Source organism: Camelus dromedarius, chromosome 23, assembly GCF_036321535.1.
Source record: "Camelus dromedarius isolate mCamDro1 chromosome 23, mCamDro1.pat, whole genome shotgun sequence".
Taxonomy (NCBI): Eukaryota; Metazoa; Chordata; class Mammalia; order Artiodactyla; family Camelidae; genus Camelus; species Camelus dromedarius.
This window is the reverse complement of record NC_087458.1, coordinates 27041402-27250105: the sequence shown is the minus strand read 5'-3', so window position 1 is coordinate 27250105 and position 208704 is coordinate 27041402. Positions and strand designations below refer to the sequence as shown.

Genomic DNA, 208704 nt, shown 5'->3' with positions numbered 1-208704 from the left:
CATGTTGCACATTACATTCCTAGCACCTGTTTATCTTATAACTGGAAGTTTGCACCTTTTAACTACCTTCATCCAAACCCCACCACCACCACCTCTGGTAACCACACATCTGCCCTCTTTTTCAATGAGTTTGTTTGTTTGTTTTTTGAAGCATAACTGACCTACTAAATGCCTAATCTTTACAAGATATACTATATTCTGCAGTGGACCCCCCACCCGCTCCTAAAGATCAGCAATAGAGATTTGGCTATTAGAGGTGCATTTTCCTTTTCACATTACCTTTCGTAACTCCTCAGTGTCCAATGACTTCGGATTTTTACGCAAAATCCTTTGCCATCATCCAGTCAGGTCCTGATGGTTTTCTCTTGACCTGATGCCTTAATCCAGGTATGGGAGCCCTTTATTAAGTTAGTCAATTCTTCAACTCCTTAGAATAATTGGAAACTATTTTCAGCGTGATGTAAAGAGTCCAAGCTGCCGGAAAGAGCTGCAGGATTTAGTAGCTGTCTCCCTGGGCTCAGCTTTTCCAGGGCCTGGTTACACAGAAATCCCCAAACACTCCTGGGTGGGTCTTTTGCAGGAAGCCCGCAGATTAGACTTCGGTTAAAAGGTAAAACTGTGGATCACTGCAATTATGCAAAGAGCTCCAAATAACCACATAAAAATCTAGAGACATTCCTCATTAACCTAAAAATTTCTCTCAGCCTCGGTATGTCTACTTAGATTAAGTAGAAAAATTAATGCAGTGATTCAGACATGTAAACCAAAATGACACACTTGTCTCAACCGTCTGGCTATTTTAGGAGAATACATTTCAGGCCTGAATCATCTGAACAATTGTTTCAATGTTTTGCCTTTTATTGTATGAATGCAGAGCAAAGCAAGGTTTAACTGCCATGCTTTACAAAGCTGCTAATGCCTCTGCTATTTCCTTATCGCGAGGTCCTCTGTCAGTACAGCCCTGGGAAGCAACTTACAAAATCTCAGCTAAAGCAGAATAACCACTTGGCTTTGCAGCAGAATTGTTTCTGTGGAACTGAATACATTTTACATGCTTCACATAAACTTAAAAATGGATTTCACTTAGGCTTTAATTACACACACACACACACACACACACACATGGAATGTATTACTTGGACTCTAGGTAGAAAATCTCCTTTGGAGTAAAATTTATGGGCTTTTGTTTGGTTGTTTGGGTTTTTAGGTTTTGCTCCTACATTCAATATTTTCTAAGAAAAGGGCAAATCCAAATCTTCTCCCCTCCAGGGCCTGATGGAAAATCCATCTCAGAGGTAACTGTCCCAATGTTATCTTCATGCTAATCTTTCCTGTTGAAATTTTCTGAAGAATTCTTACTAACTTTATAAATAAATTTGTATTAATAAAAATTAATTTAATGAGCTTCCTTTCAGAACCAGATCTTGTGTAACCAGTCAACCACAAGGTTGATTTTCCCTCCAGAACACTGACAGAGTCAAAAGAGTGAGAACACACAAAATGCAGCTGATTCGGGCCAGTGTCCCCTCACACAGAGCGAGGCTGGACCTCTCAGGAGCATCGCGGAGGTTTTGGGGGGTAGGGGGTGGGTTGCCTCCATGACACTAACTTTAAATGTTTAGGAAAACAGTCCAAAATTTCCTTAAAATGTACTTATTAGCATACTATGGAATTATCACCTATAAATGTAACCAACTCTCCCTTTTAAATATCTGTATTTTCTAGACGTTTTTGATTTGCTATATAAAGTCAACTTTCTTTTATTTTACTAAAAGGACCTCTTAATCATCCCTGGTTCTAGTACTTCAGCATTTGCTAAACCAGAGTATATTCCAACCATTTCCCAATCCCTTGTGACTTTATGAATATATGTCCTTTGCCCTTCTGGCTGAAAAGTCCTATTTTTAGACTCATCTAGTAGTCTGCCCTTGTGATGATTTTGGTTGCTTTTTAAAGGACATTGCCAAGCTTTCCCATGTGTGTATTGACAAAAAGAGACCAGTTTGCAAAAGCATCTTACGCTTGGATGCACCACAGCTTGCAAACTGGCATCATAACAGTTTTGGATGGAGGGCCCTATGCGGGTCACCTTGTACCGCTGTGGCCAGCATAAGAGTATCCGGCAGAGGAAGCTGGGGGGCGGGGCGGGGGCTGGGAGCGGTGGGGAGCGGGTGGGGATAGAGTACTAAAATCCAGCAGGGAGCTTTTCCTGCCAAGCCACACACCCGGGCACGGGCCTGCATGTACCCAAAGGAAGGAAACTCTTCTCCACTGGGGCTCCTTTCAGCCATCAGTGGGAAATGGGAATGAAAGAATCAGTCCACATGGCTTCTTGATTTTGCCTTTGAGGTAAAGCTGGATCCAGATACCACCGTTTTGTTATTCTCATTTACGTTCCCTTAAATATAACAATTAACACCAGTTTTCATTGAATTTCACATTTCAACTTTCTGCTTACTCAGGTTCTTTTGAGATTTTCCAAAAAAAAGTTTCTTTTCTCTGCATCGATATTTAGCACTAACTTTAGCAAAACACCGTTTGGAAGATTAAACCATGTATTATGTCTTCCAGGTAATTTACAATCATTTTAGAAAGCGTTGCTTACCACACCAGTCTTTGAAGAACATTGCCTTTAGCACATTTTCCTCCATCCAAAAACCTTCCCACTCCCCCCTCTAAGCAAGTTCCCTCTGCATAACAAAATAGGACTTCCGGTTCTAGGGTAATGAAAGTTGAAAAATTATTTTTGGTGTGGAATTTTGGAACAGCGAAACAAACAACTATTGTTTCTGTCTTGTCTCGAAACTCACTTATACTCCCAAAGGGCCATGCTAGTGTGATCGGATGTCTCCTTCCCAGAATCCATGCTTCCTTTTCCAGAGTAAGTTGCTTGCCTGCCTTTATTAAAGATTTTGCCAGCCTGAGTCCCCTGTCTGCACTTTCTAAGGCAGTGTTGTCTAGGGGACATTTCTGCAGTGATGGAAATGCTCTACATGTGTGCTTCCTAACAGGGGAGCCACTAACCACATGTATCTATTGAGCATTTTACATGTGACTGGTGCACTGAGGTGCTACATTTTTCATTTATTTAATTTTATCTAAATTTAATTAGCCACATGTGGTTAGAGGCTACCATATTACATAAATAGCTCAGGTCCAAGACCTTCTCTGGTACCCTTTTTGTAAATGGAATCTCACTCAGCACCTCCTTCACAATGGTCACTTGTAACTAAGTGTTTTTTTTTTTTTAATTTGTTTGTTGGTTTGGGGTTTTTTTTTGGGGGGGGTGGTAATTAGGTTTGCTTATTTTAATGGAGGTACTGGGATTGAACCCAGGACCTCGTGCAAGTTAAGTATGCGCTCTACCACTGAGCTACACCCTTAAGTGTTGTATGTTATAGTCAACAGTCCCTTAATTTGAGTTCTTGCAAAATCAGTGGGTATATAAAATCGTGTGTGGTGAAAAAAAAATTGTTGAAAGTACATTCTTAACAACTTATTGTTTGACTGTTAACATTTTACCCAGCAGAAAGTTTATCTTATGTGTTACCTAAACTTTTCCAAATAACCCTACATTTCTACTGGCAAATATCGCTTTCGTCTTAATACAGTCCTATAAACCAGATGCCTGGAAATGAGGTGTTAAGTTTTATACTCTTTTAGTTTCACCTTCTTGAGTCTAAAATTTGGAAAGCTGCACGTATTTTTTGTTTTCACAATTGCAAAGTAAGGTATTCACATTGCTATACTTGAGGGGTGTTCTATGAGGAATTAAATAATTAGCATATGTAAAAACACCAAAAATGTATTTCAAATTGCCTTCTAGAACACTCTTGAAAATTTACTCAGGTGTTGTAATAACCTACAAAAGGAATTTACCTACAAAAGCTATCACCACCATGCAGATTTTGATTTTATGATTTGATCTTTTTAAGGAAAATAATGTGATGTAAGAAAGAGGAAAGAAATGCTCGTAAGCTATATTTTTCAGTGACGTTAGGCTAAATTATATAAGTCTGAGAAATGTATTTTACGGAGAAAATTTTTACGCAGAGAATGTTTTATCACAATAAAACATTGTCCTGTGCTCATTCTTCCATCTACTTGTTAAGTGAATGTTTCTGAGCATGTGCCGTGGGCCAGGCATGGTGGGAGACACTTGATAAGTAACACAGCTCATTCTGTATAATCAGTGGGAGAAGGGTGATAAGACAGGTGCTGTAGGAACACAGTTTATTAGGCGTGAAGGGCGCGCGCAGTTTCAAAGGCTCATCCTGGTACAGTAAGTTGAACTGAAAGAGAGAAATGAATGAATCCTTTCAATCTAGCGAATAAATGGCTACTCCACTGCTTGCTCAGACTATAAATCAGCTTGATGAGCAGAAAGGATTCATAAATCGTATGTCTTTGGTATTGCTGGGGACATCTAGGCTGATCAGAGACTCTGTAGGCTTGTGACCCTTCCAGTGAGTCCCATCTTTCCCAGAATAAACCCCAGAGCCATTATGCAGCCTCTAAGGTCATACCCGAAGTGCCCTGCGCCACGCCTCCAGCCAGTCCCCTCCAGGTCTCTGTCTCCTTCGTTCTGTCCAGCTGCACTGGCCCCTCTGCTGTTTCTCAGACAAGAAGCCCATGCACCTCAGGGCCCAGCCCACCTGAGAACTCTGTGGTCAGGTGCCACCACCCTCCCCTGCCGATCATTCTCTATTTCTTCCTTTGCTTTCTGCTTCTTCTTACCACTTATGATCACTCGACATAAGAGTTACATTTTTTTTCATCCATCTCTCCTTCTAGAACATAAGCCCCAGGACAGCAGGGACTTTGTGCTGTAACTATGTCTAGAACAGCACCCAGCTCTTAGTAGGCCCTCGGTGACATCTTTTTGAATGAATAATACATGTTTAGTACTGATTTTGCAAGACTGAAAACAGACTTTACCTGTTTCTATATCCCAGTTTACATATTAATATGATGAGGGAAATTATATCTTATCTAAATTACCTCTGGATAACGTTAGGAAGATGACTAAGTTAATACTATAACTGCTTGCAAGAAAAACAATTCTAAGACTCAAGCTCTCTTATTTTATCAAGATAATTTCACAGATTGCCAAAGCTATAAATGTATATGAGTAAAAGAGACTAAAATGACTATAGAAGAATTGCACATAACTATAATAAAAGTGTTGTAAAAAAATCAGATTTCAAAATGACACATTGCTTATAAAAAGTACTTTCTTATGTTTAGAACTTGAAGATGAAACAGGGAAGAGACCTGCCTTTACGACAAAGGATGTGAAGGGAAGACGGAGAGAAAGTCCCGATCCCAAGGGCGTCTTTGCATCCACCTTCTTGGTCTCATCACAGAGTAAGTGTCCTTCAATCCAGATATTCCGCAGTTCCACACATTAAAAGTCATTCCATCCAACCTTTTCTGCTCCCTGGAAGACACATCGTTACCAATCTGGGAAATTAAAAAGAGTTGTCGTGGTTTTATTCTCTATTTTCCATTTATGTTTAAAGACAGAAAGGAAATTTGATAGAAACAGTGTCAACTCTTTTTAGTGTTTGCAAACTTTGAGAGCCATACACAGCAACAGAAACAAAACGATTGTGGTTTCCAGGGTTTTGGGGACAGGGAGGGAGGGAGGGAGGAATGAATAGATGGGGCACAACAGATTTTTAGGGCAATGGAATTATTCTGTGTGATACTGTAGTGGTGGCTACATGTCATTATACATTTGTCAAAACCCACAGAACGTACAACACCAAGCGTGAGCCCTAATGTGAACTGTGGACTTTGGTTGATAATAATGTGTCCATGTTGGTTCATCGATTGTACCAAATACGCCGCACTGATGAGAGATGCTGAGGGGAGGGGAGAATGTATGTGTGGGTGGGGAGGGCTACGTGCTAACTCTGGATTTTCTGCTCAATTCTGCTGTGAACCTGAAACTGCTCTAAAAGAATAAAGTCTATTAAATTAAAAAAAAAAACTTTGAGAGCCATAAACTTATTTTTTAAAATTTCCCATGAGATAGGATGCATTGAGCTACAAGTAGTAGAAATCCCGACTCAAAGTGGTTTTATATCATAAGCAAATTTCGAGGCTTGCGCAAGGCTTGAAAATCCAGAGGTGGAGTGGGAAATAGGGCTAAATCACCCTGCGGTCTAACAATACTGTCAGGGATCCGAGTCCCATCTTTCTCCTCTGTCATCCAGAGTTCACTTCGTCTCAGGGCCAATTCCCTTCTAGCTGCAGACTGGTTGCCAGTAGCAAGCAGGGTTATGCGCATCCTGATTCACGTAGGGGTCAGAGGAGCAGAACCCTCTCTCCTCTCCCAAATGTCACCCAAAAATCTTTCCCCTTCCTGACTGGGCCAATTTAGGTCGTATGCCTGCCTCTGAACCAGTCATTATCCCCAGGAAAATGCTTCTTGCTGATTGGTTTAAGCTGGGGCATCCTGATCATTGGCAAGAGAGACGGAAAAACTATGACTGGCTTAGTTAGGCCAGAGGTCGGCAAACTACGGGTGTGGACCAAATCCTGCCCACCAGCTGTTTCTGGAAGTTTTATTAGAACACAGTCACGCTCTTCCTTTGCAGATTATCCGTGGCTCCTTTTGCATAAAACAGCAGTGTTCAGCAGTTACTGACCACAGAGCCTACACATCCTCATTTACTATCTGGCCTTTTACAGAAAAAGTTTGCCAGCCCCTGGCTTGGGTCAACATGGGCCCGCTTTGGAGCTGAGTCCAATCCCCTGAATCATGACACAACTACATGATGAGAGAAAACTGGACTCAGTGGGATCAATGTAGGTTGCTCACCTGTCAGCCTATGTTGATTTTTTCCCCTCTTGTTCTTTCCTGAGCAGAGCTGAACAAGAAAAGAACACAGCAGCTTCAGAAGGAAAGCCCACTGGCTTATCCTCATTCCACTCCTCCAGGCTGATTAGTCCTGATTCCTTGTGTTACCTGTGTTCCAATCTTAGCCATGTGTGGTTTTGTTCGTTGGTTGGTTTCGTTTTGCTTTGTTTTCTATTTTTAAACAAACTTTGGGGGGGGGTGGTAATTAGGTTTATTTACTTATTTATTATATAGAGGTACTGGGGATGGAACCCAGGACCTCGTGCATGCTAAGCACACGCTCTACCACTGAGCTCTCCCCTCCCCCTTGCTTCATTTTCTGCATTGTCTTACAGTTATTTGTTAATTCTGTGGAACCAGGCGATTCAAACTCTCGACCAGATCTTCAGTCCACCAGCAGCACGCATTCCCTGGAGTCCTCTGCAGCCACAGAAGTCGCCCTCTTGCAGCACTGGTCAGTCACAGGAAGAACCACCGCTGTGCACATTCACATCATGAGATTCCAGGTGAGCCGCTTCCTGCCAAAACAGCGATCCGATCTATCTTTATTTTTCATAGCTTTTCTTGTTTATTTCTATTATGACAGAAGCAATACATGTCCACTGGAGATACATTAGAAAACACAGATAACCAAAGGGGGAAGAAAAGAGAGGACTTGTCACCATCCCACACCCCGGGGAACTTTCAAAACAAACAGCTTCTTCCGGAGGTGAGGTCTTCCCTCCATGTGATCTGAACTCGCTTTGACTTTTCCAGCAGGAAGTTGCGATGGAATATTTTATTTTTTTAGTTGCCTGTATTTATGAAGTTTCTAAATGGGTCTATTCTTTGACTAGCCTTTCTAAGAGTCTTTATAAAGTTGTGAACTTTCTGACCATTTAAGGAAATTTATGGAAAAGGACAGAGTTTGAGAAGTTGCTGTTTCAAATTACTTTTTCAACATCTTCTGCACATCTTTTGCAAACATGTCAGAGAACCTAGTTATTAGAGGGAGGGTATAGCTCAGAGGTAGAGGGCTTGCTCACCATGCATGAGGTCCTGGGTTCAATCCCCAGTGCCGCCATTAAAAAAATAAAACAAATAAGTAAACCTAATGCCCCCCACAAAAAATAATAATAATTTTTTTAAGTATCATGCAAAAAGAAAAAAAAGAAACTAAAAAAAAGAGAACCTAGTTCTCTTTGTTTGGGCTGGTATATACAATTTTGTCTTACTCTGTAAATAAAAAGGAGTGAGCCTTTCTGAAATACAGGGTTGGGAAAGTCTGCTCAGCCTCCCAAATCCTCACCCAGGCACACCTGTGGGTTCTCTAATGCTCATTACAGAAACCACTTGAAAATGCCCCAAGGTTGGGTTGTTTCCAAGCCATCAGGTGGGCACAATGTTAGGTTTAGGGCTAGAATCAACTATAGGATGGGACTCAGTATCACTGCACGCCCCCGCGGGGGATCCGAGCGCGGAATCAGAGCCAGCGCCGTAATTAGCAACTAGGCGGAACTCCAGAGAGCGGCGCCTCCCGCCCTGCTCGCGCGCCCCTGCACCACCGTTATTTCTCTGCGGGGTCCGCCGAGTACCGCCGACACCTCGGGTCATAGCAACTCCAGCCCCCATAGTCCAAGGACACACGTTGACAGGACTGTGAACCCCTGGATCCCTGGAAGGGAAGGAGTGAATGGGGGAGGGCCGTCCACAAATAAGAGAGGCTTAAAGAACACTGGCTTTACGTTAAAAAAAAAAAAAAATGAAACGTTGCCACTTGCGGCTACATGGATGGAGCTAGAGAATATTATAATTAGTGAAGTAAGTCACACAGAGAAAGACGAATATTATAGGATATCACTTATATGTGGAATCTAAAAGTGATACAAATGAATCTATATACAAAATGGAAACAGACTCACAGGCATAAACAAACTTAAGGTTACCAAAGGGGAAAGGGAGGCAGGGAGAGAGAAGGTAGTATTGGATTAAGAGATGCAAACTTCTATATAGAAAACAGATAAGCAACAAGGATTTACTGTATAGCACAGGGAATTCTATTCAGTGTCTTAACCTACAAAGGGAAATAATCTGAAAAAACATATATATATATAATTGAATCATTTTCTGTATACCTGAAACTAACACAATATTGTAAATTAATTATATTTCAATAAAAAACAAAAACAAAAACCATATAAACCCACTCTCCCTGGGGCCCAGACCGTGATTTTTATCCCAGCCAGGCACGGTGATCTCGGGTCCTTCAGCTTGCTAGGGCTCGTTTTCTTCCTGGATAAAATGACAGTAACAGCACTTACCTACCTCACAGCGTGTGCTACCGTGCAGGCGGAAAGCCATGAGTGGGTGAATTACCACGTACGTATTAGCGCTCACCTTTGGAAGGGGAAGTGCACAGAAGCGGGGGGCGGGGAGCTTGGGGACACACTTCTCTTCCCTTCACATCTCTGGCCTGTGGAGCTCGTCCTTACAGGGTTCCGACTGCCCCGAACTGCCCGATTCATCATCAGACTTCTCTGAGTCAGATGGACTTATGAGAGCAGTGGGGTTTACCTTTCAGCCAAGCAATTTAAAAAAAAAAATAGATTTTACTTTTTAGAAAAGTTATAGATTTATAGAACAATTGAGTATATAGTACAGAGAATTCCCACATACGCCGCGTTCATTTGCCCCATTACATCTTACGTTAGGATGGCATGTTTGTTACAACTGATGGACTGATGTGGATACGGTATTATCAACTAACGTCCGTATTTTAATCCAGATTTCCTTCGTTCTTACCTCATGTCCTTTGGTCTGCTCCCGGGATGCGTCCAGGGCACCATATTACACATGATTGCGGTGTCTCCTTAGATTCCTCTTGGCGGTGACAGTTTCTCAGACCAGTTTTCGATGACCTTGACAGTTTTGAAGAGTCCTGGTTATGTGTTCTGTACGATGTCCCCCCACTGGGATTTTTCTGATGTTTTTCTCGTTATTAGGCTGGGGTTGTGAGTTTCTAGGAGGAAGATCACAAAGGTCAGAGCCATTTTCATTTCATTGTATCAAGGATACACATTGTCAACATGACTTCTCACTGTTGAAGCTGACCTTGGTCGCCTGGCTGAGACAGTGCTGGCCAGGTTTCTCCACTGTAAAATTACCTTTTCTCCACCTTCCACATCGGTCTCTTTGGAAGGAAGTCCCTACACGCCACCCACACGTGAGGGTGGAGAGTTACCCCCAACCTGCGCGAGGGCAGAGTACTTAGAATTATTTGGAATCCTTCTGTGTCAGAGATTTGTCTTTTCTCCTCCAGTAATTTTTCTAGTCTAATCTTTGTTTGAATGAATTATTTTATTTTTACTAAGGGCCACTGAAATTAATCAAAAGCCGACTTCCCTCAAATTGCTATCCTTTTAAAACGCACCACTTTCTGTAACTAAGTATTACTCTTTGGGGGTGTTCTTAAGCTGGGCACAGGGGAAAAAGGACAAAAACAAGATTTCTAAAACCTGACTTAATCTTCTAGTCAAGTGTCACAAAGAGCAGCTCTGGAATTAGCAATTCCTCGGTAACTCTACACGGAAAGATCTGAAAATGAATAAGGAATTAAAAATAAAATGAGCCAATGTGAATGAATAGCTGTGAGCCAAGTGGAAAAGCATCCTTTGGCAAGTTTAAACTGGTTACCTCAGCATGTCCTAAAATGTGCTCTCAGTGTTCTGGGCCACTAGGCTCCTTTTGTGGGCATGAATCCTGCCCCTCCCCAAAAAGGAAGCGACTGTCATTCCCCTTTCTTTAGATCCATCTGGTATCAACATGCTCTTAAAAATTAAACACACACACACCCCTCACCACCTACCACACACCACCAAGCAACTTGAGAATAAATTCTGTGTTTCAGAATTAGAATAATTAGAATTCAGATAATTGGCTGGGAAACCCCACGGACATCTCCTAGGCAAGACTGCTTGTGAAACTGATGAGTGTATGTCTGGGTCGGATCAGGCTTCAGCCACCACTGACTCCGTTCTATCAGAATACCCTTTCTCTTAAAGCCATCCAAATTTGCTTCCAAAGCACAGGCTGCCAGAATGAGGCACTTGTTCATTCCTCCAAAGTTGACCTCAAGACAGAGAGACCGTTAACATGCTCGGGTCAGGCCCAGCCCGAGCCACGGCATTCCGCGGCTCTGACGCAGTTCTTTGGAAACCCACCTGCGGCGTGGTGCACAGGCGCATCCACTCCCCTGCGGTGGAGGCCTGGGTTCCTGTCTTGTCCTGTTCTGCTGTGCCTCCACAAACACCTGAAAACAGGCCTTTGTGTGGACCTGGTATCTCGGGCCATTAAAACGAGTCGTGGGGGTTTCCCTTGAACAGCTCCACTGTAATCACGGTGAAGATTTTTAGAAGGAATGACCCCGGTCAGCTCAGAGCCTTCTCAATTTCCCACTTCCTGTAAACGCAGCAAATGGAGAATCCTTGATTAAATGGAAAGTTCAGGAAAGAAAATGGTGAAGCCAAATATGGTCTCTGGCTACCGAAACCTCTGCTAACAGAGTTTTCTACAGCGTGGCTCATTCACCTTGCAGACTAAGGCGTTCATGCCTGCATTTAACAACTTAGGCGCCCTCCTTTGTCACCCACGTTGCCTAAAGCATGATTATTACCATCTTTCTGGAAGATTTTGGACCTTGTTCATTCTTAATCATTATGTTTACTCTTGAGCACTACCATTAATGTAGACAGCGTAAGCCAAATTTTTGCTCACCGTTCGACTTCATTTGGAGATTTTTTGATACTTGGCTTTTTTTTTCAGCGAGATCATTGATATGAGCTTTTATTTTTGAGATGTTTTTCTTTTCAGTTAACTCAATTGCTGAAAAAAAAATTCAGTCAGATTAAGAGTTCTGATTAAGGATTTCTGGGTAAATGGTTTTCAAATTCTTTGCCTAGGGGAACACTTAAACGAAGGCTAGATTGCAGAATGCATGTGGCAACCGCAAAAGGAAATGCAGTAATCTGATATTTGGTTAGAGCAAATCAAATATCTCTACTTAAATCACCAGCTTTACAGAAATTACTCAGGTATACTTCATCAACCCCAAGTATGTACACTAATGTTCGTTCGGGATTCGGACCCATCCACTCCCACCAGATGTCCCCGTCATGTGTCTGTGTGCAGGGCGCGGACAGTCGGAGCATCTATGAATCACCATGGTTCACTCTGGTCAGTGGGCTGCCAGTGAACAAAGATTTCATTTGGCTTCATTTGAGCACTAAAACTTTGGGGCAATTTACTGAGGCAGCTTCCACTGGGACAGGGTTGAAAGAGAGAAAAATGTGGTATTTAACCAAGTAAATTCTCTAGTAAAACACACCCTACTCAGCTACTCACTCCGGCAATCACATGTAGACCTTGACATTCCAAATGACCGTACGTCTTCCGGAGCCTCAGTTTCAAGCCCCCAGTCTCTACTCACTGCCTCTGATCTTTGGAGGTCAGTCTCTCTGGTGCCCAGACTTTGAAACCGCAGCCCCACTGGGGCCTACAGTGCACTGAACCTACTGCCTTTGGACTTCCTCCACACCGTCTCGCCATCACGGCCCTCCTGGCCCACGGTCAGTGCCACGGTCAGTCTTTAGAATCTCTCCCTTTGAGTCCCACCAGAATCCCCCACACAACTCACTGTCACGCTTTGAAATTATGCTCATTAACCTCAAGGGGTCCTGAGCACTCAGGCTCCGTCTCCACGGTTCTTCCATTCTGCTTGAAGACCATTTCACTTTCCCCCTCTCTCCAAACCTCTCCCACCCCGTCCCCATGTCACTCTGCTAGTGACCTATCTCCTAAGACTCTGAGAAAACAGAAGACCGCGGAAGAGAACCTCTACCATGTGCTTTATTGCCAGATCCATCAGCCTGCCCCCCTCTACCCGCCCCCCGTCCTGTCCCCATCTAAGGCCCACAGGGGGCTCCTTCCCTGCCCTCGTCAAGGACCGCGCTCCACCCCCTGGAGAAGGGTCGTCACCTTCTCTCCCGAGTCATCGGTTTTTCTTTTTCTCCTGGACTTTTCCCATCTTAAAAACAACTCCCTTGGGCCCACGTTACGCTTCAACTTCGGCTGTCCTTTCTGCTCCCTTTTACGGTGGCCTCCCTTGGGGACAAGAAGGGCTGTCTATCTGTGCCCTCCTTGGGTTCTTGCTTCGCAGTCTCTCTTGCAGCTGCTGCAGTTAGAATTCAGGAAGCCCCTCCAACCTCTGTGAGTAGGTCTTGGCCTTCACCACTCCACCAACATGCCCCCGCCAAGGCCTTCAAGGACCTCCACGGGACAAAACCCAATGGCCGCCTCTCAGCCTTCGTTTCCTGGCCTTTTCAGCATCATTTAGCGTGGCTGATCATCAATCCAGGACATCGTGTGCCACGTGGCTTTTCTCCTAGCTCACGGATCACCCCTTCTTGGTCTGCTTCGCTGATTCCTCCTCATCTTGCTGACCTCTTTCCACAGAAGGGCTCTTCTGATGGAGAAGAAACCACCCGAGGCCTCATCCCCTTTCTGTCTCTGCTCACTCCCTTGGTTCTCTCAGCTAGTCCCAGCTTTAAGCACATCTGCTGATGACTTTCACCTTTATATCTTTCACCTACTTGCATGGTCCCCCTTGAACCCTTAAGATCACATTCATCTTCCCAACTGAAATCTGCACTTGGACGGGTAGTTAATGTCCCCAGTGTAACACCAAGCTGAGCTCCAGTATTCTGCTTCCTATGCCTCTTCTGCCTCCAGTCTTCCCGTCCTTCTAGTCTTCAGGCCAAGCACCTTGAAGTCATTCTCAACTTCTCTCTTCCCCTCCCAGCGGGTCTTGCCGCCCCGCTCTACCTCTGGAGCGTGATCAGAATACGGTCACTTCTCATCACCTCCACTGCAGTCGCCGTCATCCAGGCCCCTCCTCTTTTGCAAGACTGTTGTGATCACTTCCTGTCTCATCTCCCTGCTTCTGCCCTTGCCCCCTCTCGTCTGCCTTCGCACCCCTGCCAGACTCCTCCTGTCACAGGATAACCCAGACCACATCGCGCCTTGTTGCAGAAGCTGCCGATGGCTTCCCTCTCACTCCGAGTGAGAGCTGGTCCTTGTAACAGCTTCACGATCCCACCCTGGACCATCTTGTATAAAATTGCAAGCTTCACTCCACCCCCTAAACACTTTTCTTTCCTCGCTTCCCTGCTTTATTTTTCTCCACAGAGAATCGTGTTCCTTTCTACCCTACCAGACATCAGTGTGCGCTTGGAGGCAGTATAAGGTGGTGGTTAAGATACAGGTATGCCCTGGAGTCCATCTGCCTGAGGTCAAGGCCCGACTGTGTTTCTTATCAGGTCGTCAAAATAAGAATCTCTCTATTGCTCACTTTCCTTGTTTATGAAAGCTCATAAAAAGCTCATCAGGCTGTAGGCTTAATATTTGCGCAGGTCTTAGAACAGCATCTGGATCCCTCTGAGTGCCACCCGGTTCGCTGACTCGTATTTCTCCCATCGTTTATTGAGCCTCCTCCCCTAGAATGTAAGCCCCACAGGGTGGAGTTGTGGCTGGCTGGCACATTTCTGTGGCCCCGCCACGTAGCTCGGGGCCTCGCCCAGAGCTGGTTCTCAGTGTAGAGGTGTAGGATGGCAGGTTGTTTCTTAGGCACTCAAGGTCAGCAAGGAAGACTTGCTAACAATCCCCTTTGTATAATTACGTCAGATGAACATGAACTCGAGTTCCCGACGGCCCCCACGGACACGGGCTTAGAGAAATGGGCGCCAGTCGTTCACAGGCGGCAGGCCTCCCTCCTCGGTATTTCAGAAAGTCACGGGCGAGGCTCTCAGCAGGCTAGGTGGGCATGCAATGGCTCTGTTTCAGTACCGGATCAATAACTACCCAAAATCATTTTCCTTTGATAAAAGGGAAATATCTGAAGTGTTCTAGTCCTAAATGGAAGCTCTGCTCAGTGTTTTCTGACCAGAATATTCTTATGGGGAGGGTATAGCTCAGTGGTAGAGCGCATGCTTAGCAGGCACAAGGTCCTGGGTTCAGTCCCCAGTACCTCCTCTAAAAATAAATAAATAAATAAACTTAATTACCTGCCATCACCCCCCCAAAAAGGAAAAAAACCCAAAAAACAAAAAGCGTATTCTTCACAATGCCACTTGAGAGAGCAGATGTCCACTGGGTCCTCTGGGGTGTGTCCAGTGAAGCGGGCTTCCTCAGTGAAGGACACACTGATTGTCTGATCCAGAAAAACAGACTCAGAAAGACAAGCTTAAGAGTTCAGCTCTTCCAGCTCACTGAACCAGCAATGCTTTTATTGTGTTGGCCATTTTGTTCTGCTTTAATAACAGCAAACCCAGCCACCGAGTCCAGGCTGAAACCTCGGGGCCTGCGTCCTCGCTGTCCGGGGTTCAAGTCCTGCTCAGTGCGGTGCATGCTTAGAGCAGTCTGGAGCCTGAAGCACCTCGACGTGGCTCCAGCACTGGACTGTCTCTGGTGTTTAATTCCCTGAGAACAGATGTGGATGGAGTTCTATTTTAAGAAGTGATCTCAAAGAAGTGAGTTCTCTCTCTTTCCATTTCTGAGATAAAAAAAGAAGATAGCGTGGGCCCTGCCCAGTCAGGCCTCCACCATCTCCCCAGTGAGTACCTGCCTTGGGGCGCCGTCTTTTCCTTTGGCAAAAAGTCTGATTCTGCAGCCGCTGGGCACATTCTGGAGGCCGGGCACTCCCCTCCGAGCCGCACCCACCGTCGTCATGCAGTGAGCAGACCAAACAGGTTCCCCTGGCCAGACGGCCGCTGAGACGTCTGCAGTGGAGGGGAAGTACAGTCATGCACACGCCCCATGACACAGTGACAGAAAGGAAGCCACTGCTCGGCCTTCCCTCGGCTTAAAATAAACGTAGGAACCACGCAGACGTGGATTTCCGTGTGGATGTGATGGTGCGCATGGGCCCCTTGCCAGCTCTATGCTTACTTTTGCATCTGTGATCTTTTATATATATATATATACTTTTAAAGAAGGCCCCAAATTGCACAAGCTTCAGGCTCTACAAAAACTTAGTTTATCTGACTATACTAAATTTTGTATAGTTTTGCATCCTTACCCGCTTATGTGAACAACGCGGTAAGGCTGTGCTGGCCCCATTGTGGGAAACACTGGCAGGTCGAGGATGAAGCTAAGACCACACAGCTGAGTCGTCCATTAATTCATTGTGGCCACCCAGTAGGGCCTGAGGTTTGAATTGAGATTCTTTTGATGGCTTTAAGTGCATTTTGGGGCATTCTAATTTCAAACGCCTCCCCCACATTAAGTGACTTGGCGCTCTTATTTTATACTTGCAGAATCATTCAGAGCAAGCTCACCGAATTCACAGCAGTGGGTGGTAATGATGAGTCATAAAAAGTCTAGTCTATCCTGTAATCTTTTGGCCTGTTCACATCTAGTGGATAGAAATGACTATTTAGAAGAGCTTATGAAAAGTGGACAAGTCAACAGGGAGATTAAATACTTACATTAAAAGATTTGAAAAATAGATGCATGAATCTCTACCTGCTTCTTAAGAAGGCCTCTGTACTCCGTAGGAGGAATGTCTTGATTAATCAAACAACTCAGTGTTCTGTAATACTTAAGAGTTTCTCCGTAGTTTTAAGAAGCACAGAAAAGAGTGAACATCGTCTCTAATGCTGCATTTAGCACGAACACATTCTGAACTTCTCTCTCCTCAATTCAAGAGGTTACAACCTGTTTCCTAGCAAGGGCAGCTGAAAGTAAAGACGACGCTCGGCCGAGTCCAACATGCGGACGCACAGGACACACCAGCAACGAGGGTTAACACAAGGGGGGGACTTGTTGAGGACAGAGCACAGCCGTCTGCGATGCTTGAGGCAGCATCAGAGTCCCCTGGAAGGGGCTTGTTAGAACACAGACTACCCCCCACCCTTCCACCCCTGAATTTCTGATTCAGTAGGTCTGGTGTGGGGTCGGAGATGATGCATTTCTAACAAGTTACCGGGCAAGGTAGATGTTGCGGGTCCCAGAGTCTCACTTTGAGGAGACATTCTGAGTCCAAAATTCTACATGAGTACAAACTTCACTTTATTACATAGTTAACCCTCGCAGTGCTCAGCAGAAGAGCACGATTAGGCCAACGGCAGTTTTTGCCAGCGCGTACTTACGATGCGGTACCAACAGACGACTCATGGTTTGATTAACTACCCTTTCTGATCTCAGCATGGCACGCTCTCTCTGGTTTGGGTCCTGATTAATGACGAGGCACTTCTTCAGAGCCTCAAATGAGCAGTGAGAGTTTGAAATAACTAAATCATTTGCTACATTGTAGTTGGTCTTATGAAATGACAGCATCATGTACAAGAGTAGCTGACAGTCATCAATCAAACACGAGAACGTGGAAATGAGGACACAGAGTGTGAGTTTTCCTTGGTATTAGAGACCACAGGGTGCAGGTTCCGGAATGTCTTCAACACACAGGGAGGAATGGGTAGGAAGAAAACTCAACTATACAGTGTGCGTCTCTGAATTCTCTGTGCATGTATTTTCATCTTTGGGTCAGTGTCCCCGAACTCATTTCCCCGACTACATTCTAAAAATACTCACCTTTTCATACAAATATAATGTGTCCTTCAACCACTGCCCATAATAAACAGTCCTGAGCATTCACTTATTACACACACACACACACACACACACACACACACAATGTCCCTAGTCATCTGTTTACCAACATGCTCACATATTTCCACTTTATAGAAATAGATCTTCCTCTTTTTTTTTTTTTGTTGCCTCCTTGACTGAAATAAATTTATCAAAGCAGGAGTAATTGCTTTTGTCACACTCTAAAATCCACGGGTACCAGTACTAGGTAGGCTATGCAAGCAATGAGGATGCCAAAAATATTTGTTGATAAAGCATAAAATAGGCAGTCATCTTTGGGGAGAGAACAGACCATGTCCCCTAAAGTCAAGCAGCCTAATGAACAATTTGCTTAAAATTCAGCATGAGTTTCAAGAGTTTTTGCACTCATTCGAGCAAACTGTTTTTGTTGTCATTGTCATTGTCATTGTTAGCTATTGGCAATAATTTTGAGAAGCAACAAACCTAATTTTGCTCCTTGGAGAAGTGGCTGATTCCTGGATCAGGGCAGAGAAAGTCCAAGACAAGCCTGTAAATGACTTGATGTGCAAAAAGTCAGACAACGCTCAGAGAATGATGGGAATGCATCAAAAGTCCACAGAGGCCGGGCTTACAGTCCTCCCACTGGCCAAATAAGGGACGTTTAAGACCAATATAAATGTCAAGAACAACATATTAAATAAAATAGGAATCCGTGAATCTAAAATAATATAAATATAGATATAGATAAATGCGAGAGAGGGAAAAGCTCCAGCTCTACCTCCCATCATAATGCCAACTAACAAATACAGAATGATGGAGTTAGAAAATCTCTATGTGGCAGTCACCATCAATGGATACTAAAACTAATGGGTAACAGTTAGTTTACTTATACCTTCTTCTTTATTTATACTTAGTCATAAAGGGTAACAGGAACCATACAATGGAGAAACCTGGAAGGTACCAGTCCAATCAAATGTCAAAGTTAATGTTGCCAGTGATTACTTACGTGCCTCCTGATTTAATGTGCTGAAAAGAATTCAGCATCGCTTCTATGATCTCCCTGCCAAGAGTGCACAACCTGAATCTAATCAAAAGAAAACATCAGACAAACCAAACTGAGGAAGATTCTACAAAATAAATGTCTGTATTTTTTTTTTTAAATGTCAGTGTCACGAAATACAAAGGAAGACTCAGGAATTGTTCCAGATTAAAGGAAATGAAAGAGATGTGACAACTGAACACAACACACAACTTCAGATTTTCTTCTGCTGTGAAGGACATTATTGAGACAAATGGTGTATTCAGTTTCCACGGCTGTGTAATGAGTTACCCCACACTTAGTGGCTTAAAAGCATACACATTTATTATTTCATACTTCTGTAGGTTAGAGTCTGGTAGGGGTCCCCCTGGGCTTAGTCTCCTTCTGGAGGCTCTAGGGGAGAATCATTCCCTTGCCTTTTTGAACTTCTGGAGGCTTTCACATTCCCCGGCCCCTACCCCTCCTCCATCTTCAAGCTGGCAGTGGTGGCCTTACCGCATTGCATCACTCTGACCTCCTTTTCTGCCCCCTCTTCCAATTATGAGAATCCTCATGGTTATATTGGCCCAGCCAGGTAATCCAAGATAATCTATTTTAACATCAGCTGATTCACAACCTTATTACATCAGAAACCTTAATTCCCCTCTGCCCTGTGTAACCTGAACATTCACAGGTTGCAGAGATTAGGACGTGGACATTCTGGGGAGGTCTTTATTCTGCCTCCCACGAATGCCGCACTCTGAGTAAGGGCTGTCGATTAGATAATGGTGTTACATCAGTGGGGATTTCCTGATTTTGACAATTGTACTGTCGCTATGTGGGAAAGTTTCCTGTCTTCAGGAAACACACATTGACGTATTTATGGCTGAAGGGGTACCACGTCTGCAACTTTAAACAGTTCTCCCCCCACCCCCCACAGACAGCGAGAATGAGAGCAGTCAAAAAGCAAATGCAATAAAATAGTAACACTTGTGGAATCTGACGAAAGAGTATTGGAGAATTTTTTGTACTATTCTTGAAATTTTTCTCTAAGTCTGAAATTATGTAATAAGAATAAAAAATTTTAATGAGGTCTTTGTGAGTAAATTTCTTATCTCTAATAATAAATACTTAAATCTGTGTCATATTATGAATGACATGTACATTCTGATGGATCTTTAAAAATCTCTTTTGAAACATTAAGGACATTTTAGCAGGTTGTTTAATGACTGATTTGCAATTAACTATGAATAAGTTACATACATGGGGCAGTCCTGAGTGCATTATGAAGGTAAAATCAATTATTTTGGACTTGATGTTCCTGTTACCCCACAGTGTGGGTATTAATGTTGAGTATTTTCATTTTCTGTCTTAAAATTCAGTACTACTTTTTAAATGGTGTCTAGAAAGGTATTTAAAAGTAAGGCAAAGACTGTATTTAGTTAATAGTTTTCCTCCAATATTAATTTCTTAGTTTTGGTAAGTGTATCACGGTTATATGATGGGTTAACTTTAGAGGAAGCTGGGTGAGGGTAAAGCTAGATGAACAGGCTTCACATTCCTTATCCCTGAGCCCACGTAGGGGGAAGAGAAAGGGAGGGAGAAACCCAGACAGGAGAGAGAAGTGTGAACTGGGAGGTGCATACGGCCCAGGCTGCTTGAGGACAATCGGGTTCCAAGTAATAATTCTGACACTAACTGGTTCCTTAATACCCGGCAAGTTACTAATATTTTTAAATCCTGTCTTTTTTTTTTTTAACTGAAATATAGGCAGTTACAATGTGTCAGTTTCTGGTGTGCAGCGTAATGCCCCAGGCATGCATCTACATACATATATTCATTTTCATACTCTTTTTCATTAAAGGTTATTACAAGATATTGACTATAATTCCCTGTGCTGCATAGGAGAAACTTGGTTTTTTTTAATCTGTTTTTATATACAATGGTTACTTGTGCAAATCTCAATCTCCTAAACCCTGTCTTGGTATCTCCAAAAAAAGGGATTTGAGGAAGCTTTTAATAAAATACATGTATATATGACACAAGTTCTTAAAAGGAAAATGGATCAAAACTATGAGAGAAAATGAGGCAGCAGCTAACCTGGTGGCTAGGGAGAAGGGGCAGCAAACCACGGCTTGCATTTTCTCAGTGGTCAAATGGAAAGCCTCATCACAGGAGGGGCAAATGAGACACCCAACATGCAGGTGCCTTTTAAAACATGGGATGTGATGCGAGCTACCTTGACGGCGCTAGTCCTTCCTGAGCCCCTCAGAAACTTAAAGAGGGCAGGCAGCCTGTCTGAAATCTACGTGGCAAAAACTCACCTGTGTGGCCAGGTCTTCACCTCTGGATCTGCCCGCCCGAGACAGCGCAGGGAGCAGACTGTCTGAGCCAAGAGGGATCAGCAAGTTGTAACACAAACTTCCCCGACCACGCTCAACGTGTAATCACCCAAATCACAGCCGTTGCTCCCGAGCCTTTCTCTGGGACGCTGGCTCAGCAGCCCAGGAACGTGTAACCCCCACCAGGGCAGCACATCTTCCCCAGACATTTCTGCTCCTGGCTGGACCGGTGCTTACCCTGCACTAATCTCAACCTGGAAGCCATGCTCAGGAGGAAAGAAGGGTTCATGGAAGAAACGGCTGGGATCACGGAACAAAGAGGAAGGAATATCAGGATTGTACACATCCTAGAAACCAGGCAGTGAATATTCACAACAAAATGGCACCAGAAACCCTTAACACTAGTTGCCACTGTGCAAAATTTGGTGACTGCATTTAGTTTCCGAAATGACAGAGGATCTTGGGATTAGGGCAGGCACCACAGATGGGCCCCAAAAGCATCCGTCTAAAGCTCAAGTAGCATCCTCTGTTGCTAGCCAAGGTGGAAAAGGGCTCCGGGAGGACGGAAGGGTGGCCCTCACAGGTACGACGGGGCGCCTGTCACAGAGAAACGCGCTGAACACTCTCACAGGAACGATGCTGTAGCAGAGGGTTACATTCTGATGTGATCAGAGGCCTGATGCTCAGCTCTTTACAGGAATGAACACAAACTGCACTGAGGTAATTGTAAGTGGTGTCTCTGTGGCCTGCATTGTAAGGCTTTCTAAGGTAGGAAGCAAACAAAACAAAACACCAACCAAAGTGTTGAAATTGACTGGGACCATTCCCAGGAGTTAGACAAAAAGAAAGGGGATTCATGTTATAACTTGGGTCAGGAGCCAGAGAGACCTACAGAGGGGACTGCGGGTAAAGCTCACAGACACATGCACACAGAGCACTGGGAACGGCGAGGGCGTAGACCAGCTCACACCAGCTGCTTGCACAGCCAGGTGTGGTCTGTGCTGTGCCACTGGGTGAAAGACAGTGGTTTTGGTTATTTCCCTGCAAATCCACCCTCAGGTAGGAGTGCTGAGGGAGCAGAACGCTGTGGGAAGGAGAAGGGGAGAGAGAGAGGTAGACAGAGAGAAGTTAACGAGCACCCACAAGGCTCCCTCTCTGCTCACAGCAGGGAAAAGCAACAGGGATGGGGGAATAGGACGAAAGGCTGACTACCTTCCTGCCACTACGACAACCTGAGTGATGACTGCCTGCCTCCTCGCCCTGAGGGTGTGAAATGGGAATGACTAAGACTCTGATCTTAGCGGCTAGGAGGGAGTGGGGCTGGAAAGGTGAGACACACCTGACCCCTAAACACATGCCCAAGGGCCGTGCACCAGGCTGAGGGGGTGGAGGACACAAGCAAGGACTGGACAGTTTCAACAGAGGAGGTAACACCTTGACCTCAGGCGTTCCTGCACTGGGGAGGGGAAAACAAAACATTCTGGGCAGAGAAGAGTTAAAGTAAAGACAGGGAGGTCTTATAACCACACCTGAAATGTTGAGGTTTCTCTTATTTGAATTCTTATTTGGGCTTTTCTTTGATCTTCTGCTAGACATTCCCCTTTCTTAAGCACACGATTGTTAGCTGGAATTTCATCTGTCTGGCTAGAGCAGGTATCGTCTCTCTAGGAGACTCCATACAAGCAGAAGACACTCTGATGACCCACGAATGAGAATTCTTACTTCTCACTCCAACTACTAAGACCCACTTCATTTAACCCTGTTTAGTGTGAACAGACAAGATGACCTGCTGTTCACAGCCGTCTCATTTCTGTTCCCATAAGCTGTGGGCCCAGGGAGACTTGACCTTTCCTTGGGTGGGTCCTTCTTGCCTTACGTGGACCGTGCCACCTGCTTTCTCACCTCGTGACTCACCTGGGTGCCCGGAGGCCTGTCTTCTGCAGACATTCCATTCTGAGCGTAATGGAAGCGGGGCTGGTCAGGGCAGCTTGACTAAGAGGCTAGAATGCTTATTTAAGAGGTAAACCTTTGGGGATATTTTGAATCGGATTGTGCTGATGCCAACTTTGGGGAAACGGCTGACTCTGAAACAACGAAAGGAATGAGAACACATTTCTAAAATCCCACCCATCAGGCTGACACAGTAACTATGGAGCTATATTTGCATCTGAACCACATCCTACAAGCGGGTTAAGAACAGGGTATGTAAGAGGGTTGGTAGCCAGTGCCCTCTGAGGCCGCCTGCACGGACGCCCAGCGGGAAGGGGGCAGCTTCTTCCTCACAGGCGTCCTGGTGACAGCGCTCTACGTGCCCGGGAAGGTGGCACCAGGCACTCACGGGCCGTGAACAGCACCGCGGAGTAAAGCAAGGCCTCGCTGCTGTCCCTGCAGCTCCAAACCTCTCCGCCTGCTCTCCAGCTACTCCAGCGGGGTCAGCCCTCCAGATGGCCTGCTGGTCCAGCACGTTCCCTTACGTTTCCTTCCATTATGTCTCAGAGTGTTTCTCATCACGTGAGGAAGGTACCGTTCCTTTAGCTGATGACATGTGTATATTTAAAAGGCGGAGAGACAGCGTTTTACATACATCTGCCAATTTAGGAAGAGCAAGGGATTTGAAAATAGTCCTCAGGAAAAACAAAGAAAAGAAGGAAAAAAAAAAAAGAAAACAGTCCTCTGCAGTCATTAATCGAGGACTGAGACCACACCAGGGGGTCCAGTGAACTCCGGCCCGCCGGCCCGGGCCTGCTCCTGTGAACAGCGGTCCTGGACCACAGCCGCGGCCGCCCTCCTGCTGCAACAGCAGCACGGCTGTGACCCACGGTGCACGGCCCGCGAAGCCTGAAGTATTTACTGTCTAATTCTTAATGGCAAGAGTCTGCCAACCTCTGGCCCATACCAGAGCACCCCAACCTGAGAATGGTAAAAAAAAAAATTTATATACATATAATAGACGTATATACTCGCACACACGCGCGCTCCCATACTGTCCTCAAGAAAATAAATAACCCAAGGAAGACAGCATTACGAGGAGCTTTCTCTTCACTGCACCTTTTCAGACGTCTTATATCCCCAGGACCACACTCAGGACACACCAAGTATAAAGGGTTACAAATATTCAGATTTTATTATAAATAAAATACTGTTCTTTTTTTAACATAAAAAATGCCAAGTGTTGCATTTTATTCACCACCCTGGAGAGCAAGACCGCAGAGATTAAGGCAAACAGCTGAAGTGAAGGCACATGGAAAAGGGCCACAGTCGGAATTAAAAGGGAGAACCCCGGGAGCAGCTGCGTGTGCTCCCTGTGATGCCCAGCACTCTGCAGTGGCCACCCGTCACCTTCATCACGTAAGATACAGGGAACTGGAACTCTACAGTAAAATAATGGCTATATTGCAGGAGTGTAATTAAGGTATCGTCTTATAAAGAACTTTTATTTTAAAAATAAAATTCTGTTTAAAAATACACCACACAGATGGAAAAGGAGGAAAGAAGCAACAAGGACAACGAACCGCCCAGATTCCCCTGTGGCCTAAGACTGACGGGAGTAAACCTGCCCCCCAGGCCAGGCGGAGAACCACCGGAGCCGTCTACCTTCTGTCCTCTTCCTGCAACCTCGACCAACACGTCTCTGTTAGGATGTGGACACGTAACAAGAGGAACGAGCTAGGAAACACTGATGTGAACACTTGGCAAGAAAGAGCCCTGCCTCCTGTGACGGTGGAGGAGGCCGGAGAGGAGGCGTGGAGGGCAAGCTCAGGAGGATGCCAAGTCACAACACGGGCATCAGCTCCAGCAGGCATGAAGGAGACGGGAAGAGGATGAGCTGGGAGGGACCCCCCTCCCGCTCCCACTGCAGTGCGACCCCTGATGCCCTGCAAGCGCTCAGTCAGTACACACCCCCTTGAAAAATGACCCATCCGGCTCCAGCAACTGCCAGAAAGGACACTGCTAGCTCCCTCCTGGCTAGACTCGCCTCGATGGTGAAGACGCCCTTCAGCAAAATTTGCTAATTCCTTCACGCCCTGTCATCCCTGCTCTGGACCAGGCACGGAGAACAGCAGTGTGTGTGGCTGAGGGAGACCAGGGCTGCAACGGCAGACGGGTCGAGGTACCTCTTCAGAGTGGCTGTGTGTGGAGGAAAGGAGGCTGATGCGGACATGCGGCAAACACAAGGCGGAGAGCAAAGCCACGGGGAACAAATCCAACCCGAAGAACCGCAGACGGAAGGGAAGGAGGTACAGACACGCTGTGCCAGTGAAGAAGGGGACAGACAGTGCCATTCTAGAAACAGGACCAAGTATATTTACATAAATTCCTTACTCTATAATCATGATAAACAACAACAAAAAAATTCACACAAAAATATAAATTTGAAATAATTAATAGCACCAGTGTGTCAGATAATAGTTTCTTTCCCCCCCCCGCTACGCAAAGTACAAAGTTGCATAGTGTTAAAGGCTATATGTGAATCTCAAAGGTGGGCTGGTCGGAGGGAGGGGCTCGTGGCAGGGAACCGTCATGCTGTGACCGTAGAAGGAAACCCCAGAGCTGAGGATCAAAGGTGGAGAAGCCGACTAGGACACGCCGCATGTGGGTCTTCCCTCTGCACTCGGAGGGGAGGCTCAGAGCGGGCTTAAACCACAAAGTGCAGGAACTAGACGGTGTTGGCAGCTGTGTGAAACACTGAGTGCAAGTATTTGCCACCAGGACTTGGCAACGTGTTTTGAGGGATTCTACGAGATGGGAACACCCGGAGGAAACTGAGGCGAAGGGTTAAATGTTTCATCTCTCCCCGACGGAAAGAACAATGAGGATGTGGGACCCTGACAAGACAAGGTGCATCTAAGGTCTACCCCTCTGCTAGAAAAGACTAGGACGAGGAGGCTTTTCTTCTGTTTTGTCAAGATCTCGGGGACCAACTGTTCTCTGCCAGATAACGACACTAGTTCTGAGACTAATATACTAAAAAAGCTCTAAGAATTCATTTGATTTTGAAAAAAAAGAACTTTAGTGGTTATCACATCCCTATGTCTTCTGTATAGATTCCATTTACAGGCACAGAAGATGTCTACTGGCGAGCGCAGACCGCCCATCCAGATTTAAATTATCAGCTGCCCAAAGATCTGAAGAAAGCTTATCTTCCTAGTCAATTATCAACATCTGAGAAGATGTTCAGCCTACTTCTGCAGTCTCGTGTTATCCTGGAGGCTGTCATAAATCATTGCATCCTTACCCGTGGATGGCTCAGTGTCCTATACTCAAAATAGCTCGAACAACTGATGATGGCTCTTGACATTCTAAATGACCAATAATACCTTTGGCACAGGACGTGTATTTCCTTTTGCTTAAAAGGAGGAGGGGTGGGAGATGGAGACGCATTTCCTTTCCCTGCGGACTGGATATACTGGCCATCACAACGCGACTGTTAGTAGCCAAGCTCTTCCTTCATAGAAACGACAGTGCTGAGGCTGAGTTCTGCTGGTATCAGTGGGAGAGGGAGGGCTACCTGCTCAGCCCCGGCGGACAGCGGCTCCCACGGGGTGCTGAAGCCGCTGGGCAACGCTGCAGGAGGCCGCCCAGACGTCCTCGTGCAACGCAGGGGGGAAGTGTGGGGAAGAGGGGGCGCCGTGAGGGGAAGAGACCTTATTAGATAAAACCCTTTGTTCCCGATTCATGCTGTTTAATTTGCTTCTCTTTAAACTTTGTGACTTTTCCTGGTTCAAAAGGACAGTGGTGGAGAGCAGCAGAGAAGTGGGGGTCTGGAAAAAATGTAATCTTTGTGTTAAGGCACTCTGTGGCCTCGCAACGGCTGCCCGGCCGGGGTGGCCGCCCTCCAGCCCGAGCGGAAGTAGCTAGGGCTTCTCGATGGACGGGGTGTTGAAGCAGCCGGAGGGCAGCGTCTTCCTGATGTCCTCCAGGTTGCGGATGTCCTTCAGGATCTCCTCGATGTCTCTGTTGTAGTCCATGATGGCCGCCTCCTGCTTCCTGGCCTCGTCCTCCAGGTTGGACACCTTCCTGTCTAGATCACTGACTTTCATTTCATCTTTGGCTTTGTTCAGGGTGCCTTCAATCTCATTTAGCTTGTTTAGGTCCACTGTGTCCAGCTGCCCTGCAGCGTCAGAGAGGACACGGAAGAGGACAGACACGTTCAGTACGAATCACATCACCGCACAAGGACCTCTGCCAGCCTCGTTTTAAAAGGAAGCCCAGCACCTGCCATTGCACCCAAGTCGCCCGAGAACCTGACGCCTGTCATACGAGGGCACGGACAACGCAAACCACGTACGACACTGACCTAACACAGCAAGGATGGGTCAGAACATATGTCGAATACATGAACATTGGGGCTGGATTTTTTTTCTGAGAAAATGGTTTTTGTGAAATGTTTGCTAAATAGACAGCTATCACGTTCCAGACCTTCAGCCTCACTTGTGGTTTTGAAGGTCAATTGGTAATGTTTAACACCTTTTTCACGTTTATGTATGCAATCTTTGTGCCTTTTTAGTGCCGTCTAAGGAACATAAAAATCTTTGAGCTAGAACCCTGAGCCCTCAGCTCTAGACTGCAGAGAAGCTGGGTTGTTTTGGGGGTCATGTCCTGCTCCTGGGAGTTAGACTTCATTATAGGAGTCCTCCTATGGAAAATGGCCAGGGTTGAAATGCTGAAATAATTTCAGCAAATTTTTAAAGCTTTGCTTTAAAATTAGCAAGAAGAGGTTCTTTTAAGAGGAATTGCTTCTATAGTAAATGAAAGCAGACAGCTAGCTGCCCAAAGACCAGCAGTTTATGCAAACTGTACTTGATTAAATTCTCACAAGACCCTTTCACATCAGTGACTCTCAGATGTTAAGTAATTTGCCCCAAATTTTCAACAGCTTATAGGCAACAAAGATTCTAACTCAAGTCTGACTACCTTTAAAATTTAGCTTTTTCTGCCATAGAAAGCTACCTCTTTTAGCTTACTTTCATTTTAAAATCCATCTGCTGGCATATAATTTATTATTCTTGACAATTAAGACAGATAAAATATCAACCCCCCCCCCAAAAAAAACCACTCCCACAAAACACCAGCCAAAGCCAAACATTACAGGCTAGCGCATTAAAACAGGATGCACGCTGGAGGGCTGCAACTTTGTAACGGAGCCTGGTGACGAAAGCACCCCTGCCCTGTAATGAGGCCCGCTCCCTGTCCACCTGGACTAAACGGACATTTCCATGTGCTTCCGTTTCCTTCAAAAAGAAAGCCTCTTCTTTCTTTTGGCAGAAGGACTGTCCCCTCATCAGATTATCCTCTAATCAATGACCCTTTACAGTATTCTTTTATTCTATCATTGAAATCCACTTTAGATCCTTATTTAAAGACACGCTGTCAGCAGGATGAGCTGAGAGTCATCCCTGTTCATTGTATCATAAACCTCGGCTATAAATGAGCCACCCTGAGTGGCAGCGTATTTCCAAAATTGTATTAAGTCCTTGGACCACAGATTCCAATACTGTGATCAGATTCTGCGAAGGACCTAGTAAGAACTTACTGAATTATACAATTTAAAGACACAATTCAATTCGTGCAAACCTTTACACAATAAAACCTGCTTTTGAGTCAACTGTCTCAGGTCCCAAGAACAGCACAGGGAACTCCGAGACTGCGTGAAACGGCTCTGCGCACTTACCCAGCTGCTCCAGGAGGTCAGTGACAAGGCTGAGGAGGCTGGTGACAGAGCTCTTGGCCTTTCTGGCGTTGACCTCGGCTTCCTGAGCGGCCTGTGAAGCCTGAGCAGGAAAACACAGGTAAGTGACGCAGGTCATCCTGATGGCACGTTCTCGTCTTCTTGAAATTTTCCCCCAATGAATAAACAAATCTAATTTTCAGATGCTCCCCCCGCCTAACTCATGACACTATAATCTCTTACTGTAGGTCTTTTGGGGGGTGGTATCCTCACGTCCAGGACGTCGGGGTTTTACTCACACGACAGTCATGAAGGGGCGGTCACTACGCCTGCACTGATCATTTTTTTATTTCAAAGATCCGTATCTCCTTTTCTCACTTTCTCACTCAGGCATAGATGGAGGTGTGCATAATAAAAACCCATCAAGCAGAAACAGGTTATTTTTTTAAGGATGTGTAGAGAAACTACATTTTAAAACCAAAGCATGACCTCCAGGACACTGAGGGACTTGATTATTGGAAATGTCCTGGTCTCAGACAATTTTCATAATTGTGACATTCTTCTACAGACCCCTCTCCCTCTGCAGCCACACACACACACACACACCACACCACACCACACACACACACCAGTAATACAACTTACATTTAACAAATGAACCAAAGGTAAATACATTTGGGAAAATTCCGTGAAAAAACTTGAACAAACACACTTGTGTGTGAGTCACAGGAAACAGCAACGGACAGGAAGTGTCCAAGCATCAGAAAACAGACGTGATCACTAACAGTCCTGGTCATGAGTGAGTAGCTCTGAGCTTCCTACCACAGAGCTGTTGCTCCTAGTTCTCCGGGTCAAGGCAATGTAAAATTTTTGGATAGAAACAATGCAAAGATTTTCAGAAGGAAAAGAAAGCGAGGGGGAAAATCCTTCACATATAAATAATTAACCTCTGTTCAAATCTCAGCCATTCTCCCTGCGCCGTCCCCGGCTGCCTGTGAGTGCTCTAGGAGAGCAGAAAAGGATGCTGCCACAGCCTGCGAGAGCCTCCCTGTCCATCCTAACCTGCTGCCTGCAGCATCCTGTTCCAGGAACAACTGGGAGCCTTCACTCTTTTCCATTAAAAAAACAAAACAGGTTACAGACTCCAACAACACTGGTGCAACGCTGGCCTTTCAGGACTGATAGTAAGTGGGACAGTACGTGGGGGTGCTCTGCGCTCGGCAGAAGTTACTTACCTTTTGGTACAAAAGACGGATCTTCTTTCTACCCTTGAAATTCAATCCATACCCTTTTCTGAGGCTCACAGAGAATATATATCTTTTCCCTTCTTTCAATAGGCTCTAAATCTAATGTTTCTAAAATGGTATTAAACAATAAAATCAAGAGACCCTCAGCACATATGAAAAAAACACATTTTTACTAAATGGGAATTTCCACTTGAGCCATATCTTGCTACAGAAAATTATGACAATTCAAAACCAAAAAACCCCCCAAAATACCTAATAAAATAAGGGATTTGCACATCACTGCCCTTGGGATTTCTTTACCTAGATTCACAGGCTTAGTGTATCTTCTCTCCATCCCAAATGACCTACAGTGAAGGGCGTGGTTTTTAGCAGGAGTCGGGGGGGGGGTTCCCTTCCTTGCACTGAAAACGCACAAACAGGGTCATGTCTGTCGTTACAGTGACTGCAATTAGGTGGAACTGGAAAGGAGTATTTCCATTGTGACCCCATCAAAGTCTTTCAAAAGTGAAATATAGCATAAAACAGAAGAATGGACTCCAGTCCTTTGCTGGGCATGCGTTCACAGCCAATTTTGTTATGTATACACATCATCAAAAAAGGTGAAGAATTAAATTAGATGTAAGCTTGATATGTTTTGTCATCTATAAAAACGTCCTTTTACACAAGAAACTGGCCTTTGCCTTTAGGGAGCAAGTTGCTGGGGAGAACAGGAGGAGGAAGGAAACTCACTTTTCTTTCCTTCCTTGTTCCTTTCTGATTTCATACCATCTATGAATTACCCATTCAAAAATGTAAATACATACTTTTAAATGTCCTAAAACCTCAAATGTGTAAAACAACGCTTTGCTTTTAGCTGAGAGTAGCTTTGGGAAGGAACTACTATGCAACAGCCTGGTGGAAGATCCAAATTCTCTGTCTTCTATGTAAGTTACTAACCCAGTTCTTGGCCAGAAAACACAATGAAAAGCAGAAGTCACTATGACGGGGACTCTTCTCAACAAGTGAGGGATCTTCACTATTAAACAGCCTTCACCTTCTGCCCATTAGCACATGTGCCAGAACCACTTACCATCCCCGCCATCATCATATCCTGGTCAGCATCATCTTGTTTTCTCTTCAGCTCCTTTTCTGCTTCCTGCAGTTGTTTCAGCATATTATTCACCTCGTTATCCAGATCTGTAACTTCTGCAAAAGTCCTTTCAGCTTCTGCCTTGGTGCTGGTAGCGTTCTAAGCACAAAATAAACAAGTGCTAATGAAAAGAAGCTTTCCTGGGGGGAGGGCATAGCTCAGTGGTAGAGTGTGTGCTTAGCCTGCATGAGGTCCTGGGTTCAACCCCCAATACCGCCATTAAAAAATTAATAAATGACCTAATTATCCCCACCAAAAATTAAAAAAACAAAACAAAACAAAAAGTAAAAAAATAAGGATTAAAAATGGGGGAAAAGTTATTAAAAATTTTTTTTCCTTTTTCTAAAGTATGCTGCTACCCCTTTTATAACCTGAAAATGGATCAAAGATACGATCCAGAAAGACCAGGACAGTACTTTGTACGATATGTTGACTTATCATTCATTTGGGCTACAAGTAATAGTAATAAAAAATAACATTACCACCAAACATAATAACATTTCATATTTTACAAAGCACTTCCACCTGTGTCACCGAGCTGCAACATTTTAGAATGGTATGTACTTTCCATCACAACATATTGATTAGACTTTTTCACTTGGATACATTTTCTATTCAAAGCTAGTCCTTATTCTACCAGGCAGTTCATCCCAATGTACAGAAAGACCATAATCCTGAAATATGATCTATTTTATAAAATATAATTAATCCAAGAACCAACTGTTCTAAAGAAACTGAAAAATGTGTGATTCTTAAACACATAATTTGAAAATCAGCTCTGATCTCGCCTTTAAATAAAACAAATAGATTGATCTCTAAGTAAGAGAAAGCCCGCCAAAAGAAATTATTCCGTAAGAGGAGTAGGAAGAATCGCAGCATTGGGGGCTGCAAGAACCCTAAATGGGAGGGGCTTACATACGGCACCGGGCTTGGAAGGAGGGGCCTGAGGACTGTCCTGACTTCGCACTCTGCATGTTGAGGAACTGTATTTACTTAGAAAGAGTCTGATTTGTGTGTGTGTGTGTAGGAGGGGGTTCTATGGGTCCCTGAAGCCACCCCGGCTCCTCACAACTCATAACCCTGCCACTGAGACATCGTAGAAGTTTTAGAGTAAAGGACCCTTTGATTGATTCTCCCTCCACAATCAGTGTGGTTACTTGCTCTAAGGAAAAAATGAACGAACGACAAGGATGGTGTGATGCAACTTCACTGGAGTCAAGGAATAAACTTGCAAGAGCTTCTGGGGGGGCTGGAAAGAAACTGGAAAATGACTAGAGAAACACACGTGCCAACGCTCTGCCCCGGAAGAGAGGGGGCCGCACACCTTCTGGACGAGGCTGGCGATCCTCTCCGCCTCATGGGCCTTGTTCCTGGCCTCGGTGGCGTCTGCGGCGGCGTTGCCCAGCGCCTGCTGGGCTTCCCTCGTCTTCTCGTTGGCTTCGATGATGGTCTGGTTGATGGCGGGGATCCTCCTCAGCGCCTCCTCTGCAGCAGTCTTGTTATCGTTTACTCGCCTATCGAAATCTAAAGCAAGTACAAGGATTGCATTCGAACTGAGCTTTCAACAAGCCAAAGGGGAAACTTTCAGGGAGCTGCCACTGGGTTTTTTTATTTTATGAACAATGAAAGTTGGGGGGAAAGGATGAAAAACAGCATGGACTGAAATCCTAGGAGAACAAAGCACACAGAGCTACGTGGGAGATTCATATGAATGAACACCTGTTTCTGGAAGGCAAATTCTCACTTGAAAAACTGACTTCCGTGCAGAGCGCTGAGGAGGCCATAGCCTCCACCTCACCCCGTGTGGAAAGCTGAAGCTCATTTCATGTTTACTATGTGTTAGGTACCAGCCTTGTGTGCTTGCGATGCTGGCACCCTGTCACTTCCACATGTGAGAAAACTGAGGATTAAAGAGGTGGATAATTTTTCCAAGGATTCACAGTAAGTAAGAGGGGGATCAGGGATTCTAACCCAAACCCATGGACTCAGAATCCATATATTCAACCATTATCCTGTAAAGCTTCTGTGTTTACAGCACCTACATTTATTAGAGGCAAGGCCAAGGCTGCACAGTGAATTGAGCACATTTCTTTTTTAATCTTGGGTGAGGAAAGAAAACACAAAGATTGAGATGCAACTGGCAGAGAAAATTAAAGATAATCTCCACTTAATGCCATTAAGTCAGCTAAAGGCATTTTGGTTACAAGAGTGATCCTAACATTAGAAAAATGTCTCTTTTGGTGGGGGGGTTCCATACTGAGATATAGGGGTAAAATGACATGAGCTCTGGGATTTTTCTTTGAAATACTTTAGCATAAAAAAAATTAGGGCAGGTGCTAGGGGATGAAATTAATGCAGTAAGAATATTAACTGCTGAATCTGCATGATGGGTATATAGGATTTATTATACTACTGTCTTTCATGTTGTATATGTTCAGAAAGTCTCATGGTAAAAATGTTTCACAAAAGAAAGAAAACCACCCTAGTGGAGGATGCGCGTACCAACCCCCCCGTTACCTAGCCCCCTCATACCTTTCAGGTTGTTGAGAATGTCATTGGCTTCTTGTAAGGTATTTCGTCCCTTTTTAGCAGCTTCCTCTGCAAGAGCCTTGGCCGCATCCGCTCGGGCCAGGAGTTGGTCGGCCGTCTGCAAACACGCGGCAGGTCAGAGGGCGAACCCTCCACGGTAAACCCCTCCTCTCTCCTAGCAGACCAGGCACCTCCAAGCTGCCGACCACCCCGCGCCCCAGCCAGCACTGGCAGCGGGAGGCCCTCCTGGAATACTCCGTGCTTCGCTGCTTCTCCGGCTGTGGTAACACCGCAGACACAGCTTACAGCTGGACGCTTTCCATTCTCGCCTCAAGAAATGAAGCAACTTGCCAAGCAAACCAACCTGCTGTTCAGTCTTTCCTTTCTCCAGAAGGTTCTTTACTTCAAATTCCTTCCCTCTCATGTCCTCTCTGAGGTCCTCATAATCTTTTAACTTCTGGTCAATCAGACGATCCAGATCCTCAGCTTCCTTCTTTATTTTATTTGCCTCATTCTGTGAAAAGCAAGTAAAATCATGACATTTCAGGCAAAGCAACTAAACTGATGAAAAGGCAGGCTTCGTAACTCTGTAATACTTAGTAGGTACTTTTAAAAGAAGGGCACAGATTGAGATATTATGGCCCTTTTATAAAAAATGGAGGCATACTTTACACACAGTGAAATCATAACACTCAGTTTGATGAGTTTTCACAAACGTATTCACCTGTGTAACCAACACTCCAATCAAGAGACAGCATATTTCCACCCAGGAAATTCCCTCGTATCTCTTTCCAGTCAGTTTCCACACCCACCTTTCCGACGACAACGCAGCTGCCACTGGGCTGGTTTTTATCAACACGGATTAGGTTGCCTATTGTCAAATTCCAAATATGTGGAATCGTAACAGTATGAACATGTCTGGAGACCTAAACCTTTACAGTAAAAACCAAGCCAGCACCTCAGACGTAAGAAGCCATACATTTTAAACTGAATGTAAAAAGTACACGATTCATAGAAAACCCGGTAGGAAGAGTCACGATTAAAGTGCAGATGAAATTAACTACTACCAGTCCCCAAGTATTTTACTTGCCCCAAAGCTCCCTGATACAGTTCTCTCATTTAAAAGATTCTCCTTTCTTTCATTCTTGTTCAAAACCAGATAGTGTCTGGGAGTAACGAACTGGGTGTACGGTGCTTTAATTCAAATATTATTATAATCTGAATTTATATTCAAGATTTAGGAGTGACGATTCATATCGCTAAAGGAGACATTACTATCTAATGTTTATTTTATTTAAAAATTTATTTTTTATTTTTTTAATATATTTTGATTGACGTACAGTCAGTTTACAATGTTGTGTCGATTTCTGGTGCACAGCACAGGGCTTCAGTCATATAGGAGCAGACGTATATTCATTTTCATATTCTTTTTAACTACACGTTACTACAAGTTATTGAATGTGGTTCCTGCGCAGTATGAACTTGCTGTTTATCGGATTTTGTCAGAATCCTCCTGCATTTCGAAACGAGAGACCCTCTGCCAGAGAGCAGGTGCTCTGTGCGACTCAGCGGGTCTGCAGATATAATCCGTGGTGTATTTGTGGGCGAGGGCAATCTCTCTGCTCCACCATCTTGGCTCCTGTTCTCTCTTTAATGTTTATAATTACAGGACTTTTTTTTTCCAACTTCAACAGGTTCAATTAACATGTCTAAACTAGAACTCAACTTTACCGTGAGTCACTGAGAGGACTGAGGAGGGGACAGAAGGGCCCCCGCCCAGACTGAGGGGTGCGGTGGGGAGAGGGCGGGGCCGTGGGCGGGGGCGCAGCGGCCACCAGCGCCTGCGCACACAGGCCGTCAGCCCCGTACCTCCAGTGCTTCCGAGTCCACGGCACTCAGCTGCGCGACGCTGGCGTAGATCTCCACAGCTTTCTCCCCAGCCTTCTTGGCCTCCTCGTGAACTCGGGCAGCTTGCTCCTCCAGATCCTGAGAGATGTTCTTTGCTTGTTCATACCTGAGGAACAACAGACGTGACTTCATGAAAACCTTAGTTGCTTTTAGCACCTTAATGTTAACCACATTCATTCTAGTTAAAGTCACTGTGACAGTATTTCCAAAATCTCAAAGAAGTGCTATATTAAAATGTTATTATTTAATACCAATATAGCTTAAATTTATATTTCATCTCATCGCTTCTATTTATAGCATATGGTTTGCCACATGCTTTCTTATTTCGGAGACCTTTTAAATATTTGTAACTCAAGTGTATTTTCTCTACTGACTCTAGGACATTTTTTTTCCTTTTTTCCTTTATGCAGAATTTTAAGCATCATGGCTAGTCTTGTTCATTCTCTGCTGATGGAGTAACCAGATCAAATAAAACCTCTGTGGCTCTGCATCCCCTGTTCTAATTACTGCATCATTTCAAAAGCATGACTAACAAAGAAATCTTACTGCATGGCCTGAATTCACTGGCATTTAATTTTTCGTTGAACCGGTATTACAGACGAGAACAACGGAAGGGCTATAAGCTACTTTTAAATTACACTCACTTTCTATTAAGCTCTTCAATCTCAAATGCTGTTTGATTTTCTCCTGCCAGCGTCCTCAAAAGCAGATTATATGCCTCAGTGGATGTATCATTAGCTGTCACTGCCACCCGTACAATGTCATCAGCTTCTTGTTTATGGCTGCATAACATAAAAGGAAACACAGACCATGGAACAGAGAAAGCAGTGGAATTCAGGCGACGCTTACCTTATTATACACGTGTACTAATGCGGGCAGAGTTCTGCAAGTATTGGAACATCCTGTGAATTTGGAATTTTGCAATCAATCGTTGAAACTGAGGCTGAGTTTTTAAATAGCATTCTGTAAGCTGAGAATGGTATTTTCCAAGAAAATTAATGGCACAACATTTACAGGGGCAAATGTTTGTATTTCTTCAAAATTGCTTTTAAATATAATTAAGAGTAACTTATGTATAAAACCGTGTATGCTAGCAAGAACTTATTTCTCTCAGACACAAATCCAGACCTCAGCTTTTAATCGCTACTCTGGTTCAGTTACTACCTAGTCTTGAAACAGCTCTGACTACTCAGATTTCTCACATGGAACCAAACTGCTGGCCAGGAAGAGCAACTTAACACCAAATGGCAAAGAACATGGCAACAGGACTCCAGACAAATCGTGCACTTCAGCTAAGTCGCCGCTAACGTTTTTGTTTCAGTTCTAAAACTTCGTGTTACACTGGCACACTGCAGTATGTGGCCGTTCTTTTTGGCATGATAAATGTTCCTTCAAAATTCATGTATTAAGTACACCGCTATTAATTTATCTCCAAGACCTAATTTTCTTGGGAGCTTTCTGTAATGTTTTCAGCTGTCTTCTGCTAATCAGAAGCTCCAGCTATGCAAACATGAATGATCTATGAACTAAATTACAACAGCTCACACACTCAGATTCACAAAGAACAGAAGGAGTGCACACGTTAAAGCAAGAAGCCAACATAACTGCTCGGACACTGAGGCTAAAATTCTAACATCAAGTTTACCTAAGCACCCCAGATCCATGAGGTCTACCAGCTGCTCTGCAATCCAGCCAGTAAACATTTATTGAGTGCTTACTGTATGCCAGACATTGTCTTAAGCACTGGGACTTCAGCAGTGAATAAAACATACAAAAAAGCCTGCCTTCGTGGAGCCTACATTTTAACTTGTTTTTTAAAAAAAAAATTCTCTACCTTGATGACCCCTACAATCTAAAGTCTTCTCAAGAAATACCTTACATCTGATCAGGAATGAAGCAATCTGTTTCTTTTGCTGATTTTCAAAATGTACTATGGGTTATTCAGTGTGTTCTGTTGAAACTTAAAAATTAAACAATAAAAATCTAAAACTTAAAAATAATATTAACTGAATTCTACTGAGCTTCTTTATTATCTACTAATTTTCAGGTTTCAAAATTAAAAACCTAAAAGTGTTATGGTTTTCCTTAGATGCGCAAACGAAATTTTCCTCCAAACCATCATATTCTAACATTCAAAGTAAATGTTCTAATTTCAAAGCAAAGGGAAGAAAACAGTACCACGTAGCTGATTACATTTCAGGAAAAAAAGAGCAAACTTTGCAAAAGTGGCTTCTGTCCAAAGTGTCTTGGGTACAGGAAGGGACAACAGGTGTGTATCCACTGTAACGACAGCCATAACTCAACCGTTAAACCGGGATCTGGAGGTTACCGTTCAGCAAGCTTCCGCGCTTCCTCTGCCAGGAGGGTCATGTTGTTTGGGTCCCCGGTGGACTCTGGCTGAGTGATCGACTAAAGAGGAAATAAGCAAAGCACTAATCTCAAAGGAATGAAACACTTGAAGGAAGCAAGTGCCAAAACTGAGTTTTTATTAGGCTTATTTAGTGGAAAAAAATTAAAAAGCCTCCTCTTAATTTCAGAGTTCTTTACTTAAATATCAGCATCCTTGATTGCAGATTATTATTTCTATTTCCAGCAAAGAATAAAGGAAGCTTAAGCTGCCTGGTGCCACAGAAGGAACAAGGCTAGAGAAGGGACCCAGATATCCGCTGGTTTTAATCCAGTTCCTGATTAACTATTTCGGGGCAACTGTGAGCAATGTGGCTTTCTTGCTCCATGTTTGGAGACAAATACAAAGACACAAGGAGTCACCTGAGCTGAAGCAGCACTCCACTGCCAGGAACAGACTTCCTGCCCCCTCCGCACCCCCCCGTCACTCACCACGTTGGCAGTGGCGATCTTTGCTTTCTCAAGTTCTCTGGACGCGATTTCGATCAACTGCCCCGTGCTTTCTACCCGGGAACGTGCTTGCTCCGCCAAGTTTCCAGTCTCTTCAACGGTATTCCGGATATTCTGTAAACGGCTGATTTGGCTGGATAAGGTGTTATTCACTCTCTGAAGCCGATCCATCAAATTTTGGTCTACATCTGCAATAGCAGTGCAGAAGGAAGTCCATAAATGATCTGAAGCGGGGGAACATATCATCTCACATGGACTCTGAGGCACTACTTGTCTTTACCGTTTCAGACACAGCGCCTTTCTGACAAGTCTTCCCCAGGCCCGCTGGCAGAGCTGGTCTGTCTCCACTGCGGCCAGGAGCACTTCCGTGGTTACAGTCAACCCAGGGTCTCCAACCGTGCCTAACTGGAGACTAACATACTGTCTCTCCCACTTGACCACACGTTCCTCTTTCTTACCCATCACTGTACCCCTAGTCTTACACAGTGACCAGCAAAGAGAAGACACTCAAACAAATGTCTGATGAAGGAAAGATTCTGATACGCCAGCATATGCAAGATTTAATCATCAAAATACAATGTTATTAAAAGCACCACTAGTCCTGAGAGCTGGACATTTTTGTCACTAGGAAAAAAATAGGTTCAAAACAAATGTTGACAGATGGCACATTACATTCATGTTGTATTTTAAACAAGATAGACTCTCGCTGCCACTCCCTACCCTCCTGGCACCTCCATGTAATTTCTTTTAAATTGATTTCTGCTTTTGAATAGTTCTTCAAATTATTCTTTATTAATTACGCCCATTCAACTTACACCTCATGCCTGGGTCCTAATTAATCAAAAGATAAATATAAAGCCCATGCAAATATACTTATGACATTAAAATTTTCATGTGTCATAAAGTTATATTAATATACAAAAGACCATTAAGTCAGTTCTATTCAAAATTGAATAGTTCTAATTTCAACATGATGCTCAGGGTTGGCGTCCAAATTTCCCAAAGAATGTAAAAGAGATGGGAGGTCAAACTTATTTATCAATAAGGATGAATACACGTTTGGGAAAAGCAGGGCCACGTGCAAAGTTGGTGGACTGAAAAATTCTCACCTAACTGTATAAAATGGCCCTGCTCAGATGATTATTTAAACAATTCTTTGATAACCTAAGGATTTTTAAAGAAAATACAAAATATAAAAACAAGTTGAAATCATAGAAAATCACTTAGAATTAGGAAGCATGAGTAGCCAATGACGTTACAGAAGCCCCTTCCCTTCAGACCGTCAGGAAAGTACCAGACAGCGATCCCTCTGGCCAGTTCTTTAGAGAAACAACAGTATCCTGAAAGGGGAAGGGATAACCTAAGTGGGACCCTTCAAAGCCTCTAATTCCAAGTGTCTCACTGCAAGACCCAACTGCACCATATCATCTCCTTTTAAGACTGCAGAACAAACAGTTTAAACCAACTTAAACTACAAATGAAGACTGAACAGATAAATCTTAATGAAGATATTTGGACTCCTGGCTAGTCTGAACCTAAGTAGGAAGGGCCAGTCAGGAGCTCCATGAATCAGGTCTTAGTGGGAGGGTATTTCAACCCCAGCCTCACTGTGGAGCTCCCCAAGCTGTCAGAAGCAGCGGCCTATCATGCACCCCGCCCTTCAGGTGGCTCGGGGAGGGGGGGGGGGGTACGGTGGCCAGGTCTTCTGTCAGAGCTTCCGTCCAACAGAGTCACCTGCTTGGGGAGAGGAAAGTGCGTAGTCTCTGTGGCCCAGGGGAGCCCGGTGTAGCCGGGGCTGCACTGATGTGTGAGCCTGGAGGAGTGGTTCCCTTTCTCGCGCCTGACTGTGCCCAGGTGCTGATGGTGCTGGCACCAGAGCCGCGCGCCAAACCCCGCCTCTCAGGTGAGCTGATCGGCACTGAAGAATGATAAACTCACGTTCAATTCTTCAACGGATATGGCGGGACAGATGTGAATTTGTTGTTACAAGAGAATACATTAATGGAAAAATGTGTGTCCAAGTTTGTAGCTGAAAATGAACATCCTAAAAAAAACCTACCATTGTTTATACAGAACAAGAAATATTTAAATTCTTATAAATCTATTTTAAGACTTAAAATGTAACCACCACCAAAGCCAAAAATATAAGTGTTTGACCTCTCTTTTCATTTTTCAGTTTTTAAAAAGCTACCTCATAGAACAATTTCTGGACTCACCTATAAAGATTAAACAAACTGGCCCAAACCAGATACACCGAGTCACTTCCCTCTCCACTTCCCTAATTTTACAAAATCGGAACTCTGTATATTAGGGATATTTTACAACATGAAACAAGCGACACGTTACGTTTTGCTGACCTGTACTCTGACAAGAGGACTTCTCTAACTCCACATGGAGAGAGAGTCACACACTTAAGAGGGAAGTTGATCACTGCAGGCCCGGGTGTATTAATGTTAATGCAAATGTACTGAGTATCTGGTGAGCACCTGTATCTCGATGATGGGAAACCCCAAAACAAACGTGACCGCGGCCCCGTAGTGAGCACCCTGATAGAAGCAGTCACCTTTTCCTTACTGCTGTTCAGCACAACGCCTGGCATGCTACAGGCGCACAGTAACGCAGAAAAGGGCTTGTCCAAATTTAGAAAAGAAGCTGAATTCAGAGAGTAAGAAATAAAAAATAAAATTTTACAGCCATTTAAAAATCAAACAAATCACTTAAAATAACATTTTTAATTCTCAAAGTTTAAAAAACTGTTAATTTTAAAGTCAGTGTTTTAAAATAGTTTTCTAAATCTAAAGACCACCCTTTTTCTGCTGACTTTCAGTCCCATAAGATAAAAGTACAGAAGACTAATCCATCTAATTGCAAGGACATTAAATATGTGTATAAAGTAGAACGTATATACTTTTACATGATGTTATTGGCACATTTGTTCACTAATTAAACAGAGAATATCATAAGCAGATGCTAATTTCTAATATTTACTTTCATAAATACTAAGTATTACATATTTCATAGCTAGCTGTTCAATCAGTGCTTAAAGACCACAATTTTTCCTGAAGAGTCCTTTCTAAGGAAATAAAGCAGTGCATTAAGATACGTGCTCACTCACCAGAATGACCAAAAATCAAAGTTCAAACTTTTTGCTTAAAATAATGCACATCCAAAACACATACTTTAAATGGCTTTTTAAAAACTATTTTAAAACACCTGGTAATGGAATGGATTTATAAAATGCTTGGAATTTTAACATCTTATAGTTTCTGGCATGTCGAGAGAATCATTTATGCTTAGTGTATCTTAAAACATTAAGTTGACAGGCTCTTTTTTACATGTTTAAAAAAATAACTCATATTCTAAACACAGTTTAAAAATTGAGAAATAATTTTATAAAGCCATCCTGAGTCACCCTGAATCAGGAGCCACATCTGAAGATGGACCGTCTCACAGAAACGACCCACTTGTTTAATCATGTGTACCTTTGACATCCTGGGCCTCACGAAGGAGGTCCGTAACCTCTCTCTCTGCTTCCTTTAGTCTGTCCTCGAAGGCTTGATCTGTCACCATCTCATCCCCAGTTCCCAGGTTTGCAATGAGATTCTCTAACTCCTGGAGTTTTGCTCGGTGATCAGCGACCTAAACATGATGAAGGAAGAAAAGGGGAAGGTAGGAGGCAGGAACATCCCTGAGGAGCGCAACGGCACCGCCTGCAACAATCACAACCACAGGCACCCTCCGCAGACACGGAGGTCTGCACACTCCTTCTGCGTCTGCTTCCAAACAGATAATGTGGGTAGTTTTTCCTCATAGAGTTCTCTGGCTTCAGAAGAAAAACTCTCAGGCTGATTCCTCTGACTTTAAATTCTACATGCTGCTAATTCTCCAGTCTTGCCCTCTCCCCTGTGTTTGAGATCACCTCCCTGATGTCTCAACTTGGCTCTCTGATAGGTGTTCTCAACTTCACATCCAGAACTACATCTTTGGTTTTTTTTCCCCTCTTAAATGTGTATTCTCTGAGTTTCCATCTCAGTAAGTAATGTCTCCAACCACTTTAACCAAAAACCCAACATCCATCCTTGATTCTTCTCTTTCCCTGTCCTTGCCCCTTCTCATGCCCTGCCTCGCTGAATGCACATATCTATTCAATTCAATCTGCAGCTCCTATTTTGCCTCGCTCCTAACCATCAATCTTCACACAGGAAGAGTGTTCTTCTTCAAATATAAACTGGATTTGCTAGCTTAAAACGCTTCAGTGCACTCTCACTAGATGTGGAATAAAACCTGAAGTCCTTACTCTGGGCAACATGGTACCACATAAGCTGTCTCTTCCAACCTCTCCAGTCTGATCACCAACCCCTCCCTCCTCATTCAGAGGCTCCAGACAGCCTCCAGCTTCGAGGTGTTCACTCTCCATGCTCCCCTGCCTGGAACAGCCCAGCCACCCCTTCTCCCCAGGCTTGCTGCTTCTCGTCCTTAAGACCTCACCCGCAGTGAGTTTCCCTAGAGGCTTTCTAGAACGTAGCTCTGCCCACTTATTCTCTGTTTGTATTCTTTCTAGTACTTATCTCAGCTAGCATTTCTTTAATTTTTATTACTTGTCTCTCAACTGGAACTTGAATCTTTGGGAGCAAGGCCTGTGTCTATCTTGTTCACCGCTTCTTCCCTAGGGCTTAGAGCACCGGGAGCGCCCGCTCAGGGTCTGCTGAAGGAAGGGACGCATGCACTGCTGACAGCTGACCTTATCCTTCACCAGCCGGTAACAAGCAGGGCATTCCTGGCAACCAGGCCAAGACCGGTTGTAGAAATAGTTCTCCTCACACTGGTCACAGCGACTCCCCACAAAGCCTTCTCTGCATTCACATCGACCATCGTCTTTGCACTGGAGGGAGACAGACCCCTCAGGATGGCAGTCACAGGCTGCGGAATACAGGGAAGAGGGCACATGGTAAGGAAAAGAAGGGAAGAGTGCATTTTCTTTTAACTCAGAGTGATATCACTAAGCCAACTGCACTATCATTGTAAGTAGACCCTTTTCGAAAAACAGGCTGATTTAGGAGAATTTAAATGGTTAAGTCTGCTTAGCAGAGAAGACAGAGTTTTTTTTAAACAAAAGCGAATTTTAAAGTAAAATGGGCACCCTTTGGAGGGGGTACATTTCATGTGACTGAATAATTACAGAAATTAGTCTATTAAACTCATCAGTGCCCTTCCCATGCACTTCAAAAATTCATCTCTACACCATTTAATTCTTCTCTCACCAAGGAAATAGAAAACCCAAATGCTCATGCTTATTTTGCATTATTTTATAGTTTGTTTACCCACTTTGCTCTCTGAACAGAGTCAATGACTTATGCTACATTCCACAGGAGAAATGAAGGAATTCAGAAAGCAAAAACCAAACTGTTCCACGGCCTAGTTCCAGGCAAGTGTTTATGCCAAGAAGCAGCAGATGTGGACAAGTAACCGCACCAAAAGGGCCCCAGGGGTGGGAAGCAACTGCAGCCAGTGCATCAACAAACACATCTGCGCAGAATCCCTCAAACTGCTTCATTATCTGCGCTAAGAATGGGATTGATGTAGAAGCTTCATTAAGGGGAAGGCTCAGTCATCAAGGGGTAATCATTTGGAAAAATAAAAGACTAGAAAAAAGAAAGAATCAGGAACACCATAAAATAAGACATAAACAGGGTAGTTGCAAAGAAACTGGAGAGGCTTTGAGCCCTCTGAGTTTTAGAAACAGCCACTATTCCTTGCGTGAAGCGTCTATGATGATTTAGGTACTGCCCTGACTGGGAGCTGGGCGGCCTGACCGAGACTGCTCAAGCCCTCCCTGGACTCACAGCTCTAGCTGGAGCTAGAGGAGACCTAGTTAGGGTTCCACGCCACCCACACCCCTTACGTTTGCAGCCTTCCGGTCCAAACCCGAAGTGGTTGCCCTCGCAGAGCTCACAGTGCTGACCGGTGATGCCAGGCTGGCACTCACACTGGCCAGTGCGGATGTCACACTGCCCGTTGGTGGAACCCAGCGCATGGCAGTCACACCTGAAATGAACACATGACATTTCTCAGGTAAGAAAAATAGACTTGAAGCAATCCTTCCTATTTTTTCCCCCTTGCAGCACAGGACTGATGTAATTCGTTTTAGAAAACAAAACGTTAAGGGCTATTAAGACAGCTGTTAAGGGTTATTAAGCCCCTGAGGTTCAAGTAATTTTGATGAGTTCTATTCAGAACTTCTTTTTCTAACCTAACCCACACAAATACCATTATTCCAGTACTAAAACCACGACCAGTGGCTCTCCAATCTGGCCCCCTATGGGTACTGAACGGGAGCTTTGAAAACATGAATTTCCAGACAGCTGCCACCCTAGAAGGCCTCATTCCAAGCATCTCAGAAAGGACCTTGCAATTTGCATTTTTAAAAAATCTTGCTCAGGTGACTCTGACGCAGCTGGTGCCACTGCATTCCCCTCTTTCCTCCCACTCCTTAATTACAACCCTCCAGTATATTGACTCTAAGGGCGCCTTGCCTATTTTAAGCACTCAAATAATTCCTGAACAAAGTCAAGCCAACTATGAAATGTAACTCGCAAAACTTCGTCTCTGACAACAAAAAAGCAAAGATTGCTTTGCACCAAAGGCACTCCGAAGTAGCCTCACCTCTCGCAGCCCCGCCCGCTCTGCAGGTTGTAGAATCCAGGGTCACAAGCCCCGCAGTCCCGGCCGGTCACGTGCGGCAGACACTCGCACTGCCCAGTCACAGGGTTACAGCTGCTCTGCTGCTTCGCGGTCCCGTAGGGGTTGCAGTCGCAGGCTGAGGCAGCAAGACAGGGATGGCGAAAAGATGCATGTCACCCGAGAGAAACAGTCAGGAACAGATGACACGAACAGATTCTTTAGACTTGCACTGTCCAATACGGTGACCACTGGCCACCGGTGGCTACTGAGCACCTGAAACGTGGCCGGTCTGAACTGAGATGTGCCGTAAATGTGAAACACGTGCTGGACTTTGAAGACTTGGTGGGGGAATAGAAGAACATAAACCTCAACAATTTTTTTACTGGTTACTTGTTGAGATGATAATGTTGGCTATATTAGGTTAAATAAAACATAGTATTAAAATTGATTTTGCCCATTTCTCTGTATTTTACCGTGTGTACTAGAAAAATTTAAGTTACGTAAGTGGTTTGCACTGTAGTGCCACCGAACAGCACTGCGTTAGACCCGACTACAGTAGACCTGGAAAGAGGCCGTGCGATGGGTTCTCAGGATGAGCGAGAGTAACTGTGACAGAAGCGGGCCGATGGCTGAGTACCTTTGCATTTGTCTGCTGGACTGGGAGCCAGGGGGTTTCCAAAGAACCCGTCTTTGCAGCGGTCACAATAGAAGCCGGCGGTGTTGTAGATGCACTTGAGGCACTCGCCCGTCAGGCGATTGCAATTGCCGACCGCGTTGGGGTCGATGTTGTCGTTGCACTGGCACAGGCGGCAGAGCCTCACGGGGCCGTCCCTACCCAGAGGGTCTCCGAAATAGCCGTCGTCGCAGAGCTCACATCTCTTACCTGAGAACGAGACAATCTGATGTTACGAAAGAGAGGCCTTGGACGTCTCTAGTGCTACTGGTTACAAACAGTCTGGAGCCACCATCAGATGTGGGGCAACTGGGTGCAGTGGATGTGGCACCAGCCCAGAGAGCAGGGGACCGGAGCGGCAGTCCTGGCGCCGGGCCAGACCAACAGGGTGACCCTGGACACCTTTCCATTTCCTTACTGTGAAGACAACGCCTGGCCTGCCTACTTCGCTTTAGTCGTTTTGAGGATTAACTGAAGTCATGCACTAAGAGTGCTTTGTAAATGGGTCTGGCTCGGGGTTTATGAGCCTCACCAGTCCCAAGGGCGGGCACGTTCATCTATGTTTGTTTCTGTTGATAATATTAAGAAGAATGAAAGATGACTTTTTTTTAGTTTACTCATTTATTTCTGTTTGGAGGAGGTACTGGGGATTGAACCCAGGACCTCTTGTGTGCTGAGCATTCACTCTACCACTTGAGCTATAACCCCCCACCCCCAAAGGATGACTCTTGATATAACAAATTTCTTACACAACAGGGAGAACAGCATCATTCTCCAAGAAAATAAAAGGCAGGTGCTAATCCTCATTTGAGCAGTGTCCGCTAGCACACAGAGGAACCTGGCGAGCACCACCTGCCGCTCGCTTCTGTCACAGCTAAGGGAACAGACAGGCTGAGAAACGTGCCCACAACCAAACAGCTCATAGTAAAAGGGACAGAGCTGGAACTCAGGCACTCTCCACTGTACTAAACTCACTGCTCCTCCTTTTTCCACTTTCCCACCATTATTAGCTCAAGTTCTTGGTATCTCCGTAGCCACCTGGGCCTGAATTAGCCTAAACTTTTTGTAGAAACAGAGGTTTGCTCGTGTGTTCACCCCACAGACACCAGCTGAGCCTCTGCAGTGCACAGGCGCTGCGCCGGGCTGTCGGGATGATGCAGTGAACAGGGTGGACAGGCTCTCTGCTCTCACCAAGCTCATGCTGTGGCTGGGGGAGACCAACAAGATCACTACAGATGGGGACACTCATCAAGAAGTTAAACGGGGGGCTGGGTACAGCTCAAGTAGTACAGGGCACGCTTAGCATGCACGAGGTCCTGGGTTCAATCCCCAGAACCTCCTCTAAAAATAAATAAATAAATAAACCTAATTACCCACCTCCCCCCGCCCCACCTCAAAAAAAAGAAACACAAGAGAGCCACGTGACAGACGGACAGGGTTGTGGCTACATTACAGTGGGTGGTTAGAGAAAGCCTCTGTAAGGAGACAACTGGGACAACAACGGAAAGACACAAGAAACAAGCCACTAAATATCCAAGGGAAGAATGTTCCAGAAGGGTAAGGCGACCTTGCGGCAGGAGGAAGAGCCAGCCATGAAGGTCCCAGTAAGGAATGCGGGTCTGAATGAAAGTGCAGTGAGATGTTGTTGAGGGTTTGTGAAGAAAGGAGGTCTGGTTCACATGGGACTGCTCTGGCTGCTGCATGGAGAGCGGGCTGCAGGAGAGCACCGTGAAGCAGGTGAGAGGCGACAGTGGTGTAGGCCAGGGAGGTGGCAGTGAGAGAATCAGTGAACAATGGCTGAATGCTCCTGGGAAACGAAGGAGAGGAGGATCAAGGACAAGCCTAGGACTTCAGCCCGAGAAGCTATGGGGATGGCAGTGCTTTTTACTGAGATGAGCAAGACCGGGGAAAGAGCAGGGTTAGGGCTGGAGAAAAATCAAAGCTCCGGCTTGGATTGGCTTAAATGTGGGATTCCTTTCAGCCATCTGAATCCAGATCACGACAGAAAATACTTGGCACATTCAAATTTGCAAGACTTGAGGGCAGTTAACAAAGACACCATCTACAGAAGGAAGGGGAGGTGCGGGGGAGCCACAAGGAGAGTGCAGCACCGGGGGTGGTGACTGCAGGGCCCCGTCACCTCGGCCGCAGGGGGTAGGTGAACAGAGAAGTTACCAGAACTTAAGAGTTTCTATCTCTAACAGAGGACTGTCTGGAGAAGGCCACCTGCCAGGAGCTGAGAACTTTAAGTTCACCAAACCACGGGGACCCTACAGGGAGGGGGCCTTGGAATACATTCTCTGCCCTCAGCACCCTGCCTCCCTCTCTGATCTCCACGTGCTCCCATCGCCTGCACTCAAACGGAGGCTGCCACTTGATGGAGCACGTGTGGGTCTCATCAGGGTGGAGAAAGATGAAGAACGGATATGGAGGGGCAGACGGAAGGCTTCCAGCCCACCATCCAGGCGGGGCTGCCAAGTAGGCAGCCAGAGCTCAAGAGAGCGAGGTCAGGGCTAACGACAGATTTTGCAGTTGCAGGCACAGAAGGGTTTTTGAAGCCTAAAGGTAAGATTTGCTCACCTAAGGAGAGAATATAAATGACATGAGAGCCCTCAGGTGAGAAACGGAAGTGATCAAAGGAGACCCAAGAGGAGAGAAGAGAGGCAGAAGGAACCGAGGAGAGGAAAATGTCACAAAAACGATGAGCAAAGTGAGCGGTCAGTCAACAGCGCCCAGCGCTGCTGAGCGACCAGGTCAGACGAGCACTGAAACCCGACCACCGCGTTTGGCCAGCAGGGCCCGCTGACGCGGCAGCAGGAAGCGTGGCCGGGGGCGGGGCAGGAGGCAAAGGCACAGGACGCTGAGGGAGGCAGGGCGCTAGCGGCACTGCTTGCCTCTGACGTAAACAGGTTCCAGACTCACCCACGATCCTTCTCCAGATTAGAATTAAGACAGCATTTCAGTTCTCCTTTTTCTTCAGATAATTTAGCTAGTCTAGATATGATCCATATTTAAAATGTCTTAAAACCTATTTTAAATAAAACTTAATAAAAAATCCGCTGGAAAACCTAAAACAGAGCTACATGGTCGCCCGTGAGAAGCTGTCATTGCAAAGGACCCTCCACAAGTGCAGCTGGTCTACCCCTTTGTCGTAGGGTCTCGGATGTAGATACAAGTCCTACTTACATGACCTCGAGTAAGTTACAGACTTCTTTTAGCCTTGGTTTCCCTTATTACCCCTCCAGCACTGGGAGAGGCATCTTTCTTCCCCTTTAGCATCTTGTGTGCATTCCTGTATCTAAACTAACCACACTGTATTGAAATGACCTGTGCCTTCCTCCCCACCTTCAGACCCTGAAGACTAGGGACCATCCTTCATTCATCTTCATATGCCCAAAGCCATGCACTCAAAACACTTTGTTGAAAATAGATTATTCCTAATTTATCTCAAAAGACTGTTTTCAGTATTAACTTAGAAGCATAAGCATACCATGCGTGAAGGTCTCAGTGACTATCAGCAGTTACTCACAGTCTTCAATAGCTGTCTACATGAGAAACATCTTACTTTGTATCTGCGATCTCTACTCATTTATTCAACAGATATTTACAAACACATGTGCCAAACATTATTCTGAGACAAAAGTCCCTGCTCTCCTGGAGCTTAAGCTGCAGGTGGAGGAGTGGAGGGGGAGACAGGCAATGCAGAAATACATAAACATGGAAATAACAAGTTGTTGAAAACTTCTATGAAAAAAAGTACAGCAGCGTATAGGAACATAAGAAGCGATGGCATAATTTCTCACAGGGTCTGTGGGTCTGTGCTGTTTCCATGCAGACCTCTATGTTCTAATTAACGTCCTCAAGCACTGCTATGGGTCATTCCCTTCAAACCAGGTGATAACTAACAAAACACACACAGGTGACCCTTGAACGAAGCAGGCGTTGACTGCTAGTCAAAAATCCATATGCAACTTACAGCTGGCCAGCTCCCCCTATCTGCAGTTCCTCTGCATCCATGGGTTTGACCAACCAGGGATCACAACACTGTAGTACTTACTACTGAAAAAACCCGTGTGTAAGCGAACCCACGCAGTTCAGACCTGAGCAGTTCAAACCTGTGCTGCTCAAGGATCAACTGTGTATTTCACAAGTCTTGTCTGAGAAGCATCTGATTCGTGCCTGTCTATGGCGTTTTCTGAGATCTCCCACAGGACACGCTCTCCCTCCACGAAGCACCCCCAGAAGTGTCACTTCACCACTTGCCCTGTTTAGTACAGACAGGAGAATGACTCTGAGATGCTGAGGTGTCTCAGTTCCCTGTCCAGTGAGACACAGAATGAGTACAGGGCTCGCTCATCAAAATGTTCTATTAAGCACTTCCGAGAGCAGACACTGCCCATGGGACGCCTACTGCGCACTGTGGTAGCAGAGCAAAGGGCCCTGAGAACCTGGGGCAGGAGGGCAGGGCAGGGCACTCACTGAGAAAACCACCCCAGGAGAGGGACGTTTCAACCCAACCGCACAGAAGAGACCAGAGTTGGCTAAGAAAAGCGAGATCTGGGTAGGAGAGAGTCAGGTCAGCACTCCGGGGAAAGGACAGCACGTGGCCGGCCAGAGTCAGGCACGCTGGAGGGACTACAAGACGCCCAGGAGGGCTGGGGGAGAGTGACAAGTGCAGGAGTGGGTGGTGGGGAACAGGCTGGAAAACTGTCTGTAACAGACCCTGTTGGGCCACTGTTTTTAAAAAAAAAAAAAAAAAAAAAAAGCACAAACTAGTCAAAAATATGAAATTTTACACTAATTTCTACTCATTTCCTCAACCATCTTCAGCAAATGACTGGATTTCTCTGTGTGGCACTGCCCTTATGCCCGGCGTGGGGGGCCGGGGAGAAGTGGAAGGAAGATGGAGAGTCTTCATGTTTCCCAATGATTAAAGAATGTTTTGACGAGACACAGGAGATAGATTATTAGCTCCGTGTTTTGTTTTTTTTTTTCACTTATGTTCATGTTTTGCAGCATTATCTTGTGACCAAAGAGCTGGTAATAGAGTCAAGGCTGTATCCGAAGCCTGGCCAGAACCTCCCCACGATGCGGAGGCTTACGTCACTGGGAGACGAGGCTCACCAGTGAGCCTCCGTCTCCTGTCAATCAGCACAGGCAGTTCCTTGAGTAGCTAGGAAAGGTCTAGTTTCATGTTCTTATCAAAAAGAAAGAAACTCGGAGAATGGGAACAGAGGTCTATCCAAAGCTATAAAAATATTTCTTCCCAACTAAAGGTGATAGGCTCTGATACACTGAAAGGACAATTTAGAGAAAGAATTTAAAGAATTGTAAAACTGCCACTTTACTTAAGAATCCCAGGGAAGCCTCACAATCTAAAAATCGAGTTTTGATTCTCATCTTATAATGGAGAAGATACTGCAATGACCATCATCTCTGGAGCCAAAATGCCTGGGCCGGAATTCCAGCTCCTCCGATGACCAGCCTCGGACCTGTGACTTAGCGTCTCTGTGCTCAGTCTCCTTAGCTGTCACCTGGGGACAACAGAAGAAGCCACTTCGGAGGGTTGTGAGGACTGACGAGGCAGTAGAGGTTAAAGTGCTTCGAGAAGCACCTGGCCACAAGCGTGTTAGCCATCATTATTAGTGTCTGATACGCATTTTATGAATCCATAATAAACCTGTTTCCTACAAAACTTCTGCCTACTAGGAAAACCAATCACTGAACCAAGCAAGAAAATCCAAAAAGCTCCAAAGCCCTCCCCGCAAGGTGCCTCTGCGAGGAGAGCAGGCATACCGGTGGTGCCCGTGGGGCAGCTGGTGCACACCACCTCCTGTGTCTTTGGGACGACGGCACAGCTGGAGCCCCCGGGACACGGGCAGGGCTGGCAGTCCGAGGAGGTGCCCAGGGTGGAGTCCCCGTAGTAGCCGTCACCGCACCTCTCACAGTGCGGCCCGGCTGTGTTGTCTCTGCAGCTGCAGACACCTGTTTGGAGAGCGGGTGTGAGGAAACAGGCAAGGGCGTGAGCAAGTAACAACGAGCATTTCCTGCCGCTAAGGAGAACGTAGGTCTGGCAGCCCCCAAAGATCACCTCCTCACCTGTCTCGGGGTCACAGGTCGCACTGTGTCCATTGCAGGTACAAAGCACGCATGGACTGTATGGCCCGAGGCTCGGAGTTTCTCTTCTGTAACCTGAGAGGCACGTCTCACAAAACTGCCCTCCGTAGCCCACGGGACAGGTGCAGGACTCCACCCAAGTTGCAGGGACCCCGGGCCCAGGGCGAGCGCTGGCCAGGGTGACGTCATCCAAATACCCAGCACCTGTGTATGGCGTGGAAAAGAGGACACTGAACTGGCTTCCGTCTTCCAAAAGCTCACGAAAAGTCAGTAATGCTAAAGAGTGTCAGAGCCAGTCAGCCATTAGCTTAATTCATTTACTGAAGGAGACAACCAGAAACTGCATTTAGAACAATCAGGTGGTACTCGGTGCCAAGCATGTGGAATGGCGGCCCAGTACATCTGTATTTTTTATGCACATGCACACGCATGTACACACACAGAGATGTGTTGGATTTTACAGCTCTCTCAGTCACCAATGTGGAAAATGAAAAGCATAAGGCAACAATCTGGGGCAGAAAAAGACAAAAGAGGAATGTGGGAACAAGAAGGGTTCAGGGCTGTAGCCATGAAGCCATGTTTTTGTTCTCTTTGCCACAAAGCAGGTACTGACTGCAGAGTTCAGGGTAAGAAAGCAGGAGAAGCACCAGTCAACCGGAACCACTCAGTTATGTTCTTGGCTCTACATAAAACCACAAAAGTACGTAACCAAGTTCTGATAACCAGGGCTACTTTGGCAAATACATAATTACTACAACGCCATTATGCCGTGTATCACAATGCTTTCCCGTTTCCAGAAGAGAGTAAAATAGAGAAAGCCATATACTGGCTTAGCCCAGCGGTTCCTCCAGCCTGACAGGGCACGTGACAGGCTCGGCAGCAGCGCCCCATGCAGGCGGCAGGTTTGACTGTATCACCACAGGTCCCCTTCATTTCCCTCCCACCCCTGCCTCTTGCAGTCTTACCTTCAAGTGTATTTCCCCACATTATGAAATATCACTTGTTAATTATGTAATTCTTAGAAATTGACAACCTGAGGCCAAAGGACATCTCTTTCATGACTACCCCAAACTTAGTTAACTTTTAATATATTCATGGGCTTTTTTCAGCCATTAGATCATGAGATAACTCTCCACTGGTTAATGCACTTTCAACTCTAAACATTATGTCTCTATGCCCTAAAGGTAGTCTTCAGTCTTGTGCCTACTCCCGAATTACAGTCCATCTCTTTTCCTTCCCTTCAGCCAAACTTCTTAAAAGAAAAACCTTTATTTTACATCTTCACCTTCAAACTTATCAAAACACTGCAATCTAACTTCAGTTTCAATACTTTTTTTTCAGTCATATTTTCAAGTTTAAAAATTATTGCCCTTACACTGACAACCTTCAATTCCAGACCTCCAGTCCTGACATCTTCTTAAGCCCCATCCATACTTCTAACTATTTATAAGACATTTTCATCTGGACATCCATGTAGGCATCTCAAAAAACAACACATCCAAGCTGCGATGCCATTTCCAATGTCACACCACCATCCTGACTCCTCTCCCCCAGAGAGCTGCACCTTTCTACAGAAAAAGGTCTTCATTAGAAAAAATTTATAGGAGAAAGAAATCTTTAAAGGCACATTTAAAAATAACTTTGTTTATCTAAAATTATAACAAATGTTCATTCAGTAATTTTTAATTTTTCATAATGGAGACAATTTAGTTGAAAGGGCTTGGTAATTTACAGAGCAAGGAACAAAAAAATGAGAGCCAGCAGAATTCTATTTGGGAGTCTTAGAAGAATCAATTTATATATCATGCAACCTCAATAGGGCTTATTCACTACAAAACAACACTATTTATTAATTTTGGCTCATTTTCTCCAGGTCCTTAAAAGTAGTTTAAAAATGCCTTATTTTTTATACACAATTCACATATAATGAAGACATTTATACCACTTCTTCAGGATCAGTGTTACAGTATTAGGACTTCAGAGGTACTTAACTTCCTCCTACTTAACCATCTTCCTGAACGATTCTCCTAAATCATATCACAACTTACTTCTCTCATTGTACGTCCCACGGATCTTGACGGAGGTCAAATTGTTCAGGAGTTTCTGAAACTCGAAAGGGGTAAGAGTAGGCCTCCAAGGGTAATCTGCCGCTTCGTGGAGCCTGGAGAGGAGGGAGTGGCCACGTTAATCTCTGTGAGGACAATTCTGAGAAGTGAGAAAGCACGTCTCACTCGTTTCTGCCACCAGCGCCTTGCTCTGCCAATCTAACCAGGTCAGCAATGCGTCTGTTGTTTTCACAGTACAACTGGAAGGGCAGACTGCCTTTCACAAAGTCACCTTGGGAACCCAGAAGTTTTTCTTCAATATACACCTTGAGGCCTGATGAGCTTGGATAAAGAAACCACTTTATAAAGATAAAGAAAACTCTGGTCAAGTCAGATTTTACAAACAAAAAACTGTCCTACCTGAAGACGTATTTCACGGCGGTCTCACTCGGATACGAATTGCCCTGAGCGATCAGGGGCACAGACACTCTCAGGCCAGCTCCCTCAAGCACAAGGTCTTCTGCAGAGAGGCGAGTGTCTCGCCTGTCCACGCGAAAGGAGAAGGAGAGGTTCTGACCATAACTCAACACCTGCTTGCCCAAGAACTTCGCTGCAAGGCAGACAAACAGGGAGTGGGAACATGAGACTGAAACAGACAGGCGCACACCCCAGGCCAGCGCCCGCCCTAGCCGTACTTACCAGGAGCAATGAAGTACCTAGGAAAGTAGCTGTCTGAGATGACAGCGATGTCCTGCCTCTCTGAGGACCACTCCAGTGATGCTTCAGAGCCATCCCTTTGCTCGGCACGCCACCCATCCTCGTCTGCAAGGAGAGGATGAAAACACAGGTGCCATTACTTTATAAACATCCTGAATTCCAGTCCTCTGTGTACCACAAAATATATACAGAAAGTCATCAACAAAGGTTTTTGAATAAATGGAGGCTACAAGAGTATCTATACATGCTGTACCCTTTGAGCTGTATTTTGCTTTATTTTATACATTTATACTCACTATGGTAAATTCTAAAATCATTTATATATGTTTTCATTAAATTAGAAAGCCATACAAGAAAAATCATGTACATTAAAAACCAAAATGTTGACACCTTCCAAAAATCCTCAGAGTTACTGATTTTTTTAAACACTGTAAGTCTAGATGGACAATTCCAGGGGAGAAGGAGAGGTCTACGTTACCAATCTGAAAGGTAGAAGTTATGGCGTAAACACTGTAGCCGACGGCATTTGTGCAGACAGAAGAATGCCCGAAGCAGAAGCAGGGTGTGCAACCCCTAGGATTAGATGATTCCAGATTAAAAAATCCAGGTTTGCATCTGAAAAAGATGAAGACACAATCAGTGCTTTGGGTACCTGAAATATGCTAACAGAGAGAACACAACACAGCTAGAGAAATGCGCTACCTCTCACAATTGAAGCCTTCGACATTGTCTTTGCAAACACATCTTCCCGTTTCAACGTTACACTCATCTGTGCTGCCGGAAGGATTGCAGGCACATGGCCTGTTGGACAGAAAATGGAGAAAAACAGTGAAAGAAGAGGAAAGATAAAGGAAGTCCACTCTTACAGTCAATCTTTTGTTTTGCCTGTTAATAGATTTTTTTTTTTAAGGAATACATAACAGCAAAATGAATCCTAAAGTTACTTTTATATTTGGATTTGGTTTCAATCAAGGATACCCATCACATTTAGACATTGAAAACTCCACTTAATCTCTGTACAAACAATCCTGGCTCATCATTTACAGCTAGAAGAAAACTTAAAATTTGGTGACAATTATTATGGGGGAAAATGTTCATACTGCTGCAAGTAAGCCTCAAGATCCATTAAGAATCAGCTCCATTTGGAGTCTGCCCCCTTCCTCTGGTTTTGAACAATCTTACCTGCACCCGGCCTCGGTGAGAGAGTGGTACCCAGGCTGGCAACGGTCACACTTGTCACCCATCACTCCTGGCTTACAGCTGCATCGGCCGTAGCTATCACACTGTGTGCTGAGAGATCCTGGGATTTAAAGAGCTCCTTGTCAACCAGGTATGTAAATAAAATTAATGCCTCAAAGAAAGAAAACTGGTAACTAAAAGCAATACTTGAAAACCAGTATGTAGACTGGTTTTCAATATCTAGATGGTTACCAAGAGAATAAAGATCAAATTTTAAATCATAGCTCTCTCAAAATCATACCCCCCCTTTTTTTTAATTGAAGTATAGTTGATTTAAAATGTTGTGTTACTATATGGTGTACAGCAGAGTGATTCAGTTATACACACATATTCTTTTTCATATTCTTTTTCATTATAGGTATTACAAGATACTGAATATAGTTCCCTGTGCTACACGGTAGGACTCTGGTGTTTATCTATTTTATATATAGTAGTTAGTATCTGTGAACCCTAAAGTCCTAATTTATCCTCACCCCTTCCCCTTTGGTAACCATAAATTTGTTTTCTGTCTGTGAGTTTCTGTTTTGTAAATAAGTTCATTTGAATCTTTTTTTTAGATTCCATATATTAGCGATATTATAAAAACCATACCCCTTTAAATCATGACATTTAAACTTTTCAGACATGTACCTTAAGATGAATCTACTCATAATTGTTGAAAAACGCTAACTAACTAACACCCTGTATCCAGTGATAAACTGCACACAAAACCAGTCACTGCTTCGTGGACAAACACAGACTCCTCATGGCCTGTGTGTAGATTTAAGGATATACAGGCATGAATGACAAAAATAAAGTTAAAACTCTTGAAAAAGCAGAATGGACTAAGAGAACTCTGCTTCTCTGAACACCACCAATGGGCTGAAAAAAGTTCAGCCTTCCAAGGAGGTTAGACTAAACAAAATCAGTAACAAGGAAGAACTCACGAAGCAGCTCACCTTTTACAGCCAAAGTTCAAATGGCCTCTGTGATCTTACTGCTAATTATTTACACAACCATTACTCAGGCCAACCCTTTTATAAACACCAGAAAGTCATCTGAAAGCTTGACTTGGTTAAAGAGAGCGGAGGCAGATCTGAACCATTGACATGTTACTCGATGTGCACTCTTCCGTCCTTAACCTGTGCAAACCCCCAGGAAACAAAGCTCTATTTCCTGAGGGCACAGGGAACGCTTATTTTGTCTTCCCCCCCCATCAGGCGGAAGCAGACGCTGCCTGTCACTTACCAACAGGACTACAGTGGCAGGGAGAGCAGGCTTCCCGGCTCCCGAGGCGGAAGAAGTTCTCCCTGCACCTCTCACAGTTGGCTCCGTCTGTGTTATCCTGGCAGTTGGTACAGTGGCCACCGTGGCCAGTGGAACGGTACAGCTCAGGGTCAAAGTAGCACTCTTGCGATCGGCCATTGCAGTCACAGGCTGTTGGCCAAAACATCAAGTTAAATCAGGTCCATGTTCCTATACAAACGGCAGTTTAAAGACACTCAAAGAAAACCGAACCGTAATTTCCCACACCTCTGTGACGGACAGTAAGAATGAGCACCAGATGCTTTCTTCATCAGAAAACAAAACCAGCATGTCTGTCAGCAAAGGGTTTGTACAGCCAGGTTACTGGCCTCCCAAGAAATACTCATCCTTATCAAAAGACAGCACCACCATAAAACATGAAGAATTCTTGTACTTAGAAAAGAATCTCCAGGTAGTTGTACGTATACAAGAAAGAGCCAAGTCAGCTTACGATTTTTCTGAATCTTTATCCCTCATTCCGATGCCAAGTCCAAGCACAAGGGGCCAATTTATACGCAGGCTTCAATTTATCTTAACTTTTCAGGGCTCAGACAATTCAAATGCATTAGATATGAACTCCTGGCCCAGACTGGGGTAATCTGAGACACGTGGGTTAAAATTAGTGCCTCTGTGGACGGAAGCAGAACTGAAGGGAACTCTCTACCTGCTAGGTACGTCCATCCACCAGGAAGCCACAACGCCAAATGCGTCACCTGCTAAGTGACTCTATTCCCTACAGGGCACAAGCGTATTTCAAGAACAAGTACCTGTGGTCACTAAATTTCTTTATTATGTTTACATTAAGATGATTTTCTTCAAATTACTGATTCTGCCCCCAAGTACAGGCAGTATCTTGAGCACTAAATAAAAATAAAATTTTATTTGATTTCAGACAGAGCAGGAAGTTGCTGCTTTTTAAAAAAATGTTTGAATATACGTATTTTTCCCCTTCCTTCGTTTACAATCAATTCTTTCGTATCATTGCATTTGAAAACTCTTTAGAAACTTGAATCACTGGCACCAAGAATTAGGGTGGTGTTAAGTAACTTTTAAAGCTCCCTTTCATTTCTTTAGTAGCTCCGTCTCTTTGTTTAAGCTTCCCTAGAGTATCTCGCCACCCGCACAGCCCATCGCACCTACATGGTCTGGTGCCTGGAAACCATGAGGACGAACAGTTCCCACAGCTGCACTGCCCTAACCCACCATTAGAGCAGGTGCCGTGGCTCCCACCCCAGCTGGTAAGAGGGAGGCAGCTGTCGTTTTTCCTTCCCTAGCCCCAGTATCCTGACATACGCCAGAAACTGCACGCTTTGAGGGGTCACGGTGCTGAAGGGACCAAAGAGGAAAGCAAACTGGCTTAGCTCCTCATCAAAGCCCGTTAGCTGCTGTATTCAGTTCATTTGCTAATGAGAAGCTGGCAATGTTACACCTGTTTTTCCCATGATGTTCCCATGATGTTTCTGGACAGACTCAAAATATGACATCATTAAGCAGATTACTTTCCAAGCACACGTGTACATTTATGTAAATGTCACATCTCAGGAGTATTTCATTCTTTCTTTTATCAGCATTTATCACGAAGCTTCCAACAGTGGATACTACAGTTCAGTAAAAGAATTAAAGATTCAAGGAAGTGCTTAGGAATGCCAGGGGAGGCTATAAAATTTATCTTAAAATCAGGGATTTGTTAAGAAAAGAAGAGATGAACGAGAAAATCTGCTGTAGGAAGCTCGTGGAAACAGTCATGAGTCAAGATGCTGGTCCTTTCTCCAGGTTTCTGTCAATAATTCCTGCAAGTTCAGAGTGTCTTCCTCCTTATTCCCTTTATAACCAGGAGAGTGTGATGAGGAATATTTATAAGGACTTAAGAAAATTACAGATGCTTTATTTTTAAGTCCTTGGCAAATCATGATGACATGGTTTCACAGTTTTTCTCCTGAGACTCCTCTCTCTTCAGAATAAACCAAGATATTATGAAGGAATACACGCGGCGTACTATTTTTCATTTTACCCTTTCCTAGGAACACTAGGCTCTGCTCTTCCTCTCAAAGCCACCCACCTCTGCATGACGGAAGGGGGAAAACCCTCCCCCGCTGTGCTCTTCAGTGAGATAAAGAAAAAGTAACTTTGATAAATAATCTTTTGAAGGCAGTCTTGGTCTAGAACTCATCATACTTGACGCGTGTGAATCAACAACCTGGTTGCTTGAGTAAATGAGCATCGGTAGGAAGAAGAGGATTTTAAAAAAGGGCAACAAAGACAAGACTAGAGACACTGTACTGTAGAGCAGGCTACACCGGCCCGGGGTTTGGATCTAAGCAAAAGGCTGAACCTTGAAGATGCTGCTCCCTTCTCTGTGATGCGTTTTCAAGAAGAAAATATAAAACCAGCAGTTTATGTTTATGGACAGTTGCATGCAGCTTGTTGTTCTATGCTCTCAAATTATGGAAGAAGCACTGCCTTTCAGACTTTTCGTTTCAGGGAGGAATCAAAGGAAGTCACCCACTCCTTCTCCCACCCCTGGACATCCTCAAGACAATCTAGCAGGTGGACGCCAAGGGGCACTCACGCAGGCATTCGCTGGCACTCTCGGCAGTCGCCCTCCTCCAGGGCCGGTCATTGAAGAAGGGGAGACACTTTTCACAGTCCACCCCGTAAGTGTTATGTTTGCAGTTACACACCAGCTTGTCAAACTCGTTCTTCACACACTCACTTGCGTGTCCGTTACACTTACACCTGAGGAGAGAAGAGACACTCAAAAGAATGAAACAAACAAACAAAAAGAATGAAACAGCTATAAAGTCCCAGAAATGAACACAGAAAAAGGCTGTACATCAGAACGGTTTTGAGTTTACCATTCAGAACTGGAAACTGACAAGATTAAGTAGTGGTTGTGTGTTTTCCTATATGAAGAAAAATTAAACAAGACCAAAAAAAGGTAGCTTCATTTAACAAGGGACGGGGCATGAACCAGACATGAGAAGCAAGTCCCTAAGGTCACCTGTAGGATCACATCCTGAAGTGCAATGTGTGTCTCCAGAGGCAGCCAGGGGCGGTGGTTAGGAAGCATGGACTCCGAGGCCAGGCTGCCTGGGTCTGAAACCCTGTGCTGTGACTGACTGAAGTGACTTAGCCTCTGCGCCTTACCTGTAGACCTGACATGACGGGAATGTCTATTTCAGAGTTACTGAGAAGATCAAGAGCTTGCTCTGGTTTATGTGCCTAGGACTGCACGGGCATATGACAAGCCAGGAAATGTCAGCAGTTATCTGCCATCATGATACTACAGTGTTCTGATCTGAGGGTATATCACCGCCATGTGGATCTCTGGCAGACTGATAATCCCTCCGGTTGTCTGGGGCGAGAATCCTTGGGGGATCCCCCAGATGCAGGTACCACCATACACCACAGACGCGTGGAAATCCCCATGCGCTCCGGATGCAATTTTAAAAGGGACTGTTTCTTTACTTTCCTTTTCTGATATTTCATTGTTAGTGCAAAGAAATGCCACTGATTTCTGTATGTTGATCTTGTATCCTGCTACCTTGCCGAATTCTTTTATCAGCTCTAGTAGTTTCTGTGTGGAGCCTTTAGGGATTTCTATATATAGCATCATGACATCCACATATAATGACAGTTTTACCTCTTCTCTTCCAATTTGGGTCCCTTTTATTTCTTTTTCTTGTCCGATTGCTATGGCTAGGACTTCCACCACTATATTGGATAGAAGTGGTGAGAGTGGGCATCCTTGTCTTGTTCCGTGAGGATTTCAGGGCGAAGGCTTGCAGCTTTCCACCACTGAGTGTTATGCTGGCTGCAGGTTTGTCATAAATAGCTTTTATTATGTTGAGATACTAACATGCACTCTGATGTACTGCCGTTTCCCTCACCTGCCTCTGTACAGACAGCAATCAGTTCCACAGCTTCAACTACCATCTAACAGCACACTCAAATCCTCCCCAAACATCCATGGTGGACCAGGATGAACCCGAAATCTGTATCTCTGGCTCTCACCTTTCTTCCAAGCTCCCGTCCTTGACTGCTGCACACATTTAGATATCCTCCAAGCCCTAAAGCTTTACATTCTGCAGCTAAGCTCACCATCTCCCCAAATGAGCTTACCTTCCTGATTTACTCTGCTGATGGTGCCACCACTTTCCTGATCCCTAAACCTTAAAATCATCTTTGACTGAAGTTCTAATTATTCTCCCTTCACAATAAAATGCACCTAAGTGTTCCTTTCCATTCTGCTGTCACCACCCTAGTGTCAGATATTTGTCACCCCACAACTAGATCACAGCATGACAACAGGAATATAAATTCTCTTGATCGTGTTCCACCTTCACCTTGTCTGCTGCTAATCTTCCTAAACTACCGTTTTAATACCAAAGCCCTACTGCAGAAAAGTACATGGCGTCACACTGGGCACAGTTTCCGTCAGCTTTCACTACGCCTCAGCCCCTCACCAGCAAAAATAATGTTCCTGCTCTTGAGACCTCACAGCCTAGTAACACAAGGGGAGGCAAGCCCAAGGTCCCTGGCCTGCTGTCTGCGGTCTGCGACTGCCAGACTTCCTCGCTGGTTTACAGCTCTGCAAATTCATGTAAGATTTTCCTGAAGTCAAGAAGGTTTGGACTCTTCTAACGTTATGTTTTGGTCATGACATGCTCATCTTTCTGCACCAAACCTCACTGTCCTCCCTCCTTATCTAAATCCTACCCATTCTTCAAGACCCAGCTTAGATCCTGTCTGCTTCTCTAACCAGACATTCTGTGATGTTCTTGGACACATGGCCTCTTTTAATCTAAAATACTATGACTGTACTAGTATTTAACTTTTCACACACTCATGCATCGCCTGCCCCGTTCATTCATCTGTAGGATCCTGGAAGGTCAGGTCCTTCTCAGCAGGTGACTGTCAGTCTTACACTTCCTCGGTAGCTTCACAGTGCCTATCACAAAGCTTTGCACTTAAATGCTCAATAAGAATTCACTAAGTGTGTTGACTGGACAAGGTTTTAGAAAACCTAATTACTTTGTCTCCAGGATAATGTGGTCTAACAACATTACTAATATGGTTGTTAACAAGATGCTACATTCACTTCTAAACCAAAGCTCCAAACACTTCGAAGGTTATTTAATGGTTTACTTACCTACCACCCACAGCAAAATCAGAGATTGCATAATAATAGGATTTGAGAACTTTGGGGTCGTTAAACACTTCATCTCCAAAAGTGTTCAGGCGATTGAGAGTTACTCTGATGTCAGTGGCAGTAACCCATTCCTGCCAGGAAACAAAAACACAGAAAAGGGAGATAAAGGCACTGAAGAGCAGAGATATAAATGTGCCATAATCTTCTAAGCAGCTAGGGTATCATTTAACTTATACCCTCTTGTGGCGTGAAATCTATTCTAACACTCGAGGACTCCTTTAGCTTCCTAATATTTTCCTCCTTCTTGACTCTTCCTTTCTGTGATCTAAGTTTGTTACTTCACCACTCAGAGCCCTCCCCGAGGCAGGAATAATACTAGTTTCCTCACAAGGTTACAGAGAGACTGAAATGAAATACACTTTTATTTATTTTTTTAATTAAAAAAATTCAGGGGGGATGTAATTAGGTTCATCTATTTATTTATTACTTTTGATAGAGGTACCGGTGAAATAGACTTTTTAAAAATTTTTATTATTCTTAAAATTTTTTTAGACATATACTTTTAAATGCTTAACATGCATTAGGTCCTCAATGCACATGTCCCACCTCCCCACTCTGAGTCCACACCCCAAAGCCAGTCACGAGACGCCATCAGAGGACGTGCAGTGTCACAACTGTCATACGCTGGTCACTGCTTCCTCCTGCCGGTTCCATACCACCTCCCCCTCCACTTCCAGTCCACTCCCGACAGAGCTGGGAGACACACCCAAGTACGAAGCAATAAATCATTACGCTGGCCTGAACCAACGAGGCGCACTCTTGGTCTTGACTCCGCCCACAATGTCACTTCTCGCGAGACCTTCCCTGGCCGCCCTATGTAAAACCACCCTCCCTGCAACCCCCTGTTCCCCTTCCCTGTTTAAGTCGCCTGCTTCCATCGGCACTACCCCCCAACCCACCACCACCTGATTAGAAGCCCCACAGGGGAGCAATTTTTTGTTTCGTTCATCGCAGTTTGACTAGTGCTTAGCATATGCCTGGTGCTCGCGTGACGTCTGCCAAGCCAATGAACAAATCTGAACTACTGGCCAAATCGGTAGGTGTGCCCCGATGGCAAAGGACAAGAAGGAAGGCTGGGCCATCTTCCCCTGGGTTCTGTGAGATCCAAGCACTTAGAATACACGCCCTTTCACTGAGCTAATTTCAGTCAGACGTTTACATCTGCGGTAGATTGTCATAATAATGATCCCAATGAATCAGGACTGCCAGTGTCCACACCCCGTGCAGTCCCTTTCCACGCTGATTCTAGGCTTGGGGGTGTGACTTACGGGCCAAGGAGACATCAGCAGAAGTGACAAGCAGAGGCTTGATAAGCACTTGTGCCCTGGGACTCACCCTCCTGGAAAACTTCCACCATCACATAAGGAAGCCTAGTCTCGTCCCCTCGGGGATGTAAGACCACAGGGAGAGAGAGAAAAACCCAGCTCCCAGCTGACCTGCCAGGGAGTGAGCCCAGGCCATCACAGAGTCATGAGAAACAATAAATCATGGTTGCTTAAAACCATTATGGTTTAGAGTGGTCTATTACACAGGGCCACCTAAAGACACCCTGCCCCCTTTAAGTCCTCTCCAGGGACTGCCTATCAGAATCGCCGACACGCAGAACAAGACAGCGCAGAGGCGGCCATCTGTGTTTTCAGAAGGCTTCACGTGAACCCGGGAGGCACACCCCTGACCAGGAGTCACTGCCCGCACCGTGCCAAACACCTGCACACAGAGCAACACCGGGAGCTCACAAGGGCTAATCTCCACGAAGCCTCCACGGACACTTAGAAAGGAGCAGAGATGACAATCTCACCGGACCCGCACTTGGGGCTCCAATGACAACGCCCACGCATGGCCACAATGTCAGGAACCTTTCAGCTCTGTAACGTAAACGGCTAGACACATCTCTGGGTTCAATGCTTACTGTACCTTCCACAGGCTTCCTCTCTATCACAGCTCTCCTTGAAACAAAAGCGTCTCAAGGGCCGAATCTAAGCCACACACCCTCCCTTTTTCATAATGGGCATCTTAAAAAGACTTTCTAGGCTTTCTAGATTTTTCTTAACTAGACTTTCTAGGTTTCGAATCCCAGTTCTGTCACTTAAAACTGTATGATTTGGGCAAGTGATTTGATATTTTCTAAGCCTCTGATTCTTCATCTGCAAAATGGAGATAATGAAAGTATCTACCTCACAGAGTTCTCTGGACAGTTAAACATGTTAAAGTATCTAAAAGGCCTAGAACAATACTTGTCACATTGCAGCACGTGATGGCAAGTGCTATAGTAAGTGCTAATATTCTTATAAACCACTACGTGTTTGGTGACATTCATATACCCTGAAACCAGGAAGGGGCTGCTCTCCCCATCCGGGAGACCACACACTCTAAAGGGAGGCAAAGGGGGCACTGGGGACAGAAGCCAACTGTCTCCGTCCTCACTGTCAGATCAGCTAACCCTCCTCAGCGACTGCGTATCAGGACCAGAGCTCTTACATCCAGAGACACATAATCAATGTTTCTGCATAACGATACCAACTGACCAAATCTACTACAGACGCTCACAGCCTTCTGCCACAGTTAGTCTTATGAGTTTCTGGGGGATGAGGAGTAACTAACATCAGAATTCCCAGAGCTGGAAGAACGCTGCAGGGCAGGCTGACAAGGCGTGCAGTTAGCAAAGGGGCCAGAAAGCCACGGTCACAGTGTCGCCTCACCACGTGTTCCTACTGACGATACTGTCCCCTCCCCAGGATAGTAAAACACAGCCATCTGTGTAGGAAGAATCAAAGCTAGAAAATGTGCGCTAGCTGATCAACTTAAAGAGTGTCTGTGGACCTCCTCTCCCCTAGGCAATCCACTCCCTGCTTTTCTATCGAAGTCGGTTATTCTTTCTGCCATTTATGTTGAACACATCTCACTGCCACTGAAAGAAAGATTCTTCTGAAAGGCCTGTGCAAACAGGCTGGATGCTCACCATAACCCTCAGAGTTTAATCAAGATTTACGATCTCCCAGCAAACTACAGAAATCCAGTGCAAATGAAGAACTGGACCCAGAGAGAAATACATTCTCATCCTGTCACTGTCCAAAGCCACAGGAGCAAATGAGAAAGAGAGTCCTTAAACATAAAAAGTCCCGAAGAGAAAGAATGAGAGGACACAAAGGCAGGAAGCCCAGAACAACAGGAGGACGCCTTACTTAGAAGTCATGCGCTTAGAAGCTTCTCACAAAATGCACACGGCATTTGCAAACCCACATCCAGTCTTTCTCGTCACGGTGAGTACAGGCTGCCCACATTTGGATGTTAACTTCAGCCACGTGACAGAAGCGTCTCCGGTTCTATGATAATGTGCTGAGTGTGGCGTGAGACTTATCAGCCTCTCCATAATCAAACAGCCAGAACATCAGAAAAGGTTCCAGACGTCTAAGTGATACAGAAAGATTCCAAATTATGGTGTATGAGGAATACACACACGGAACTCATGAAAAAGAGAAAGCTTTCATTCTTTCTTTTGTCACAGAGGGAAAAGTTTGCCACTGTCCTTAAAATGAATTTCTATCCTGTCACAAACACCAGTGCTCTAAGGTGACGAGGCGTTTTTATAGTGATTGACAACAGTGCCAGACAAACCCCAACAAAATTTCCTTGTACGATAATGAAGAAAGGCAGAGTTCTTAAACATCTTGCCTCAATTGTTTCCTCTTGCTAATATTAAAAAAAAAAAAAAATTTTGTCAAACCAAAGAAGAGGTAAGAAAGAATATGAAAAAACTGGGTTGATTCAAACACTCTCCTTTAAAAGGAAAGTCAGAAGCAAAATGTTTCCACCGCAAGTACAGAGACTCAAGTTAAAATTGTTCAGCACTTGAAAAAAATTGGTAAATTTACGTCCCAGGATACACATACAAGTGCATGAAAACGTAAGAACAAACATCACCTGGGCAGCGAGAACACGGTGACCTTCCTTCACTTACTAAGAGGACACGGGGGAGCAGAGCAAAGCCCGCTGCCTGTCTCCCACCCCTGGCCCTGACTTCAGCAGTGGGACCACAGGCCCCAGCACGGCGGTCTCCCTGCATCCTGCATGTGGAGGAGCTAACTGGCTACAACGTCGACTTCCAGGAGCCCACCTGCAGCACAGGGCTGTTGTCAAAGTTGTAGGCACTGGGCCTGCCTTCCAGGGTTGAGAAGGCCACGTTGCCCCCGGTGAGAGGGGAGATGTCGCTGAACTCGTCCGTGCACAAGGCCTGCTGCTCGTCCCCGCCCGTCCGGATGAAGCCGCGGCTGGCCTTGGCGTAGGTGCTCTCGCAGGAGCCGCTGTAGTACTGGTACGGGACCCAGGGGCCGTCCTCCCGCGTGCGCTTGTAGATGGCGAAGCTCTCCGGACGGCTGGTGTGGAACTTGAGGCGCACGTATGTGATGTCGAAAGCCTTTCCTGTGGGACAAACACATCAGAGTTCCTAAGTCATGTGCATGAAGCAAAGAAACAGGATACGAACCACCCGTGCACACTGGACCAGGAAGGTGCCACGACACACAGGAGCACACGACACACTGGCTGTGCCCCGTGGGCTATGCGAGGCCTGGAAACGGTGCACGCTTTCCCGTAGAAATGACAAGTTACAGTGGGTTCATAAGCTGGCTCGGAAAAGCCTGTTTACGATGTGTGTTGTTGAAATTTTGTTTGCCGTGAAAAACGGTAGCATGTGTTCGGTCTGCACTTCCATTGTTAAAAAGAAAAGTGGATGAAAAGGTGCATTTATTCTTAATGCTGCTGCTTCAGCAAAAGCTCACTCAACAGATAGAAAGTATCTGCTGGCTTTCTAATGAGTCCTCTGGGCACTTCCAAGATTTTTAAAAACCCATTTTTTCAACTCATTGTGACGTCACTTCTTGATGCAGGAAGAATGTCTTCAGTATTCTTCCTCTCATTTACCGGCTAAGAAAGAGCATCTGAGAAAGAGTAAAGGACAGTGACTGAGAGATGGGGCAGGGAGCAGAGGAGGAAAGAAAAAAAGAAAAAATCCTGCAGTAGTTGAACAAAGAGATGAAAGAGAGAGACGAGAAAGGCAGTTTAAAGAAACTGTGCTCAAAACAGCATCTATGAGCGCTGAGCAGGGAATGACAGCAAAGGGGGGGGGGGCAGCCAGCGGGCTGTCGTCCCCCCGGAAGAAGAGCCACCGGATCAGATGCTCCCTGCGGCAGCCAGAGCACAGAGCAGAGACGGCGGGGCAGCATGGTTGTCAGTCAGCATGCTTTCAGGTGGGTAAAAAAGATAACGTGCAGCTGTTTTTAATCATCATTCACTCATATATTGGGTCTTTCTATCGCTGACAATGTCTACACTTTGCCATTTCTACGCTACAGTAAAGATCACCGTTTGTCAACAGGTGTTTACTGGGCACAACTACATGCTAAGCCCCATGCTGTAAACTTTGGGGGGCAGGGTGTGTTAGACATAAGGGGTCCTTGAACTCAACGAGATTATAGTCTCTCCTGCCCAAGTGAATTACCTTCAAGGAAGAACCACCATCCAAGTGCACAGAAGAGGAACTCCTGCACGGGGCCATTCTCACTTCCTCACACCCACCCATCCCCAGGGGAGAAGGCGGGGTGCTCACGTGTGGCCTGGAATCTCCTGAGCGCTCTCCTCACTGCCCACCTGAGTCCCCTCTCCTCTCCTCCACTCCTTAATGCAAGACAGCACCTCTGGCTCTGTGCAGGGGGGGCTGCTGCTGCCCCGCTACTGGATCTGAGACTAAGTGGGTGAGTTCAGTTGGGGTGGGGGTGGGAGCAGAAAGCCCATGTAAGCCACGTGCCCAGGCTCTGTTCTTCAACCCAGTTTTAGCTCTAACACACCTGATATGATCAGCCATACCTGCCTCTATTTCACAGCTGGTCCAGATCATAAACAAGGGGTTTGATGAACTGTCCCCCTATTCATGAAACACACTCACACACATAAGGTCTTGAACATAAAGGTGTACGGTATGATGGAAAGAACACAGGGCTGGGCACTGTGAGACCCAAATTCAGATCCTCGTTCTTTCAATGGCTAGCTGCGTGACTTCTGCTCCATCAGCTTCTCCTCCGTGAAAATGAGGGTGATTACCCCTGAGTCACCAATCTCCAAGAGTGGTTGGAAGGGCAAACTAAGATCCTACATTTATTTAATTAATTCTAGAACTCTGTACAAATACAAGGCACTATGATAGGAGGGTTCAGAAGAAAATTCCTCAACTAGGACTCTGAGTATGTTCACACATAAGTGCCTGATTGTACAAGGGACCACCTGCTACAGCTGCCAAAGAATGTAACACCAATCTGGATCTCCTTCCTACGATGCAGCACGATGCTCTGGCTGGACACGAGTCATGCAAATACAGCTCAGAACCCTCCTGTAAAAAGTACGCAAATGTATCTCTTTACTGTGTCGAAGATGTAAGGACATCACCTTTGAATGAGGGCGAGGCTATAACGCAGTATGTGTGGCATTCCAGAGACTATCTGAAACATTCTGGGATAATAAAACAATTCTGTTTCACTCTGAGTAGGTGGCTCGGGATGTTCAAAGGCTTACACGCTAATCTGTGGATTACAGATTACCTCTGCTTTTCTATTCTCTGCCTACACTTCGGCCATCTCATTGTTCTTTAGCAACCCAGCCGACAGGCGAATGGATCAAAGGTGAGAAGGGGAAATGGATCAGGGTATCCTGTGTCCCAGACCAACATCTGCATCACAAAGCCACACTCTGAAAGAAACAGGCATCTGTGGTCACTCGCTGTTGGCACAGACACGGAGTGATGGGCGTCAGAACATCAGGAAAGCAACTCTGCTCGTGTGAAACTCTGAAGCAGCCTAGCCTGCTGGTCCTGGCCCTTCACCACGCCTCGTTGTTCATAGCTGCCTTTTTCACGCTAACCCACAGCTACAGCTGAGAGAGGAAAAGGGCTCCGTGGCAGTCTGTAAAGGCAGCTCACACGCCCCACAAAAGGTGGCCATGTGCGTGGCCTTCAGAGTTGCAGTCAATCCAGCAGTGGACACAGATCACTGCAATTTCGCGTGAGGACCACTATGATAGGGGAAGGCCATGATGTTTTGGGAGCATGGAGGAAAGTCACCTAACCTAGATTTGTGAGGTCAAGAAACATGTTCTAGAGGAAGTGACACCTAAATCCAAGACCTGAGCAAAGCAGAGGAATCAGCTAAGGCAACAGAGGTCAGCTGTCCAGGCAGATGGAACAGCATGTACGAAAGCCCCGAGGACACGGAGGAGTGGCCACTGGAGGAGTCAGAGCTGTGCAGCGTGGTCAGAACTGGAGAGGAGGGGTGGCAGACGAGCCAGAGGGCAAGCAGGGACAGCAGGCCTGAGCCCGCATCGAACAGCAGCTTCACGTCCCCAGGCTGATGGCAAGTCCCTGAAGGACTCACGGCAGGAAAGGCATGAGGAGGTCTGGTTTCTAGAAAGATCAGCCTGGCTATTGTGTGGAGATGAGACGGGACAGGACTAAAGGCGGGGAGAACAGTTAGGACGATGGGGCAGTAATTCTGGCCAGCAGTGGCTGAACTCAGAGCAGGGACTGCTGGACTGGAGGGAAATGCATGGACCGCGGCGAGACGCAGTTATCAGACTGCCACAGTCATCTGGTAACTGACCGCGGGGCTGGGCCAGCGGGAGTCACTTCCGAAAGGCTTCTTTACTTCTCCCCTATTGGCATTCTGCTTCACTGTCAAAGCTTCTTTTACTCATTCCACAAGTGGAACAATTAAGAATAACATTCGGTTTTCTAGTTTAAAAAAATCAACCAGAGAGAAGTACCATGCACTGAAATTGAGAACAAAGGAGGTTAAGCAGGCCTGGAGGCAGGAGTGGAGGGCAGGATGGGGGCGTGACTTTGATTTTGGACACACAAGTTTTCAGGTGTCTGTGGTCATCTGGACAAGAAAAAGTGTCTAGTATGCAGTTGGATGTGAATGGTCCGAAGGCCCAAGAGAGACAGAGTCAGAGACACAGATTTGGGATTCATTAGCCTGTGGGTGCATACTGAAGATCTGGGTACGGCTGAGACCCACGAGGCAGGAGTGTTGACTGAGCTGACTTTTGAGATCGTGCCGAGGAGCTTGGACCGTTAAGGCGCAGCTGAAAGATGACATTGTGAAGCCCAGAGCGGGGAGGGCAAGCAGAAGAGCACAAGTATCACAGAAGCCAGGAGGGTCTCAAGGAGGAAAGAATCAACGGTGTTTAAATCTGCTAAGCGAGCCAAGTCAGAGAATGGCTACGAAGTGTCCACTGGCTTCAAGTCACACAGGGGCACCGCCGTGCTCAGAGCGAGCGGTCCCGCGGGCAGGGATCGTGACGAGTAGGAATTGAGGATGCACGGCAGACAGGAGGCGGCGAGGTGGACACAGCGAGGGGCAGCCAACCGCGTGGGACATCCGGCCAAACAGGAGAAGGGACGGATGACAGCTGGAGGGGGTACTGGGGCAAGGGAAGATTCCCTCTTTCTTTTCTGTGGCAGGAAACACAGGGCGGTGTTACGCAGTCAGCAGAAAGGGAAAGACTGACTGCGGAAACGAACTTGGGGAACAAGGACGTGACTCAGTGCTGGTGAAAGGACTGGCCTCGCACGGGAGGAAACCGGCACCCTTGCTTTCTGCCTGGGTGGTGCGAATGCAAGTGACTTAGTCGGTTTTAAGGGATGGAAGTTGAAAGAGTGCTCACTGATGACTTAATTACTTTTCTGTGCCATGAAAATCAAGGGCACCTGCTGAGGGGTTGTGGGCAAAGCCATGGGGGAACGTTAAACAGGGAGTATCTGAAGAGACTGTAGAGACTAGCAGAGAGCTGACCAGAGCGAAAGAAGGCTTGTGGGGCAAGGACGAGGCTGCCGAGAAGAGGGTGCGGACATCTTGGCGGAGGCGTGATTTTCTGCAGCAGCACTTAGCACCCCCTTTACAGGAGCAACGGAAGGACCGTAAGGCAGGGGGACTGAAGTTACCTCGAGGAATTTGGAATCTAATCTGAATAAATAAGGAAGCCAATACAGAAAAGAGAGCGAAAGAGCCAAGGCTTGAGCATTCGGTGCTACCCGGAACCACCTGAAACCATGTATAATCAAGAACTGAAAACCAAGAGTACTTCTTACTGCACTGAACAGCCACAGGTGGGTCCTACCATGTGCTCTCTCACTCTCTCTCAAATCACTTCCGTTGATCTGTCCATCCCACACATTTCACCGTTGACAAAGTAAGATCTAGTCAAATGGTAGCCAAACGGAAAACAGGACCAGGTCTCTTTTTAACCAGTCCAGAGATGCCTACTGCACTATCTTCACACCGTGCGGGCACGCAGAGGCAGACAGTAGGACGTTAAGGTAACGGAACCAAGACAAACAACTGAGGAAGTCAGTAGGTGCACATCCGGGAAGCATCCCAGCAGCCAGACCACTAGGACGTCTTCCCCGCTCACCTCACGTCCACGCACGTGAGGACTTACCAAGGAGACACACGCCCGCGGGGAGATATTTAGCTTCTCAACATCCTATTGCCTTCCCTGCTCCCCCTGCCACATTCCTTCCGTAAACAAAAAGGCTCAAGCACAGATGTTCAGAATGAAGCACACAAAATTAACTACCACTTCCTGCCCCGACTGCCACAGTTCACTCCGGCTGAGGGGCTGGGAGCAGGGGAGGGGGCAGCCGGACAGTGAGAATCCAGCCTTTGTTCCAAGGAATTCTGCTTAAGCCTCCTACGTGGTCAAGTATTTCTAATCTCTCTGGGTAGGGGAGAAGCCCTTCCTGTCTCAGAACTGGACTCAAGAACTAGCTGCTGGGGAACATGAATGCTCCTCTGTTCTGCGCAGCTCAGAAGAATTCCACGAGGATGTTGTGAAACAGCCTTCTTCACAGTGAAGCAACGAGCAACAAAGGCTGTACAGAATTTCACAAAACTTAAAAATGCCCCTCCGCGGCCTGAATCAGAGGAAGAGAACGAGCTCATTCTCAAGCGTCACGTTAGGAGCCACTGGTTCACCGCTGTTCCTACGTGCTCCCTCCTGAGAACCAGAAAATGACTGTTCTCCGTGAAGACTTGACCTTGAGAATAGGAAGCCTTAATGAGGTTGTAGCACAGAAAGTCAGCGAGAGCCGGGAGATGTTTAGGCTATTAAATGGGATTCTCCAAACAGCTAACACAAACAGTAGTCGCAGAAAGCAACTATTTGAAAACGTTTCCAGTTTTGTTAGTGTAACTGCTGGCTGAGGTAAGAGTTCCCAGGGCGGCGTGTACAGCTGCGTACCAGCTGCTACTGTTCCACCTCACCGTACAAACACAGCCGCCTCGCCAACCAGGGTGACCCAGGGCCACGCGGATGCTGAGCGTGGGGTCCTCAAGTAGACACAGACGGGCGATCAGAAAGCCTGGAGAGGAACAGCCGAGCACACACAGAGTGTGTTGAGGTGGTCTGGGTACATGGAGTCATTCCAGCTGCCAGAAGACTCAGTCCTAACTGCCTGATGAAAGGCTGGTTTCTACCGCTCAACACTCATCTTCAAAATAGATTGTTTTTAAAATCTTATTATCCTGTTCCTTTCCCTTAAATTTCAGTGCTCTTTCTTCATGGCTTCTCTCTTGCCAATTAGCTAAATGCCAAGGGTGTATAAGGGGACAATCCCATCGGAACTCCATCTAAATCAGCACAACTTACAAATGAGGACTAAGTAACCTTTATAGCTTATATGAAAGTCATTTTTAATCGAGTTTATTAAAACAAAGGCTGTGGCATTCACAATTTGAGAAAGCAGCCCATTCAAATGAGTAAACAAAATGGTTCAAATTCCCTGAGTACACGCAAGAAGCACATCCTATCACACATGAGCCCCCATCACGACAAAAAGACATGTCAAGATGAGCAGTGATGGAATATGAACAGTTTCAACCCCACGCTGCCACAGGGAACTATAACAAAGTAGGCAGATAAAAGGGAAGTGAAGATAATCGTTTTAGAATTTTTTAAAAAGCTAATAAAATTCCATACCAAAGGCTGTAACAGTGAAGCTAAGAGTAAAACAAAAGTTTTGAAATTGATTGGTACGATTTGAGGGAAAATAAACCCAAAATCCCTTAAGGAAACTAGACGTCCCGTAAAGTACCAAATTTAAAGTTTAAGCCAAAGAAGACAGTTCTACTCTCTCCCTAACACCCGCTGAACTTCCACTCGGTGCGACTACCGAGTAAGACCATGGCACTAACCCAGCGTAGCAGTCCTCAAGTAACAGAATTTTTCTGCCTGTATTACTCAACTACAACAGTGACAAATGCTGCATGCCCTTCGGCCAACTGAAGGGTCGAATCGGTTTGGCTTTACACATTAATTAAATGTGAGATCATCAGACAGCCGTTATGCGAACAGAGAAAAGTCTTAACACTACAATACCAAATACTTTCGCAGGGTAATTTCAGTATGTACAGGTTACTGTTAGAGGTTATAGATATTTTCCATTATTGAAACATAAGATACACTTATCCTAATTTGTGTATATCTCTGCCATTTTATATGAAATCTTCACCAGAAAAGACAAGCAAAATTCCCAAGTGAAATTCCAAGCCAAGAACTGGGTATATGCCTTATTAACCCCAACCACGTGCTTGCAGACCCAACACCAGCCCTGATTCAGGCTAGTAGGTCACCAGCATGCCTGAAATCCTTGAGCCAAGCTAAAGGAATGCAGCCAGCATTTACTCCCACTCACCCAAGCTGAGGCAAAAAAAAAAAAAGATCCCCTCTGCTGAACAAGAGTTCTAACTACAAGGAACTGACTGGTGTATAAGATTTAATGGAGTCACATGAAGAAAGCAGTTAATTATAACACTAAGGAAATAAGGAGGCAGTGAAATGTAATAAATTGCATTAAGTAAAACCTATACTTTAAAAATGTCTAACTGCTGGGACATGAAAAGGAAAAAAGGCACCATAATTTTCTAGGAAGCTATTTCGTGTTCTTCTTATTCCATACACTGTTGAGATTATTATTTTTTTGGCTTTCATCCATAACAGAGAGTGAAGAATTGTAAAAGCATAGTGAAAAAACTCTGGGAAAAAAAGAGAGATCCTAATATACAGTCATAATGTTGCAATAACAGACTGAGATCAATTTTAATAAACCCTCCCCAACAGTCACAAAAAGTTGACCAACAGTGTACTTTTATTTCGTCAATAACTACTTGCGAAGTGAATTTAAGGGACAGCCCGCCATGACAAAGCTGCTTGGAATACCCAACCCTTCACTTTGCCTGAGTGCCTTTTAGTCTCCAGCTTAAGCCTTAATAAACTCAGCCTCCTACTCCCCCAGATCATATACTCTCTGTGTCTGTCCTCATAGAACAGTTACAAATGTCATAACATATCTTAGATACTAAAATGTCATTCTTGGTTTTCACCGCTGTGTAATTCCTTACCACAGCCACCCATTAGGTCCAGGTTAACAGCCACGTCTGCTCTTGGTAACTGCAAGTCCATATTCTTCCACTCATTCTGCAAATATTTACTGAGTTCCTATTATGTCACTGTCCTCGGCACTGGGGCTACAGCAGAGAATCAGACAGACAAGGTCCCAACTTCGTAGGGCTTACAGCGCAGCAGAGTAGGGGTGGGTAAGGGTTAGACAGAAAGCAAAAATTTTAAAACATGTGTGTCTCAGATGATAAATGACGTGGTGAAGTATAAAGCGGGGACAGAAAGCACAGGAGTGCCACTGAATGCAGTGTCATCAGGGATGGCCTCGCTGATGAGGGTAAGGTGACATTCGAGGGGAGCACTGACGAGGCGGTGCGGGCGCCTGGGGAACGAGCATCCCAAGGAGCACACGTGCAAATGCCCTGAGGCAGGAGAGCTGGCAGTTCCAGGGAGTGATGACGAGGCCAGCGTGGTGAAGCAAGAGCGAACAAGGAGCAAAGCACGGGGGACGAGGCCGCGGAAGCTGAGGGGAGGGAGGGCCTGCCTATCACGCGGGCCTCTAGGCCACTGTAAGACTTTGGCTTCTCGGCTGAATGAGATGAAAACCCATGGGGGGACTTTGTACAAGGGAGTAACACGATCTAACTAGTATTTTAAAAGGATCACTCTGTCTGCTTTATTGACAAAAGACAATGGAGGGGAGTACAGAGGAATGAGAAAGCTAGTCAAGGGGGCTTGCCATGACCCAGGCAGGAGATAACAGTAGCCTGGTCCAGGGTGGCGGTGGTGAGCAGTGATCAGATTCCAGCCGTATCTTGAGGGTAGAGCAGACCAGTTTCACTGATGGACTGGACATGGGACAGAAGCTGTGGCTTAAGCAACAGCTAATAAAGACATATTTTTTCCAAGTAATTTTGCTGTAAAGAAATGAGGTGGTAGATGGCGGGGAGAAAGGGGGGTTCAAGGAGACATTACTTTTTAAAATTGGAAGTCAGTCATATATTGTGTTGATGGGAATGATCCAATGCAGCAGTTAAATTTACACTGAACAGGTAAGGACCTTCTCTGGTGCTGTAGATGGATTACAGTGGGTTAAAGAGACTCATTTTGGTGCCAGTAAAGTTCTTTAAGCCTTCCCAAAGATTTCCCTCAAGAAAGAATAATGGAATTAATGGGAATCACAGTAAGTATTCAGATTAAAAAGAGTGATCTGGTACCCAAACCATTAAAAAACCCACAGGAGCCCGGGAAGGCCCTCCCCAGGAGAGCCAGCCCCATCCAGCCTTTCCTGCTGCCCTGGTCCTGCAATCTGACTCGCAGCAAGGTACCAGACTAGCGGTTAGAATCAACAAGAGCTTCTGAAAAAATGCAAGCTGTCATGCCTCATCCCCAGAAGTTCCATTTTGACAGGTTCTGGGTGAGTTCCCCAAATGTGCATTGTAAAAAGCACCCAAGGTGACTTATGCACGATTACAACTGAGATAAGACTGCCCTGCTGGAAGCTCTTCCTGTTTCTGGCTGCCCCCTGTGAAGACTCAGGTGGGCAAGGCTCTGCCCTTGGTGCTGCTCTGCCCCATGCACTCGGGCACTCATGAGTGGTGACTTCAACTTGCACATGTCATGGACCTTAAGGTGAAATTTATTACAAGTGTTAACTGCAGGCATGAGCAGTGAACCAGAATAACAGTGGTCTGTCTTCTCTAAGACACACACATTTGTTAAACTCCACAGGGGCTGCTCACTCCACACCCACGGAGGCTGGGGACGACTGGACCAGCTGGACCTAAGCTCTGCAAGGTTTTTCTCCATACCAGTCTCCTCCGTCATTCAGCAAGGATCCTCCAGGCCCTACTTCCCAGGCAAGGAGAAATGTGTGTTTGAGTTTGAGAAAAGCCACCCACTGCTCGTGGTTTCACAGGGCTATACTTTTCATACAGATATTGACCAAAATTCCCTATAATCCAAATTCTCCATCCCCTCTGGGTGTCTGTTCTTCCTGACTCCTCCCAACAATTACTAACAGTTAATAAAATGATACACCGCCAGTGACAACTCTCAATGGCAAGGAACAAATCTGGAAGCAAAGAGTTAACTTCTGCTTCAGTACACTCAGAAAGATAAGAAAACACTTTTTCCCCTTGGTCTAGAAACCTAGACCTGTTTAACCCCAGTCTGTGTCGGGTAGTGTTGGCATTTTCAGGGAGAGTGTTACATTCTGTTGGTTAAAGACAAATGTAGAAATATTTAGTTTTCAGAGAAGAAATTTCAGGTATTTATTTTAAAAACACACACGTTTTACATGTGTGTGTGTGTGTGTGTGTGTGTGTGTGTGTGTGTGTGTGTGTGTGTGTGTATATATATATATATATATATGCTTAAGATCAAAGAACCAGACATCCATATTGATATCAGAGAGACGGGGGAGGGGAGGGAAGGGGGGGTTGTGACTGAAGAATTACTGTAAGACACTTTGGAAATTCCGACTTGATATTCTAGATTTTAAATTCTCTCACAACATTCACACCTGATCTATAGCGTTCTTTTCATTTTAGAAATACTTTAAGGTCACTGATCCCATCTCCTTCCAGAATCAAGCCTTAAGACACACTTTTAGTCATTTCAAATCTAAGACTGGCAAACTGCAGGCTACAGACCAGTCTAGCCCATCGTCTGTTTTTTATAAAGTTTTAACAGAACAGAGCCCTGAACATTCATTGCACTTTGTTGCTGGCGGCTTTCTGGCTCCAAGGGCAGAGCTGAGCAACTGTGACAGAGACAGCATGGCCTGGAATATCTACTGTGTGGCCCTTTATGGAAAACATCTGCTGCTCCTGATCTAAGAAATCAACTATAAAAACAAAAAAGTTCTACTAAAGCCTCGTCTACCTCTGTCCAGCAGGCCATCCTATTTTAAAATTTAAAATTAAAAGTCTGAACTTTTCCCCCATGGTCACATAAAATATGGAAGGACGAAGTCTACATAGAAAATTTTCAAGATTAGTAACAGTTCCAATCCATTTGATACCTAAAATTACTTAGTTTATTGTTTCCTAGGAAAACTATTATTTCAAATGAACAAGCAAAAATATCAGCAGTTAAAGAGAGGGGATGGAGATTTAACTCATTTCAGAAATCAAATCTGTAATAGTAACCTTCAGCTCTTACACAGTCCCCTAGGTAAACCAGACACACAGAAAGACAAGGAAAACAACACCGGTGGAAAACGCAGCCCCATTTCCCCAGCGGTGCCCCCCCTCAGACCCGCCCCCGGTGGAGACTCAACAAGCAGCAGGAGTGAAAGGAGGAGAACTGATGAATCAGCTCCACGGCAACAGGAGCCGCGGCGGCAGGAAACAGTGATGCTGAAAACTGCAAATAAAGTGGAAAACGCGAGCAGATCCCACGTAGGTCCCTGTGAGAACATCCCTCCCTTGTCCTCTGGGTAGGAGTTCAGTCCTCCACACAGGCTTCCTCGTGCTTCAGCTCTTCTGAGCGGATGGACAACTCACATCACAAAAATACCCTGCCAGCTGGCACCCTCTCCACAAGCAACTGATTGTGAGCAGTTGCCTTTGTCAGATAAGGGTGAACGAATACACCCTCTTCATTTCTCATTCATTACCCGCCTCTTTGCAGAGGAAAAGAAATGCACACGCTACACGCTCTCTCTTAGAACCAAAGTTCGTGCTCTTCACGTCCCTTCATCTCGCGTGGGCTGTGCCTGAACTGACTACTGCGTTTGTATTCTGCCCCCAGCAAGTATCTAAAACGTGTGCCATGGCCCTAGATTACTGGCAAACAACCCTGCACTCCTGATGCACGTATCTGTTTGCTTCCCTCTGACGACTTAAACAAGCACTCAGTACTCTCTAGCACAGCCTTCAGGTAAAACATTTGACAATCCACCACAACAAAGAATCAAAACTTCCAATCAAAAGTCAATCAAAAAGACTGGTGCATTTAGTGTTATAGACTAAACAGTCATGTTTAAATATACTTTTTCTAATTAAATCCCCTTTTCCTTAATGTGCATTAAAATTTCAGAGGCTTATTTGTTTAAATTTCTCTCCAATTAGAAAGCAATACATGAGTTTCAATGTCCCTTTTCAGCAAGGAGGAACTTTTTGTGATCACTCCCAGAACTATTTTACAAATTATGCATTTGCCACGTTCAGAGGAGGGAAAGGGGAAGGCCACCTGACACGTTATTTACACAGTGCGCCTCGGGCAGGTGGGTCGGAGTCCCTGCACTTCAAAAACATGAACCTTTCTTATCTGCTTTGCCTTCTACATGGAGAGCAAATATTTAGCAGTGATATCAGAAGAAAAGTTCTTCTAACCCATCCTTCACCATATTTCAGACAGACAGCGCTGAGTTCCCGCCCGTGGGAGTATTTCGCAGGCACCACAATGGGACTGTTCCACCTTTCTATTTACATTCTGGACAGCAGCCAAAGTCCTTTCGAGCTCTCTTTGATCTGATGCCAGAGACTTGGTATCCAACACCCACCTAGAAGAAGTTCCCGCAGGAGCTCCGCCACTAAAGAGGAGCCAGGAAGGAGCTGGAAATACTCTACAAACCCACCCTACATTGTAACGCTCCCCAGTTACTGAATCCAGTACAAACTCTTTAGACGTGTTACTGCAAGGCATTCCTACGTCTGAACAATTGAGCTTCATTTTATGCCTCCACACCACATCCTAAAACTCTCCAATGCAAGCTGAAACCTCTGTGCCAGTCTCGCCATCTATATGCCATGCCTCACCTCTCAGTCCTTCGCTGGCCTTCAGTTCTTCCAAACCCTACCTATCTTTCCAGGTTTAGTTCAAGTGCCACTGTCTACACAACACTTCCAACCTGTGTTATCATCTAACTTTTTGGAACACACAGTACTTACGACCCAAACCACGTAATTCAGTCCTTGAGTATTCACTCCTCTGTGTAAGTTTCTTTCTCCCCACAAGAGTTTAACTTCTTTTTTATTGAAGTATAGCTGATTTACAACAATATATTAGTTTCAAAGTTTAACTTATTCAAAAGCAAGTAATCCATCTATACTTTCTGGATATCCTCTACGGTAGGATTTTTCAAGTTTTTCTGACCGTAACGCACAGTAAAAAGACACTTTACATTGCCAACTCTCAACACACACACACAACTGAACTCAAGTTTGATTAAAAACAACAAAATTCTACCTATGAGGCAATCTGATACTCTATTCCATTCTCCATTTCATTTCTCAGAAAATGCTCGTCACAGCTCACATAACTGATTTTATGACATTAGGAGGCTGTAACCTACAACCCAGAGAACACTGCAGAATTCCTCGGGCACTGTCCTTGGCACAAAACAGGTGCTCAATAAACACTTGTTTGGTGTTGGCTGACCCGTCCACTGCACACGACAGGGCAGAGTTCTACAACGGAAGGATGCTCTCTAGATACTGACATAAAGCTGAAGATGATGCCTTTCAAGAACTTCTTCCAATTATTCGAAAAACAGAACATAAAAAAGAGTCTTTGTATGTGGCAGCTTTTAACAAGATCAAAGAAAAAAAACCTTTCCTAAAGCTAAAAGGCAAAAACCCTACTCATCAACGTGGCATCCCTAAGAGGACCAGAAGCCACCAGCCCAGCCTGAGCTCATCCTTCTTCACAGCCCTGGCTCCAGGAGAACTCCTTCAACCGTGAGCATGTGATAAGCCTTCCGGGTGGCAGCGAGCATCCCCTCTCTGTAGGGAGGGGGACTGATGCCCAGCGCCATGGGTTAGACGCTGTGGAGGAGGAGACATCTGGGCACTTCTTAGGAAACTCAGTTTCCGTGACTTACGTTCATGTCACTTTTCTCCTTGGATTATCAGCCCCTAAAATTATCTCATTTGTTTTTTCCTATTTTGTTTATATGAACCCTCCTCTCCCCCCCAAAACACACCCACACACCACACACACACACACACACACACACACACACACACACACACACACACAGGCATGAGAGTAAGCTTTCTAGGACCAGGACTCTCGTCCCCTGCTATCCCTTTATTCTGAGGTACGTTTTTGTTGTTGCCTTTTAAAAGGAGAGAAATGTTTGACTTGTAAAGCAAGCAGCAAGCCAATAGGAGACAGTCAGTGATTAGGTAAGTCCAGTTTATTGTTTGGTTCATTCATTCACCAATTCGTTCATTTCGCAAAGATACCCTAAAACCTACCGTGTGCCAGGCAATGCTTAGGTACTGAAGACACAAGGGTGAAGTAAGACTCCGTCCTTTCGCTGAAGGAATTCCACATGAGATGCAAGGGAAGACACAAGTAACTGAAACGCAAAGCGAGAGGAGTACTGAACTAGGGAGCAAGGAGCAATGTCCATCTATTTCCTCATCCATAGAAGAGTTTTGACAAGATAATGCCCAGATCCAAAAAGCTTGATTCCACAATCTCACATGTCAGCGACACTTCTAAGGCTACCTCCCTCACCAGATCTTTTTAATATTTTCTCTTCTTATGGTAACATTCTAGAGAAATGTTAAAATGCCATAGGAACTGATTTCACAAAGACCAGTGACGTCAGAGGCATGAAATAGCAGCTGCTTTCCAATAACCTCAGTTCTATAAAGACTTAAAATAATTTTCTGAGCCTAATACAATGCTTTTGCCAATATTCTGTGCTCAGTCAAGTCCTATAATCTCAGGTGAATTTGCACCGAATAATCCACAAAGGACAACAGAAATTAAGGTTCCATTTTTAAGGTTACAATCTCTCTGACTGAACAAAGGGTTCTCAAATAGTTGCTTCCAACTTTTGATGAGAAAAAAAATAACTCTTGGTTTCTATGACCACAAAAGATGAAGCAGTTCAATCTCCAGGCTCTCAGCAAATTCTCAAACATCTCTGTCCACCTCCAGCCACGAGGGACAAATGACACATAGTGTTTTAGGATAATTTCTTCAGTAGCAGGGAAGAATGGATTTTCTGCTCTCGCTTCTCTCACTTGAAAAAGTCACCATCTGGATCCCTTTGAAAATTAGCCCAATTTGCAAAACAATGGAACTGAACTGAACTCCCACCACGACTTGGTTCATGCATTCTTCCACAAGTTTGGAACAAAGACCCCATTGACTTGCGCACGTGGGCGGATCACAATTGCGAAGCAGTCATGGGGCACACACCGCCCAGTGATCCCACCCGGGGAAGTCAAGGGAGCTATCTCTAGGTTTTTCTCCCCGTTTTCCTTCCTCCCACAGCAACATAACTTCAAGTCCACCAAGTAACACAGACGTGTGATTTAGCATAAAGTAGGCCGGTCTGCCTATTTTTAAATAAGTAACAAGCATTACATTTTTTTAACTTGCCTGCTTACACTTATGTGCTGTTTCCAACACTTTTGAGAGCTCACCTAAAAGGCTAGACTAAGTGGACACGTGCTAAGGGTCAAACACTCCAAGCGCTTAAGTGTCCGGTGAGAACCTAGAAAGAAAAATATTACCATGAGAAATGAAAGGAATATGAAAATGGGAAAAGGGCTAAGTGGTGAAACACAAGAGCGAAGGGACAGTATGAACATAAACCGATTTTCACCAGTTTTCTGTATCTGTAGAATTGATAAAACATGTTTAAAACATTTTTCAGTGGCACCTACTTTTTAATTTCCAAGCACATTGCCCAAAGTGATGGAATACGTACGGATGAACGTGTTCTCTGCCCTCATAAAGTTTAAAATCTCGTGGAACCACAAATCCAAGGGCAATACAGAGAAGAATGCATGTGCTACATTTTAGCAAAGGCATGAACAGGGCAGACTGATTCCAAATGAATGACTCCAGAAACTTTTATAAAGCAGTTATAGACAAACTTAGATTTCTTCTCTTGAATAACTGATAAAATACAAGTGGGTGGTTTTCACAAAACCGACCAATATAATATATATCCTTAACAGCATTTTCTTTCAGTGCTTCTCCTGGTGTTTTAGTTTTAAGAATATACACATTGAGTAAAATGCCTGGCATTGTCACTCTTAATGCCAGAATAAAAAAAGGGAGTATTGTGAGGAACCCACAGAAAATTTAAGTGAATACATGTACAAATAAGGACAGAGACTATTTATAAATACCATATATGCCTGAATATAATAAAAGAATTTCCTCCTTAAATTATCTTTTCAGAAAAGGGACAGCTGCTCTGTATTCCCGTTCTTATAAATCTTCCCAATTATTTCATTTTAGACCACAAATTACTGTGAGGAAATCAAATCAGCTTGAAATGACCTCAAACAATACAAGTTTTGGATACTTACATAGAACACAGAATAAAAGGTTTTTTTGTTTTGTTTTGATTTATAAGAGGCAAAAAATTTAACCCAGATTTATGTAATTTGATTATCAAAGGCAGGTATGGCTTTAAAATTAAAAGTGCTGAATACTATTTGTTATGGTAATCTGTGATCTCTGGTGTTACTGTTTGCTGAAGGCTTAGATGATGGTTAGTATTTTTTAGCAATAAAGTACTTTTAAACTAAGGCATGTACCTTTTTTTTTTTTTTTTAAGGTATAATGCTACTGCACACTGGGGATGGAGGAAGATGGGGCTGATCCTCTGAGGACTCCAGGGATACACCCCGTCCCATCTGGCCCCCTCAGAAGCTACGGCTAAAATAAGTGTCCACACTCCAAGTTGTGCCCATGTATATTTCATCACTATTCAGTGTAATGCTCTCTGGAAATGAATAACCAAAGATGGAGGATACTGCCTAGAAACTGTAGAAACTATCTTGTTATCTTACACATCACCTGTGGAAAACATAACCAACATAACAAACTCCCCCCCCTTTTTTTTTCATTTTCACAGCACTGTCATTACTCAATAGCTATCCCTTTGTTACGTCCACAGTAATAAGTACATTTATGTTCTATTCAGTAGAATTCCATGGACTCTATTACACAGACTGGTAACACTGGTTAGTATTTTACACAAAATCATCTGATCTGCAGCTTTTCAAATTCAGTAATTTAATTTGTTATCAGTCCATTAAATCTGATTAGGCTCTTAGGAGCTGACTTATGCTAACTGAACTGATTTATCAACATAAACAACCACACGTTCATTTCTGATATAAACTATTTTTGTCAAAACAATAGGAGCAGATATCTGCGCAGGGCAAGTCCTCACAGGAGACCAAACCCGAGCTCGTGAAGTTGCTTGGTTAGCAGAGAACGGGAGCAAATGGGAGCAGACCATTTTCAGGCCACAGTTCTATCAAATTATGGCAAACTGCCCTTCTCTGTTCTAGAGACACTTCTCTCTAAAAATAATCAGACCAGTTGTCTAAAATTAGAGCACTCTCTCTCCCAAAGAATGGGACAAAGATTGAAGTTTTTACTCTTTATTTCTCCCTTTTCAATACTCCTTACATGTCACTGAAGTTTCTGCCATTACAGTTTCTTACACTGATTGTACGTCATGATCTCACGATGTTGCCTTTAGTCACAACATAGAGTGAGTCCAAATTACTCCATCCGCTAGGTTTCATCTTCTCACTCTGACTCCAGATTTGGGGATCTGAAGATCTTATCTCATTGCTTGAGCCTGTAGACTTAAGAAGTGCATTTAAAAAAGCAATTAACATTCCAATGTGATACCTGTCTTTTCAGGTAACACCTTCTCTCCAGATGCAGAAATTCAAAGGATCCGTAACTAGTCAAAAATAAACAACTATGATAAAGTCCTGTTAAGAATAATCTTCCTGAACTATTATCTTTCATCATTTGAATCTGAATCTAGAATATCAAGGGGAAAAGTATATTAAAACACAGAAACACAAGGAAACAAAAAGCAAAGCACAACTTTCAAAGGTTAAGAAATAAGTAACACCAGAGTTGAATAACTTTTGAGAGAACTTTATTGCCCCAAACAAGTCAACTCCAAAGAGATAAGAGAGAAAATTGGTAAGAACTAGTCAACATAAGCAACTAAAAGACGCAGCAGAACAGGAAAGAAGGGAAAAGGAATTCCTGCAAATAGTCAGCACTGTCCCCCACTCAAAATGACTCAACAGGATTACCTCTGGGATCACAGTGTGAAAAGAAAATGCTACAGAATTATTCTGCCAGGTACTTCAAAGAAATCCCCACTTCCCCAAAGCTTTCAGCAAGTGTACCTAACTTTCAAAAAAAAAAAAAAGGAGAAATGGAGGAGCAATTTAGGTTCGAGATTGTATTTTTAGGTCCTTTCTTCTGTTCTCTCTAAATCAGAAAGAAGCAACCCAAACTGTTCCTCTAAGTACCTCTTAGTTAAACCAATTACCAAAATGAACTCATCAAGTCCAACCTTGGCCTTTCAGGCTACTTCAAGAAACTAGTGAAAAGGCCAGTGACTCGATAGGTAACAACTAAAATCAGTAGGCCCTTCTGTAACTAGTTGGGCGTGATCTTAAAATACTTTTGTGCTTAAATGTTTATGACAAGGCACTGGATGGCTGGTGGGGTTCAGGAATGAGGGGGACACACTTGAGGCTCTAAGAGAAAAAATAATGTTTTTATTTTTGCATGTGCACAAATGTTTTGGATACCAAGTGATTTTGTCAAAATTTGTATCAAGCATTCAGTATTCAAACCTATGACACTGGTTAGAAAGTACATTCACATGGTGAGCTGACAACTGAGAAGGCAGAAAAGCAGGGGAAACAAGTAAAGACTGCCTTTGCTCTAATGCAGTATTAGATGCAGTAGCAGTAAGGTCCAGGCACTGTCTCATCCTAAAGGTCTACGATGGTCCTGAGGCAGGATGTGCTGATGTGTGAAGGTTGGCGCTCAGTCATCGTAGAAAAAGGGAAGATGGAAAAAGGTTAACCCCTCCTGGCTTACCAGCCCAGCCCCCAGCATGGTTCCACTGTATCCCCAGGTTGCTGGACAAAGATGGCAAAGGATGATGAACAAATGAATAGTCATCAAACATTCTAATGGAACAAAATATTACTGAGGTGTTTTCCCTCATGCTTCCCATTTGACATAAAAAAAAAAAAAAGAATCCCATGACAACATTCTTTTTGTCCCTACTGCTAAAAAACAAATGATAAAAACTCAGACCAAATGTCCTTCCCTACTCAGAGATAAAGGCAAATGAAAGGGAGCTGAAGGCATTAATGTGAAGCGTCCCTGGCAATCACAAAAAAAAGCTTGGTAAGGACAGAGCCTTTCACAGGGTGAATAGGTGCTTCATTTCCATCCTTCGTTACTACTGTAGAGGCATATTTATAGATTCACTGTTGGAAAGGACTTGCCAAGGAAAGCAAGTTCTCTCTTTATAATAGCTGTAAGATCTGGGAAAATGACAGAATGAGGTTTTATGATACACTGCTTATGACAGCTGCAGAAGCATTTATAGAAATTGGCCAGACAACACGTTGTCGAATCCACTGATTTCATATGTCCCAGTGTGCCAAGAGATTAGGAAACTGTTACTGTTCTACCTCTTACCCTTCCTCTCTACACAGGAGACAGCCAAGAGTCACAAGCTAAAACATTTCAGACACCCAGAATTTGATGATTTGTTTTAAAGGAAATGAAATGTTTTAAAACTCTCCAAGTATATGAGTTTACCCTACCAAGTGCTTGTAGCCATTCATTCCAATGCACTATACAAATTAACACCATACCTGAAATGGCTAACTCCAGAAGTTGTAAATTCCTTATCTTTGGGGAAAGACAGAGGAGGCCAGATTGTAGCTATCCAAAATGAGCAAACAAGATGGTCCACTGGGATGTGTGGGAAGAACATATTAGAAACTCTATATTTAGTTTTGTCTTATCCTTCTAAACTTTCCACTTACTGTATTTGTAAGATACATAATATATTACTATAGCCTACATATGTTATCATTTATAAAAAAAAAAATAAGAGAATACTATGAACAACCAAATGGCAATAAATTGGACAATGTAGAAGAAATGGACAAGTTTCTAGAAGCATACAGTCCACCAAAACTGAATCAAGAAGAAACAGATCATTTGAACAGATCAATCACTAGAAGTGAAATAGAAGCAGCAATAAAGAAACTCCCTGCAAACAGGACCATATGGCTTCACTGGGGAACACTAACAAACATACAAAGAACAGTTCATACCAGTCCTTCTCAAACTCTTCCAAAAGACTGAGAGGACGGAATACTCCCAAGCTCCTTTTATGAAGCCACCATCACCCTGATATCAAAGCCAGACAGTTCATACCAGTCCTTCTCAAACTCTTCCAAAAGACTGAGAGGAGGGAATACTTCCAAACTCATTCTATGAAGCCACCATCACCCTGATACCAAAGCCAGACAAAGACATTACCAAAAAAGAAAGCTATAGGCCAATATCGTTGATGAACATAGATGCAAAAATCCTCAACAAAATATTAGCAAACAGAATCCAACAACACAGAAAAAAGATCATACACCATGATCAAGTTGGGTTCATCCCAGGGATGAACAAGGATGCTTCAACATATGTAAATCAATCAACGTGATACACCACATCAACAAAAGAAAGGACAAAAATCACATGATCATCTCAACAGATGCAGGAAAAGCACTTGATAAAATTCAATACCCATTTATGATAAAAACTCTTACCAAAGAGAGTACAGAGGAAACATATCTCAACATAATAAAAGCAATTTATGACAAACCTACAGCCAGCATAATACTCAACGGTGAAAAGCTAAAAGCCTTCCTGCTAAAATCTAGAACAAGACAAGGATGCCTACTCTTACCACTTCTATTCAATATAGTATTGGAAGTCCTAGCCATAGCAATTAGACAAGAAAAATAAATAAAAGGGATCCAAATTGGAAGAGAAAAGGTAAAATTGTCATTATATGCAGATGACATGATACTATATATAGAAACCCCTAAAGGCTCCACACAAAAACTACTAGAGCTGATTAAAGAATTCGGCAAGGTGGCAGGATACAAGATGAACAAACAGAAATCAGCGGCATCTCTTTACACTAACAATGAAATAGCAGAAAAGGAAAGTAAAGAAACAATACCTTTCAAAATTGCATCCAAAACAATAAAGTACTTAGGAATAAATCTGACCAAGGAAATGAAAGATTCATCTGCAGAGAACTACAAAATATCGACTAAGGAAATTAAAGATGACTCAAAGAAATGGAAAGATACCCATATTCTTGGATTGGAAGAATTAATACTGTTAAAATGGCCATACTACCCAAAGCAATCTACAGATTTAATGTGATTCCTATCAAACTACCCAGGGCATTATTCACAGAATTAGAACGAATAATCCCAAAACTTATATGGAATCACAAAAGACCCAGAATTGACAAAGCAATACTGAAGAAAAAGAATGAAGCTGGAGGAATAACCCTCCCAGACTTCAGACAATACTACAGAGCTACAGTAATCAGAACAGCATGGTATTGGTACAAAGACAGACATATGGATCAATGGAACAGAACAGAGAGCCCAGAAATAAATCCACAAACTTTTGGTCAATTAATCTTTGACAAAGGAGGCAAGCATACAATGGAGTAAAGACAGTCTCTTCAGCAAATGGTGCTGGGAAAACTGGACAGTTGCATGTAAATCGATGACATTAGAATACTCCCTCACACCACACACAAAAATAAACTCAAAATGGCTAAAGATTTAAACATAAGACACTATAAACCTCTTAGAAGTAAACATAGGCAAAACATTATCAGACAGAAATCTCAGCAATGCTCTACTAGGGCAGTCTACCCAAGCAATAGAAATAAAAGCAAAAATAAACAAATGGGACCTAATTAGACTTATAAGCTTTTGCACAGCTAAGGAAACCATAAGCAAAACAAAAAGACAACCTATGAAATGTTGAGAAAATATTTGCAAAATATGAGCTGATAAGGGTTTAATTTCCAGAATAAACAGCTCATGCAACTTAAAAAGAAAAAAAACCCAATCCAAAAATGGGCAGAAGATCTAAACAAGCAATTCTCCAATGAAGACATACAAATGGCCATGAGGCACTTGGAAAAAATGCTCAATATCACTAATTATCATAGACATGCAAAGCAAAACTACAATGAGGTATCACCTCACACTGATCAGAATGGACATCATGCAAAATTTCATAAACAATAAATGCTGGAGAGGGTGTAGAGAAAAGGAAACTCTCTTACACTACTGGCATGAATGTAGCCTGGTGCAGCCATTGTGGAAAACAGTATGGAGATCGCTCAAAAGACTAAAAGTAGACTTACCATTTGATCCAGCAATCCCACTCTTGGACATATATCCAAAGGGAACCTTAATTCAAAAAGATAAATGCACCCCAATGTTCACAGTAGCACTGTTTACAAAAGCCAAGACATGGAAACAACCTAAATGTCCATCGACAGATGACTGGATAAAGAAGTTGTGGTATATTTATACAATGGAATACTACTCAGCCATAAAAAAGAATAAAATAATGCCATTTGCAGAAACATGGATGGACCTGGAGAATGTCATTCTAAGTGAAGTAAGACAGAAAGAGAAGGAAAAATACCATGTGATATCACTTATATGTGGAATCTTAAAAAAAAAAAAAGACAAACTTATTTATAAAACAGAAACAGATTCACAGACATAGAAAATAAACTTATGGTTACTGGTAGGGGGAGGGGAGGGATAAACTATGAGTTTGAGACTTACAGATACTAATCACTACATATAAAATAGATAAACAACAAATTTATATTGTATAGCACAGGAAACTATATTCAGTATCTTATAGTAACTTATGGTGAAAAAGAATATGAAAACAAATATATGTATGTTTCTATGTGACTGAAGCATTGTGCTGTATACCAGAAACTGACACAAAATTGTAAACTGACTATACTTCAATAAAAGTATATTAAAAATACACAAACATAAATTATGGATATATGCTAAGAAGTATTTTACTACTAGTGTGCTTGATTTAAAAAGTTTTAGAGACCAGATGGCCCCTTAGAACCTATGCTTATCAAGGGACTCAAACATGGGGTAACTTTGAAATAACCTGAGAGTTCACTTCTTAACTTATGTAACATCCTTTCATCCTTGCTCAAATATATCTATAATTTTAATAACCTGTTTTGGAAAATATTTCCATTAGACAAGAAAACTATAAGCAATGGACAAATCTTACTTCAGCACAATTCTTTTAGACTTAAGTAGGACTGAGTTTGTGTTTGAATTTGGGAGGAAATACGTTTTCTTTTTAAAACTAAATGAGATAAAGGCAAATCTATATATTCACAGGTAGATAAATAAATGAAAGGAATCAATTACTGCTTTTCAGTTACCTGATATTCAGGGAACGTTTCATGTTTCATTCTTACAGCACTGAATAGAGAGCTTCCAGGATTTTTTTTTTTGATAAAATTAACAGGTCAGAATGAAAAATATAATTTTTTCTGACTTATAAAGCATCCAAATACCCCATAATGGAGTAGACGGAAAAGGTGTTCTATCATCCAGCTCTTCCTTAGGTACGTAACTCAGCTTCCTCTTCATTAATAAAACATGTGACTCAAGTTTAGTATTACAAATCACATCCTGTGAATATTGGGGGAATGCTTGATAAACCATGCTTATGTGGCTTTATATCTTTCTGTTTTCTGTGCATGACGTGATGGTAAGAGTGAACCACACCCTGTACGGTAGGTCTGTACGGATGTACTTTTTAGATAACAGCACTTGTTTCCACAGGCAAATATCACTCAGACTCTGAACACTCACTCTTTCTAAGCTACAGGTTGATAGGGCTTACGTGATAAAGGCACAGTCACTTTACTTTATAAAAACACTACATGAGTGAGAAAAATTTATGCATATTCAGTAACACTAACCTGTAAGTATATCTAAAGACACATATGACTAATGTTACTATGCACCTGATTTAAATAATTTCATAATTAACCTCAAATTTCTCTTTACAGAAATTAAATTTCTCTTGACTCCAATAACTTCAATATCTGAAATTTGTGTGTCTGCTTTACTTGTCTATTATTTTGCTTATTTTCTTTCACTGTATCTTGTTTTCTTGTATGTTTGGTTATCTTTCACTAGGCACTAGACACTGTATTTTTAAAATACACATAGGAATAGGTAAGGTGTATTCCTTGGATAAGGACTCAGCCTCCTCTTCATTAGTACAACATGTGACTCATACACACATTTTATACACACACACACACACGTGTGTGCACACATATATAATCTGAAAGCTAGTATCTTCCTACAAAATAAAGTTCAATTGCTTATGCCAGGCACTTGGGAGTGACACCAAACTGGCTCACCCTTAATTCAAGTCCAAGGCTTGAGTGCCCCTGGATTATCAGGAGATGCAAAGCTGGCTCAAGTCTATTTGTGGGATGGTATGTTTCTGTCCTCCCCTTTCTCAGATGAGTGCCTTTTAGGGACCCAGCTGAAGGTCTGGGAAGGTTACCAGACTGCCTACCTTTGACAAGTCCTACACTTTCACTCTGCTTCCCTTGCCCTGTGAGGCAGCCAAAATCTGTTTTGTAGCTATTTCTTTGATGGGAAAATGCACTCAAGGGTTACCCCTGTGATTCCTGACTTGTTCTAGGTTTATACTCAAAGATTCCTACCTATTTTGATAGCACTTTGAGATTTTTTTTGCCACTTAGACTGTGCTAAAAATCCTCACTGAACACTACCAGAGGCAGAAGTAAGTCCACTCTAGTAACATATAAAAAAGATACTGCATTATGTCCAAGTCGGGCTAATTCCAGGAATGCGAGGTTCGTTAAACAATTTTAAAAACATGTTAACATAATCTATCATCTTGAGAAATCAATCTAATTATTTCAATAGGCAAAGAAAGTATATTTGATTAGATATTCTTTCATGATAAAAAAAAATTCAGCAAACAATAAATAAAAGAGAATTTCCTTAACCTGATAAAGGGTATTAATCAAAAAAACACAAAAAACCTTTAATTTAGCAAAACCACACTCAGTGGTAAAGTGAATTCCGTAAACACAAAAATTCCCACTTCTTGACATCATACTACTAAATAGAAATCTAGCCACCACAAAAGAAAAGAAGACAAAAATATAAAGAGCAGAGGAAGAACTTAGAGCCAACAAACAAACTAAAAGATGTTCAAGCTTTTTAATCAGTGAAATAATAAACCACAATGAGATACAATTTTATACCCATTAGATTGGTAAAAATTAAAAGGTCTGTCAATATAAAGTGTTACAAATCCATGAGCCAGTAGTGAGCTTCCCGCCGTGTTAAACGTAAATGCAGGGTTCCGTTTTCATCCAGCTGCGTGCGTGCAGTACTGTCCTGACATTAGTTGACATTACACTCCAGGTGTTTAAGGCTCGGAGCTCCGTAAGACTGACTTAACTTCAAGTGCCCTCTGCACTTCAGAAGTCCCAGGCCACCCAGACTTCTGACCAACTGGCTGTAGATTCAGGGCTTCCCATAACCCCCTCAGGTTTGATAATTTGCTATAATGACTCACAGAACTCAGGAAAGTGCTATACTTAAAATTATAGATCAGAAACAGCCAAATGGAGAGACACACATGGTGAGATGGGGGCCGGGGGGTGGGGGGGGGCAGAGCTTCTGTGTACACTTCTCATGGAATCCAGGAATGTCATCCTTCCGGCACATCAGTGTGTTTGCCAACCAGGATGTTCCACTGAGCCTCAGTGTCCAGAGTTTTGGGGGGACCTCGTTACATAAGCATGACTAATTAAGTCACTGGCCATGTGACTGAGCTCAACCCCTAGTCCCTGTGCCCTCCCTGGAGGTCAGGCTGAGCCAAAATTCCAACCCTCTAATTACACAGTTGGTCTTTCTGGTGATCAGGCCCCACCCTGAAGCTAGCCAGGGACCCACCAACAGTCACTTCATAACAGACACACTCCTAACATTCAGGAAATTCAAAGGGTTTTTGAAGCGCTGTGCCGAGAACCAAGGACCAAGACAAGATATATTCTTTGTTTTAGAGCCTGGTTGTCTTAGCTCAGGCTGCTATACGAAAATGCCACAGACTGGGTGACTTAAACAACAGCTCCTTTACTTCTCAAACCTCTGGAGGTTGGGAAGCACAAGATCCAGGGGCTGGCAGATTAGTTCCTGGTGAGAACCCTCTTCCCAACTTGCAGAGGGGTACGTTCTCTTGTTTCCTCACGTGGCAGAGAAAGGAAGAAAGAGTTTTAGTCTCTCTTCCTCTTTGTGTGATGGTACTAATCCCACCATGAGAACCCCACCCTCATGACATCATCTAAACTTAGTTACCTCCCAAAGGCCCCACCTCTAAATACAATGACACTGGGGATTAGGGCTTCAACGTAAGCATGGGGGGGGGGGGCACAAATATTCAGTCCATAACAAGCATCATTTCAAACAGACTTTGGAAGCTGACTTAAATTTAACAATTTTTATGGGAAAAAATTTACACAGCAGATCAGGTTGAGAACTTGGAGTACATCCAACTCAGGCAAAAGTCCTACATACTTGATTCATCTAAAGATTCATATAAAAATGGGTGTGTCTCCTTTAGGTTCAAAGAACATCTCCTAGAATAACTATACAAATAGTATTTTTAGTTTGGCACTGCCTACCTAGCACTTTCTTTTTCTTTTAACTTCTCATATATATTTGATCTAAAAATTGGTTTAAGAAGTACTCTTCAGACAACAGTAAATGAGATCAAATAAAGAGGAAGGATACTGAAGGTCACAGGTGAATTTAAAAAGCAAGACTTCAGTTTTAACGGTATTGAAAGAAAACACCAAGCAATGACGCTGCAGTGATGTCCAACAGACTCTGTCCTCTAACCTGCGTCCCCAAGGCATCCATTCACCGCACCCAAGTAGATTCCCTCACAGCTCTGTTGCAACCATAACGTGAGAAAACTCTGTCCCACCATTCACTCTGGAAGGCCCATACCCATAAGGAAGGGTCTCCCTAAAAGGAACACAAGTGTTTGAAAACCAGTGGAGTGAGGGGCTCCCTGGCTGTCGACTTGGGATCTCTAACGAAGCAGAAGCAGATACACACACAGTCAGCCAGGACTGCTGGAGTCTAAGATATTCAAAGAGTTTTCTGCAGATCTTGCAAGGACCACTTGAATTAAATGTTCCCTTTGGAATGTGTTGTAGTAAGACTTTACCTACACTCAGGAGCTCACCATGGTCACATTACCACAGATGGTGTCCCCAAGTAACAGACTTCAGGAAGTCAGACTTTACCTGTGCATTATTATTTGCTCTTAGCTCCAAACTAAACAGTTCCTTTAAGTCTCAAGAGACCTTTTTAGTCATTAAAAAAGCATAAAAGTTTTCCCCACGTTCAAAGCCTCTGACACTATTGGTGAGATGTAAATTTGTGTAGCCATTATGGAGAACAGTATGGAGGCTCCTTAAAAAACTAAAAATAGAGTTACCATATGATCCAGCAATCCCAATCCTGGGCATATATCCAGAAAAGACAAAAACTCTAATTCAAAAAAACACACGCACCCCAATGTTCATAGCAGCACTATTTACAATAGCCAAGACTGGAGGCAACCTAAAAGCCCAGTGACAGATGAATGGATAAAGAAGATGTGTGTGTTTGTGTATAATGGAATATTACTCAGCCATAAAAAAGAATGAAATAATGTCATCTGCAGCTGCATGGATGGATCTAGAGATTATCATACTAAGTGAAGTAAGTCAGAGAAAGACAGATATCATATGATATCACTTACACGTGGAATCTAAAAAAAAATACACATTAACTTATTTACAGAACAGATATAGACTCACAGACATAGAAAACAAACTTATAGTTACCAAAGGGGAAAGGGGAAGGGGGATAAACTAGGAGTTTGGGATAAGCAGACACAAACTACTATTTATAAAATAGATAAACAATAAGGACCCATTGCATAGCACAGGAAACTATATTCAATATCTTGTAATAAACCATAATGAAGGAGAAAAGAATCTGAAAAAGTACATATATATACACGTACTGAACCACTTTGCTGTACACCTGAAACTGACATAACACTGTAAACCAAATATACTTCAATAAAAAAAAAATTCCCTATGTTCACCCAGACATCTGAACCATGAGTAGGTCCAATAAACTTCCTTTATACAGAGTCAATTTTCACTATTTGGTAATTATGTTCTATAAAATTGCCATGAACACTAAATCAGCAAATTTTTTTTTTTTTTTTTTTTTTTTTTGCTCCCAGGGTAAATACAGGATTAGGTTCTTGCAAGCCTCTGGTCACAACATTTTGTCAGCAGATCAATATACAACCTTACTTTATGAGTACTTCTGTTTTAGCACACCTTATTTAACATACATTTTTGTTTCTAACACTGAACTCAAAGCCAACAGCACTATAACTCATACCTGAACAAAGCCTAGATCTAACACACATATTTTCCTCCTACACCACATAAAAGCCTTTTTGCACTTAGAAACACTAGACACTTATGGGCCATTTTAGGTAGCAATATCACCAAGAAAAAGCACCAAAATGCGAAAAACATGGTACTAAAACTTCACAGTATGAGAGCTGAGATAAGAGGGCAAAGCATCACCTTCTGCACCGTCAGCTCAGGACGTATGTGTGTCAGGGGACTCATTTTTTTTTTTTTTACCACTCTGAGCATGTTCCCAAATAACTGCAAAAGTACCATGAATGTTGATTTTTGCGTTACAAATAAAGTTCAGTGAGAAGGGGAATTTGCAAATACTAAATCTGTGAACAGCGACTATGGACTGGGTAGGGTCCACACATATACCTCAAACAGCAACACAGGTTCCGTCTCAGTCTTCCTGGTGACCAAAGAAAGAAAATACAGACTTACTCTTTATTATTATTTTAAATTACAGCTGTATCTGGATACAGTTTCAATTTTCAAGTGAGAAATCCCACAGGGTTAACAGCTACAGAACACAGTGTATTTTCCTCCACCCACGTGTAGACAAAACATCCACACACAATTCCAAGTTACTCATTATGTCTCTTCCTGCATCAATCACCAATCCTCCTAACTTGACAACATATATATGTGTGTGTGTGTGTGTGTGTGTGTGTGTGTGTGTGTATATATACATATATATATATATATGTATATATACACACATCAACTTTCAAATTTAGAGCCTTAAAAGACATTTCCTGGATCAGCCTTTTGTGGAACAACAACAACAAAATCAGCTTCCTGACATACAAAACATGATTTCCTAAACAGCAATCTTGAAAAGCACTGTTACTTTGTATAGCGACACAGCAGGTGGCAGGGAGTGATGAAACAGGAAACGAGAACAAATGCCTCCCACACACACTTGCAGACCACCGCAGGGAACAGAGCAGCACACAGTCCCACAGCCCCATCTCCACCTTTAACTCACCCTTACCCTCTGCTCACCAACCCTTTCCACCAGTACAAGAATCCTTTACAGATTAATTCTTTACGTATTATCACAAAAAATTTGCCAAGGGTGACATTACAGTGAGAATTACACTGAATTCAAATGGGGAAAAAAAATTTCTAAATTCCTAATTCCCCCAAAATAATAATAATTTCTAATTCTCTACATTAAAAGAAAATCTCCTTAAGCCACAGATTTAAAATACAGCACTGTTATCTCAAGGAACCGTAAATCCTTTTTCCCTAACCACCTCCAGAGAGTAAAGTTTCCCTAACTACTAACTAGATATGGCATGTGTTCCATTTACAATTATAAAAATCCAAAAGGAGCTTTCACCTCACTACCCCAGAGATCGAAGCGGCTAAATAAATGCAACGATGGTGCAGCAGTGAGAGCATGACCCAGACAACAAAGGAAGGGCACACAGATGTCACCATCACCTACAAAGCCAGAAGTACCCCAGGAACATCTGGGCACCCACAAAGCAGCTCAGTCACCCCAACTCCACAGCAGGCCAGAGTGATGCTCAGAGAGCCAGGACACGGAACCCAACAGAAGGGGCTCAGCTCTGAAGCCCCAACAGAAGCACTAGCCCCCGTTCCTTTACTTAAAATCACAGTTGTTCTAAGGTGGGATGACTGTAAGGGTCACCTTACAAGTCTGTCTCATTTATAGACGAGGAAATAGGCCCAGAGATTTAAAAAATTTGCCAATACAACTACTGAGTCACAGACTGATCTACATGAGTACATATCTGCCTCACAAAGGGGCTATGGAGGGATGTTTTATTAGGCAATAAAAAGCCCCAAATTATAGAAGATACAAATCCAGTCATTTCATTCTCTTGTTCAGATCATTCAAAAATTTGCCAGAACACGATGGAACTTTTAAAAAGCTCCTTAACATATGGCCTGAAAGATGTTCATGGCCAAGTGTACGTATCTCTTACCTGATCCTTCACACAGCCTGCCACCCAGCACATTCGTTCATCTGGCCATGGGCTCGCTGGTTCTCTGAGCAGTGATTTACGACGGGTCTGCTGTGTGTCATGCACCGTGCCATCCCAAACTGCTTAAAATGACTCAGCCAGGCCACTCTCTTTTTGGACTCAGTGCCTGTGCCCATGATACCGTCTTCACCTGCAATGCCCTATCTTCTAAGTCTACAAACGCAGCAGGACATTCAACTGCATTTTTTAATAATGAGGTTTTCTGTATCTTGGTGAATAGCTCCCATCTGTCTCATTCTGAACATGTGTTAGAGCAGCAAGGATAATGAAACTCTGTATTTACTGTTCCCAGAAACATACACGGCTGTTTTTAGAATCTGGCAAGAAAGGCCAGCTAAAATGCCTATTTGCCAGTGGGTAAAGTGACCTAAAACACTCGCTGACAATGAGCCTAAAACCACTCAACTTGGTTCTTCTGAAGTCGCTGGAACGGGCAGCACGGCAGGTACCGTACAGTTTATGCCGTGAAGGTACATGTTAAAATTTAAAATGCATAAATCATGCAGAGTTCAACCATGATTTTTTTAATTTAAAAAAAAAAACAAGTAACAAGACAAAAAACTGACCATCAGGCCATTTCCTATTAAATTCCTCTAAAACGGGAGTATCGTTGAGCTTTCTGTTATTATTTCAGGGTAAAATTATTTCTTCTAAAGCTCAACCAGTAAGTGATAGGTTTTGAGTAATTTAATTTATCAAAATTTGTAGGTACAACCCATTTAAACACCACAGGAACATAAAGTAGACTAGCTACCAGATTCATGAAAGGTTACTTCTGAAAAGAACCTTGTTTTGGGGGTTTAAGGAAGATCAAGACCTAAAAATGTTAACAGCTCAAAACCAAGGTCACACCATCCTTAAGCAACGCAGCAGAGATCTGAGTCCTTGCCAAGCACCCCACAGAGTATTCTTTTCTCTCTGTGCCCGAACTGCAGCCTACTCAGGTTTCTCCTATGACCAAAACCCACACTTAGAGCTTATGCTGTAAATTTGGACAAACTCTTGAAATATAATTTCAAAAAATCTTTATGCCTCAAACAGGCATCACCAAGGTAGGAAAAGTTTAATATTGAGATCATTATTTCCCTCAAACATTTTAAGTCACCCAAATGTCTTTGAGACAGTACTTTCCAATTTCTGCCTTTAAGTGAAAATCTCTCACCTTAGGTTGGCTGCATTCCTAAAGCACCAGATTGGCAAAACAGACAAAAAAAGGAACAAACATCGAATGAGGGTTCTCCAGGCCCGCAGCATCTCAAAGAGGGAAGAGAACTCCTTAGCCTAACAGGGTTATCTACAGAAAGCCTTCAGTAAGTACCACGCTCAACCATAACACAGTAAACCATTCTCTTACTTAAAATCAAGAACAAGACAAAAAATGCCCACTTCACCATCTCCATTCAAGCCTCCGTTCAGAATTCACTGCCTTCGCCTCCAAGCCCAGAAACCCTCTGTAGAGCTTCCCTCATGGCACACGGCCACCTTCCTTCTTGCAGGTGGTCAAATGAGGAAAAACGGAAAGACAGAGCCCAGCATCCTTAGGCTCTACCCCACCACAATGCTCCTCCCCAGCGTGGGAACACGAGCACATCCCCTCAACCCTCAGAGCGCATCTCCTCAACTAGAAGATGGGGATAAATGATTCCAGCAACAAAGCACTGACTGAGCTCCTCCTAGCTGACAGACAAGATAAATAAGGGCTTTAAGAAGAACATGCAAACAGATACACTGCTGTGAAGAAGGGTACCACAGTGAAAGGTATGGAAAGGCTTTGGAAAACACAGACGAGAAACCTATAATTCTGTCCTACTCAAATCACAGGACTGCAGTAAGGATCAAATGAGATAAGATACGCGAAAATTTTTTAATAAATGACAAATCCTTCCACAAATATGGGTTACATTATTTCTAGAACATATAATCTGTGTTTTAACATCTGTGTTTGGCATCTGTGTCCCTTTAGTCCCTAGAGTACCTCGGACATGGTAACTGAATTAATTCAATATTTATTATATAAATAAAAAATGGGCAAAGCCCAAGAGATCTGGATTAAGGTGCCAAGTATAACATGCTGGATGAGAGCTCTCTGAGAACACTACTCTTGTTTTGATTGATACATAATTCACATACTGTAAAATCGACCCACTTAAAGCATGTAATTCAGTGGTTTTTAGCATATTCACTAAGCAGTGCAACCACTGCCACCATCTAATTTCAGAATATTTTCATCAGCCCAGAAAGAAACCCCATACTCATTAGCCATCACTCCCAATGCCATTCTCTTTCTAGGTCCCAGTGACACTCATCCACTTTCTGTCTCTATGGATCTGTCTACGCTGCATTTTTCATATAAATGGAATCCTACAATGTCTGGCCTTGTATGTCTGATTTGTTCCACTAAGTAAAACGTTTAAAAAGTTCATTTACGTTGTAGCACGTATCAGCGCTTCAGTTCTTTTTATGGCTGAGTAGTACGCCGTTACAGGAATACACCACATTTGTTTAACCACTCATCACATAACGGGCATGTGGATTGTTTCCATGGTTCAGCTCTTGTGAATAATGCTGCTATGAACATCTGTGTGCAAGTTTTTGTGTGAACACATGTTCTTCATTCTCTTGGATATTGTATTAGTCCGGGTTCTCCAAAAAATGTGACCAACGGGATATGTACAGAGAGAGAAAGACATTTATTTTAAGGAACTGGCTCACATGATTATGGAGGCAGACAAGTCCAAAACCTGCAGGGTGAGCTAGCAAGCTGGAGCCCCAGAGGACAACTGACATTTGCCGTTCAAGGCCAAAGGCCATCAAGCTGGAGACCCAGGGAAGAGCCAGTGTTGTAGTTCAAGTTTGAAGGCTGTTTGCTGGCAGAATTCCTTCTTACTTATGGGACTTCAGTCTTAGTTCTAGTAAGGTCTTCAACAAATTGAATGAGGCCACCCAAATTACGGAGGGCAATCTGCTTTACTCAAAGCCTACTGATATAAATGCCCATCTCATCCAAAAAAACTCCTAATGATGTCTGAGGAAACATCTGGGTACAATGCCCAGCTGAGCTGACACATAACAGCAACACGCCTAGGAGTAGTATTGTTGGGTCATATGGTAATCCTGTGTTTAACCTGACCGTCAAACCGTTTTCGGAAGCAGCGGCACAATTTCACATTCCCAGCAGCAGTGTATGAGGGTTCTAATTTCTCTACATCCTCACCAACACTTGTTATTGGCCCCCCTTTTTATTACAGCCACCCTAGTGGGGGTGACGCAGCATTTCACTGTGGTTTCCCTTTGCATTTCCCTAATGACTAATAATGCTGAGCACCTTTTCATGCACTTATTGTCCGTTTACATATCGTCTTTGGAGACATGTCTATTCAAACCCTCTACCCATTTTATAGTTGGGTTATTTATCTTTTTATTGTTGAGTTGTAGGAGTCTATAAATTCTGAATACTAGGTCCTTATCAGATACACGCTTTGCAAATATTTTCTCTTGATCTGTGAGCTATCTTTTCACTTTCCTGGTAGTGTCCTTTGAAGCACAATTTTTAATTGTGATAAAGTTCAGTTTACCTACTTCTTCCTTTGGTTGCTTGTGCTTTAGCTGTCATACCTAAGAAACCAACACCTAATCCAAGGTACAGAGGGACAAAGAGTTAACCTCTGTTTTCCTCCAGGAATTTTGCAGTTCTAGTCCTTGCAGTTAGGTCTTTGACGCATTTGAGCCCATTTTTGTATATGGTGTGTTAGGAGATCCATCTTCATTCTTTTGCATGTGGTTATCCAGTTGGTCCAGCATCTTCTGTTGAAAAAACTTATTCTTTCCTCATTGAAGGAAACACTATTCCTATGTACAATTGTCACTGATGGTGACCAGGCACTTCCTGATACTGCTGAACTGGAAGACTGGGGTGGGATGCGGGATGCGATGGGGATGCCACCAATGAGGAGAGAAATCTTGTCATTTTTAAGTCACTGGCTGATGCAAGCATTAATCTTCTTTTGCCAACCGCTATTCATCTCTCAAGATGCTCAGATGACAGAACTTTTAGAAAGCCTGCCCTAACACCTCTTGGGTTATGTGCCTACCCTTTCCATGAACCCAGAGCACTCCTCTCATTACATGTATCCAATAACTGGGTAAGAGTTTCTCATTTAGACTTTCCCCACTAGGCTGAGTTCCTCAAAGGTGTGTCTTCAGAATTTCCTACAGCTACATGCCTGGCATATAGTAAATGTCTACTCAATCAATAAATGAGTAAACTAAAATTATTTGAGGACCAAATTTAAGAACTGTGGGTGCAAATACTCACTTCTTTCTACGCCTGCCACTTCCTACCCTTACTCTAAAAATAAAAAAACACAACCTCATAATTTCATTTCATCTGTTACTCTTTCCACCATCTGAGGCACAAATATTCAATGCATCAGCATTTTACACTATTTGCCATCATCTGTCCCTGCTCCCCAATCACCATGATGGAAACAGTATCAATTTTAATAAATTCCCTATGAAGAACTCACTTCAATCATCTATGAAGATAACAAAACCTCATTCCACTCCAAAGCTGAGAAATACCTACATCAAACAGACCCTCATCTTTGGGAGCCACCAAGACCTCCTTCCTCCCACAGGCACTCTTTTCCAATGATTCTTTACTTTACAGCAATAATATAGCCCAGTAAGGACCACCAAGTAGAATTAGTATCCAAGTAGCAAATAAGTTGCACATTTAAAAGAGGAACAAATTAACTTCACTATTAGTTCAGGATGGTTTACACTTGGTTTAAAAGGCTTTGTTTAACCCCAGAGCATTACATAAGGCATAAGAAGAGTTTGATGTGAAATCAAACGCAAACTGGTAGCTACAGACTGGGAAAATGACTCATGATGCATACTTATGTTTAAATATTAGGTAACATCTCCTCTTTTTATTTACTGACAAATTAGCAAATGAAGTCAGCAAAACTATGGGCGATAAAGCTTTCTGACACATTCTCTAACGGCGAAAGAACCCATCACGTTAGAAAAATCTACAGAACTACAGTGAGCACAAGGCTAAGCTCAGTGTTCAGTAGCATCGTGTGGAAACCGAATCTAACTTTCTTGGTGTTGACTTCAAAGAAAAAGAGAAGAGGAGGAAGATCACCATGACAAAGAGAAAGGAGAGAACGGGATCAGAAAAGTCCAGCGTGCAATTGCTAAACCACTTCTGTTGTACAAACACTGGAGTTGTGGCAAAAGCATTTAAAAATCATTATTTGAGAAATATTCTGTAAATTCACAACTTGGTCTCCAAAAGCTTCCTTCCATTATCTTGAAACTGAAAAAGCATCTAAACTCATCTCCTCAAGTAAAAGCAGTTATTATTATCACAACAGCCTGCACATAACAGGTTTTCAACGCTCACACGTGTAAACGAGTAGGGACCCCCAAACCTTTGACTTTCAGTGAAACAGAGGCTTCTATGACTGACTGAAATTTAGACCTACATGACATACATACACGTATTATTTAAAGGAACTTGCAAAAAGCTATATGGCTTAAATAATTAAGGGCAAAGAGCTGGACTATCAAAAACAGACACTCAGCTGTAAACCTGCTCTGCTTTCTCTCTTCAGTTGAGAAATGAGTCACATGAAAAAACACATTTTAATTAACTCTTCATCACCAGACCATAGTATTCTGGTGCGTTTTTAATCAGAGGTGAACAACTTAAAAGTTCTGAAATAGTCACTAAGACTTCTTACTCACTGATTCTGCAGTAGGGCCCCCAGAGAATGGAGCAGAAACCAATCAATGCACCGTAGACTCGGTAAACTCTGAGAAAACGTCCCCAGATGGAGTCCCTCCCTCTCCCCAGGGCCCCCCTCCTTCAGCTGCGAGTCATTGCCACGCCCGGCCATGGGCCTGACATTACAGCTCCCAGGAGCGACGGGGTACGAAAAAGGGTGAGAAGGCCTCTTACTTGAAAATGAGGAGGCATCAACAAGATGCTTAAACGTAAATGCAAATCTGACAAAGAGCTACGTCTGGTTAAAACCTTCATCCTCCTTGGGATGACAGTGGTAAGAGCTGTGTGTCAGGTACGGCTCTCAGCTCGCTACAAGCATCTCTTCACTCAGTCCTCCCCATCACCCTAAGTAAAACTGAGAAGACAGCGGGGCTGGGACCCCGGCAGCTAAGCTGCAAGGCTCGCAAAAATCTCCCTGACAGCGTGAGCCTATTCTGAGTTTCCTCAGCTTTTCCCATTCAAATCAAATCAAGAACGTAAACACTAATTATGGTAAAATACATTGCAGTTAATCCCCAAATACTAACAGGTGTGTTTTTGACCCTGAAAAACAGAGCAAAATCTTAAACACTATGTGGTTTCCATATACAAACCAGTACACATGACTGGCTTACTGCCAAATAGGTTATTTTGGTATTTTGTGAAAGAGATAAAATTAAGGGATGGTTAGTAACAATCTACCAGTGGAAGGTATCCAATAAGCAAAACACCCCAGGGGGCAAGATACAGGAAGTGTGTGGAACAGGGAAAACTCAGGTCTTGTAGAAAATAATGAATAGAAATCTAATTTCACCTGCACAACTGAAATTTACCAATATTGTAGTAAAATCAGGTCAAAATGCACATTAATTTGTATGGAACAGAATGAGGTAGAAAAGTCAGTATTTACTTGTACTATTTCTGAAAAGCAATGATGTATAAAAAATCAGAAACACTGAGGTAATGACAAAAGGAAAAGAGGAAAGGAAATATCTATATGTATTCTTATTCTAGAAATGTCAGTGGTAAATATACGAGTATAGGTTCAAATACCTTTGGAAAAATTATTTAATTTTTCAATGCCATTATTTCCTTAACTTTAAAAACAGAAATATTGGTCCATAATCCCTTATCCTCAAATCTGAAACCTAAAAGGCTCTATAAATTAGTTTTTGTTACCATTTTTTTTTAAACTTAGCAAACTCCTTTGGCAGGAAACTCACTCTTAGCAAAATCTGACCTGAAATGACATGGGGCTATTTATAGCCATTATTCCACTTATGCATGAATTTTTATTTCACTGCAGAAATTGTCATACGTTCAATTACGGGGTACTGAGAGAGGAGGAGTCCATACTACAAAGGTATACACATTGTGTTATGTCTCTGAAAATCATGAGTTCTGAAACACATTCTGTCCCAAGGGTGCTGGAGTCGGGACTGCAGACCTGCAATCCCTTAGCACCGACTTCACAGCGTGGTTGTGAGGATAACGACCATCAAATGCTAGCACGATGCCTGCACGTGGTAGGTCTTCTTTAGGAGCAGTGGCTACTGCTAGCCTTCCGGGACCAATGGGTGAAGCGTGCCGATGCCCCTAAAACCTTCCCAGCTTTGATTTCTTCTTCATTCCCACCCCAGTGGACACACCTGCCCTTCCTGGCTGACGTACGATAAATGCGTTCCAGCTTACTCTTTCTACCTTGTACTGTAACATCCTAGGTGTCACTTCAATTTACATAAAAATAACTGCCTCACACTTAAAGTTCACTTAAGCATCTGAGACTGGGATAACTGTATTTAGTGTCATTCTTCACAAAAAGAAACCAACCACAAGACAAAATGGATAACCTGTCACAACGTACTATCATCTTAGGCGGTAAGACGGCAGCAAAGGCCTTTTTTAAAAAAAAAAAATTCCATTTTCAAGTAAGAAACTGAGTATTTCCAGGTGCTTTCTACACAAGAGGTGACTACACACGCTGTGCTCTAGGAAGCTCGCATAATGGGCTCCATCCTCTTACTCTCTGGGAGATTGATCGGGAGCAGCAGGTACAAACAGCTGAGCCCCTTCTGCCATTCATTTTATCACAGCAGCGCCCACGCAGAGCCCCCGGAACAGATCTCTCCAAAGCCCCCTCTGCTGCCGTGACACTCCCAACACTGTTAACATCACGGTCAATGCTGACAAGCTGAGGACACTCAGGGCAGAGCTACAGTGCTGAAGAAACACACAGAACTCCTTCTGCTGTTGTGTGGTCAGTTTTAAGAGAAGACACACTAATCATTTTTTAATTAACATAAAAATATTTTCATAACTTTAAAAATATACTTAAAAAAAGAGAATTCAAAAAAAACCTGAAAACCCTTATAAATCAAGATTACTGTTTATTTCTGAGTCACATCCCAGAGCTGTAAATCATAATTGTTAGAAAAGGTCCTGCGTGTGAAATCTGTAAGGCCATGACCTGCCTTAAAGATTTTCTAGAAGATACGGCTCCATTTCAATGAGCACTAGTATCAAAACAAGAAATCAAGTTTCAGATGTTCTCTTAGAATGTGCTTAACCATAACCTGTGACTTCAGAAAAATTATATACCAGTGACTAAAATACAACGAATAAAACTTACTGTCCCAAGCTCACAGACGCTTTTCAGGATCCCTCATTTAATCTTGAAACAACTCTTTGAGATCATAATACTGCTTATCTTTATTCACCATTCAATTATAATATTCTTTTTTAAAAGAATAATAAAATTGAGACATGCTGAGTTTTTATTCTATTTTTTCCCCATAAGATATACTAATCATGTACTCATACACTTTTGTATTAGGTTTTGTGAAAAGATATAAGGGAGCATTAAAACTTTAAAAAGCAATGTAAATGTAAGTCTGTAAGAATAATCACAACGATAAATTTTTGTGTACTGAATGTCACTATATGCCAGTCACTATGTTGGGAGCTATACCAGCATCCTCTGTTGTAATTATCAGAGTAGTCTGATGAAGTGACACCTTATTTTATAAAGGGGGGAATGAATTCAAATTTTAGAAACTTGACCACAGTCACATGAACTGTAAACAGCAGAGCTGTGATTTGAACCCAAGTCGCTCAGCTCCAAATTCTTGGCTCTTTTAATACCACACGCCTCTCAGAGTAAAGAACTTTCCATTCTTCTCAGAGCTCTGGGCTTCCACAGAACTCTCATTGAACTAAATTTTTAAAGTATTTTTAATGTTTCAAAACTTAAAAATACTCACTGTGATGGTTAATTTTATGTGTCTTCTTGGCTAGGTTATGGCCCCCAGATAGTTGGTCAAACCTCAGTCTTGATGGTGCTGTGAAGTTAGTTTTTAGACGTGATTAACATTTAAATCAGCAGACTCTGAGTAATGCAGATGACCTCCGCAACGTGAGTGGGCCTGGTCCAATCAACTGCAGGCCTTAAAAGCAAAGACTAAAGTTCCCAGAGAAGAAGGAATTTTGCTTCCAAACAGCAACACAGAAATTCTGGCTGAGTTTCCAGCTTTCGAACTCAAGACTGCAATATATACTCTGAATTTCTAGCCTCCTGGCCTGGCCTGCCTACAGATTTCACAGTTCGCCAGTTGCCACAATCATGTGAGCCAATTTCTTAAAATAAATCAATATATACAAACAAATTTGTATGTAAACATATATATGATGGCAAGCATATACTGATTTATACACATACGCGCACACACACCTCCCTCTCCTACTCACTGTGTTTCTTCAGAGATCTCTGACTTATACATACACTTAAATGTATTATATATAACATTTTAACCCCAAATGCATTAACTCATGCAGACAAGTTAATTTGTTTTTATGCAGACACCGGCAAAACTCTTCTCTATCTCTCGGGTGTATCTGAACTTACACATGTGCCTTTAATTAGGCCACTTATATATAGTTATGCTTTGTCTTCATGCAAATTCAGTTTGGAGCTTGTCCACTTGTGCAAAATTTTTAAGCATGCACACTATTACTGTCCTCACGTGCCACAGTCAAATGCCAGGGAAAGCCTAAACACACCTGCTCCCCTGGTGCCTGCACCTGCCACAGTGTGAAAGCCAATTCTACAATAATAAAGATGTTACCCACTTTGCTTCATAATACCTTAAAACATATTTAAAGTGTCAGGTCTTACTGTATTTTAAACTTATAATCTGACAATAAAAATGTAAGTAGTTTGTCATTCAAAAAAAAATTACCATATCACAGAATGAGCTATGTGGGTAGCGAATATTATCCAAAAAAAAAAAAAGAAAAGAAAAGAAAAGAAAAGGGGAAAAAAACACAGAATTAAGTTTGCTGTGTGAGCAAGCAACTGTGGAAATAAATTTAATATCATTATCTCATAACACTGCCCGGGGAAGATTCCAAGCAAGTGCATCCTTTGCATATGAGTTCATTCAAGGTCTGAAACTGGCTAAACTCATTCCAACCATCCAATTTGATGAGACAGGTGTGCCTCGGTCTTGTCTGTCTTTTAACATGCATCTGCAGAAAACATTATAAAGAGGATTTACAGGACATTATACCGCACTGTTTAAAGCAGTGACAGAAAAGCCCTCGGGAGGAGCAGCACACTCCCTACAGAGGCAACTGCACCGTGTGTTCAGCAGTAAGCACCCAGTGTTGGCATCTCCCAGACAGTCGCGGACAAGGACAGAGAGCCGTCAGCTTCACTAGGGACTCTTGGAAATGCTTGTTTTCCAGGCTATCAATACCCATACACAGCAGTTTCAACTTTTTTTTATACCTAAGTTTGCTATGTGCTCTGGAGCAATTTGCTGATTTAAATATTTCTACTGAAATTTTTTAAATCACTTTTTGGTTGATACATTTCATCAATTAACTCTGAAACAAAACATCTACGTATTAATTTGCCTGTCTTCCACAAAAAGCTCCAATCTTACTATACTAATGCCTGCAGACAAGTCTTTGGACTCATCATGTAAAACAAAATAAATCTGACTATCCTGAGACTTTGAGAAAAAAGCTGACAGTCTTTTGACTTTTTTTAAGTAACCACGAACATCTTAAAATGTTACAATGTATATTCAAAAATCATTTTCTGCCGAACAGTGAATGAATAATGAAACTGGATGCAGGGGTATTCACTAACTCCCTGTCCGTGCCCAGAATGAATTTAACTGATAAGGAATATGGACATCACTAAATACGATTAGTAATTCAACTTTAAAACATAATTTCCTACTATTTCTCCTTCAAGTTTTCTGGATCAATGTAATCAGACACTACCCTGAAATTGCAAGACAAGCTATTTAAAAAGCTATTAAAGATCTACACTGTAATTTTTAGCACTTTCTGACAAGAAAAACAATATTAAATAATAATGAATCAACCAAAAAAAGGCCACTAGAATTATCTTATCCACATGACTTTGAACTCTTATTTTGCAAACAAAATGTATACATAAATGAGTTATAAGGTGAAACTGGTTGAAGATTGAAACACAACTCTCAAACTGAAATTTAGTCTACTGAAAAAAATAAATATATATAACTGAACACTATTCTTACCCGTTTAACACATTGGGAGTTTGATTTTATTAGATACAATGTCGTGTTACTAAGAAAGTTTTTAGAACTGTTGTATGTAAATGTATAGGGTCCACTGAGCATATTTAAAAAGACGCAGGCTTCCTTTTTCACTACCTCCCAATTATGCACAGTGACACAATTTAATTGCACAAAGCTTTAGTTTCCTTAATAAAGTAAATTATTAATATTTACTTTATCAGGTGTTGTGAGCATTCAACAGAAAGTCTGTGGAGCTCCCAGCTCCAAGACTGGGGCAGGGCAGGCACCCATGTTAGTTTTCATTCCCTTCTTAGAAGGCCTGTGTGCTTTACCTCAACAGTAAATGTAAATGAGAGCGAGCAGTTTATCAATTAGAGGATTCATTTTTTAATGTACATGTTCAGAAAGCAGGACTGATTTCTGATTAGAATACTTTCTCTTTCTTCATCATCCATAAAAAAGGAACTTACAGGAGTATCTCAAAGAAACATAAAACTAAAAAGATACAAGAACCTTAAAAAAGGAAAGAAAAAAGGACACCGGTGCTGTTTCCCAATCAGCACTGTCAATCACAACCACAGCCGGCTGTCAGGAAGCCACATTATACTAAGGAAACCATAGGAACATCTTGTAAATGCCAGAGGGAACTGACAAATTATTTCCCAAATTTCCTTCTCGGCCCACAGCCCAGCAGAGATGAGCCCAGAACAAACAGAAGACAAAAGAAAAAAAAAGAAACTAAAGGCAAGAGTTAGTACAGAAAGAATTTCTATTCCTCTTTGAAAAACCAGAGTAGAAAGTTTCAGATTTCGGTGGAGTTTTTAGACTCTAATACCAAAAGACTGAGATGGAAAGGACTTTACTTTTGAAGGGAGGGAAGGAGGGAAAAAAAAAACCCTTGGCAAACCAAAACGTCAGAAATCTACAAGTAAGCTAGGTCCACCACTGGTTTGTTATTTTAAATGTCTCTCCTCTTGCCTTTCTGGCTGGCACATCTCCCTAGTCTCAGCCGTCATTAACGCACATCTGGATTGCTACAATAATTTAACTAGTATCCCAGGATTCAAGCTTTTCCTCATTCCAAACCACCCAGTCACTAGACTCATTTTCCAGTAACTCTGCTATGTAACCATGTCACTCCTCTCACAAAGAATTAAAATGGCTCCCTTCCATAACACCTCTCCACTCTGCTTCCTGTTCAAAGCCTCCCGAATGAAATGATCACATCTCTCTTTTACAGAAGCCCACTTCTCAGCACAAATTCTTCTTTCCAATTAAACTGTCTCATTCTTCCCGTCAAAATCATGCTAATTTTGCATCCTTGTCTTTGCTCACACTGTCATATCAGCTTAAGATAGAGAACCTCTAATTAGGGTCTCCGTTTTCATTCATTCATTCATACAATCATCTAATGAGTATCTACTGTGTATCTGGCACTAGCGATAGTGCTAGGGATACAAAGATGACTAAGATCTGATCTTTGTCCACAGGGAATGTAATTCAGTGAGTCAGACATGTAAACAAATCATTAGGACACAGTTCAATAATTGTTATAATACTGTGTACAAGGTACTATGGAAACACAATAGAGGTGGTGATTCACCACAGAAGAAGGTAAGAGATGGAGAAACCATGGTCTAAGAGATTGCAGAGAAGAAATGGAATTTGAATTAAGTCTTGCAGGATGACTTAATGGGGAGTGGTGGGACAGGATAAAGGGGCAACTGCTATTGAAGAGAAAAATGAGAGTGCATGCCATGTTCCAGGAACTGCAAAAGATTCAGCATTACAAATACAAGAAGGAAAGCTGGAAGTCCATTCATGTGGGCTTGAACTTCTAGATCCATGATGAGGAGCCTAGGATGACTTTTAAGCAGTGACATGATTAGATGTGAGGTTTTTAAAGACTTGCTCTGAACAGATTCTCCTTTCAAGATCAACAGACCCTTCTTGTGCTGGTTAATTTTACGTGTCACCTTGACTGGACAAGGGATGCTCAGATTAAACATTATTTCTAGGTGTGTCTGTGAGGGTGTTCCTGGATGCAATCAGCATTTGCATCAGTGGACTCAGTAGTCTGCCCTCTCTAATGTGAGTGGGCATCATTCAATGAATTGAGAGCCTGAATAGAAAAAAGCAGGAGAAAGAAGAATTCACTCCTTTTTGCTTCCTGTCTGCCTATTTGAGCTGAGACATCGGACTTCTCCTGCCCTTGGTCTGGGATTTACACCACTGGCTCCTTTGGTTCTCAGGCCTCTGGCTTTAGACTGGAATTACATCGCCAGCTTTCCTGGTCTCCGGCTTGCAGACAGCAGCTTGGGGAACTTCTCAGCCTCCATAATTGAGCCAATTCCTCATAACAAAACTCTTTATATATATATACATAAACACACATATATAGAGAGACAGACAGACAGACAGACAGAGACAGAGAGAGAGACGGGGCGGGGGGGATCTCCTATTGGTCCTGCTTCTCTGGAGAGCCCCGACCAGCACCTCTCCCCATTATCATCATGTTAACACTTCTCTCCTTGCTTCCCCCCCCACTGAGACAATACAACCTGCTATGTACCATGCACTGTGCCAGACACTTAATACCATCATATTTAATCTTTACAACATCTCTAAGATGAAGGAACTTAGAGTCAGAAAAATTAAGTTTCTTGTCCGAATAACACACAGCTTGTAAGTGGCAGATGCCATTCAAACTGCACTCCAGATTCTGTAGTCTCCATCCATCAGGCCATACAAAACGCACCCCGAACTACTCTCCTTGCCCTCTCTTTTGTCTGTCATGTAAATTGCTGCAGGACATGGGTTCTATGCTCAAGGCTGTCACAAATAACGTGTTGACTTACACTGGGCAAGTCACTTAACTAGTTCCCTTGGCTGAAATGAAGAATGAAGCCAGGCGGTCTCTCAGATCACTTCCACCTTCTCCTGCCACACACTTGGGGTTAATACAAACCACAAATGCTGGCATATAACAGGGCAAGCGTACTGCTACAACCTGGGATGCTGTGGTCCACCACGGTATTACTTATTAAAAGTCCATCCATCAACATTTACATCTCTCAAACCAGGAAGCCAAATCTGAGTTAACAAAGTCATCAACAGTGAAGCCTCCTCTCTTATGTCTGAGCAGGTTTCTTGTTCTGCTAACACAGCTTCTTCTAAGCATGGATACCTGAAGGCTTGAATTAGAGGCCACTTTACTACCATGTGAATCTAAGAAAATCACAAGATAAGCAAGAGCTGCAGGGATCACAATGGAAGGAGTTACCTACGGTAAACTTCCAGCAGACTGAGACACGTCGCCCAACGGAGCCTGTCATGTAGCACAGCTATCTTTCCAGAAAATCTTCAGAGACTTTATTCCAAGGCAAGAAAAACTTACGTGTAATAAAACAGAGCAGAATATAGATATCACCTTATCTGAAAAACCCTTGACTACTGAGATTGGAGCTGATGGATTTTACCTTTAATAAACATGTAGGTAGATTTTTGTTGGTGGCTTTTTGCAAGTTTTTTCTCCTCCATTAATCACCTTCTTTCACCCTCCAGGGAAACCAAACAGGTGGGCAAAAATTCCAGGAGGTTTTCTGGGAGGTACATAGAACACCCACACCCAGAGACATAAAAAAATACTTCAAGTCTAGAGAAACAGTCCTAGGAGACAATCTGCTTAACAAGAAACATTAGTATGAGTAAAGATAAAATATTACCATATTGAGACACAAGAAAATGTTATAGAAAAAAGGGAAATACGTGTAAGAACAACAAAACTTAAATCTTTAAGATGTGTTTTCTAATGATTCATTCACACACAAAACTCCCAAATCACCAAATCCATCATTCTTCACTTCACTGAGTGTTTTCTGGGGACAAAAAATAACATGGATCTCTATTATATCGAACCACTGCAGAGAAGAAACTGGATCAGACTTAAATTTACACCTGCCAAGCAAATTAAAACAACCACAGAGAAAGAATTCAGCCAGGTAGCAGGCTACAAGATTAACGTTCAAAAATCAGTTGCATTTCTTTACACTAATGATGAATCAACAGAAAAAGAAACTAAGGAAACAATCCCCTTTAAAACAGCACCCAAAGTAATAAAATACCTAGGAATAAATCTAACCAAGGAGGTGAAAGACTTATACACAGAGGAATCTTCAGAACAAAAGGTAGTGCGCTCACTTCAGGAAGCAGACAAGCATGAGGCTGCAGAAACTCACAAAGCACTGTAAAGTTCCGTCACCCCCACTGTCCCGCACCACCGGCGTAAGCCACAGCGGCTGGCCGAAGCTCACAGCCACTCGGCCACACAACCGGCAGGTTTGAGATAAAATCCTTAAATTGACTCTTTAAGTATACTTCCAAGAATTTACTAAATTTAGAACAGAAATACTGATGAACTTTCAGAAAATTACATCACAGACAACAAAATGAATGTCCTCCCATGTTAGAGAGAATGAGAGCGCCTCTTTTTAGAAGCGTCCAGTATACTCTGTGATGTAAGCTGACAGGGTATTTTTAGAAAGAGATGAAGTCTGTTATTATTTGCTAAACAGGAGCAAATCCTTCTAAAGATGGCTGCTGATTATGACTTCTGTTACTTCTGAGGTGTTGGGCATAATAAAACATACGGTATGTTTAGTTAGGACACAGAATATTTATGTAAGAAAAAGGAAAAAAGAAAAACTTCAGTAAAGACTAAATGAGCGTGATATATACACTTATTTTTCAACTTCTCAACCCTACCAGCTTAGGCTATAGTTGACAGCTGTTAGAATTTTCAAATAAGTTTTTGTGGTTTGGGATGGTCCAGGAAGTTTCCAGAAAGTCAGGCAACCTAGCCTCTCTGGACATGGGCCTGTAGCGTGTAACCCGTTTACCCACCAGAGACGGCTGAGGGAGCGGTAAGGAAAGAGGGCTGACCAGACAGCCCCAACAGCCTTCAGAAGGCCACGAGGCGGGCGCCGCTGCACCGCTGGAACATACGCTCACCTGCCAGCGCCTCACGCCTTCTCTCCTGGGCGAGCTGAGGGGAGAGCGTGCGGCGAGCACAGACCGTGTTTCTCTGAGTCCGTACTGTGGGGAAACAACACTCAGCAAACCCACGAGCGTGCAGGCCTCCCCAGAGTCTTCCATATCCCCATGGTTTTTAAATAGCCCAGCAGGCTGTGAGCTCTTCAAAGACACAGCCCCTTGCGTAAAGCTCACAGTCCTCAGAGCTTTGCCTAAAGTGCTTAGTAATGTATCATTATTAGTGCTTGTGCTGTGATTTTAAATAAGAGAGTATTACTCAACCATTATACCCACCATCTAAACAGAACAGGTACACAGACCATGAGCAGGATGTGCACTTGGCAGAGGCTCTCTTCTGCCCCATGAGGTGCAGGTCTGTGCACAGAACCCCTATTTGTTTGTTTGTTTGTTTTTAATAAGCTCCATGACGTGGCCCATGGCATAGTGAAGAAGGCATTACTCTAGAAACAGGACACCTGACCTCCGGTGATCAGCCTTCCCTGGACTTCAGCATCCCCAGCAGTAAGACGAGCGTGCGGGAAGAAATGACTGCTGAGCTCTCTGCGGCGCCTTCATCCTGCCTCACGAGGCTGGGTGTCACCCAGGTGGCCCTGGAGAGGTCAGGAGGGAGCGAAAGAGCAACGAGGTGCCGTGGGGACGGCGAAGGAGCCCAAGGAGGAAGACAGCTCTGGTCAGGATGCACAGACAGCGGTGTGTCCAGGGGACGACAGACACACCAGATCTGGGAAGGTCAAGTGTTCACACAAGGAGGACCTGGGGAGGAGCCAGAATACGAGGAGCCTCCAGTGTCGGAGACAAGGGAAAGGAGGCAGAGGGCAGGCCCTGCGATCAGGGCTGCACCAGCTGCCCGGCATTCACCGTGTTATTACTTACTCCTTACAGGCTCACAATGCAAGTACTATGACCCACTGTTTACACCCAAGAAAATGAAGGAGTTTCACACCTGAAAAGAGCTTTCAGAAGTCACACGGTGGCAAGCTGCTGAGGCAGGCGATGAGATCCACGTGCCACCGCAACGCACACGCACCCCTGCACCGCACTGCCCGCCCGCACGGCTGGGCGGCCGGAGACGGGTCTGCGCCAATGCTAGCCAAGCCCTGCTCAGGGAAGACATTTGGAAAGTGAAAATATGAAAACAGTACTCAATCCTCACTCCATACATGAGATTTTTCTAATGCAACAGTGACTTTATAATATCTAACGTATCTTTAAAGAAGTGTCCTCAACTAGATTCTGTTTTATTAAGCTCATTAAAAAATAATCATTCATTGGATGTTTGCTTTGTGCCAAACACTCTGTAAACACTATTAATGCACTTAACCCATTTCATCCTTACATCAGTCCTACTATGTGCACTATTTCACCATTTTTACAAATGAGAACCCTGAGGCTTCAAGGGGCTAAGTCACCCTCAGCAAATGTCAAGAACGCGGCTAAATCAGTCACTGGTGAGTGGTTAAAAATATCTACCACTGCATTGCACAAGCTGGTGAAAGAAACGATCATCAGAGAAGGTGCAAGGCTCTCACTGACCAAAAGAATAAGACAGCAGAAGAGAAGGCAACAGAGTGGGGCACCCTGACTGCACCTGGAGGAGCCATCCACCCTCCGGCTCTGTTTCCTCACTGGCAGAGAGCATTCAGTGAAAAAACTTCTCTCAGGTGCCTGTGGTCCTGGGAGTCCATGAATAAATCAGAGCTGTATCATCTCATCAGAGTCAGGTCTCCTACATTCACTTTTGTAATCTTAGAGTCAATTACGGTATCTAGCATACAACAGACAATGCATAAAATGTTCGCAGCTTTATCAACTAAGTAAACTTCAAGCTAAGAGAAACTTCTGCATAGAATTATTTAAGGTGATACACAAGGTAGATTAACCTTGAACCCGTAAGCAACCAGGTCCATTTAAGTATCAAAAAGACTTTACTCACACCAGTTTTCGCTCTTCACATGATCCCAGAATATCAACCTCCAAGGGGCAGCAGTACAGTGTCAGAGCCATGAGAATGCTGGAGACGACCTCGAGTTTCAGGGCTGAGTTACAAGCAGTAACGATCCCCCAAAGTCATGAACAGCCACACTTCATAGGAGGCACTTCATTCAAGAGGTAGAGTCACAGACTGACTCAGACCCCAGGGGCCACATCCTGGCTTGTTCCAAATAAGGTGTGTGGCCTCCTGGTGTCTCAGCTTCCTCGTCTGTAAATCGGGAGAGCTTACTGTCCCCACCGTGTGCTCTGAAAGGTAAGCTAATGTAAGAAAGCGTTCAGCACCATGCACGGCACAGAGTAACTGCTCGGTAAGTGTGCCAGCTGCTAAGTGCAGGTGGTAACGCCCCTAGCGCTATAAACGCCCCTGAAAAATCAGTAACTTTAAGATGAAAATTGGAGGTGATAAAAACCATTTATAGAGAACAAGACCAAAAGTGCCTCAGACAGTGCTACTGCAGAGAGAAAGAGAAAGAGAGACAGAGACAGAGAGGACGGGAAAGGGAGACAGAGGGAAAGAGAGAGTGTGCATTCTGCAAAACACTAGTGATAATGCTGAGAAAATAAAAAGTATCATTCAAGCAGAGACTACAGGTCCCATCTACCTTACATTTCTTCCCAGTAAGAAAATCTTTCCTTACGTTAAGTTTTGAATTATACAAGATTTTTACAAAATGTGACTGTTCTGATCAGATTCATTCACCAATGGGGTCTTTTTAAAACATTAATTCTCTCAGGGAAGCTGGCCAGCCTCAGAATCAGACCCTTACCAATTAAGCATTATCTAACTCAGTATTTTTCACATAACATGTTAGCTTGAAATGAAAAAAAAAAAGTTGGCAGATCAAGATCAGCACTTAAAAAATAAAAATTAGAACAAAATGGAAAATACCACAGTAAGCCTGATTTTAAGACACCTGTTTCAGTTATAGGTACTGACTAGGTCGCAATAGAAAGTGTGTTTCTTATAATGGGCTACAGTCAGAAATACCTGGGGAAAACTGATCTATTAAAAATTGACAATGAAACTAAGGTTTTTAAATCTTTAAGCAAAATTTTCAAGTTTTTACATTTAATGCACTGTAAAACCTTAGCAAGAGATTTGATTTACAGCATTCTTGTACCATAAATTCAAAAAAATAAATTCAGAAATGACTGATCTTTACCACCCACCCCAGACAGGAAGCAGAATGACGGAGAACTCCAGCCAACGCTAGGAAGAACAGAATAACCACTGTGTGAGTCTCTTGCCTCGTCTACCTGTATTTGCATAAGGAAACCCACATGCTCTCAAGACAATAATTCCTTAAGTTCCCAGTGCCCAAACCCTTAGAGAACTTTCATGTAGCTTCTCCGAGGAAGAGAGAAGGAAATGCAAATACAGAAAAGGAGTCTACTCAATCCAAACAATCTGATGAACACTATTGTGTATTATAAACAAATAAGAACTTCTCTGTCCCCAAACTGCTCATAATCTACTAAGGAATGTAAGACAAACACCGCAGAAGCCAAGCTGACTGTGCTCAAGGTGAGGGAGAGGAAAAGCATGAGTAGGAGGAATAAAGAAATACAGGATGTCCAGAAAATGAAAGCAACTGAAATTATTAGCCTTTTAGTATGAACAGAGTCATCAGCTGGCACAGTTTGGGAGACATGGGATGAGGAGTAGAAACTGAGGTGCTTTTGAAGGAGGTGAGAACAGCAAAGAAAAGGCACCAGAGCTGCAGGAAAATGGACAGGGAGCTAGTGAGACGCCTGCAGGAAAGCGGTGGCGGCTAAGGCAGTGGGCAGTGCTGGGCCTAGAGCATCAGGGGCCTTGGACAGCAGCAGGGGGTGCCTATTTCCTTTGGCAGGAGGTGAAAGGGAAGCTTTTTGGTGTGGGGGGTGGCAGGAACCTATGGGCACCAAGAACCTGAGCACAGCCTGCCCTCTCATGGCGCCTGCCCACACTTACGGCTCTCCTCAAGGCCATCTTACAGGGGGGTTCTGCACCTGCCTCCCACTCGGTAGCCACAAAAGGATGCTGACCAGACACAAGATTCCCTTGACAGCAACTTGGTCTGAACCTCCTGCCACGCTTCAGCTCTCACACAAAAATGCACAGCCCCAGGATCCTTCTGGCTTCTCTCCCTCTGCTCGCTAGCTGAAGCCAAGGGGAATTTCTGCTGGGACTCCACAGTTTTGTTTTTTTTTCCCCCCTTAAGCAACCATTCCAGGAAGGAAAAAAGGCTGACTCCCTTTGGGGAAAAACAGCTTGGGCTTTCCAAGTCAATACCCCAGAGACGCAAGAGCTGTTCCAGTTATCTACTGCTGCCCAGCAAGCTACTCCAAGGCTCAGCGGCTTACCACGGCCACCATTTTTCTCTCACGATTTTGAGAGTCAGGAATTTGGGAAGGGCTTGGTTGGGGCATTCTTGCACTCCCCAAGGTATTGACTGAAATCACTTGATAGAACTTGGCTGGGCTGGTCAGGCCTGGTGCCTTGGCAGGGATGGATGGAAGGATGGACACTGCTGAGAACACCCACCAGAGTGTCCCTCCATGCTCCCCCAAGCCTGGGGGCTTTAGTGTGGTCAGCCGTCAACATGGTGGCTCAGGCCCCAGGAGACCAAGGTGGGAGCCGCCCCCCTCTCCAAGGCTAAGCCTGGGACTGAGCTGGCGCAGCACCACATCTGCTGCCCCACTGCTGGTCAAAGCAGTCCACATGCAAAGCGAGGCGTGGCCAAGCATTTGTGGTCAACTTTAATCCATCCTCACAACCTAAACCATGGCTGCATCTTAGGCAGCCATGATTTGCTAACTATTGAATACTGGGAATGTTAAAACTCGGGTGTAGAAAAATTCATTTGACTACCTCACATTAAAAGGACATAAGGAAAAGGGAATTTCCATAGCAACAGATATTCCCAGACCTTACCACTCAGAGCTTAAGACTGAAACACTTGGATGGATGGAAACTACATTTTTGGTGGTGAGCACATTGTAGGGTAAACAGAAGTGGAAAAACAATGCTGTACACATAAAACTTACAAATATTATAAAACAATGGTACCTCAATAAAATTTTAATGAAAAATACGAAAGTAACAAAAAAGATTAGCTAAATGTAATTAAAACTTGAAAGGCAGAGCAATCGACAGTACTTGACCAAAAATATTTAAGTGAAAGCATTTAAATATTTTACCTTATTACTCTTATTTTTTGTCTTAAACGGGAATGTTATGTTGTATGTCAATTGTACTAACATAAAGCTGTTTTTTAATTTAAAAAAAAAAAAGATGACAAACAACTAAAGGCCTTAAAAATATTCATGTATTTTAATTCAGTAATTCCAGCTTTAAGAATTTAATCTAAGGAAACAACCAGAAAGGCACACAAAGTCAGGTAAATATATCAAAGTACTAATTCACTGTCATAAAGTAAAAGTAATCTATATTATAAAAAGAGATGGGTTAAATACCTAAATATAGACACAAGTGTCTTTCCAAAGATTACTGTTATATTATTAATAGAATAAAGTTCACAGTGAGATTAAACAGGTAATAAAACCTTATACAGTGGGAACGACAGCAACTTTGAAATGTGATTGACAAAGATCAATTCGTAAATAACACTATCTTGATTGGGAACTGTATTTCCTGCACACAGGATGCAAAATAAATATACTGAATTGGAAAGAGTAACACATAGAAACACATGTAAAATGCTGCCCACTACAGATCTAATTTACTGTCAATACTGCACAAACTCCTCTTGTTATACTCAGGTTAAAAAATAAATAAAACTGGTACAGAAAAGAGAAGGTTCAGAATAATTTTTTTTCATTTAGTGAGAATAGGAGAGCATGGTGTTTAAGGAGAAAAGAAATTTCTTCACCAGGAAACAAAGACAAAAATATACACAATAAATCAAATTCAAAACTGGAGAAAATAGCCATCAAAAAAATCAAGAATGTTGACATAAAATTTTTAAATAAACTTAAAAAAGAAGACTTCTTTTACCACAATTAAACACATTTTTAAAAACACTTCTGCCATAACTTAGTCTACTATTATAATTAGAATCAGACCAGTATTAAGGCCTTGCCATTTCTATGCATCTTTTCTACATCCAGGGGTGATGCATATGCCATTCTACCATGGAAAATATCAAGATACTTGCTGCTGAGACCTATTTAAAGAGCAGTGTGTATAAAACATAGGGAGAGTTAGTAAGGAAACATGGAGAATTTTCTCCAAATTCGGTTTCTACTATAACAGGGGAAAAGCAGACTAAAACTACCAGCAAACGCTTCTGGAGTACACACGAGCACAAAGAACCATGTTAACGCTGGAGATACAAAGAAATTACAGTCCCTGCCCATCAATGTCTCCAGCCAGTGAGACAAAGTACACACCGAGGAGTAGTACAAGACAGCGCCTGAGGAGCACCTGGTGTTGTAGGAACAGGAGAGAGAAACTAGAGGCAGGAGATGAGTGAGAAGCCTGCCCACGCGAGATCACCCTACAGGGTGAGCCTCAAGCCTCCCTGACTCCCGTCCCTCTCACAACAAACATTCTGGAACGCCCCCTGCTCACCCTACCTGCAACACAGTGCAGGAATTAAAAGGAAACACATGCATTCCAATAGACCAAACATCAGATCACTGCTAGGAGGGGTAACAAAGCGGTCAGACACCTGCACCAACTTCCTTACATAACAAGCAAGTTTGCATTTTAAAAAATAGGATTGGATCCATTCTGTACAAGACATACAGAAAATGAAGGGGCAGAAGTACAGGGGACACTGCAATAAAAAGCGGTGTAAGCAAAAGTAACAACACACCAGATTAACCTGCGTGTTTTAAGATAAAGAGAAATATCACCTCAACTGAGTAGGTGTAACAGGTCAGGACAAATTACAGACGGTCAAAGTGGAGAACCTAAGTTAGAATGATGCATCTCTGCCAACCTTATCAGCTTGTTTCCTTGTAACATATTCACTTAATCTCAATGATTTCATTGCTCCTAAGAAAAAATACGTTGGCAGGACAGGCATGTTAGCAACTATTCATGTGCAGGAAAAGCTGTAAAAGTAAATTCCAAAATTTCATCTGAATATGATCAACACTTTTCTTGACATTTGATATTTCAGAAAAAAGAGGCCAAATAAGAATATACAAATATGTACACAGACTCACTCTATGAGTGCGCGAAACGTAGTGGGATCTACATGTGTGCTGAATGGGCAACTTGAATACCGCAAGGCTACTGGCAGAGAATACTATGAGAATAACTTCCTAATTGGTGAACTAGCTCTTGCTAAGCTCAAAAACTATTTATTTACATGGTGGTTGTATTCCCGGGAAATTATGTATAATGAAGTTATATGGAGAAAAAAACTACATTTATGTATAAAGACAAAGTTATGTTTTAGGCTCAGTATTCATAATCAGGTTTTCAAAAGCATAAATATCCAATGAGAAATAAAAAAATTGGGCAGGATTTGGGCAACTCTTTTCTTTGGTGGACCTGCCTCCCCTCCCCACTTCATCCCCTCTGCCTCCTATCCACTAAATGCCCCTAAATGGACAGCACCACACTCCCTGGAAGACCATTTATATGAGGTTTACAGCTGATTCCATGAGGCTTATCTATTCCAAAGACTTAAAAAACTTCAGATTTATCACATTTTGCATTGTACAAGACAATCTTTCTACAAAGTCCCATCACTATTCTTTGTTCCAAGACCTCTAAATCCAATCCACTTATCAGATTATAAATAAGGTTTCAAAGTATATTAAGACAGTTTTAAAGAAAAGAAAAAAGCTTAAAGTCTATGACCCACATTAACGATAGGAAAACCATGACAACTGGCCTCATGGGAAATTTATCTAAGTCTGATAAACTTCAGTTCAGTTATAAAGATAAATTCAAGGGTGATTCAGTTATGAAGACAAATTAAGACTCAGGTCCCTCTAACAGAGTTGCCACTGAGACAGTTTGTTTTGGTTTTTAGGGAAACAAATATTATTAATCAAGTCTTCAGTAAATTTTATAAATAGCAATGTTTTCATTATCCAAAATATCACTTATCACGCCAAATAGTATGAATTACAACTATTCTGTAAGTTGGTAAGTACGTTACCAAAGAGGTGAGTAACACCTGTGTATTACTAAATTTGAGCTATTTCAATTTACTGAAACCTGTGCCCAAAACATTCCTTAAGGTGGTTTCACAGCAAAATAGTTGGAAACTAAGCTCAAAGAGATTTTGTTATTAATACCGCATCTCTTTACCAAAAAAAGGGAGTAAAGCAGCTTATAGAAATAAATATTACACAGCAAAGTAAAGAACAGCCTCAACAATCACAAAGGAAATGCAACCGACAATAAAAACATTCCTCATCTATCAAATCAGCAACACTTTGCAAAAGTCAAGTACTTAAGGGGAATGTTTACACAGGGACTTTGTATACTGTTCTAGTCAAAGAAAAGAAAAAAGAGTTAAGGGTCAGTAAGAAGAAACAAAATTGTTCTTATTTACAGATGATGATTGTCTACAGATAAAACCCAAAAGAGTCTAAAGATAAAAAGAATTAATAAGAGAATTAAGTGGTTATAAGATGAATATAGAAAAACCAGTTACATTTTTACATGCAACAAAGACTTAGAAAATGTAATTTAGAAAAAAGTTAAAATCACAAGCAAATAAATAAATAAAATGTACCCGGGAATAAATCTAATAGAACAAGGGCAAGGTTCACATGGATAGACTTATGAAACATTACTGGAATTCATTAAAGAATGCCTAAATTATACTATGCTTATGGACAGAAAGTCTCAAACCTCTCAAGATGTCAATTCAACCCAAACAGATGCATTAAGTCAATGCGATTTTTAATCAAGATCCAAATGGAGGTTATCGAAGAACTTAACAACCTGATTTTGAAATGTACATGGAAGAGCAAAGGCCCAAAGACAGCTAGGATATTTCTAAAATTGAAAAATAAGTTTGAAAGGGATTTGTCCTAGGAGATGAAGACAACACACAAATCAACTATCACATTTAAGAAATTCTGTCCAAAATCTACCATAGAGAATATAAAAAGACAAATCACACACTGGTAGAAGATACGGATAACATGTAACTGATGAAGGATTAATATCCAGAATATAAGAAGCATTCTACAAGTCAATAAAAGGGCAAGCCAAAAAACGGGCCAAAAACATGAAGAGATATTTCTCAGGAGAGGAAATACGAAAGACTAATAAACACACGAGAAGATACTCACGTTCACCCTTATAAATAAAACGACTATGAGATGTGATTTTACGCCACCAAATGAGCCCAAATTTAAGAATTCAAGCAATACCAAATGTGGATCAACGGTCTATTAACACCGCTGATGAGCAGTAAGCAGGCACAATGGGAAACAGTTTGATTCACTCATAAAAACGAAGACGTTCGTTATGAACCAGCAGCAACCCAGTTGGAGAGACGTGCTCATAAGCCTTAGGAAGCACATGAGAGAATCCTCACAGGACATTATTCATTATGACCACCAACACAAAAAGCCCATCAGTAGGATAATCAATCAATCAGCTGTAGTAACCACAACAGAGTACGCACAGGAACGAGCGTGTGAGTGAATTACAGCTACACCTTAGAAACGGACTAAGTGAAGACATCAAGGTGCCGATGACTACACAAGCCATTTTTATAAAGTCAAAAACTAGCAATACCTTGTCGAAGGATTATAAAGCTACTTTCTTTTAAAAGCCAGGGAATAAAACATAAAATCTAGGGTAGTGGATACCGAGGGTGGGGAGGTCGGGCAGAAACGCTCCTAGAGTTATGCATCTACTTCAGAGGAGTTCACTTCTCTAGATTTCTGTGCATGGAAACAGAGTATCTGCTGTACAAACAACAGAATTATCTATTTTATCTTGTATTTACCTGTGAGTACAAAACAACACCTCATAGTAATCCACAGCTGACCATACATATTTCAAAACAAAACAAAAGAGGGGACTCAATTTCCTACTGGTGAGTACTCGAGGACCTCCAGCCTAGGTGACAATGCGATTTCCTCCCTCAGGAATAATCCCTGGGTTCACTGGCAATTAGTGTTAAGAATTTACAAGAAGTGTTACATTGTAATAACCTTCAAATGACATGAAGAAGGAATTTAAACACCTAATTTACAGGACTTTCTCCTTAGTGAAACAGAAACTCTTAAAAGTTTCAGTCTGAGAAACTCTGCTCTCCTAAAAAAAGAAAGGTATTTAACTTGGCATTGTGGACCCTGGAAAGGAGTACAAAGCTTCTTTAAAAGAAACAAAATTGTGATTGGTTTCAGCTGTTTTTCTGTTCTTAAAAGAAAGTTCATCAGAACAATCAGGCAAGTCTTCTAACGTCCACAAAGATGGTGTCTTAAATTTTGAGAAAGTAGACCTATGGACTTTCTCCAAAGATTAGTAAATACATCTCTTTCAAGTAATTTTCCAAAGCCATAGTCTGGACATGCTTAATTGTTGAATTTAGCCCTCTGCTTCACTGTGAGTTTAGAACTGAGTCTCCTGATTCATCAAAACAACCAAGGAATATTCAAATGCCTACGACTTCATGAGTCAAGTACCTAACTCTAAGTTGCTGACCTAATGGTTTAAAACATAGCTCCTGTCCTCAGTGAGCTCATATGAAGAAACAAAATTAACACACATTAAAAAGATTCCACAACAAGATGGTATGCTCAAGTGACCAATGAACGACACAATAAGCACTATTGTATCACACTTCCAGAATGTTGAAAAGAATTGAGAGAGAGAAGGCAACTTCCTTCCAAAAGAAGCTGGGATGACAAAGCCCAGAGGACAACATGATACATATTTAGGCAAAAGGTGATCGCAAATAAAGACAATCAGTCTGACTAAGGGAAAAAAAAAAAGACGTCAAGGAGACCACAATTTTTTAGAAAGCAAAAACAACGCTGAGAGAACCCTACAGGCAAAAGCAATCATTATACCATAGTCACCCTCAACATAAATGATTCTTTAAAGATTCCTGGAGACACCGATTTAAAACAACTGGACAGAGAAAAAAATGCTGTGGTAAGTAGGGAGATGCATAAAGTGTGGAGAGAGTAAGGTCCCAGACATCACCAGAATCATCTGCTTCTGAGAACAAGAAGAAAATCAGGATTAACTTCCAATTCAAAAAGTATCTCACATGAAATGGCTTTGGCGCAGCCAGGTTCCTAAGACAGGCACTGGAGATGAACTGTATTTCTACAAAACAATCAAACAAAAACAAACAATGAACTAATGTCCATAGAGAAAAAGAAGTAATTTTAGTATAGCTAATTTTTTGTCAGCTTTCTACTACTAGTTCTTTGAAACATTTATTTAATGCTCTGTTTGGACTTCTAAACTGCTACTAGTTCTTTGAAACATTTATTTAATGCTCTATTTGGACTTCTAAATACTCTTACCATAATTTAATAACCCATCCACTCAAACTGTCTTAGAATACGTCCTTTCAATGAAACAAAAGTTCCTACTACATGGGCTTTATTCAATCATTTAGATAGTAACCAATTTATCAAATACCTATTGCATGCCAAATTTTTACATAGTCTTTAATAGTTTTATTATCACTATCTGTAAAAATGGTGTAACTTATATAATCAAATGGGAGACAGTCCATTATCCTTTATCTGTGATTCTAAATTTAAAAAAATCTAAACAGCAGAGAATTTTCAATAACATATGACAACAAAACATGACTTGATCTAGTGTGAAGCCCTTGTAGCCTTTAAGCAGCCTTTAATTCATAAAAGTATGAATACATTTCACTGTAGAGAGAGTGAGTATTTGACTGCGGGGGTTACTGCTGTGAGTATTGCATAATGCACATTCATTTCATTAAATTTACTATGACTCCATGTATGAGGTACCTGGCTCTAAGTCACTGCCCTAATGGTTAAAATACAGTTGCTGCCTCTCAACGAGCTCAACTCATCTTGAAGGAAAAGATGAACACACGTTAAAAAAGATTCCAGAACAAGACTGTGAGTGGTACCAAAAAAAGGCACTGTTTTATCACTTCTGGAATCCTTGTTTCTGAAACACATCTGCATTTTAAAACAGCTCTGATTCATCTATCACAGCTGAAGGTAAACATGATCAGCACTGTCAAGAAAATCAAGACTTAACGATCCTGCAAAGATGTGCTCCTCCGAGACAGATCTGACACACAGCCCGTCAGCCGAAGCATCTAACACCAGCACGGTGAGCGCTCAGTGCCAAGAGGGCCCGCGGGAATGAAACTGGTAGTCTCAGGACAAACTGTGCGAAGGCAGGGAGTGCAGGCTGCAGCGAGAGGAGCAGGACAAGCACGCACCCCTTTCCTTCAGAGGCTCTTCCCCCCAAAGACCCAGACTATGAAGGCCCACAGACAGTGTGTTTGCTAGTTTTTCTAGATCCGCCTCCTAAAACTGCTAGGCACAGAGTGGGATCCTCTGAAGAAGGCACTTTAGGAGGGCAAAGCTCAGGAAAGAGAGGATCCTGCAGCACAGGAACTGGCAGGCACAGCATCAGAGCAGAAGGGTCAGCATGCCAGTACCATCTGCCAAACTAGTTCTCCCCTCCTCCCCTGTGACACATTTGTGGCTGGGCACAAGGCTGCCCAGCTAAACTACGTTTCCCAGCCCCCACTGCGTATATGATGGCCAAGTGACTGAGAGCTCTCCAAAGGCAGATGATGCGATGACGTGGCCCACTGCTGGGTCTCAGTCTTGAGAACTAGGCATATACCCCTTGACAGTATCTTCCCATCTGGAACACAGAGGTGCTATCACCCAGCTTCAAACACACATACGAGGACAGCACCCTAGGGAAGGCAGATCATGAAGACGAAAGGACCCCAGGTCCCAAAGCGTCTGTGTGAGCAGAACCACCCTGCAGCCCGCTCAGGACTACCACATGGAAGGGAAACCTCTACATTTCTCCAACCACTTCACTGTTAGGGCTCCTTGCTACTGTGGCTGAGTCTCTACCTAACAACCCTGGTGAGGAAGCTACACCATGGACGAGCCACCCCACTCCGCCTGTCCAATTTCAATAACCCTTTCTAAAAGGCAAACTGCATCTTGGGCAAATCTAAACAAAACTGCCATTTCTCACCCTCATCTGCATTCTGTCACTGTGGCCTCACAGAAACAGGAATTCATTCATTCAGCAAGCCTTTGAGCACCTACTACTGTATGAAATGTATTATGCTATACACTAGGACTATAAAAACCAACGTAAAAAAGAAAGCCAACAAAACCTTCCTTGAGTTAGGTTTTCTGTTCCACATGCTTTTCATCCAGAAGTTAAGCTCTAGGTCTTCCTCTCTGCCCTGTCTCCAGCACTCTGCAGTGCCTTTTACAGAACAGGCACTCAATAAATATTTGTTAGGTGAATGAATCAGAAAACCAATAATTCACCTTGTCCTCAATGAATTCAGTCTAATGGGAGAAACAAACAATCTAGCACCTCTCACATCATAGGCGTACCAAAGACTCAGAATTGCCAAAGCATTACTGAAGGAAAAGAGTGAAGCTGGAGGAATAACCCTCCCAGACTTCAGACAATACTACAGAGCTACAGTAATCAAAACAGCATGGTATTGGTACAAAAACAGACATGGATCAACGGAACAGAATAGAGAGCCCAGAAATGAACCCACAAACTTTTGGTCAATTAATCTTTGACAAAGGAGGCAAGAACATACAATGGAGTAAAGACAGTCTCTTCAGCAAATGGTGTTGAGAAAACTGGACAGCTGCATGTAAAGCAATGAAGTTAGAATATTCCCTCACACCATACACAAAAATAAACTTAAAATGGCTTAAAGACTTAAACATAAGACAAGACACTGTAAACCTCTTAGAAGAAAACATAGGCAAAATATTATCCAACATAAATCTCAGCAGTGTTCTCTCAGCACAATCTACCCAAGCAATAGAAATAAAAGCAAAAATAAACAAATGGAACCTAATTAAACTTACAAGCTTTTGCACAGCTAAGGAAACCGTAAGCAAAGGAAAACAAAAAGACAACCTACGGATTGGGAGAAAATATTTGCTCTTAAGATGAGACTGACAAGGGCTTAATTTCCAGAATATATAAACAGCTCATACACCTTAACAAGAAAAAACAAACAACTCAACCCCAAAATGGGCAGAAGACCTAAACAAGGTCTCTAATAAAGACATACAAATGGCCAATAGGCACATGAAAAAATGCTCAATATCGCTCATTATCAGAGACATGCAAATCAACACTACAATGAGGCGTCACCTCATACCAGTCAGAATGGCCATCATTCAAAAGTCCACAAACGATAAATGCTGGAGAGGGTGTGGAGAAAAGGGAACCCTCCTACACTGTTGGTGCAGTTTGGTGCAGCCTCTGTGGAAAACAGTATGGAGATTCCTCAAAAGACTAAAAATAGAATTATCAGATGATCCAGCAATCCCACTCCTGGGCAGGTATCCAGAGGGAACCTTAACTAAAAGGATACCTGTACCCCAATGTTCATAGCAGCACTATATACAATAGCCAAGACATCGACACAGACTAAATGTCCACTGACAGATGACTGGATAAAGAAGTCGTGGCATATTTATACAATGCGTACTACTCAGCCATAAAAAATAGTAAAATAATGTCATTTGCAGCAACATGGATGGCCCTGGAAAATGTCATTCTAAGCAAAGTAAGCTAGAAAGAGAAAGAAAAATAACATATGATATCACTTATACATGGAATCTAAAAAAAAGGCAAATAAACTTATGTACAAAACAGACACATACTCACATATAGAAAATAAACTGATGGTTACTGGGGGGGAAGGGAGTGGGAAGAGATAAATGGGAATTTGAGATTTGCAGATACTAACTACTATGTATAAAATAGATAAACAACAAGTCTATACTGTAGAGCACAGGGAACTATATTCAATATCTTGTAGTAACTTATGGTGAAAAATAATATGAAAACATATATATGACTGAAGCATTGTGCTGTACACCAGAAATTGACACAACATTGTAAATGAACTATACTTCAATAAATATATATATATCTTTAAAATATGTTTAGTGATTTTTAGAAATGAACTAATGTCTGCACACTGAACGATACAACGGCAAATGCTATGGAGGGGCAGGAGGAATTAGAAATCAAAATCTTCCCAGAGGAACTGAAATTTGCCCTGAGCTCTGAAGGACAATCAGGACGCAGCCAAATAAACAAAGGAACCAGGCAGAGATGCAGCACCCACGCTGTCTGAACACGTTTACTACGACTGGAACTTAAGGGCAGAGCTCCAGTCACACAAGAACATATCTGGTACTCCTCTGAATACTGCTGCTTCCACTAATTAAGCCAAAGCCTGAATCCTTTTCTTTAGCATTTGCATCACCCTACCTGTTTAATATGAATTACTGTCAATGCAGAGCTCTCCCCTTCTCTAAGTTTCAGATATAATTTTCATTTTTATATCTAAAATCAGGATTTATTTGACTAGTTCTAACAAATCCTCCATCATAGAATCAAAGAACCTGAAGGCTGGTAAGAATCTGAAAGGTCACCAGATAAATGTTGTGAGAAGTCATTTATCTTGATCAGCTGTCATCAGTCCTTTGCGGTCACACGGAATTTGTATCCTTCTGTTACAGCCCTTGATATTTTGTCCCACAGTGTATTTGTTGACACACTTTCTTGGTCTCCCACTAGACTCCACGCTCTTTATGTATAACCCACATTCTTCTTTATCTCATATCCTTCCAGTGCTCAATAATCAAAGGCTCTGTATAAAATCATCTTTTAATCCACTCCCATCAGCTCCGACAGTCCCTGTCAAGTCCCACCTATTTGCCTGTTCCTGCGTACAGCCTCCCTGTGACCTCTGGTAAAGATGAGTTCTTGCACCTTCTTTCCAAGACCCACAGCCATCCCCACAGGTGGATGTTTTTAACGCCTATGATGCCACACTGCTGCTTTTTTCATCTCCATTTCAATCTGTTTTATAGATTAGGGCTTACTACTCCCAATGTTTGGAAAAAATGAAACAAGTTCCAAATAAATCATCCCTTTTGTTAGCTGAAGAATGCCCGTGTCTCAGAAACTGTCAGATGCTTTCCTGCAGATGTTTTAAGCCTAGAACCATCAATGGCCTTTCCCGTTCCACCTTTTGTTCTTCTGACAAGGTTACTGTGCTTCTTTGAGACTTCCTGTTTGAATGACCACACACTTGGGTGTTCAAACTCCCATGTGTCCATTATTCACCATAAAAGGGACCCGAGGAAGTAACCAGGCAGTTGAACACAAAATGATGTATGAACAAAAACAGCTGTGTATTAGCAGGATGGACAAAAAGACAGCAGGGATCTAGACACCACTGTGAATTTCAAAAACAAGGTCTATTTAGTTAGGCATGGTTAAAGGGCTGCTGATTCAGAGCATCAGTGGCCCCTTTCATAATTGAAAATCACTAGAGATGTGAAGAAGTCTTTTTAGTTACTTCCGCAGCATCTCACCCCAGCACTACCTTCCCAGCAGTCTCCCTTAAGGGAAGCTGCCTCTCCTTCCTCTTACAGAAATGGCAATACCAACTCAAAGATTTTGCCAAAAAAGCCTTAATACCTATTTTATTTCCCAATCCAAAAAGCAGATCTCCTCCAACCCCAGGGGGCTTTCCTATAAAAACACAGGAGAACACAGATACAGATACACACAGAACACACAAAAAGCAGCACAGAAAACAAGCCTACATTCTCCAAACATCTGGCAAGTATGTCACTTTCCAGAACCGGTCCATCTTCTGACACCCTAGGTTCACCATCGATGTCCTGTGGCAGGGTATTAGGGCTTTAGAGTGGGCATGAGTTTAAAACCAAAGCTTTATCCACAAAACTGAATGATCCCAACTGCACCCGGAGTTGATGCTAACTTATTTCTTGGCATGCAGCAAAAATGCTGAGAACAGCAGTTAAAAAAAAAAAAAAAAAAAAACCCAGCTTGAGCCTCTAACACAATCCTGATAAAGTAAACAAATTTTATTACAGCTGCATAACAGATGGTCCCACAAACTTGCATAATCTGTAGTAGAGTTCTAAGAATTTAGTATCTGACAGACTTTCTATCCCACGAACTTATCTAAAATACTCACTATAAATTCACAACTATGCATAGAGCCACTCTAAAAGTTAATCCTAGATGTTCAATCCCACAGAACATGACCTCTTTCCCATGAAGGAGCAATCACAGGACCAGAGCAATTAAAGTATACAATTTTTTTTTAAAGTATACAATTGCTCTTTTGGTTTCCAACTCCCCCTCCCTCCACAACCTTCACCTTTAGCCTGTATTTCTTTCCACTTCCAAAAAGAACATAATTTCAGTGAAAATTTCAGGATGCTCATCTCTACCAGATCATGAAGTGGCATTTAATTTTTACTATTTGGGGGGGGGGCAATTAGGTTTTATTTATTTATTTAATGGAGGTACTGGGGATCGAACCCAGGACCTTGTGCATGCTAAGAGTGTGCTCGACCACTGCGGTATATCCTCCCCTGCCGCCCACAACTGGCATTTAAGTAATAATAACCTAAAAACAGTGACACCAAGACAACAGGAGAAGTCATCGGGTTTATCAGAACAAGGGCCATAAAGAGTGGGAACCACTGGGGGAGGAACAGCAACCCTGAGGCACAGGGTGCAGATAAACTGCTAAACCAAAGCAACTATACCCTAACTTCTTGGATAAGAGATTAAATAAATTAAACCTGAACCCATCTCTAAAACATGTTTTCTACAGCCAAAATTTTCTTACACTTCTTTCTAACTCCGGAACTATTCTAGTTAGCCACATACTTAAAAGTCCATGGGATGCCGACACTCCAGAAAACGAAAGCTCTAAATGTTGTACAGGATAGGGTCAGAACACACACACACAAAAAAACATCTCTAGATCTAATCACTTCACAGTGCAGAGCTACCATAAGTTACTCCTTAATCGTTCCTGACAGTAAGATGACCTCAGATTCTGAGAACATCTGGCGGGTCATTCCCGCCTCTGACCGGGATTTGTGCTGTCAGAGCAGGAAAACGTCGCGTCCCGGGCCCCGCCGACAAACAGGGCGCCCAAGCAAGGCTGTTCAACTCATTCTCATCAAGCTGCCACTACCCCCTTTTCAAACATGTGACGCTCTTCTCTTGGAAATAGTTAAGATCCTTTTATTCTCTTTGAAGAAAGGTGATGGAAAGGCCCTTAGAAAATACTTCTGCTTCTACATTTTACTAACTGGCAAAAGCGGCGGGCAGTTTTAAGCCCGAGTCAGCCCTCAAATGTAGCAGTGGGTGCCCTCCTCCCCACAAGAAAGAAAGCTGAGCGTGCGAGCTTGGAAGCCACCAGTCACCAGACCGCGACGGCGCACTGGCCACACGTATGCAGAAGCGCAGTGCGTGCTACGCAAGCCTGTGAAGAAAGCTGAGAAAGCAGGACTGCGATCCGGTAGTACTTAATCTTGAGGTCTAGAAGCAAAGATAGTACACAGTGGGGAGCAACCCAAAATACAAAATCTAGGCGGGAACTATAACCCCCTTCCTTCAGAGAGGAAGCAAAAAGAAATTTTTTTTTTAATTTTTAAGACATCTAAGAGTCCCCTGATTGAACCTTAGCTTAGGAATGCTCTGGGGAAACTAAAGAGATAAAGATTGAATAACAGACAGATACACAGATAAGACAGATTAGACAGAGTTACAGATTTACAAACTAACATATCCAGAAATTGAGATGAAGGGAGTCACTTCTGAGCCTAAAAGAAACTGGTGACAAAGAACTCTCGTAGGACCACAGTGGTTATTTATCAATAAAAGGTGGTTAGACTTACTCAGTTTGCAAACTAGAACAAAAAAGCCACCAAGTAAGTTAGAATTTACTTGAGGCAGAGGAAACGAAATAGAACTTAGAGATGGACCTGGCAGCCTTATCTTTAAGGCTGTCAGATAAAGTAAGCAACTGAACTAAACTTAGCCATTCTCAACAACCAGAAAGGAGTCATGGATAAAGCAGAAGGGAGATAAGGTGGGGTTCCCCGATCACCCCTCAGGAAATGGGCAGCTGGTACATTTTTCCTATCAGTAGACACTGACAAAACACAGGATCTCATTCTGAAATTCAATAAATTCCTTACAAATTCCTAGAAGCGTTAACAGCTAAATATAAAACCAGTATAAGTATCCAAAACCTAGTGTTTTCCCATTGCCAACAATCCTCTGTTCTTCACAAATAAGTGCAAAGCCCTTTTTAAAAGAAGCAATCCAAACCCAGAGCTCCTCAAGCAGAGGTCGGGCAGAGGAGCCAGGGGCAGTCCTTGGGTCTGGTATGCTTTCACTTCACTTCCCAATTAAAGAGCCTTCTTCAGTGCTCTGTCACTTACCAGGTTTGTGCTGACCTGACAGGAGCAAGCACGCAATCCATCCACAGCAGGTCTGGATCTGAACCCAAACTCAGCCAGCTGAACTTCAGAGAAGTCACCAGTTATATCACTATTCACGGGGGTAACAACAGTTCTCAAGATTTTTTAAAGGATTCAAAGAGGCAACCAAGAGGTGCTCAACGAAACGTAATTTGCTTTCTGCTCTCCCCTAGCTTTCAAGATCCTCATCTCCTCAGAACACATCCTCCACGTCTCCACTACTCCATGAAAAGCAAACAACGCCTCCACCACTGTCTGGTTACTTTCAGACCTTTATTCAAACAAATCACACTTCCTGGAAAGTCCTCCACTCACACCCACTACTTTTCTTCGAGACCCAAGAAGTTTTTCCTGGTTGACTTCCATCCACACTCTTCAAGATGCTCTTCAGGTATTCCCTTAGCTCTTTAAAAAGTTTCAACTGAATTCTCTTTACTGTGTTTATGATCTCCCACTGATTTCCTGTACATGAATGTTTTTGTCACATCTCCTCAAACACATTACAAATTACCTGAGGATACAGAGTTTCAACACCGAATGTTACCTATACACCCCATATTACAATGCCCATAAATGAAGAATTTTCTAAGCAAGAAAATGAGAATTTTCTTATTTGCATAAGAACTTTGTCCACTAACTAATTAAAATCACAATCCAACAGACTCATCTCATTTTGAGTAGGTAAGTCTTTTCCCTTGATTGGAAATACTTCACAAATTCCATAAACTTCTCTAAGAAAGTCACACAATTCAAGCTTCACACTTATTTCTAAAAGGCTCAATGAGAAGAAGCCACTAAGTAAAACATGTCCAAAAAAAAAAAAAAGAAAGAAAGAAAACGGGGTCTTCACATTATACATTTTATGTAATCTGCGGAACATTTAGGGTGTTTCACTGTAGAAATTAAGTAACAAGTTTTATAAAACCCAGACATTGTAATCAAAGCACATGCCACAGGGACAATCTTAAAGAACTCTCTAAACTTGCCCCCCACCAAAACACAAACTTACTGTTTTACCACTTCAAACCACAAAGCACCAACCAAAACCATGACCTGGTTAAAGGTAGTCAGGAGAAGAGCAGAGAACAGCTCTTCCTGCACACCTGCCCTCACTCTCCTTCCTGAGACTTACCGTGACACTCACCGAATGCTTTTCTGAACGCAGTCTACAGGTACTTCGGTTTACCGCTGATACCTCAGTGAAAATCATCTTATTGGCTTGACTGTCCCTTCACTCAAAAAAATACTTGTTAACGCCTCTGAACACCAGCACCTTCTGGTACAGAGTATAAAGATGGTAAGAGAAATAAAGAAATATATCACCTATGATTAAATCACAGATTCTGTGCTGTCCTACTTTAAGCCAAAATCATGCCCCAAACAAACAAAATCACCTATTTTTTTTTTGTATTTTAATAGGTTGAAATGTTTAATTCTTTTTTCTAATTTGAGGAATAATTTCCATACAATGAAGCACACAAATATTAAAAGCACACCTCTAAATTTGTATGTAAGTATACACCTGTGTAACCTCTGTGCAGGTCAAGATATAGAATTGTAAAGTCAGAACTACCAAGGAGGGAAGAAAAAGACTGATCATTAGCAGTGTCTCTGAAAATCTGCCAGCCACCTCTGCAGTCACTGCCACGGGCACTCGTTCTGGGTAGCACAAATCTTCACATACACTGATTTATCATCGTGACACAAAACTCATTGAGTCCCTAACTCTATTCAAGATCACCTGTATTTTTTTATTTCAAGAAATCTTTTACAAAAAGAAATGTGAAGGAGGCTGATTCTGAATTCCTGTTTCCAAGATTTTTCAAAACAAAGAGAAGATAAAATAACAAAAATCTCAAAAAGATGATAAAGCAAAAATCCAGAGTCGCCTGCAATATAATAGGAAGCAGCCACGCAGCTGGAAACAAAGAGCAAAAGAAGGGAGCTGAGGGGATATAACTCCTGAAGTTTTAAAAGAAATCATGTAAGTAAATCCCCTCGTTCATCTCCCATCCTCGCCACAAGGCTCTCCTCCCACAGGAGACCTGAGAGCGCCATGGTCTAAGAAACAGATAAGTCTGTTTTATTTTATTTCATGAGTATGTGGCTGCAGAGGGCACCAGGCTGACCGGGCCCAGTTATTTTAGGCTGGCCCCTGGAAGAGCCCATGGAAAGAAAACCAGAGAAACTTAATCAGTGTCACCGCTCTAAAACCTCAGCGACGTTTCTATAAACGAGTCTTCTGCTAACTCTTTTTAGCAAGCTGTCCATTTTAGGCCCAAATGAGCAAACATCTTACTTCATCATTTAACAAGAAAGGAGATGCTTGCAAATCTTAGCAAGGCCCCCTTACAAACCTTTGAGCAAGAAACACAGGCGAGGTAATAGAACCCAGCAAACAGTCATCTTAAAATGCTATCCTTTGAAACTGACAATTTAAGATAAGGAGCAGATAATCCCATATTTTTAAAAATCGTCTCTGGAATTCTGGGCAGTAAAAATAAACAAATAGCTCTGCTCTAAAGTTTGACACTTTCCCCTAAAACTCAAACAGAACAGTACCAGAGCTGTCAATTAAGTACAGCTGGAAAAAAGGAACAAGTAAAGGAGCATCTGTTGGCTCTGCCACCTGTGGACTCTAGACAAGTAGTTGTTATTCATCTGTCTGACCACTTTAATGTGTTCTTCACTGTCTTCACTGTCCTGCAGTCAAGACACACCTTAGTGTGCCTGTCTTCTAACTGTACCTAGTGAATTAAACAAACTAAACATGATGCCATAAAAATAAGCAAGTAAAATTTTCATTGTAACCGTTCCCCACAACTGCTTAATGATACACTTTAAGAGTCTATTTCAATAGCAGACACGTGAATATATATTTTAAAATAAAATGTATGCCCATTTCTAAAGAACACACAAGATTAACATTTAAATTTCAGAAACATATTCATATGTGAAATTCAAATCTGAGAAGGTAGTTTACTCATAAAATTTATCCAGCTTCAAGTCATATAAAAGCAGAATTTTTACCCAAAAAGGACAATCACAGATCTTAAAATTCCATCAGTTCCATACCCAACTTAGTACTTTTTTTAGAGCTACAGAAATAAAACCACCATATACCACATTCACAGCGACATATACCTCTAGAAAACAGAGATGGCACTGATAACAATAAACACAAGCTCTTCTGGGGAAGGAGCCCTGAAAGTGGCAACACCTGGGAGACACGTTCCAAGCCGAAGTGTTGCTAAGCATGTAAACTAATGTGCAGTGTTTTGGGATTTCTGATAATTCAGGCATTCATTTTATTTACTCACTCTTCATATATTTATTGAACACTGTGCCAGACGGATTGCTAAGCACTGGGGATAAAGCCCTCCAGCCTCCCTTTAAATGATGCTTTCTGCGCGTGCACCTTTTACCTAAAAACTTACTATATAACGCTGAACATACTGGTCTAGAGCAGAGGTCACCAAACTTATGCTGTAGAGGATCAGATAGTAAAAAAAAAAAAAAAAAAAAAAATAGGCTTTGTGAGCCAGGACACACTATTACACAATTATTCAACTCTGCCTCTGAAGTACAAAAGCAGCCAGAGACAATATGCTAATAAATGAACTTGCCTGTGTTCCAGCAGAGCTTTAAGGATACTAAAATTTGAATTTCATGTAATTTTCATGTGACCAAATATTCTTCTTCTTCTGATTTTTGAACCAATGAAAGATGTAAAAACCATTCTTAGCTCATGGCCCATTCAAAAGTAGGCGGCAGGCAGCCCAGGGCTGGATTTGGCCTGTGGGCTATAATTTGCCTACCCTAGTCTAGAGACCTTGGTCTCCACACCTAAGCCACAAGCCCCATGAGGTCGGGGCAATGACCAATGAATCATTATACATCCAGGAATCTGTATGGTGCTGGGGCACAGCAGGCAATGGACCAATGTTAGTTATATTCAACTGAACTAAAAAAGGTGACCAAGTCCTTGACCCTGCCTTCAAAGACCGCATGGTCTAGAAGTGGAGATAGGCTAGTAAAGAAACAGACAATACGGTGTGATAAGTGCTGTGGTGGATACCTACACGGTTGCACAAGTGTGACACCTAATCCAGGCCAGGGAGTAGGATGGAAAGGGTTGAGAGAGAGAAACTGGGGAAGGAGTCCTGAAAGTGTTAACACCTGGGAGACACGTTCCAAGCCGAAGCAGCAGCCCTCTGAGCACGTGGAATGACAAAAGATAAGCCCAGAGGTTAAAAAGGTCCAAATCCAAAAGTACCTTATACGTCATGCCAAGGAGTCTGCTCTTCACCCTAAAGGCTTGAGGAGCCACTGTACAAGTTTCATCTGGGAAATGACATCAGATTTACATTTTAAGAACCATCACTCAGTCCAAAATGTAGCTGCCCAAACTGAGCAAAACTGGAGGCAGAAAGACCACCAATTAGTTAGCAAGTTGTTGCAATAATCGAGGTGAAATTCAATGGGGAGCTAGATTAAAGCAGAGAAAAAGATAAGGATTCGAAAGACATGATGGCTGAATATAGGTAGAGTCTCGGGCAGACTGGAGTAAGGATGGGTGGGAAAGAAAGCGGTGGAATTACAGCTGCCCAGAGACTACGAACAGCAGATCCTATCTGCTGGCCACAGTAATCTTAATAGGCTTAACGAAAACATATCAAGCATGGACCTTTCATGGGAGACTTGGCAAAAGACTGGTTGAGAGCCTCAGATTAAACAGCACTGCTGTTCATTAACATACAGCTTTGAGTTGGATAAGACAAGGAGGAATGAGTTTAGTTTTGGACATGGCCTCTGGACATCCCAAACTAACCGTGTCCAACAAGTCTTGAGGTCTGGAGAAAGAGCTGTCCTGGAGATACAAATTTAGAATTCATTGATTTGTGAAGAGTAAATGAAGCCTCAAGATTAAGAGGGGATCATTCAGGAAGAGTGAGCAGCATGAAAAAGAAAGAAATCTCAAAACATAAGTGAAAAGGAACAGAGGGAGAAGGAAGAAAACCAAGGGAGTCAGTATCTGAATCAGTGTGTACATGAAATTGTATTTTAAAATTGCTCTGGAATAAACCAGTCATTCTTTTGAGACATTTGTTAGGGAAGCTAAGAGCTGCAGGAGCTAGTATGTTAGACTAAGGAGTCAAAAACCTATCTCCTCTGTGATTTTTGGCAAATCATAACCTCCAGATCCTCATCTTTGCCTTCCTTCACTGGGTTGTGAAAATCTACTTAGTGAGAAACTGGAGGCTTTATACACTATAAAATATTATAAAGGCACTTCTGATTTCTTAGTGTAATGGCATTACATCTGGGTGTGAAAATTCCACTTCATAAAGCATAAACTTCTGAAGATGGGACTTTCAATTTTCTACAACTTTCTGTCAGGTACTATGTACTTAGGAGGTATGTAAAATATGTTTGCAGAGTATCTGGCAGCAACAGGAGAACGTATGCACAAGGGAAGGAGTGCATAGTAAAAGGCATACCCAACTTCTGAAAAGGATTCAGAATTGAACTAGTCAAACTTTATCCCTCCTACAAATGTGGCCAATGACAAAATAACGGGGGAGGGAGGGTTACAGTCCCAAATTCTCTCTTCTAATGTGTAAATTGTTTTTCTAAATGCTTTAGAAACATGGAGAAGGTATTTACAGAAAAAGCAGTGAATTGTAGAACAGGAAAACAGCCAACAGCAACTTTATAAAACCGTGTTCAGCAACAGCTGGCCATTAAAGGAGAGCTCCTTAACGTCTCAAGTTGAAACCTGCAAAATGTAAATCAAGCCTCTGTGAGACAAACTGAAACAGTGTCCCCTCGGGGTGCACAAATACCACAGTGAAGTCACCAGCGTGAACTATTCCCTGACAGAGCCAGAGCCTACCTTGCAAAGATTTTCCTGGGGGAAAAACTGCTGTTTGTTTCATATGAATTTTACACCAGGAGGACCAGTAATAGCCTTATATACCAATTATTCTGATTTAGACACACACACAAGATATTTAGATACAGCTTAAAAGTGTCATTTAATCAATACCTGTTCCCAAAGCTTATGAGGAGCTTGGCAACAGATCTGGTCTTGGTGTAAATTTTAGGAGTTCCATAAACTTTGACTGAGTTGGTTTTATACGCGCTTTCTTCCTTAATCTAATTGCTTTTAGAAAGAGGGAGAGCTACCTTCCTCCAAGATCAAAACCCAGTCTGCCAAGTTTCCATCCACAGCGACTATCAAGTTAATTAAAGGGATTGTTTAATAAAAGGCACATCCTCAGCAACAATCTTACTGTCAACTACTCTACTGACAAGAGAAAAAAAAAAAAAACTTATTATGACTTATTATAAAACATGAAAGCCAAACTTTCAAAAAGCAGTTGACTAACCCATACAGAAGTGAAAAGAGAAGATCCAGAAACTGAAGGCAAAGTAAGAAAGACTTTTTAGAAAAGGGTGCCTGGCTGAGATTTCTCTTCACAATAGGCAGAAAAGGCAGTCCTGACTCCCACAACTTTAACTCCTTATAGCCAAGGAGACACTGCACCCTGAACCCTGATGCTTAATACATTACTGTATATGGTGCTTAAGACATAGCTGCTTTCACAATCAACGCTGATTTTCCTGGCTTTGGTACAAGTGATGATAATGGTACAATCATCTAATTTGTACTTGCCATCTGTTAAAATACGCCTCACCACCACCCCCCCACCAAAAAAAGGTACCAGTTAAAATGATCGTGTCATTTTTTATATACATGTGCATGCACAAAAAGTTTCCAGAAAGTTACGTAAGAAATTGTGAGCTGTGGTCTCCAGGGAAATTCAGTAATTGGACATGAAGAGACTCACTAGTCATTATAGTTACTGTTTTAATTCACCATGACATGTTTTATTTTTACAATTAAAAAAAAGACTTATGATCAGTGGCAAAATATGCATGTTTCTTGTGACTACTTAAAGTGCGATCTGACTTTGCTTACTTTAAAGTTCACTCTATTTGAAGTTTAGCACCAAAAGGCAGGCTAGAAAAGTGGCGGCTAGACCTAGTTCTTTCACATTGCTCACTCCGAGTTTCACATGCTCTGGAAGGGCAAGGCACAATATGCATCACTTGTTTAAGGGTATGTGAAATTTGAACTGGATGGGAGATTTAATAGATGCACAAACAGTCATGGTCCTTGAATCCATGGGAAATAATTAGTAAGCCAGAGCCCATGGAGCAACTGGAGTTAGGGAGTGAATATGCTGAATATCAAAACACACAGTGAAACATAAAGCCTTGCCCATCTGCCGTAAGTTATAGATCATAATATGCATGAATACATACATCCTTGCCATTAAAAGTGAGAGAGCAGAGACAGAGACAAATTGAGACATCAGCCCCACCACGCACAAATCTCCCTCCCCTTCCCCACCTCCTCCACCACACACAATTTCCTCCCAGACAGCATTTCTGACCCAAGAGTAAGTTCAATGAGTTCTAGTCAAGTTTTTAGAAACTGTCTATCTAAAAAGTTTAAAGTGAATGTTTTTACAGTACAATACTTGTATGAAACTATTTTGCATGACTTTTTTTCTTAGAAGTTTTAAATCTATATAGTTCTATCAACTTCATTTAGCAAGATTACCAAAAACTGAAGACTTTTTTCAGCAAAACAAGTTCAAGCATATAACATGATTTACAGAGTAAAAATTCATGTTAAGGGTCCTAACTAGGTGAACTCTGAGATCTCTTTCGACCTTCGGCTAACATACCTGCCTCCCGGTAGCAACAACCTAACTTGACAGATATTGTCTTACCTAACACATTATCTTTGTAACAGAGGAGTAATCACTGAGTAATCTGCAATCACCTGCAATAACCTTTTGCTAATAGTGCTAACAGGAGAAAATTCAGAAGGCTGAGCCTGACAGCCCTATCTTTACCTAAATAAGAAATTCTGAGAAATTTTCAATTGAATCTCAGGCATTTGAGACATCAAGGCCACACTTCTGCTTTGAAATTTTTAACATTTCAAAATAGACAAAATAAGACTTTATGGGCATTCAAAATTCAACACAGAAGCCTTAACAAGGCAAAATTCAAAAATAATTGGATATAAATTTCAAAAATAAGTTTGGCCAAGTTTTAAAATATAATGAATGCATAAGAAAAAATAGCTAAAGAACATTCCCACAAAGTCTTAGGAGTCCCTGGGTCTCTTGCAGAATCTTTGGAGAAAGGCACTTGTTCCAACATATCGCTAGTTCTGCATGTTTCCAAAACCTTTGAAAAACTGAACCCAGTTTACTTCTTCCATCTCTGAAAAACAACTGTCTCAGAGTTTCATTTTATGGACTTATATTCAAAAAGTTTCATCTTCCCAATGACTTGTCTACAAATAAAATGGTATTTACCATAAAGGTGATAAATGTTGCTTTTATAAAACTTACTCTACACACAGAAACTTAACTCCACTTTTCAGAGTACTTTTTGTAAGTCATATTCTTTCTCTGGAATCTTGACACATAAAGTGTAATGTACCAAAGAGTAATGAGAAGAAAAATACAAACCACAACCAAAAGAACCACGTGCCCTCCAAACATTCCTTTCAAGGTTCCCCACATAATGTTTGTAGCCTTGCAATTATCCTGCTTTGACAGAAGAATGGCGTGGTACTCTCTTCTCTCTAGAAGTTCATTACTACTAGTTACCGGTAACAAGTCTCTCAAAGCAATGGGGATTGAAGCTGTCTACACATCAGATGCCACTTTTTTATGCATATGTTACTCTGTTAAACACAATAGTGAATCATTCTGCTTGTTTATATATTTCAAGGATGAAGAAAAACTGACCTAGATCAAACATGATTTTTAATACTTTGGGATAAACATGTCCATCCTCATCCAGCACCCAGCAATGAAGTTTTCTATACATCCCTTCCTTGATTTCTGAAAGGTCACTTACACATGTTTCCACACTCGCTTTGAATCAAAGCAAAAGGGAACACAATGAGGAGAGCCTTTTTACCCAGGGACAAAACTATACCCAACAATTACAGTGAGTGCAGATACTTCCTTTTGTTTCCTCTGTACCAGGATTAGCAGTAAAATCGCTTTGTGGCCCTTAATGAAAGCTGAACAACCCTAAAGAACAAGCACTTTAAAAGTGAACTTCTATTTTAATTACACACAGGCAAAAGCGACACAAAAGGCATGGGCTCCCCTCAAATCCCCTTAACTTAGATTCTTTCCTCTCCAGTTTATTTCAGCAATCACCCTCAACCCTGGAGAGACAGACGTTTTAAATAAGGTAAAAATGCTTAAGGTGGACAAGAGAGGATGGAAGTTTCTGATTAACGCTTCAGAAAAGAGGGACCAAAACAGCCGAAATGCCGAGTAATCGAGGAAGCGAGAATCCGGTTAGGTTAGAACATTAAAACAGAGATGCTGGCGGGAAGCACCTTGGCTCGCGGGCTGTTAAGTGCTAGATCGAGCTTAGAAGTCGGAGAAGGGAATTCCTGTGTGGCCCATGCTGGGGAGAGGAGGGCCAGCACGCGGCTGTCTGGGCCCCGCAGGCTGGGCCAGGGGTTGAAGATGGCCCGGGAGCTGAGCTGCTGGCGAGCAGCAATAGGGGATAAGGGGGTTGTCACCGCTTACCCAGGTGCAGCGTGAGGTTGATGGAGTTGGGGTACTGCACCCCGGCCAGCATGGTCTGGCTCTGCCACCAGGTGGTGTCGGCCTGGTTGTTGTAGTCAGTCAGGAAGGCTGCCCCGTGCTGCAGGTGGGGCTGCCCGGCGTCGCACAGGTGACAGGACTTGGTGACCCCGGTCACCCCGGTCTGCACACAGTACTCCTCGGGCGGAGTCCCGCACGTGTTGGTGGCCACCACGGTCACGTTGAAGGCGGCGTTGACGAACTCGGGCATGCAGCGCTGCGACCTCCCGCCCTCGTCCGTGCACTCGTCCATGGCCGCCCGGGCAAAGCCGGCCGCGGCGGCCGCCAGCACCGCCAACACCGGCCAGAGCCGGCCCCGGGGCCGCAGCGCCGGCGCGGCCCGCTCGCCGGCCCTCATCCCCGCAGCCGCGCGCCGGGCCACGGCAAAGGCCAGGGCGCGGGCGCGCTCCTCTCGCCCAGCGGCGTCCCCCGGAGGCCGCTCCGCGGGCTGAGCCTCGGCGCCCGGGGGCCGGACTCTCGGGGAGGGCGGTGGCGGCGGCGGCTGGCACCGGAGGGACAAGCCGGCAGGCACCGCGGGCGAGGACCGCGCGGCTCGCTGACCACCGCCCGGCGCGCCGCCTCCGCGCCTTCCTCACCCACCCGGGACGCAGCCCGCACTCGCCGCCGACCCCCGACTTCCGAGCGCGTGCTCGAGCGCGCGCCCCCGGGGAGGAAGGCGCAGGGGGTGGGGTCGGCAGGGTGGGGTGGGGTCTGGCCGAAGAGAAAGCCCAACCCCGGCCTCCTCGCAGCGGCTCCCTCGGCCCCCGTAGCTGCTCCCCCGCCCTCCGCGGAGACTCGCGGCGGTAGCGGCGGTAGCGGCGGCGGCGGCGGCGGCTGCGGCGGGGGCGGCGGCATCTGGCGCTCCGGCCGGCGGCGCGCGATCGGCGGGGGAGGGGCCTGGAGGGGCGCGAGGGGTGGGCGGGGAGCGGCAGCGGGAGGAGTGCGGAGGGAGGGGCGGCGGGGCGGTGCATGCCGGGAGGGAAGGGGAGGCCGCCAAGAGCCAGCGTCCCGCGGGAGGTGGACGCCGGGGTCCCCCGGCGCCGAGGCCTTGGAAGACCCCGGGTGGGGGGAGGGGGTAACGGAGGGGCCCTTAAAGCGGGCGACGCCGGGTGGATGAGGTCTCTGGGAGTGGGCTTTTGGGCCCCGCTCCAATCTGGGCCGCATCATGCGGATCCCCGCCCCGCCAGGTGTCGGTTCTGGCGTCCGGCGGGCCGCGCCCCGAGGCGGGGACCCGCGGGACCGGACGGTGGGGGCCGCCCGCAGGCTCCCCGCCCCGCCGGCCGCTCCGGCGCTGCGCCCTGCCGCGCGGGGCCGGCTCCTGCGCTTTCAGAGGAGAGGTCCCGGGTGTTGAGGGGACTGACACGGCCCCCGAAGAATAAAGGGCCTGGTCACCCCATCGAAATGAATTTTCTGAAGCGGTTTCCTGCCTCTGAATTAAAGTGTAACCAGTCGTTTAGCCCGGGCAAGGAAGGAAGTGAAAAGTCTGGGAATGGAATGACATTTTTCCCCTGGGTACGCAGACCCACTGTGAAATTCTTCCACTGTGTTGTTTATGTTCCCCAGCTTGCCTTTAAAAGACTTGAAATTATCTGGATCTGACATCCTCCTTTTCGGGCCTGCTGAGTCACGGAATATTCTCCGTGCCAGGATGACTCAGTTCACAGAACCTGAGCCAGAAGATCATGAGGTTTAGTCCGAGCGCAGAACCTGGGCGCTTACCCAGTGCTGATACGACAAGCAAAGAAGCGAAGGGAGGGTGCTGCGAAAGTGGATGGCCGAGGGCGGCGGGTTTTAAACCTTTGGAGTACCCAAGCAAAGTGGGTGTGGAGACTGGATGCTCTGAGACGGATTTTTTTATTTTAACTTTTCAAGATCTTGACAGTAAAGTGAGAATAATAAATACACGGTGTGGGGTAGGGGTGGGGGGCATAACCTGGTTTTGGATCCAGTTGTCCCATTTAAGACAAGGATAGTGGGGATGTGAAATAATGAAATAAGTAGATTTCATGGTTACTATGGTTGGCGTCAGTGATGGCTCTAGTAGGACCCCAGTGGTCTTTGGGCGGGGAGGGGCTAGGGGACTTGTCGAAGTGGTGAGCTTGCTTAGCAAGTACATGGTTAATTCATTTCATGAGATGCGTGGAGATAATGCATGCATGGCTCAAAGTCTAACTCCTCACCCTTTGGCAGCTACTCTTTGAATGAAGAAAGTTGTGGAGCTGTAGGTAACAAAGTTTTGACTCCTTTCGCGTTCTAGTTAAAGCAAAATAAATGTATTCATTTATACCTATAGGGGGTGACAGTCTATCCCAGTCCTTGACTGTACTTGAGAACAAATGAGGGCATAAAGGACAAAGATAAGGATGTCAGTTATGTACATAAAGTTACAGATGTTTTTAATAACTTTTTTAACATCTTTATTGAGTTATAGTCATTTTACAATGTGTCAAATTCCAATGTAGAGTACAACTTTTCAGTTATACATGAACATACATACATTCATTGTCACATTCTCTTTCACTGTGAGCCACCACAAGATCCTGTATATATTTCCCTGTGCTACACAGTACAATCTTGTTTATCTATTCTACATTTTGAAATCCTGGTCTGTCCCTTCCCACCCCACATACCCCTGGCAACCACCAGTTTGTAGTCTATGTCTATGAGTCTGTTTCTATTTTGTATTTATGTTTTTTGTTTTGGGGGGGGTTTAGATTCCACATATGAGCGATCTCATATGGTATTTTTCTTTCTCTTTCTGGCTTACTTCACTTAGAATGACATTCTTCAGGAGCATCCATGTTGCTGCAAATGGCGTTATGTTGTCGGTTTTTATGGGTGAGTAGTATTCCTTTGTATAAATATACTACTACTTCTTTATCCAGTCATCTGTTGATGGACATTTAGGCTGTTTCCATGTCCTGGCTATTGTAAATAGTGCTGCTATGAACATTGGGGTGTAGGTGTCTTTTTGAAGTAGGGTTCCTTCTGGATATATGCCCAGGAGTGGGATTCCTGGGTCATATGGTAAGTCTATTCCTAGTCTTTTGAGGAATCTCCATACTGTTTTCCACAGTGGCTGCACCAAACTTCATTCCCACCAGCAGTGTAGGAGGGTTCCCTTTTCGCCACAGCCTCTCCAGCATTTGTCATTTGTGGACTTTTGAATGATGGCCATTCTGACTGGTATGAGGTGATACCCCATCGTAGTTTCGATTTGCATTTCTCTGATAATTAGTGATATTGAGCATTTTTTCATGTGCCTATTGATCATTTGTATGTCTTCCTTGGAGAACTGCTTGTTTAGGTCTTCTGCCCATTTTTGGATTGGGTTGTTTGTTTTTTTCTTATTAAGTCATATGAGCTGCTTATATAATCTGGAAATCAAGCCTTTGTCGGTTTCATTTGCAAAAATTTTCTCCCATTCCGTAGGTTGTCATTTTGTTTTACTTATGGTTTCCTTTGCTGTGCAGAAGCTTGTGAGTTTAATTAGGTCCCATTTGTTTATTCTTGCTTTTATTTCTATTGCTTGAGTAGACTGTTCTAGGAGAACATTTTTGAGTTGTATGTGAGATAATGTTTTGCCTATAATTTCTTCTAGGAGATTTATTGTATCTTGTCTTATGTTTAAATCTTTGATCCATTTTGAGTTTATTTTTGTGTATGGTGTAAGGGGGTGTTCTAGCTTCACTGATTTACATGCTGCTGTCCAGTTAGTAACTGTGTTTAAATACACATATTAATGCATTTGCCATATAAATTTTCAATATTTTATTAGATATTGGCAAACCAAACCATGGGTCTCCTTTTGTTTTCCACCCTAAGGAGATCTCAAAGGCAGCAAGTCCACATAAATGTTTCCTTGCAGGGGAAGGTATAGTTCGGTGGTAGAGCACGTGCTTAGCATGCAGGAGGTCCTGGGTTTAATCCTCAGTACCTCCATTAAATAAACAAACAAACCTAATTACCTCCCCCTCAAAAAAAGAGTTTAAAAGAATAAATGTCTTCCTTGTCATTACCCCCTTTTGGGTTCTCATGTCCAAGGGTAACTTCAAGCTATTACTAATGCTTGCCTGCCCCACAATTTCATTAGCAGAGCCTCAGCTGGTATTTGTAGAGCACATAAAGCAACTTTGAATTAATTTCTAAATCCATTGCTCATCGTTGGAGTGTGTTACAGTGACAAGGAGACACCTGTTTTGAAGAGAGATAAAAATATAACCAGCCAGTGTGCTTGATGATTAAAAATTTTGCTCCATTGTTTGAATCCTGATTCAAACAAACCAAAAGTTAAAACAAATTTTTAAGACAATTTGAGAAATTTGAACACTAATTAGAGCTTTGATTATAACAAATTGAGTATTTTAGGTACCTGGAAAAGCCACTGTTGCTTAAATAGACTTACTATTTTTTTAAGTGAAAGTGTGTGAGATTTTCTTTTACTTCCAGTTGCCCTGTTTTTACCAAAAATTTCAGATCCCTTTAATACATGTTCTTAACTGCTTGGAAACTCCATTATATAGTAAACAAATGTGGTACTTACATGAAAAATGTGGAGGTGTGGGAGAAAGGAGTTCAGATCCCTCAGAAGATGGTATTAGTGCCCAATCACGAGTGCCTCTATGCTGTAAGAACGGTGGGATGAGGGAATGTAGTTGATTATTGTACAAAGGAGCTCCGAATTTTTAAAAAATTGCACTAAGAACTCCAAAGAAAAGAGATTTCCCCCTATCAGAATCTGCACAATCAGTTTCAGGGAAGGATGCTGATTCCCCTGGCTTGAGTCACTGCAGATTCCTGAGCGTACCCACCCCTAGCTAGGTGAATAGACTAGTGTGATTCAGAAAACCATGGAGCTTAGGAAAAAGCAGGTCTCCAAGGAAAGAGGTTGCTGTTGCCAGAAGAGGGCAGGTTATAAAGCAGAAAAAAAAAATAAATAAATAAATAAATAACACCAGATGCCCACTACATCAAGAATGAGAGTGTGTGACACAATTAGAAACATAATTTAAAAGATTGTATTGACCTTGTACGCAAGTTGGCCCTTTTTTTTATCCTTTTATAAGTACCAATGTGTTTATTTTTCCATTCCTGGTCTTTCTGACCTCATTTCCCTATATTCTTTACAAGCGTTAAGCACCACTGTATTATAAACTATCTTTTTTTATATTTAGATGGCAACCTAAGGATAACAGTTACTACCAATTATATAATGATGTTAGTCTATATTCACATTCTGTTTTACACTTTTCAAAATGTAATAACTCTGAAGCAAGGGATATTAATTATGCACAGTTGAGGAATCTAAGGCTCGAAAAGATTAAGTAACAGCAAAGTCAAGACAGGAGCCTGCGCTTTCCGTCTCCCGGTCCAGTACTGTTTCCTTTTCTGTTGAGTAAAGATCATGGAAGAGAAGAGGGTAAAGGAAGAGCTTTCTCAAACTTCCAAGGCTTTTAGGTTATCAAATGGGAATTGATACTAGAAGAAAATTAATATGATACCAGAAGGGAATTACAGTATCCCTCTTCAAAGTTACACTAACTACACATGATTCTTGGTGTTAGGTTTATAGACCCTGCCTGGGTCCTTGGGACAAGTCCAAGCAAAACAAGATAAGATAGCATTGCGGCCAGGCTCAGGTGAAGACAGGATTCCTGTTACATGAGGTAAAGCCCATCCTTCCCACCCAGCCCCACGCACCCAGTTTAAGCCATGTGATAGTTTTAAAAGGAGAGGAAAAAAAAGGACATATCATAATTTATAAGATTTAAACTGGAATTTTCTTGTTACAAAGACAGTTTTAAAAGGAAATATTTCCAAAGGTGAGGAGCAAAGCCAAAACCCTCCGCCACCCAGAATCTTCCCATGAAAGGAACAGAGAACGTCACATCTCACAAATTTTATTCTTCTACTAACCAGTTGTGGAATGCTTCCCGCTGGAGAGAAGAGAGAGATAAAAAATCTTTTATATGCAGATGACATGGTTTTATCATGGGAACTCAGAATGTCTTTAATAAGGCATTGACCCTTAGTGGTTAAATTACTGTTAGAAAGGGTAATTCTTTCAAAACTAGAGTTATTATTGGTAGTTTTCTCCTAACATTTAATTGGATTATAGTTCATTACCTCATTCAATTATTTAGATATATAGTGTAGCAGGTTTTGGGTTTTTTGTTTGTTTGTTTTTTTGAGGCTGTGCCTAGAAATTATATTATTCAAAATTAGAAGTTCACAGCTCTTTGAGCGAGGCTCTCTTTGGGACTATAATAACACTAGCTTTAATTTTTTTTCTAATGGAATTTGTTATGGTCCTCAAAAAGAACTCAAGGGCCTCCATCTCCAGTTGATATGTGTATTCGAACAAAGGCTAAGTTACTTTTTCCTCTCACTGAAATTTTGTTTGTTGTAACAGCCAAACCAAAGCAAGATTTTTACAATTTCATCCATAATTCTCCTACACTAAAATGACTTTTTCTTTTATCAGAATTCCCTCTCCTAGCCCTAATCATTCTTTTGTTTTAATAGACATCTTTCATTGAAGTACAATTTGCATGCAACCCCCCCCAACACACATACAAATTCCAGGATATAATTCAGTAGTTCATATCACAAAGTTCACACACTTGTATAATCACCACCCAGGTCCAGAAATAGAATATGGCTCCAGTGCAAAAGCCCCATCCTGTCCCCTGACAATCAGTACCCCTCCCTTCTCCCAAATGTAACTTCTGTCCTTACTTCTGTCACCATAGATTAGTTTTGCTGTTTTTGACTGCTATTTAAATGAAATCACACAGTATGTATTTTGTGTGTGGGTGGCTTCTTTTGATCAGTATTATGTTTTTGATATGCATCCATACTGATAGATGTAATAGTAGTTCATTAGTTTTCTTTGCTGTGTGGTATTATAGTGTATAAATAAGCTATAATTTGCTTATTCATTCTAAAATTGGTGGACATTTCAGTCATTTTCAGTTTGGGGCTATTATGACTAATGTTATTATGCTGCTATCTAAGTTCTTGACCTTTGGAAACACACACACAAACACACATTTTTGTGAACATATGCTTAGAAATGGAATTGCTGGGGTATAGGATTAGCTATGTACTCAAGTTTGGTAGATGCCACCAAACCGTTTTCCGAACCAGTTGTGCCGTACTCCCCCCCACCAGCTGTGCTTAAGGGTTGTAGCTACACTGCATCCTCAGGATCACTGGGTGCTGTCCGTCTGCGCAGTCCACACTGGGCCACCGTATTACAGTACTGGGCAGAGCCTGAGGGCCTCTCATTCTGGTTTACATATGTATCTGAAGGGGGGTTATATATGTATTTGAACGAATGATAGCTTACTTGTATTACTGGGTGTGTAGTATTAAACCGTGGCTTTAATTTCTAATACCTTGATTACTGATTAAACCAATATCTTTTTCATATCTTTGTTAGCATTTGGGTATTCTCTTTTGGACATTTTCACGTTTCTGCTCATTTTTCTATAGAGTTTGCCGTCATCTTCTTACTGCTATATAGGTGTTCTTTATACATTTGAGGACAGGCCCCTTCTCTGGTTCTGTGTATTACAGACATCTTCCTTCACTCTGGGCTGTCTTTTCCCTCTTTAATAGTGTCTCTTCTTTTTAAACGTTTATTATGGAAAAATACAAATATACATTAAAGTAGGGAAAATTATGCAATGAAACCCCAGCTTCAAAAAAGATGCAAGACCAATCTTGTTTCAGCTCTGTTCCCTCCCTTCTCCCCCACCTCAGCACCATCACCACTTAATTATTTTGAAGCCGAATTACCGACACTATGCAATTTCACTTACTTTATTTTTTCTTCCGTTTTTATTGATATATGATTTATATGAAGGACTGTATACGTTTAAGGTGTACAACACAATGATTTGACTTGCATACATCATGAGATAATTACCGCAATAAGTTTAGTGAGCATCCATCACCTTATACAGATAAAAAATTAAAGAAATAGACAAAACTTCTTCCTTGTGATGAGAACTCTTGGGATTTTCTCTTAAAAACTTTTATGTATAACATAGAGCGATGTTAATTACATTCTTCATGCTGTGCAGTACAGCCCTAGTACTTATTATAACTGGAGCTTTGTATCCTTTGACTACCTTCATCCAATCCCTCTCCCTCCACCCCGAGGTAACCACAAATCTCATGGCTTTGTTCTCTGAGTTTGTTGGTTTGTTTCTGAAGTATGATTGACCTACAACACAATGTTAGTTCCTGTTACAGAACATAATGAATCAATATTTCTCCACATTTCAAAATGATCGCTATGATAAGTCTAGTTATAATATGTCACCATACAAAGATAACGTAGTTATTGACTATATTCCCCACACTGTACATTTCATACCTGTGACTCATTTATTTTGCAACTGGAAGTTTGTAGCTCATGTGTTTCTTTCCTCCCCCATCCCCCTTCCCTCTGGCAACCAATTGTTTGTTCACTGTAAATAACTTTCTTTCTGTTTTGTCATGTTTCATTTGTCTTGTTTTTTAGATTCCACATATAAATGAAATCATACAGTATTTGTTTTTCTCTGACTAATTTCACCTAATTTAACATCCTCTAGGTTTACCATACTGTTGCAAATGACAAGCTTCATTTCTTTTTTTTTATTTCTTTTTTTATAGCTGAGTAATATTCCATTGTATACACACACACACACACACACACACACACAGAGAGACACACACACATAAATACGTACCACATCTTCTTTATTCGTCCATTGATGGACACTTAGGTTGCTTCCATATCTTGGCTATTGTAAATAATGCTGTGATGAACATAGGGGTGCATTATCTTTCCTAATCAGTGTTTTTGTTTTCTTTGAATAAATACCCAGTAGTAGAATTACTGCATTGTATGGTAGTTCTATTTTTAATTTTTTGAGGAATTTCCATTGATGTTTTCCACAGTGCCTGCACAAATCACATTCCCACCAACAGTGTGCAAGTGTTTCCTTTTCTCCACATCCTCACCAACCCTTGTTACTTGTTGTCTTTTTGACGATAGGCATTCTGACAGGTGTGAGGTGATGTATCACTGTGATTTTGGTTTCCTTTTCCCTGATGATTAGTGATTTGAGCATCTTTTCATATGCCTGTTGTCCATCTATAGGTCTTCTTTGGAAAAATGTCTATTCAGTTCCTTGGCCCATTTTATATTCAGATTATTTGTTTTTTTGAGGTTGAATTGTATGAGGTTTTTGGATATTTTGAATATTATTGGATACTGTTTACAAATATCTTCTCCCATTCAGTAGGCAGCTTGTTGGTTTTGTTGATAGTTTTCTTCACTGTACAAAAGCTTTTTAGTTTGACATAGTTCCAATTGTTTATTTTTGTTTTGTTTCCCTCCCTGAGGAGACATCTAAAAAAATATTACTAAGAACAATGTCAAAGTGTATACTGCCTATTTTTCTTCTAGAAGTTTTATAGTTTCAGGTCTTACATTTAAGTCTTTATTTTGAATTTATTTGTGCATGATGTGTGAAAGTAGTACAGTTTGCATGTAGCTGTCCAGTTTTCCCAGCACCATTTATTGAAGAGGCTGTTTTTTCTCCATCCCCCCCCCTTGCCTCCTATAAAAAAGAAATGTCATAGATTAATAGATTAATTGCCAACTTGCAAGTGGGTTCATTTCTGGGCTCTCTATTCTGTTCCATTTGTCCGTGTGTCTGTTTCTGTGCCAGTGCATGCTTGTTTTTTTTCTCATGCTGTTTTGATGACTGTAGCTTTATAGTATAGTTTGAACTCAGGGAGCATGGTACCTCCAGCTTTGTTTCTCTTCTTCAAAATTGTTTTGGCTATTCAGGGTCTTTTGTGTTCCAATAACATTTTAGAATTATTTGTTTTAGTTTTGTGAAAAATGACATTGGTATTTTGATAAAGATTGCATTGAATCTGTAGATTACCTTGGGTAGTATGGTCATTTTAACAATATTAATTCTTCCAATACATGAACATGGTATATCTTTCCATCTGTTTGTGTTGCCTTCAATTTCTTTCATCAGTGGTTTATAGTTTTCTCAATACAGATCTTTTATTTCCTTAGTTAGATTTATTCCTAGGTATTTTATTCTTTTTGATGTGATTGTAAATTGGATTGTTTTCTTAGTTTCTGTTTCTGATAGCTCATTGTTAGTGTATGAAAGTGAAATAGAGTTCTGTATATTAATTTTTTTTAGTTTTTTTTAATTTTTCATTGAGGTGTAGGTAATTTGCAATGTTGTGTCAATTTCTGGTGTACACCATAATGTTTCAGTGATACATGTACATACATATATTTATTTTCATGTTCTTTTCATTATAGGTTACTGCAAGATATTGAATATAGTTTCCCGTGCTACAGTGTATAAACTTGTTATTTGTATACTAATTTTGAATCTTGCAACTTTACCGAATTCATTGATGTAGGTTTTTGGTAGTGTCTTTAGGATTTTGTATATATAGTATAATGTCATCTATAAAGAGTGATAGTTCAAGTTTTTCCTCTCCAATTTGGATTTTGTTTATTTCTTTTTCTTGTCTGATTGCTGTGGCTAGGACTTCCAATGCTAGCTCTTAGATTTACTGCTCTTTTTGGTAGATTTTTAAGTCTCTATTTCACTTATTTCTGCTCCAATCCTTGTGATTTCTTTCCTTCTACTAACTTTGGGTTTTGTTTGTCCTTCTTTTTCTAGTTCCTTTAGGTATGATGCTAGGTTGATTATTTGGCTTGTATCACTATAAACTTCCCTCTTAGAATACCTTTGCTGTGTCTCATAGATTTCAGATCATTGAGTTTCATTTTCAGTGGTCTCCAGGTATTTTTTTATTTCTTTTGTATTTCTTCAGTGATCCATTGGTTATTTAGTAGCATATTGTGTAGCCCCCATGTGTTTGTATTTTTTGCAGTTTTTTTTCTTATAATTGATTTCTTGTCTCATAGCATTGTGATCAGAAAAGATGTTTGATATGATTTCAATCTTCTTAAATTTACTGAGACTTGCTTTGTGGCTTAGAATGTAATCTATCCTGGAGAATGTTCCATGTGCACTTGAAAAGAATGTGTATGTTGCTGCTTTTGGATGATTGATCTATATATGTTTATTAAGAGTATATGATCAAATGTGTCATCTAAGGCCAGTTGTAATGGTTGTAAATTATTGTAATTGTGGTGCACCTGTAGGGGGAGATAAGCTCAGGGTCTTCCTACCCCACCATCTTGTCCAGTCTCCCACTGTATTATTTGATTTAATGGTGTCCTTTGATGAAAGAAATTCTTCATTTTTATATAATCTAATTTTGAACTTTAAAGTTAGTGTTGTTTGTACTCTCATTAAAAAAAAATCTTTATAAAGTTATTAGCATATCTTCCTATGCTATAATCTGGAAATTTTGTTTTATCTTCCACATTTGAATCTTTAATTCACCTAGAATTGATATTTGTATATGGTGTGAGAGGGAGGTCAAGGTATATTTTTCTATATGGCTGCCTAGTAATTGCTTAATCACTAATACTGAAAAGACTATTCTTTCCCCCATTACTCTGAAGTATGACCTTTATCATGAATCAAGTGCCAAGTGGTCTGATTCAGGTATCTGTACTTTTTAAATTGTAGCTCTGTAATAAGTCTTGATAACCAATAATGTAGGTTCTCCAACACTTTTTTTCTTTCAAGACCATGGTGATTATTCTTGGAACTTTGCTTTTCCTTGCAATTTTAATGTTGGCTTGTCAAATTCCAACAAAAAATATACCCCAAATTTTGCTTGTGATTGCATTCAATCTATATATTAATTTGGGAAGAAGTAACATCTATACAATATTGAGTCTTCCATCCCTTAATATGATATGCCTCTCCATTTACTTAGGTCTTCTTTAGAGTATCTTGGTAATCTATGATAGTTTTCTGTGTAGAATCTTGCACATCTTCAAAGCAAAAGTTTTGATAAGTATTTTCCTTTTTATCCTATTGTTTGTTACTCGAATATAAAAATACAATTGATTATTTTATATTGGCCTTGTATCTAGCAAGCCAGAAACCTTGCTGAATTCACTTATTATTTCCAAGATTTTGAAAATTCTTTTAGATTTCCCATCTATACAATCAGGTCATCTATACATAGTAACAGCTGTATTTCTTATTTTTTAAAAATATCTTTTAGTTCTTTTTCTTCTCAACCTGCATTGTTCATGACATTTTGTTTAATGTTACATAGAAATGGTGATAGTAAACATCTTTATCTTATTCTTGACCTTACAGGAAATCTAGTCAACATTTCACCATCAAGTATAATGAGCTGTACATTTTCTATGTTTACCTTTTATCAGATTAAGGAATTTCCTTTTGACTCCTAGTTTGATAAGAGGTCTTTTTTTCAATTATGAATGAATGTTGGAATTGGTCATGATTTTTCTGCATCTTCTGAAATACACATGACTTCTATTTTGCATGCCATATGATATTATTTTGTTAATGTGCTGAATTAGATTGATTATTGATTAAATATACTAAACTAATCTTGCATTCATGGTATAAACTCAGTTTGATTGTGCTATCATCTTTTTATCTATCACTGAATTTAGTATCTAATATTATATTTAGAATTTTTTTCTATGTTATTCTATGTAATGTTATTCTATTAATATATGAATTCTATGTTAATGTCCGTTTCTTTTTTTTTTAACATACCTGTCAGGATTTATTACCAAAATTATGCTGGATTTACAAAACACATTGGAAAGTATTTCTCTTTTTCTAGTCTCTAGAAGAATTATTTTAAGTGTTACTTCATCTTTAAATGTTTGGAATAATTCACCAGTGAAGCCATCTGGGCCTGCTTTTTTTTTTGGATGGGGAAGGATAGGAGAAGATATTTTAATAGTACATTAAGTGTTTAAAATAAATATAGAACTATTTAAATTTTCTGTTTCTTTTATAGTCAGTGTTGGTAAATTTTGTTTTTCAAGGTATCTGTCAATTTCATCTGAATTTCAAATTTATTTTCATGCAGTTATTCATAATAACCTCTTATTCTCTTTTTAATGATGGCAGGAACTTTATTCAATCCTGAGACGGGTATTTTCTCTCTTTTTTTACTTACTAGGATTTATTAGTTTGATTACTTGTTACACATGACCAGCTTTGGCTTTGTAGTTTTTCTGTATTATGTGTCTACAATGTCATTCATTTCTGTTTTATTATTCTCTTCCTTCAACTTTGAGTTTGATATTCTATTCTAACTTCTTGAGGCTAAATCTTAGATACATAATTCTAGCCATTTTCCCCCTCATATATATGTTTAAGTATATGAATTTCCCTCTAGACACCACTTTAGCTACATTCCATGAATTCTGATGTGCCATGTCATTATTATTATTATTCAGTTCAAAATATTTTCTAATTTCTGTTGTAATTTCTACTTTGGCCCATAGGTTATTTACAAGTGTGTGGCTTAATTGCCAAACATATGGGGATTTCTTAATCATCTTTGTTATTATACCGTTTGTTATTCCAACATGATTTAAAATTTAATAATTGGAACCTTAAGAAATGTACTGTCTGTCATTGTGATTGTCTTGCTTGGATCATGGAATCTGCCCCTAGCTGAGCTTTTGGGAGGTGAGAAAGAGAACTCTGGGGTTTGATCAAAATGGAAAGCGGGCTGGCACCAGAACCTCTCTGACCAGTACCATGAATGTGCACTGCAGGGCCAGCAGTGGCCTTTCAATAGCAGAGAACAGTCATCAGAACTGACCCCCTGAGACTGAGTAACAACGCCTGGATTCCTGGACTTAGCATCATATGGAGACCCAGAAAATGAAAAACCTTTTCTTTTCTTTTCTTTTCTTTTTTAACATTTTTTATTGATTTATAATCATTTTACAATGTTGTGTCAAATTCCAGTGTAGAGCACAATTTTTCAGTTATACATGAACATATATATATTCATTGTCACATTGTGAGCTACCATAAGATATGTGTATATTTCCCTGTGCTATACAGTATAATCTTATTTATTTATTCTACAATTTTAAAATCCCATCTATCCCTTCCCACCCTCTACCCCCTTGGCAACCACAAGTTTGTATTCTATGTCTATGAGTCTATTTCTGTTTTGTATTTATGCTTTGTTTTTTTGTTTTTGTTTTTTAGATTCCACATATGAGCGATCTCATATGGTATTTTTCTTTCTCTTTCTGGCTTACTTCACTTAGAATGACATTCTCCAGGAGCATCCATGTTGCTGCAAATGGCGTTATGTTGTTGGTTTTTATGGCTGAGTGGTATTCCATTGTATAAATATACCACATCTTCTTTATCCAGTCATCCATCGATGAGAAAGACATTTTCAAAATAAGTGGGATAGATGTTTGGCATCATATTACTACTAAAAATATGTGACCTTAAGTTATTCTCCAGCCTGGAGAAAGAGGATATAACACTTTTCATTTGATACTATATTTCATTTGATATTTGGGAGGCATGAATATAATTTACTCTGCCTTCTGTGTTAATAATAGCCATAGTTAATATTTACTCAGCGTTTTTACTATGTCTCAGGCACTTTTCTAAGCATTTTGGCTCTATTAGTTCAATTAGTCGTCATATCTGTTATCCTCATTTTCAGATGAAGAAACTCAGGCAGTGCAATGTTAAGTGACTTGTCCAAGGTCATTCAGCTGCTGGAGGAGCCCGGATTTAAACTCAGGATGTCTGGCACTGGAGCTGATGCTGCTGAGCACTGTGCACACAAATAACACATGCTTATTTGGAGTTCTCTCGGCAGTAGTGACATTTCAAGTGCTCAGTATATATTAATGCATTTAATCTTTACAGTAAGCCTGAGTTTTATTATCATCCCATCTTATAGATGAGCACACAAAGGCACAGGGAGGTTCAGTAACTTACCTAAGATCACACAGCTAGTAAGTGGCAGAGCTGAGATTTGAACACGGGCAGTCTGGCTGCAGAGTCTTTGTTTTCACTACTGCATAATACTACCTCTCAGGCTATACAGACTTATCAAAGACATAGGCTGTCAAGCCCATCTGTTTGTATGTACTGTATTATCAAATTAATATTCACCCAGGCTTGATAATTATGTCAGATGGTGAGACATTTATTTCTGAATGGATGCTTTACTCAAAATAAAAGTTCTTTCCAATTTTTAAAATTTAAAAATATAATTTGTAGGCACAATAGAAATTACCTGCAAATAATAATATTTAGGACAAATATAATTACATAAAAATAAACATAGTCTTAGATTGAATTCTATAACAAAAGAAATGACTTAAAGATAATAGCAGTTGAGGGAAAGGAAACTTCAGTTTGCCTTAAGTTATGCACACAAGTAATTTTTTTACATGGCTGCAACCTAAATTATTAAAGTTTAAAAGTTAAACTTTAATGTTAAGCCATTCAAGGACTTCATAAATATGCTGCAGAGATAAGGCTTATTAGGTATTGGGTCTACATGAAGGGGAAAGGATCCATGTTCATCCAAGACAGGATCATCGGTCTAATATCCATGTAAACTTAATGACAGCAAAGCTGAGCAATCCTATCCCCACATATCACGTTTTTTTAACTGTCCAGTAAATTATATAGTACTTGGAAGTCCTTAACTTGCTTTTAAGTGTTAGCATGCTGCAATTTTAGGTATAGAGTTTTCAATCCTTTATCCAATCATATTTGACTGAAGTAAAAACAGTTTTCTACTAACCTTTCACTTTTGATCTATGGCATGTGTTCACTATACCCATTTGTTAACCACACAAGATATGCTTTCCAAAGCAAGAATTAATACTGACTCAAAATGATTTTATGGGAAAGTCATTCCAGGAAGTAATCTGACATCAGAGTATTCACTGAATACAAGAATGACATTTTCTTTCAAAGAGATGGATGGTCTTTTAGATGTCCAGTTTTACATGCACGTCAGTAGAACTTTTTAGGCATAAGGAACCCTTGTTTTGTTTTTAATAGCATCCGAATATTTGTGCTAATGGAAGCATTGGTCATTTATTTGAGAATGAGTTGTGGAAAGGACAGTCTGAATAGAAAGGACCTCTGTGACATCACTGCATTCTTAGCAACGAAAGTACCCCAGGCTATAAAGCAGGAATACAGAACAATCACTATACAAGGCAAGTAGGTGAGAACATTCCACATGGCTTCCTAAGCAGAAAAAGAAAATAACCACTTCCAAAGTATTCTGAGTATGTCACAAAACTAAGGTTAAAGCAAAGTTTGGGAAGTAAAAGCCAAAAAAAAGAACACACTCTGGAAATGGGCACCATGGCAACTCCCAACAGTCCAAGTGCTTCAAGAAAATTTTTTAAAAACCCATTAAATTATCATTACAGACTGAATGTTTGCGTCCCCCCACAACATTTACATGGTGAAGCCTTACTTCCTAATGTGACAGTACTTGGTGCTGGGGCTCTGGGGAGATCATCGGGGCTAGATGTGATCATGATAGTGGGGCCCTGGTCTGATGAGATTCGTGCCCTTAATGCAAAGAGACACCAGAGAGCAAGTGCTCTCACCTTCTCTCTCTCTCTCTCTGCCACGTGAAGACACAATGAGAAGATGCCTGACTACAAGCCAGGAAGAGAACTCTTACCAAAATCTTAGTTGGCCAGCACCCTGATCTTGGAGTTCCAAGCATCCAAAACTGTCAGAAAATAAATTTCTGTTCTTTAAGCCACCTAGTCTTTGGTATTTGTTAAAGCAGCCTGGGCTGACGACCACTTGTTAAAAACTACCTTCACTTTGTTTCAGTCGATGCAAAGTGAACCTGCTGTATCTCAGAAAGTGTGATTCTTTTTGTGGACTGAAGGTGAGCCTGCTGTTTTTCTTAATCAGTTGTGAAACCTAAAAATAGGAATATCTTAATATGCCCAAGTTTGTCACAATCTAATATTCACTGACCTCTAAAATATGCCAACAAAAGTAACTCCTTAGGAACTCATTTAAGCTCAAGCAGACACAACAAGATGCCAAAGTCCTTTATGCCTGTAGTTCTAAGGTATGTTTCAACTCTCAAATCTTGTGACTTTAGGTAAAGTTTAATTTCGGTGATTTTAGTAAGAACGGACTTTCTTCACTCAGCATGTATAACATCTGAGCATTTTCAAGGAAGTCAAGTGTAAGAATTAAGAACTGTAATAATTTTTTTCATTTTGTGTATAGGATCATTTCAAGTAACAGGATAGCTTTACTTTATCCTGAAATACTGGAGTATTTCTTATTCTGAAACTTCCGTCTTAAGACAGCTCATTATAAAAGCATCATGTCAATGTCCATTGAGTGCATGAAAGAATCATTGTCATCAGGCTGCAATCCTGATCCGTCTTATCCCCTCATCTGAGATATATAATTACACAGCAGCACTGGAGCTACAGAAAATAGAATGTTTCCCACTGCCGTGGCAGAACAGCCAAGGGAAGAGCCCCTCTTAGCACAGGCAGGGGCGGGGCAACGGTCAGTGACGCACAAAGAATAAATTCACCTGTGTGCCTGATTCTAGTCACAGGAGATGCATCTTTTATATTCCAGATCATGTGAAAAAGCCGAAGGTTTCTGGCTTTGATTCTGTTTTAAATATTGATACCAATGAGAGATGGGAAGGAAATCATAAGAAAAAAAAGTAAAGAGAAGTTAGATCTTAATATCGACTAATTTCTAATGAATAAATGCAGTTTACCTCGGTATTGCAAGTTTCCAATAAATTTAAAAGAACCTTAGAGAAGTTAAATTTTCTTCAACGTTTATTGTTTTTTAAGGTGTCTTACACGTATCATGTGGCCATTAAGCCTGATTGACTGAGTTGGGAAAAATGCATCTTGGGATGAAGCCCCTCAAAAGTAAGATAACCAACACCAGGAACCTGGTACCTTTGACCCAAGCCCTAAATGCCAGCCCCAAAGTTCATGTTTACCCTGAGACAAAGCCATGAATCCATTTGTTTTGTTTTAGGGCAGCAAACTATGCTCAGAGACCAAGGTTGTCTTTGCCAATAATTTATTTAACACAGGTTCACCATGGGAATTAAAATAATTCCACAAGCCAAGAGCATACAGGATAATGACTCTTAATAAACCAATAAAGAAATAACCTGCTCCACCAGTAATGGATTAATCACACTATTGTCCCAGGCAAGGGGAGGATGAAAACAGTGCCATCCAAATTCAGTCGAAGTGCACCTTTGTACAAGCTGGTTCTCAGGAGAGTTGCGTTAGCCCAACAGGAACTGACATCCAACTGCAGGCGCCAAAGTGGAAGTCCCTCGTTGCTAGAGTATGTTGCTAGAGCAGGAAGGTGCCAGTGACCACCGAGGGGCTGCTGCAGGGTTTTCACCACTGCCTGGCAAAGAATGGCCTTGCCCAAGCAGGAGCCAATGCCTCAGTGTCTTCGGAGAGCTATATAGATCAGCAAAGGGTTGCCTTGTCCAGACTGAACACTCTTGAGTTGCAGGTCAGATCCCTTGGAATTTAAAGCTGAAATGTCCCCTAACCACATGTTCTTCTCAATCAGCCCCTAGCAGTGTTTATCAGTAGTTGAGCCACTGAATGCTTATCCACAGCCACCGATGGTCCGTGATGACATCTCGACACAGCTTCCTCAAAGTAAACAACTTCCCTCTTAGAACAAAACAACTTCATTCCTAGATCAAACAAGTGGATTTGAAATCATATCAGAGCAACACACAACACCATGCCAATCTTCTGTCTTCTGAGCATTTCTCCCATCCATCTTTCACTCTTGTAGGCTCACCCTTGCTGATCCTTCCATCACTGTGACTTACTAAGTGATCCCCTTATGCAGAATACAGTGCCAAGCGCCAGGAGGGTTAAGGGTGTGAGAGGAGTTTAAGAGTTTCAAAGCAAACAAGGCTCATGGTTTCAATTTCAGTGAGTTTATAGTTCAGTCAAGAAGATGGGGTACATAAATATAAAAATTATTCCGTAAAAATTATTCAAACACATTTATAAAATAACACAAAAATTTAAGTGATATGTAACTCAAATACATATGTGCATAAGAATTAATATTCAAAGAACCTCTCCCCCATTAATGAATCAGTGACCCATGCATTCAAATTTTAAAGACTGCAAAGGCTGTGGACTGACATAAAAGAAGAGAAAAAGGACTGAGAGTTAAGATATACACCTATAGAATATTTCAGAATGTATTGAAATTCATATTTGCTTGAGTATATCTGAGTCGTTGGCTGTTAATCTATTCAAGGAACACTTACTGAGCACCTACTACTTTCCAACTATTAATCATTTGTTCATTTATTCAACAAATATTTTTTACTGCCTGTTGTGTATCAGCAACTAGAAATATAGTAATAAACAGACAAGCCAGAGCTATTCCCTGAAAACATTTGAAATTCAAGGGGAGACGCAATCTTGTGATTTATAAGAAATATGTGTGTATATATATATATATATATATATATATATATATATATATTTATCATTCAGATGATCAAAATACAGTTCTCATATATTTTTGGTCTTCATCCACAGTTCCTGGTTCACAATCTCTGAAACTCTTGGAATTTCTTAAGTGTTGAGAACGATTAAAGTGTCTTTTGTTATGTTAATGAGGTGGCTTTTGGAAAGCACCTAAGGATGGCAGCTGGTTGCCAGTGAAGCCAAACATGTGATTAGAAGGTTGGAACTTACAGTCACACCCTGCCCCTATCACCACCCCCAGAAGGGGAGAGAGAAAGCATACGGAGTTTAACCTCCAGTAGTCAATGATGTCATCAATTACATCTATGTAATGAAGCCTCCATTAAAACTCAAAAGGAAGGGGCTCAGGGGCTTCCCAGTTGGTGAACATGTGGAGGTGCTGTGAGAGTGGTGCACCTGGAGAGGGCATGGAAGCCCCACAACTCTTTCCTCATACTTTGCCCTCCTCATCTCTTCCAGCTGGCTCTTCCTTCCATCTCTTCCAGCTGGCTATTCATGAGTTATATCCTTCTATAATAAACTGGTGACCTAGTAGGTAAAATTCTCCTCTGAGTTCTGGGAACCACTCCAGCATAATTAATCAAACCCAAGGAGGTGGTCGTGGGAAGCTCCGATTTATAGCCAGTTGGCCATAAGTACAGGTAACTTCTGGACTTGGGCCTGGAATCTGAAGTCCAAGGAGTGGGGGTCATTGGAGCCTCCAAGCTGGCTGGTTGGTCAAAACCACAGGTGATAGCCTACTGGTGTCTGAAGTTTATATGCAGTGGGGTGGTAACCTCGTAGGACTGCATCCTTAACCTGTAGAATCTGATGTATCTCCTAGTAGGTAGTGACAGAATTGAGTTGAATTCTTGAACACATGCTTCTGGTGTCCAAGAATTGTTTGTTGGTGTGGGGAATTTATCCCTCTTACCACCATTGGAAACTGGGTCTCAGAACATCCAAAAAAGGAAGACAAAAATTTTAGTAAATAATTATAATAAAGTAAGATGGGATATGACATAAATGCAGAACTGGAAGTTACTGAAGGGAATAGTAAATATTAAATAACTGGAAACTATTTAAGCATAGAGGTAATATGATCATACCTGTAAATTTTAAAGCAGATTTCTCTCATTGCAGATGAAAAATGAATCACAAATGGAAGACAGTCATTTAGAATGTTGGTGGCTATTATCCCAACAGGAGACAGATAATGATGGATAAGGGGATGGAGACACATGGCAAACTCAAGACATACATATGAGGTAGAATAAATACCTCCTGAGTATTTCTTGACTTTAGAAGATTAAGAAGACAATAGGAAATATACCTCCAGATTCTTGGTTGAGTGACTGGGTTAATGGAGATTTTAATGGGATATGAATGCTAGAAGAAGAGCAGATTTGCGGGTAAAGTTTGAAATGCTGAGTTCAATTTTCAACAAGTTCAGTTTTGGTCATAACACTGTGTTAGATGCAAAATAAGGCATAATGTCTGACCTTGAGGGTTCACAATATAAGAGAAAAATAATGAACACATTATTGTATTCAACATAATAAAAGGCTAAATAGAGACACAGAATGTTGAAATAGTCAGGATACATGAGATTACACACGGTAACGAATAAACTCTAAAGCTCGGTGACTTAATCAACACTTTATTTCTTGCTTATGTGAACTCTAATGCAGTTTCAAAGGACGTTCCAGAGTGCTCCGCCCACGTGGTGTGTTTAGGCCATTTCCGTCTTGTGGTTCTGCCATCTCATCACAAGACCCCCATAGCTGCCAACAGGAGAAGAGAGTGTTGGAAGGTCATGTACCAACTCTTAAGTGTTTTGGACCAGAAGTGGCACATCTGACTTCCACTCATGGCTCTTTGACCAGAAGAAGTCACATGGCCCCACCTCACTAGCAGGGAGCTGGAAAATGTGAGGCATCCAAAGATTACTCAGTGAGAAGCAAAAGTTTGAAGTGAGAGTGATTAAATAATTATATGGGAGAGTCAAGAAATCCTTCCCAGGGAGGCCACATTTAAGTGGGGATTTGAAGGGAGTCCAGGAGTCAGCCTCGTGATGAACACAGAGGAAGGGCTTTGCAGGCTAAGGGAACATCGTGTGCATGAGAGAGCCTGAGACACTGCAGATGTCTGGGGAATGGCAAGAAGAAGCTCGTAGCTGGGGTAGAGGGTTTCAGGGAAGTAGAAGAAGATCAGGTGATTATAAAGATTGGGGAAGGCTTGAATATCACACCAAGGAGGTTGGATTCTGGTCTGCAGGCAAGGGTGAGCCATTCGTAGTTTTTAGGTAAGTAAATAACTTTATCAGATTGGTGAGGAAAAAGAACTGGAAAGAGGAGAGACTGGAGGCAGGAACACCATCTAGGAGACGGCCACACAGTCCACGAGAGAGATGAAGAGCTATACCTACTTAGAAGATAAAGTGGGTGGGACTTGGAAAACCACTGACATGTGAGGGTGAGGGAGAATGAACAGGGACAGAAAATTTGAGGTGTCCAGCTTGGTCTGTTCAAGGGACTGTAAAGCCATGAACCGAGGTAGGGAAAACAGTCATTGGAACAGATGTAAGAATAAAAATAACTTTCTGCAGTTAGAGATTCAAGACCCTCGAATCATCCTTTGCTGGAGTTTGTTTACCAAGAATTGTTCTATAACTATGTTGCAATAACATTTTTCTTGAAAAAAAAAAAATGCTGTCTACGAAACACTGAAGCAGCAGCCTTTGTTATTAGCTAAAACCAGCCCTCTTTGAGTCTTATCCCGGTTTCTATGGCCTGCTAGAGCCGATGTGCTGGGAGCATGGAAGCATCTGGAGCAACCACATTTCCTTATTGAAGCCAAAACAAGTTAACTCATCTGTGGCTTATCTCATATCCGCCCTGGAGATCTCATGGGAGGATATAGCCCAGATTACTAAAATAATGTGTAGAAAACAAAAATAGCGTGGAAAGGAGTTTTGGAACATAATTTTTATAGTTGCTTTTCAAAATAACTTACTCATACAAAGTTAATATAAGTGAATGTTTTGTGTTTAAATAGTGCTTGGTTTTGATAAAATATCTTTGTTATGTTTTTGTTGGGGCTTTTGTGTGTGTGTGTGTTGTTATGTGTATTCATTTAACTTGGGGGAATTTTTCTTTTTATAAGAAAAGAAACACTTAGGTGCTGTTTTTTCCTCTACTGACTTTGTAACTTGTGATAAGCCACTTGACCTTTTGACAATTAAGCCCTTGATCGTGAAACTGGATAATAAGGTTCAGCTCCCCTATGAGAATGTGACTAAAACTTACTCAATCAAAGGTGTTAAGACACTGTTGTGCCCTTAGGTGAAATGTATTTGTAAATACTAAGGATGGATAAGTACTGCTACTTATTTTGAATATAATTATTTACTTAGTCCTGATATTTAGCGATCTTCTGTTATGTATTAGGTGCTGAGGATAAAAAGATAGATAACATGTGGTTCCTACCTTCAAGGAATCATTTTAATAGGGAAGATAAATGATAAGAGCAAAGGGTCAACATAGTGAAGTACAATTTCATGAATAGTCAAGTGAGTCACTAGAGGGGAAAAAAAGTGAAAGAGAAAAATAATCGACAGAAAAGTTACCTGAGCCAGCTGTTCTAAAAAACTTCAAGAATCTTGATGGACTCCTTTTTCACCTAATAACAAGTTACAGTAATTTTTAAAGCTTCTACTTGGTGGCGAGTTTTTTGAAGCAAGTCATATTTTTTCAGCCTAGTGTCTTATTTGTCATAAGGAAATGGTTAAGAGAGTTGGCCCTGGATGTGGACCTCCTGTATTTAATTACTGGTGTGTGACTTTGAGCAAACTTCTGAACCTCTTAATGCCTCTGTTTCTTCATCCATAAAATGGAGTAATAATAGCAAAACTTCATAGAATGGTTGAGGACTAAACATGTTATGCATGCAGAGTACCAAAAAGTAATTGAAGCCAGAAAGAGAAGGAAAAATACCATATGATATCGCTCATATGTGGAAACTAAAAATTAAAAAAAAGACACATCCGAACTTATTTACAAAACAGAAATCGAATCACAGCCGTAGGAAACAAACTTATGGTTACCAGGGGGGAAGGGGTTGGAAAGGGATAAATTGGGAGTTTGAGACGTGCAGATACTAACTATTATATATAAGTTGATAAACAACAAATTTCTTCTGTATAGCACAGGGAACTATATTCAGTATCTTGTAGTAACCTATAACGAAAAAGAATATGAAAATGAATATATGTATGTAGACATAGGACCAAAACAGTATGCTGTACACCGGAAATTGACACCACACTGTAAACTGACTAGACTTCAATATAAACAAAAGTAACTGCACTTATTAAGCACTCAGTAAGTGCTAGCTATGACTCTGTTATTAGCCACACCTCCTAACACAGTGCTTTGCATGCAGCAGACACGTGCTCTTTGGATTAAATTAGCAGACACTCAGGCATAATCCAGAATCACGTAAAAGGGTCCGTGCAACCGTCACTGATCTTGAAAAAGACAAATATAAAGTCTGGAAAGATTTCACCTCGTAGAGAAATGAGGAAAGAGGTAAAAAACTAAATATGGACCATGAAAAATTCCTGCAGAACTTAGGACGTGAACAGTATCTCTAACATGTAGAGACAATGCCAGTCTTACAGTTCTGACACCAACCTAATACCTAGCACACAATAGATTCTCCATAAAATATTTCTCGACTGACAATCCAGTGCGGGGGTTAGGGGTAAAACGTAATTCTGAAATTATCTAGAACATTATTCAGAAGAAAATTTCTGGTTTTGGCCTCTTCCATAAAATGCAAGAAGACGTATCTTCTATGAAACAATATCAGAAAACCATAATGAGAAAAAGATGGGACGTTGGTAGTCCAAGCACCAGTGATAAAACACTACCACCTGTGATAATTCTGAAGGCAGCGGCTGTCGAAGGCAAGACCTACGGATGCCATGTCCGCTGCAACAGATCTAAAGTAGGCGAAGGGTCGGGTAGGAGCGGGGCGGTCCAAGGAGTCAAAAATTGTCAGTCACGCTGGCTGCTTCTAACTGCTCATTTATGTTGTCCAAATCCTGGACAGTGAATACGTGAGGTAATGAATTCTAAGGATGATCGATTAGGAAGCAGGAATATAATTTTACATTGGGCTGAATTTATCACTTGGCAGTATCCATGAGACATTCTGGATTCAGTGAGCTAACTCAAGCATCTAAGAATAGTCCTAATTCTTGGCTTTGAGTTAATGGTATTCTATGCTGAGTTAAGATAACAGAAATTCCTTGGTATTACATGAAACAGTGATTCTCAGCCCTCTTTGAACTCATGCCCCTTTTTTATGATAATTTTCTATAATATTCCCTTTGTTCTCAGATGAAATTCATAGTTAATATAACCTACTTATACATATTATTTTTAAATCAACATAATATTCCAACTAACACAAAGAAATAAAAGGAAAGTATTATTGTTTCAATGTGTGAGTGCTTAAGCACACCTCTGCTAGAAGACACGGCAACAGAGCAGTCATATGTCTAAATCTATACGTGGAATTACTTGGGTGTGACAGCCCCAAGGGCTGTTACAGACGTGCAGTTTTGAAGACAAAAGTTCACAGGCGGTACTACAGTCAGGGATACAATTTTTCCACGATGATGAAACGAGTTTTGGTGAAATTATGAACAAAACAATATATTAATAGCTTTATTTACATGATTCTTGCTTTCCAGAAAGTTTAGTATACATGAAAGCCTCACGAAAGCATTTTGCATTGATATATTAGATGGTGTTAGGTTTCAGGCTCAGATTATTATAAACAGAGTTTTTACATACAGTAACACTGTAAGACCGTTGTTGTTATGATGCAGGGCAATTCTTTGCTGAGTGAGTCTATCCCATGACTTGTAGTACACTTACTATTCCTGGCCCCTGCCAACAAAAGCTAGCAGCATGTCCAGTCACTGTGATAACCAATGGTCCTACAGATTTCCAAAATTCCCTCAGGAGGTGGTTGCATCCCCGGGACTATCACTGATAGAGAAGAACAAGTCTAAACACTCAGAGATATAGGGATTTTGGAGTGGATTGATCACGTGTGACCAACTCAGCAATTCCCTGTATCCTCTCAGGATATCTCAAGAGGTATTTCCTTTACTTGGGCATAAAAAGGTTAATGGTGAAAGGAATGAGATTCTTCTTTAAATGTATTGAAGTGGCTGTCCTTTGTAGGCTGGGAATGAAGGAAAGAGATGCTGCCATTTGAATGGGATCCTTAATTTCAATGGAGATGATGGGAACCTGGAATGCAAAGGCTAATCAGCAACACTTAACCGCAGAGACAAAATGGGCATGGTCACCGCAACAGGCAGCAAAGCTGGAGGGACAGTCAGAGTTGTTTTATCCTCAAGGATCTTCTGATCATGGAGTCCTTAGGACTAAATAGCTGGGCAGCACACTAAAGTTCTATATGATCTGTATAAGCAAACCCAACCAACCCAACCAACCCAGTCAACCTAACCAACCAACCAATCAACCAAACAAACAAACAAACAACAACTTTTAGGTCTGATATATAGAGTCCAATTTGAGACATTTCAATAGTCATGACCCCTCACTGTAATACTGAGTCAATTTCTAACCCAGAGCTCCTAGATTTTTTCCCAAAGACCCTGTGTCATTTACTGACATGACTGTACACATAGAAATACTCCTCATGTATTATTGTACACGTAGCTCCAAGCTGCCGTGAATCCCTGGGAACCGGAATGTTACCGGAGTCACTCAGTTGAGTTTGACTTATACGGGGCAGGTCATAAGTGCAGGGGGGCTCAAGTCCATCTTAACAGTGGGTCTTGACATTTACAAACCCATCCTATGGTTACTTCCATTATTCCAGAGGGTATAATTGGAACTGTATACTCAGTAGTTGGTAGAAGTCTAGCATTGGCCCCAAGTCCAAGTAATAATAACTATTGTGGTAGAAAAGGTCAAAGAGAACACTATTCCCAATGAAAACAGCAAACCAAAATCGACACTGCATTTCTGGGAGAATCACAGAAATCAGTCTTGAAAAGGTTTAAAAGACTTGAAACAAGCAAGAGTACTAGTCCTCACCTTGTCTCCATTGAACTTGACATTGGCCTGTGCAGAAGACAAATAGGTTCTGGACTCATAAGCTCGATCAGAAAGAATATACAGTTGCACCTTTGAGCTCTTTTCTAGGTCAGTTCAACAAAGTGCCACATCTTGTATGTAGCTATTGATTTGATAAGTGAGTATTTTTTTTCTATCTCAACAAGCTGAGAACACTAGAAACAGCTTGCTTTCACTAATGTGGACAGTAATACAGCTTCTCGATCTTGGTAAGAAGATGTCATGTGTGCCAAAGAGTGGAAGACAAGTCCCATAAAAGTGCGTGGTCCTGCCACTTCAGTAAAGTTTCTGAGATTCTGATTGTTTGAGACACATCGGGATACTCCTTCCAAAAAGAAATATACAATGGTGCACCTTGCAATTCTACTTTGAGAAAAAGGAACAACACTTGCATTTGGAGTTAATATGTGCCATATTAACTGTACTGTAATATGTGCCATAATATGTACATCTCTGGCCTTCCCTGAGTAACCTATAAAGCCACTGGCATGGAATAGGCCTAGAGTAAGAGAAGAATGTCACTGCTCTAGGCTTCAATGCAAGTACCTGGTCCCTGAGACCCAGAAAATACAATGGCAACTGACCTATCTGTGACTAACTTGGAATGCTATGCAGAAACCTGTGGCATGTCCAAACAGAATTATATTAAAGCTCTTTTGGATTTTAACACAAAGACATTCTCTCTTCAGCAAATAACTGCTCTCCTTCTGATATATCTCTTAATTTGTTGTTGGGTCCTGATCAAGATTATACTCCTGACCATAAGACACTAAATGATTAATTAGCCTCATTACTCATCACAAACTGGGTGTTTTCTTATCTAATCCATCGCAGTGAAAATTTGGGCCTAATCAGTGCACTCCATCATTAAGTGCAAGCGGCAAGTTGAGTTTGGTTTGAAGCAGGTCCTTAAAGGACAGGTGAGTCGTGTGAACAGGTGGTTCATTCTTCCATCACACTTATACTATACACCGGCTCCTCTCCTTGAACCCACACACATGGCCTCATGGAAATCCAGTATCATCGAGTAACAGGATGAAAAATTCAAGCCTGACCTGCAGATGTTTTAGGAATATATGCTTGTACTGGCAAGAAGCAGATTGTCATAGAATTAGAACTCCAAGTTGGGGACGGGGTGGGGGTGGGAGGAGTAATGGATGAAAGTGGTCAAAAGGTACAATATTTCAGTTATAAGGTAAAAGGTTGAGGATGTAACGTACAACACGATGACTACAGTCAACACTGCTGGGTAGTATATTTCAAAGTTGCTAAGAAAGTAAATCCTAAATGTTCTTATCACAAGGAAGAAACGTTTTTCTCTTTTTTTTGTATCTAATTAAGATGGTGGTAATCATTTCACCATATATGTACATCAAGTTATTATGCTGTACACCTTAAACTTATACAGGGCTGTATGTTCATTATATCTCAATAAAACTGAAAAAAGTAGAAAAGAAAATTTAAAAATAAAACACTGTTAAGCAGAACAAAAATAATTTTATAAATTCACCAAAAAAAAAAAAAAAAAAAAAGGAATTAGAACTCCATCCAGAAGTGGCCCAGAAAGATAATTCCCCTCGTGGTGGAAGAACTTTAAGCTACCATATGGGTTCTCTGCTTTGCCTGGAAGGATGGGTAGCCAAAGGTTAAAAGCAACATGATTTATGGCACTCTCCAGTAGTCTGGATGAATGGTCAGGGACGGGAAAGAATGCTCACTGGGAGAAATGATCACAAGGAGACGTGGCTAAGCTATACATAGGAACCTCTCAGCCTAGATTCAGAATGCAAGGATATTTGTGTTCCATGTAAATGATCATCCAACTCGCTGTCCCACCCCACATTAGAGAAAGTGCTAAATAACCAGGAGGACAAGCTGATCTGCTCTTTGGATATAAGTCAATTTCTTTCTCCAGCCGCTCTAATGAATGTTTAATGAACTCAAGTACAAAGTACCCGTGATGGCAATAATGGAGATTACGTATGGGCTCATCAAAATGTACTTTCTCTCATCAAGGCTGATTTAGTGATTGCTACTGTTGATGGCTGTACAAGTTAGATTACAGGTTAGGCTGAAAATACAGAGGCTTAAACAAGGTAAAAAACTAATAGAAATGAAATGTATTTTTCTTTCCTATAAAAATCCTGGTAGGTGATCTGGGCTGGTACGGCAGTTTAACAGTCTGGAGGGGATCCAGATTCTTTCCTGCTTGCTTTTCCCTTTTTCTTTCCTCTGCTACTTTCTATAGGGTGTGGTGGTGAGTTTATTCAGTCCACCTGTCATATGTTTTCAAGAGAGGATTGTGACTGAACTAGAGGCAGAAAGAGCATCACCCAGAGATGAGTGCAGTGACTGAGAAGATTTTGGGTCTCCTTTTGGGAGAGATGGTGAGGAAGTTTTCGTTTGTACAAAGTGTAGTGTTCAGTGGGAATACACGCTTGTTGAAAGTTTAAGTATGGGGGAGACGGTGTGTATAGGTGTTGGGTGGCCAAGAGGGCTGTCGCTCATACTGTAGAATGGTTTGCACGACATCTACTTCACCCTCATCCCAGAGTGCCTTCCTGAAATGCAGAGATTGGAAAGCTGAAAGCTATTCATCCCAGAATTTAGATTCAAGTGGCAGGCTTCCAGATTCAGACTATTTGGATTGAACCAGGCAGATACACTTTGAAAGAATTTGATTTGGAGGTGAATTATGTGAGGGTAGAGACTGACATAGATCGTGAAGAGGAGATACGGTTCTAGAGCTGGCAGCTGTGGCGTACTGATTCCCAGGGATCCTCCTGTCTTAATAGGAGGCTTTTAGATTCAGCAACTTTGATGTGGCAGGGGTGGCCTGTGTCTGGTGCCAGCCATTGTGGAGGCAGCTTCCTGATTCAGCAACTTCCTGATCATGACAGAGTCAGCCACTTCCTAGTTCCACGATGTGACTTTGGGAGACGTCCTAGAAGTTCAGTCTAGAGATTCTTTTTTTAGCTCTTTCAATGAGTATATAAGTCAAACAAATTTCTTTGGGCTTAAACTAGCTGGATAATATCCTCTAGACTATTAAGAATCTACAGCAATACACATGGGAACTAGAAAACAGGGGATCTGCCACTGGAGGATGATAAAGAAATGTTCCATCTTAACAACTACACACCAGGCCTAGAGGGCAATCAGTTCATATTAGAATCAGGAGGATGGTGGACTTTGGGACAACGGTATCCAGCAAAATAAAAATGGAACTCATAGATTATCTGATGTCATTGAGCATTTGGAAAAATTATTGCTAGGTTTATTGGAAAAATAAATGGTAGGAACACTTGGAAAAAATTAGAGCTGGGTACAGAAAAAACAAACATAATAGCACAGGGAAGCATAATCAATATCTTGTAATAAACTTTAATGAAAATGAATATATGTATATATATGTGTGACTGGGATATGATGCTGCACACCAGAAATTCAAACATTGTAACTGATTATACTTCAATTAAAAAAAAAAGAGAGAAAAAATTAAGCAAATAAAAAAAAGGCAATTATTTTGCAGGAAAACCAGAAGGATGTACAGAAAAGATCAAAGTATATTATTTGGTCCAACAGTGAACAATATTTACATAATCAGATGAATATACATGTTGGCTGATGCTTTAGCAAGTTTTTTGAGAATGGAAGAAAGAAAGTACAGAGGTAAATCCTCGACTATCATAGCAGGTGATCTATAGGTTCTGTCTAAAAGTGATAAATCAAGAAACAGCAACATAGGTATAATTTTTAAAAGATGGAGATAAAAAGCAGAAAATAGAGCTAAAAGATTTGAAAATGGCTGTCCCTCAGGAGTTATGTTTGGCAGCAGAAAGAGGAGAGACTACTTCCTGACGTAAGCCTTTAGCTCCACTTGATAATTCATCTATTTGTATACATTATTTTGATGTAAATTTTAAAAATTAAAAATTAAATACAGGAAGTAAATATTCCACTCAAGAAGTTAGAGGAAAGCGTAACAAAACCCCCAAATAATTAATAGAATAAAGAAATGAGCTGATAAATATGAACCAAACCAAATACAAAAATGCAATCTTAATTGAGAAAACCAAAAACTGCTTTATTGAATGTATCAGTAAAATAGAAAAACCTTTGGTAAGACTAACCAAGAAAAAAATGAGAAGAAATCACTAAACATCATTCAAAGCAAGAAAGGGATACAAATGCATATAGCAAGACTAGACATTCTTAGATAATATTATTAAGTACTATGCAAAATTAATTTGACAATTTGAAATGGATGATTTTCTAGGAAAACATAAATGTTACTTCTGACTCAAGAAGGGGTAGAAACAATGAATACATTAAAATAGAAGAAATTGGATCTGTCAAAGAACCACTTTAAAAAAATTAACCAGTTTTATACAACTTCTTCATTAGTTTCAATAAGTTTTATGTTGTAGAAACTATTTAGGAAAATGTGTTTTAAAAAAATCTTTCCAACACATTCATGAATCAGACATAACCGTGGTTTTGTTCTAAAATACAATTATAGCACATCAAAAAAAATTATAGGCAGCCTCACTAATAAACAAAGATGTAAAAATGCTAAATAAATACTAGAAAATTAGATCCTGCAGTATATTGACAGTACTTTTGCTTAATTAGATTTATCACATGAATATAAAGACGCATCAACTTTATGGAATCTAAGCATGAAATTCACTAATTAACAGATTAAATGTAAATAAAAGTTATCACCTTAAAAGATGACCAAAAAAAAATAGAATTCAATAAAATTTTCACATCTATAAACCCACTTAGCAAGCTAGGAATATATCTTGATAAGACTGACCTACCAGAATCTATGGCAAACATTATACTTAATGGGGAAACATTAGTTCAATCCCATTCAAGTCAGGAAAAAGCAAAGACTGATAATACCAACATTGTACTGAAGGCACTAAGCATTGCAATAAGATAAAAAATAAAGTATAAATTTTGAAATGGGATAGACAAATGGTCATTATTTGTAGCAGTATGTACCAGTAATAATCATTATAAAATGTAATGAAAAGAATATAGTAGAAAACAAATAAATACACAAAAATCTATATAATGTCAAAGATGAAATCTATTAAATATGAGCAAGACCCAAATGGAAAAAACTAAAAATTTTACTCAAAGACACTAAAGACAATCTGACAATGGAAAGATGGATCATGTTCCTATACAGGGAGACTAAATATTGTGAAGGTGGTCATTCCTTCAAAAAAGTAACCTGTAAATTCTATCAAGAAGCATTTAATTTGTTTCCAATATTTCATCCATCTTTGTGACTATCTGGAATAATACAGTCTGATTATCTTTACTTTGTTGAAAAGTATATTTCCTTCTGGATGTATGCAACATTTCTTTATCTTTGAAATTTGTAAATTTTATCAGAATATATCTAGGTATACATTTTTTTTCAGTGATCTTGGCTGCATATCTACTTATAAATTTTTGTTGTTTTCTTTTTTTTTTCACTTCCGTGTTTTGATCTCTGAAACGCATTAAAAACAACATTAGATTACTTACATCTACATTCTGTGTTTTTATCTTTTTTCTAATAATCTCCATCAGCCTTTTTGTTCTCCATTATGAAATAGCTGACCAAGATCTAGTTCACACAATTAATGTTCCATAATTTGGTGCTCATTTAATTACAATCTATCTTAACTGAGTTTGTTTAAAATACATTTCTTTTTTCTTAGGTTGCTTCCTTTGAGCAGGAGCCGAGTCTTTAGCCACACTGATTGCAATCTCCCTGGAGCATGTCTTCAAGCAGGCTTCCTTTCTGTTGAGTAGTTTTGAGAGCAGGACTAGGCACGTCTTTCTCTGGGGGCAAACTCATAAAGAGGCTTCCTCCAGGGCAGGAGGCTAATAAGTATTTGTGAACAAGTCAATTCTCCTAGCAAGCAAAAAGGACCTGAGTCGAAGCCATTCTCCCTACCTTGCTCTAGAGAGCATGGTTAGAAGTAACTGCCAACAGGTTGGTGCTCCTCTTTCTTGCTTACGTCAGCTCGGTGAAAAGTCCTTGAGTCTTGAGATATATAGGTGAGATAGGTATTTATTTTCCAGGGTCAGACAAAATATATCCATTTTATATTTGCTAGGCTGTTTTAGTAGACGTTTTGAAAGTAAGGTCATCGAATGCATGTGCTTATGTTATTATCTTAGCTTCCTCCCAGGAGGAATTTACCTAACAACACATGGTGTTAATTGGAAAGGTAAGAAAGGAGGATGTGCAATTAGGAAAACAGTAATCATAATTTATTTTTTACTTTTTTTTGTTGAAGTACATCCTTACATACTAAAAGGGGCACAAAATCTTAAGTATACAGCCTGATTGATTTTTTACAAAGTGAACACACCTATGCAACCACCAGCCAGGTGAAGACACTTTTAAGAGGTCTGGCTGTTCCTTCTGTTGCTCTGGGAATCCAGCCATCAGGCTGAAAGAAGCTTGGGCTAGACTCCTGAATGATGAGTCACCATGTAGAGACAGAGGGGGCCACGTGGAGGAGCACAGAGGAACCAGTGGGAGGAGCTTTCTTGGAACTTCTAGCCAGAGCTACAGCTGAATGCAGCTGAGTGAGTGACCCCAACCTTTGCTACATGGAGCACAAAAACTGCCCAGCTGAGTCTTGCCTCAATCTCTAACCCAGAGAATTGTGAGAGCGTTACCTTCCTTTTCTTCATATACATCATATTATTTTGATATCATCTCAAACTTAGAGAAAAGTTGCAAATACACAGCAAAGAACTTTTTCCCAAATCATCTGAGAGTTAAGTTGCTGACTTGATGCCCTAACAATAGGAATGTTTTGTAAACTCATAACCACAATGCAACCATCACAATCAGGAAACAAACACTTATGATCTCCTTTACAGGAAACAGAGTCAGTCAGAATTATCTATTACATTTACTTGTGGTGTTTCTTAGACTCAAACAGTTCCTAGTCTTTCCTTGACTTTCATGACAATTTTTTTTTCAGTTCTTTTGTGTGATGTCCTTCAACTTGGATTTGTCTGAGATTTCCTTGTGAGTTCAGGTATTGTTCCTTTGTAGGGAACATTATTCTGCTCTGTTCTTCTTATTCCATCTAATCGAGGTGTACAGAATTTTGATTTGTTCCATCTGATCAATTAATTAAAGTGATGTTTGCCAAACTTCTCCATTTTATAGTTACTCTTTTCCCCTTCCCCATTGATAAGTATTTTGTAAAGCAGTACTTTGAAACTTTGTAAAGTTTCACCAAACCTTCAATGTATTAATTTATGTTAACATGGACTCATGGATTCATAACCTGTTACAAGCAGTACCTTGTTGTTCAAATAGTCCCCATTTTGGCCAGTGGGAACTCTGTGTCCTTTTGACATGTCCCCATCATCCGTTAAGCATTTCTTTTCTGTCTGGCACAATAAAATATTCCAAGTTCACCTTTCACTTTCCCTGCATCAACTCCAGAGTCAGCCATTCTTATAAGGAGCCCTGACTCCTTTTAGTGGAGAGTGGCATGTAGAAGCCAACTTGCGCAGTTGGCGTGCTTATTGCTGTTGGGCGAGGGGGAGGGGTGTTGCTCTAGGCCAGAATCAGGGAGTACAGGTATCTTATACCTATATTTATTTCTATGCCCATCTATATACATTGAAATCCATGAGCCGCACACCGATACTTCTAATTCCAACCCAATACGGTGTTCATTCTAGCTTACTCCTTTTCCGTATCTGTAACTCCCTTCTCCTGGCACCCATCATCAGTAATAAATTTTAATATTTTTATGTATTATTTTTGTATTTTGTGTACTATCTTCCATTGCCCCTGCTACATGCTTCGCTTGTTCAAGGGGTAGCGGTAAGTCCAGTACAGCAGGAATGGGCGACTAAAAGGGAAAATGGAAGAAGATGAAATTAGCACTATATCGCTAGAAACCTAATGTTAAAGCTTCATTCTGATTCAATGATAAGCAGAAAAAGTATTATATAAAAGGTAGTTAAATTTAACTTAAGTGAATAGAGAGCTAGTACGTGGACTTACACATCTTCAGATACGTACATTTTTTCTTCCTGTACTTTGAATTTTAAATTATTTTTGTATTATTAGTGTTTGTATGCTTCATAATACTTACCTAGTACATAGTGAGTGCCCCATATATTTTTATTATTTAACTTAAATTAAAAAATTTAAAGCAATTAATTTAAATTTGTTTTGAAAAACATAATTGAATATTTTTATCTTCCAACCAGGTACTGACTGAATTTTTTTTCATAGAGGAAATAATGATTTGCAGTATTTCAGAGGAAACCGGCTTATTTTTATATATTCTTAACATTTTCTTTTTTTAAGCATTCTATTGTTTTAAATATGTAGCTTAGAGTCTTAAAAATAACATTTCCTTCCCCTAAATACCAATGTATTTTTTCCTATTTGGCAAACATTGATCTGGGGCTTCCAAGGTTTATAACAGAACAAAAATCAACCCACACATGCTCCAGAATTACAATTAACACACACCTTATTGCATTCCTTTTATTGGAACTCTTTTCAGAATAGCTATGTAACTTCTTCATGCGATACCTCGGTGAGAAAATGAATTTTGTAGAGTATAACAAGGCCCAGTCAGGAAACGGAAACCATTCTAAGGTCTATGAACAAAGGGGTTTTAACACAAAGACTTGGTTATGTTTGTGATGAAGGCAGAGACGCCTCACAGGGACACGGTGGCAACCCAGTACCAGCAGGGGCAGTGGGATGAGCGCTCTCATCAGAGCCTAGAAGGCAGGGCCGCAGAGCAGGGGGAGGCAGCCACAATATGGGGTGCCCAGTGGATGCTAGGACCCCAAGGAGAGGGTCGTCCCATAGGGGCTGCAGCCATTGAAAAGGCACAGTGACTGCTGGAGACATAGCCTGAAGCGCACTGAAAAAGAAGAACCCCTTGACTTCTCCCTTCCCCCTATCTTCCAGTCTTTTGCCAGTGTCCCCTTTCAGGTGAACCTAACGGGAGCAGTTAGCAAAGGAGCCTGGGAAATGTGATTCCATGTGATACAGAGCAGAGCAGGGGAACAGAGGGAAACGGAGATGAGAACAAACAGCCAATGTGGCACAGAGCACATTTTCAGGAAAATAAATCAATAGCGACTTTGTGAAACCATAATAATGCCTTAGGGGATTTAAAAATACATCTAGAATTAAATTATATAACGATAGCTGTATATGAGGCAGTGAGGGGGAAATGGAGAGCACGTATTCTCCGGTCCTTCCACACCTGGGGAGAAGTAAATGTTATGATTTGTATCAGAAACTTTAAAAGGTCAACAATGGCTTAACATCACTACACATTAGGCAAATGCAGATCAAAACCACAATGGGACACCACTTTTCACACCCATCAGGATGGCTATTACCAAAAAAGCTCAGAGAATAACAAATGTAGGTAAGGATGTGGAGAAACTGGACCTCTGCATATTGTTGGTAGGAATGTAAAATGGTAGCTGCTATGGAAAGAGCATAAAGTTTCCTCAAAGTATATGTTAGAAATGAAGAAAAGCTGAGAGTTAATTATTGGAGTAAACATCTTAAAAAAAAATTTAAGTATAGCAAATTAAACACCTCCCCCCTCAACTGGCAGGGATAAAGTAGTAAAGATAAGAGCAAAATTGAGAGAAATAAAAACTAACACAGAATGGAAAAATATTAACAGAGCCAAAGTTGGTTCTTTAAAACAATGAATAAAATTAATGAATCTCAGCAAGGCTGGCTAAAAAAAGACATAAATTACCAAGGCTAAAAAACAAGAAAAGGATACCAGTACAGACGCTTTGGACATGAAAAAGGCAGTAAGAGATTATTAAGAATAATTTTATGACAATAAAATTTTAAATGTAGATGAAATGAACAAATTCCTATAAAATGCAATTTTACAAAATGGATAGTATTACATCTAATAAAAAAGCTGAATTCGTAATTTTAAAACCTTCCCACAAAGAAAATTCTAGGCCCCGTTAGTTTCACCAGTAAATTTTATGAAGCATTTGAAGAAGAGATAACATCTTACAAACACTTCCAGACAACAAAAAAGGTATATACACTTCCCAACTTGTTTTATGAGGTCAGCAAACTTTCACATCCAAACTGACAACACATTAAAAAAAAAAAAAAAAACACAGAATGTCTCTGGTGAATTACATACAAAATCCTACACAAAACATGGGCAAACAAACCCAGTGTTACATAAAAAGGCTAATACGTTATGACCAAGTTGGAGTAGTTCCAAGAATACGAAAATGATTTAACATTTGAAAATTAACATATTACTTTACCATATTAGCAGAATATAGGAGAAGATCAGTTGTTCATTGCAATAGATGTGAAAGAAAAACATTTGGTAAAATTCAATACCCACTCACAATTTTTAAGAAGAGAAAGAGAATTTTCTTAACATAATAAAAAACATCTATCAAAAGCATACAGCAAACATCCAACTTAACTGTGAAATGTTCAAAGCTTTTTCCCTGAGATTTGTAATAAGCAAGGAAGCCATTCTCACAACTTCTATTTAGCATAGTCCTGAATCCGTAACTAGTGCAGTAAGGCAAGAAAAAGAAAGAAAAAGCAAAAAGGTTGGAAAGAAAGAAATAGAACACATTAATGCAGAAATGCCATGATTGTGTATGTAAAAAAATCCAAAAGAAACTGGAGATAAGCTATTACAACTAATAAAAGAATTTTACAAAGTCTCTGGATACAAGGTCGATAGCATAAATCAATTATATTTCCATAGAAGAACAATTAGAAAATGAATATTAATAATGAGGCAGTACCAAGAAAATCATCAAATACCCAGGAATAAATAAAGGATAGACTTTTACACAGAAAACTATAAAATATTCTTGAGAGAAATTAAAGAAGACCTAAATAATTGGAGAGATACACCATGTTGATGGGTTAGAAGAATCAACATTGCAAAGTTGTTTTTTCCCAGGAAATCCAAAGATTCAGTGTAATCCCTTATCAGAAAATCCAATGACTTTTTATTTCATGGAAATTGATGAGCCAATTCTAAAATGTATGAAACAATGCAAAGAGCAATTCTGTAATAACCAAGAAAATCTTCAACACAAAGTTGGAGGATATGCACACTTGGATACCAAGATAAAGCTACAATAATTAAAACAATGAAGCATTGGCACAGAATAGACAGACTGAAGAGAACAGAGAATCCAAAAAACAGACTCACGGTTAATAGATTCTTGATTTACACCAAAGCGGTACTGCAGAGTTGTGGGGAAAGAATAGTATTTTCAATAAATGATCCTAGGACAGTACAATTTAGGAAGAAGTAAATATTGACTTCTACCTCATTATATACAAAATTAATTCTAGGTGGATTAGAAGTCTAACTTTTAGGTGAAAGGTGAAACAATAAAGTTTCAATAAAATAACTTGGAAGAATGTTTTCATTATCTTAAAGAAAGTGTTCTTGAATGGGACACAAATTGCACTAAGCATAAACGAAATCATTTATAAAATGGCTTACATTAAAATTAGGAACCTGTCTTCGCCAAAAGACAACATTAAGACAGAGGGGTAAAAGCAAGCCGCAAGCTGGGAGTGGGTATTTGTAACAGATATACCAGCTTATATAAAATAACCACACATCAATAAGAAAACCTGACAGAAAAATTGGAAAGAGATTTAAGATTTCAAAATGAAGATATTCAAATGGCCAATAAACATGAAAAGGTGCTCAACGTCATTAATCACCAGGGAAATGCAAATTAAAACCACAATCAGATATGACTCTCACCCATCAGGATGATTCAAATTAAAGGGACCAATAATAGCAAGAGCTGGGTGAGGATGTGTTGCAACTGGAACTCTTACGTGCTGAGAGTAAACGGGTATAACTACTTTGTGAAACTTTTGCGTTGTCTGCTAAGGTTAAACATATGCATAGCCTATGACCTGTCATATCTACCCCCAGATACATATCCAACAGAAATAAAGAGACATGTACAGTAAAAGACAACTATAAGAATATTTACAGCACCATTATTCTTATTAGCCCCAGTCTTTAAACAATCCAGATGTCCATGAAGATTATAATAAATTGTGGTTTAGCCATGCAATAGAGTAACATATAGCAGTTAAAATGAACCAACTATTTCTACATGCAGCAACACGGATAAAACAAACAGAATAGTGAATAAAAGAAGCCAAAGACAAAAGAAAAGTTACTGTTTAGTTATATTTACATAAACTTAAAACACAGACAAACTTAACCTATGGCTTTAGGAGGCAGGATAGTTGATTCTCTTTAGAAGAAAGAAAACATTAGCAGTTGGAAGTGGGGAGGGGAAGACACGTGGATTCTGTTAACGCTCTTCCTCTGGGTGGTGTTAGAGGATGTGTTCACTCTGTAATAATTTATTTATATATGTCTATGTATAATGTAATAAGAAGTTATTAATAAAAATATATTCAAGTGAAATATATACTGAAATTCATTAAAATAATAGTAAATGTTGTGTTAGGGCACTGAAATTGTCGGTGATTTTTTGGCTTTAGTTTTCCAATTTTCTTTTTATTAATTGATTTGTTTTTATTGAAGTATAGTCAATTTACAGTCTGTTAATTTCTGGTATACAGCATAGAGTTTCAGTTATACATATATAGATATATTCCTTTTCATATTCTTTTTCATTATAGACTATTACAAGCTATTGAATATAGTTCCCTGTGAGTTTTCCAGATCTTCCATACTGCAGTTGGTGTGTCATAAAACTGCCTCTATCATTTAAAAATTATGCTTATAAATGTGATTTATTTTTTCAAATAGAGATCATATCTGTGAGACAAGTTTTATTTGTGAGACAGTTTTTAAGAGAACCACTAATGGAAGTCATTAGTTCTATTAATTTAGAAATTCTTTCAAAACCAGATGCATTTATTTCTCCTAATCATGCTTTGGTATATGCTTCATCGTAGCAAGCTGTACTTAAGTACTTAAGACAAAAAGTTAAGTAACTCATCCAGATGATTTACTCATAATGTGTTCACTTCCTACGAAAGCTTACCAATATTTGATCAGTACTTGGATGAAAATTAAGCCTGTACATAAACAACTAGGTTCAAAAGGGCAATTTCCTGTCTAGTATGAACTCTCTGTTCACTTTTAGTTGTAACACAAATTTCAATTTCTTCCAGAACAAATCCTACGCTGAGAAAAATCATGTTGTTAATTCTCCTCTGAAGATTAAAAATGACAATGAGCCATTACAGATGATTTAAAATGGAGCACTTCATGGCCTTTTCTCCCTTCTCAATCTAATTGCTTTCTCTTCTAATAATATGTTTTGATTTTACTTTAAAAAAATAAAGCCTTCTCTACTTGCCCAAATGCCTATCAAGATTCATTTCGATGCTGTAAGAATTCAAACATAGGTTTAGATAAAAGGAACCACAGGCAAAGGGACAAATAGATCAGTGACAGTGAAACAGAATGAAAAAAAAAAAAAACCAGATTAATGAGTGTTTGGGAACTTGGTATGTGATAGAAAAAGCTATGTGAACGAATGGGAAATTTGTGAGCGATTCAATAAATGGTCTTGGGACAATTGGATAATTCACATTTTTTAAAAGGCTATTAAATCTCTTCTTCAAATCTTACACCAAAATGAGTACCAGATGGATCAAGGATTTAAATATGAAGGGTAAAACCTTAAAACTTTTAGAAGAAAATACACGAAAAACCCTTATGACCTTAGAAGAGAAAGTTTTCTTAAACAAGGCATGAAAACCATAAATCATAGAGGAAAATATCTATAGATTTGACTACATAAATATCAAAAATATCTGTATGACAGAAGACATCAAAAACAAAGGAAAAATACATGTGACAGCCTCAGAGAAGGTATCTGCAGCATTCATGACCAATAAAGGATTCAGAACATTTTAAAACAAACTACCCAATAGAAAACTATGCAAAACATATAAGCAGCCAAATCACAAAAAAAGAAACTAAATGGTCACTAACAAAGATGATCAACTTCATTCTTGATTAGGGAAATGCAAATTAAAGTGATAAAACCGACATTCTCCAAGCTGCATGGGCCAAGGAAGCTTTCCCTTAATTCCCCGTTTTTGGTACACCCCATATGCACATGGGCCTTGTGTCTCCAAGTCCAAAATTCTGTTGTTGTTTTTTTTCCCTTTATCTTTTGTACTTGTGGATTTCTGACTTTAAAGCTCATACATATATGTGTACATTTTTCTATCACTGAAACAACTGTAAAAGTACATTCGATCAGCTATTTTAACTGTTTCTTTCCTTTATTTAACCTAATTTAGCTCTTTTTATAATTAATTTTACCCTCAAACCAAACTAATTTTAAATGTAAAGTTAATTTTAATAAAACCACAATACCGTATCACATATAAACATGTTTAATAATGTCCTAATATCCTCATTATCTACTCACAGTACTCAAATTTCCATTTATCACATACATTTCTTAGAAACGTTTAAACGTTAATTAAATCAGAATCCAAATAAGGTCCACGTTGGGATTTGTTGCGGTAACTTCTAAGTCTCTTTGAATCTACAGGTTCCTCTTCCATCTCTCAGTTTTCCTTTGCGAAGTTATAGTTGTTCTTATTGTTGTTATTGTAGAAAAAAAAAAGTTGTTTCTCTTTTAGAATTTTCCATGGTATGAACTTTGCAGATTGCATCTTTGTGGTGTAGTTAAAATATTCCTTTGCTGTCTGTATTTCCTGCAGTTGGTAGTCGGATGAAGAAGCTCAATCAGACTCAGGTTTGATTTCTTTCATCCAGACATCACCGCTGGTTTGTGTTCTTCCATCAGGAGGCGTTTACGTCTGATTCTCTTTTTTCCTGACGTTAGCAGCTGATGAACAATGCTATGAGCTGATTACAATTTGCAAAATGGTTATATTTCCTCACTTCTTCTTCATTTATTACCTAGACTACTATAAAACTTCCCTTATTTACCACTTAGATAACCAATTGTAGTAGTTTATATAAGAAAAGTAGGTAAGTGTATATATTTGATGTGTTTTTCAATCCATGTATCCTTATGGCTGCCTAAACTTTCCCACCTTTGTTAGTGGAAGAACCTCTTCAGATTGACTTCTGAGTTCTTTTTTCTTTTTTTTTTTTTTCAAAATTTTTTATTGATTTATAATCATTTTACAATGTTGTGTCAAATTCCAGTGTTCAGCACAATTTTCCACTCCTACATGGACATATACACACTCATTGTCACATTTTTTTCTCTGTGAGCTACCATAAAGTCTTGTGTATATTTCCCTGTGCTATACAGTATAGTCTTGTTTATCTATTCTACAATTTTGAAATCCCAGTCTATCCCTTCCCACCCTCCGACTTCTGAGTTCTTTTGACATCATCTTAGAAGTCTCAAAACCTTTCTTGCAGCCAAAGACAAGACTTTCAAGCTTTGTCCTGTATATTCCCTGTCCTGTATTCAAAATCAGTCCTTTTCCTAAAGAGTCTTTGTTCCTTTTAGTAGGAAAGAGTATTTTGAGACCACGGTCTGGTTGCTAGCAGTGCTCATTGCTAGTGGGTTCATAAATGCATTTAGGCCTATTCAGTGGACAAAGCTAGATAGCTTTTTTTTTTTTTTTTTTTTGCAGGGGGCGGTAATTAGGTTTTTTTTATTTACTTATTTAGTTTTTCGATGGAGGTACTGGGGATTGAACCCAGGACCTCGTGAATGCTAAGCATGCACTCTACTACTTGAGCTATACCCTCCCCTCTAGCTAGCTATTTTTAAGGAAATATTCTGTACACACCAAAATGTATACATAACACATATATAATCTTTGAGCATCCCTGTATGTCCTAGGTAACAGGCTTTCTGAGTTTCCCTTGTTTAATGTATCTTTAAACAATGTATTGTTTGGTTCTTCACTTTTGAAACTTCACATAAATAAAATTATACTGCAGGTATTTTGTGGCTTTTTTTTTTTTTTTTTTTGGTCAACGTGAAGCTCGCGAGAGTCACTTTGATCACGCTGTACTTCCCCATTCGATGAATATAGTGCGATTTATTTACTTGTCTTTTCTCCTAAGGATGCAAATTTGGGTCATGTCCAGTAATTCGCTCCAGTAAACAAAGCAGCTATAACCATCTTGTACAGGAGTCTCTTGGTGCACTTGGAAAGCATTTCTGGTTTCCATTCCCGGAGGAGTGACATTTCTGGACTGCAGGTTCTCTCCTAGCTTTTGTTCCTTCAACTACACTGAAACAGCCCTGTCAGGGTAACCGAAGGCCTCCATAGTGCCAGGTGGGGAACTGTCTGTTCTCACTGTGCTTGGTTCCTCAACAGCCCTCAGCTCAGCTTTTCCTTCCTAGGACCACTCCTCCCAGGTCAGGGCAGCGCAGCCCGCTGGCATGGCTCCCATTCCAGTGGCCTCCTTCTGGGTGCATTTTGCCAGCCCCTCCTGACCCCCAACCCCGCCTGTCTACACTGGACTTCCTTGGAATCCTTTCGAAGCCCTTACTTTTTTCCTCTGTTCCCATACTTTCTCTAGGCGAGCTCGTCCGCTTCCATGACTTTAATGCCATTTGTTTTAGACTAATTTGATTGGCTCTCTGAGCCCCAGTCGTATGACTAACTGCTTAGATGACTCAGCGTCATCTCCAGCTCAGAATGTTGAAAGAGGAATTTTTTATTTTCCACCACACGTCCCATCCTACTCTAGGTTTCCTCACCCTAACAAACAGCATCACTGGTCTTTCAGATACTGACACCAGAATCCTGGGACTGACTCTTGATGCCTCTCTTTCCTTCAGCCCCACCTGCCCAGCCCACTACTATGATCTGTTGGTTCTACCCCTAAAACATATCCTGAATCTGAACATATTTCTCCTTAATTGCTACGACCCTAGCCCAAGCTACTATCATCTTCCACCTGGCCTTCTGCAGGAATACGGCAACTGATCACAAACGCATCCGTTTCTGTAACCCTTCAATTTATTCTTCCTACAGCAGCTGGTCCTGATGCGTCAGTCACACATGCCTTCTGTCATGTTTTTTAAAATAATCTTTTGCCTTGTAGGCCTCTGCACTTGCCTGCTTGCTTCTCTGCCGGCACTGTTCCTCCTTCAGGTATCCCATGAATGGCTTCTTTTCAGTTTTCAAGTCTCAATTTAAAAGTCCCCAACTCAGAATGGCTATGGAACACAAGTAACAATGTTGGTGAGGATGTGGAGAAAAGGGAACCCTCGTACACTGTTGGGAATGTAAATTGGTGTAGGCACTGTGGAAAATGGTATGGAGGTTTCTCAAAAAACTAAAAGTGGAACTACCATATGACCCAGCAACTCCATTCCTGGGTATATATCCAAGAAAAACCAAAACACTAATTCAAAAAGATACATGAGGAGGCAAGAATATACATTGGAATAAAGACAGTCTCTTCAGCAAATGGTGTTGGGAAAACTGGACAGCAGCATGTAAAACAATGAAGCTAGAACACTCCCTTACACCATATACAAAAATCAACTCAAAATGGATTAAAGACTTAAACATAAGACAAGATACAATAAACCTCCTAGAGGAAAACATAGGCAAAACATTATCTGACATACATTTCAAAAATTTTCTCCTAGAAGAAATAAAAGCAATAATAAACAAATGGGACCTAATGAAACTTACAAGCTTCTGCACAGCAAAGGAAACCAGAAGTAAAACAAGAAGAAATCCTATGGAATGGGAGAAAATTTTTGCAAGTGAAACTGACAAAGGCTTGATCTCCAGAATATATAAGCAGCTCATATGACTCAATAAGAAAAAAATAAACAACCCAATCCAAAAATGGGCAGAAGACCTAAACAAGCAATTCTCCAAGGAAGACATACAAATGATCAAAAAGCACATGAAAAAATGCTCAATATCACTATCAGAGAAATGCAAATCAAAACTACAATGAGGTATCACCTCACACCAGCCAGAATGGCCATCATTCCACAAATGACAAATGCTGGAGAGGCTGTGGAGAAAGGGGAACCCTCCTACACTGCTGGTGGGAATGCAGTTTGGTGCAGCCACTATGGAAAACAGTGTGGAGATTCCTCAAAAGACTAGGAATAGACTTACCATATGACCCAGGAATCCCACTCCTGGGCTTGTATCCAGAAGGAAATCTACTTCAGGATGACACCTGCACCCCAATGTTCATAGCAGCACTATTTACAATAGCCAAAACATGGAAACAGCCTAAATGTCCATCAACAGATGACTGGATAAAGAAGAAGTGGTATATTTATACAATGGAATACTACTCAGCCATAAAAACCGACAACATAATGCCATTTGCAGCAACATGGATGCTCCTGGAGAATGTCATTCTAAGTGAAGTAAGCCAGAAAGAGAAAGAAAAATACCGTATGAGATTGCTCATATGTGGAATCTAAAAAACAAAAACAAAAACAAACAAACAAACAAAAACAAAGCGTAAATAAAGGACAGAAATAGACTCACAGACAGAGAATACAGACTTGTGGTTACCAGGGGGGTGGAGGGTGGGAAGGGATAGACTGGGATTTCAAAATTGTAGAATAGACTACACTGTATAGCACAGGGAAATATACACAAAATGTTATGATAACTCACAGAGAAAAAAATGTGACAATGAGTGTGTATATGTCCATGAATAACTGAAAAATTGTGCTGAACACTGGAATTTGACACAACATTGTAAAATGATTATAAATCAATAAAAAATGTTAAAAAAAAAAAAAGATTCAACATGCAAAAAAAAAAAAAAAGATACATGAACCCCAGTGTTCATAGCAGCATTATTTACAATTGCCAAGCTATGGAAGCAACCTAAGTGTCCATCAACAGATGAATGGATAAAGAATATGTGTGTGTGTGTGCATGCGTGCACAATGGAATATTACTCAACCATGAAAAAGAATGAACTATTACCATTTCAAGTAACATGGATGGATTTAGAGGGTATTATGCTAAGTGAAATAAGTCAGACAGAGAAAGACAAATACTATGTGATATCACTTACATATGGAATCTAAAAAATACAACTAGTGAATATAACAAAAAAGAAGCAGACTCACAGATATAGAGAACATACTAGTGGTTACCAGTGGGGAGAAGGAAATGGGGAGGGGCAAGATAGGGGTAGGAGGTTAAGCTACAAGGATGTATTGTACAGCACAAGGAATATAGCCAACGTTTTATAATAACTATAAATGGAGTATAACCTTTAAAAATTGTGAATCACTATATTGTACACTTTTAACTTATATAATATTTACATCAGTTATACTTCAATTAAAAAATAGAAGGGAAAAAATTCCCCAACTCAGAGAGGACTTTTCTGACCACACTATTTCATCAGTTCTTCTCTGGTATTTTCTTCTCAGTACCCTCTTTCCTTCAAAACACTAATCACAATTTATTAAAATATATTGTAAGAAGATGTTTACACCTGTCTCCAGCACTAGAACATAAGGTCCCTGGGAAGGGGAGCATGGTCAGTCTCTTGTCTGTCGTACCCTAGTATCTTGAAAACTCCATCCCATTTTAATTGCTAAAAACTTGACAGCTGTGAATAAGACCTATATCACACCCTTAGACTTGCCAGAGTGAATAGTTTATTATTATTTGTAAAACATCCATCAGCCTTGACAGTAGATGCCAAAAGAGCTCTATGCCCGTTGTAGTAACAGACGTGAATTTCTTTAATAAATTCCTGTCTATCTCGTTACTTTGCTTCCTTAGTGGAGGATATTTGGTGGCAGCTTCCGAATGCCATTAAACCCTTGTTTAAAATCCCATCAAACTTTTTAGCTTGGCCACACAGCACTGATCAAAAGTTCGGTCTTGAGGAAATGAGCAGTCCCTCTTCTTGGCCTGAAGTCCACCTGCGCAGCCACCAAGAGTCTCTCTGTTTGGTTGTGTGGGTCCAGCTTTATAAATGAATAACCCCTTTACCAACAAACAACAGCATAGGAATTTGACACAACATTGTAAAATGACTATAACTTAATAAAAAAATGTTAAAAAAAAAAAAAAGCATAGAGCTGGGCCACTAACGAGTTGATAGGTGTTAATCTCCTGCAGGTAATTATTTCCAGAAATCAAGCAACCACTAAAATGTTTTGGCTCCTACCACGTCCTAGAACATTTGAAAGATTTTGTAGTTCTTCTGCTGCAAACTTTTTAATTTCAAAAACCATGGCTTCATATTGCAATTGTAAAGTAATAAAATTTTTTCTTGTTATGAATTTATAGTTTAGAATCTAAGAGACTGACTTCATTCGTAAGTTTAATTCACTTTTAGCTCTTAACCTTGGGGAACTGACACACTGATCAAATGCGTGGTTTACCATTAATGCCTTCACCTCTCTACCTGAAGTGACATGTAAAACCTAGAGTCGTTGCTATGACCTGCCAACGTTTACTTCAAGAAGGTAAACATCAGACCCTGAGCCGGGGTTCATCAACAGTCTATTTCTAACAGCTTGCCGACAAACCAACCTTATTCTATGTCTTTCTAAAAACCACTAGAGTTAGTTACTGTAACTTTACAGTGAAAAGAAAAATGTGCTTTGCCTGATGTCCTGAGAGACATGGAGTCCTTAGAAACCAAACGTAAACCTTAGAATGAGGAAAACTAACTTTTAAACTTCATCCTCCTCCAAAATTTATGGTTGCAGGTAAAGTAAACTGGAGCTCCTCCCCACACCTCCTTGTGAATTGGAACAGTTCATGCTAAGTAATTCGTGCTTGGTAACACAGCATGCTGAGTTTAGCTCCTATCTGGCAAATACCACAACCATGCGCCATTGTTTGGCTGTATTTACTTTCTGGCTAGAAAGAGCTTCCGAGGAGCATTCACTCCTTCTACCTGTCGTAGGCCCTGGACCTTTGTTTGTTGTGGCATAGCTTTGTGTGTGGTTGAGTTCTGAATGCACAAAGGGCATGATTAGATTTATCTTAAAAATATCGTTTGAAAATTCTACCCGTATCTTACTGTCTTGAAGTCATCCCAGGCCATTTTTACACACAATTTCTAGATAAGCTGCCTTAATGTTTAACATCTGAGTCCTCAGATTACCAAAAAAAAAAAAAAAAAGACAACAGGAAAACCCAGCAGCTTGTCATGTCTGATTTGATTTTGTTATCGTTTAGATACCAGAGTCTTACACTGGACAGGACTCTGCATTCTTTGGTTGTACCTGTCAATTTTCAATTACAGGACTGAGCTGCTTCAAGCTCTTAAGTTTGTCTTCAGTTTCGCTTCTGGTGATGAGCAAGCTACGTTCTCTGGGCACTGACACAGGGACAGTCTTAGCTTTGTCTCGAGGTGTACATAGTATATTACTATATAATATATTATTATATAATATATAGTGTATATTTTATATGTAAATAATATACATTATTTCATATGTACGTATTGTACATACTTTATATGTAAAACTATACCTTATATGCTATATAATACAATTATAAATTATAATTTTATATCACAATGCCACTAGGCAGAAGCAGCCTCCAAGAATAGATTTCCTGACTGGTAACATTTCACTTTGACCTTTCCAATTGCGTTTATCTAATTACAAAATTTAATTTCTTAAATTACCTAAGTCAATAAAATATAAGAGTAAAAAGAAAGAAAATTGTTTCTGTGAAAAGTAAGTTGAATGCTTTGGAAACACACAATAAGATCAAATCATTTAAAACTGCTTCGTTGTCAAATTCGACGTAGGTTGAGCATACAAGAAGGGTAACTGACATAAAGAGGTCTGAGGACAGCTGCAGCATGACAGCCACCTCGCCACAAGAGCTAATGCTGTGGGCACCAGGTGGGCCAGGTAGCGCAGGGCATCAGAAGAGAGTCTACTTTAATATTGCTTCAGGGCATTTAATGACATTCCTTATCTTTAAAATATATCGTGGATGTGATAAAGCATGCCAAAGAAATGCAACTGAACAAATAAAATAAGAGACTCATGAAAAACTTAACAATCATGATAGTAAAAGTAGCAATAAAACATCCCAAAGAAAATGCCATCATCACTTTATGACTATGAAATCCTCAATCAGTTTTCCGTTACAAACAACAGAAGCTGACTCCGGATATTTAAGCAGCTTTTTAAAGATACTTGTGTTAAAGCAGATGAATTTTCAGGTGTATAAACCATAGCTCGATAAAGCTGCAAAAGAGGATATTGGGTGCCAGTGTTTTTTTATTTTTTCAATACCAGTAAGCAATTAACTCAATTCTGACTCTGTCTACCTGGAGCTAGCATCAGATCCCGAAGATCAAGGTTTCAGTCCTATAAGACTGTGCCATCCCCCCACTTCAGACTCTGTTAGCAAGTCCAGGTTGTCACCTGTGCTTCTGACCAACTGGTTATGGATCAGAGGTTCCCATGGCTCGCTCCTCAGGTTAGATAAATTTGCTCGAATGGCTCACAGAACTCAAAGAAACAATTTACTTACCAGACTACCTGGTTTATTATAAAAGGATGTAACCCAGGAACAGCCAGGTGGAAGAGATGCAAAGGGCAAGGTGTGTGGGAAGTGGCACAGAGCTTTCATACTGCCTTGAGCACGTCATTTCCCCCACATCTCTAGGTGTTCACCAACCTGGGAGCTCTTCAAATTCGGTCCTTTTGAGTTTTTAATAGAGGCTTCATTACGTGAGAATGATTGATGAACTCATTGGCCATTGGTGAGTGAAGTCAATCTCCAGCCCATCTCCCCCCCTTAGAGGGGGAGGAGGAGTGGGAGGGGTTACTGAAAGCTCCAACCCTCTAATCACTTGGTTGGTTCCCCTAGCAACCAGCCCCCACCTGTGGGTTACCTAGTTTTCTAAAAGTCACCTTGTTACCATTATAAAAGTCATTCTTATCACTGTCATCACTAGAACAAAGACTGAATGTAAATCACAGTATCACAGGGTGGATCCCAGAATCAGTGGGGACACTGGAGGGAGCAGGCTTGAGGCTACACTTCAGGAACAGCACTGAAAACCATGGTGAGAGCTGGTCTAACAAGGAACCTGCGGCTGCTGGCCCAGCTTTCCCTGACAGAAGGCACATCACGGCCCTTCTGCCAGAGGCTGACCGTACAGTGTCCATGCTGCTGGCAGACAAGCTGAGTCCCGGGTGAGAACTCAACCTTACGACCACAGCCAACCCCTCTGCTTCTGCCCTTGTCTGCAAAATGGAGACAGAGTCAGTCTCTTCATGCAGCTTGCCAAATAAAGTCTGAAATGCCTATGAACTAACTCAAAGGATCCTGGGGGATTGAGTTTTCTGGGTTTCTCTCTAGGGAAGCAGGACTCCTAAAGCCAGAGATTTCCTAGACGTAGCACGAGTGATCAAAAGACGCTGGCAGCCTGAAAATGTAAGAAGTGTCTATTTAAACAGCTTCCGATTTTCAGTGGGTATACCCATGTTCAGTCAACTTCTCCTCATCTAGTACTTAGATTAGACCTCCAGAATTCCACGCACAATGCGTGGCTAATCAAAGTCTCTGAATTCTCCAAAAGAATACAGTGCTTGAGGTTCATGGTGACTATACATACATCTCTTAGTGGTTGAGAGCATGACTCTGGAACCAACCTATTGGTTTCAAAGCCCAGTTTGGGGCAATTTATTGTAATATCTCAGTATCTTCAGCCGTAAACTGCGGATATTACAGTAACCTACCTCACAGCAGTGTGATGTGTTTTAAATGAGTCAATATATGTAGGGCCCTTAAAATAGTGCTTGAGTGAATACAAGTGAACTATTATTACGGGTAGGACACAAGGACTATAAGGACACAGGAGGGCACTGGGTCTCTGAGCTGCACACCACGTGCAGAGCTCACGGATGGAGGCTCAAAGGGGAGAGGGACACGTGGCCCTTGCGTTCTGAGCTGGAAACCGAGCGTGGAAGATAAACACATAAGTAAATGTGATACAAGGCAGACAGCAGTAAGTGTGCCATGTTGGCAAGCAAAATACTATGAGTAACATTCATTGAGGACGGAGATTCTTTCCTGCTGGGAGAACTTTGCAAGGCACATTGGAGTATGTCAACTTTGAGCTGTGCTTTAAATAAAGAGTTTAAATTTGATGGGCAGGTACCGAGGGGATGGAGAGGAAGAGGGCATTCCAAGGAGGAATGGAGCAGCTTGAATAAAAGCAAAAAGCTAAGAAACGGTATGAAAGGAATCACAGGGGTTTGCGTGGGACAAAGTTTAGCAGCAGACAAGGCGAGGAGGAAACATGGACCAGTTTGTGGCGTGCTTTCCGTTCTAGGCTGGGGAGATGCCGTTGATTATGAATGTAATGGAATCTTCACTTGTTTGGCACCGGGGAGGCGGAAGGGTCCCAACCCACCGCAAATCATTCTACCCCAAACCGTTCCATTTTTTTCTCACTCATTAGTTACCCTCTGACTCTAAGTTTTTTAAAAAGGTATTACTGTTTCAATAAAAGGAATGACATTTATAAATCAGACTGGAAACTGCTTTGAATTGGCCTTGCCTGGGGTCCCCCAGTTCCCCATTACTACATCCTTCCCTAGGCTGCCTGAATATATGGTTTCTATTATCTAAACAGGCAAATGGCAGTTAAAGGTATTCAGCGATTCAAGTCTATTAGCATTTATAAGGCAAAGACATGACTGCTTTTCTCACTCACCTCTCTACTAGCACATTCCCCCACCCCCCCACCCCCGCCAACTCTCCCTGAGAGCTAAGAGAAGGGTATGGAGAAATTCTACTTAGGTCAGACAATTCCTTATCTAAAATGTACCTCATTCCCCCTTGCCGTACTGTTTGGCATGTTCCCTCTAGCAACAAAGCCAGAAGAAAGATGGGTGAGTGACTTCCTGGATCAGTGCTTCTTCACATGCTTCCCTTGACCCCTGAGTCCCTCGCTCAGCCCAGGTCTGGCCAGAGTCCCAGGGCATCCAGCGCTCCGGCACCTCCCTCCCAGAGTGATTCCTTCACTTGGTGAGCCTTCCAAACCTGCAGCTGACAAGTTGTCTTAGGAAATGTGTTCATCAGTAAAACATACTTATGGCTTAGACTTTTAATACATGTGAGATGAATCTGAGTTTAAAAGTATTCCAAAAAAAGTAGGATTTGGAATCTCTAGTGTTAAGGAGCAAATGTACTACTGTTAAAACTTTGGTGTGACTCTGCGTAAGTCCATGCTCCATAAATTTGGTTCTATGACAGATATGGTATGGATACATACAGTGGAATATTACTCAGCCATGAAAATGAACGAAATCCCATTTGTGACAACACAAATGGACCTAGAGGTTATTATATTAAGTGGAATAAGTCAGACAGAAAAAGATAAGTACCATTTGATTTCACTTATATGTGGAATCTAAAAAACAAAACAATAAACAAACATAACAAACCAGAAACAGAGTTAGAGATATAGAGAACAAATAGGTGGTTGCCAGAGAGGAGGTGGGTTGGGGGGAGGAAAGAAATCAGTGAGGGAGATTAAGAGGTGCAAACTTCTACTTGCAAAGTAAGTGAGTCACGGGTATAGAATGTACAGTGTGGGGACCATAGACAATAACTATAGAATATCTTTGTATGGTGGCAGTGTAACTAGACTTATAATGGCGATCATTTTGAAATGTATAGAAATATTGATGTTGTGTAACAGGAACTAACACAGTGCTGAAGGTCAATCATATTCAAAAACAAACAAACAAGCAAGTGAACTCATAGAAAAAGATCAGGTTTGTGGTTATGGGGATGTCGGGGAGTGGGGAGAGGGACTGGATGAAGGCAGTCAAACAGTACGACTTACCACTGTAGGATAAATAAGCACTAGTGTGTCACGCACAACACGTAATTAACACTGCCGTATGTTATAGATGAAAGTTGTGGAGAGTCAATCCTAAGAGTTCACAGCACAAATAGAAAAAAAGTGCTTTTCCTGTTTCTTTACTCTCTATCTATATGAGGTGGAGGATGTTCACTAAACTTATTGTGATATCATTTATTTCATGATGTATGTAAGTCAAATCATTATGCGGTACACCTTAAATTTGTACAATGCTGTATTTATAGCTCAATGAACCTGGAAGAAAAAAAATTTTGTTCTATGACTCAAAACCAGAATAGGAAATGCACTTGTTTTACCAAATACCTGGTGGCTTCACTAATATATACAATATAAACTATCCATTATTGGTTATTTTTTTTAAAGCATAAGGATTTATTAGCCCATATAATTGAAGAGTCCAGAGATGGTTCCAAGCTCCCAGCATAGCTGGATCATGGCACTGGGTAGCTTTCTGTCTGTCCTTTTTGTGCTGGCTCTGTTCCAGGTTGGCTTCTGTAGGTTTACTGAGCTGTTTCACTTTCCATCAAAATGTAGCACGTTCTGCATTATTACACAGAGGCAGCGTCTTTGACTAGTGGTTCTTCGAAGTATCAAAGTGCTGAAGCACCAAACTTGCGGTGCAGGACAGCAACCAAGGCTTAAGTCACCAGGGGCGCCGTGGACGTCCTGGCTGTCCAAGTGCACGTGATCTCCTCCAGTTGGACAGCTCTGCTAGCCACACGTCAGGGGAGCACCCCAGCCTTTGCTTATTTGGGAGCCCTGGTGCTCAGGGCCAGGCCCTCTTGCATTACTGTATGGCCAGTTTTCTCCAGAATCCTTGCATTACCGGTTATTTGTAAGGGATCTGAAAAATAAAGCAATGGATATTGCAAAATATTAAGACGTATTTCTCTGAACATAGAGGAAGCCTAAATAACAATGTGAAAATTTTTCTTCTAATGTATCATTCTCTATTTATTTGATTACATTTTAATGTTCCGGCTTGTTCTATTTCTAGACTGATTGTTAAATAAATGCGCTAATTTGTATGACTGGCTGAGATTGCACTAATGGCATTTTCTCCGTGGCATGGCTTGTGTTTCTCAGTGTGCGGGTCTACACGCGTGCACGGACTGTAGCGGGTGGGGTTGGGGCGGAGACGGTCAGGGAGGTGAGAATAAAGTTCCGCTGCTGAGCTCAGTAGCGGGCAACAGAAACCAAGCACAACTCCGTGCCAATCATGGCTTTGAACTTTTTACAGACGTCATCTCGCCTGACTCCCATAACCACCCAATGATACAATTTCTACCTTGTTCCCATTTACAAGTGGAGAAACCAAAGTTCAGAAAGGCAAGTGCATTCCCTGAAGTTGCACACCTAGAACCGGGTGGAGCTGAGCTGTCTTTCTCCAGAGCCCGAGGGCTGACCTGCCCACCTGAACTGGTTTCCCGGGCTCTTTCTTCTGAAGTTTACTGCCTGCTGTTCCCTCCTCCATCCTGTGCCCTCTGAGAAGCCTCTTCTCTGAGAATCCCATCGATTTACAGTTTGGAGCCAGGAGTAGAAGAGCTTGTCCAAACCTTGTTCTTCCCCAGGAAACATTTTATTTCCTCCAGGAAAATGGCCTTTTCCCCTTTTCACATAATTGAATATGCTTCAAAACTTAGACAAGGAGCTACTATCTGATTCTTTAAAATCTGTTTTTCTCAGATTTCTTCTGTATAGCACAGGGAACAATATTCGATATCTTGTAATAGCCTTTAATGAAAAAGAATATGAAAATGAATATACGTACGTATGTGCATGACTGGGACATTATGCTGCACACCAGCAACTGACACATTGTAAATGAGTATAGTTTGATTTATTTTTAAAATCTGCTTTTCTGATTGTGACAGAAATACATGCAAATTTCAAACTTTTAATAGAAAGAAAACTTGGAAATATGTAAAGAACCCCCTAAAACGCCTAAGACTATGCAGTTCACATTTTTGTGCGTTTTCTCCTATCACATACAGCTTCACATTTTGTTTTTTTTCATATATGGTTATGTGGTAAGCATTTTCTCATAATTCTTGAGGGCAACAACTGTGTTTCTCTGGATTAACGTATTTCCAGGGCTTAGCACAATACCTGGCATGTAGCAATTAGCATCTAATTAGTAATATCTAATCATTTGATTTAATAAATATTAGTTGATTGAATGGCTGACATTATATATCCTTCCAAAACTTTTTAAAGGTCACATAATTATGAATCTCTGTAATAAAGTGTGACTGTGAAATCCCATTAAGATGGTGCATAACTCATTTTCAGAGGTTTCACAAGACAACACAAAACCCTGGGGCAGGAGTCAGGCTGGCCGGCTCTGGCTTAGCTCAGCCAGCGTACATATTACAATACATTACACTCCATTTTACTTCTTAATACCTCCGTTTCCTCTTTTGTAACATGACTGGACTGCTTGCTAAGATTCACTTCTATTTTTACACAGTATCATTTTCTTTCTTTGAATGGATGTTACTATAGTACGTAAATATTTTTTATTTTAAAACATTTAAGTAATACAGAATTATAGAGGGTAAAACGTTTCACAGTCACCCTCATCCCCAATATCACTCTCCTCCCCAAAGGTTACAACTAGTAGGTCTGTAGGTCCTTCCATCCTTTTTCTATGCTTTTATGTGTGTCCAAATTCAAATATGTAATTTAAAAAGCCATAAATGGCATCACATGATATGCATTATTCTGAGAATTGCTTCTTCTCCCTTCCCTCCGTTTCCCTACAATATGTCTTCGGGGCTCTTTCTGTGAGTCAGCACATTTAAACTGACTTTATTTTGATAAAGTAGATGTTAACCATCGGTTATTTATTCTACCAGCAACAGACATAGGTTGTTTACAGTTTTACACTGTTATAAACAACGCAACAGTAAACAGCCCAGAAGACACGGCATAGTGGCTAAGAGCATGCGCTCTGGACTCAGACTGTGTGCTTTTGAACCCTGGCTCTACCACTTCATAGCTGTTACTTAACCTCTCTGTGCCTCGGTTTCCTCGTCAATAAAGTGGGGATTACGGGGCTACTTTTAGAATTAAATTAGTCAACATATGTAGAGTTCTTCCACTGCGCCTGGCACATAGTAAGTGCTAAACACTATTATCACTATTACTATAATTATTATATGTAACATCATGGTGCACATATACAAGGGAACTGATTTCTAAAGACGGAATTATTGGCTTGAAGTTAAGCATATACAAAATTTTGAAAGGTTTTGCCAATTGCTTCCTAAAAGTTTTTAACATTTTCTACCTCATTAACAGCGGTGGAGAGTGCATATCTTACACTGGTCACTATCAATTTTAAATATGTTTGCTCCACTGTTAGATGCCAGCGCACGGTTCAAAGCTTAGGCTAATTAGCTATCGTCATTCTTCATGCCTTTTACTGTCAAGATTGAAATGTAAGAATTCTGATCGGTATTAAGGCAAGTTTGGGCCACCAGCTTTTTACCAGGGGAGATAGGCAGAGTTTTTAGGCTGTGCCTTGTCCATACCCTGTATTGTCTCTCTTTAGTGGAGTGCATGTGCCCTGAAAGATGTCTGGTGATTCTTTTCTTTCGTGTGGTTTACATAAAATGAAATAAAAATCCTGTATTTGCCTCAAAAAAGAGCTAAAAACAAAAGCAGAACACAAAAGTATCAGGGAGTGAGCACACGTTGTCAAAGCTCAAAGGTTTAGCAGAACATCACGCTTGAGGTTAAAGAAGTGTTAGACTTTAAAGAAACGTGTCTGAGCTTGTCCTTCAGCAAAGTGGTGTGTAGCCTGCTTCTGAGTCAGGGCTGGAGCTGGCGGGGCTGCAGGAATGCTTCAGGCTCCACCCAGCCCTTTGGGATTCAACAGCCCAAAAGCTCTCTAGTGCCCTCTTCTGGCCAAAAGGAGGAGCTACATGCTTACCAGAGAACTGTTCTGTATCGTCCCAACATTTATAGTTATTTGTTCACAAAGTTAAAGTCAAGGAGTTAAGGAAGAGAAAAAATTTTAGAGTTCTAAGAGAGGAAAATTAAAGCATTTGGGAATAAATAGCTGACTGGAGTGTTTGCATAACTGAATCACTCTGCTGTAGACCAGAAACTAACACAACATTGTAAATTAACTATACTCCAATTTAAAAAAATAGTATATTCAGTGGTGGTAAGTACTATGAAGAATGATAAAACTAAAAGGCAGAGCAGGGATGGGGGGGTTGCAGGGTGGGGCTGGGATGCAATCATTGTACAGAGCAGGGAGGGTAGGACTCACCCACAGGTGACATTGGAGTAAAGATATAAAGAAAGTCAAGAGGAAAACCATGACAGCCGCAAGGAAGGAAAGTGTTTTCCATCATCCAGTCATTCCCAGGGGGCAATTCGGATAGGGCATACAGGTCAATAAGGAGTAACTGCAGTTTCAGAAAGTTCTTAATACTGCTAGCACATTATTTTCACATATTCCTACATGATAACCCCCAACATCGTTCATGGTCAAATGTTTTAGTGGTTTGGCCCAGTTCAAAAGTTCATGGTTCCACCAGGTGAGGACATGCATAAGGTCCACCTCCTTAATGGCCTCCTGATTCCATTTTTAAGAACCCCTTGACATAAGTGACTCCATTTTATTCTACATTTCCCACTTCCCACTCTTGATTAAGATCTTTCTCTAAAGGCACTGCTAATCAACTTACAGATGTGCTCTGTCTCGCACTGCAAGGACGGACTTGTCCCAAAAAGCCACGTCCCGCACTGGGGGGAGTTTTAATCTTCAATGACTATTTCACGGAGTGAGCATCCTAGGGGTTAGGTCACATTTGAGCAACAGGGAGGCATTCAGGAAATGATTCCTGGGCAGTTTCCTTGTCTGGGAATTTCATCAAGTTATATGAAGGTTCAGGTGAATAAGCCGTATCTACCATTTCAGTCTGTCGAGTGATCATACTCTTGGTGTTCGTAGAGGTTTTGGAGCAGATCTGAGTGAGGAGTAGCATAAGGAGCTCAAACACAAGCACACAGAGCAAAATCCCAAAGCAAAAGCAGACTCTGAAGCCCTGATCTTGTCCAAGAGCCTGTACCTGGAGGAAACCAGCTGGAAACATCACTAGGGAACCAGAGGACACTGAACTGGAGAGGTCTTGTGCTATTTTTCTAATTTTTTTGAGTTCTAATTCAGCTTCACCAGAAGGGTTGATTCAGGTGCAGGAAGAGGTGTCGGTTATGGCACAGCCACCGCTCTGTTCCGCGAGGAGATAATCAAGTGCTTTTCGGTTATCTAGTGCAGACCCCCCTGGGGAATCCAGAGAGCATTGCTGTTGAGCCAAGGCTTGAGTGGTGGAACCTTCTAATTTAGCTCTGGTTAGGGACACATTCTTTATCAACCAGTCATTATGGATTGCATCAATCCGAGGAACAAATCCTTTGGCAACGGTAATCAATGTAGAGTAGATTGGGTATAAAAAGGGGGCTGCCAAGTCTCTCCGGGGCTTCTGAGATTGTAGCTGGATTTTTCCTTTGACAAGAACTTGAAATAAAATGCTATAATTTTCCAAAAGGCATCGTCCTATCATATTCCAGCTGTCTAGACATTCATAAGCCCATGGTCCCCCCTTGTAATCATATACAAAGGTGTACCCAGAGGGGGACATAGTATGCTGCCAAGAGTGTGGTTATTCACATTTCCACTGGCAGGTATGAACTTAGGGATATATTCTTGCCAAAGATCAGTGTGGCCATTGCAGACCATTATGGGTCAGCTGACAACCATCTACCCCAAGTGGGACGAAAGGCTTGACATAGACTGGTGAGACCACATTCCTTACAAGTTTTGGCGAGCCATTTGTTTGATGCTGGAGGTAAAGGGAAAAAAGGGTACAGGTGGTTAGAAGGCTAGAGGAGCAGGGCTTTAGAGACATGTTTTGGGACAGTGTCAACCAAAAGCAAGGTGGAGACTCCTGATCATATAGTTTTACTCTGCAGACAATTTTAGGGGCTGGACACTTAAAAGCTAACATAGCATTGGGAACCAAGGAGAAACTGGTGATGGTTATAACAAGGGGTCCTTAGAAATGGATGACCGTGATCTTTGGAGACAGACCCAGTACTCAGAGATGTCACCCAGGTGCTGTAGTCTGGGAATAGTTCGCTAGAATATTATCTTCCCATTTGCCGAAAGAAGTACCCTCAGGAAGGGAAAAACTAAGATTAAACAGATTCCAGCAAAAGGCTGACCACTCACCACCTTGGATATAAGAAAGTAAGTCATTAACTCTGAAACCACCAGCCCACTGGGGGATACTTCCTTAGCAAGAATGTTGAATTAGTGTCATTAAACTCAGTACATTTGTCAGTGAGATAGAACAGATCTGGTATGAAAACGATCAGCAATGAGGTGAGAGCTGTGTGTATGTGTGTACCAGCCTGGTCTCCAATCTTGGGAAAGCTGTCAGCATCAGAAGTCTGCTTCACTTCCTAGTAATTTAAAGTCTCCAGTCAGCTCAGAAGTCCAGTGGGGCATTGGAGCCTTTTTAAAATGAGAAACATGAATCTAAGAATCGACACCTTTAAGCTTTATAACATGAGGATTAATTAAAAGTACTTGATATGGTTCTTTCCATCTAGGTTTTAAAGCATCTTTTTTTTTTTTTTTTGAGGAGGGTAATTAGGTTTATTTATTTTTTAATGGAGGTAGTGGGGATTGAACCCAGGACCTCATGTATGCTAAGCATGTGCAATACCCTCTCCCCAAGAATCTTTTTGAGTATGTCGTTTCAAGTAGACAGAAATCATCTGGATGTAGATTGTGGCGATGTTTGTTGTCTTGTCTCCCGGGAGTGCACCATGGAAAGATCATTCTACTCCGGTATGGTTTTTATCTAAGACTCTGACTAGTCCATTGCAATACTGAATCCTGTCTCCTTTAATTAGTTGAATATATCAGGAGCAGAGAGAGCCAAATGCAGGTCGGCCGGTAATGATTTCAAGTGGTGACAGCCTGTGTTTCCCAAAGACGGCAGCTCTCAGGTTCAAAAGGACCAAAGGAAGTGCCTTAAACCAAGCCGATTTCAAAGTCTGCATAAATTTTGCCAAGTGAGTCTTACTGATGCTATTTGTTCTTTCCATGAGTCCAGAAGACCGATGGTGATAAACACAACGGAAATGCTGTAGGATAGGCCAAAACGCACAGACTGGTTTCGTAACATGGCCAGTAGAGTGTGTTCCCTGGTCACTGTGCCGTGCTAAGGGCCAGCCCAGGTGGGTATAATCTTCTCTAACAATGTTTTTGCAACTGTTGAAGTGGTAGCCTATTGGCAAAAGGGATGCTGCAATTCAATGAGAAAACATGCAAAGCACAGGAACAAATTTATAGCCTTGGGAAGAAGTCAACTGGATAAAATCCATTTGCCATAACTTGAAAGGCCCTTTATGTAAGTCAAGATGTCCAGGGGCAGTTTGGATATGGGTGCTATTCAGGGCATAGAGCACAAGTTAATCATGCCTCCCTGGTGGCCTTAGTAATACTTCCCCAACAGTGTTGTTTCACAAAGCTTACAAGTTCATCTTCTGCCCAGTGGGTCCTCTGATAAGTCATTTTCATGAGGGATCTTTTCATGGACAATGGCAAGACAAGTCTTCTATTTGGGCCACCCTATAAATTAGCTGACGGGCTAAAAACACAACTATTATCTGCCTAAGAAAGCCTTTTTTTTTTTTTAATGTGGTACCTTGGACTGGGCATCTTTGACCATTTTCATTGGATCCTCATTCAGAATGCAGTCAAAATTTGCTATTACAGTTCCAGGTAGGGTAGCTTGTAAATTAGCTGTCCTTGTGGCCTGATCAGCCAAATTACTTCCTTTGGTTTCAGCTAGATGTAATTTTGAATACCCATTGAAAAAAAATTTTTTTTGAATGAATGCCCAAGCACCTTAATGATGGCTAGAACAAAAGGCAGTTGGATCATACCAATTTCCATTCTTAATCTGGTCCCCACCACCACCACCATTGTCAAGATTTGTTTCCACAGCATGCCAAAGTCATGAACTTCCTCAAAGGCATAGCGACTATCTGTATAGACAGGCACAGTTCCTCCTTCTGCTGGTGTGCGAGCTCTCGTTAGAGCATGGAGTTCTGTGCGCTGGACCACAGCAGCAGTTGGCAGCAGAGCCGCCTCAGTGCCTTCAAAGGAGATGACTTCATGCCCAGCACAATACTTTCCTTCACCATTTTCCAAATAAGAACCATCAGTAAACCATGAAATCTCTGCATTGGCAATAGGGTTTTCTTGTAAGTCAGCACTAGGGATTAATTAAATGATCAGTCAGGGTCACACAGTCATGAGGAGCTTTGTCAGTAGGCAGAAAGAGAAGGCGTGCAGGGTAGTTCGTTGCAGTAGGAAAGGGTTATGTGAGGGGAAGTTAGTAACAATATTTCATAGGAGGTAAGAGGGCTTACAGAAAGGTTCTGAGTGTGATGAGAGTTGAGCAAGGCTTCTATTGCGTGGGGATTGCAGATGGTGCATGGACAGCTCATAACTGTCTCCTCAGCTGACTTTGTAAGAGCTAATGCTGCTGAAATAGCTCTCGTTCGTGGGGAAACACCTCTGGCCACAGGCGCAATAGCCAAGCGGTCAGCGCTGACTTCTGTGCCTTTGAGTGAGCACTCCTAAGGCTTTACCCTCCTTTTCACACACAAAGAGCAAAAAGGGAGCTGGTAATTAGGATGTCCTAAAGCAGGGGGACTGGGGAAAAAAAGGTGTTTTCTTCCCACTCTAAGGGATCTGGCCTTTCAGCTTTGAGCCATGTAAAAAGAGGCTGGGTGATTAAGAAAAAGTTAGGTATCCAGTTCCTACAGTTACTGGTCAGACCCCCAAATCCTAGAAGATGTCTTTTGGTCTGTGGCCATGGGAAATCTGAGACACTTTGAATCCTACTAGGATCTAAAAAAGTCCTTGACATGAGATCAAGTGTCCTAGATACTTGACCTGAATTTGAACAAGTTGTAATCTCTTTAGAGACCTTTAGTTACTAACAGTTTGAGGAGATGGATGCTGTCTCGCTGACTTGCTTGCCTGGAAGAGGAGCAGAAAAGTTCACCAGCATATTGTTGAGAGGGCAGACCCTTATAGAAAAATGCCATCTGCTGAGTCTGCTTTTAGGCTCTGCACAAAGCAGAAAGGTCTTTCAGTATCGCAAGGTGTACTGTTCTTCTCACGTGAAAGAGTGAAAACTGACTTTCAGGATCCTCCGGGATGCTGAAAAAGGCACTACAGAGGTCTACTAAGGTGAAAATGTTACCCTCTGTAGGTGCTGCCGTGAAAAGGGTATGAGACTACTGGATGACAAGAGATGACAATGGTATTAACAGCCCTCAAATCCAGGGCAAATCTCCACCCCCTTCCGTGGGGTTTCTTACCAAGGAGAATGGGTGCAGTGCAAGGACTGGTGCTGGGGCCTGTGAGGCCTGTGTCTTACATTCCTTCATGATTGGTTTAATTCCTAAGTTCTCAGGGTTTAAAAGATATTGTTTACTATTGGGAAAAGGCTTACCAGGGTCAATCTGAACTTGAATTGGGGAAGCTGAATGAATCCACCCCATGTTGACAGTGGATTTTGCCCAGAGTCTCTCAGGGACTTCTTCGAGGAGTTTTAAATTTATGTTGTCTTCAAAGCTTATCTTAAGGGCAAAAATGCTAATAGGGTTGAGGAGCTTGGAATGCCATTAGCTGTGGAGCGGGCTGAATCAACTTCGAGGATATTCCACCTTAGAGAAAAAAGATGGCAGCATGATATTTTTCTAAAAAGTCTTTTCCTAGGAAGTTGACAGTAGCAGAATTGACCAACAGAAAAGAAGAGCTGTCCTGGAGGGAGCCCAACTGGAAAAGTAAGTTAAGGGGCTTATAAGCTACGAGGGGTTTATGAGATATTCTAACCATTTGAACTTTCCCAGTGGTCTGAGGAAGGGGTGGTCTGAGGTTGGAGGAGTTGAGCACAGAAACTGCGGCTCCAGTGTCAATTAAGACAGTAAGGACTTCATTTCCAAACATAAGGGAAGTTTCACTCAGATGAGTAAAGGGAAGGCTTAGAAAAACCTCCTGTTTTTCCTTGGAGCAGGCTCAGTCCACAAGAGGAGCTGAAGGTTTAACACTGGAGGATTGTTGAAAGTGTTTCAGTTTCACGCAATCCTTTTTCCAATGACCAGGTTACTTACAAAAATGGCAGCCATGCTTAGAGTTTGGAGGTTTCAATTCAGCTTGTTGAAGCCTCTTGGAGGAGTCTTGGAGTTGAAGCTATAAATTCATTATTTTAGTTGCCTTTCATTTATTTGAATTTTGAATAGTCCAGGCCAGTTGGTTTGCTGGATTAACCAAATCATGAATTGCTGTGGTTTCCCAATAAAGTTGTGCTCACGTCACTAGAATTGTGCAATCTTCATCTGGGCTGTTTATCAACATGGAGTTAAAGGCCACCTTAGTGAACTCTGTGTTTAAAAAGGGTCCAGAGTTTTCCTTAAAAATAATTTCCAGTTGGTTATAATAGTCATGCACAGGGTCCTCTGTCCTCAGCGTATGCTTGGATTTGTTTCAATCAACAGGTTTTGGGAAAGCCTGCGGGTGGCTTCATATGAGGTTTTCGCTATTTTATCCACCCAATGTTGGGCCTGGCCTTCTCCCTCAAGCATGTGGACTGATTGATAAAGATCAGGAAACACAGCCTCCTAGGTTTGAATGGCAATGCTAAATTCCTCTGCAAAATGGTGAGGACCCTCAGTAACCTTGGGAAATTCTTTAGCAATAGCTCACAATTCTGCCTTAGTCCAAAGTGTGTAAATTACATTTAAAAGGGTACCCTTGTTATTGGGTTTCAATTTAAAGGAATGAATTTGAACTGGTTTGAAAGGAAGAGGTTGGGGCTGGAAGATCAATGGAAGCCTTGGGGTCTTAGGGATAAAGAGGGAGCTTAGCAAGGGAAGGGCAAAAGGAAGCGGGGGTGCGGGGAGTGGACAGATTTGAGGAGCCAGAGGGGTGACAGAAGAGTTACGAGTCTTTTGTGACTGAGAACTCTTTTCAGAAAGTTTGGAATCTGAGTCTTGGAGGGAGGTAATTTTGGAGTCTTAGACTTGTTTAGAGGCCTCAAAATACCAATTAAAGTAAATGATCCATTCAATTTGCTTAATTCTGCAGTTTTCAAGTTTATCGGGCAGAAAAATAAGTTTAGGGATTTCAAAAGAACCCCAGTGTGGCCACTGTAATTATAAATCGTATTTGGTGTTATCAGTCCATTGAGATAGAAATTTACAAGATGAAGGACCAGTTTTGAAACATAAAAACTGCTTGGGTTTAACCCTCTTGGAGGAACTTAGAAGAGGACAGTCCCTTAATTAAAGAAGCGTCCAAAGAAACCAGAGTACCCACCAGAGGGAAGCTCCTCTAGTGACACAGCCACGAAGTGACAAAGTGAGACAATCATCCCCAGGGCGACTGCCCACCTGATCCCAAAGAAAGGCAACGAACACAGCCTCAACCTGCAGAAGGGAGGCCTGAGCCTGAGACGACTCACAGTTGAAGAAGATGCCAGTTTGTGTGGAAACAGTGAACTCAAGAGGGTCTGAATGTGCCACACGGATTCCAGGAGACATCAGTCCTGTGGCTTTGAGAGGGCTTCAGATCCCGCTTCTAAAACCACATGAACTGATCTAAACAAATATAGGAGGCAGTAATCAGGCAAAAAGCATTTATTTGGTATCAAGGAGTTGCAATTCAAGGCAAATAGATTCAGACAGCAACCCAAACAGTGTCCTGCTAGGGAGTAAGAGTCAGGGGCTTTTAAAGGCAAAAATCGGAGGTTTGTACTACAAAGATTTTTCTTTGGTGTTGGAGGCAGAAGCTAGGCTTGACTAAACATGACTGAGTGCTAAGGTTATCACTAGAGAGAGGTAGAAGTCCATGACGGTGACAGGCTGCAGGTGTTCTTGCAGAGTTCTTGGACTGTCTGTGGTTTGGCCTGGTTCAAAAGCTCATGGTTCCACCTGGTGAGGACATGCGTAGGGTCCACATCCTTAGTGGTCTCCTGGCTCCATGTTAAAACCCCTTGACGTAAGTGACTCCACTTTACTTCACATTTCACAAATCCTCCAGGTCTCTGCTCTCTCTCTAGTACATTCCTCCAATCCCAAAGCTGGTTTTATTACACTCCAACTCTATTAAACCTCTGTATTTTTATCAAGTGGATCTGCGCTCCTCCTGATCCCAAGTCCCTACTCTTGATAGCAATAAAATATCAAGAAAACTCTGAGTCTGGGTGGATCTCTAAAATGTCGGTGAGCCTTGTCTGGTTTTCGCTTTGCTTAGGGCTAGCTGTTATAACTCATCAGTGCTTTGTTCTTTCCTTCTGCAACCAAGAAAGAGAAAAGAAAGCCTCAAAGAATTAATGTTCAGGCTGCAGGACTGAAAGAAGCCTACTTTCTACTTTACAGGGAACTAGGAAGAGAAGAAGTTTTGATCAGAAATAGTTTTCTGATAGAAAATAACGAGTTCTAAATTTTAAACAAAGTTTTGTTATTTAGATCATTTGTATACTGGAGACAGCCTTTGGATTTAACCCAGGGCTCCCCCAGATAGCCCAGCTCAAAGAGAATAACAGCTTACAAACATTCACGGTGCTCTAAAGAACTTAAGCACACATGCACCGACAACCAGCAATATGGGGCCTCTAGGTTAAAAGGCTCGGCAGTGGACATAAAGATGAGTGGAACCCGATCCTGGGCACCAGCGAGGTGACAACCTGGAAGGACAGACACACATTTCAATTTAAAAAATCTTACTAGCTATGTGCCAAGGATTGTGCTAAGGCTGGGGATTAAAACTACGAATGTCATTGTCCCAGCCCATGAAGTGTTTCAGTGTGTTACAATACTGTGCAAAAAGCACTCTGGGAGCACAGAGGAGAGAAAGGTTAGTTCTGTCAAGGGACATATATTAGAACCTGGCCTAGTGGAATCCTCACAGGTGGAGGCAAGCAGGAAAGGCATTTCAGGCGAGGAAGACAGCATGGGCAAGGCGGGACAATGGCTACTGGTCAGAGCCCCGGGAGCAAGAGATTAAGACATCCAGGACCTTAGTTTACTCAAATTCAGTTCTGCTGTAGTCAGGCATCCCCTTCAAGGTCCCTGTGAGGAGTAAGACAAGACCAGGAGGTTTTGGCCACAAAACCCAATACGGAAACTAGCCCGAGTATGCAGGGTCCACAGACACTCTCCTCATTTTTGGCAGGCCTGAGCCCTAACGTCCACAAGGCCTGGCAGCATCCACTCAGCTATCAACATCACACATTTTACCACTTCAGGGGTCAGGAAGAGCCAAGTCAAGGAAAAGCCTCCAAGGAAAAAGAGAGGAAATGTGTTTTTCCCTCCAAGTTCCTCCAGAGTTGGCCTCATTTAGCACCCAAGGCCTTGTTAGTTAG

General features: G+C 41.7%; 1 protein-coding gene and 1 long non-coding RNA gene across 2 annotated transcripts; one reads left to right on the top strand and one right to left on the bottom strand.

The window, feature by feature from the left end:
• Positions 1–23964: 23964 nt before the first annotated feature.
• LAMC1 (laminin subunit gamma 1) lies at positions 23965–143028 on the bottom strand. Its single transcript, XM_010988529.3, has 28 exons — positions 142596–143028; positions 66287–66591; positions 62113–62243; positions 59530–59696; positions 56904–57092; positions 55620–55737; positions 55140–55238; positions 54916–55052; positions 54420–54542; positions 54141–54330; positions 53724–53836; positions 51658–51879; positions 51355–51543; positions 45523–45768; positions 44868–45021; positions 44107–44249; positions 42946–43124; positions 41687–41843; positions 38187–38392; positions 37678–37757; positions 35993–36130; positions 35310–35454; positions 33805–33954; positions 33444–33558; positions 32236–32435; positions 30852–31010; positions 28539–28638; positions 23965–26978 (listed from the first exon to the last, which is right to left on the bottom strand). Exons 1-28 carry the CDS (start codon positions 143008–143010, stop codon positions 26722–26724), a joined length of 4827 nt encoding a protein of 1608 aa, XP_010986831.3. The 5' UTR covers positions 143011–143028; the 3' UTR covers positions 23965–26721.
• A 938-nt stretch (positions 143029–143966) lies between these two features.
• On the top strand, positions 143967–182737 carry LOC105096229 (uncharacterized). Its single transcript, XR_010377573.1, has 4 exons — positions 143967–144164; positions 145429–145490; positions 175058–175335; positions 182554–182737. It is a non-coding gene; the product is annotated as an uncharacterized LOC105096229 (long non-coding RNA).
• The last annotated feature ends 25967 nt before the right edge of the window (positions 182738–208704 follow it).

What these genes read in the sequence shown, in the direction of transcription:
- LAMC1 (XM_010988529.3), bottom strand. Translation starts at nt 143,010, where the DNA reads ATGAGGGCCGGCGAGCGGGCCGCGCCGGCGCTGCGGCCCCGGGGCCGG. An exon ending in ATTGAAGAGCTTAATAGAAA is followed by an intron (nt 35,455 to 35,992) that starts GTGAGTGTAATT and finishes GTTGTTCCTCAG; the next exon opens with GTATGAACAAGCAAAGAACA. An exon ending in ATATGATGATGGCGGGGATG is followed by an intron (nt 28,639 to 30,851) that starts GTAAGTGGTTCT and finishes TTTCCTGCTCAG; the next exon opens with GCTTCACAGGCCGCTCAGGA.